This window comes from Nomia melanderi, chromosome 5 (genome assembly GCF_051020985.1).
Source record: "Nomia melanderi isolate GNS246 chromosome 5, iyNomMela1, whole genome shotgun sequence".
Taxonomy (NCBI): Eukaryota; Metazoa; Arthropoda; class Insecta; order Hymenoptera; family Halictidae; genus Nomia; species Nomia melanderi.
The window spans coordinates 1-205000 of NC_135003.1; the positions used below are offsets into that span (position 1 = coordinate 1).

The 205000-nt window shown below is 32.2% G+C and overlaps 12 protein-coding genes and 2 long non-coding RNA genes across 50 annotated transcripts in view; 7 read left to right on the forward strand and 7 right to left on the reverse strand.

The window, feature by feature from the left end:
• Nucleotides 1–49931: 49931 nt before the first annotated feature.
• LOC116424803 (uncharacterized) lies at nt 49932–82388 on the forward strand. Of its 5 annotated transcripts, none has more exons than XM_031971685.2 (10): nt 49932–50040; nt 50125–50179; nt 76540–76617; nt 76714–76808; nt 76899–77090; nt 77155–77348; nt 77441–77610; nt 77685–77937; nt 80672–80823; nt 81731–82388. In XM_031971685.2, exons 3-10 carry the CDS (start codon nt 76599–76601, stop codon nt 81862–81864), a joined length of 1209 nt encoding a protein of 402 aa, XP_031827545.1. In that variant the 5' UTR covers nt 49932–50040; nt 50125–50179; nt 76540–76598; the 3' UTR covers nt 81865–82388. The 5 variants fall into 5 exon arrangements, with proteins under 5 accessions (XP_031827545.1, XP_031827548.1, XP_031827546.1 ...); XM_031971688.2 differs by having other exon boundaries at nt 81890–82388; XM_031971686.2 differs by lacking the exon at nt 76540–76617.
• A 1527-nt stretch (nt 82389–83915) lies between these two features.
• Nucleotides 83916–85652, forward strand: LOC116424811 (uncharacterized). Its single transcript, XR_012998623.1, has 4 exons — nt 83916–84064; nt 84273–84843; nt 84911–85455; nt 85506–85652. It is a non-coding gene; the product is annotated as an uncharacterized LOC116424811 (long non-coding RNA).
• A 782-nt stretch (nt 85653–86434) lies between these two features.
• On the reverse strand, nt 86435–87661 carry LOC116424809 (protein GVQW3-like). The gene is made up of 3 exons (XM_076367793.1): nt 87416–87661; nt 86649–87077; nt 86435–86578 (listed from the first exon to the last, which is right to left on the reverse strand). The coding sequence occupies exons 2-3, from the start codon at nt 87065–87067 to the stop codon at nt 86539–86541; spliced, it is 459 nt and encodes a 152-aa protein (XP_076223908.1). The 5' UTR covers nt 87068–87077; nt 87416–87661; the 3' UTR covers nt 86435–86538.
• Nucleotides 87625–109055, reverse strand: LOC143174161 (putative cystathionine gamma-lyase 2). 15 transcript variants are annotated; one of them, XM_076367785.1, is made up of 10 exons: nt 108890–109055; nt 108576–108772; nt 93869–93923; nt 93019–93154; nt 92300–92587; nt 92082–92216; nt 91876–92011; nt 91640–91792; nt 91309–91474; nt 90484–90778 (listed from the first exon to the last, which is right to left on the reverse strand). In XM_076367785.1, exons 4-10 carry the CDS (start codon nt 93151–93153, stop codon nt 90619–90621), a joined length of 1173 nt encoding a protein of 390 aa, XP_076223900.1. In that variant the 5' UTR covers nt 93154; nt 93869–93923; nt 108576–108772; nt 108890–109055; the 3' UTR covers nt 90484–90618. The 15 variants fall into 15 exon arrangements, 13 of the variants coding, with proteins under 13 accessions (XP_076223905.1, XP_076223900.1, XP_031827566.1 ...); XM_076367790.1 differs by lacking the exons at nt 90484–90778; nt 108576–108772; nt 108890–109055 and adding exons at nt 87625–87765; nt 94214–94536; XM_031971706.2 differs by lacking the exon at nt 93869–93923.
• A 10-nt stretch (nt 109056–109065) lies between these two features.
• Nucleotides 109066–112914, forward strand: LOC116424810 (transmembrane protein 59-like). Its single transcript, XM_031971710.2, has 4 exons — nt 109066–109297; nt 109384–109495; nt 109930–110213; nt 110774–112914. The coding sequence occupies exons 1-4, from the start codon at nt 109157–109159 to the stop codon at nt 111083–111085; spliced, it is 849 nt and encodes a 282-aa protein (XP_031827570.1). The 5' UTR covers nt 109066–109156; the 3' UTR covers nt 111086–112914.
• A 155-nt stretch (nt 112915–113069) lies between these two features.
• On the reverse strand, nt 113070–118146 carry Lint-O (L(3)mbt interactor in ovarian somatic cells). Of its 2 annotated transcripts, none has more exons than XM_031971696.2 (5): nt 114733–118146; nt 114417–114627; nt 114293–114336; nt 113781–114155; nt 113070–113688 (listed from the first exon to the last, which is right to left on the reverse strand). In XM_031971696.2, the coding sequence occupies exons 1-5, from the start codon at nt 115867–115869 to the stop codon at nt 113542–113544; spliced, it is 1914 nt and encodes a 637-aa protein (XP_031827556.1). In that variant the 5' UTR covers nt 115870–118146; the 3' UTR covers nt 113070–113541. The 2 variants fall into 2 exon arrangements, with proteins under 2 accessions (XP_031827556.1, XP_031827555.1); XM_031971695.2 differs by having other exon boundaries at nt 114227–114336; nt 114733–118145.
• Nucleotides 118147–119030: 884 nt separating this feature from the next.
• Nucleotides 119031–123260, reverse strand: LOC116424805 (uncharacterized). Its single transcript, XM_031971694.2, has 8 exons — nt 121824–123260; nt 121629–121719; nt 120523–121550; nt 120237–120450; nt 119987–120148; nt 119620–119914; nt 119277–119553; nt 119031–119198 (listed from the first exon to the last, which is right to left on the reverse strand). Exons 1-8 carry the CDS (start codon nt 123258–123260, stop codon nt 119136–119138), a joined length of 3567 nt encoding a protein of 1188 aa, XP_031827554.1. The 3' UTR covers nt 119031–119135.
• A 1110-nt stretch (nt 123261–124370) lies between these two features.
• Nucleotides 124371–133131, forward strand: LOC116424807 (lamin-C). 2 transcript variants are annotated; one of them, XM_031971698.2, is made up of 9 exons: nt 124371–124991; nt 127965–128277; nt 128462–128754; nt 128839–129033; nt 129447–129675; nt 129974–130195; nt 130277–130381; nt 130752–130810; nt 131442–133131. In XM_031971698.2, the coding sequence occupies exons 1-8, from the start codon at nt 124591–124593 to the stop codon at nt 130773–130775; spliced, it is 1782 nt and encodes a 593-aa protein (XP_031827558.1). In that variant the 5' UTR covers nt 124371–124590; the 3' UTR covers nt 130776–130810; nt 131442–133131. The 2 variants fall into 2 exon arrangements, with proteins under 2 accessions (XP_031827558.1, XP_031827557.1); XM_031971697.2 differs by lacking the exon at nt 130752–130810.
• On the reverse strand, nt 125228–127608 carry LOC116424813 (uncharacterized). Of its 3 annotated transcripts, none has more exons than XR_004234559.2 (3): nt 127430–127608; nt 126620–126999; nt 125228–126489 (listed from the first exon to the last, which is right to left on the reverse strand). It is a non-coding gene; the product is annotated as an uncharacterized LOC116424813 (long non-coding RNA). The 3 variants fall into 3 exon arrangements; XR_004234557.1 differs by having other exon boundaries at nt 127086–127430; XR_004234558.1 differs by having other exon boundaries at nt 126587–126999; nt 127086–127430.
• An 838-nt stretch (nt 133132–133969) lies between the features above and the next one.
• On the forward strand, nt 133970–139158 carry Nct (Nicastrin). Of its 2 annotated transcripts, XM_031971683.2 has the most exons (8): nt 133970–134694; nt 134956–135054; nt 135510–135847; nt 135940–136336; nt 136409–136805; nt 136885–137327; nt 137391–137583; nt 137671–139158. In XM_031971683.2, exons 1-8 carry the CDS (start codon nt 134640–134642, stop codon nt 137687–137689), a joined length of 1941 nt encoding a protein of 646 aa, XP_031827543.1. In that variant the 5' UTR covers nt 133970–134639; the 3' UTR covers nt 137690–139158. The 2 variants fall into 2 exon arrangements, with proteins under 2 accessions (XP_031827543.1, XP_076223898.1); XM_076367783.1 differs by lacking the exon at nt 133970–134694 and having other exon boundaries at nt 135045–135195.
• Nucleotides 139159–139290: 132 nt separating this feature from the next.
• On the reverse strand, nt 139291–165515 carry LOC116424804 (homeobox protein PKNOX2). Of its 4 annotated transcripts, XM_031971693.2 has the most exons (8): nt 165179–165515; nt 151968–152071; nt 150741–151050; nt 149367–149576; nt 147034–147325; nt 146300–146431; nt 145914–146113; nt 139291–145120 (listed from the first exon to the last, which is right to left on the reverse strand). In XM_031971693.2, exons 2-8 carry the CDS (start codon nt 151988–151990, stop codon nt 144797–144799), a joined length of 1491 nt encoding a protein of 496 aa, XP_031827553.1. In that variant the 5' UTR covers nt 151991–152071; nt 165179–165515; the 3' UTR covers nt 139291–144796. The 4 variants fall into 4 exon arrangements, with proteins under 4 accessions (XP_031827553.1, XP_031827550.1, XP_031827551.1 ...); XM_031971690.2 differs by lacking the exon at nt 146300–146431 and having other exon boundaries at nt 165179–165514; XM_031971691.2 differs by lacking the exons at nt 146300–146431; nt 165179–165515 and adding an exon at nt 162043–162323.
• Nucleotides 165516–166260: 745 nt separating this feature from the next.
• On the forward strand, nt 166261–173766 carry LOC116424757 (podocan-like protein 1). The gene is made up of 6 exons (XM_031971567.2): nt 166261–166506; nt 166689–166960; nt 167530–167789; nt 168855–169146; nt 170402–170569; nt 171314–173766. The coding sequence occupies exons 1-6, from the start codon at nt 166332–166334 to the stop codon at nt 171638–171640; spliced, it is 1494 nt and encodes a 497-aa protein (XP_031827427.1). The 5' UTR covers nt 166261–166331; the 3' UTR covers nt 171641–173766.
• Nucleotides 173767–177494: 3728 nt separating this feature from the next.
• Nucleotides 177495–198911, forward strand: bsh (brain-specific homeobox). Of its 4 annotated transcripts, none has more exons than XR_004234547.2 (4): nt 177495–179002; nt 180660–180912; nt 188178–188630; nt 198811–198911. XR_004234547.2 is itself a non-coding variant. In XM_031971674.2 (3 exons), the coding sequence occupies exons 1-3, from the start codon at nt 178664–178666 to the stop codon at nt 188426–188428; spliced, it is 843 nt and encodes a 280-aa protein (XP_031827534.1). In that variant the 5' UTR covers nt 177495–178663; the 3' UTR covers nt 188429–189448. The 4 variants fall into 4 exon arrangements, 1 of the variants encoding a protein (XP_031827534.1); XR_012998543.1 differs by having other exon boundaries at nt 188178–188595; nt 198811–198896; XR_004234546.2 differs by lacking the exon at nt 198811–198911 and adding an exon at nt 188726–189448.
• Nucleotides 198912–200713: 1802 nt separating this feature from the next.
• The window catches only part of CdGAPr (GTPase-activating protein CdGAPr), a 70932-nt gene continuing 66645 nt past the window's right edge, over nt 200714–205000 (reverse strand). For 7 of the 8 annotated variants that reach the window (XM_031971638.2, XM_031971648.2, XM_031971639.2 and 4 more), the window contains one exon: nt 200714–205000. This exon is cut by the window's right edge and continues 7986 nt beyond it. The gene's annotated coding sequence lies outside the window, so the exon portion shown is untranslated. The other variant, XR_012998569.1, reaches the window with a different exon arrangement.

The following is a 205000-nucleotide window of genomic DNA, read 5'->3' on the forward strand; positions in this document are numbered from 1 at the left end:
TATATAACAGTATATAAAACTATATAAAACTATATAAAACTATATAAAACTATATAAAGCAGTATAATACTATATAAAACTATATAAAACTAATAAAACTATATAAAACTCTGTAAAACTATTAAAAACTCATAAAACTATTTAAAAGTATATAAAACTATATAAAACTATATAAAACTATATAAAACTAATAAAAGTATATAAACCTATGTAAAACTATATAAAACGATATAAAACTATATAAAACTATGTGAAACTATATAAAACTATATAAAACTATATAAAATTATATAAAACTATGTAAAACTATATAAAACTATATAAAACTATTTAAAATTATATAAAACTATATAAAACTATATAAAACTATATAGAACTATATAAAACTATATAAAACCATATAAAACTAATAACGCTGTATAAAACTATATGAGACTATATAAAACTATATAGTAGTATATAGAACTATGTAAAACTATATAAAACTAATTGAACTATATAAAACTATGTAAAACTATATAAAACTATATAACAGTATATAAAACTATATAAAACTATATAAAACTATATAAAACTATATAAAACTATATAAAACTATATAAAATTATATAAAATTATATAAAACTGTATAAAACTATATAAAACTATATAGAACTATACAAAACTATGTAAAACTATATAAAACTATATAAAAGTATTTAAAACTATATAAAACTACATAAAACTATATAAAACTATATAGAACTGTATAAAATTATATAAAACCGTATAAAAATATGTAAAACTATATAAAACTATATAAAACTATATAAAACTAATAAAACTATATAAAACTATATAAAACTAATAAAACTATATAAAACTATATAAAGCAATATAATACTATATAAAACTATATAAAACTAATAAAAGTATATAAACCTATGTAAAACTGCATAAAACGATATAAAACTATATAAAACTATATAAAACTATGTAAAACTATATAAAACTATATAAAACTATATAAAATTATATAAAACTATATATAACTATATAAAACTGTATAAAACTATATAAAACTATTTAAATATATATAAAACTATATAAAACTATATAAAAACTATATAAAACTATTTAAAACTATATAAAACTATATAAAACTATATAAAGCTATATAAGAGTATATAAAACTATATAAAACCATATAAAACTAATAAAGCTGTATAAAACTATATGAGACTATATAAAACTATATAAAAGTATATAAAACTATATAAAACTATGTAAAACTAGTAAATAAATAGAAAACTATATAAAACTATGTAAAACTATGTAAAACTATATAAAACTATATAACAGTATATAAAACTATATAAAACTATATAAAGCAATACAATACTATATAAAACTATATAAAACTAAAAAAACTATATAAAATTATGTAAACTATTAAAAACTCATAAAACTATTTAACAGTATATAAAACTACATAAAACTATATAAAACTATATAAAACTATATAAAACTATATAAAACTAATAAAGGTATATAAACCTATGTAAAACTATATAAACCGATATAAAACTATATAAAACTATGTAAAACTATATAAAACTATATAAAACTATATAAAACTATACAAAACTATATAAAACTAATAAAACTAATAGAACTATATAAAACTATATAAAACCATATGAAACTAATAAAGCTGTATAAAACTATATGAGACTATATAAAACTATATAAAAGTATATAAAACTATATAAAACTATATAAAACTAATTAAACTATATAAAACTATGTAAAACTATATAAAACTATATAACAGTATATAAAACTATATAAAACTATATAACAGTATATAAAACTATATAAAAGTATATAAAACTATATAAAACTATATAAAGCAGTATAATACTATATAAAACTATATAAAACTAATAAAACTATATAAAACTATGTAAAACTATTAAAAACTCATAAAACTATTTAAAAGTATATAAAACTATATAAAACTATATAAAACTATATAAAACTAATAAAAGTATATAAACCTATGTAAAACTATATAAAACGATATAAAACTATATAAAACTATGTGAAACTATATAAAACTATATAAAACTATATAAAATTATATAAAACTATGTAAAACTATATAAAACTATATAAAACTATTTAAAATTATATAGAACTATATAAAACTATATAAAACTATATAGAACTATATAAAACTATATAAAACCATATAAAACTATATAAAACCATATAAAATTATATAAAATTATATAAAACTGTATAAAACTATATAAAACTAAATAGTACTATATAAAACTATGTAAAACTATATAAAACTATATAAAACTAATAACACTATATAAAACTATATAAAACCATATAAAGCTATATAAAAGTATATAAAACTATATAAAACTATATAGAACTGTATAAAATTATATAAAACTGTATAAAACTATGTAAAACAGTATAAGACTATATAAAACTAATAAAACTATATAAAACTATATAAAACTATATAAAGCTATATAAAAGTATATAAAACTATATAAAACTATATAGAACTGTATAAAATTATATAAAACTGTATAAAACTATGTAAAACAGTATAAGACTATATAAAACTAATAAAACTATATAAAACTATGTAAAACCATATAAAACTATATAAAACTATATAAAATTATATAAAACTATATAAAACTATATAAAACTATATAAAACTATATAGAACTATATAAAACTAATAAAACTATATAAAACTATATAAAACCATATAAAACTAATAACGCTGTATAAAACAATATGAGACTATATAAAACTATATAAAAGTATATAAGACTATATAAAACTATATAAAAACTATATAAAACTATTTAAAACTATATAAAACTATATAAAACTATATAAAGCTATATAAGAGTATATAAAACTATATGAAACTAATAAAACTATATAAAACTATGTAAAACTATTAAAAACTATTAAACTATATAAAAATATGTAAAACTAATAAAACTATATAAAACTATATAAAACTATAAAAAACTATATAAAACTATATAATACTATATACAACTGTACGAAACTATATAGAACTATATAAAACTATATAAAACAATTAAAACTGGATAAAACAATATAATACTATATAAAACTATATAAAACTATATAAAACTAATAAAACTATATGAAAATATATAAAACTAATAAAACTATTGAAAACTATAAAAATGTATATAAAACTATATAAAACTATATAAAACTATGTAAAATTATGTAAAACTATATAGAACTGTATAGAACTATATAATATTAATAAAACTATGTAGAACTATGTAAAACTATAGAAAACTGTATAAAACTATATAAAACTATATAGAACAATATAAAACTAATAAAACTATATAAAACTATATAGAACTATATAAAACTAATAAAAGTATATAAACCTATGTAAAACTATATAAAACGATATAAAACTATATAAAACTATGTGAAACTATATAAAACTATATAAAACTATATAAAATTATATAAAACTATGTAAAACTATATAAAACTATATAAAACTATTTAAAATTATATAAAACTATATAAAACTATATAAAACTATATAGAACTATATAAAACTATATAAAACCATATAAAACTATATAAAACCATATAAAATTATATAAAATTATATAAAACTGTATAAAACTATATAAAATTAAATAGAACTATATAAAACTATGTAAAACTATATAAAACTATATAAAACTAATAACACTATATAAAACTATATAAAACCATATAAAACTAATAACGCTGTATAAAACTATATGAGACTATATAAAACTATATAAAAGTATATAATACTATATAAAACTATATAAAACTAATTAAACTATATAAAACTATGTAAAACTATATAAAACTATATAACAGTATATAAAACTATATAAAACTATATAACAGTATATAAAACTATATAAAAGTATATAAAACTATATAAAATTATGTAAAACTAATAAAAACTCATAAAACTATTTAACAGTATATAAAACTATATAGAACTATATAATACTATATAAAACTATATAAAACTAATAAAACTATATAAAACGATATAAAACTATATAAAACTATATAAAACTATATAAAACTATATAAAACTATATAGAACTATATAAAACTATGTAAAACTATATAAAACTATATAAATGTATATAAAACTATAGAAAACTACATAAAACTATATAAAACTATATAGAACTGTATAAAATTATATAAAACCGTATAAAAATATGTAAAACTATATAAAACTATATAAAACTATATAAAACTAATAAAACTATATAAAACTATATAAAACCATATAAAACTAATAACGCTGTATAAAACAATATGAGACTATATAAAACTGTATAAAGCTATATAAAACTATATAAAACTATATACAAGAATATAAAACTATACAACACTACATAAAACTATATAAAACTATATAAAACTATGTAAAATTATATGAAACTATATAAAACTGTATAAAACTATATAAAACTATATACAACAATATAAAACTATACAAAACTATATAAAACTATATAAAACTTATAAAACTGAATGAAACTATGTAAAACTATATAAAACTAATAAAACTATATGAAACTATGTAAATCTATATAAAACTATATAAAACTATATAAAACTATATAAAACTATATAAAACTATATAAAACTATATAAAACTATATAAAACTATGTAAAACTATATAAAACTATATAAAACTATATAAAACAATATAAAGCTATATAGAACTATATAAAACTGTATAAAACTATATAAAACTATATAAAACTATATGAAACTATATAAAACTATGTAAAACTATATGAAACTATGTAAAACTAATAAAACTAAATGAAACTATGTAAACCATATAAAAATATATAAGACTATATAAAACTATATAAAACTATATAAAAATATATACAACAATATAAAACTATATAAAACTGTATAAAACTATATAATAATATATAAAACTAATAAAGCTAAATGAAACTATGTAAAACTATATAAAACTATATAAAACTATATAAAACTATATAAAACTATGTAAAACTGTATAAAACTATATAAAACTATATAAAACAATATAAAGCTATATAGAACTATATAAAACTGTATAAAACTATATAAAACTATATAAAACTATATAAAACTATATGAAACTATATAAAACTATGTAAAACTATATGAAACTATGTAAAACTAATAAAACTAAATGAAACTATGTAAACCATATAAAAATATATAAGACTATATAAAACTATATAAAACTATATAAAACTATATACAACAATATAAAACTATATAAAACTGTATAAAACTATATAATACTATATAAAACTAATAAAGCTAAATGAAACTATGTAAAACTATATAAAACTATATAACACTATATAAACCTATTAAAACTGTATAAAACTATATAATACTGTATAAAACTAATAAAGCTAAATGAAACTATGTAAAACTATATAAAACTATATAAAACTATATAAAACTATATAAAACTATGTAACACTATATGAAACTATATACAATTATATAAAACTATATAAAACTATATAAAATTATATAAAACTATATAAAACTATATAAAACTATATAAAACTATGTAAAATTATATGAAACTATATAAAACTGTATAAAACTATATAAAACTATATAAAACTATATACAACAATATAAAACTATACAAAACTATATAAAACTATATAAAACTTATAAAACTGAATGAAACTATGTAAAACTATATAAAACTAATAAAACTATATAAAACTATATAAAACTATATACAACAATATAAAACTATACAAAACTGTATAAAACTATATAATACTATATAAAACTAATAAAGCTAAATGAAACTATGTAAAACTATATAAAACTATATAAAACTATATAATACTATATAAAACTAATAAAACTGTATAAAACTATATAATACTATATAAAACTAATAAAGCTAAATTAAACTATGTAAAACTATATAAAACTATATAAAACTATATAACACTATATAAAAGTATATAATCCTATACAATACTATATAAAACTATATGAAACTATATAGAACTACATAAAACTTCATAAAACTAATAAAACTGTATAAAACTATATAATACTATATAAAACTAATAAAGCTAAATGAAACTATGTAAAACGATATAAAACTATATAAAACTATATAATACTATATAAAGCTATATAAAACTATATAAAACTATATAAAACTATATAAATCTATACAAAACTATATAAAACTATATAAAACTATATAAAACTATATAAAACTATATAAAACTATATAAAACTATATAAAACTATGTAAAACTATATAAAACTATATAAAACTATATGAAACAATATAAAGCTACATAGAACTATATAAAACTGTATAAAACTATATAAAACTATATAAAACTATATGAAACTATATAAAACTATGTAAAACTATATGAAACTATGTAAAACTAATAAAACTAAATGAAACTATGTAAACCATATAAAAATATATAAGACTATATAAAACTATATAAAACTATATAAAACTATATACAACAATATAAAACTATATAAAACTGTATAAAACTATATAATACTATATAACACTAATAAAGCTAAATGAAACTATGTAAAACTATATAATACTATATAACACTATATAAACCTATTAAAACTGTATAAAACTATATAATACTGTATAAAACTAATAAAGCTAAATGAAACTATGTAAAACTATATAAAACTATATAAAACTATATAAAACTATATAAAACTATATAAAACCATATAAAACTACATAAAACTATATAAAACTATATAAAACTATATAAAACTATATAATACTATATAAAACTATATAAAACTATATAAAACTATATAAAACTATGTAAAACTATATGAAACTATATAGAACTATATAAAACTATATAAAATTATATAAAATTATATCGAACTATATAAAACTTTATAAAACTATATAAAACTATATAAAACTATACAAAACTATGTAAAACTAATAAAACTAAATGAAACTATGTAAAACTATACAAAACTATGTAAAACTAATAAAACTATATGAAACTATTTAAAACTATATAAAACTAATAAAACAATATGAAACTATGTAAAACTGTATAAAACTATATAAAACTATAAGAAACTATATAAAACTATATAATACTATATAAAACCATATGAAACTATATAGAACTATATAAAACTATATAAAATTATATAAAATTATATCGAACTATATAAAACTATATAAAACTATATAAAACTATATAATACTAATAAATCTATATGAAACTATGTAAAACTATATAAAACTAATAAAACTATATAAAACTAATAAAACTATATGAAACTATGTAAAACTATATAAAACTATATAAAACTATATAAAACTATGTAAAACTATATGAATCTATATGAAACTATGTAAAACTATATATAACTATATAAAACTATATAAAACTATGTAAAACTATATGAAACAATATAAAATTATATAAAACTATATAAAACTATATAAAACTATATAAAACTATATAAAACTATATAAAACTATATGAAACTATGTAAAACTATATAAAACCTCATAGAACTATATAATACTAATAAAACCAAATAAAACTGTATAATAACATACAAAACTATATAAAACTGTATAAAACTATATAAAACTATATATAACTATATAAAACTATATAAAACTAATAAAACTGTATAAAACTATATAATACTATATAAAACTAATAAATCTAAATGAAACTATTTAAACTACATAAAACTTTATAAAACTATATAAAACTATATAAAACTAATAAAACTGTATAAAAATGTATAATACTATATAAAACTAATAAAACTAAATTAAACTATGTAAAACTATCTAAAACTATATAAGCATATATAATAACATATAAAACTATATAAAATTATATAAAATTATATCGAACTATATAAAACTATATAAAACTATATAAAACTATATAAAACTATATAAAACTATGTAACACTATATGAAACTTTATACAATTATATAAAACTATATAAAACTATATAAAATTATATAAAACTATATAAAACTATATAAAACTATATAAAACTATGTAAAATTATATGAAACTATATAAAACTGTATAAAACTATATAAAACTATATAAAACTATATACAACAATATAAAACTATACAAAACAATATAAAACTATATAAAACTTATAAAACTGAATGAAACTATGTAAAACTATATAAAACTAATAAAACTATATAAAACCATATAAAACTATATACAACAATATAAAACTATACAAAACTGTATAAAACTATATAATACTATATAAAACTAATAAAGCTAAATGAAACTATGTAAAACTATATAAAACTATATAAAACTATATAATACTATATAAAACTAATAAAACTGTATAAAACTATATAATACTATATAAAACTAATAAAGCTAAATTAAACTATGTAAAACTATATAAAACTATATGAAACTATATAACACTATATAAAAGTATATAATCCTATACAATACTATATAAAACTATATGAAACTATATAGAACTATATAAAACTACATAAAACCAATAAAACTGTATAAAACTATATAATACTATATAAAACTAATAAAGCTAAACGAAACTATGTAAAACGATATAAAACTATATAAAACTATATAATACTATATAAAGCTATATAAAACTATATAAAACTATATAAAACTATATAAATCTATACAAAACTATATAAAACTATATAAAACTATATAAAACTACATAAAACTATATAAAACTATATAAAACTATATAAAACTATATAAAACTATGTAAAACTATATAAAACTATGTAAAACTATATAAAACTATATAAAACTATATAAAACAATATAAAGCTATATAGAACTATATAAAACTGTATAAAACTATATAAAACTATATAAAACTATATGAAACTATATAAAACTATATAAAACTATATAAAACTATATACAACAATATAAAACTATATAAAACTGTATAAAACTATATAATAATATATAAAACTAATAAAGCTAAATGAAACTATGTAAAACTATATAAAACTATATAACACTATATAAACCTATTAAAACTGTATAAAACTATATAATACTGTATAAAACTAATAAAGCTAAATGAAACTATGTAAAACTATATAAAACTATATAAAACTATATAAAACTATATAAAACTATATAAAACCATATAAAACTACATAAAACTATATAAAACTATATAAAACTATATAAAACTATATAAAACTATATAAAACTATATAAAACTATATAAAACTATGTAAAACTATATGAAACTATATAAAATTATGTAAAACTATATAAAACTATATAAAATTATATAAAATTATATCGAACTATATAAAACTATATAAAATTATATAAAATTATTTAGAACTATATAAAACTATATAAAACTGTATACAACTATATAAAACTATAAGAAACTATATAAAACTATATAATACTATATAAAACCATATGAAACTATATAGAACTATATAAAACTATATAAAATTATATAAAATTATATCGAACTATATAAAACTATATAAAACTATATAAAACTATGTAACACTATATGAAACTATATACAATTATATAAAACTATATAAAACTATATAAAATTATATAAAACTATATAAAACTATATAAAACTATATAATACTATATAATGCTATATAAAACTATATAAAACTATATAAAACTATATAAATCTATACAAAACTATATAAAACTATATAAAACTATATAAAACTAATAAAACTGTATAAAACTATATAATACTATATAAAACTAATAAATCTAAATGAAACTATTTAAACTACATAAAACTTTATAAAACTATATAAAACTATATAAAACTAATAAAACTGTATAAAAATGTATAATACTATATAAAACTAATAAAACTAAATTAAACTATGTAAAACTATCTAAAACTATATAAGCATATATAATAACATATAAAACTATATAAAATTATATAAAATTATATCGAACTATATAAAACTATATAAAACTATATAAAACTATATAAAACTATATAAAACTATGTAACACTATATGAAACTTTATACAATTATATAAAACTATATAAAACTATATAAAATTATATAAAACTATATAAAACTATATAAAACTATATAAAACTATGTAAAATTATATGAAACTATATAAAACTGTATAAAACTATATAAAACTATATAAAACTATATACAACAATATAAAACTATACAAAACTATATAAAACTATATAAAACTTATAAAACTGAATGAAACTACGTAAAACTATATAAAACTAATAAAACTATATAAAACCATATAAAACTATATACAACAATATAAAACTATACAAAACTGTATAAAACTATATAATACTATATAAAACTAATAAAGCTAAATGAAACTATGTAAAACTATATAAAACTATATAAAACTATATAATACTATATAAAACTAATAAAACTGTATAAAACTATATAATACTATATAAAACTAATAAAGCTAAATTAAACTATGTAAAACTATATAAAACTATATGAAACTATATAACACTATATAAAAGTATATAATCCTATACAATACTATATAAAACTATATGAAACTATATAGAACTATATAAAACTACATAAAACCAATAAAACTGTATAAAACTATATAATACTATATAAAACTAATAAAGCTAAACGAAACTATGTAAAACGATATAAAACTATATAAAACTATATAATACTATATAAAGCTATATAAAACTATATAAAACTATATAAAACTATATAAATCTATACAAAACTATATAAAACTATATAAAACTATATAAAACTACATAAAACTATATAAAACTATATAAAACTATATAAAACTATATAAAACTATGTAAAACTATATAAAACTATGTAAAACTATATAAAACTATATAAAACTATATAAAACAATATAAAGCTATATAGAACTATATAAAACTGTATAAAACTATATAAAACTATATAAAACTATATGAAACTATATAAAACTATGTAAAACTATATGAAACTATGTAAAACTAATAAAACTAAATGAAACTATGTAAACCATATAAAAATATATAAGACTATATAAAACTATATAAAACTATATAAAACTATATAAAACTATATACAACAATATAAAACTATATAAAACTGTATAAAACTATATAATAATATATAAAACTAATAAAGCTAAATGAAACTATGTAAAACTATATAAAACTATATAACACTATATAAACCTATTAAAACTGTATAAAACTATATAATACTGTATAAAACTAATAAAGCTAAATGAAACTATGTAAAACTATATAAAACTATATAAAACTATATAAAACTATATAAAACTATATAAAACCATATAAAACTACATAAAACTATATAAAACTATATAAAACTATATAAAACTATATAAAACTATATAAAACTATATAAAACTATATAAAACTATGTAAAACTATATGAAACTATATAAAATTATGTAAAACTATATAAAACTATATAAAATTATATAAAATTATATCGAACTATATAAAACTATATAAAATTATATAAAATTATTTAGAACTATATAAAACTATATAAAACTGTATACAACTATATAAAACTATAAGAAACTATATAAAACTATATAATACTATATAAAACCATATGAAACTATATAGAACTATATAAAACTATATAAAATTATATAAAATTATATCGAACTATATAAAACTATATAAAACTATATAAAACTATGTAACACTATATGAAACTATATACAATTATATAAAACTATATAAAACTATATAAAATTATATAAAACTATATAAAACTATATAAAACTATATAATACTATATAATGCTATATAAAACTATATAAAACTATATAAAATTATATAAAATTATATCGAACTATATAAAACTATATAAAATTATATAAAATTATTTAGAACTATATAAAACTATATAAAACTGTATACAACTATATAAAACTATAAGAAACTATATAAAACTATATAATACTATATAAAACCATATGAAACTATATAGAACTATATAAAACTATATAAAATTATATAAAATTATATCGAACTATATAAAACTATATAAAACTATATAAAACTATGTAACACTATATGAAACTATATACAATTATATAAAACTATATAAAACTATATAAAATTATATAAAACTATATAAAACTATATAAAACTATATAATACTATATAATGCTATATAAAACTATATAAAACTATATAAAACTATATAAATCTATACAAAACTATATAAAACTATATAAAACTATATAAAACTATATAAAACTATATAAAACTATATAAAACTATGTAAAACTATATAAAACTATATAAAACTATATAAAACAATATAAAGCTATATAGAACTATATAAAACTGTATAAAACTATATAAAACTATATAAAACTATATAAAACTATATGAAACTATATAAAACTATGTAAAACTATATGAAACTATGTAAAACTAATAAAACTAAATGAAACTATGTAAACCATATAAAAATATATAAGACTATATAAAACTATATAAAACTATATAAAACTATATACAACAATATAAAACTATATAAAACTGTATAAAACTATATAAAACTATATAAAACTATATAAAACTATATGGAACTAATAAAACTATATAAAACTATATAAAACTAATAAAACTGTATAAAACTATATAATACTATATAAAACTAATAAATCTAAATGAAACTATTTAAACTACATAAAACTTTATAAAACTATATAAAACTATATAAAACTAATAAAACTGTATAAAAATGTATAATACTATATAAAACTAATAAAACTAAATTAAACTATGTAAAACTATCTAAAACTATATAAGCATATATAATAACATATAAAACTATATAAAATTATATAAAATTATATCGAACTATATAAAACTATATAAAACTATATAAAACTATATAAAACTATATAAAACTATGTAACACTATATGAAACTTTATACAATTATATAAAACTATATAAAACTATATAAAATTATATAAAACTATATAAAACTATATAAAACTATATAAAACTATGTAAAATTATATGAAACTATATAAAACTGTATAAAACTATATAAAACTATATAAACCTATATACAACAATATAAAACTATACAAAACTATATAAAACTATATAAAACTTATAAAACTGAATGAAACTATGTAAAACTATATAAAACTAATAAAACTATATAAAACCATATAAAACTATATACAACAATATAAAACTATACAAAACTGTATAAAACTATATAATACTGTATAAAACTAATAAAGCTAAATGAAACTATGTAAAACTATATAAAACTATATAAAACTATATAATACTATATAAAACTAATAAAACTGTATAAAACTATATAATACTATATAAAACTAATAAAGCTGAATTAAACTATGTAAAACTATATAAAACTATATGAAACTATATAACACTATATAAAAGTATATAATCCTATACAATACTATATAAAACTATATGAAACTATATAGAACTATATAAAACTACATAAAACCAATAAAACTGTATAAAACTATATAATACTATATAAAACTAATAAAGCTAAACGAAACTATGTAAAACGATATAAAACTATATAAAACTATATAATACTATATAAAGCTATATAAAACTATATAAAACTATATAAAACTATATAAATCTATACAAAACTATATAAAACTATATAAAACTATATAAAACTACATAAAACTATATAAAACTATATAAAACTATATAAAACTATATAAAACTGTATAAAACTATATAAAACTATATAAAACTATATAAAACTATATGAAACTATATAAAACTATGTAAAACTATATGAAACTATGTAAAACTAATAAAACTAAATGAAACTATGTAAACCATATAAAAATATATAAGACTATATAAAACTATATAAAACTATATAAAACTATATACAACAATATAAAACTATATAAAACTGTATAAAACTATATAAAACTATATGGAACTAATAAAACTATATAAAACTATATAAAACTAATAAAACTGTATAAAACTATATAATACTATATAAAACTAATAAATCTAAATGAAACTATTTAAACTACATAAAACTTTATAAAACTATATAAAACTATATAAAACTAATAAAACTGTATAAAAATGTATAATACTATATAAAACTAATAAAACCAAATTAAACTATGTAAAACTATCTAAAACTATATAAGCATATATAATAACATATAAAACTATATAAAATTATATAAAATTATATCGAACTATATAAAACTATATAAAACTATATAAAACTATATAAAACTATATAAAACTATGTAACACTATATGAAACTTTATACAATTATATAAAACTATATAAAACTATATAAAATTATATAAAACTATATAAAACTATATAAAACTATATAAAACTATGTAAAATTATATGAAACTATATAAAACTGTATAAAACTATATAAAACTATATAAAACTATATACAACAATATAAAACTATACAAAACTATATAAAACTATATAAAACTTATAAAACTGAATGAAACTATGTAAAACTATATAAAACTAATAAAACTATATAAAACCATATAAAACTATATACAACAATATAAAACTATACAAAACTGTATAAAACTATATAATACTGTATAAAACTAATAAAGCTAAATGAAACTATGTAAAACTATATAAAACTATATAAAACTATATAATACTATATAAAACTAATAAAACTGTATAAAACTATATAATACTATATAAAACTAATAAAGCTAAATTAAACTATGTAAAACTATATAAAACTATATGAAACTATATAACACTATATAAAAGTATATAATCCTATACAATACTATAGAAAACTATATGAAACTATATAGAACTATATAAAACTACATAAAACCAATAAAACTGTATAAAACTATATAATACTATATAAAACTAATAAAGCTAAACGAAACTATGTAAAACGATATAAAACTATATAAAACTATATAATACTATATAAAGCTATATAAAACTATATAAAACTATATAAAACTATATAAATCTATACAAAACTATATAAAACTATATAAAACTATATAAAACTACATAAAACTATATAAAACTATATAAAACTATATAAAACTATATAAAACTATGTAAAACTATATAAAACTATGTAAAACTATATAAAACTATATAAAACTATATAAAACAATATAAAGCTATATAGAACTATATAAAACTGTATAAAACTATATAAAACTATATAAAACTATATGAAACTATATAAAACTATGTAAAACTATATGAAACTATGTAAAACTAATAAAACTAAATGAAACTATGTAAACCATATAAAAATATATAAGACTATATAAAACTATATAAAACTATATAAAACTATATACAACAATATAAAACTATATAAAACTGTATAAAACTATATAATAATATATAAAACTAATAAAGCTAAATGAAACTATGTAAAACTATATAAAACTATATAACACTATATAAACCTATTAAAACTGTATAAAACTATATAATACTGTATAAAACTAATAAAGCTAAATGAAACTATGTAAAACTATATAAAACTATATAAAACTATATAAAACTATATAAAACTATATAAAACCATATAAAACTACATAAAACTATATAAAACTATATAAAACTATATAAAACTATATAAAACTATATAAAACTATATAAAACTATATAAAACTATGTAAAACTATATGAAACTATATAAAATTATGTAAAACTATATAAAACTATATAAAATTATATAAAATTATATCGAACTATATAAAACTATATAAAATTATATAAAATTATTTAGAACTATATAAAACTATATAAAACTGTATACAACTATATAAAACTATAAGAAACTATATAAAACTATATAATACTATATAAAACCATATGAAACTATATAGAACTATATAAAACTATATAAAATTATATAAAATTATATCGAACTATATAAAACTATATAAAACTATATAAAACTATGTAACACTATATGAAACTATATACAATTATATAAAACTATATAAAACTATATAAAATTATATAAAACTATATAAAACTATATAAAACTATATAATACTATATAATGCTATATAAAACTATATAAAACTATATAAAACTATATAAATCTATACAAAACTATATAAAACTATATAAAACTATATAAAACTATATAAAACTATATAAAACTATATAAAACTATGTAAAACTATATAAAACTATATAAAACTATATAAAACAATATAAAGCTATATAGAACTATATAAAACTGTATAAAACTATATAAAACTATATAAAACTATATAAAACTATATGAAACTATATAAAACTATGTAAAACTATATGAAACTATGTAAAACTAATAAAACTAAATGAAACTATGTAAACCATATAAAAATATATAAGACTATATAAAACTATATAAAACTATATAAAACTATATACAACAATATAAAACTATATAAAACTGTATAAAACTATATAATACTATATAAAACTAATAAAGCTAAATGAAACTATGTAAAACTATATAAAACTATATAACACTATATAAACCTATTAAAACTGTATAAAACTATATAATACTGTATAAAACTAATAAAGCTAAATGAAACTATGTAAAACTATATAAAACTATATAAAACTATATAAAACTATATAAAACTATATAAAACCATATAAAACTACATAAAACTATATAAAACTATATAAAACTATATAAAACTATATAAAACTATATAAAACTATATAAAACTATATAAAACTATGTAAAACTATATGAAACTATATAAAATTATGTAAAACTATATAAAACTATATAAAACTATGTAAAACTATATGAAACTATGTAAAACTAATAAAACTAAATGAAACTATGTAAACCATATAAAAATATATAAGACTATATAAAACTATATAAAACTATATAAAACTATATACAACAATATAAAACTATATAAAACTGTATAAAACTATATAATACTATATAAAACTAATAAAGCTAAATGAAACTATGTAAAACTATATAAAACTATATAACACTATATAAACCTATTAAAACTGTATAAAACTATATAATACTGTATAAAACTAATAAAGCTAAATGAAACTATGTAAAACTATATAAAACTATATAAAACTATATAAAACTATATAAAACTATATAAAACCATATAAAACTACATAAAACTATATAAAACTATATAAAACTATATAAAACTATATAAAACTATATAAAACTATATAAAACTATATAAAACTATGTAAAACTATATGAAACTATATAGAACTATATAAAACTATATAAAATTATATAAAATTATACCGAACTATATAAAACTATATAAAACTATACAAAACTATGTAAAACTAATAAAACTAAATGAAACTATGTAAAACTATACAAAACTATGTAAAACTAATAAAACTATATGAAACTATTTAAAACTATATAAAACTAATAAAACAATATGAAACTATGTAAAACTGTATAAAACTATATAAAACTATAAGAAACTATATAAAACTATATAATACTATATAAAACCATATGAAACTATATAGAACTATATAAAACTATATAAAATTATATAAAATTATATCGAACTATATAAAGCTATATAAAACTATATAAAACCATATAATACTAATAAATCTATATGAAACTATGTAAAACTATATAAAACTAATAAAACTATATAAAACTAATAAAACTATATGAAACTATGTAAAACTATATAAAACTATATAAAACTATATAAAACTATGTAAAACTATATGAATCTATATGAAACTATGTAAAACTATATATAACTATATAAAACTATATAAAACTATGTAAAACTATATGAAACAATATAAAATTATATAAAACTATATAAAACTATATAAAACTATATAAAACTATATGAAAATATGTAAAACTATATAAAATCTCATAGAACTATATAATACTAATAAAACCAAATAAAACTGTATAATAACATACAAAACTATATAAAACTGTATAAAACTAATAAAGCTAAATGAAACTATGTAAAACTATATAAAACTATATAAAACTATATAAAACTATATAAAACTATATAAAACCATATAAAACTACATAAAACTATATAAAACTATATAAAACTATATAAAACTATATAAAACTATATAAAACTATATAAAACTATATAAAACTATGTAAAACTATATGAAACTATATAGAACTATATAAAACTATATAAAATTATATAAAATTATATCGAACTATATAAAACTATATAAAACTATATAAAACTATATAAAACTATATAAAACTATACAAAACTATGTAAAACTAATAAAACTAAATGAAACTATGTAAAACTATATAAAACTATATAAAACTATATAAAACTATGTAAAACTATATGAATCTATATGAAACTATGTAAAACTATATATAACTATATAAAACTATATAAAACTATGTAAAACTATATGAAACAATATAAAATTATATAAAACTATATAAAACTATATAAAACTATATAAAACTATATAAAACTATGTAAAACTATATAAAACTGTATAAAAGTATACAAAACTATATAAAACTATATAATACTATATAAAACTATACAAAACTATGTAAAACTATATAAAACTGTATAAAACTATATAAAACTATGTAAAACTATATGAATCTATCCAAAATTATATAAAACTATATAAAACTATATAAAATTATATAAAATTATATAAAATTATATAAAACTATATAAAACTATATAAAACTATATAAAACTATATAAAACTATATGGAACTAATAAAACTATATAAAACTATATAAAGCTATAGAAAACCATATAAAACTATATAAACCAATATAATACTATATAAAACTAATAAAACTATATAAAACTATATAATACTATATAAAACTATACAAAACTATGTAAAACTATATAAAACTGTATAAAACTATATAAAACTATGTAAAACTATATGAAACTATCCAAAATTATATAAAACTATATAAAACTATATAAAATTATATAAAATTATATACAACTATATAAAACTATATAAAACTGTATACAGCTATATAAAGCTATACAAAACTATATAAAGCTATATAAAACTATATAAAACTATATAAAACTGTATAAAACTACATAAAACTATATAAACCTATATAATAATATATAAAACTATATAAAACTATATAAAGCTATATGAAACTATATAAAATTATATAGTTTTATATAAAACTATATAAAACTATATAAAACTATATAAAACTGTATAAATCTATATAAAAGTATATAAAACAATACAACACTATATAGAAACTATATAAAACTAATAAAACTGTATAAAACTATATAAAACTATATACAACAATATAAAACTATATAAAACTATATAAAGCTATATAAAACTAATAAAACTAAATGTAACTATGTAAAACTATATAAAACTATATAAAACTATATAAAACTATATAAAACTATATAAAACTATATAAAACTATATACAACTATATAAAACTATGTAAAACTATATGAAACTATATAGAACTATATAAAACTATATAAAATTATATAAAATTATACCGAACTATATAAAACTATATAAAACTATATAAAACTATATAAAACTATACAAAACTATGTAAAACTAATAAAACTAAATGAAACTATGTAAAACTATACAAAACTATGTAAAACTAATAAAACTATATGAAACTATTTAAAACTATATAAAACTAATAAAACAATATGAAACTATGTAAAACTGTATAAAACTACATAAAACTATAAGAAACTATATAAAACTATATAATACTATATAAAACCATATGAAACTATATAGAACTATATAAAACTATATAAAATTATATAAAATTATATCGAACTATATAAAACTATATAAAACTATATAAAACCATATAATACTAATAAATCTATATGAAACTATGTAAAACTATATAAAACTAATAAAACTATATAAAACTAATAAAACTATATGAAACTATGTAAAACTATATAAAACTATATAAAACTATATAAAACTATGTAAAACTATATGAATCTATATGAAACTATGTAAAACTATATATAACTATATAAAACTATATAAAACTATGTAAAACTATATGAAACAATATAAAATTATATAAAACTATATAAAACTATATAAAACTATATAAAACTATATAAAACTATATAAAACTATATGAAAATATGTAAAACTATATAAAACCTCATAGAACTATATAATACTAATAAAACCAAATAAAACTGTATAATAACATACAAAACTATATAAAACTGTATAAAACTAATAAAGCTAAATGAAACTATGTAAAACTATATAAAACTATATAAAACTATATAAAACTATATAAAACTATATAAAACCATATAAAACTACATAAAACTATATAAAACTATATAAAACTATATAAAACTATATAAAACTATATAAAACTATATAAAACTATATAAAACTATGTAAAACTATATGAAACTATATAGAACTATATAAAACTATATAAAATTATATAAAATTATATCGAACTATATAAAACTATATAAAACTATATAAAACTATATAAAACTATATAAAACTATACAAAACTATGTAAAACTAATAAAACTAAATGAAACTATGTAAAACTATATAAAACTATATAAAACTATATAAAACTATATAAAACTATATGAATCTATATGAAACTATGTAAAACTATATATAACTATATAAAACTATATAAAACTATGTAAAACTATATGAAACAATATAAAATTATATAAAACTATATAAAACTATATAAAACTATATAAAACTATATAAAACTATATAAAACTATATGAAAATATATAAAACTATATGGAACTAATAAAACTATATAAAACTATATAAAACTATATAAAACTATGTAAAACTATATAAAACTGTATAAAAGTATACAAAACTATATAAAACTATATAATACTATATAAAACTATACAAAACTATGTAAAACTATATAAAACTGTATAAAACTATATAAAACTATGTAAAACTATATGAATCTATCCAAAATTATATAAAACTATATAAAACTATATAAAATTATATAAAATTATATAAAATTATATAAAACTATATAAAACTATATAAAACTATATAAAACTATATAAAACTATATGGAACTAATAAAACTATATAAAACTATATAAAGCTATAGAAAACCATATAAAACTATATAAACCAATATAATACTATATAAAACTAATAAAACTATATAAAACTATGTAATACTATATAAAACTATACAAAACTATGTAAAACTATATAAAACTGTATAAAACTATATAAAACTATGTAAAACTATATGAAACTATCCAAAATTATATAAAACTATATAAAACTATATAAAACTATATAAAATTATATAAAATTATATACAACTATATAAAACTATATAAAACTGTATACAGCTATATAAAGCTATACAAAACTATATAAAGCTATATAAAACTATATAAAACTATATAAAACTGTATAAAACTACATAAAACTATATAAACCTATATAATAATATATAAAACTATATAAAACTATATAAAGCTATATGAAACTATATAAAATTATATAGTTTTATATAAAACTATATATAACTATATAAAACTATATAAAACTAATAAAACTATATAAAACTATATAAAGCTATATGAAACTATATAAAATTATATAAAACTATATAAAACTATATAAAACTATATAAAACTGTATAAAACTATATAAAAGTATATAAAACAATACAAGACTATATAGAAACTATATAAAACTAATAAAACTGTATAAAACTATATAAAACTATATACAACAATATAAAACTATATAAAACTATATAAAGCTATATAAAACTAATAAAACTAAATGTAACTATGTAAAACTATATAAAACTATATAAAACTATATAAAACTATATAAAACTATATAAACCTATATAAAACTATATAAAACTATATAAAACTATATAAAACTATATAAAACTATATAAAACTATATAAAACTATATAAAACTATATAAAACTATATAAAACTATATAAAACTATATAAAACTATATAAAACTATATAAAACTATATAAAACTATATAAAACTATATAAAACTATATAAAACTATATAAAAGTAATAAAACTATATGAAACTATATAAAACTACATAAAACTATACAAAATTATATAAAACTATAAAAAACTATATAAAATTATATAAAATCATATCGAACTATATAAAACTGTATTAAACTGTATAACACTATACAAAACTATATAAAACTATATAAAACTATATAACACTATATAAAACTTCATAAACCTAATAAAACTGTATAACGCTATATAATACTATATAAAACTATATAAAGCTATATAAAACTATATAAAACTATATAAAACTATTTAAAACTATATCAAACAATATAAAACTGTATCAAACTATATAAAACTATATAAAACTATATAAAACTATATAAAACTAATAAAACTATATAAAACTATATAAAACTATATAAAACTAAATACAACTATATAAAACTATAAAAAACTATATAAAACTATATAATACTATATAAAACTATATGAAACTATATAAAACTATATAAAACTATATAAAACTATTTAAAACTATATCAAACAATATAAAACTGTATCAAACTATATAAAACTATATAAAACTATATAAAACTATATAAAACTAATAAAAGTATATAAAACTATATAAAACTATATAAAACTAAATACAACTATATAAAACTATATAAAACTGTATACAACTATATAAAGCTATACAAAACTATATAAAATTATATAAAACTCTATAAACCTATATAAAACTATATAAAACTTTATAAAACTATATAAAACTATATAAAACTATATAAAATTATATAAAACCATTAAGACTATATAAAACTATGTAAAACTATATAAAACTGTATAAAACTATATAACACTATGTAAAACTATATGAAACTATCCAAAATTATATAAAACTATATAAAACTATATAAAATTATATAAAATTATACACAACTATATAAAACTTTATAAAACTGTATACAACTATATAAAACTATGTAAAACTATGTAAAACTATATAAAACAATATAAAACTATATAAAACTATATAAAACAATATAAAACTATATGGAAACTATATAAAACTAATAAAACTGTATAAAACTATATAATACTATATAAAACTAATAAAGCTAAACGAAACTATGTAAAACGATATAAAACTATATAAAACTATATAATACTATATAAAGCTATATAAAACTATATAAAACTATATAAAACTATATAAATCTATACAAAACTATATAAAACTATATAAAACTATATAAAACTATATAAAACTATATAAAACTACATAAAACTATATAAAACTATATAAAACTATATAAAACTATATAAAACTATGTAAAACTATATAAAACTATGTAAAACTATATAAAACTATATAAAACTATATAAAACAATATAAAGCTATATAGAACTATATAAAACTGTATAAAACTATATAAAACTATATAAAACTATATGAAACTATATAAAACTATGTAAAACTAATAAAACTAAATGAAACTATGTAAACCATATAAAAATATATAAGACTATATAAAACTATATAAAACTATATAAAACTATATACAACAATATAAAACTATATAAAACTGTATAAAACTATATAATAATATATAAAACTAATAAAGCTAAATGAAACTATGTAAAACTATATAAAACTATATAACACTATATAAACCTATTAAAACTGTATAAAACTATATAATACTGTATAAAACTAATAAAGCTAAATGAAACTATGTAAAACTATATAAAACTATATAAAACTATATAAAACTATATAAAACTATATAAAACCATATAAAACTACATAAAACTATATAAAACTATATAAAACTATATAAAACTATATAAAACTATATAAAACTATATAAAACTATATAAAACTATGTAAAACTATATGAAACTATATAAAATTATGTAAAACTATATAAAACTATATAAAATTATATAAAATTATATCGAACTATATAAAACTATATAAAATTATATAAAATTATATAGAACTATATAAAACTATATAAAACTGTATACAACTATATAAAACTATAAGAAACTATATAAAACTATATAATACTATATAAAACCATATGAAACTATATAGAACTATATAAAACTATATAAAATTATATAAAATTATATCGAACTATATAAAACTATATAAAACTATATAAAACTATGTAACACTATATGAAACTATATACAATTATATAAAACTATATAAAACTATATAAAATTATATAAAACTATATAAAACTATATAAAACTATATAATACTATACAAAGCTATATAAAACTATATAAAACTATATAAAACTATATAAATCTATACAAAACTATATAAAACTATATAAAACTATATAAAACTATATAAAACTATATAAAACTATATAAAACTATGTAAAACTATATAAAACTATATAAAACTATATAAAACAATATAAAGCTATATAGAACTATATAAAACTGTATAAAACTATATAAAACTGTATAAAACTATATAATACTATATAAAACTAATAAAGCTAAATGAAACTATGTAAAACTATATAAAACTATATAACACTATATAAACCTATTAAAACTGTATAAAACTATATAATACTGTATAAAACTAATAAAGCTAAATGAAACTATGTAAAACTATATAAAACTATATAAAACTATATAAAACTATATAAAACTATATAAAACCATATAAAACTACATAAAACTATATAAAACTATATAAAACTATGTAAAACTATATGAAACTATATAAAATTATGTAAAACTATATAAAACTATATAAAACTATGTAAAACTATATGAAACTATGTAAAACTAATAAAACTAAATGAAACTATGTAAACCATATAAAAATATATAAGACTATATAAAACTATATAAAACTATATAAAACTATATACAACAATATAAAACTATATAAAACTGTATAAAACTATATAATACTATATAAAACTAATAAAGCTAAATGAAACTATGTAAAACTATATAAAACTATATAACACTATATAAACCTATTAAAACTGTATAAAACTATATAATACTGTATAAAACTAATAAAGCTAAATGAAACTATGTAAAACTATATAAAACTATATAAAACTATATAAAACTATATAAAACTATATAAAACCATATAAAACTACATAAAACTATATAAAACTATATAAAACTGTATAAAACTATATAAAACTATATAAAACTATATAAAACTATATAAAACTATGTAAAACTATATGAAACTATATAGAACTATATAAAACTATATAAAATTATATAAAATTATACCGAACTATATAAAACTATATAAAACTATACAAAACTATGTAAAACTAATAAAACTAAATGAAACTATGTAAAACTATACAAAACTATGTAAAACTAATAAAACTATATGAAACTATTTAAAACTATATAAAACTAATAAAACAATATGAAACTATGTAAAACTGTATAAAACTATATAAAACTATAAGAAACTATATAAAACTATATAATACTATATAAAACCATATGAAACTATATAGAACTATATAAAACTATATAAAATTATATAAAATTATATCGAACTATATAAAGCTATATAAAACTATATAAAACCATATAATACTAATAAATCTATATGAAACTATGTAAAACTATATAAAACTAATAAAACTATATAAAACTAATAAAACTATATGAAACTATGTAAAACTATATAAAACTATATAAAACTATATAAAACTATGTAAAACTATATGAATCTATATGAAACTATGTAAAACTATATATAACTATATAAAACTATATAAAACTATGTAAAACTATATGAAACAATATAAAATTATATAAAACTATATAAAACTATATAAAACTATATAAAACTATATGAAAATATGTAAAACTATATAAAACCTCATAGAACTATATAATACTAATAAAACCAAATAAAACTGTATAATAACATACAAAACTATATAAAACTGTATAAAACTAATAAAGCTAAATGAAACTATGTAAAACTATATAAAACTATATAAAACTATATAAAACTATATAAAACTATATAAAACCATATAAAACTACATAAAACTATATAAAACTATATAAAACTATATAAAACTATATAAAACTATATAAAACTATATAAAACTATATAAAACTATGTAAAACTATATGAAACTATATAGAACTATATAAAACTATATAAAATTATATAAAATTATATCGAACTATATAAAACTATATAAAACTATATAAAACTATATAAAACTATATAAAACTATACAAAACTATGTAAAACTAATAAAACTAAATGAAACTATGTAAAACTATATAAAACTATATAAAACTATATAAAACTATGTAAAACTATATGAATCTATATGAAACTATGTAAAACTATATATAACTATATAAAACTATATAAAACTATGTAAAACTATATGAAACAATATAAAATTATATAAAACTATATAAAACTATATAAAACTATATAAAACTATATAAAACTATGTAAAACTATATAAAACTGTATAAAAGTATACAAAACTATATAAAACTATATAATACTATATAAAACTATACAAAACTATGTAAAACTATATAAAACTGTATAAAACTATATAAAACTATGTAAAACTATATGAATCTATCCAAAATTATATAAAACTATATAAAACTATATAAAATTATATAAAATTATATAAAATTATATAAAACTATATAAAACTATATAAAACTATATAAAACTATATAAAACTATATGGAACTAATAAAACTATATAAAACTATATAAAGCTATAGAAAACCATATAAAACTATATAAACCAATATAATACTATATAAAACTAATAAAACTATATAAAACTATATAATACTATATAAAACTATACAAAACTATGTAAAACTATATAAAACTGTATAAAACTATATAAAACTATGTAAAACTATATGAAACTATCCAAAATTATATAAAACTATATAAAACTATATAAAATTATATAAAATTATATACAACTATATAAAACTATATAAAACTGTATACAGCTATATAAAGCTATACAAAACTATATAAAGCTATATAAAACTATATAAAACTATATAAAACTGTATAAAACTACATAAAACTATATAAACCTATATAATAATATATAAAACTATATAAAACTATATAAAGCTATATGAAACTATATAAAATTATATAGTTTTATATAAAACTATATAAAACTATATAAAACTATATAAAACTGTATAAATCTATATAAAAGTATATAAAACAATACAACACTATATAGAAACTATATAAAACTAATAAAACTGTATAAAACTATATAAAACTATATACAACAATATAAAACTATATAAAACTATATAAAGCTATATAAAACTAATAAAACTAAATGTAACTATGTAAAACTATATAAAACTATATAAAACTATATAAAACTATATAAAACTATATAAACCTATATAAAACTATATAAAACTATATGGAACTAATAAAACTATATAAAACTATATAAAGCTATAGAAAACCATATAAAACTATATAAAACAATATAAAACTATATAAAACTAATAAAACTATATAAAACTATATAATACTATATAAAACTATACAAAACTATGTAAAACTATATAAAACTGTATAAAACTATATAAAACTATGTAAAACTATATGAAACTATCCAAAATTATATAAAACTATATAAAACTATATAAAATTATATAAAACTATATAAAACTGTATAAAACTATATAAAACCATATAAACCTATATAATAATATATAAAACTATATAAAACTATATAAAACTATATAAAGCTATATGAAACTATATAAAATTATATAAAACTATATAAAACTATATAAAAACTATATAAAACTGTATAAAACTATATAAAAGTATATAAAACAATACAAGACTATATAGAAACTATATAAAACTAATAAAACTGTATAAAACTATATAAAACTATATACAACAATATAAAACTATATAAAACTATATAAAGCTATATAAAACTAATAAAACTAAATATAACTATGTAAAACTATATAAAACTATATAAAACTATATAAAACTATATAAAACTATATAAACCTATATAAAACTATATAAAACTATATAAAACTATATAAAACTATATAAAACTATATAAAAACTATATAAAACTATATAAAACTATATAAAACTATATAAAACTATATAAAACTATATAAAACTATATAAAACTATATAAAACTATATAAAACTATATAAAACTATATAAAACTATATAAAAGTAATAAAACTATATGAAACTATATAAAACTACATAAAACTATACAAAATTATATAAAACTATAAAAAACTATATAAAATTATATAAAATCATATCGAACTATATAAAACTGTATTAAACTGTATAACACTATACAAAACTATATAAAACTATATAAAACTATATAACACTATATAAAACTTCATAAACCTAATAAAACTGTATAACGCTATATAATACTATATAAAACTATATAAAGCTATATAAAACTATATAAAACTATATAAAACTATTTAAAACTATATCAAACAATATAAAACTGTATCAAACTATATAAAACTATATAAAACTATATAAAACTATATAAAACTAATAAAACTATATAAAACTATATAAAACTATATAAAACTAAATACAACTATATAAAACTATAAAAAACTATATAAAACTATATAATACTATATAAAACTATATAAAGCTATATAAAACTATATAAAACTATATAAAACTATTTAAAACTATATCAAACAATATAAAACTGTATCAAACTATATAAAACTATATAAAACTATATAAAACTATATAAAACTAATAAAACTATATAAAACTATATAAAACTATATAAAACTAAATACAACTATATAAAACTATAAAAAACTATATAAAACTATATAATACTATATAAAACTATATGAAACTATATAAAACTATATAAAACTATATAAAACTATTTAAAACTATATCAAACAATATAAAACTGTATCAAACTATATAAAACTATATAAAACTATATAAAACTATATAAAACTAATAAAAGTATATAAAACTATATAAAACTATATAAAACTAAATACAACTATATAAAACTATATAAAACTGTATACAACTATATAAAGCTATACAAAACTATATAAAACTATATAAAACTCTATAAACCTATATAAAACTATATAAAACTTTATAAAACTATATAAAACTATATAAAACTATATAAAATTATATAAAACCATTAAGACTATATAAAACTATGTAAAACTATATAAAACTGTATAAAACTATATAACACTATGTAAAACTATATGAAACTATCCAAAATTATATAAAACTATATAAAACTATATAAAATTATATAAAATTATACACAACTATATAAAACTTTATAAAACTGTATACAACTATATAAAACTATGTAAAACTATGTAAAACTATATAAAACAATATAAAACTATATGGAAACTATATAAAACTAATAAAACTGTATAAAACTATATAATACTATATAAAACTAATAAAACTAAATGAAACTATTTAAACTATATAACACTTTATAATACTATATAAAACTAATAGAACTAAATGAAACTATTTAAACTATATAACACTTTATAAAACTATATAAAACTATATAAAACTATATAAAACTAATAAAACTGTATGAAACTGTATAATACTATATAAAACTAATAAAACTAAACGAAACTATGTAAAACTATGTAAAACTATATAAACGTATATAATAACATATAAAACTATATAAAATTATATAAAACTATATGAAACTATGTAAAACTATATAAAACCTCATAGAACTATATAATACTAATAAAACCAAATAAAACTGTATAATACCATACAAAACTATATAAAACTATATAAAACTATATAAAACTATATAAGACTATATAAAACTATATAAAACTATATAAAAGTATATGAAACTATGTAAAATTATATAAAACCATTAAGACTATATAAAACTATGTAAAACTATATAAAACTGTATAAAACTATATAACACTATGTAAAACTATATGAAACTATCCAAAATTATATAAAACTATATAAAACTATATAAAATTATATAAAATTATACACAACTATATAAAACTTTATAAAACTGTATACAACTATATAAAACTATGTAAAACTGTGTAAAACTATATAAAACCATATAATACTATATAAAACTATATAAAACAATATAAAACCATATCAAACTATATAAAACTGTATAAAACTATATAAAACTATATATAACTATATAAAACTATATAAAACTAATAAAACTGTATAAAACTATATAATACTATATAAAACTAATACAACTAAATGAAACAATTTAAACTATATAAAACTTTATAAAACTATATAAAACTATATAAAACTATATAAAATTATATAAAACCATTAAAACTATATAAAACTATGTAAAACTATATAAAACTGTATAAAACTATATAAAACTATGTAAAACTATATGAAACTATCCAAAACTGTATACAACTATATAAAACTATGTAAAACTATATAAAACTATATAAAACGATATAAAACTATATAAAACTATATGAAACTGTATAAAAGTATACAAAACTATATAAAACTATATAATACTATATAAAACTATACAAAACTATGTAAAACTATATGAAACTATCCAAAATTATATAAAACTATATAAAACTATATAAAACTATATGGAACTAATAAAACTATATAAAACTATATAAAGCTATAGAAAACCATATAAAACTATATAAAACAATATAATACTATATAAAACTAATAAAACTATATAAAACTGTATAATACTATATAAAACTATACAAAACTATGTAAAACTATATAAAACTGTATAAAACTATATAAAACTATGTAAAACTATATGAAACTATCCAAAATTATATAAAACTATATAAAACTATATAAAATTATATAAAATTATATACGACTATATAAAACTATATAAAACTGTATACAGCTACATAAAGCTATACAAAACTATATAAAGCTATATAAAACTATATAAAACTATATAAAACTATATAAAACTATATAAAACTGTATAAATCTATATAAAAGTATATAAAACAATACAACACTATATAGAAACTATATAAAACTAATAAAACTGTATAAAACTATATAAAACTATATACAACAATATAAAACTATATAAAACTATATAAAGCTATATAAAACTAATAAAACTAAATGTAACTATGTAAAACTATATAAAACTATATAAAACTATATAAAACTATATAAAAGTATATAAACCTATATAAAACTATATAAAACTATATGGAACTAATAAAACTATATAAAACTATATAAAGCTATAGAAAACCATATAAAACTATACAAAACAATATAAAACTATATAAAACTAATAAAACTATATAAAACTATATAATACTATATAAAACTATACAAAACTATGTAAAACTATATAAAACTGTATAAAACTATATAAAACTATGTAAAACTATATGAAACTATCCAAAATTATATAAAACTATATAAAACTATATAAAATTATATAAAACTATATAAAACTGTATAAAACTATATAAAACTATATAAACCTATATAATAATATATAAAACTATATAAAACTATATAAAACTATATAAAGCTATATGAAACTATATAAAATTATATAAAACTATATAAAACTATATAAAACTATATAAAACTGTATAAAACTATATAAAAGTATATAAAACAATACAAGACTATATAGAAACTATATAAAACTAATAAAACTGTATAAAACTATATAAAACTATATACAACAATATAAAACTATATAAAACTATATAAAGCTATATAAAACTAATAAAACTAAATGTAACTATGTAAAACTATATAAAACTATATAAAACTATATAAAACTAATAAAACTATATAAAACTGTATAAAACTATATAAAACTAAATACAACTATATAAAACTATAAAAAACTATATAAAACTATATAATACTATATAAAACTATATGAAACTATATAAAACTATATAAAACTATATAAAACTATTTAAAACTATATCGAACAATATAAAACTGTATCAAACTATATAAAACTATATAAAACTATATAAAACTATATAAAACTAATAAAAGTATATAAAACTATATAAAACTATATAAAACTAAATACAACTATATAAAACTATATAAAACTGTATACAACTATATAAAGCTATACAAAACTATATAAAACTATATAAAACTATATAAACCTATATAAAACTATATAAAACTATATAAAACTATATAAAACTATATAACACTATATAATACTTTATAAAACCAATAAAACTGTATAACACTATATAATTCTATATAAAACTATATAAAACTATATAAAACTATATAAAACTATATAAAACTATATAAAACTAATAAAACTATATAAAACTAATAAAACTATATAAAAGTAATAAAACTATATGAAACTATATAAAACTACATAAAACTATACAAAATTATATAAAACTATAAAAAACTATATAAAATTATATAAAATCATATCGAACTATATAAAACTGTATTAAACTGTATAACACTATACAAAACTATATAAAACTATATAAAACTATATAACACTATATAAAACTTCATAAACCTAATAAAACTGTATAACGCTATATAATACTATATAAAACTATATAAAGCTATATAAAACGATATAAAACTATATAAAACTATTTAAAACTATATCAAACAATATAAAACTGTATCAAACTATATAAAACTATATAAAACTATATAAAACTATATAAAACTAATAAAACTATATAAAACTATATAAAACTATATAAAACTAAATACAACTATATAAAACTATAAAAAACTATATAAAACTATATAATACTATATAAAACTATATGAAACTATATAAAACTATATAAAACTATATAAAACTATTTAAAACTATATCAAACAATATAAAACTGTATCAAACTATATAAAACTATATAAAACTATATAAAACTATATAAAACTAATAAAACTATATAAAACTATATAAAACTATATAAAACTAAATACGACTATATAAAACTATATAAAACTGTATACAACTATATAAAGCTATACAAAACTATATAAAACTATATAAAACTATATAAACCTATATAAAACTATATAAAACTATATAAAACTATATAAAACTATATAACACTATATAATACTTTATAAAACCAATAAAACTGTATAACACTATATAATTCTATATAAAACTATATAAACTTATATAAAACTATATAAAACTATATAAAACTATATAAAACAATATAAAACTATATAACACTATATAAAACTATATGAAACTATATAAAACTATATAAAACTATGTAAAACTATATGAAACTATATAAAATTATATAATAATATCGACCTATATAAAACTATATAAAACTGTATAAAACTATATAAAACTATACAACACTATATAAAAATATACAAAACTATATAAAATTATATAAAATTATATCGAACTATATAAAACTGTATAAAACTATATAACACTATACAAAACTATATAAAACTATATATAACTATATAAAACTATATAAAACTATATAAAACTATATAAAACTATATAAAACTATATAAAACTATATAAAACTAAATACAACTATATAAAACTATAAAAAACTATATAAAACTATATAATACTATATAAAACTATATGAAACTATATAGAACTACATAAAACTGTATAAAACTATATAAAACTATTCAAACCTATATAAAACTATATAAAACTATATAAAACTATATAAAACTATATAAAACTATATAAAACTATATAAAACTATATAAAAAATATAAAACTATATAAAACTATATAAAACTATATAAAACTATATAAAACTATATAAAACTATATAAGACTGTGTAAAACTATATAAAACTATACAAAACTATATAAAATTATATAAAATTATATAGAACTATATAAAACTGCATAAAACTATATAACACTATACAAAACTATATAAAACTATTTATAACTATATAAAACTATATAAAACTATATAAAACTATATAAGATTACATAAAATTACATCGAACTATATAAAACTGTATAAAACTATATAAAACGATATAAAACTACATAAAACTACATTGAGCAATATAAAACTATATGAAACTATATAAAACTATATAAAACTATATAAAACTATATAAAACTGTATAAAACTATATAAAACTATATAAAATTATATAAAATTATATCGAACTATATAAAACTATATAAAAATAATAAAACTAAATGAAACTATGTAAAACTATATAAACCTATATAAAAATATATAACACTATATAAAACTATACAAAACTAACAAAATTGTATAAAACTATATAATACGATATAAATCTAATAAAACTAAATGAAACTATGTAAAACTATATAAAACTATATAAAACTATATAAAACTATATAAAACTATGTAAAACTATATGAAACTATATAAAATTATATAAAATTATATCGAACTATATAAAACTATATAAAAATAATAAAACTAAATGAAACTATGTAAAACTATATAAACCTATATAAAAATATATAACACTATATAAAACTATACAAAACTAACAAAATTGTATAAAACTATATAATACGATATAAATCTAATAAAACTAAATGAAACTATGTAAAACTATATAAAACTATATAAAACTATATAAAACTATATAAAACTATGTAAAACTATATGAAACTATATAAAATTATATAAAATTATATCGAACTATATAAAACTATATAAAAATAATAAAACTAAATGAAACTATGTAAAACTATATAAACCTATATAAAAATATATAACACTATATAAAACTATACAAAACTAAGAAAATTGTATAAAACTATATAATACGATATAAATCTAATAAAACTAAATGAAACTATGTAAAACTATATAAAACTATATAAAACTATATAAAACTATATAAAACTATATAAAACTAATAAAACTATACAAAACTATGTCAAACTATATAAAACTATATAAAACTATATAAAACTGTGTAAAACTATATAAAACTATACAAAACTATGTACAATTATATAAAATTATATCGTACTATATAAAACTGTATAAAACTATATGAAATAGAGAAGAAAGTATATGGAAGTGTATTAAAATATATAGAACTATTGTATATAAAAGTAAGTGAACCTTAGTGATGATGTTCAGTCTTGTTCATGTTTTGGTTGCGGTGGTGTGTCTACGCTGTTCAGCCTTTTAGCTAAGCTGATGATGTGCACTGTTCTTGGCATTATGGTTGATACGATGATATCCTCTCTTTTTTATGGTTAAAATGAGAGAGTCCAGTTGGCTTGGCCTCATGGCTGGCCTGATGTTCTGAGCTCTGTTTGACCTGATGTCTGAGACGATACTGTGCAATCTTCTTAGCCTTATGACTAAAATAATAGTGTCCATGCTCCTCCTCCTTATGAATGCGATAATAACATGTAAACCTATCAGTCTTACGGGTAATCTGATGAAGAGCACCCTTCTCAGCCTTGTGACTGATATCATTGTGTCTGTTTTACTCTGCTTTATGGCTGTCCCCAAAGTCTCGGCCTTATATGACTGACATCGTAGTGCCGTCTCTTCTTGACTTTGCAGCTGAGATCAAAGTGTTCACTCGTCTCAGTTTTGTGTCTGAGATCATCACTCTTATCTGCCTTGTGGTTGTGATCATTGTATCTATTCTTCTAGGCCTTGCGCGTGAGATAATGATGTACAATCTTCTGCGCCTCTTATAAATTTATGATCGCCCTAGATCGGCGACTTTCCACAGGCTCATTTTTGGGGGAGATACAGGATATCTCTTACCGAACGCAACCGCGACTCCCCCGAAGCCCAGCCGGCTTGCCGGCACCGAGGATGGAACATCCTCCCTTATACTCCTGCTTTGTCGTAGTGCGCGGGACCGAAAACCCGCGTCACTTCCATCCCGCGGCCAGGTGTTGTTGGCCGCTTATAGGAAGGGGCTGATGTTCGTGCCCCTCCGTTTCACAAACCGGTGCCCCACCGCCACTCGGCGGTGGCGGGTGGATCTACCCCACCGCCACACACTTTTACCATAGTCCCCGTCTGTAGGGATAGGGCGGCAAGTACCATAGTAGCTATGGTAGTTATAGTCGACTTGAGAGAATAATTTCTTAAATTTCCAGGTTACCCCGAAACTCGCCGAAATTATTCTCCCCGTGATCAGGGAGTCAGGTTCCATCAACCCAACGCGCGAAAAAACCAACTCGGAAAAATCGATCTTCTCACCGGGAATCGAACCCGGTTTTTCACATTATGAGTCCGGAACTAAACCACCGTGACCACTGACTCGCTTTGCACCTCTTATCTTTTTTTTTTACGCGGAGGAAATCTGATAACAGGCTTTGTAGGGAGGGAGCTACGGGAACTCTGTACAGAACTCACCCGCAGCTCCCCCAAGCCTGACCGGCCATTTATGTAATTCGGCCGGCCCCATACCCGGGGAGGAGATGGATGCCTCCTCTCCTTCCTTGAACAACTTACTAACCAGCAGGGAGGTCGCGCCCTGCACTGCTGTCATCCCGATGACCGTGTCACGTAAACCGTAGCTGTGAACAAATTGGACAGGGTTTCGGTGTAAAGAGATTGAATTTTATTTTTCGACTGCTGTGGCCTATTTTACATGCTGTATATATATATGGCGGGTACAATGTGGAGGTAGTGGTAGGGGAGTTGGCCTACGTGGCTTTTGGGGCATCTTCTATGGTTGTTTCGGATGAATCAAGCTCAAAGTCGACTGCAAGTATACTTGGTGTTGACCGTGATGAGTCGAGTTCTGGGTTGACTCATATTTGCTTCAGATGAGTCAAGCCCGTGACAACCGCGTAGACACGTACCTAGGGCCCCCAGTTACATCCGTTTGCCGGGCGGCGGGGGAACATGCTCACCTCACCGCCCATTATCCTCAGAATCCCGAGAGCTCTGTTACGCGGCCTCTTTGCCGCCGCCCCAGGCTCTACGAGCGGTATTGCGAACGATCCCGCTTGTCGGCCTCCTTCTGCGTCATCACCTCTTCGCAGAAGGAGGCTACCGCTCTTCACGACCTCTCGCTTCCCAGCATTGCCCCAACTACAACCGGGAGCGAGAGGTCTGCGCCTATTATCCTCACGAGGACTCGGCGCAGCGCTGCAAAGGCGGAGCAAACCTCCAGCGTGTGCTGCGCAGAGTCCTCCACATCACCGCATTGGTGGTAAACCGCCGTCGTTTCCTTCCCGATGCAACACAGGTAGACACCGAAACAACCGTGTCCGGTGAATGCACGGTAGGTGAGCCTACCAAAGCCTCTCCTTTGCCACCTATCAAAGTGTGGCAGAAGAGCCCCGGGAACCCGCTCGCCGGCGTGGAGACGCAATTCCTCACGCCATCTGGCTTGAACGAATCGCCGGGCCTGGAGCTCGAAGCTTTCGACCACCTCCGGCTCCGGCGGGCGCCCCCGAGCTCGGCTAGCGATGCGAGTGCACCTATAAACATAGGCACGCGCCGCTGCCTGCAGCTCGAAGGGCATTTCGCCCGCTAGAACCAGTGCCGCCATGGTAGAAATGGTGCGGTACCTACGAATGACCCTTATGGCCATGGTCTCTGCAGCCAGCGTAACAACTCCTTGCCGCACCGATTGACCATCACAGCTGGGGCCCACATGGGAGCCCCGTACAAGACCATGGACCGCACCACTCCTGTATACAGGCGGTGCACCAAGTCCCCCGGTCCCCCGAGATTGGGCAAGAGGCGGCCTAGAGCGCCCTTCCACCCTTTCCACTCGGGGAACGAGGTGGCCGAAGTGCGCCTCGAAGCTCTAGTGACTGTCGAGGATGAGCCCCAGATATTTCATCCGGGAGCCCACCTCCACTGAGGCACCACCTACCCGGACTCACGACGTTTCCAGAGGTCTCCACCGAGGCCGGCCGTGAAACCACAGCGCCTCGGTCTTCTCCGGGGCTATCCTCAATCCCAGGTCATGGATCTTCGCGACAACGGCTGCCACCGCAACCTCCGCTTGTCGGATGATCCTCCCGAATGTGCTCCCGGCGGTCACCACCAACGTGTCTTCTGCGTAGCAGACGAGACTGGCGCCGTCGGGGAGCGAGGCCTGCAGGACCCTGTTGTATCCGAGGTTCCACAGCAGTGGGCCCAATACGGACCCCTATAGAACCCCACGGTCCACCTCCCTCAAGTATGGAGACACGTTGTGCTGCACAAGTGCCTCCCCAATGGCGGCCCAAGGTAGGGTGTTGAACGCATTGACGATATCGAGCGATATTGCCAAGCACACCCCACCCTGGTCGACTGCCGCCTCCGAGAGGGTCCGTACTCGGTCGACAGCGTCCACCGTCGACCTGCCCTCCCGAAAGCCAAATTGGCAGTCAGACAGGTCGGGTCCGGTGCGGGATAGGTGCCAGACGAGGTGGTTGGCAACGATGCGCTCGAATATCTTGCCCACCTCGTCCAACAGGCACATCGGCCGGTACGCGGAGGGAGAATCCGCAGGCCTGCCCTCCTTCCTCAGGAGAACCATCCGCCCTGTCTTCCATAGGTCGAGGACCAGGGGCCCCGACTTCAGGCACGCGGTAAACAAGCCGCGGAGCCTCTCTCCCAGGACGCCCAAAGCCAAGGCCCAGGCTCGGCTGGGGATTCCGTCGGGACCAGGGGCAGTTCTCTTCGCCCGGATCCGACGTATCACCCCGACCATCTCCTCCTCGGAGACCCCCAACTCAGGGGACCAGTCGGCTACCGGTTCCCCTGCCTCGGGATAGGGTCGGGATCCCTCCCCCTGTGGGGGGAATAGCTTGTCCACGATCCCCCCGACTACCTGGGGGTCCAGACTCTCTGTAGTCGGGGGCGCCTAGGGACGAAGACGTCTCATTGTCATTTTGTAAGGGCGCCCCCACGGTTCTCTGTTTAGAGAGCCTAGGAGATCTTTCCATACCCGGGCCTTCGCCGTCTTGATAGCCAGCTACAGGGCCACCGTTTTCTCACGATAGACCCTGTACAGCTGGGCAGCCCATTCTTCGTCGAACCTCCTTCTCGTCCGGCGACGCCGCCGACTCCTCCCCCCACCCATACGAAAGGGATGGGAGTCTCGCTCCCTCACCCTCTCTGCCACTTCCTTCTGCCGCATAACATGCTCGCTATGGCGCGGATCAGGACACGACGCTCGTCAGCCCACGCTGGACAAAACTCCAATGTGTGCTGCGTCGCGTCCTGGTCCCCATCATAGTGCCAGCATGGCGCATTACGCTCCCGCTTGATGCGACACAAGTACTCTCCAAAGCAACCATATCCGGGCAGCACCTGTGTCACGCGGAAGATGAGAGGCACTACACACTGATTTGTACCCGCATTCATTCCATCCTTCCACATCCACACTTTGGCTCGGTTATAGTACTGCATGTCTCACGCGATCACTTCTATGAGGACTTACATAACCTCCGTCCAGATGGTTCTACGGTGTGTTACTGACGTGAACTCAACAGGCCTGTGGCTCAAAAATGAAGAGAGGCAAGGGGATTTGGCCGCTCGTTCCACCTCAGTTCACGGCTCAGCCAATAACAGAGACGTGCCTTGACTCTTCACTTTTAAGCCACAGACCGGTTATGTTTACATCAGTAAAGCACTGTACAGACATGCGCACATGCATACAACACAACATCGCTCCAACAGTTGCCTTACAAATTTTGAATTTTGTGTACCATTAAATGTTTGTAAACGATGATCAAAGTTTAAAAAAGGGTAGATGCGCGTACCTTGTATGCACTTCTGTTACATTTCTACGAAAAGTGGGTTGGCTAGCACGAATTTGCTGTGCAGCATTGGATTCTGCAGACATTTCAAAATTTTTATAGCGACATAGTCGGGCAAGTCTCCTCTATTTTTTACGACAAATTTTAACTGCCTATCGTTTTTAGTTTTCGTAACACTTGGTTCTCTGAAAAATTCAACCGTTTTTACAAAAGCCCATTTTTTTCGAAAACTGGACGTGATCCAGCAATTTTGTTTTCGAATTCGTATTTAGGATAAGGAACTCTATAAGAATCACCTAGTGATTATTGCAAAAAGCAACATTTAAAATTTATTCCACAGTGTAATCTCAACCTCTTCCTATACATTCTTGACCACATTAAAAAACATTACTCCAAATGTACTAACAATCTTGATAGAGTCAGAGCTACAATCCTAATAGTAAAGAAACTGGACAATTACGGTTGACAGAATTTCCACCAAAATACTTCTTTGGAATGCGACATACATTAAAAACAAAATTCCAAATTTCCAACACTTCCTTAACAAACACGAAATACATATAACTTTCATTATTGAGACTTGGCTAGACTCCACAGGTAATATAAGACTCAAAAATTATAAAATTTATTGGACAGACAAAGGCTGCTCTACTAATTAACCCAACCATGGGGGGTGAGGTGTACTAATAGCAGTTCACAACACAATAAAAACAAAAAACAACCCACAACTAACACTAAATAACATAAAAACAATCTCAATGGCCACTAAATTCAATCTTAAAATTATATTCAGGGCTGTATACCTTCCCTCTTAAAACAAAAATCCAAATCGGAACTTGATAGACCAACAGAAAACCTACAAGAAATCTTCCTCATAGAAGAAAACTTCAATGTAAAAAACATACTATGGAATAACTTCACAAAGAACAGAAGCATCAACACACTAAAGAGACACATGGATAACAACACCTATTTCCTAATTCACAGTGACACATACACATACCATAATCCACTACCGGTAATTGTAACCATAAACATTAACAAATACAAACAGGACACCATCACACCCATAGCAAACTAGAAAAAATACAGACAAATACTAAACACCATACCTGTTACAAAACATATCCAATCCTCAATTGACATAGACTACGAACTCCACAAACTAACAAACAATATCAAATATGCACACAAAAAATCTACTCAACTACTGAACATGCACACAGCACAAATACGACCAAAAATTTCAAAATCTAATCAAAGCCAGAAACAAAACCAGAAGAAAATTTCAGAGAACAGGGAACCGGGCACTAAGGATAGTAAAGAACAACATAATACAACACAAATCTAGAAACACATCTAAACAACAAACAACCAAAAGTGGCAGAAAAACCTATGAAACATACAAAATATGAACAACACTCTCCGGACAATGTACAAAATCACAGGAGGAAAGAAACCAGGCATACCAATACTGATCAATCCAAACAACACAATAGCATGCATGGACACAGAAAAAGCTGAAACCCTTAAAGAGATATTCCTACAAAGCACCAGGAATAGACACAATTAATAACCAGATGTTCAAAAATTTTCCGAAGAAAACTATAGTACAAATGTACTACATATTCAAAGCATGCCTTAAAAACATATACTTCCCAACCACCGGAAAAGTAGCCAGAATAATCCCAATTCATAAATATGAAAAACCCAGAAACTTATCCAAGAATTATAGACCCATCAACTTGCTCCCTTCCACCAGCAAAATCCTGGAAATGGTAATATTCCAACAGCTAATAGACCACATCAACCTAAACAACATAGTTCGGATTCAGAAAAAACCATTCCACCATTCAACAAATACTGAGGGTATCAGAAAACATTACACTCGAAAATAATAAGAATAGAACTGTATACATGGCACAATTAAGACTACTTACTCGATAGAAAATTTGTCACCATTGTCAACACCACAATATCAGACACCAGAAATGTCCCAACGGGGATACCACAGAGATCCATACTAGACTTCCTCCTATTTCTCATATATATAAACAACATTCCAAGTCACTCAACACCCAACTAGCCATATATGCAAACGACACTGCAATATTTGCATCCTCATAGAGTCACATGCATGCAACCAAATACATCCATCAACACTTGGACCACTACATTCTTTTAAAACTGGAAAATCACAGTCAATCCCACAAAAACTCAAGCCTTCATAAAGAAACACAGAAAACCCATTGACAAACTACAGTTAAATGGACGAATCATGGAATGGAAAAATAACCTAAAATACCTTGGAGTCTTTCTTGACCAACAAATAAACTGGAAAGCTACAATAGAGAGCGAGGAAAACACTTGCCTACCCGGCACTCAAGAGAATATATCCCCTCATTGCAAAAAACGGCAAATTAAAACAGAACATAAAGATAAATCTCTACAAATCTTGTATAAAATCCATAATAATATATGGACATCAAGCCTGGGCAGCCGCTGCTAAGATCTCTATCTCAACAAAATCAAAACTACGCAGGACAAATTCCTCAGGAATTCTTATTATCTTACAACCTTAAGAAAACGTAAGAACCAACACAAGAACTCTTCACAAATATTCTAACATACCCACCATCAAGGAATACATAGACAATCAATATAACCACCAACATGACAATCCACTCATGTGCAACACTGAAAACTTCAACATGCAATACATACTCCTTAAAACAAAAATTAAGCTTCCTAAAGATACCCTAACCTACAATTGAGACAGAACAACAACAAACAACTCACAAACTCACCAAAACACACAGAAATTCATACCAGTAACAGCTTTTTTGAAAATTTTCCTGTAATACACAACGGATCCTAAATATTAGCATTCAATCTATCAAACATCCAAACTTTCTCAACATAATGCAGGTTAAAACGCCATCTCAGTTTGAAATACTACCCAATGCCAAAACAAAGGAACAAAAAGGCAACAAAGACAGAGTAGGGCCTTATTACGAAAACTTTGAGCACGGCTTACAATTACGATTAACAATTACGACTTACGATTACGACCTACGATTATAGGTTACGATTATGGATTACGGTTACGGGTTACGATTACAGATTACGAAAACGATATATAACTACAGCTTACAGACATTGAATACGAATACGCATCGCGATTATAGTTCTGTTTTTGTATCGATATTTCTTGTGTTATATCAAAGTCGCGTTATTCTTAATAAAGGACAGACATAATATATCAAACCTTCTTATAGAATATAAATCTCAGAGCTGCGCTCGTGTATATAAAATGTGATGTACGGCAGTAAAAGTTTTTTGCGATTATTCTGGAAACTAAATGTCACCAACATTTCTTTCAAAGGAAAAATTTGTTCAAAATGTGCATTTCTTGCAATATTTAATGGTTTCATTAAAATCGGTTACTCCGGGCATCTGCTAAGATATTACCAGGGGTTGATACTAGGTGACCCTCATCTACCGTGAACGGGGGACCAGGAAATCAACTGGTCCCCTGATCTGGGGCTCACGGAAGGGGAAATCACCGGAGTAATTCGTTGGCTCCGGGGCAATAACAAAGCCCCGGGGCAGGATGGAATCCCCGGCAAGGCCTGGGCAATGGGTGTCCTGGGAGAAAGATTCCGACATTTGTTGTCGGAATGCTTTCGGTCGGGGGTGTTCCCCGATCTGTGGAAGGAGGGGCGAATGGTCCTCCTGAAGAAGGAGGGAAGGCCCGCGGATTCTCCCTCCGCGTACCGACCGATATGTCTGCTGGACGAGGCAGGCAAGGTGTTCGAAAAAATCATCCACGCTCGCCTCGTCCGGCACCTGTCCCGCGACGAACCCGACCTGGCGAACTGCCAGTATGGTTTCCGGGAGGGCCGATCCACCATCGAAGCGGTGGATCGAGTGAGGGCCCTCTCGGAAGCGGCCGTCAACTGGGGCGAGATGTGCTTAGCTATATCTTTGAATATAGTCAATGCTTTCAACACCCTGCCCTGGACCGCGATTAGGGAGGCACTTGTTATGCACAACTACCTGAAGGCAGTGATCAGGTCCTACCTGCGGGACAGGGGGATAGTCTACCCCGGTCGGTACAGGCTGGTGTGAAGGGGGGTGGACCGTGGGGTCCCGCAGGGGTCGGTCTTAGGACCGCTCCTGTAGGACCTGGGATATAACACGGTCCTGCGGGCCCCGCTTCTCGACGGGGCCACCTTGGTCTGCTATGCAGACGATATCTTGGTGGTGACCGTCGGGGAGACGCTCGGGGGGGCCATCCGTCGTGCGGAGGTCGCGATGGCGGCCGTTGTCGCGCGGATCCACGGCCTGGGGCTGCGGATAGCCCCGGAAAAGACCGAGGCCGTCTGCTTCAACGGGCGGCCCCGGCCGAGACCTCTCCCGCGGTCGTGGATCCGGGTTGGTGGAGCCTGGGTCGAGGTGGGCCCCAATATGAAATACTTGGGGCTCCACCTCGATAGCCACTGAAGGTTCGAAACGCATTTCGACTGTCTGGTACCCCGAGTCGAGCGGGTGGCGGCCGCTTTAAGCCACCTCCTGCCGAATCTCGGGGGACCCGGGGATAGGGTGCGCCGCCTGTATATGGGCGTGGTGCGGTCGATGGCTCTGTACGAGGCGCCGATATGGGCCCTAGCTGGGACGAGGAGCCGGCGCAACACCGACAAGCTGCGCCGACCCCAAAGGCCACTGGCCATCAGGGCCATTAGAGAGTACCGCACCACGTCCACGTTGGCGGCGCTGGCTCTAGCGGGGGAAATCCCCTTCGAAATGCAGGCCGAGCTGCGCGCATACGTTTACCGTAAGGCGCACATCCTCGGCCGGCTATTGGGGACCCCCCTGGAGCCCAAGACGGTCGAGGGTTTCGAACTCCGGGCCTGGCGGCGCTTGCTCTCCACGCCGATAAGCGCGCCGTCGGGGCTCTTCTGCCACAGCTGGAGAGGTGGCGGAAGGGAGGCTACGGTAGGCTCACCTACCACATGACATAGGTGCTCACCGGCCACAGTTGCTTCGGTGAGTACCTGTGTCGAATAGGTAGAGAAGCGACGACGGTTTGCCACCAATGCGGCGGGGAGGAGGACACGGCGCAGCACACGCTGTAGGTTTGCCCAGCCTTTTCAGCGCTGCGCCGTGTCCTCATCGACGTCATCGGGGAGGACCTCTCGTTGCCGGCAGTAGTGGGGGCAATGCTGGCAAGCGAGAGTTCCTGGGACGCCATGGCCTTCTTCTGCGACGAGCTGATGTCGCAGAAGGAGGCCGATGAGCGGGATCGAGAAAGAAATGATCCCGCTCAGGCATCCCGGGGGCGCCGGCGGCCGAGAGGTCGTTTCAGAGCGCCCCCGGGCCCCACCTCCTGACGGAAGCGGGCGGTGGTGTAAGCGGCCCGGGAATCGGAGCCCATCCCGCCGCCCGCCAGTAGCGGATTTGTAATCCGGAACCGGGATAGGGGGGGGGCGGTGAATAGTCAAGATGTCGTCCCCCCCGGACGGCTGTGGACTCAGGGCGAGGGTCGTGGTGGCTTCGGTGCAGGGCGCGACCTTCCTGCGCTGCAGAATAATCGTATCCTCGCTTCAGGAGGGGGGCCTACACCCCCTCCGGGCCGACGCCGGCCTAATGTTTATTACTACTGGCCGGCCGGGCCTGGGGGGCCCGCGGTTGTGTTCTATGAGAGTTCCCGTGGCTCCCCCTCATGGCCTAGGAAGGTCGCCGTGGAGGTTTTAATAGATAAAAGCCCCACAGTACCTCCGACCGCTCCCCCGGGCGGTCGGGGGTCTCTGCTTGCAGATTTTCTCCACGTTAAAAAAAAAAAATAGGTGACCCTCATCTATATATAAAATTTTAATCAGATACTAGTTTCGCTGTGAAGACTGATTGCGCGACTCTAGGATTTGATTTTACTAATCAATTTTATTATTTATTTATTCAATATTTATTGAGACTAGGTTTAAATATTCGTATTATATAATGTAATTTATACACACAAGTAATTTGTACTATATGTTTGGAATATGGTATGTTCTATAGATATGGAATAATAGAGTACATTATATTTATAGACTGTTTTTCAAGCCATTTCTTTTTGGAAACCAAATCAGAAAGAAATAGTACTTATTCTTGAAAATATGAACTAATAACAACAACAATATTTAATGTAATATTATGAAAAAAAATGTGATAATACATGTACAGGCGGCCGTCGACTTTCGCACAATTCGCTATTTCGCACATTTTTAAAGATTCAACTGTTTAATCCTCTGCGATCGAATGTCCCCCCTCAGAGGACATCAGACCAACCATCACATTACAATGTTGTTCGGATCAAGAGAACAAAACAGAAACGGAAAAACTGCAATGTTGATACGAACAAAAAGAAATTAAGGACTCATAAACTTCATACGATCGAGACAAAGATGGAAATAATTAAACGTTCTGAAAATGGTGAATCTTTTGCTTCCATCGGACGTTTGTACGGTCTAAACAGATCTACGATATGTTCAATTTCGAAAAACAAGAGCAAAATTAAGGAATACGTTCAAAACTGTGGAAATATATTGTTGGGCGTTCACAGCAGTGTCCTTACTTGGAGCTGATTAAATGAAACCGCTTGCTCCTTCGTTAGTGGACTGTATTTTTTGTGTGTACAATTATATCTGAACACTAAGACGCGCTTGTATGATGTGTATCGTTTGAAAGTTTTGAGTTGTCTGTTTCGCTGGCGATCTACGAGTCAGATCGTCAGCTCCGAAATTTAAGAAAACACCCTGATTGGTTATCGCCAAAATTGACAAGTCCCAATCAGGGGCTTTCAAAACGAATTGTCTCCACCGTTGCTGCGCCCTTGGTGCGCCTAGTCTAACGAGGGTGGGGTGCTACCTAAGACATGCAGAGACTATGTTTTTAGCTTGGATACAAATTTCTTCCAGGCAAACCCCAGGAACTGAGTGTCCTTAGGATACCATTTGGTCGCCCTTCAGAAATATGCATTTACAACCCGTCGTTAGCTGCCACATGCGGGTGAAAGGAAAGTTTTGGAATTTGATTTCAAAAGACCAATGAGTATTGCCGCGATGTGCCTTTAAAATACTAAACAATAAGAGCCGTTTTTTGCCCCGTGCTGTAAAGAGCTTAAGTCTTTGCATGTGTCGATGCTATTAAGCCGTGACGGCTCAACATATATCTTCGAAGATTGTTTCCAAAAGACACGACATAGTGGTGGATGAAATGGAAAGATCTTTGTCATCATGGATTGATGGTCAACATCAAAATAATGTCCCTCTGAGTTTTTCAATTATTCAAGCTAAGGCTCTTAGTTTGCATGAAGATTGGAAGGCTAGATTAAATGAAGATTCTAACACGGTATTTCAAGCAAGTAATGGCTGGTTTGACAAATTTAAAATGAGATATTCTTCACACAATATTAAATTCACTGGAGAATCGGCCGATGCAGATAAAGATGCTGCGAAAGAATTTATTTCCTTATTATCCAAAATTATTGAAGATGGAGAATATTCTTCTAGTCAAATATTCAATGTAGATGAAACGGGTTTGTTTTGGAAAAAAATGCCTAATCGTACATTTTTATCGAAGGGAGAATCAGTTGCTCCTGGACATAAGCCTTCCAAAAACTGATTGACATTACTTCTTGGTGGAAACTTAGCTGGTGATTTAAAATTGAAGCCATTGTTAGTTTACCAAGCAGAAAATCCCAGAGCATTGAAAGGGAAAAATAAAGAATTGCTTCCGGTCATTTGAAAATCAAATAAAAGTGCCTGAATTACTACGTTAATATTTAAAGTTCACTCAGCATTTCGTGCCGACAGTTAAACAATATTGTAAAAATAATAATTTACAATTTAAAGCATTATTAATCTTAGACAATGCTCCAGGAGACCCAAAATCTCTACAGAATTTATACCCGGAGATCAATGTTGTGTTTCTTCCTCCCAATACTACCTGCCTCATAAACAATATTATATGAGGACAATAATGACTAAGGGCATCAAGGCAACTAATAGGTAAGATGGATCAACATTAACAGATTTTTGGAAAAATTATAATATTGGAGACTCGTGGGCTGAAATAAAAGAGTCGACAATGAAAGGTTCCTGGAAATACTTATGCCCAGAAATGATGAGCGATTTTATAAATTTTGAAGAAACACCGGAAACTCTCACAGATGAAATAGTTACCTTAATGAATGAACTAAACTTGGAAGTCAACAAAGAAGATGTTAATGAGTTGATTGAATATTACTCAGCACCGCTGTCAAATGAATACTTAATTGAGCAACAATTGAGTAACAGTGAAATACACAATGAAAGTGAGAAAGAGGAAGCTGATAAAATCGTCAAGACAATTAAAAATATGAATGAAGTCTTCATGCATCTTGACAAATTTTTGACTGTTATGGAAGAATGTGATGCCAATGGAGAACGTATATCTCAAGTATGTAGGGCAATTGAGAAAGACACAGCATGTTATAGAAATCTTTATCAAGAAAAGAACAAAATGGGTTGTATTCAACTAACTCTTGACAACTTTATAAAGGAAATACCCGAAAGCACTTAACAAGCCTCTTTAACTTCATTATGTATACATATTGATAGATAAATACTTTAAAACATAGTTTTTGATGCATATTCTTTTACATCCCTCTACTTTCAAACATTCAACATTCGCGCACACTTTCAGGAACCAATTATGTGCGAAAGTCGAAGGCCTACTGTATTTATGTTTGAAAAATAAAAATACTCAAGAATGTAATATTAACATATATTTGTAAAATAGTATGATATTTAGGAGAAATATAAAAACTGATCTTGTGCTTCACTTCTCGTAGATTACTTTGTAAAATACACCATTTAAAAGGCTATGGTTATGTTGAATACATACTTAGACGAATTGGCATTCTGATGAATTCAATAAGACAAAGTCAGTCAATGCACATAATCAAATATATACGTATACGAATTCCTAAGAATACAATATCAATGGCGACCAACAAGTATTTATTAGTCAAAATAAAGTTATTCATTACTCATGTAAGAAACTTTTATTTGTTATTTCATATTTGTAATTAAAAAATTCGATTGATAGCTGGGCAATGTCATTTACATTTCTTATGTTATAGTATGCAGTGTTGGTCAAAAGTTATTCAAAGTAACAAATAAAAAATGACAAACTAATTCAGTTCAATTATTATATATGAATAATGAATATATTAATCTTTCGTAGATTTAATTTTTTCGTCATTATTTATTCATTATATTGAATACCTTTTGTCCAATACTGATTGCAGTTTTACGTTCTTTACAATTCTTATTATTAGTGCATATTACACTATATCCGCCGATTTCACAGCCATACTAATAACACACGTGCCGATCCTGTTTTTCTGAAAATTCACTCCCCACTCATTCATTTTTCATTCATTCGACCATAGGAGATCATTATAATATTTTTTCCAATTATAAAATTTAAGATTACATATTATACTAACTTCAAGACAACACTTTATACGCTAAATCACTGAATCTTGCACTGATTCACACGCTAATTTCCACTTTTCAAACATTCTCAATATTATCTTACAAGTCAATAAAATTTCTCAAATTGTGTATATTTTTCAAATATAATTTTCGTTTTTATTACGTTCTTTTAGAGATACTTTTTTCTTTTCCGAAAAATAACGAAAGGAGCCGAAGAAAGAGCCAATCACAAAGCTAAAACGTAGAGAGTAAGAAGTGAGGAACAGATACGAATCTCAAATCCCTACCCGTTGCAGTCCTTCGTATTCTGGCGCGTACTTGTGTAATTCGTAGGACATATTGCGTTATAAGAATTACATTTTTATTGTAATAAACAGGTAAATTTATATTTAATACTGACTGCATATACATGTACCCTCGTAAATTGCATTCGTTTATCAACATTTGCATGTAAATTGCAGAATATATTGGTCAAACCGGATCCTGAAACTACGTTTCAACAAACAAGCAATAACGGTAAGTTGTTTTCTATATTTTTTCTTTTGTTCAGTGTTATTAATAATATGTAATTACCAGTAAATATTAATAATCAACAGTGAAACGTGGTAAATATAATGAAAACATTTTTTATAATATTTATTATTTATTTATTGCTTAAAGTTAGTTTATCCTTTTAAAGGTAATTTATTTCGACTTTTTGTTGATGTTTGACAAATATTTACGGTTACGGACGTTGTATTTTTTCGCTTTTAGCAACTTTCAAACTGATCGTAATGAAAATTACTATATTTACCGTTGATAGTTGTGAATTATTAATAATGGTTTATATAATGAAGTCATATAAATTATTGACTGTAACTTCTTCATTGAGATATTATTAATATCAGCCGGTTATTATTAATATAAATCAATTAATAATCAATGTAACTGTAACAAATATTTTAATAGGGGATAACATTTTTTTCTTTTATTTTTCTTATTCTATTTTTATTAATAGATTTATTTCTATTACTTTGTGAGTTTATTTTAACAAGAAATTGTCTTTGTTTATTTAAATGTATCCACATGAAGACATTTTTTTCATTTATATTAAATAAAAGTAAATGTAATTTAATAGAATAATTATATAAAATTTCTTTTGACACTTGCTGTACAGATATATTCATTTTATTTTCAATTATGATGATTATATATACAGACAGATAAATATACAGACTTCTTTGTGATTTTATTATACTTCTATAAAGTATTATCTGTAACTGTATGTTACTGTTAGATTATTTAATCGAGGAATATATAAAGTGAACAGAATATATTCGTTTAAATATTAAAAATAACAAACACATTTAACGGAATGCTGGGTGTTCTAACATCTAACTTAGTACTTTTACTTAATGTATATTTGTGCAATAGCAATTTTTATGAAACAGCTTATAGTATCGTTGAAATTTATATTCTTTTACACTTTCACAATATATGGTTAGATCTTCGAAGATAATCCTTTATTTGGATATTTGCAGTTCCATTTGCATTTCATATTTTTTTAACTGTTTGCACTCGCAAATTTTAGTATTACATTAGATATGACCTCATGGTAGATTTCTGAAGGCAAAGTTAATATATAAATGTCTGTACTTTTATAATTATATGATCTGACAATGAATATGCAACCATTCATAATTGCAATAAAATGATTAAATGAATCAAATAAATTATCAAACTTAATTTTCAAATACTTGAAGCCTGAATCAGAAACTTTGTAAGTTCTTGAAATATTAAAATTTTCAAAACTCAAAACTATAGAAATTTGAAACTAATTTTGTTTTGTAAGAGAAATATCTTGTTGCATGAACTGTAGTCAACAGTTTTGCACAAATTTTTATTGACCACGGTTAAATAATATATAGAATATGAATAAATATTACAAACAAAAACAACAATCTACAAAAAAGTTTAATATAGATTCTTGTTTAAAAATATTAACATTCAAATTCTTTTTGGTACAAATAATCTATTTTTTTTATCAACTAGACTACCAAATGTACTGAAAAGTCTTTTGGAGGATTTTTTAATAATGTCTTTAACCCCTTTAAAACTGATTTTTATGTATAATTATGTTCCCTTATCTAACAACAATGAAGTGTCATTCAATGCATTATCAATAACAACATTATTTCGAATAAAATAATGATAATATACTATTTTTCTGATAGAAATAGGTTCAAAGCCAAGGTGTATATATAGTTGCTTGTCAGTATTAGTCATGTATTTTTTTATTCCTTCTTCAGGAGTTTGATTAGAACTCTGTTTTTAAACAAAAGTAGAAGAGATTGTCTTTTTTAATTTTTGACAAGTTTTCTTCTGCTTGATGTGTTAATTTTTAATGTTTACTAATTATATAGTCTTAATTTATTATGAAGTACTAATTTTACATGTTTAAGATTTTCTTTATTTTGAAACATCCGTTCTGTTCTGTTTTAAGAGTATTTGAAAGGTCATATACAAAATGTTGTATGGTATTAAAACTTGATTTAAAGTTTTGAACAGTACCAATGATACTGTTTACTTAAGAGAATAATTTCTGAAATAGTCATTTGAATAAAACTAGCTATATAGGTAGCTCTGTCAAATACATCTGTGATTCTAATATCTTCAATAATTATTGAATAATTATAATAATTATAATTGTTATATTTGATCTTGTTTCTGAGATGTAGCGAATTAAAGTTTTGTCCACTTTGGCACTTACAATCAGCCTAATTACTGACTTGTCTTTTAACACGAGATCCAAGATAATTCCGCACCAAACCGTTAGAATATTCCACAGAACTATGACGATTTCGCTCATTGTAGTACCGCGACCGATATAAATATATATGTATTTTTTTTTTGGTGATATGGCAGATAGGAAATAAGAAATAAAATGGTAGATTTTAACTAACGATCATAAACTTCATTAATTTTAACTGTAAAAATCAAAATGCTATATTTTGATGTAAGAATATTAATATATTTTAGTGTACACTTATCAATAATTTTTTTTTTTTATTTTATTATTTGCAGTTTTTTAAAGTACCTTTAAGTAGATATATGTTTGTTTTTTAAAAAATAAATTACACTTTCAGTTAACTTAAAACTCAATATTTAATAGTACATTTAAACAACATTTCAGAATCGTAAGACATGAAAAATATGAATGCAACACAATAACAGAATTCATTGTGTAGTTTATAAAATTACAATAACAAAACACAAGTTATTAAACACGTCGACATTGTTAAGAATCGAGGCACGAGAAAATAAATTACACACTTGTTATAGTAATTGTTCTTAATAATAGCCCCAGTTTTTATGACCGCAAAGTGTCTTTGCTCATACGTCTGACGGGCTGCCTGCGCTTGCATTGACCTGGGTACTACTACCAACGATGCATCCTTGGTCCATGCTTAACTTTGTAATTAAATTCTTCGAGAAGAAGCGGTACAGGTACAGTTTTAAATAGGTTGCCCAGAAGATATACGTGAAACTTTTTTAATACCCTTACAATCGCAAAAATCTCAAATTCATATTTACAATATTTTTTTTCTGCAGAAGAAATCTTTCCACTTGAATAGTATACAGGTTTATCTCGCAGGTAAAACTTGCATTATTTCGCAACAAATTTATTAACGGTCGCGCAATGATTGTATAACGGTAGATAAATTTTCTAAAATACCTTGTTAACCCTAGAAAGCTCTGTATATCTTTCCTACACTATGATTTTGAAAATTTCATCATAGCTTTAGTCTTGTGTCTAAATGGTTTAACACTGCCATTTGCAACAATGTGTCCTACATACTCGACCTCACTTTACAGAAAACATTTCTTTTAATTAATCTGCAAGCCATGCTCAGAAGTTACCTTTAGCACAGATTTAAGACTTATTATTCCACTTGTAAAATTTATTTATGGAATTATTAAATCATCAATATAAGTAAGTACAATTCCTGTGATTATTAATTCTTTAAATGTTGCGTTTATAAATTTCTGAAATATTGTTGACGGGTTGCATTATGTGAGTGAGAATGGAGGTCCGTAGCTGAGGAGAAAAAAAGTGATCAGCGAACAATGCTCTTATATACACATTCGGGTAAAACCGTACTCTTTGTCAGATCCCACGAGAGAACTCTATTCACGCGTAATATTGTAGTGGAAACCGTCATAAACCGTTTTTGTGGCATCCGCGGCCAGACGCGCCATTCCAGGGATGTATTGTTGCGGTAAGCGCGCCATATCTAAAAGGTTAATATTCTTACAATAAATCTAATTGGTTCTCTGTTAATGGTAACAGATATCTATCTTTACCAATTTTTCTGTTAAGCTGCCTGTAGTCAACGCAAATTCTAAGTTGACTTGTTCTTCTTAACTAAAAGTATTGAACCTGCATCGTCTGAATGGGATGGCTATATAATTTTGTCCTCTAACCATGAATCTTTTTGTCTATCTACTTCCACTGTATCATGATGGGAGAGCCTTCGAGACCTCTTATAAACAGATATATCATTGTATAGGTTGATATTCATCTTAATACTATACGTCTCTCACGTTAATTCTATTGACCCTCAAGCTAAAAGTGTACGGGAAAAACGGGACTCTTCCACATATAATGCTCGGACCGCCTCGGCTCCTGGCGCATGGTCTTATTGATGCGAGGCAATAACAAAAGGCAAAAGTGAGACCGAATGCGATGAAGTGAGATGTAACGAAAGAAAACAAAATTCTCTATAGTTCCGTCTCATTCCATCACAATCAATCTCGCTTTCTGTTCTTTGCTATTCTTTTTAAGCTTTGATTATCATTTACAAACATTTAATGATACGTAAAATTCAAAATTGTTGTAGTATAAATTTTCTACGATAAATTTTAACTGCCTATCGTTTTTAGTTTTCACGTAACACTTGGTTCTCTAAAAAATTCGACCGTTTTTACAAGAACGCAGTTTTTTCGAAAACTGGACGTGACCTAGCAATTTGGTTTTCGGATTCGTATTTAGGGTAAGGAACTCTGTAACAATCACCTAGTGATTACTGCGAGACAACAAAAAATTCAAATTTGTTCCGCAGTGTTATTATCAGAATCTACTGCACGAAAATCTGAAATCTTACTACCCAATTTCGGTACGCCGATTTTTACATAATCCCCGCACAGGGAACATAGTGACGGACAGTCTCCTAGGCAACTGCACTTCTGGTCTGTATTTCGGCTGGCTTCTTCGTCTTCATGTTCTCCTTCATTATTTTATACAACGTGCATTTCTCGTTTAATGCTTGAATGTTCTTGGTTCCATATAGTATCGCCTTATACACCTTGTCGTCGTGAATTCCGTCGATTATATATATACATATATATGTTAGGTGACTGTCAGAGCTGATGTATCTGCCCGCTTCGCTATATACGAACGCTATGTACGATTCGTTGAGTTTTTTGTTCCGGCGGGACAATACTTTATGCACTTTATAGGCATAATATACTTTGTGCAAATTCGAATTTCAGTGCCTTCTTTAACGCAATCCAGCTTTTACCCCACTTATCGTAATTCACGAACAATTTTGCTCAAGCCTCTTTGCGTATACTACTTTTTGCGAGTACGTCTATTCACGCACTTCAATCGTGTCTTCGAATTCCTCTAACCAGCAGGGAACATTCACTCCATCATCATTGCTGAACATAGTCATTGATTCCTCAATGTCTGTGAATGTCAGCAGATGCGCGCTACTATGGTGTCTCGCACAACTTCAAACATGTCCTTCATCTTCCATCTATCTGTCTGTTTCTTCTTCCGCACCATCAGCACTGTGTTAGAATTCTAGGGCGGAAGATGCTTTTAATCGATTTTACAACTCTTTTTTGTTGCCCATCCTTTTCAACTTACGTCTTTCTAGTTCTTCCTTCAATTCGGCGAGCTTCATGAAGGGTATCTTCTCCAATTTTTAACTGATTTTGTTTCCCTCCGAGAACTTGATTATGATGTTGTTTCTCTTCTTTACTCATGTTTAACACGATATACAATTTATTTTACACCAGATTATACAATTTAACAGTTCAGTTACAGATTCACCGTATCTATCGACTCAACTTGTTCAATCAACAACACTGTTTCTCTATTCTCAGTTATTCTAATTCTATGATTTCTTGTTCTCGCGATCCCCGCTTGAGCCTCTAATTTTATAGTGTATGTATATGGGTCGGGAATAACTATGTTTATTAACCCTTTGCATTTGAGGACCTTTGTTCGGGCGAATTAGCAATTCGAGACGACTTTGGTTATATTAGGCAAGTGTGTTACAGGTACTTTAAAATGATTTATACTCAAACAAACGTATGCAAATGATAAAATTTCAATAATTTATTTATTTCTACGTTTTACAAAATAAAATCTGTTGAATATTACACTCTCTAATTGTTTTTTGTATGATATTTTACAAAACAATCCTGAAGATGCATCCTAGGTTTGTCAGGGCACGTATAACAATAATTTAAGGTTTCACGTCTACCGCCAGGATTACTTCAGTCAGAACAGACCTTGCAATCCCTCTTTATCCCTTTCAAAACAACATAGAACTTTCCATTTAATTGGGGTTCATTGATGCTTGACGTCGGTGCTCAATCACGAGGCTGACGATAGGTTCCTCCCAATTGCTGAACAAACACTTTTAGATAGCGCAAATGAGTAAGTGATCTTTTCTTTTTTTTCTTTTTCTCGAATTTATAGAGTATATACGAATTAATGAAGAAAATTTCTAAGCCTCCAAAAAAAATGTACGCCACCATTTTAAGGATTTTCGGAGAAAAGAATATGACGTAGCATATTGATCTGCTCGTCTTGTTTCCCATATACCTATGATATGCTTACGCCTTAAACGAATACCCGACCAAGATATATTTTCTTCCTCTGCTAAATTTCCGTATACATACAAGGTGTAACTAAGTTGTTGTGCACAAATGATAGGGCATGTACAACTCACTAAACTGAGTAAAAAAAACTCCAGTGAACATGGGTCCAAAACTCAATAGTTTCCAAGGTAAAAATAGGTTTACTTTAAAAAAATGTATGCGGACTGAATCAAGAACACCGAATTATCTTGAAAAGTATCTGTGCTACGCACAAACGTGTCAAACAAAAGTTACAGGGTATGAAATACTATATGTTAGGGCAGGAGGTATTTGACCGTGAGGTGACCTTGTAACGTCCTGCAGGGGCTACGTCACGATTCTTAAATGGAACCCCATATTTTCTATTCCCTATTTTTGAAGCCAACGACATTCACACGTTTTCAAATCAAAGACATTTTTTTACTTGTCCGCTTTTGTCTAGCTATATGTTTTTTTATAGGAAAACTTTATACTGTTTGAAAGCATCCAGTACATTTGATCGTTTCTTGAACGGCTTCACATGAATATAACGAGTTTTATTATCTATAAAATTAACAAAATATTTAACGCCACAAATATTACTGTGAACCAAGCCTAATAATTGTTTTCCTCTTCTGATAGACGATTCAAATGGTAACTGATGTATCTTATTTTCTATAGAAGCTTTACATATTTGGTTGAAATTTTCCATATTTTCCTTCATACCGACCACCATTCGCTTGTTTAACTCTTTCGATACTATCGGTGACTACAGTCACCCATCATTGTACGCTCACTGTGTACTACCGGTGGCTATAGTTACTCACTGATATTTTTGTAAATAACCCATTATTGTTGTAAATCATGGATGTAGGTTTATGTGTGTATCCTCGTTTCCAAATTTATTACACAGAATTAAACTCTTAAACAATTTTTCAAATCGAAATATTTATAATGCATTACATTCTTCGATAAAATGTACATTCGCGTTTTAACTAGCCGTTCAGTAGAACCATATGCGCGGGAGACATAACCGTATCGAAAAGGTTAACTTACATAAATCTGATCAATCCACTGATCACTTTCTTTTTTGCGTGTAATGGGTTGATCTTATATTTAGTCTACATCGATTCAAAAACTTCATTATATTACCCCATAATTTGGGAGCGAAACTATATCCGTGTCTCGATTGCATTGGGATACGCATCACAGGGATACTGCAGTCTCTATAATGCGCTTCTAGAATTGACAGGAAGATTATTGATAGGGCCGAATTCCAAGAAGTTTTCAATAACTTGAAAGCCGTTTGGAAATAATCCTACTTCCAACGGTTGTTATGCGTTATTCTTGGCAAGAGAAGCTTCTACTCGTTACCGCGTTATTCTGAGTGCTAGGTAACACTCGTATAAGTTGTGGGTTTCAGCGTTGATGTCTCGCTCAATAATGTCACTGTCTGGCTGAGTATGAATAAATGTTCCGTTATCCGCGATAAGTTCTCTCGACTAATAGAGGATATTTCAAGAAGTGAAAATTCTGGCCATATATTTGGTCTATTGGTATAGTTCCAAATATAGGTCCTGTAGCGTACATTGGCTCGGCGGTCTCACTTGTCGCCTTGAGGTCCTTTGTTTCGGGTATTATACCTCGATGGGGCGCATCATCATCCCTTCTAGCCTGTGCTTGTTTGGCTTTGTATGACTGCACTCGCTACGCTGTACGAACCGCGCAGTGCTGTTTCATTCGACGGGAACCGTTTAACGCTTCTTCGTATTTTTGTTCTTCCTCAGCACTATCTGCCTAATTTCTGGGCTAGGAATCCAGTTTACGCTGGCTGAAAGCGTGCATCCTTTTGATGTCACGATTCATTCGTGGGTACTCCGCGAGCAGCTGTCTTCTAACAATTTTGGTTCATCCTTAAGTAAAGGAAATTGTTTTGTGGCATAAAACGACATCATTAAAATTTAAATGTCCCACTCTTTGAGATCATTTAAGCAACACATTACTTTTTATTTGTGTGGCGATACGTTAAAATGTCAGCAAACGCCGAACGTGACGGTTGGCAAAGAGAGCTTAGATAATTTATCATACGAAGCAATGCCCGACCGAACTCCTCTGTTTGTCCTCTCTATAGAAAAAAACGGCCTGAATGACAAAGCAAGAGATCCAAACTTCGGAACGATCACAACAAATAGATGAATGAGGAGATACTAATGCAATGTAGAACTTTTTTATTTTTCACTTTTATCCGCTGAATTTTTATAAATTGAATTGAGAGGTTTTTGCGATTAAAATGAGATAAGACACGAAATATTTTGGAATATATGTACAGTGCGTTACTGACTGATCCCAGCCAGTCTGTGGCTGAAAAGTGAAAAAGGGTAAGGGGAGATGTCCACTCGTGACGCTCAGCCCGCGATAGTAATGGCGGAATTAGTTTAGGTACATCTTTGTTACTGGCTGAGCTGTAAGCTGAGGTGGAGCGTGTGGGCGAATCCTCTTGCCCCTCTTCACTTTTGAGGCACAGGCTGACTTGGATCATGTCAGTACCTATGTAAGAAATCCGAAGAATCTCCCAAATGCGTTAATCAAAATTTCGGTCAACCTATTGATGGATGTACTGCGTCTTCGCTGATCTTGATGATTTTGAAATACAGGTAGCATTTCTACAGCACGGCATCCTACAACACAGTTTCGTTCTAACAACATATTTTAAAATCATCAAGACCAGTCAGGACGCAGTACATCGACAGGTTCACAAAAATTTCATTTACAAAAGAATCCTTATAAAAAAGTTTTACCATTGCATTAATATTGTCTCACCGATATCTACCACCACAGAACAACGTATCATATTATTACTACTCGATCGTCGAGCTTCTAGGTTTGCCAAGGGGACTCGCCTCTCAGTGGTATTAATCGCAAGAATCCTATATTAAACTGCTTGAAATGCTACACACACCTCGAAGGTGTTGTTGAGGTGACTTTGGTTGAGTGTTGCAGAGAGGAAATTTTCAAAAAATCGGTTTCCCTTTAAGTTTATTAAACAGAATTTGCTGCACAAACTGACAGAGGTTCGCGTAGGTATCACTTGTTTAAAAAAAGTTTATCTGCCCTTGCAAACTTTTTCTCAGTAGCGCGGGAAAGAGAGTTTAGAAAAACTGGGAGCTGCAGCGAACTCTAGGTTTGACGGAGCTGTTGTTTTGAGGTCCACCGCTTTGAATTCTGTAGTTCGTTATCTTGGGCTCCCATCGCTGTAGTGCATAAATTTTGGAGAAGGGCGATATTTTTACTGGATGTATAAATTTGATAAGTCATTGTCGCCAAAAAGAAAGTCGTGTAGTGATAGAGGGAAAGAGTGCAAAGGTCGCATCACCCGGTTCTCTGGTGCCCCAACACGCGCGTAAGCAACGAATTGTATGTAAAGACATCTTCTGACGTGCTTCCGGTATACCACCTGCTTTGCTTTCGTCTTCCGGAAAGCGAGTTCTGAGAAGGACAACACGTGTAATTGTATCTTCACGATTTCTCCGCGCACCCGGAGAATTTCGATTTTCGAGTCTCGCGTCTGCCGCGTTGCGTTCTTCCCCACGAGATTTCACTTTGTATATACTATTGGTTTCTATGAATAAATGTCATCAAGTGCTTAAGTATATATCGTGTTCCATTGCAATAAACTTGTTGCATCACCTGAACCTATGATAAAAAATCTTTCTACTATAGTAGTTACTATTAGATATTGAAAATGTGGATCTTCAGTAAAAAGAGAATTAGGAAACAATATATATGTATTTAATGAGATAAAAAAAAAATTAAAAAATTAAAAAAAAATTGAGAATGACTATCATAATGATAGAATTACGCAGTGTAATGTGAATTATAAAACATTTAATAAACCGAATGTAAAATCCACAGTTCGAATTGACAGAATAGTAAAGCAAAACAGAATAACATACGACATATAAGATACAAAACACACTCAAATCACGCAAACGCCAAGTTTACTCGCAATACTTTACATCGATTTACAAATGTTTCAGAATTTGTTTACAATTTTTACATGTCATTACATAGGAAAAATAAGGCAAAAACTGATAACTTGAATTTACCCTATAACTACCCTTCTGATTGACATAGAGGGCTGATGAAAATTAGTGTACAATATTTTCTATGTGTAAGCTACGGAAGGAAAGTTTCTGGAGAAAAATCGATCTAAGGACACTTTTGACCCTTTATCGTGCTATACCCCGTACTATATGAAAAAAAGCTGTTGCATACTTCGAAAATTGAATTTTGGTCAGCATTTCTTCAAAAAGCACCGTTGTGCGTCGTAATATGGTTGAAAAGGCAATGCATGCAATAATATCTCCCGACTTTCGATTAAGTTTACTGATTTATGAACGCACAAATAGGAAAAGTAATACAGTCTTCCTCATACATTCAACAATATTATGTAATAAAAAATGTACAGCTTATGTAATATGTTTAAATTGGCTTTTTTCCGGTTTTTGTGTCTGAATCTGCCTCACGTTCCGCTTCAATTCTGGATACGACAAACCAGAAGTCTCCTGGTCGTAAAGACGGTCCTCTACGCTTCGAAAAGAAGAACGGGTGACGTGTTCCGATGTGCGGCGGTTATCCTGCACGCTTGTACGGAATCTGATGTGAGATGATTTGGTAGCGATTCTAGGTTGTATATAGGACGCCACCAACACTCTCCGGAGATGATGTTTTGTGGCCAGGCATCCAGAAATGGAGAATGCAATTGCTTCGTTGCTGGAGACTGTTTTGCAATTCTATTTCAATTCTGGTTAGGCTGAAAATCAAACAATGTCGAATAATCGGCGCGCTGCTGCTGGATAAGATCTTCGTTCATCGAAGGATGGATTGCTGTTATAGGATGTACTAAGTTCGTGCGTATGAAATGTCGAATTTTAAAATATACTCCGTTTGCTTCAATACACTTTTCCCAACGAGATTTTAATGCATGAATGCCTATCTTAAAGAAATTCTGACCTTTAGAATCAATAAACTCTGATATGAAATTTTTCAGGCTGTCTTCATTTTCATACTATTTAGCTCGTAAAAACTTCTAAATATTTAAAAAAATGATAGTCGATTGGCGAAAGATCCGGTGAATAAGCTGGGTGCTGCAAAATTTCATATTTTAATTCATTTAATTTCGCAATTGTTTTTTTTAACAGGCAGAGACATGCAGAGACACCCCGGCCGCCCCGGGGAGCGGCCGGAGGTACTGTGGGGCTCTTACCCACTAAAACCTCCATGGCGACCTTCCTGGGCTAGGAGGGGGAGCCACGGGATCTCTCATAGAACACAACCGCGACTCCCCTAGATTTCATCAATGTACTGGCAGTACTTTTCGGCTGTAACTACCTCCCCAGTTTGAAGGAATGAGTAGTCACATTCCACCAAACTGTTATTGAAATTTTCCGTGAATGAAGTAATGGCTTTGGAGTATGAGCAGAAGCCTCATCCCTATCAAGCCACCGAGCACACCTTTTCCTATTGTCGTAAAGAACCTATTTTTCATCACAAGTAATAATCCGAAAAATGACACTCGATGAAATTGGGTTAGTAATGATGAGCATATGTTCAACCGATTCAGCTTATTTCGCTCGGTTAGTTCGTGCGGTACCCACTTATCTATTTTTTTCACCTTGTCAATTTCAGAAAGGTGTCGCAATATTGTTGTATGGTCAACTTTCATTCTGGTAGCAAGTTCCCTTGTAGATACAGTTGGATTTTCATATGCATTTCATATGCACCAACCTAATAGTATCCAAATTACTACAATCCGTCTTGAAGGATCAAATGTTAACGTACTGTGTTTTGATAAATTATTAACGGAATTCAGCGGCTGATTCAGTAAAATACTGTGTTATAGTTTTAAGTAGTTTATTACGTTTTTGCAGAGATTCTATTCTGCTTAGGTTCACGATACTATATGCTTTTCACGATAGGTTCATCGACTGCCAAGCTAAAAATCCTTAAGGCCAAAGAAACACTTTCATTCACAAAGCTCGAGTCGTCTCAGCTTTCGACGTCTGGTCATTATTGATGCGCGGTAATAACGGAAGATGGAAACGAGACCGAATGTAGCGGAGTGAGATGGAACTATAGAGAATTTTGTTTTCTATCATTACGTCTCACTTCATTGCATTCGGTCTCGCTTCCGTTCTTTGTTATTTCCACATGCCAATAATGACCATGCGTCGAAAACCGAGGTGGCCAAAACATTGTGAGTGAAAGAGTCTTAGCAGTCTTAACAGTTGATGAACCTAACGTGAGAGACGAATAGTACAACTGAACGGGTTTTCTTTTTCTTTCGCGGGGCTTTCCTTGTGTAGCTGACACGTAGTACCTGTAGACGATAATTTTCTTAGGTTATGATTGGTTTAGGGAAGTGCTGTGATTGTGTGTGCTCCGTTTGTCCTATACAGTGTGCATAGAAAAAGTTTCAAAAAACTTGTGCTGTAATTTCCTGTTTAATTGATTAGCGGATTTGAATGATCGTGATTGTATGCTTCGACGATTCAAGGAGTTATGAATTCCTTTATGGTTAGGATTTTTGCTAGCAGTTGGAGATGTTTGAGTGGCGTGTCGTGATGTTTATTAAGCATGATTCTTAGAAATTTATTTTGTATAGTTTGGATTTTATTTATACAGGATGTTGCAGCTGCTGCCCAGATTTTATGGCCATACATTATGATAGGTCGGATACAGACTAGGCATAAAATATTTTTGAGGCATGTGGATAGTTCGATTCTTTGACAGATGAGTGGGTATAGCCTTTTGAGCGCAGGGTAAGTTATGTTTGACCTGTTGATAATTGCTTGTCTGTACATAAGTTTTGAATCTAAAGTTACACCTAGGTATTTTACTTCGGTGGACCATGAGATGTTTATTCCTTGTATATTTGCCAAGATGGTTGGTCTCTTTAACCTTTTGAAAAAGGTTACTGATTCCGTCTTAGTGAGAATTATTTTGATTTTTCAGATGTTATAAAATTCTGAGGTTTGTTTAAAATTTTCTTGAAGATACTTTATTACTGCTTCGTCGAATCAAGAGGAGAAAAATAGAACTGTGTCAGCTGCGTACATTCCAAAATCTCCTGTCAAGATTTTCTTGGAAATAGAGAAACTTCCGTTTAATGAGACGGAGAAATGTCTATCTTGTAGGAAGCATTTTAGTAGTTTGATCAATGGTGGATGGGGGGGGGGGGGGGGGGTAAATTTGTTAGCTTTAAAAGTAAGTCTTGGCGCCAGGCGGTGTTGAAGGCGTCCACTATGTCTAATAAGACTATTTGGGTTAGTCTGTTCTTATTTATTTCAAAAGTGATATATTCAGTAACTCTGAACAGCTGCTAGATGGTTGAATGGTTTCCTCCGAATCTAAATTGGTAGGGGACTAGAATTCCTTTGCTGATTTCCAGGTACTAGGGAAATATGTTAGCTTAAGGCAACTATTGAGGATACAATAAATTTGTATGAGAGATTTTTTAAACAAGTTCTTGAGTTCGGCAGCTCTGAGTTTGTCTGATTATACAAACAGCAGAGTTTGTATTATATGTGAGGAGTACAAGGAGATGGTTTGATACAAGGTCATCTATGATAGTATAAGTGTAGTGTTATGGTATGTTTGAAAGGAATATGTCTACATATATTTGAAAGGTTTTTGTTGGATTGTGTCGGTACATGTAGGTGAGAGTGTGTAATTGAAGTTGTTTTTGTCTGCATGCTTTTAAGTATGGTCTCGGAGGTATTTTTTTTCTGTTGATTCAGATCTCGTATTTGGCATTTAGATCTTCTTCTACCAAGAAATATTTAAAAGTGTTTGGGTTGGAGATTGCGTTTAGGTCCTATTAGTCAGTTTGTTTAATAGGGGGGAGTTTATACTCCCTTATGGCTACTAGGGTTATTTTAGGAGTAGTTTTTGTCCTGATTGTAATTGTCCTGATTTTCTATTTGAGGAGAGATGTTTTAAGGAATTTTCCTATAAGGATTGTGTTGTGAATGGCCAGGAGGACTCCTCCTTTGTTGGAGGTTCTGTCAGTTCTGAATACCTTGTAGTTTTTTACGTGGCAGTTTTCTTGTGGGGTGAGTCAGGTCTCGGATACCATAGTAATTTGAATGTTGTGTTTCTTTAAGAATAGTTGGAATTCGGTAATTTTGGTTTTCAGGCTGATGACGTGTCAGAAGAGAATGTATTTAGGAAAGATGCGTGATTTAGCCATCGAACTATTTGATTATTGAAATTGTGGCGTTGACGCACTATGGTGATTTGTTACAATTGGCCGATGTGTAACCGTGGGTTTGACATTGTTAAGATTGTATGAAAGGTCTTTTATTGTCATATTTTTTGCAGTAAACTCTGAGGTTCCGTAGGGAGCGAATTCGTTTTTCTTTGGTAAGAGTGGTGGAATTTGTGAAAATAATTTTGTGGATTGGATATTTCGTGTTTTGTTGTAATTCCGTACAGCAGGTTGGATTGAAGCCGTGGGCTTTTATATCTTACAGGATTCTATTTACGGAGGAGTTGATTAGTCCTTTAACTGTTTTTTTTTACGTGGAGGAAATCTGACAACAGAAACCCGCAACGGTCGCCACTCTTTTCACTCGGGGGACGAGGTGACCGAAGTGCGCTTCGCAGCTCCAGTGGTTGTCGAGGATAAGTCCCAGATATTTCATCCGGGAGCTCACCTTCCCTCCGCAGCATGCCATACCGTTCAGGGCACTCGATCTTGTCCCGCAGGTATGACCCAACCACTGCCCTTAGATAGGGAGGCACATTGTGTTGCACAAGTGCCTCCCCAATGGCGGCCCGGGGCAGGATGTTGAACGCGTTGAAGATATCGAACGATATCGCCAAGCACACCCTACCCTGGTGGACTAACGCCTCCGAGAGGGCCCGTACTCGGTCAACGGCGTCTGCTACTCAGCGAGGCCAAGGTAATCCCAGGGCGTCGATAGACGCCCTCTCTTCTTCCCGTCTTTTCCCGATCCGCGGCTCATTACGGACCTGGTCACACACCATCTATTCCGCCGTCCCTGATGACAATCGTGGACCGGTGCCAGTCCCTGGTAGACCTTCAGTTCTTTAACTACTACCCATAGAAGTTTTTATGAACTTAAGAAGTAAGTATTAAATTTGATGTTTTCCTTAGTGCATGTATGCTTGAATGTTTTTCTTTATTATAACTTCTGTATATATGCAATCTATCATTTAATAATATTTAACGCTTATTTTGAGGATTGAAAGGCATGAGCGTGAATGTACCCGTTGGTGCATCACTGTGGCAAATTTAGTTTATATCACTAAATCTGTATGATAGCTGTACGAAGTGATGTTTCCTCAGTCTTTCACATTCGTCTGAAATGTCTAATAGTTTTGTGGCCTGGTTTTTGGGGTGATTTTTCAGTCTTTGTTGATATGATCTGCTTTGTTTTGCAATTTCCTCTTTGACGGTGGGTATCCCGGTTTCCTTGTACATTTGTTTGTTTGGGATATAACATTCCATGTTCAAAATGGACCTCAGTTTTTTGTTTTACCATCTCTCTATTGTGTTTATGTTTGAAGTTGATGCTGTTCCCCACAACTGGCAGGCGTATGACCATATCGGTTTGAGGATAGTTTTGTATATTAAAAGTTTATTGTAGGGTGTTAGTTGTGATTTTATTCCAATTAGCCACCAAAGTTTCCTGTATCTTTCGTTCAGTTGTCCTACTTTTTTACGGATGTGCGTTTTCCATAAAAGTTTTCTGTCTAAGTGTAGCCCGAGATATTTAATTGTCTCTTTCTGTGGCAATGGTTTGTTGTTTAGTTTTATAGGTGGACGTGTTTTTTCTGGGTGTGAATCAATTGTGAATATCCCACGCGACCAAATAATTCTGCTCTGAAGCATTAAGCGAAGCAATCACTGAAGCGACCTCTCCACGAAGGAAACCCTTTAATAAATGAAATTTTTGAACTACAGGTATCTCTTCATTGTCATGCACCAGTGATTTAAATGTATCATGAAACATATACCATTCAATTGGATTTCCACGAAACGGAGGTATCTCTATCTTTGCTAAAAGCGTGTTTGCTTGCCGTACTACTACCGTGTTCGGAAACTCTAAGCTTCTGTCACGGATACTGCGGAAAACAGATGTTGTTGCGACTCTGATGGTGCTGTCACCCATGTACTGAGAAGGTGTTGCTGTTGGAACTCTATTCTGAACTGTTGTAGAATATGTCGATGCTGCGCTGGCCATCGTGATGGCTACTCGTTGAAAATTGCAGATTGCCACGTGGTCTGTTGAAGTGATCTTTAATGGAAGATGCTACGGTTTCCTCGACTGCTGTGTCCGATAGGTCTCGTCGTAGAACACTTCCTTTACTTGGTAAATTCCTTTCACACTGGTATCACTCTACTATGTCAGTAGAAATGATATGATGTGTAATTGATCCAATAATCTGGCTCGAAAGACCACAAAATTTTCGTGAACGCTGTCCAGGCAATGGTAGTGGACGTTGCGTAACACTTTCACACGCCGAATTAACCTTGTGTGAATTGGTTGGGATGAAGAAAAGACTCCTTTTTTTTAACGTGGATGAAATCCGCACTCAGAGATCGCTGACCGCCCGGGGGAGCAGATCTTACCCACTAAAACCTGCACGGCGACCTTACTGAGACATGAGGGAGAGCCACGGGAATTCTCACAAAACACAACTGTGACTACCCCAGGCCCGGCCAATTGCAATAACCTTAGGCCGGCCCCGTATCGGAGGAGGAAGACCTTGCCTGGGAGGATGGAAAACCCTCCTCCTATACCGTACGGTGAGTATTCTGTAGTGCATAGGGAACCCGTATTATCCTCCAAGTACCTGCTATGACGGCTCACCAAGGATGGCCCCCATGGGCGTGGGATTGAGATCAAGCTCAATCAGCTGAGGCCGTAGCCTTACCAGCGTTGCTTCCCGGGGATGATGAGTCCCATGGAAGTAAATTGTTGGTAGCGCCGAGTTACCTTTCCAAAAACTCTACCAGATTTCCTGTCTGGTCCAGGAGCAGGTGGGACGCTGCTCACGCGTCGAGACCCTCGAGAGGTCTCTGCCCAGCATGTAGGCTTCAACCACTGCCACTACGAATCCAACATCAATTGCACGGCCGAGAGAACCGGGGCAGGGGGGGGGGGGACAAGCACCCATGGTACGCTCTCTACGAGGGGACAAAGGGACTCAGCATCCTTCGTATGCCCTCGTGGGCAATCGGAGCGCCCGTAGTACTAATACAATCGCAGGTCTATTGGTAGGACCTGTCCGGCTTCTTACATACATGAATAAGCTGTGCCTGCCATATCAAGGTGTCTCGTCCACACCAAGGGTTGGTTAAACCCTAGCTAAGGACCCCGGGATCGCCACTTCCCGAACCGTGATCGCCACACGGCCCCTGGGGGGTATTCTGTGGTGCAGGGGGCCGCGCCTGCCTGCAGTCACCACGAGGGTTGCATTAAAGGACTCAGCCCCCTCCCCCTCCCCTTAAAAATCCGACCTAGCTGGGTTAAGGGTAGTTATCCTTTCCTAGCGGGCGGCGGGAGAGGTCCCCACTTCAGGGCCTACTTACACCGAGCCCGCTTCCGTTATGGGGTGAGGCCCGGAGGTGCTCTGTCACGGCCTCTCGACCGCCGGCGCCCCCGGGATGGCCGAGCGGAGTCGTTAATTTCACGCCCCCGTTCAGCGGCCTCCGTCTGCGCTATAACCTTTTTGCAGAAGGAGGTCACAGCATCCTAGGATCTCTCGCTTGCCAGCATAGCCCCGACTATCGCAGAAGTCCTCCCCGATGGCATCCATAAGGACTTGGCGCAGCACTGAAAAGGTGGGGCAAACCTCCAGCATCGCTACCCTATTTCCCGAAACAATTTTATCCGGTGAGCACCTGTGTTATGCGGTAAGTGAGCCTGTCGTAGCCTCTCGTCTGCCACCTGTGTCAGCCTTCGGCGGGACCCCCCGAACCTGGCCGACAATGCGCGACCTATGATAAACATAGGTGTGCACCGCGGCCTGAAGCTCGAAGGTTATCTCCCCCGCTAGAGGCAGCGCCGCCAACGTGGACGTGGTGCGGTATCCTCTTATGACCCTTATAGGCAAAGGTCTTTGAAGCCAGTGCAATTTTTGTACGTAGCGCCGGTACCTTACCCCGGGGGTCAGGGTCCTAATAAGGGCCTTAAATAGGACCCCCCGCGATCTTCGATGCTGGGGCGGCCGCCGAGTTACCCCCCGTTCCCTTCTGATTCCCTCTAGGGGCGTTGGAGAAGGAGCACGAGGCGGTATGCCGCGCGCCTCCCCATGTCCGAACAAATCGGACACCGGGGGAAAGACCAGCAGGCACTACCCCTTGTGGTATGGGTCGCCGCAAAGTATAGCAGCGACACAACCTGTCCGCCTTGCATTTGCACCGCTGCTTGGTGTGTTCCATTTCCAGGCAGCGGTAACACTGCAAGAACCGAACCTATAGTAGCGCAACTGTTAGTCGGGTCCACGCGACGGTCATGCATGCTGTCAGCTATAGCTAGTTTCCTAGCCACGGCCGCCGGGCAGCGGATTCACAGATTGCCCAATCCCGAGAATGAAGACCGGATTTCTCCGGTCTGTACCTCCTCGGGCCGGCAACTTCCCGACAGCGATCGCCATCCCGGAGGGAGGAGTGGTTCCGTCCACGAAACCGCGGATTCTAAATTCCGCCCTCTTGAATGGACGGGCCACCTTGATCTCCGTCCTTTACAACACCTACGCCATTTTAATGGTGAGGTTGTCGGCTTTCGCCGCCTCATCTTTGCCAGGGACCTCTAACACGAGGGCCCCCGTGACGACCATCCTCGGTCACAAGGAGGTGATGTCCACGTTGGCCAAATTTATTTTGGCCTTAACGGCGGACACCACCTCTGCGTAGGTCATCCCCCCCCGCCGGTACCGTAACCGTCATGGCCGCGGTGCGTGAGGACCTTGCCAGGAGGGCCATCTTCTTCGTCCCCAGCCTTAGCTTTGATCGTGGTTTTAGCCATAGCCTTGGCTTGGGGCGACTTCACTTTCGTGGTGGTGGGGGCCTTCTTTATTTTCTTCTTTCCACTCCCCCCAGCCACCGATTTTTCCACCGATCAGGAGGAGGGAACAGGAACCAACTCTATCGGACCCCTGAGGGGCACGAGCTCATTCTTGAACGCCTCCAATTTGTCGTCCATGAGGGAGCTCAGTCGCCGGAGCTGGTGCCTTCCAGCGTATGCCTCTACTATCCGCCTGTGCTCTTCCGGAACTTGATTAAGTGGCTTCATTGGAGTGACAGGCGGCATGTTTTCTGCCTGCGACGGTGGCGACAGTGACGGCTGCGGCGATTCGCCGACGCTATCGAAGGCGAAGGCATATCGCCTCCCGTTCCTGGCGAGTTGGATTCCTTCCGCCGGCCCGGCCCGCTCTCTCCTTCCTTGGGGGACCAGTCTGATAGGGGACTGTTCACGGTCCTCCTCGGCTCTACTGGATCGAGATTCAGATCTGGATCTTGTTCCCTCCAGCCGGATCTTTTATAGGGGTTTTTTATAGAGTTTGTCCTCCTCACAGGCCGACCGGTTAAGGTAAGTCCCCCGTTCCAGTAAAAGCATGACTACCGGTTTACTGCCACTCGCTCTTTCGTCCTCGACGGGTGTCGGCACGGGGTCACGGAGAGCCCCACGTGAAGGTGAGGCCTTGCCGAAATTCCCCACCCAGTCAGACGCCGAGACGTCGTCTGGTGTAAGGGAACATCAGCGTTATCGTGCTTTTTTATCCGACCCGGGGATTCGTCAAAGAGGCATGGGGACCTCTGTGACCTGCTCCAAAATCGGAAAAGCGTACTTCTAGTCTCATGTTCTCCAAGAAAGGACTCCTCCTTTTCTCAGTTGAAAGTGAACTGTATTTTTGTTCGTTGGTAATGAATGAAAGGACTGTGTATGTGTTTGCAAATTCGATGTGTATGTTTGTCCAGTGAGTACAGCGTAATTCTTAACTGACTTACGTTGATCACATGTCTTTCTATATCTCCTACTGCGAGTCTGTAGCTGCATATAATATACAGTGGGTGTAGAAAGTATTCGTACACCGAATAATTTCGAATAATATATTGTGAAATTGTAGTTTATTAACTAATTTTTTATAAACAACGAGTTTGTACATATTCTTGGAAAGCTCTAGAACAGATATAGTGCAGAAAAAATTAGTTGGTTGAATAATTTGCAAAGTTATTAAGAAAAATAAGTATTCGTACAGCTGTTACATTTTTTAAAAGTCATTAGAAATTCATGAGAAAAACGTGGAAATTAAATTTATTTGACAATGAAAAAATAAAATAAAAAGTTAATTAATATTTAGTAGGATTTTCTTTTGATTTCGTAATTGCTGAGACTCTTCGTGTCATTGGATTTACTAATTTCGCTGTTACGCTGGATGGTATCTTATTCCATTCTTTCATAAGAGCATTTTTTAAACCTTCAGAGGATATTTGATGTTTTTTCTAATGTGATCGTTCCTCTCTCGATCCCACTCGGACATCCCGGGGGCGCCGGCCTAAGGTTATTGCAACTGGCTGGCTGGGCCTAGGGGAGTCACGGTAGTGTTCTATGAGAGGTCCCGTGGCTCCCCCTCCTGGTCCATCAAGGTCGTCGTGGAGGTTTTAGTGGCTACGAGCCCTACAGTACCTCCGGCCGCTCCCCCGGGCGGTCGGGGTCTCTGCTTGCAGATTTCCTCGGTCGGTTCATAATCCGCGAAATTTCCGATAAACTTTTGCACTGATTATGCAAATTAATAATAATTTTTCTTTGTTCTACCGTACTTTCTCTACATTTCCGTCCCATTTTCAACGACAGTTTCGAATAGTACACGGTCTCGAGATCGACTGATGCTGACAACGTTTCCAAGCATACTGACAATGCCATTCATAACTAGTAAACAATCATGTAAGGTGTAAACATTAGAAACTCACTCACTCATTGCTCTTATATTTCGGTCAATATTTTGTTTTTTTCTTAACAACTTCGCAAATTATTCAACCAACTCATTTTTTTACACGCGCTCTTCACGGAAATTTTCTTAACCTGTCCGAAAGTCAAACCGTTCTCACACTTTCCGCGGGGGTTCCTCTTCAGGAATATCAGCAGAATCCAATGGTGCATTGCAAATTCATGCTAGCCAACCCACTTTTCGTAGAATGTAACAAAAGTGCGTACAAAGTACGCGCGACTACCCTTTTTTAAGCTTTGATTATCATTTACAAACATTTAATGATACATAAAGTTCGAAATGTTTATAATATAAATTTTTTGTGACAAATTTTAACTGCCTATCGTGTTTAGTTTTCACGTACCACTTGATTCTCTGAAAAATTCGACCGTTTTTACAAAAACCCAGTTTTTTCGAAAACTGGCCGTGACCCAGGAATTTGGTTTTCGGATTAGTATTTAGGGTAAGGAACTCTAAGTACCACCTAGTGGCTATTACAAAACAAAAATCGTGTTCCACAGTGTATTCTACATGATACTTCTTTATAATATCACTATGAGTTGATTTCCCAATTAATAATGGTGCAGAAATTTCACGATAAGACTTTCCATTTTACAATAATACATTGACTTTTTTCCGCAATTTGACCGACGTGTTTTTACGCATGTTACTGTTCTAGTGATGAACTTACAACTGATCGCAATGACCTTGTGCACGAATATGCAAATTTCCGAGATTCATTCCGAGACCTCGAATGAATCAAAACATTGTACTGCCCGGAAACATTTGGACACACTATTTTAATACTTTTGTAAATAAATAGGTTTAAAATAATACATAGTATTATACTGTTGCATTATTTTTCTATATTTCCGATATCTTTTTATCTAATATTGATAGTAATTTTTTTAAATATATCACTTATGGAAAATATAGTGAAAAATGTTGTAACTATCCGGAAACTTTTACACGCATCTTGTAAATCATAGAGATCATGACCGTAGCATCGTCTCTTACCGTTTCAGTCGGTAGTTTCTCTATGTCTGTCCATCCCAACTTAGTCTCGATCGCGACCAAACCATTCCGTAAGTCGTACCTTCAATCGTACCGGTCATTAACACGTTGACTGCCGCGCGCATTTTACGTGGTTTGTCCATGGCGCCAACATGAATTTTTTATTATGCGATGTATATTATGTTGAAATATCATCTACAGCAGATAAGGGGAGTTATATAATCGTGTTTAATGCAATTTTTGTGGTAGGAGTCCCCCGGTGACCCCCTGGAGGCGCTGTTATTCAGTGCGTCCTACAAACATATAAAGTGCGTTTGTTATACTCTACCACTTTACATAAGTTTTTGCTTTCATTCAGTTTTTCAATTAGCCCTTACAAATATGGTTTTAACTGAAGATTATTGGTCAAGTTCTTTATCCGACAATGCAGTTTTACGAAGACCCTCCAAACAATGTCGATTGCTATCAGATAGTGAGAAAAGTTCATTGAGTAGTTTCTCTATCTGACATGATAAGGGCTTCCACAGTACGCCGGCGCCGAATTGAGTCGGACAGTGAAACTGAAGTTGAAGATGGCAATAACAATGAAGACGACATACAAGAGGAGTTGATTTAAGCTAAAACCTGAGCCACTGTCATCCCGCGACCAGGTTTTGTTGGCCGCGTATATGGAGGAGGCTAATATTCGTGCCCCCTCGCCCCTTTTCACAAGCGGTTGCCCCACCGCCGCTCGGTGGTGTCAGGCGGGTTTAACCCCGCCACCACACTACACCGTCCTATTGACACTGACACAGCGCTATGATGCCGAGGCACACATCAAGCATGTGCTGCGGCAGCTCCTCCGTCACCAAAGCAGCACAGACACATATAATACATACGCATGTGCTGTGCGCGCCCCTCCCGTTGCGTCCGGCCATCCCCTTTTACCCTAGTCCCGTCTGCAGGCGTAGGGCGGCGAGTATCATAACGTGGCTATGTTAGTGATGGTCGACTTGACAATAATTTCTTAAAATTCCGGGTTACCCCGAAACTCGCAGAAATTATTCTCCCAGTGATCAGGGGGGGGGGGGGGGGGGTCAGAGGGCTCCATCATCGCAATGCGAGAAATACCTACTCGGAAGAATCGACCTCACCGGGAATCAAACCGGGCCTTCGCACTACGAGTCTGGAACCAAACCACCATGACCATTGACTTGCCTACGAGTTACATACCAAAATTCATCACTGACTTTACCAATGTGTTTTGCGAAGCATTTAAGTTATCCGGCTGTGGAACCGCTGGAAATTTCTTTTTTTAACACAGGTTCGCATTCGGCAGGGTACAACTTGTGATTATTAATATTTTTTTACTATTATAATCGTTCTTTTTCTTTATACTTTCAAAATATTTTAAAAATGGTGAAATGAAAAATTTAGAAAATGATGAAATTTTCGTAGATGACGCTTTCGATTAATTTCAGTAACTTAATTTTTTTTCTTTTTTCAGAAATTTACTATTATGGAAACACTGAACTTACATTTATAAATGGGAAAATGAAGTATTCTGATTATATTAATTTAACCAATCAATTTTACCAATCAATGTAACTGAACTGATTTTATTGAACCAATTTAACAAATAATTAGAGAAACATGCAGTAAAAATTGCAAGACAAAATTTTATTCTTCAGCAGAACAATATGGGTGGTCATAAAGTGTGTGCAAGTACTACTCGCCTTTCACGTTAGTGCCGTCGGCCTGAGGCTTAAAAGTGCACAGAAACACTTTAAATAAAGTTACACGCTACATAACTTTTGGCGTATTAAGTTATGTAGCGTGTATCTTTATTTAATATATTTATTTACAATATTCTGTGAATTATTATGTTGAAATATTTTTATTGACCAGCTTCCATGACGGCTTGTTTCTAACTAACTATTTACAAAAAGAATATCACAAAAATTAACAAAAGAATTTTAAAATGTGAAGTTAAGCAATAATGTTGAGCGTCGCAGTAAGAATTGCTGTGGCACAGTTTCAGGTTAATGATGCTGAGCCAGATTGAAACAATGAGGATTTTGTTGAATCGAAGGTGGAATGATGGTATGATGAGCAAATTGTATTTATTTGAATTGAGTTGTTGTTTCGTTAAAGTTGACACTCGTCGAGGTCGATACACATCTTGCTTCTTAGAATTCTGAGTTAGAAATTCCGAGTTTTTTGCCAAGCTCTACCCTTAAATATGTTAATGTAAGGGTAGCGTCAGGGGATGAGACATGCGGATTGGTTGTCTGATGGAGCTCTGAGTTTTGGACAGGGAGGAGGCCGTTTTTTCTAATTGGCGACAGTCACCGGAAAGTTGACCGCCTCCAAGTCCATCGGTCACCTGCAGGTATCGAGAGTATCTTCGCGTGACGTCAGGGAAATTCCGCGTACCTCGACCGTAGCAGGTAATAAATGTATGAACCACCTTAACCCTACTAATACATGCGAAGAGTAACTCGAAAATGGAAAAATGCTAATCCTCGAACAGCTGAGGGTGGTTGTTAAAAGTGATAGTTGATGGCTTCATAAAGTTATTCGAGCTACGATCCCTTGAAAAATTTGGAAGACCGATGAGTAACAGTATTTCGGGTTGTACGTGACATCACGCGTCAACAAATAACTAGTAACAAATTGAAATTGACTTTATCTACAAATAGAAACCGATATTATCGACACATTGACTACATTTAAAAGTTAGGTTTAATATTTAAATTTATCGCTGTTGCTCGGTGGGGGGTAAGTGTAGCCAATGTTAATTAAATTGCCACTGCAATTTTACGAGCTTTTGTCTATCGGCGATGCTCGTATTGTATGAAAAAAAAACTTGTCGTTTAGCTTTTCCAGAATATCCAGATTCTCCAGAGCTTGTTCTTGTATGTAAATTGCTGCAGAAATTTTGAAAATCCGCCACTTTTGGCGCTGCCATTCAGTTTTTCAAATTCATTTGTGACTTTCCTCGTTCCTTTCTGAAATTTTTGCGACAACCTACGTACCGTCAATTCCTGGAAACCTAGCACTCGTGACGTCATGGGGGCAAAAACAATCGCTTGGTACGTTCGCCTACCTCTACTTTATGGTTCCGAGAAATCCAATTACGAGTTCGGAAACGGCTCTTCGCGCTCTTTCTTGCGTGGCCCTGTTAGAAAATATGAGCGCCTCAGGGAATCATATGCCAGTATTGAAAATCTGTGTGAATGCGGTGTACATCTTCGAATCTGACCACTCAGACGAGAGTGCCAGGTCGCTAGCAACTGACGGGTAACTATATAGTTTTCCTGTTGACAGATTTCACATTGCTTGATAAATTTGTAGGATTCTCTCTGCTCTACGATAAAATCTCCCTTTGTTCCATGTTGAAAGAAATACAAGATTTCATGGTGTAATTAACAAAAACAGTTTATCAACTGAACGCTTCCACCCGACTCTCATCCATACTGAAAACTTACGTAATCACGTTACGGTGCGCTGATCGCTCTATTCGCACGGTCTTATCGCTCAGTTCCAATCACTGTTACTTCACAAATCTTCAACCAGTCAAGATTCCTCAAAATGCCGTGACGCTATTTCTCCCAAACATACCAGGGGGCCATCCAGTTGCTAGACAATACCGAACACACGCATGAACAACCAACCATTCATACCCTACAAATCGTTCCATGTATAGTGGTTTACTGGATCAATTATTGTGTACAGCCCCAGCCTCTGTAAGATATTCTTAGGATCTTGATGACCGCTCAACGCGCTATTGTAGATTTATTTAATTAGCCTTTCCCGTTCTTCAACCCATTTTGACATCATTATTTCAATATAGTAGTGGCAAAAGTTTTTCGCGATTATCCGGAAGGCTAAATAAGAACGACATTTTTGTCAAAAAAAAAAATTATTCGAAATATGTATTTCTATAACATTTTTCAACTTAACAGATATAGGTGAGCTCAGCCACTTGCGCTAATATTACTAAATATTTCAAGCTTAACTGAATATGCAAGTAATTTATTCTTGTAAGCATACTAAATAATGTAACTAATATAACTAAATATAATAAGAAATGTGCTAATAATATAACTAATAAGCATCTATAAATCGTTACTTTTTAGATATGACTGAAGATATTTCAGGAAAACAAAAAATTACCGAAACAAAAAATAACATAGGTGAACAGGATCAGTCAATGTCTAAAAGTGCTCGAAAGGTAATTTTTTAAATAATGTGCTTAAGATTCTTTCTAATGTTTTTATGCATTTCAATGTAGTAACTGTCCCATCATTGTTTATTATTGCAGAGATTGTACACTTTGAAGGTGAAAATCGCCCACAATATACCACCACAACACAGTGGTAATTGTCAATTAATTTCAAGACCCTTAACAGGGTTTGATCGAATGTTGTTTTTACAACATTCTTCGTTAAAGAAAGGTGCTTTTTCTCCTGACGAGGACAGAATTATCAAAAATAACTGGAGAACATTCTGTGAAGTATGTTTACTCGATGTCATTACTATATACAACTTATTTTATTAATAAATAATTTTATAAATAGGTTCATGATTGGGATCCTAAAATTGTAAAACCATTTATTTGCATGAGACATGGTGATAAATATTATATTAAAGGGAAAGAAGAACGTCGAAAATTTGTTCAATATTTAGCAAATGGATTACATACTCGTCCATTGAACAGTGTCTTCGGGAGGTTTAAAATTTTGTTCGGGGAACCTAAACAACGTTTTAAACGGTATAGCATATCATTTATACATACATTTTCGTTTAGTGGTTTATACTTGTAATTTATTGTATGTATAATATATATGATATGTATTTACATAGGTACACTTCAATAGAAGACGAAACAATTTTATCGTATATGAAAGAGAATAGTAACCGGGGAGGAAATAATCATTTTTCTAAATTAGCCGAAATATTAGGTCGTGAGAGGCACTCGGTATGGCGACGTTATCACAAACTTAAAAATATGGAGAATATTAAAACAAAGAAACGTAAGTATTTTTCACACGTAATTTATATTGTCTCAGCTATATACACAAAACATAAATAATGGATTTTGTTGCAGCATTATCAGAAGTAGAGTGGACATTTCAGTTAACCGTTAAATTTGTTCAAACTTTGATGGATGTAATGTTATGTGAAAAAATAGAAAAATTGAAAGATGCTGTCGTTCCAAAATCAATTTGGATAAAGTTAGAAAACAAATTAAACATAAACTTTAAAACGTTAAAAAGTTTTTGGATTAATCAGTTGCATATGGAATTATTTTGTCCAGAATCCATTGACGTACATGATATTGAAATAAAATTAATTAAACAGTAAGTTATGTTAACATATTCTATCTGAAAATATACAGAGTGTTCGGTAACTGGTGGTACAATTAGAAACAACAAAGTAATTCTACATGAGAAAATAGATCGAAAATATACAATAAATTTTTCTATACAAGGCTGTGTTTTCGAAAAAATCATCTTTGAATATTCAGTGTAGATTATTGTCTCGATTGAAGTCTATATTTCTATAATTCTATATTTATCTTACGTAAGTCTTTCAAGTCTTGGCCGACAACCCGCAAGCTAAAAGTACATAAGGGTAAGAGGAATCAGTCGCACGGTCTACTTATTATAGCGTTTCATACATTGATACAATAGAATATGTTAGGAAGAATGCATAGAAATTTAATTAGAAGAGCAGAATTATGTTTTCAACAGAATGGATTCTGTTTTTTCCAAATTCCAAAAATTTATGTAATAACAAAATTTATGATTACTTTAACATCTTGTTTCACTGTATATTTGTAACTCTCAAGTACAATATACATTCTCGTAACGTTGATAGTTTTATTAATATAAGCTTCAATCGGGACAACCATCTACAGCGATATTTTTTTGTATATTTACGTGGAGGAAATCTGACACTAAACACCCCCGACCGTCCGGGTGAACAACCGAGCGAGCGGTAGTATGGTCCGCACTGACCATAGGTGACCCCTATGGACCGCAACACTCCCAGTACAGGCGACGCTCTACAACAATATTCAATAACGAAACATGGTCTAGTACACATATAACTGGCGAATATTCAAATCGGTTTTCCCGAAGATCACCTAATATGAAAACATTTATTGCATATTTTCAATTTATTTTTTCATGTAGAATCTTCCAGTTACACCACCAGTTACCAAACACCCTGTTTATTCGTATATGAATAGTTTTGATATTCAAATGTGCCTATCCTTCCAAATGACACTGGTGGGCAATCGCATTAAAATTTGGAGAGATGACGGCCTTAAATATAAAATTTTCAATTCGGGTTTTTATAAGATTCCGAAATATCAATAGAAAACTTATATTTTTGATATAATACATCGAATTTTATCTATACAAACGTGACTATACAATGGTTCTTGCTGCAATAATCGCCGTCGTAATCTGTTGAGCCTTGAATAACGATTTCGGCCTCGGTATTTATAGGGTACCCTATAAAAAATTGAATTGTATGTGAAATACTAAATCGGTACTAAGACCTATGTTGATGCGTCTTCAACTACCTAACAATTGCCATTGCCAACGACGCGTCACGGCAGATTCTACTGCGAAATCCGTTGTGTGTTAGTCGTATTTGTATAGGCAGAATTTAATGTATCGAGCAACAGTTCTCTATTAATATCTCTAAAACTAGTAAATTCATTTCAATCTTACTCTCTCAAACATAGTGACAATAAGTTGTTGATTCCTCTCAAATCGATAAAACTAGACCGATTTACGTCGTGTTTGGATTTATTTCAATAAAAAAAACCTGAATGAACCACTGGTATTGCATTTGAAAATGTAAAATTGACATTTGTATCACTGCCCGATTGCTATTTACATTCACGGAACCTTATCGAAGTGTGTCTATTTCCCTTCCGCTCATTGTATTCATTTACTTTCCTTGTCTACTGAGATCAGGTTACACTGATAGTGTACGTTCAAAACAGTGAGTAATAGAGGAACGGTGAGGATGATTCGTTAAAATTTAATCGAGCAAATTCATTAAAATTTAACCGATCAACACTGTAAATACCCAAAACTAAAATCTTATATTTAAGGCTCCTTTCTCTCCCTCCTGTCGCCGCTTCGAAGAGTGACCCAGAAAATCGCCTGTTTCGTAGGTTTTATCAAATCGGGGATTTTCCAATACAATCCCATATATTGTACAATCTAAGTCTGATGTGTTTGGTGTTTGGAATTTGATTTATACTTATGAATAAGGAACGTCTACTGTTTTTGGTGTTCTGTATAATATAATATCAACTTCGCTTTTAGCTAAGAATTATTCATAAGTAAGTCATAGTAAATTGTATTTGCGACTTGATATTAAGTTTTCAGTATACATATATGTAGAGTTCGGCACTTCCGAACATAGCGCCGGCGTAAGGTTTAAAAGTTACTATCGGGCCGAGCGCCGCGAGTGGACGTCTCCCTTTAAGGGCAGAAATTTAGAACATCTTTAATAGGCTGTGCTTTCTCGTCTTGTGATTATTGGATTAGGTCCTGAAAGCCGAGTGTAAAACACTGGAAATGTTTTGACCAAAGGGTCTAGCGCGAGTTTGACCATGTCGAGTATAACGGAGCTCCCCAACGGTAGAAACACGAATATTCTATCAGATTAAAGTTTTACATAGATTATAACAATTTTTGATATGTAAATTTGTCAAACATAAGTCAACATTTATTTTTAGCGTAAAGGAACACCTTTGGAAACAGTTTTTTCGACGTAAATGTTTGTACAATAAAAAGTATTGGTTGACGCGTCGATGAATTTTGGCATCTTTATGTCTTATATCTGAGAAACTAATGGTTAATTCAAGTTGAACAAGTGTGGTGATTAATTTCTCATCATAAGGTAACGTTTGGCACAAAAATCGATTCCAAAACCAAGAACCTTAAAACAGGCGAAAAATTACGAAATTTTGGGCTCTCTCAACACGATCGGCATCCGGTACTATTTGAAAGTACACCTTCAAATGTAAACATTGTATTCCATTAAACTACAATATTTCTGTTATAGCATATATGAAGAAAAAATTTCAAGCACTAAAAAAATAGTATGGAATAATGTTGCAAAACATTTTGATGGATTTACTCCCGTCTTTTTATGCACATTGTTTGAGTGCCTTGAACGTAAAGTCAGTGAAAAGATAAACAGTACAAAGTTTTCTGGTTAGTATAATATAGATTGAGACTGCATCAGATGGACACATGTGAATGATTTTCATGTAGCAATGCTGTAACAATCAATGTTTCGAATAACTTTTTCCTCGACAAAAATCTCGCTTATTTAGATATTTACGAGAATATTTGGCTACGACTACATTGAATTCTACATATGCGAGCGCGTTCGTGAGACAGACGGTCATAAGGATAGCTGGATTAGTGTGACCTGATTAAGATTCTTTTCCCCACTCTTTCTTACCCGTTGTATTACGACTTTATCCCTCGCCAGTGGGCATTCCCCAACAACCCTTGCAACCACCGCAGAACCCGCCGGTAACGCCAAGGAGGAGGTAACTGTATTCCCCTCAATTTCCGCGATCTAGCCACGCTAAGTCAGATAATTGTCGAGATTGTGGTGTTTCGTGTACGCTTCCCGACAATAGTTTAAACAGTTTCTTCAGCCAGTCGCAGTGGTTTTTTATGTTTCTTCGCACATACAGAAGTGACTGTAATTTATAATAAACACATATACGAGTGGAACTAGTTTTTCGCGAGGTGGGGATGCAAGGGTAGAATCAGAGTCTCCTCTGCTCAAACTTTTACTTTATAATTTGTGGACTAGAACTTTTATTGAAGGGAGTATGTATATACCTACGTGAAATCAGATAAGGTCGAAGCGACGACTGTGTGGGAACGAACGCGCTCGTAGTCGTGTTCCATGAGCGTCTCACACGCGAAACTAAAAGAGAGCGACATTTTTTTAAAGAGAAAAAGTTGTTCAAAATGTACACTTCTACAGTGTTTGATAATTTTATGAAAATCGGTAAATTTGTCCATTTGTTTCAGCATTACTTAGTATATACGCAAAAACAGCATTACAAATATTTCTATTAAATAATATTTTTTGTTGTAGATATAATAGAATACATGTATTATCATGAAGTTCTTGATTTGCAAAACAGCTTAAATGATACATTTGTTCTAAGGTTATCTGATGACAGTCAGAACGCTACGATTACAGATGAAGATATAAACGATAAAATTTAAAAAATGAAAATATTTAATAGAGTAGGCCTCTCACGTTTTGGCTGATTACGCACAAGTTGAATCACAGGGTCAGCGCGATTCCTCCACACGCAATGCTCGAGTCTGCCTCTATTTCGACACATTGCTGCTACTGATCGAGCCGTGGGACGAAGAACGCGATCAGAAAAGAATACGACAAGTAACGATCCTTGAGGTCGGATTTTGTTTCGTCGCGGCAGCGGCTTCTTACATTTACGAAATCTTAGGGACGCGAATAACGTGACCATTTATTGTTTTCTTCAAAACGGAACATTTACTAATTTTTAGGTAATTGTGTGGGGAAACTTAATTTTCAAGTCTGAATATCTTTTAATTTTTTTTTTAATTTTTAATTTTTCACATGGGCTTATCGAAGGCGTGTATGTGTGCACTTCGGAATCGGCATTTTTATTTTTGTTTTTATTCCCGTCGCGTCGACCGAGAACAATATATGTTATTATATAATTATAATGTAATTTATGTTATGTTATATTAATTTAAGTTACATTTTTATCGAGTTATTACGAACTGGGATTATATTTTATTAAATAAACGTTATTCTGTTCATTTACCCTACATTGTGTTATTATAGGGCCTACAATAGTATGTGCTTTCAAGAAAACGCATATTTTTTCATAGTTTCTATTTATTAATGAAAATACAAAAAAAAACACCTGAAAATAAATCATTTATTTAGTCTTATATTTTTCTGAAGAACAAATTTGCTTAAGTATATTTGGCGTTGATTTTAAATGCGAACGAAATTCTTGGCACCATTTCTGAAAATTTACTTTCGTAAGTAACATGGCTTTGAGAACTGGGGCTTTCTGTTGTTTTTTCGCTTGTCCATAATTTATTCATGAGGGAAAAAACCCTTTCTACGGGTACTTAGTTTGTAAATTAATATTAAAAGTACAATTGCGTTTAGACATTGTTAAAATGAAGGGTTCATGTACAAGAAACTGAAATTAAATACAGTAACACACGTCGATAAAAAAAGAATAATCAGTCGTTAAAAAAGATGCGCGATCTGTCTTGAACGTCAGACCTGGGCATGTGTACTCGTAACCGAGGAGCGACCGGACTAGCAGGCTTCTGTCCGACTTACAATGTGTGAGACGTATTAGCACGCCGTCATCGCTTGCGCTACTAGGCGCTACCGTCGGCTAATGTTTAGATTTTTAACGCCATTTTTTAAAATTGTTACCGTGGATTGCTCTCTTTCTAAAAACGGGACATTTCGACGTCCCGAAACTGTGCTTGGGGACAACAGGACAGGTTACCTAAAAACGGGACGTATGGTCAGCTTAGACATGAAGGATCAACCATTGTTTTATAGAAGGACCAAAATGGAGTGTGCGGCTGATTTCCTTTGCCCCTGTACACTTTCAATTTATCAATAACACTGTGGAACAAATTTTAACCTATGTTGCTTTTTGCAATAACCACTAGGTGATTCTTATAGAGTTCCTTACCCTAAATACGAATCCGAAAACCAAATTGCTGGGTCACGTCCAGTTTTCGAAAAAACTGGGCTTTTGTAAAAACGGTCGAATTTTTCAGAGAACCAAGTGTTTTACGTGAAAACTAAAAACGATAAGCAGTTAAAATTTGTCGTAGAAAATAGAGGGGACTTGCCCGAATATGTAGCTATACAAATTTTGAATTTTGCATATCATTAAATGTTTTTAAATGATGATCTAAGTTTAAAAAAGGGTAGATGCGCGTACTTTGTATGCACTGCTATTACATTTCTAGGAAAAGTGGGTTGGCTGGCACGAATTTGCTGTGCACCACTGGATTCTGCAGACATTTCTAAAGAGGAACCCCCCCGCGGGAAGTGTGAGAACGGTTTTTTTTCCGGGCAGATTAAGAAAATGTCCGTGAATAGCGCGAGCACGGAACTTTGGCGCCACACAGCCATCGCTCGTCGGCCATAGGTATGCAGGGCCGTAACTACGCGCTGTATAGACCTAGACCCCGGTCACTTCTTATATGTATATACGTTTAATTGTTTCATAAATTCTCATAATAGTTATGAGAAAGTTTTTCACGATCGTTCCGTTTTAAATAATTCGCTGTTTGCGCAACGTGGAGTTATACTAAATCATTCACAGAATATTACAAACATCCAAATTTCTATTGGGAATTTATTACTCGATTCTACACGAGATTTTCGAAAGTACGCAAAAGTTATTAATAATTTGAAGTTATTAGTACTAAGGTGTATGGTTACAGATGCTATAACCGTCATGAATTTTAAGTCTAGATGCATCTTAACAAACATACAAGACATTTTTGGAAATTTAGGAAAATTAAGAACAGAATTAAAATCTATGATTTTTGTACAGTACTTTAGCATAGGAATATTTGTGACTCATAAATTTCAGTTTTCTAATTTCCTTCCATTGGGCGAAACACACGTGAGACAGCGGGTAATATCAGGTAGCGTGAGAGTTGAGAGTCTACCTGTGACGTAAGTACTGACCACAGAACAATTAAAAAATACCGTTTCCATGCAAACGTACATACCTGTTATTATAAAAGGGAAAAATGTTTCGAGAAATTTTCGAAGAAGTTTTAAGGAATATAAAACCATAAAGTTCCGTACGATACATTATTCTCGTTGCCAGAGGAGACGATGGACAAGTTATAAGAAGTAAATGTAAAACTAATTGGTCATTCAGTATCAAAATAGTCATAGTCACCATATATATACAACTTTTGTTATCTGGGAGTTTCAGTCTGTAGAAATAAAATATCTTCAAATTGTATATAAATATTTTGTTATTAATAAAAAGCTATTTATAATAAAAAAAAACTATTTATAATAAAAAAACGATTTATTCCATTTAATAATTTTAATTTTAAAAAAGTAAGGAATTAATTGTCGAGTTTTACTAAGAACAATCATTCCAACGTTTACACCTACTTTTTATAACTTTCACATCTTCAAAATAAGTAATTATGCATATTGGATTCCATAAAACATACATAATATTCTCGTGTAACAAATTTTTATTGGTAGCCAGGTTCAAAATCGGCCAATTTTTATCATTAACTTGTGCAGGTAGACCTGCTCCAATAGCCAAGCAGGTAAGATGAGCTTACAAACACGTTGTGACTTGTTCCCAACAGCTATTACATGCGCTCTGAGAAGTAGAAGTCCATACGTATCAGACAGCAGAGATAAGTGCACTCGCAGATAATACACAAAAATATAACAAGGATGCCTGTGCAAGCGTAAGCCACATAGGATTTAAAAACACAGCATATACTTTAAATGCATAAAAAAAGCAACACATAATCCAAAAGATAAAACACAGATTACCCATAACAAAACCACTAGACCAGTTGATACCACAATGAACCAAACAATAAATCTCAACCTTGAAGATATACATCCAACAAATATTTCAAAAAAAAAGTTCCAGGAAAGATGGGTAGTAATCCAATCCAAAAGAGAAAAGAAAGCAACAACTTTATCAAACAAAAATCTGAAGAAAAATGAAACATTGAAGAAAAACGAAAACAATCTCAATCCATTCTTGCTATCTGCAGCTGATAATACAGGTAACTATGACAACAACAGTGTTACATTTAACAGATTTGAAATTCTATAGAGTGTAGCTGATGACACAGCAATGGAAGCAGAACCGAAACCTAGAAAACCACAACCAATCATAATACCCAATGTCAGCAATATCCAAAAACTATCTGAAATGCTAACAAAGCTAGAGGTAAATTATGGGTATAAAATTGAAAGAAACAATACAATTAGAATCCAGCCAGTGACTATACATGACTATAGAAAAGTTAGACAAGAACTAGAACAACTAGGAGTAGAATACAACACATTCCAACTAAAAAAGGACAGACCATTCAGAATGGTAATCAGAAATTTACACCCAACAACAGAGCCGAAGGAAATTGCAGAAGAATTAAAAGCATTGGGATATGAAACGTCAAAATGACCATACAATGTTAAACATAAAGTCATAAAACAACCTCTACCAATCTTCTTTGTAGATCTAATACGTAGTGCGGTCCATAAGTTCGTGACTTAACATAGAAGAAAAGATTGGTAAAGAAAAACACTTATCTTATTTCTCAATATAGTCACCCTTTATTTCAATACATTTTTTACACCTTTAGATAATTGCATCTATACCGCTGTAAAAGTAGTCTGAAGTTTTGTTTCTAAAATGTTCGTTGACGGTTTCCTTCACCTTTTCATCGGTGCCAAATTTCCTTCCCCTGAGATCCGCTTTTAATTTTGAAAATAAAAAATAATCGCTAGGAGCTGAATCTGGACTGTACGGTGGATGGTTTATTTCAGTAAAGCGTAATTTGCGAACGGTAGATTTTTTGTTAGAGCAGCAACGCGGCTAATTTTTCCCCTGCGTTTTTGAACAATGACTTTACGCAATTGGTGCAAAAGGTTAGAGTAATATTCGGCATTCACAGCGGTGTTTGGCTGCTTGAAATCTATAAAAAGAATACTCTCGCAATCCCAGAAAATTGTGGCCATAATCTTTTTTTTACTTTGTGTGACTTTCGCTTTCTTGGGTGCTGGTTCTCCCTTCTTATGCCATTCTATCGAATCCCTTTTTGATGTTGGATCATAATACAACACCATTGTTTCATCACCAGTTACTATTGACTTGATAACACCTTGCTTATCCACTTCACACAGCTGCAAAAATTCTCTACAGCACCTCACCCTCTGCTGCTTTTGGACAGCACTTAAAATTCGTGACACTCACCGTGCACTAATTTTTGACATTCCTAGATGGTCATGAAGGATACGAAGAACAGTTGTCTTGGAAAGCGTTGCCCTTTTTGCAATTTCCTTCGTCTTTAATCGACGATTACTCAGAACAATTTCCTCCACTAACTTCACGTTTTCTGGTATGGCCTCGTTAACCGGTCGACTACTGCGTGGGTCATCTTCGATTGACTCTCTTCCCCAACGAAATAACTTCGACCAATTTTTGATCAGACTGTACGACGATGCAGAGTCGCTATAAACATTATCCATCCTTTCCTTGATCTGGTTTGGCGTTAATCCTTCTATAGTTAAAAATTTAATTACCGCACGATGTTCAAGTTTTTCCATTTTTTTCTTCTCCTCGCCAACTTGCACTTGCTTTTTCGTCTGTTGCTCGGAAACTGATGTTCGCATCGCAACTAAACTACGTATGCATATTAATAAAACATAGAAGTTCTTTGACGTAATAATCATTCGGTAAAATTTGCGACGGAAATATCTTAGGTCACGAACTTATGGACCGCACTACGTATGTATTAGATACGCTTCAAAATACCAAAATTACAATAGAACCTCTTAGAATAAGAAAAGAACTAGTACAATGTGATGGCGCACTGTGCGACTCGTTACAATGAATCGAAAGTACGCTGTGTTTAGTTTCTTAAGATCCGACTCGAAGAATAAACTTGATAAATAATCCGTCGTGCACTGTGCAAAGAATCAATATAATTGTAAGTATAACAAACTTAACAGCAAGGATACAAGGATAACAATGATGTAGATGTTGATTTGACGTATCGAAAGTCCAGAATGCAGGTGACCACGTAATATACAAGAGTCCTCTCGTCAATATTACAAGAGTCACCCGGAGAAATCTCTGTCGTTCGTCCGTACGACTTTGAATATCTGTAATTGCGGCCCAAGACAGCTCCCTTTAAAGCTGTGCTTGGCAAAGTGATGACTCCTAATTGGTGGATTCTGTTTTTTTGTGATCGGCAAGGAGGCGGTCGTTAGATGAAACACACGCCTCCAACGTAACGGTCATCTTCAGTCGTGGCGTGACGTATTCGGGAATTCCTAAAATCCTGATTTTGGTGCTGTTTTAAAAGGTACTGCAACAAAATAAAACTACATCGTCCTATACCTGTTTGCGCGTTCAGGTTTACAATTTCGAACGGTTTACAATTTACTACAGCAATTTACCTGTCATAAACCGACTGCAATAAACCCCTAAATAAAATCTAAACACAATGTAAAAGATGTAAAAGACACGGGCATATACAAAAATACTGCACTAGAACTCCTAGATGCGTTAAATGTACCAAATATCATCCCCCAACTGGATGTGGAAGGAATAACAGAGATAAAAACATTAGATGCACTAATTGTGGAGAAAAGTATCCTGCAAACTACAAAGGCTGCGTGGCATATACTACTGCTTGGAAAAGGAAATATAAATCACAACACTCAACAACCATATGAAACACATGCTAAAACCCAACAATACTTAAGGAAAGGCTTATCCTATGCAAGTGTAATCAAACAACAATCAAGGTTATGCTAGTAACGGTGATCTACACAAATCAAATTAATCCACAAGTCTGAGAAACCTCCAGAAGAAGTTACTTCTTATAGACCAATAAGTTTACTACCTATTGTCTCCAAACTATTTGAAAAACTGCTAATTTACAGACTAAAATCTGCAATAAACAAACTAATTCCAAAACACGAATTTGGATTTCAACAATAACACGCCACCATAGAGCAAGTACATAGACTGGCTAACAAAATCAGGAGAGATCTAAAAGACAGGAGATACTATCAGGGCTTTATCTACCCCTAAGCAGATTTTATTAGGAGTCCCACAAGGTAGTGCCCTAGGACCACTGGTATATACTATTTACACATCAAACTTTCTGATGATGAACAACACTTTCATTGCTACTTTAGCCGATGGTACGGTCATCCTAGCCTCTGACCTATATCTACAAGAAACCTCAAACAAACTACAACAACACCTCATTAAAATAGAACAATGGATGAAAATATGAGGATCAAAATTAACACTACTAAATTCATACAGGTCACCTTCACAACCAGAAAAAAACATGTCCACCTGTAAAACTAAACAACGAACCATTACCACAGGAAGAGACAATTAAATATCTCGGGCTACACTTAGACAGAAAACTTTTATGGAAAACGCACATCTGTAAAAAAGTAGGACAACAGAACAAATGATATAGGAAACTTTGGTGGCTAATTGGAACAAAATCACAACTAACACCCTACAGTAAACTTTTACTATACAAAACTATCCTCAAACTGATATGGTCATACGCCTGCCAGTTGTGGGGAACAGCATCAACCTCAAACATAAACACAATAGAGAGATGGTAAAACAAAAAACTGAGGTCCATTTTGAACATGAAATGGTATATCCCAAACAAACAAATATACAAGGAAACCAGGATACCCACCGTCAAAGAGGAAATTGCAAAACAAAGCAGATCATATCAACAAAGACTGAAAAATCACCCCAACAACCAGGCCACAAAACTATTAGACATCTCAGACGAACGTGGAAGACTCAGGAGACATCACTTCCTACAGCTACCATACAGATTTAGTGATATAAACTAAATTTGCCATAGTAATGCACCAGCGGGTGTATTCACGCTAATACCTTTCAATCCCCAAAATAAGTGTTAAATATTATTAAATGATAGATTGCACATATACAGAAGTTATAATAAAAAAAACTTGTGCAGGTAAAATAGAGGCGCACGTTCCAAGTATCATGTCATTATGCTGTGATGAAAAACATTTTATTGTATACATACAATACGTTACTCACGTCAGCCAAGCCGACCTGTGACTCAGAAGTGAAGAAGGGCAAGAGGACTCGACCACACGCTTCACCTCAGCTCGCGGCTCGGCCATTAATAAAGACAAAACTAATTTCGCCATTAGTATCGGACCGAGCGCTGTGAGTGGACGTCTCCCCTTACACCTCTTCACTTTTAAGCCACAGGCCGACTTGGTCAGCATGAGTACCGTACAGTAGGTCTCCTTTACTCATGTTTCGCTGGAGTTTTTGCTCCCAACCATGCCAGAACTCCTGATTCATGCATTGGCTCCACTTCAGTTCTAAGCGAACGGCATGTGGTCGAAATTGTTTTACGACAGCAACAGTGATGACTATTTTTTGGAAACTGTTCGTCTTCTTCTATTCTAAACCGTCTTTCCTTTGCCAACTAATGCAGGAGTCTGACATCGATGCCAGTTACTGCTACTGTGTCCGTCCTACACACGCCTCAACTTGCATTGTGAAACTATAGAAGTTGCCGTTTGCATCGCAGCATGTTTCAGCGTGTATGGTGCCCTTAGCAGATTCGTTTGGTCAACAGATGCTCTCTGTGCCTGTAAACCGCTTTTGTCCTTGTTTTAACGGTAGAAATTCGCGACAATTAGCTTAAGATTTTCTTAATTTTCACCGACAATGAGTATTACTAAACTGAAAAATCTGCCAGTCACGAATATCTTAACCCTTTTGCTATTAGCGGTGACTAGTCACCCACTGTCGCGCACTCACTGTGTCCTACTGGTGAATATAGTCACCCGCTGATATTTTTGTACATAACCAAAAAGTTATTGTTATCAATCATGTGATGCAGGTTTATGTGTGTATTCTAGTTCTCAAATGTATCACACGGAATTTAACTATTAAGCAATTTTTGGGATCTGAATATTTATAATGCATTACATTATTATATCTCATCCTTTACCTACTCCTCGATGAAACGTACGTTCGCGTTTTAAGTGGCTGTTCGGTGGAACCATATGCGCGAAATACATAAATACATAACAATAAATTTTATTAAAATTCAATTCCGCTGATACTATAGAAATCAATAATTTATTATTTGAATTTGTATAGAGTTTATATATCAATGCAAGTTTCATTATTTTTCTTCAGTTTCCTGACAAACTTTGAGTGCTTGATCAAGGTCAGCCAAAATATCACGTTCTGTTTCAAGGCCAACAGATAAACGAATTAATTGATCAGTGATACCCAATTCTGTTCTTGTTTCTTCAGGAAGTGATGCATGTGTCATAGCAGATCTATGAAGACAATGTGTAAATGAAACGTTCTTTCCAATCAGATATACAGAATGTGCTGTATAACTCCGCCAACTTTAATTATTCTCTTATTTGTCAGAATGTAAGAAATGTATTGGGAGAAAGTTTTTGTATTTCAAGAGGGAAATTAAGATACATAAGAGTAAAAGTTTTAATTCCACATGTTTTGAGATTTTAATGAAAGGAATATTTGTTTGAATGGCACGATTTGCGACATTTTCAGTGTACGATTATTTCTGTGCCATAACGCATTGTTAGATGCGCTTCAATTTCACTTTCTTAATGATAAGGAAAAAATAGATAGTTCTATTTACAATAACATTACCATGAGTATAATCTTAAAAAATATTAGAAGTGACCTCGAGATGATCTTTATTTTCTCAGTCGAATTTTCACCCTGAAATACAATAACTTTTCCCCCATTTTTTTTATTTCGACAAGAAGGTAATTAAGGGTGGCAGTGTTAGGTGTGATACCTTGTATAACAGATATGTATATAGTTATTTACTTACGGTAACTCAGCAAGAGATTCAGGTCCACCAAGCGAATCAGCTAATGCGAACACTTTCAATGCTGTTAAAAATTTCCTAGAGTCACCTTTAAGGTAAAATGATATCATTCCACTATGACCAGATGATTGTCTAAGGGCAAGTTCGTGCTGTGGATGTGACGGAAGATCTGAAATTTAATTAATTTAACTGTTGTTATTAAATAATATAGCATAGCCAAATTTAATTGCATAATAAACTCTAACAGCGTCATGCCACTTGAAAAAACTTGTAATATATTAAAAGTAATATGATAATATTCTTTAGAAGTAGTATACTTTATACAAACACATACATGGGTGAATTACTTTCTTCACATAAGGATGTGATTCTAAAAATTTTGCAACTGCTAATCCATTTTTCATGTGTTGTTGCATTCTGAGTTCTAATGTTTTTAGACTACGATTAATTAAATAACAGTCGAAAGGTGACGGCACAATACCCAAAGCTAAAATAATGTAATTATAAATATCAGTTTAAAATAAAAAGAAATAGTTGAACATGTAAGTTACAGAAATAATATAAATATACATTTTTGAAAAAATCGAAGTTTTTCTGCAATAGCATCGTTCCTTGTTACTGCTGCACCAGAAACAACATCTGAATGCCCACCCATATATTTCGTTAAAGAATACATTACAATATCTGCACCTAATTCTAATGGCCTCTATAATAAAAATGCACGTAATACAATACACTTTATTAAATCACAGCATTGAATGAAAAGCATTACCGACCTGATAGTAACAAGTTAAGAAAGTATTATCTACCACTATAATAATTTCAGGAAATTTGATTTTGAGTGTTTCGCTTACAGCCTTGATATCAATTATCTGAAGTAAAGGATTTGTAGGCGTCTCCAACCAAAGCATCTAAATGAAAGTACAAACATACATATCATTAAAAACAATTTTAATGAAATATTTTTTTATTAACATAATAAATTTATTTATACCTTTGTATTTGGTTTAACAGCAGTTATAATATTATTTACGTCACCTGCATCTACAAATGTTAGGTCAATGCCATGTGGAGACAAATACTTTCTAAAAAGACGGTTTGTTCCACCATAGATGTCATCCCCAGATATGATATGATCTCCAGCTTTTAATAATGAATTTATTACTACTATAGCACCTAAACCAGATGCAAATACAAATCCATGTTTCCCATTTTCTAAAGCTACTAAACATTTTTCTAAAACATTCCTTGAGGGATTGCCACTTCTACCATATACAAAACCCTAGAACAACATGTAATAATATTAATAATAACAAATAATAGAAGCTTACATTTAAATTTTTGATCAACCTGCTAATATACTATGACCTGACCGATTTTGATGATTTTTAAATATATTGTTCGGGACTTAGTTTCAAGCAACCTTTTCCTATACATGTTACTTACGGGAAGCTTTAGTTTGTGAGATAATCGCGAAAAACTTTTGCTACTACTACACTGAATTCGGTATCCATGAACATTTCCGTGAAAGAACACAAGCATACATCCATATGTATTTACCCTATAACTATCTTCTGGTTGAGATAGAGGGCTAAAAATTGGTATACAATGTTTTTTATGGATAAACTGTCGAAGGAAACTTATCCTGCTATATCATTTAATAAATTATAGTATATTGTTCACAATAATTAATTTTTTCATTAAAAGACTTACTCTATATTCTCCAGGTCTGTCTTGTTGGTAAGTTGTAGACGTAACAATAGGAGCTACCACTGCAGAGTGACTCCATTGTAATGGATCTTGTCCAGCATGTATAGCTTTTGTTGCAAAACCCTCTTCCATTGACATTCTATTAAAAATATTATTTGCAATACCAACTGCATTACTTAATTAATATTAAATATATAATTTGTCTTTAAATAATTAAAACAAGATTATTTTAAATATATATTACATTTATACAATTAATTCTTATTGCATAAAACAATAATCTAATCTTCAGGCAGAAATAAATACTTGTCTTTTAATAGTTAAACAACATATGCATATAAAAAACATTAATAAACTTATGTACATGTGACATAAAACTTGATATAAATTACCTCATAGGTTTAAATATACCGAAAAAATTAATTTATTTGTTCAAAACCTATATTGAAGAAAAGATAATCTACATAATGCGATTAACTAATAAAAATATAAAGTGATTTAGAAAGTAGATTATATTTTCTAGATTTTCTTAGGTATGTATATGATTTTTCTCAAAACTATTACTTACATTAGTTGTGATTCTTAAGATGTAAATAAATTGAAAGAATTATAAAGGTAACAGATGTTGTAAATTGTAACTATTATTAAGTTCTATAATATATAGTTTATAAAACTCTATAAAATATTAGCAACGTGTTGCACTACTGACGTCTAATCCTACATTGACATATGACTTTGATAATTTATTATATTGAGCATTCTGTCTTACACTGTGTTAGTTAAGGAATTGTGACAACCGAAAGATTGCGGTGAAGCATATATTTACTTAAATACTTACTAGTAGGTAACTTACGTCAAAAAATTTAATATGTGATAAGAAAATAGGAAGATTTCCTTAAGTGTCTTATCTGAAATATGAATTTTATCAAGATCCACGTTCCATCATTAAAATCAATATTGACTGATATTTTTCGAAATCAGATCCTCTTTTATCTAATTCACGACATAACCTAATGCTACACACGAGGTATAAGATACACATAACAAACAATGTAAAATTTTGTTACACGGTCTTGGGGGTCCCAGGACCCTACTGACCATTTTCGTGTCACACCCTATCATATTGACTTGGGCTCGTTTCGCATAATGCTGCGCTATAAATGATGGGGAATTAGAATCAAAAATATTGAAGACGTACTTAAAATAAGTACAAACTGTGCGTATAGTCTATTTTTCTGTCGACTGTTTTGAAATACTGACATCCTCAAAAATGCCCGTATGCATTAACGGACTCTACTTGAATCGAACGATCAACTACTGAACTACACTCAGTCACAAAAATCTCTTCACAAAAATGTATTAACACTAGAACTACCAGATGGGTCAGAAAGACTTATTTCTGATTTACTCTTTTACAATTACTGAAAAGGTACAGATACTTCTACAAAAAATTCTTAGTGGAACTAATTCAGTAATAGCAAAACTGAAATGCAATTCAATTGAAATCTCAATAAACGCACGTTTATGGTTTTTATAAAAAAATGTATAAAAGTCAGTCTAAATGATCGGTAGTTTTAGTGATAAACATTGCATATTTTTTAAAGAAGAAGTTAGAAATAAATAATTTCTAGATATTTATATAGAAAAGTATAACATTTATTATTGACGACAAGAAGAAACATATACATTCAATAAATAAAATTAACCTGAAAGACAAACATAACAAAAGCATGATCAAAAAAGTCTCCATATTCAGAAATTTACCAACTATAATTTTGTAATTAACAATTAGTCGATCCTCCTTTCAGTCTAATAATTTCTCGCAACTTTCTTTGCATGAACATACTAACTTTGTAGTAAAATTAGGCTGAATATTATTCCACTCAAGTATAATTTTAGATTTGAAATCTTCTTCGTTCCTAATATCGTGTCCTTTCAATTTTCTGTCTATTTCAGTCTATAAATGCTCAATAGGATTCACGTCAGGTGACTGAGGGGGAACGATCTCCCCAAGTTTAATTTTATCACACTACGGGCTAAATTTTTTGTTCATGTTGAGATAAACGTATTAACCTATTATATCATCAAAAAATTTTAAATGTTCAACACCCGCGGCACTCATACCCCCCCCCCCCCCCCGCCATGACACTACTGCCACCATGTTTAAATGTTGGGTACAGATGTTTAGGATCCAACTCTGTATTTAGTTTTCTCCAAACTTTCCTCTTTCCGTTGCAATTAAAAATAGTAAATTTGTACTTGTCATTAAATATCATGCCATCACAAAAGTTTCGACCTTTATTACTATATGAGTTCTTAACAATTTCTAATCGCTTTTCTAATGGTATTGTTCGTGCTAGGTCCGAGCTTGTCCAAGCAACGGTAATGGACGCCGAATGAATCTTGTATGAAATGGTTGGGATGAAAAAAAGTCTCTTTCTTTTCTCGGTTGAAAGTGGACTGTATTTTGTTAGTTGGTAATGAGTGAAAGGAGTGTGTACGTGTGTACAAATTCGATGTGTGTTTTTGTCCAGTGAGTAGAGCGTGATTCGTAACTGACTTATGTTGACTAAATGTCTGTCTGTCTGCTATCGCAAGTCTGTAGCTCTCTATATATAAAAATAGTGGTATAGGGCGGTGTCCTTGGTATCAAATCGGAAAACCGAACGATCGGGATGTTGCCGATAACAGTTTTTTGCCTACGCCCACCTCACTTGTGGTGAAAGTTGGAGGTACTTCTTCTCTTCTGACCTGCAAGGGTACCGGTGGCTGCGCGCTCGGGGTTCAAATTGTTGAGCTGTCGTTTCGTCGGTTTATGGTAGGTTAATTGCTGGTCAGTTATAAACACCAGATGGTAAATGCAGCTATCAATAAGACACTTCCAAAATTTAGTTATATTTTGTTGGAAATGAGCGAACATGATTGTCCATGGCATAAACCTACTCGCATCGACGGTTGTGTCGTAGCCAAATAAACCGCGCCGGAACAGGTATATATATACAGTGAGTCACAGCCAAAATCGTACATCACATATATGAATACGTTTCATCTCGTGAAAAAGTTCAGGAAAGATATGGGGGAAAAAATATCATGAATCTATATTGTAAATGTATCTATATTTATTATATAGTAGTATCAAAAGGAACAAAGTTGTCTAAATATAAAAAAAAACAAAGTTACTATGATTCAGTCTGGAAAACGTCTCACAGCTAAAATCGTACAGTATATATATTTTGTAATATTCCCCAAGGGGAATCCCTGAAAACAAATGAAAATTATGGAACAAATGAAAGATTACATTGTTTGGCGTATTTGCAGTTGTCGTTTAGCGTCGTAAGGTTCGTAGTTGAAAAAAAAAGAGAAAGATAGTAATAATGAAGCAGACAACGATAGAAGGGCGACAAATAGTTATAAGAAATTTTCAAAGTGGAAAAAGCTATCGTGAAATTGCGAAGATTATTGGTAGAAGTGCCAGTACTGTTCAGTATATTGTAAAACGATACCAAAACGAAAATAGAATAAGTAATGCGTCAAGAAAAGCTCCAAAGAAAAAGTTCAACGCGTACGACGAAAGATGGATAGTACGAAAAATTAAAGAGAATCCGAAGATCAGTGCACCTAAACTTACTAATGAAGTAGAAACATATTTAGGGAAAAGTGTAAATCCAGAAACAATAAGAAGAATACTCAGAAAACATAATTTTCACGGTCGTACAGCTCGGAATAAGCCTCTTATAAACGAGAAGAATAGAAGAAAGAGACTAGATTTCGCAAGAGAATATATATACAAAGATTTTGATTTTTGGAAAGAAACTATATTTACGGACGAAAGTAAATTTAACATATTTCATTCAGATGGAAAAATTACGGTGTGGCGTCGACCAAATGAGGAGTTTAAAATACAACATTTAAACAGTACCGTGAAACATGGAGGGCAATCAGTAATGGTCTGGGGCTGCATGTCCGCTGCCGGAGTGGGTAACTTAGCATTTATCAAAGGTAACATGAATAAATATGATTACATAAATATTTTGAAAAACAATTTGAGGGACAGTGCCGAAAAATTAGGGATTTTGAATTCGTTTAAGTTTTATAGCGACAATGATCCCAAACACACATCGCATGTAGCCAAAATGTGGGTACTGTATAATTGCCCTAAAGTACTAAACGCACCTCCACAATCACCTGATTTGAACGTGATAGAGCACGTCTGGAATGAATTAGAGATTAGAATCCGGAAACATACTATTAAAAATAAAAATGATTTAAAAAGGGTATTAATGGAGGAATGGAGAAAAATTGAACCCAGTTTTACTGAAAAATTGGTAAAATCTATGCCAAATAGATTGCGTGCGGTAGAATGTAGTCGTGGGCACCCAACAAAATATTAATTTTTAATTTAAACAAATTGTTGGTCACTTTTCTACAAATGTACGATTTTAGCTGTGAGACGTTTTCCAGGCTGAATTATAGTAACTTTGTTTTTTTTTTTATATTTAGACAACTTTGTTCCTTTTGATACTACTACATAATAAATATAGATACATTTACAATATAGATTCATGATATTTTTTCCCCCATATCCTTCTTGAATTTTTTCACGAGACGAAACGTATTCGTATATGTGATGTACGATTTTGGCTGTGACTCACTGTATATAATGCCAATACCATTTCAGGTACTACGGTTACATTATAATCCGTATTTAATGCTCATGCCAATTTTGGAGCACTTGTTCCCGGATCAGATGTAATTGTTTTTAAGATCACACACTTATGATGGGATTCTAATTTTTGTTGTCTTCCTTTTCATTGTCGATTTTCGTTCAATCCAGTTTCATTATATCCATAACAAATGTATTGTACAGTGGAATGTGTTTTATTAACAATTTGTGCAATTTTCCTTAACGAGTTCCTTTCTCTTCTTAATTTAGCTAATTAAGTTAATTAACTTAATTTAGTTTCTTAATTTTCAAATTGGAATAGGAATTTCCATTTTTAACAAAATATGCACGATATGAACTTTTCTACTCATTAGCATGCAGAAAATTAACTTATTCTTGCTTTCGGAGATACTGTTTTAGGCTTATTCGCTAAATTTCGTTCATTCTGTAGAATTCTCAGAAGCAATCGGAATGAATGAACAAATTTTCTCCTATACGGAAACTTTTTTGTTCATAGACTCCACAAAAAAATGATAGGTCACCCCCAGATTTTTGGTGTTTTATAAGTCTAATGTAATATACAGAAATGTTATATCCACTAACGCAAAGAATATCCTTTCTTGAGTAACTTATGAAAAAGTCAGTTGCTGTTTACACTCTTTCCTTTCAACTTTACCGGTTTATATGAAAAACATGTACAACAAAAATGATAGGACAGATTTGGTGATTTATATGAAAACTTTAATACATTACAGAAGTTTTATGTTAATCTGTAACTAATAATGTGTTCACTTTCCCTTCTTTTCAATGACTTCTAACATACGTTTAGGTAAAGAATTATACAAAGATTTTGTAAATTTTTTGGACATTATTCTTCATTCTTGCTCTATCACTATTTTGAACTCATATATTGAATTAAATCGTCTCCTGTACCTATATACATTCCGCTGTAATTCTCCACAAACATTTTCTATTACATTTAGATCCGAAGACTTTAAAAATAGTCTTTAATGATTCCTGCTGTATAAACAGCTCCATTGTTGTCCTGTTGAAAAATGACTTTTTCACCAGCAATGCGGAGAGAAAACATTTCAATTTCTTCATGTATAAGTTTTATATAAGTAGCACTATTCATTTTTTGATCGATAAACCTTATCTTGTTATTACCATGGTATCCAATTCCTATCCATAACGTAATGCCTCCTCCACTTGCATGTCGCATATGACTTACTTTAACAAACACTTGATCTTCCTGTACTCTTTAATTTTCCATAATTGTCACCTTTTTAAGGAAATTCATGATCACATTTCTACTTTGATTAATAATTTTTGCAATTTTGGCCAGACTCGACTGTTTTTTCTTTAAGATTAAAATGGTTCTCTTTTCTATTTCATTCAACTGTTTCCCATGACCCATTTTACGATTAACACTAGACTTAAAATTCCAATTGACTCTAAACAAACACTACAATAGATAAACTAATCACACACAGATCTTACTACTTCAATGTTTGTCTATTAACTATCGTAAATTTGTCGTTATCATACTTTGAAAACTGGTGTCCTATCTTTTTGTCACACACGTTTTTCATATAAATAGCTCTAGTACGGAGAAAAGAGTGTAAACAACTACTGGCCTTATCATATGTTATTGGACAAAGGACAACTCTGGCATTAGTACGTATAAAATGTTTGTATATTCTGCTGGATTTGTGAAACGCCAAAAATCTAGGGGTGTCCTATCATTTTGTCGTGGAGTGTATTTCTCTTGGTTTCTTGACTTACTTTACATATTTGAGAAGTAAACGTTTGTTTCTTTTCTTCACAGAAAGTAAACGTTATGTTTTCTGATATAAATACGTCAAATTTATTTATTCCTAAGCTTCTATTTAAAAAGTACACAACATTTAATAAATTTTTCTATTATGTACAGAGACTTTTTTTACTGACGGTATATAAAACTGCAATATGAAAAGAGTGTGCTTGAGAAGTCAAGTTTTAGTGTTACCGGCTCTAAAGATTATGTTATTATCGAGATTCTCTAACCTCTAACTCTCATATCGAAGCTGGTAACGAAAGCGTTTGAGCAATTTGCTTCTTTAATCAGCATGCCTCTTAAACTCGTCAAAATTCAAATACTAGATTGTAACTAAACTCAAAATATCATTAAAAAATCAGAATCGGTAAATACGAGGCAATCTTCGTTTGTTTGGTTCGTTTTATCTATCTACTACATTTTTCCGTAGAAAATTCTTTTCTGGCCATGTAAGTAATATATTAAACATGAGAAGATGTGTATATGTATAATAAAAATTTCTATGCCACCTATGCTTAAATACAAGTTACAGTGGATCACAAAATTATTTGCTCAGTCGATAGTGCGGTAAAGATAAATGAATTAACTATACAACGAAGAACTTTTTCAGATTTCTTTTAATGGATATACATTATTTACAGTTCAGTGTAACAAAATGGTATAAAAAAGTATAAAGTTTTGATTTATAATTGCAAAAAAAACGAATTGTGACAAATATCTACACTTTTTCACGCCACAAAATTATTCGCTCATTTCATAATAATTACTGTTTTAATTATTATCTTAATAAAATTAATATTTAGTGGGATACCCCTTCTGTTTTATAACTTCTGCTAGCCTTTTTGGCATTGATCTCACTATTTTCTGTAAATAATTAACATCAATGTTTTGCCATTCCTCTTGTAATCTGTTTTGTAGTTCAGTTTTATTTTTAATTGAATGTTTACATATTTTAGTGTCTAGTATATTCCACACCATCTCGACAGGATTTAAATCCGGCGATTGAGGTGGAGTTTTCATTACTTTCGGACAATTGTATAGCAACCATTCTTGCACTACTCTTGATTTGTGCTTGGGGTCGTTATCTTGATAAAAGTGGAAAATGTCTAAGATCCCCATCTTTTGAGCACTTTCCTTTAAATTTTCTTTTAAAATATTTAAATACATTATTTTGTCTATTATGTTTGTAATAATTTCCAAATTACCCACTCCATGATAACTAATGCATCCCCAAACCATTATATTGCCGCCTCTGTGCTTAACAGTACTGCATAAGTTTTTCGGATCCAACTCCGTGTTTGGTTTTCGCCAAACTTTTTGCGGGCCATCGGAACCCCAAATATTGAATTTGCTTTCGTCGCAAAAGATGACATTTTGCCAAAATTCAGGAGGCTTCGAAATATAGTTTTTCGCGAATTCTATTCTTTTCTTTCTGTTCATTTCACTTATATAAGGCTTTTTCCTTGCTGCGCGGCCGTTGTACCCATTCTTTCGCAGTGTTCTTCTAACTGTTTCATGGGAAACTTCTTTTTCAGAAAAGCCTTGAAGGAGTGAATTGATTTGGGGAGCACTTATTTTTGGATCTTCTTTAACTTTTCTCACTATAAATCGCTCTTCAGCGGAATTTAATAATTTTTTCCTACCACGGCCTGTTTTATTTTCTACTCGTCCTTCTTCTTTATATCGTTTTATAACGTATCGCACTGTAGAATAACTTTTGCAAACAATTTCCGCAATGTCCCTAATGGATTTTCCATTTTTCCAATGAAAAATAATGATTTTTCTAACTTCCAGATTTGTTTCTTTACTTTTTCTACCCATAATATTGAATTGTTGAGACAAGAAGTTACAAATCAAGATCAATGCTTTTTAGTCACTTGTCTACGTTATACTGACTACTTTTAGCGAAAAGCATAAACAAATGCCCACCAAAGCCACATTGATAGCATTTGTTTTAGTTGGTTCGCAACATGGGCGAATAATTTTGTGACGTGAAAAAGTGTAGACATTTGTTACAATTCGTTTTCTTTGCAATTATAAATCAAAACTTTATACTTTTTTATACCATTTTGTTACACTGAACTGTAAATAATGTATATCCATTAAAAGAAATCTGAAAAAGTTCTTCGTTGTATGGTTACTTCATTTATCTTTACCACACTATCGACTGAGCGAATAATTTTGTGACCCACTGTATATGTGTCCTACGTGCATGTTCAAACGATGCCCGTTAATGTAAACGAAATGAAAACACGAATGAAAAGAAAACAAAATAAACATAGTGAATTATTGTGGATACATAATATAAATAGGTGTTATAAAATTGATCTCTTTTCATTCTGTTTACTGCCCTTCTGAAAATATTGATCCAAAAAACAATAATGATGCAATGTTTACCAAATTAGAATTAAAATGAATAAAATAAATAAAAGCCGAATAAACCATCGCGAAATATGTACACGCTTTTCCTTGCTCGATCAAATACGAAAATACTCGGATCTGCATATTTGTATCTTCCATTACTTGTTCGAGTTAAATAAAAGGTAATAGAATATAAATTTTGGTGAATATTAAATTCAGTTCATGTTACATTAAAATTTCAAGAAGAAAAAAGGAAATGATAATAGAATATAAATTCCAATAATTTCGCATTCACCGCGACCTATTGCCGGTCAATTCAAGGAATTGGATAAGCTCTGCGGTCGCGACTTTTATTACAGACGCGCAGGTACCAGAAGATTTCCGAAAAATCCTCAATAAGTTTAAGTCAACAGCCTATTTTTCAGCTGTACAGCCCTGTAAAACTCATTACATTCTTCCAATAGTTAAATATCCAAAAATAATAATAATGGGGATCGCTGGCGAATAGAATCAAAAATCGCCGAATATCGCCGATAAGGAACGAAAAATGGGGAATGGCAGTGAACAATTATAAAGGTTCCGAAAGAGTATAGCAGGACAAGAGGGTCAAAAGTACTCTTAGACCGATTTTTTTCCAGAGTTTCCTCCGATAGCTTATCCATATAAAACATCGTACACTAATTTTTAGCCCTCTATCTCAACCAGAAAGGTAGTTATAGGGTAATTTCGAATGATCATTTTTTGTTCTATTTTCTCTACTTAATGGTACGTAAAAACTATGAAAAAATTCATGAAAAACGAAAAACACCCCCAAAAATATAAGAATGTAGATTTCGCAATCAAACTTTCGAGCAACAACTTTTTTATTTTTACGGTAGTGAATATATTAGTAAGACAGACATTCTCAATTTTTTTCAGATTTTCTGGCCTGCTGCGCCATAGTTAAAAAGAATGAAAAACTAACTTTTAGACGCATTTCAGGCAAAACCGTGATTAATTCCTTTGCCTTCTGCAGCGTATTTTATATAGTATCTATATTATGTGACTTTTAATATTTTAGAATTAAAAAAATAATAACGTACAAATGAAAAAAGAATGAAGTTATTGAAGTTAATCGAAAACGAATATGGGTCGTCTACCAAAATTCCATCACTTGTTTCAACGATGTGTTTGGCGAAACGTTTAAGTTATCCGGCTGCGGAACCGCTAGAAGTTTATTTACGGTAGGTTTGTTGGATTTATTGAACAGTGTTGCACAGTATTGAACATTGTTGGACAATATTGAACAGTGTTGGACAATATTTACCAACGTTAATTAATGCTGAACGATGCTGTACGATGCTGACCAGTGGTCATTCGTAGCAAAAAATACTTCCCGTTTCTTCGAAGCTACGACTGGAATGTAACAACGATCGGTGAGCCGCACGCTTCTTTTTTACTCCGGTTATCGATCATGCCATAGGGCAAATGGTTCGCAATGACATCGATGATTGGTAGGTGACGCCGAATACCATTTTAGTAGTGTTTGATTTTGTGAGTACAATGATCTCGGATATGTTTTACATACCCGAGGGTAGTAACATTTTCTTTTTATCTATTTCTTTAAAAGGATAGGGTTTTCTTGTACGTCACGATGGAAATTGATTATAGAATTTGCAATACTTTGATTTATTATTAAATAAATCAATTCGCGACAAGCAGACACACACGAGTCAAAGTAACAGCCTTGAAATACTTTTTCTTCCATTTTAAAAGTGCTTATTTCGATGAAGGTGTTATCTGAGGGTTTTTAAATATTTTTCATTTATTCATATTAGATTAATTCTGATTCAAATATTGCTCAAGTGCCAATTCTTTGTTTGTATTTCAATTTTCGTTACTTATTACTTTGAAGAACATATTCTCACAATACATTTTCACATTAAAATATACTCTTAACCGTAAAAAATTAGAATCATTTTTGTAAATAATTCGTGTTATTTTTAGAAGAAAATTGGAAAATCTTAGTCCGTTAGAGCTTGAAATTGATTCATTCATTGCTTGTACTTTTTGCTGAATTTAAATAGATAAAAATTAATCTATCACGAATTAAGTAAATACGCATTTTTCTTTTGTTCGATCGAACAGGATAATCAGCAAATCAGAATATGTTTATCTTTCATTATTAGATCAGGTGAAATAAATGATAGTAGAATATCAGTTTCAATGAATAATGCGTATGAAATGAAATACTTTCACAATGGATTCAAAAGATCGGTAATCTGGGTTGCGGTTGTTATTAACTTGCAGATATTTTGGGTTTTCTTACTGCACATTAAGCAAATTTACAGTTGCGTTTATATAAATGAGAATTGAGATAAGAAATCGGAGCATGTCGTTTGTTTATCGCCTTTGACCTTGCGACTTTTCAAGTTTTTCTTTCTACACAATACACGATATCGTCCTATTGCCCTTTCGAAAGATCGGCGATCCTTTTTAATTCGTTGATGATTCGACATAGAGCAGCTTTATTTAACAGAAATGGTAGATTGCCGAAGACAGGAAGAGGCTATATGCCGAAGAGGCCCTGACAAAATGTCGCTCAAGATAGCATGTAAGTATTTACTCACTTTAATTATATTAGTTCGTAGTTATAGTTGTTTGTTTTCACGATTTTTAATTAGCGTTGCGAAAAAATGACCATGGTTTTACTTAGTGTTGCGATTTGGATTCAAATCAATCTTAATTGCTCTTTGAAGTTGCTTTAAGAATTTCGTATCACGAAGATTAAAGTGCATTTGACTTTATGATTGTTGGAATATTCAATTATAGTTTAATATTATACTTTTCGATATTATGATAGCGTTACGAATAAAAAATAATCGGTTTTGATTCTATATTGTCACAATACTGAAAGACCGCGGTTTATTCTGACTATTTTTGGATTTCAAGTTGCGATTTATTGAACGCGCGTTCTTTTAGTGTTGCGATTTAAAAAATGTCACTGTAAACTGTGATTTTACTTGTAAAAGGTATTTATAACTATTTAAAAGGTACCTATCTAAAAAAGTCACGTTTCTGATAATGTGCAAAAGTCATGTGTAATTTATCTCACCCCAATGAATGAATTTCATGTTATAAATTTTATGAAGATATTTTAGATCGTGTAATATGAAATGTCGAATTTCTCTTACTCAAAAACTACTACAATTTACAACTATATATTCACAAAACACGAGACACAAGATACAACGGTTAAACGGAATACAACAGTTAGAAAGAAAACAAAAGTTAGGAAGAGTAATAAAAAAAGACGGGAAACAAAGGAGAAGGGAAAAAAACGCAGCTCCCTCGGAAATTTTCTGTGAATAGCGGAACCTCTGTCATAAATGTTTGTATGTACTCCTGTTGTTGTTATTCATATAAACTATTGAACAGTTTCATTGTCGATTATTAGAGTAACTTTTTGCCAAAAAGTTTTTCCAAATTGTGCACACTAACTATTTCCTACATTGTTCTTTGAAAACATTAATACCACTAATATTCGTGTAATTTTCATATATGAATTCAAGCATGGAGATAATGCTGCAAAAACCGCTGAAAATATAAATAAAGCATTTGAGAATAATACTGTGAATGAAATAAGAGTGCAGCATTGTTTTGCAAAATTTCGTTTCAAAGATGTTTCTTTACAAAATGAGCCACGTGGTAAACCCCAAAACAATAGTTTATAACGATATCTTCAGAATTGATTCATTCTAAACATTTAGAATTTATCAAAAAAGCAATATATTCATTAGATTTCTTATTAGATTTTAGATCGTATTTTTAGAAGTATTGTATATCGAATCGAACTGAGCATATTTTAATCGAATAAACGTCTTTTAAAACGTTAAATAAGGTTTCCTTTTTCTCGCCAAATCTGACATTTCGTATTACACAACCTAATATAAATGAAATTAAATGTATTATAAGAATTAAATATTTCATGAAAATGATGAAGTGTATTTTATTCAAATAATCTTTCTATAAATTTATTTATTTATTATTAGACTGCAGATCTTTACAAAAAATAAAACTTTTTACAATGTGATTAGAAAAATATAATTGCAATAGAAAATTATTTTTCCTAGCAAACATTGTAAAACAGCACCCAGATCTGAATGTTTCATACCCTTATGTTCTTACGTATTGTGCACGTTCTGTGTAACTTTGAACTTTCAAATTTCCTATAAACGCATAAAAATTCGCAGTTTATTAATTACTGTTTAAACCACTACTTTACATTTGTTGTTATTTATTATATAAAGAATTTTGTATTTACTTTTTAGTATGTTCACTATTCCGGTGGTGTATAATTCAAATAAACGGGCAGTCGCTAACTTTTCGAGATTGAAGGAGAGGAGAACTGTTAAGATGGTGTAGTCACGTTACGAAGTATGCACTTTACAGATTAGTGATTAAAAATTTCATGGAAAATAATTTTCAAAATTTCTACAGAACAATGGCTCAGATTTTTCAGATCTAAAAAGTAATTGTCCAAAAAATAATAAGAACTTCGCCGATTATATTATACAAATAAATTATGTATAATACATTTTCAAAAAGAAAGAACACCGTTTTCATTTATTTGTTTGTATTTATTTGCACAGACTTCAGCAGAATCATTATATCTACAGTGTGTAACTAAATTGTTGCGCACAAATGATACAACGTTACAATTCACTAAACTGTGAGAAAGTATTTCACACACTGTAACTTTTGTTTGACACATTCGTGTTTGTATTACTCAGACTTTTCGAGAAAATTCAGTATTTTTGATTCGGTTCCCATACATTTTTTAAAAATTAAACCTATTTTTATCTCGAAAACTATTTTGTATAAAATAGTACTCTATATAAATATGTACTTAAAATGGTTTCACTAATCAGTTGCAGGTCTTCCGCTTCTGAAAAATTGCACCGTCCTATTCACGGAATTTCGCAATCCACAATAAACTTGAGTAAGTCGAAAATACTCCACTTCTCCGAGACGCCTGTACATACACATACTTTCTACAGCTCCCTTCGAAAGCTGCACCGTAACGTGCGAATTTTTACCATATTTGCTACTTGGTTCAATCATTTTGATTGTGTAGTTTTACTATTAACAGTTCTGTAGGCGTAGAGGGTAGAGCAAAACCTCTGATCTTTTACACAGTTGGTAATTCAGAGCCTGTGAAACCGAGTCTCATAAACCTGCAATGTCTATCCTATACCTCGTCTGTACCGAAACTGTGTATATGAACAGTTCTATCTAGTGTTCAACAGACAAAAGTAGGTATGGAGGGGGTAACGTCTAGTGAGGAGAGTGTCACTAGAGTGCCTGCAGGCAATGATTTAGACACTCTTGTAGTAGGGGAACCGCTAATAGGAATCACTGGCTTCAGGGGATGCAGTTTAACAACCCTGAACTAGATACTAGTGTAATGTAAAAACAGGGTTACCATATCATTAATAATTACTTCTAATACCATTTATCTTTGTTATGAAAGGATGTTTTTCAAATACTCCAAATTTTTTAAATATTTTCGTCAGTAATATTTCTTGTATGAAAATTACTATCTCTTACATATTATTCATTCATAAAATGAGAGCCTAAAAGTTTAAAAAACTTGTTTGCTTTCAGTATAAGACAATATTAACACTTTAGTTACTGACTTTTCAATTGTGAATACTTATCGAACGATTATCTATTAGAATTGTATTACTTCGAAACAAAAGAAATCCAAAAAAAAACAAATTTCCTCAGATTCTAATTTTTAAATTATAAAACTTCACAAATAGATACTTAGTAGGTTCTTGGGTGATAGTCGAAACTGGGCCGATGTTGGCGACGAATTCGTACTAACTCAGTCGGTTGTTAGTATTTAAATGGTAGCCTTGGAAAGTTTGAAATAGTTTATTAAATTGCAAAAATATATTTAAGATATAATTTAAAAATTCTAAATATGGTTTTGTTAAAGTTGTATTAGGAGTATATACTTGCTACATTATCAGCTTCTTTAATGTTGATTTCAGCAAAAGAGAAAATAATACATTGCTTTAAGATTCGCTTAATGCATTCTGATAATGCTAGCCATTTTGTTCCAGATGACTGCATCATTTTTTTTCCCTGTATACTTACCAACTTTTACAGGTCTTAAAATAGGACTTGTATCTTTGGGCTATGTGGAAAGCATATATCTTGATACGCATTTACATGCGTTCACTGCAGCTTCCTTTCTTATTATTTTCTATTTTACAATAAATTATTAAATTTTGCCTTCTCAACATACCATTGTATTATTTGCACATATATCAACCATATTTTTTGTACATTACTTAAACTTTTTTGAACTATATACTACAAATTTGTATAAATTTTCTGCTGTAATATCTTTAATTCCAATTAAATAAAAAAAATGTGATTCAACATATTCATTGTTAACACATCTTATTAAAATGTTTAAATTTTTAGCATTAGAAATATCTGTATTTTCATTTATTAATAATGAAAATATTTGTAATATTTGTAATATTTGTGTAACTTGTGAAACTATTAACTTATTTATTATATTTATAATTATAACTGTTATTTTAATTTTTTCAGTTTAACAATTTGTAACATTTATAAGAGTTGTGTTGAGCTATCTTATTCAATCCAACCAAATCCTGAAATATAGAGAAACTTATGTTATGCTCAACAATGTACAAATAATACCTTAATTCTGCTTCCTTTTCTATGTGTGTTTTTGTTGAAGACTAATGCCATGTCCCTTTAAATCTTATTTCCGTAAGTTTATTTTCAAAATTATATTATAAACATTACACTCTGTTTTGTATATGCCCTTTTTGCATTTCTTTAGTTAAGGTGCAATGTCTAGATTATATCATCAAACATCAAGAAATCGCGGTTTGCTGCAGAGCGAAAAATTGCTGTTGTTACTATCAGTTATTTATATACATAAAACATTCATATAAATCAATAGTAACTACTTTTGTAATTATCCTGATACAAAAATTTTGAATATTTACCTTACTTGATTCTTCATTCATTTTGGAATTCTAACAAAATTATCTCTCCCTGTACTGTATATATTCTTATAATCACAATCTTTTACAAAAGCAAACGACGCCACGACACTGTAGGCACTTATGTACCAAGCGCGGTGATAATAGGGGATAATGGGGAAATTCGCCGCAAGAAAGTAGAGTGGTAGTGAGGGTAAAGTAAAGTGGGGGAAAAGTCTTGATCTGGCTTCACTGATCGAACATTATCTGTGAAGAACGTAAGGTTCTGAAATGAAAGAAAAAAAGGAAATTGTTGCCTTATTGCTGTTATTTCTTGTAAATGTCGCGTTTAGTGACACATTTTTTAGCACTATAAATAGAGAAGATCCGTGCGTTAGTTTGTGTGAAAAATTACCACTGTCTTTTACGAATGTTCGTTTATCTTTCGTAAATCAATTTTATTCCAATCTTGTATTACGTACAAGTATATTAATAAAAATGTGACGTTTTAATTCTAGATAAAATATATTAAATCGTGTTGTCAACGAGGATGTAGATTTTATAATCTAGTGGACTTATACGTATTTGAACAAAATAATTTAAACGGTACCAGAGATGCCTGCGAAGCTTGTATGTTAAACGTATATTGTGTTTATTATAGCTTTTAAAAAACTATTTTGAAATTAATTTATATTGCAAAGTAATCATTAGATAACTCACTTTAAAGCTATATAATATAATTCAATGTTCATCAAAGTTATTTCAGTAGTAGATTATCTGAAAAGTGTCTGATTCTACATGATTTGTAATGCATTCATCAGTGATAAATTATACAAATTTAGAATAATATTAAATGAAATGGTTGTACATTGAAGTAAATATGAAAAAAAATTATAAAGAAACTAAAAATTATGTATACTTAAGAAGAAAATATTAAAATTATAAATTCTAGATTTACATATAGAAATGTCTAAAACTTTTCAGATACATTGTTATATATAAGTCTTCTTTATTTGAATGTGATTGATAATGCATAATGATAATATTGCTTGATTTTGTTGTAGCGTGTGCAGAAGCATATACATTGCCACAAGGTCGTTACGCATGTAGCATTGGTTGTGATTTCATGGCCAGGCAGCGTGTTTCAGATTTAATATCGCTCTTTTCTGATGCCATCTTTGTAGAAGAAGGAGTAGATTCTAACATACCTTTAATGTCACCTGACATGCCTGAAAATGATATTCTAAGCGATCCAGGTTTACGGAAAGAACTTTTTCCAGGGTGGTGGGATTCAAATGGATTTAAATTGCCACAAACATATATTAAAACTGTTCCTTTGGATGCTGGGGTAAGTTTTATATTGAAAAACAATATTTATTTAAAAATGAAAATCAATATTCAAATCCATAGAATATAAACTTGTCCTTGAATTTATGCGAAACTTTTTTTACATGGTAAATTATAACACTATTTTACGCTATAGACTTTATGCGCAATGTAAATTTAGTACCACTGAATAAAATGTATTTTTGTTTTCTGAAATGTCATTATTACTATTTTTTTTGTTTGGTTATGTGAAATAAATATGTATTTCTAAAACTTAACCAACTTTTCCTCCCAATATTTTGTTTTCTCTTGCATCGACAGACTCTATTTACACTATTTTCATTCACATAAAACGAATCCACATGGAATAGGTTTTCGCATAAATTAAGGCTGAGGTGTAGATTTTTATCGTATCTTGAAAATGACAAAAGGAATGCATTTAATTCGTTGTCTTTCTTGTTTACAAAATATTGCTTTCTACTTTACTATATTCTTGAATTTTATTTGATGTAACAGGATTATTATTATATTTGATATATGATAATAAATAATATAAAAATTTTTAATTTAATGAAAATGTAGACGATAGATTATGGTCTACCATCAGACTACTCTGGTGAAAACGAACAGTCAGCTTCAATTCCTGGATCTGATTGGCTTCAGTGTGTCTCAAGACATGTTGATCTACCAGAATGGCTTTTAGCTTCTGCTATTGCAGCTGCAGCTCTGTTTGCATTTTGGCTATGTTTATATTCCGAAAAACCTAAAGATTCTTACAAAGACTTGTTAATTGAAAAATCAGACATTTCTCCTACAGTGGCATTATATTTACCGGAAGTGCCACTGTATAAACAACCTCCTCCAAAGTATTCTGAGATCGTCGATGTACCATAAATTAATATGAAAGTTTAGCTAATTATTCTAATGCCATAACTTTTAAATGATCTTCAGAACTATTTAAATTGAAGTATATTAATACAGTTTTGAAAAACTATGTTTATATTATGTATAGTAGCAATGAATATTGTAAGATTATTAAAATAGTAATTGTACTTTCAGTTTAAAAAAGAAATCATTCATAGCCATATATCTAAGCTTTTAAAATATATACTTAAAGATACAGCCTTAAACAATTAATTAAAATTTTGACATATACAAGGAAAAAATCAAAATAAATTATAAAATAGAATACAAAATATTTTCTGGAAGAAACTTACGGTCACATATATATATATATACTGGAATTATTTTATACAAATTAATACTGTTTTTTATAAAAGCAAATAAGAATTGTTACTATTAACTTTCTTTCTCTTGTAAAAAGAATAACAGAACCATCATCGAATGATAAAGAAAATGCACATATGCAAGACTGCAAATTATGTACTTTGTTAACCATTTAATAAGTATCAAAAACTTGTGAACTTATCACTGTATATTATTTTTCTAAGTATAATTTATTCATAGCAGGTAAAAATGTTCTAACTTTAATGTCGGAACACATATATAATAGAATATTTTATTGCATATCTGTTTATATCTATAGAATTTTTATTCATTTTGCTTATTTTTTTAGAAAGGTAATTCTCTGTAACTTCAATGTAGATTACAAATTGTAGAATATTTATCTTTATATATTAACTAAATTACTGTTGGTTTAATACTATTTTATTGTTTGCTGTTTTATATTCTAAATTTTTAATATTATAGTATAATAGAGGTTTAAATTTTTCATTAAAGCAAATTATTAAATTGAGTTGATGTATTGTTTATAAATGTATAGTGGTTATTGTTTAAAAATGTTCGTTTTGTTCCTACATGCTATACAGGAAAAAGTAAAGTATTCCAATTGTGGAAATAAACATAGTACAATGTGAGATTGAAAATAGTTCTGAAATATTATGTACTCTATTTTACTTTGGTGGAATTTTGCAATGTGATATGATATATCACATAATATACAAATAACGAATATATACATAATTATTGAGATACAATTTAAGATTTTTCCATAACATACTTTATTTATATTGTACTGGAATGTATAAACTCAATATTTTCTCCCAAAGTGTAAATTGATGTGTAATTATATAAACAGCATAAGACATTACTTACATATATATTAACAGAAGTATTAATGTCTTCATACTAGTATTCTGTGAATTATTAAATGTGCAATTCCTCAGAATTTAATGTGATTTAAAATAATGGAGGTGATAAAGTATTTATATGACTACCAAAAATGATTAAAACTGTGAACTTGAATTTCCTTGATATTATTATATTATTCTTTAAATGGAGTAAAAATTATAAAGTATATCTTGTTATATTAAATTAGGTTAAATATTAATAACCTTCTGAATACATTGATTATTATATAAATGTAAATATTATGAATTCAATATTGCAGGAGTACATAAGGTATTGTTGTAAATCACCAAATCGTTATGTGCATTTCTAAAGAATAAGTTTCTACGAGTAACCTTTAATTATTATTAAATATGCTATAACGGAATTTCATTTACAAAAATCTATTTTATGAAGTATTTAAAAAATTAGTTTTTCCATCCAGTATTAATAAAATTACCAAACTATAATTTTATTCTGTTAAAAGGAATCAATAGTTACACCCAAAACATAATTCTCATGTGTATTATGAAAGTAATAATAATAATAATAGAATTTTTACTTAAAGGCAGAATTAAACGTGTAATTTAGTGTGATGTATTGCATTATAAATACTGATATGTTTAATGTATAAGAAAGTATATTTGAAACCAAAGTATCATGTTCCTTACATTGGATATTGACAAATTTACTGTATTATTAATAAATATTTGTTATCTTGCTATATATTGTAAAAAATAAAAAATAATACAAAGGTGGAAAAACATTATTTATTATTTTCCTCGTACTTGAATGTTTTATTTAAACAGAACAATTTTTAGAATTTTCATCGTGGAACAAAAGATTAACGTTAACATGTATAACAGGTGAAAAAATCAGCACCTTTCAGAAGTATTGATATACAATCAATAAACAAAAAAGTACATTCTATCATTATAATACGGGGACGCACATGAACGGTGAGCTATACAAAACTATCCAATACAAAAGTATTTGGATAGAAAACAAACAACATTGTTTATTTTTTAATTATTTTATCTTATTTTTATATTAAAGAATTATTTTTTTAATTCAAGATAACTGCAGTATGTACAATATGAAAAAGTATCTCGAATCAAAAAAATATTCATGATCCTTAAATGTAAAAAGAATTTATCTGTACAGTATGATAAATCACCAATCTTCTTTAAAAATCATCCTAACTATTTCAGTTTTTAAAGCATTTACAGCCAATAAAGTTTCGGATCGTCTCTTCTCACTTGCAATTTTAACACATGTCTATATATTTTCAATGCTGGACCTAAAAGCAGATCAAGTCCACTCAAAACATCCGATCGTTTCATCAACAATAAGGAGTGGCCATCAATGTCCTGAAACATATGAATAAAATAATAACAATTAATAAAAACGTTTAAAAGAAACGTGGTCCTGTTTAAAAAGAGAAGAAATGGAAAAAAGTTACCTGTTGTCTGAACACTTCTGCTTCCTTTGGGAAAAGTCTCGCAAAATACTGGTATACTTGTTCAGATGTCCAATCCGAAGCATCAGGTATATTTGGATCAATTCCATCTCTTGGACCATCATCCTCCATTTGATCCGAAGATCCTCTGGCAGGGGAAACTTGAGGACTTAAAACTGGAGGTAAAACGGGTGGATTCGATGGAGTATCTGGTCTATTAGTAACCAGACTAATACTCTGGTTTATACTTGGTTTATACTGTTTTTGGATACAATCATTACATTGCCATTTCGAATTTGACTTAGGTATTATTATGCGTGGAGTGTGGCAATAGTAATGGTAAGCTTCATCGCATGTAAAACACGTGGCAAGTGGACCCTGAATAAAGAAAATGAATTATTGTATATGAAAAAGGAAAAGTATCATTACATTTCTTAATACTAACATACCGCATCTGAAGTTTCACAACATATCGTACAACTCTTACACCTTTCACACTGCCAATTACTACCTGCCTTTTGAATCATTTCTTCTGGACTATAAATACAACTTGGATGTGCTGTAAGAAAAGAAAAAGAAGATGTTAATTTATTATGCGTTAATGTGAGAAATTTGTAACACTCATAACAAGATAAATACCTCTTACGGTACAGTCTCTGCAAGCAACCAAGCTTTCTTGCTTTTCTTTGGCACAAAGGCTACATTGCCTACAAGGTCCATCTTTAACAGTCGATTTAGAAGTGTCTTGAGATTCTTGAGACAAAGAAGATTTATTTTGGGAACCAGACTGTCTTCCACGTTTCCGTTTCACAAGATTATTGTCGGAAGGATCAAATACCTTTTTTGCCCTCTGTAACACATTTTTGATTACTGTAATATTGTACATCTCTTTGATTAAACACACAGCAACTAGTGTTAATTTCCGTTTATAATCATTCAATTAAATAAGATATACCTTTCTGCGTGCACTACGGAATCCACCGACATTAACACTGGATGGTGTTGGCGAGGGATTAGTGGAACTTCGTCCCGCATCATCGTCTTCTCGTTCTTCGCTAAGATGTCCAGTTTCATCTCTCTTTTCTTTCTGCAAATTCGTGTCTTCTTTAATATCTTTCCGATAATCCTCAAACTTGATCTCTATGTCCATAGGATCATCTGTTCGAACAAGTAAGCGCTGTTTACGCTCAGCTTTCGATGACCTTTTGAGGTTATGAGACTGACTGTCCGTGGTTTTTGATTCATCTTTTACATCCTCGACAGACGTTTGCGTAGGTTCCTGCGATTCCTGCTCCTTTAGAGAGTCATGTTCCGCGGATGATTCGGTATTTTCGTTCCTGCCAACAATTATTTCAAAACATTCTTCCTTTCTGATCTGTGGATCAGGCTTCGGGCTAGCTTGACGCGAGGATCTCGGCGTGTTTGACCTAGAATCCGTAATTGTCAAGTTCTCAGTCTCGTCAAAATCGTACAGACCACCCGTTGTCGATGAAACAGTGTGCAATTCCTTGCGTCGCGCGTTTCCATTTTCAAGGGTGAAAGATTCTCGATGCGTTGGTTCGGCGGTGGTTGTCATGTCAGACGTCGCCACCAGCGAGTAATTGCCGTTAGAGAGACGCGTCAAATTTCCGCTGGCTACTTCTTTCCCAAGGAAATCCTCAACCATACGCCTGGACGTAGGATTCGAGACACCATCGAGCAGTTGCTCGACCAACCTATATGCTGGTACACCCTGGTCCAGGTAATCCGGCTCTTCGACAACGAGCTCGGCAACGGCACCCGCCACCATCCCGGAATTCAATTTCTCCTTGACAAAACCCTCCGGTCGATTTTTGTAAAGCTGCAATCGCGACCATTTCGAGGCATTTCGGTAACTGGTGTTACCTTTGTAATCCACCTGAATCACCTTCTCCGCTTCGATCAGTCTATGAAGATCGGCTATCGTATCGCGTGCATCTACGGAGAATTTCCGTAATAAATAATTGCAGATACGGTCGGCGTCGGGTCGCGCTTTACGGCGACGCAACTGATCTATTGCCTCCAGGATCTGCTCCTCGTGGAGTATTTGTGTTTCTACCCGGTGTTGCTGCATTATTATACGTCGATAAATCGTTTCACGTTGTAATGCGATGTTGTCGGATGTATAGCTGTATAATGTTCGATGAGAACGTCGAAATAATTTTCACAGTACCTCCTGCGCGTTTTTATGGTGTTTGTATCATTCGCGCGCGATATCATAACGACCGGCGTCTGTCTATATATCTCCGCATGTATTTGCCTCGGGGTGTATCACTTTGTCGCTCTTTGCTAGATTTCTGTATTTATCTCTTTTTATGGAACTCCGTTTAAAAATGCATGCTTTGATTTATTATTTCATTGTTGGAATACCGAAAGTTCTTGATTAACATTTGAAACGATGCGCAGAATAAAAAGTCGATGATTCTCGTGGCAGGACGCAGCTCGGGGACCGTTTTATATCAAGCGCAGAATCGCGCCTATACATAAACAAATTCGAGTGACGTCTTACAATAAAGTGTAGAACGTTCCGACGCGCATCTCGATGCGTGCAATTTCCCTTCGTTTTTTATAATTCAGCGAATATATCCGGCCGGAAACGGTAAGGCGGCAACAACAATCGAAGAAACTTGTTAACTCGTGATGCAATATTATCGATTGCACGGATCGACGAAGTCAATAATGTGCGAAATCTATGGCGCATATAGAACGCGCGAAATGTCTGTTCAACGTTAATCACCGGGCGCAAAACGATTAAACGCGGTTCACAATCCCGACTAAACGAATGATCACTTTCTATCCGCCTGTGTTCCGCTACCGGGAGAAGATTTCGAATTGTGTTCTGCAGCTGCGCTCATCCATTGTTGGACTGAAGCCGAGAGGTGCACAACGATAACGATGACGGCGACAACGGCGGCAGCGGCGGCGGCAGCGGCGGCGGCGGCGGCAGCCGCGACGACGTCGAGAGGCAATCTGACAAAGTCAGGTCGTCCGTCGCTGCTGGATCGAACATCGAACTGCAGCGCGACGCATTTCACACCCTTTGTACGCACTTTCGATGTCGGTATATTTTACTAGCCGCGTACGTAACTTCCTTCCGGTAATCGTTGAACGCGATTTAAAATTCGAACAAATCGTTATCGAGGTATTGCCGAGTCGAACAAAGGGAACCGTGTTCTCGCTGATGGTGTACTGGTTGCGTTCCACGTCTTTTGTTTCGTTTTTGGAAATGCACCGATCCATGCACCCATAAATAATGCTTATGCTTCACGGGGACGAAACGGGATAACCGGGGAATAATTGCACTACATACGTGCCAAGTGACCGTCGAATGTCTACGCCACGCGCCAATCGTCGAACGACGGACACCTCTCCTCTTTCACCGATTTCTCTCCCTCTCACTCTCTTTCTCACTCTCTCCCCCTCTCTAGCTCTCTCTATTTCTTTCTCCTCCTCTCTCCCTCGTCGTGCGTTCCGACAGACACGTTTTCCACGGTGTTGGATCTCTCTGTTAAGCGCGCTTCGCGACAGGCCACTTCGATACACGCGACTAAACGACGATTCCACGAGACCACAGTCCTTTGCAAATGTGCATGGCACACGTATGTGCGCTGTTACGTGTGTCCGTATACGTGCGTATACGTACCACGCGGGATATATCGCCGCCGGTTGCGTTTCCCCGTATACGTCTCCGCGGGTACGCGTTGACACTGTACACGGGCTGCTCGATAAATCCTTCGTCGATCTATCGTTTATCATACGGCAGGGTGACATGTACGACACGATTCCACGAATGTCGATAAGCTTCAACGATCGTATCGCACACAATAGGCACCGCAGCACATCGCTGAACCCGCAAGACGCGGTCTTTTACCGAGGTGGCCTCGCCGCGCGCCAGCCTCTTCTCTCTCTCGCTCCCGGCTCGACCGGCCGAAATCCCCTCGGCGATCCGCAACTTGAAAAATTTTCGGCGTACGACTTATTCGATCATTACCGCTTGTCAGGCGGACGCGTTTTCCTTTCGAATTCGCAACGTCGGTCTTACGCGTTCTCGGGCATATCGCGGACTCCAATGTAGCGCAACGCGCGAGACGCGCTCTTTTTCTAGAGGCGGCCTCTCGTGCGCGCCGCGCCAGCTCTCCTTCCTACAGAACGCCCAAAAAGATCGAACTCCGTGCAAATTGCGGCGCACTTCACTTCACTGATACTGTCACTTCCAACAATTCACGAAAAATCATTTACACCGACGACGGGACTTCCCCACGGTCGCGACTGCGAATTATTTCGTGAAAACCGAAGAGCGCCAAGCCGGGTGCGGCTACACGCGAGTGTGGACGGACCGCCGCTGGAGTACGGAGCACGCGGAGCGCACTTTTTGCGGGGACGGGTCCGTACAGGCGCGGCGATACCTTTGTCAGCACCCTACAAGGAACCGGCTTCTGCGCATCGCTTTCACCGACTTAGTCGTTCTCCTTTTATTACTACTTTCCTTCTTTCTTAAGGGGCGATTGTCCCAACGTTTTCATTCTCTTTTACCGTTTCAACTTTTGCACCAACGAAACTGAAAAAATCTTACCTTTCTGCAGATAACTACTCATTCCTGTTTTATGCGAAAGAATAATATTTTTCCTATTTAAAATTGAATTTTTGTTAGGAATTTCCCATTTTTTCTCTAATCCGATGAAATTCAAAGCACTGCGTCGCAGCCAAATGTAGAAAAATATTAAGTGACGCGGACATCGCGACGCAGTTTCAAATTAGAAGGAAAACCGTGAAAAAATTTCAGTGCGATTCAAGTATGTATGATACGTTACTGCGTCTGTGATTTTAGAAACGACCGTGACGTATCGGCCATTCTCGAGCGCTGCTGTCCTCGTTCCCGGCCGAGTAGCTCCCTTTTGAGCCTGTTTTCAGATAGACGGATCTGACGCAACAGATCGTAAGCAAATCTTAAGTTACCTACAGCACGTGGCACGTTTAAATATTTTTACTTTTAAATTGATTGTTTTAATCGTGACGATCTGTGCTTCTTTAATCAAAATATACAGTTTTCTATTGGCTAAGAAATATTCTCTATGCGAATGCATGAGAACGTAATCAATGGATTATTCAATTAATGTTCGTTGTATTATATTGTATTTATTCTGTAATACAATAAAAACAAGGAGTACAACTATCGCTATAGTATCCTATAAAAGGAAATAATGATACGCAGTTCATATTTCAAACAAATACTTTATTGTAAAATATATAGGTACAAAAGTTCCAAAGATAAAAAAATACTCACGTTAAACGTTTAATTACACAACCCTCGTTAATTATTAAATTATCTCTTATCGCAAGTTAAATATAATTATTTTCCTTTTCCGTTAGATTACCAACACTGTGTCGGCGGAGTTTCGAGATCTGTTAAAAAATAAATTTTAATTAATTGCGTATATTCAATTTAATTGCTTTGTTATCGTGATACGATTTTATATGTACCAAATTGATTGGTTTCACTTTATGCATAAGTTTATTACTGTCTCTCAAAGGACTTTGTTGCATGTTATTGCCATTCTTTTTTAAAGAAACCGGTGAATTTTTTTGGGTGTTTGATACTTTATATATTGAACGCTGCGGTGATTCAGTCAATCGCTCGTACTGATTAACATCAAACGACGAATTTAATTTTTTATTTATAGGAGGAGTCTGAGATCTTGGTATGCTAGAATCTGCTGAACGGCGTTTAGGAGTTGTCCGTTTTGAAGATGGTAACTTGCTGCGTTTAAAAGAAAATAGATTATATTATAATATTCATTGCAAAATGTAATTTAGTGAAACATACCTTTTTGGACTGCAGTTCACACCATTACTATTATTGATATCGACACGTGTAGTTACAGGTGAAATATCACATCCAAAGTTGCGTTTATTTGCATTGCTGCTAATTTGCGAGGGTATTTTGCGTGTTTTAGAATTACAAGCATCTGGAGTTGATGAAGCTACTGGTTTTGAAGATCGTGCAGATTTTTTTACTGAATATTTATTATTTACAGAATTCGGTGTACTACTAATTATTTTATGAGCCTTGGGTGGTGTTATAGTTTCAGTGGATGAAACTATTCTTCTGTTAATGGATTCTATAATACAAATATTCCAAGAGTTAATAATTTAAAAATAATATATCAAGACAGTTACTTATTTAAACATACCTCGTTTCTGCATACTTCCTATAGGAAGAATAGCTTTCATTGGCCCCCTTTTATTTATAACATCTACACTAACGTTTTTCTTCAACTTAGTTTTAACAGTGTTAACGATGGTAGGTTTTTCTTTCTCAAAATTTGACGTTACAACTGTCTTTATTTCTGCGACTAAAAATAATTATAAATAATTGTTTACTTCAACATTATAGTTTAGTTGTATTCAATCATATATTAATTATATTAAACAAAATATTACTCTTTTCCGAATCATGTTTATTATTATTTGAAGTAACTTTTTTATTCGTCATTGGACTAATAAAACCGGGATCGCTAGAAAAACGTTTTGTAACTTCCTTGAGTTGAATTGTACTTTTTCCATTCAACATTACTGGACTTGGTACAATTTTAACTGGTGCAGTTTGTGATACTGATATGCTCTTTCTCATAAAAGATTTGCTGATCGGTTGTTTCTACAAAATTATACCAGTGTTTATCGAATAATATTTAATACATTTATTTGTTTTTTATAATACAATATTTACCTTTGATTCCAAATCCAAACTCCATCTGTTAGTAGATTTTGATAAAGCCGAAGACTGTGTTTTATTTTCATGTTTTAATTTAGATTTTTCTGATATTTGTTGAACTTCTAGTTCATTATTATTTGTTTTTGTATTTTCATTACAATTATTAGAAACTAAATTCAATGCTTTCTCGAAATTATGAAATAAATTCACTGTAGACTGTTCTTTAGCCTGACCAGTTAATAATTTTCCCAAGTGTACAAGAAGTTCCATTACCATTTTCTCATTTAAAGAATTGGTATTTTCTGTTTTGCATGCAGCATCTTCTTTATTGCTATTCTGAGCAGTGATATCTTCTTTATTTTCGTTATTTATTTTTTCATTACTAATTTTCAATTCTTCTGACGACTTTTTTGTTTCGCTATGGATTTTTTTAAAACATTTTTCACCACTAGTAGAGCATTTATCTATGCTTGAATCATTAATATTCATATTTACACTAAATGCTGATTCTTTAATATTCTCTGACAACTCGCTGGTTATATTATCCTCTTGACTATACTCCATATTATTTTCTGCTACATTTTTCATTTCCAAGTTGTTACTTGACCTGAGTGGACTTTTCGCTAAATTATTAGTTAGATTAAGATAAGTGGTTAATAATTCAGTATTACTTTCCCAATTAATACCTAAAACTTTCTCTAAATTTTCCAATAATTTATTCGCTTCTGTATTATTTTCTGTATTAATTAATTTCTTCAGATCCAATACAAGCGAAGCTGCCGTGATACGTTTTTCGGTAGGTATTGGATCAATCAGTTCCATTTCTAAATCTTTTACATTATCCATCGATTTGTTAGCAACAAATTTTTCATTTGTATATGAAACACTGTCTTTAGAACTACTAACTTCTCTACAATTTAAATTTGCATTATTTGTATTTGGAGATGTGGGTAATTCAATTAAATTATCAACTTCATCATCAAAAGCTGGAAGTAACTCAGATGTCCATAATGGATTGTTGGTAATCAAGTCATCAATGCTTGCTAAATAATAAAATAAATATTACAGATCTTTTAACCTTTGTTTTTATCATTTGTCAGTTAAGTATAATACGAACTTACATCCCGAACTTGTCCTTAAAGCCATTTCTTCGAAAGTTCTAGCAAGAAGTTTTGCTTCATGAAGTATTGATTTATTCACTTTGTTACCATCCTAAAATTTAAAATAGATATATTTAAATAAATACACTCTTTACTTCATATTTATAGATATAGTATGTTTTATTAACGTTTTTTTAAATATAAAAATATGCTTACAAGAAATACAGAATCTGATGATGTATCCGAAATGGAACTCTTATATTGATCTGCACTATAATTTGTTTCAGGTGAAAATATATCAACATCTATCAGTCTGTTATTCATATCACATTCTTCCGCTTGTTCTATCACATTCTTTACACAATCTTTAACATTATTAGAAGAGCTAGGACTGGTTTCATTCTCTTTGTTTGTATTATCTTCAAGAACATGAAGTTCTGAAGCTTTCGCTTTAAGTTTATTAAGTCGATCTGTTAAATCGGATATCGAAGACCTAGTTCTTTTTGAAATATTTACTACTGATGTTCCTAAATTTTTTGTAGTTGATAATACAGAATTGACTTCTTTTGTAGGACTTAGTTTTTTGTTTAATGTTGTAGTATCTGATTTTTCAGAGGAAAAACTTTCTAAAAATGCTCTGTTAAAGGTGCCGTTTGATAAAGCTATTGATGTATTAGTTATAGGTGAAATAGAATTTACTCTTGCAATAGAAGAAATACTTGATGAACTTGTAAACATAGAACTCCCACTATAACTTTTCAAAAAACCTTCGTTTAAAAAATGAAGTGAAGGTGATAAACTATTTTTACTTTCATGTTCAGTTTGTATAGTTTCGACTATTGATAAACGATGCGAATATTCTGACATTACTGATGTTACATTTTCTGGTTGTGAAAAAGAACGTCGAAATTTTGGTGGTTTTAATAATGTGACAGATGATGGAATATGACTAGTATTATTTGTATCTTCTTCCAAATTTGTTAAGAGTTTAATGTGATTGTCATTATCTATATCCCTTTCTGCATCAAACAATGTATCATTCATTATGGATTGATTTAAAATGGATAAATTAGCCTCTTGAATTTCTATAGTAGGTGCAACATTCTTATTATTTGAAAATAATAAGTTATCAGATACATCAACAGTTTTTAAATTATCAGTTAACGCATCAAGTTCATTTAACTCGAGCACTACATTTTCGTTGAATATCTTATTGGTAGTTAGGCTTTCCTGTTGTAATTCCTCATTAATTAAAGATTCATCCAATGTCTTATTCATTTTTAATCTCTGAAAATTCTTCGTTCGTTTTTTGGGTGTGTAGTCATCAGTAAAATCAACAGCATATGTTCTCGATGCAGCATTTTTTTTACATTTTGCTTTGAGTGCCTTTTCTAAAGTCACTTCAAAAGGATCATTCTTTTTTTGATTGTATTCTGTAGTTTTATGTAGTACCATATCAAAAGGATTATTTTCTAAACTCTCACGTTTTCCAGTCATCACAGAATTTACATTGTTAGTGCGATTATTATAATTACTGTTTGCTGTATCTATAGGAACAGGTATTAAAGGCGATGCAAGTCTACAACTTAGCAAGTCCTTTCTGTCAGGACTATTTAAATCTATGAGGTCGCACATGTTTATATTTTTGTGCATTGGTATCCCTTCTGTTTAATCTCAATGATAATACTAAAACGTTAGAAACATAGATTAAATATTACTTTGTAAAAAAGAAATAGAGTATCATAGTATTGGTTTATGTAATTTTTTGCAAGTAACTTTATCACAGATCTTTATGCACTAGTTTTTTTATGATGCAACGTCAAATGAACTTCTTGTCTGTAAAACACATTTATTTCTTATGATTGATGTACGGAAATTACTTCTTATGTATAATATTTACGTGCTCACAACACCAACGTCTACAGTTGCCAGAGGCATTTTAAAAGTTTCTATCTACCGCCCCCTAGTGATCATTTCGGTACTTTAAATGTTAAATAATAAACTTAAGCAGAATAAACCAGTGTTTGCTATGTTGTACTAGACGTTTTCATTATTTCAGTATATTGTACGTAAAAAAGTTAAATAATTAAATATTATTCATACTTTCTTTAATTTTAGCTTTTTAACTTACAAACAATCAAACCAATGTGTGTGTAGGGATAAAATACAACGGCATCCCTACTTACCCCTAATGACCTTTTATATCATTACTGTCATTGCAATTATTTTATATGTAATTATTAATTGTTTTATTTATTTTAACCTTTATATATCCATTTGCAATAAGGAGTTAAATGCATCTATCTATCGATATAAGTATAGAATATTTCCCTTATGAATGCAAATGGTTTATAATTACAGTGGCATCATTACACTGAAAACAATATTTTAATTTACTTAAATTGTAATAAAATATTGTGTAAAATTGATTCCAGTTCATATCATTATATAATAAATTGTATAAAAGCAACAGTATGGAATTTTTATTTAAATAAAATCTAAATGAATTTAGAACAAATCAAAATCAATCATTAATTCTCAAGCATATATTTTTGTATAATTATAAATTCGAAATAAATTGAAATTATAAAATGGAAATTTGATATAATAGTGTGGTAGAAGCAGTGTTTAAAAATGACGCGTTTTGTAGTGATAAACCATTTCCTATTGGTCCTTGGCTAAAAGAGAAGGGCATACAATTGGTTGGCGGTCCGGGTATGAAATTAAACACGACCTATCAGAGCGTTCCCTTGCGTTACTGACGCAATATAAGGATGCATGTAAAGAGATTGCTTCGTTAACGTTGGCGTCTCCGCTAAACAGTTCTTCCGTTGACTGAGGCAAGAGGAATTGGGCTTCGGTAGTTTTTTTTAATTGCTTTGAGCGTCTTTCACGGACACGGTGTTATCGTGCACCAAGTTGATGACTCGATAGTGAGAGGCTCAGTGATAGTGCAATAAAGGAGATTGAATTCTGTGAGAAAATGTCAACGAAAGCAGCAAAGAAGTCTTCGGCGTCAAGCTCGACCAGTAACGTGCAGTCGCCGCAATTCACGTCAACGCCAATCGGCCAAAGGCCGGGTAGTCCTTTAAGTCCGACTCGTTATTCTCGTCTCCAGGAGAAGCAAGATTTACAGAATCTAAATGACCGGTTGGCCTGTTACATTGATAAAGTACGGCATTTGGAATCCGAGAATTCCAGATTGTCGCGGGAGGTTGAGACCACCAAGGAGACTATCACTCGCGAAGCATCCAACATAAAGTTAATATACGAACACGAATTGGCCGATGCAAGGAAATTATTAGATGACACTGCGAGAGAACGAGCAAAACTCGAGATTGATACCAAACGATTATGGGACACCAACGAGGAATTAAAATCTAAGTAAGTACCTTCTTGCCTTGTGTTTTGTATGTCCTTTTTGCTAAATTAATGTTCGTCACAAATATATCAGTCTACGCATCTCATGGGGGTCGAGACTGTTACAAGATTTTTAGTCGTTTAAATATTTTTATTTGCTTTGTTAACGTATAATAAATTGCCGCCAATTTTACACAGTGTGTATAATAATCTATACTTTGTACATACTTTGTATTATAGTAGGTTTTCCTACAGGTTTCTAAAAGGTATAGCAATTGATTTTAAAAATACAAGGAGACCAGTTGTCATGTGATACAAAATTGCTTCGAAATTTTGTATTTCAATGATTTTTAATGTTTTACCACACGCCTATTCTAAATTTTATCTTTATGTATGTATGCATTCATATATAATTTGTCTTCTTATATTAGTCATAAATAAAAGTAGTGGAAGGATTATTAAATATTTATATTTGTAATGAAATATTAATTCAATAATTTTCTGTGATAAAAATTATATAAACATGTAATTACTTTAATTTGCCATTTACATGATACATGTCAATTAAGATTGCATGTTGTTTTTGTGCATCCAAGTTTGTTTACACCCTGTTGATTGCAACATCGAAATATTTACATACTATAAGTGATTTTATATTTCCTGTTCCTATAACAAGTAATTGCCCTACTAACAGATAAGTATCAGCATAAATATTTAATGAGATGCTCACAACTGTTTTTCTTTTCTACCTGTCTCATATTTGGCTAATGATAACTCAAGCTTCCTTGTATCAAATGTTATTAATTTTATTTGTTTAATTGCTAGATATATTTTAATGTAATAGTTACTTAACTTAACTTCTTTAAATGAAAATTTATTTAATATATGTTTATAATTTTATAATAATTTTTGTTATTTTATATTAAGCAAAAAAAAGAATAATTTTAAAATATTTACGATAAAATTAATATGCACGGCATCTGATTGAATTTTTAAGATTTGTTAGACATAGAAAGCACTTTCCAATAAGTCTACTAATATGACAGATATTCAAGAAATAGGCGTGTACATTTCATTGAGGCAGACGTGTTGGTATTCTTAGATAAATTTTCATGCCGTAAGCGCGGAATGATAAGAATTTTCAAGGTATACTGCATGGTATAATGTACTATATTTATAGCATACGTTTGATTCCACAAGGCAGTAATATTTCCATTTGCTTGACAAGGAAAATATGTTGCAAGCAAATAATGGATTCGTATTATGTAATTTGTTCCGAATGTATGGCTTGATTATTATTAAAAAGCATGCAGAATCTATAAAAGGTTCCGTGAAAGGGTATAACCCGAAAATTTTGGAATACTGGGTGTGCCTAACTTGAAACGTGACGTTGCCACAACCGATTGCGTCACGCTTACTATGCGACGGTGATGTCATCCTCAACAGCATGTATAACCTCGACTGAAAACATTGACCTCCTTTCGCAGAGTGTTGAGCAATCGATAAAAATACGAGTAGAATCCTGAAACAAACGGGAAATTTTATTCTCTACGATCAATGAAATGAAGGACAAAATTAATAAAATCATATATTTAAAAATAAACGGATATGTTTGTTACATATTCAATATCACTCGTTCATTTTAAACTAACTTTCGCGTTATTTCGTTACAAGAATCAAGAATTATAACATATGACTGTATTTTGTTCAAATAAAGATTTATTCAAATAACGGCTAACTCCACGTTAAGCCGTGCGGCCATCTTGGTTGACGCCGCAAGGGGTTCTGTCAACCGAATACCCCCTGCCTTATTCGCTTTTTTGTTTTATAAAGTCGACGCTTCATAAAAATCTTCGAATCTTCAGTCAGAAAAGCCAATCAATTTTTTAGTTCTCCCGAACTCTTTTATTCTTCTTTTATTTTTATTCTTGTTTAATTCTCCTCTGAACTCACGATAATTCGAAATGATTTTGGGGAAAGTTATCTTGTTGATAGCATTGCACGAAGCGAATATATAATGGTAACCTTGCATCTGTAACAGTTATAAAAAGAGACGTTTTCCATAAAAAGAACGGCGTTAACGACAGAACACGTGCGTCCTGGTATGAAAATACGAACTCAGCATTTCTGGAGAAAAAATGTGGTCATCCGTACAATTTATGTTTAATCGATGACCTTTTTTTTATTTTGCAAATATTAACATTCTGTGAAATGTGTATGCCTGATATTTGTTTTACCGATTCTTATATGTATCATTATTTTTGCATTACGTAAATGTTTTACATAACATTAATACCTTACACAAATTTATTGCTTTCTTTTTGTTATTTAACTGATATTATTAGATAATATTGATAAACTGTAAGTTTTAGAATAACGGAATATTAAAATGTCCCGAGACAGTACAGCAGAAAAAATTCTCGATGTGGGTCGTTGCCTAAAATAGAAACACGCAAGCTTACCTCTTCTTCACGACTGCCGGAATTTCGTAAATGATGAAAATTTTGTTAAAGTATTTCTTTTGCATGCAGTTTGATGCATGTGCTTAAGTTAATAAACATAAAAATTAAAAAAAAATACAGTTAATATTCCTATTCTTTCTATATTACATATATAATACGAACCACAATATTTTATAGTATATACACGTGTATTTACATACAAACATTAAAAACTCAAATAATTTAAATATTTTGCTGGAAGACATATATATGTTTATGATAACATTCTCTTTATATATAGTATTTACTTATGGCATTATATATTTTTGTTTTTTTTAGTTCTGCTTTTTTGAGTTACTTAGAGACATGAATTGCTTACTGTTAATTGTTAAAAAAGATAAAAGTTAAAATTGTTAATTTCAATTAAAACATTCATTTTGAAACTCATTATTATTGGAACTTAAATATTTTGATACGTACAAGAATTGAATATATTAAATTACATACAATACCTGTCATATGTATTAATATAGTAAATGTTCAATGTTCTTTTCAGATTGGGTAAAAAAGTTGGGGACTTACAAGTTGCAGAAAGAAATTTATTATTGTACGAAACTCGTCATAATGATTTGCAATCAAAGTATAATCAATCTGAAGCGGAACGTAAAAGACTGGCTGACAGGGAAAGAGAACTGGAAGATGAAGTTGAAAAATTAAAAGTATTGTTGGAAGATGCACGTAAACATCTTAGCGAAGAAACTTTGCAACGTGTTGTTCTTGAAAATAATATTCAGAGTCTGAAGGAAGATATCAGCTTCAAAGATCAAATTTATCAACAAGAATTAACAGAAACGAGAACAAAACGGCAGGTTTGTATTTTGAAACTAAAACACAAATATAATTAATATAATTTAATGATTACTTATTAATAAAGTTCACATTAAATTTTGTATTGTATTCATTGTATTTTGATTTTCTTAATTTCTTAAATATTTTAAATTTTACAATCTAATTTAGAAATCTATAACTAATTTAGATTGTGAAATATTTCAGATTGAAATCTCAGAAATAGATGGACGTCTTGCTGAACAGTATGAAGCAAAATTACAAAACTCTTTGCAAGAATTGCGAGATCAATATGAGGCACAGATGCGAGCAAATAGAGAAGAAATTGAGTTACTATATGAAAATAAAATTAAAAATTTGTCAGCTCATGCTCAGCGTAACAGTGGTGCTGCTAGTTTAGCTGTTGAGGAGTTGAGACAAACAAGAACGAAGATTGAGGGACTTAATCAAAAGATTAATGAGCTAGAAGCAACTAATAATGCTCTTAATGCACGAATCAGGTATTATTTATATAAAGTACTTATATATGCTTATTTCAATTTCTTGTAATACTGAGTAATTATTATGTAATATTTTTTGTACAGAGATTTAGAGAATCTTCGTGAAAATGAGAGGACACGCCATGCAGAAAATTTGGCATCCTTGGAAGCAGAATTATCACGTGTGCGTAATGAGATGGCTCAACAACTGCAAGAATATCAAGATCTTATGGACATTAAAGTAGCTCTGGATTTAGAAATTGCTGCGTATCGTAAACTTTTGGAATCTGAAGAAGCGAGGTATTTTAATGTCATGACTATATAAGAATATTATATACGCAATAATTAATAATAAAGTATATTATCATGATAGCTCGTGACTAAGTATTAGATAACAACATGAATGTGTTTGGGTCCAAGTATAAACATGTTCTAATTCTAAGAATGTTGAATGTATCCAAATGTATTTATGTTACTACCTAACGTTCTATTATACACTAGAAGCTAATCTGTTTGATATTTAAAACATGTTATTCTGACAACATGTCAACTTACAATATTTTGTAAACAAAAGACTAACTAATTATATATAGATTTATTTGTTATTTTTGTAAAAATAATGTATGTCTCCCGCTTTTAATGTCTGTTCTGTTTTGGATTGTAATTACAGCCTCCCCTCCTACAAACTGTTAATAGAACTTGTTTATTTTCAGGTTAAATATTCATCCTACACAATCAAGTTCAGCAGCACCAAGCGGTAGAAGTACTCCTTCACGTCATACACCATTAAGAGGAGGAAAACGAAAACGCACTTTGTTGGAAGAGAGTGAAGAACGCAGTAGTACAGATTATAGTGTAACTGGAACAGCTAGAGGAGATGTAGAAATTACAGAAGCTGATCCTCAGGGACGCTTTGTGAAACTCACCAACAAAGGCAACAAAGTAAGATCAACTTAAAATATGACATTTATTGTCTTTTATAAGGCGAAATGTTACTACCTATTATTGTATTAATGTTTTCAAAACTGGGAGAGTAAGAATTATTTGTTATTTCTTCACGGAAATAAGAGTATACTTAGTAATGATAAGTGATATACTTATTACTAACTTATTAAAAAACAAATCATATGAATTTCAAATATTTGCTGCAATACATACTTTTAAATACATTAAGATGGAAATAGTTATTACTTTATCTTTCACGTAATAGTGAATGTGAAATTGTTTTTATTTTTTGCAGGAAATAGGTCTCAGTGGGTGGCAAATTATTCGTAAAGCTGGTTCTTTGGAAACAGTATTTAAATTTCATCGTACTGCAAAGATAGATGCAGGTGCAACTGTAATGGTATGGTCATCAGATATTGGTGCTACACACGAACCGCCATCAAATATTGTCATGAAGGGTCAGAAATGGTTTACAGCAGATGCTATGTCAACTACGCTTCTTAACAATGATGGCGAAGTAAGTTTTGTGAAACATTTCCAATTTTTTATTTTATATAATAATTTCAATGAATGTTAAAAATGACTTATTTATAAACAGGAAATGGCCACTTCAGAATGCAAAAGGCAACAGTTGTCCAAAACTATGTCTCGGCATAGAGAAAACTTGGGTTTTAGAACTTCTGAGGAACTTCACCATCAAGAGGTATGTAAATAATACATAATTGTTACACAAAATACTATCTATCGGTTTTAATTAGCTTTTATACTTTTTAATCGCAGCTGAAATATCTCTTTACATGCTACTTTCTTTTAAAATCTATTTTTTTTTTCTATAAATTTTGCCAGTGGTAGTGAACACACAAATTTAAAACTAGTTTGAAGGTTGTCAGCAGTTTTTCAGTTTTTGTTACAAGTTTAATTAAGGAAGACAATGTGGCTATAATAATTTTATATATAGAATTCTTTACCAAAGTTCCATGCTTTCTTTATTAGTTCTATTATTAATTGTATAAATCATATGTGTATGATAAATTCGGGGTGTATGTTACCAACAACATCTTCTTATTCCATAGAGAAGATATCTCTACCCATATTAAGTGAGTGACCAAATGGTACTGATGGGTCGATTTATGTAAGTTGTTTTCAACTTATCAATCGTTAAAATAGGCGGCGATTATTAATTTTTTCCGCGCTTCAAGTGTAAAAAATTATTTGGCTTTGTTTTTTCTTCTTCACAGCATTTTATTTTCATGCTCTCGCTTAACTATAACATCATGAGTGTTTTAAGATAATATAATCGTAAAATGTAAACATTTCATTAGTTAACCACATTGTCTTTTAGATATACTATTAATGAATACATTTTCTGGTAATAAAACATTATCATCGGTATCATATATAACGTGATATCAGTGGTATATTATTATCACACACTTGTAATCAATCTTACATACTTACGATCTTATCGGATAATACATTATTATATAAAATTAATGGTGTAAGAATCATGTATACGCGTGAACACGTTGTACAGTGTGTATGTATATTTACATCTTTATATGCATGCACAGATAAACACGCAACAATTGCTTCTCTTCACCGGTTTCAATAGAAACGATTAACACTCATTAATCTTTGCTAAAACATGTTGTAACTAATGAACACGAATAAGGATTATTTGTAGTCACGTCACGCTGCCTGGGTTAATCAGTATCATGTGTTCAATTTGTTCTACAGAAATGTGATTATTTTTTTTGTTCCAGGGCGATCCCCAGGGAGATGAATTTTGTCGCATTGCGTAAAAACGAATCTGCAAAAAGTATCTTAAGATAAATATAATCTTAAGGATTATAACAGCACGTTTATAAATGCTTGAAAGGTACAGGAAGACACTATGAGATTCGATTTCAAACAATCGGGTCTTCAGTTTCATCGACACATACACATAAGGAATTCATATGAATAATAATGTCTCGATTGATATATATTTTGCTTAAGAAAATAATAAAGAAGAGATTAAAAAAGAGAAATTTACAGCACTGTTAGTACTTTACGCAATAATACCTCTAAACTTGTACATGATTTCGTAACTGCTTTGTACGTATTTTGAATATTGTTTGATTTGTAGTTATTTCATGCTTAATCGATCGATCGACAGGTCGTTCAGTATATAAAGATTAAAGAGGAGAAGAATGCCACATATAAGAACACGGAAAATTTTCCAGATGAGAATGAGCTGAAATATGAGCTGAAATTTGGTTAAATAGTATTTTTCTACGTTAATAGAAACTTTCGAAAGATTATGACATTTTATATTTAAACTGATTTATTCCTTTAAATAATACGTTTGGAAATTTTTTAAATCAATAAAACGTGTATTATTGCAGAATTATTCGACTGGCTTTCTACGCAATTTCATAACTACTATTTTCATCAGGAAATTTTTTCCTTGAGAAAGCTTTGACAACGACGAAAAGGATATAGACAGTTCCTACTATGCGCTTATTTTGCAGTTTCCAGCTGTTCGAATTTTTAGAATTAACAAGGAATGTATCTGTACAAGTTTGAGGATATTACTGTACTTATAGAAGTATGTACAACGCAACAAGACAACTATTCTGTAATATATGTAATGTTTAAATCAAACCTAACGAAGTGTTTCACAGTGATTGAAACAATTTATTGCATTTATATACTTGCACATCGTACAAAACTTGATTTATCGGTTAATATCAAAGTTACTACTACTTTATCGAATAGAGGAGCACGAGGAATCTTTCTTAACGAGACCGAAATATTTTTTGGCGTATCATTTACTTCTACCTAGTCGTTATCGTGCCTTTCAAATGTATAAAAGAAGAAGTAAAGAGATCTTTCTCTCAGTAGTTAATAGTATTTATTTTTAAGTACAAAACCCGGATGTAGTAGGAGTGTGCGGTTTGTATAATATTCAAGCATTTTCATTGCCAGGGAAATATCTTCCGATACCTATACTATGCTGCTTTTGAGTTCTTCACAAATTAATATAATTCACAAAAAGAAAACAATTATGTTTATGTATCCGCTCCGGCATCCGGAATATGATTTTGTTAATTGTATTTGACTTTATACCATTTATACTAATAATAAAAATCTCTAATTAACTATATCATCCTTGTACTTTTTTTAAAATTTACTATTATTGTATGTGCAGTGTATAATTATAGTGTTCCAACTTGTGTATGTAGATGTAGATATAAGTTTGTAATTATTATAAGATAAATTTAACATTATTTTAAAACTGAGGCTTTAATTTTAATTGGTTTATTTGAAATCCAATTATAAACATTTATAATGGTACTACAGCAACTTTAGTTATAATTCATTACTATTAAAAGAGATTTATTATTATTGTATGCATCCCTTAAAATGTGTACTGGTTGTAGTAGTAAAAATTATATTTTTTATCAAATATCTTTTTGGTTGCAACAATTTTGTTTGATCCTATATATTCTTAATAAGTTTTGAATTTTTTTTTTACATAACAATATAAATGTAAAAGGCTTTCGTTTGAGTAACATTAATACAAAATTCCATTTATTTCTGAATAAGTCAACTAATATTTACGTAATTATTTAATGGAGTAATTTTCAATTAAATATTTTATACTTCGGATATAGCCGAAAATTTAATCGTAGATAAATTATGAGCTTTTCTAGGCATAAACTGATTACAATCGAATATCATGAGAATATAATTTTTTAAATTGCTAATTATGTATAAGATGGAAAAAAATATTTTGTTTGACTATCGCACACGCACACACACACAGGTAAATTCTACACTTTTAATTTAATGTAGATTGATGTAAAAAAGCTGTGGCAAAATTCCTTTTGACCTTGAAAAAAAAAGGTTAAAATTTTTTACTATTCTTTCGAAGACCTGACTAATCCGATTGGGCTGAAATTTTGCATATAAGTTCCTTTTAGATAAAAACAATGTTTACGAGAGGGATTTTTGGTGATGCGAAAGTTAAGATATAAAATTTTGCAAAAGAGCGTTCTATCATTTTAGTATCATTCTGTCATTTCTAAAACTTTTATATTCTGATTGGTCTACTATTCTACCGACAGAGAGTTGTCTTTTATATGGAAAAATTATTTGCGAGCATGATTTTTGGCAATTCCAAAACTAAGATACAAAATTTTGTGAAAAAGCATTTTACCCTTGCAATATTACTCTCTATGTTAACGTTATAGTACAGGACAAAGAAAACGCCCGGGAATATTGTAATGAAAGTTGCAGGTGAGGAATTAAGGCACTGGAAATTTGTATGTTGTCAAAGATTTCTCGTCACTTTTGGTTTCAATATTTGGGAACAAAGCGCCATGACACTTAAGTTTGAATAATTGACACATCACAAACTTGTTCTTGGTAAATACCAGAGTACATAGTCGATGATGCTTAAACAAAGGTCCAAATCACCCTCTGGTAAATACCTCAATGGTTGATTCTCGGTAAGAGTATGGCTAGTTATTCATGTAGCAAGGGTGCTGGTTAATTTATGCAAATTTCCATCGGATTTGTTAGGTCACAGACGAAGTTGTGGTCAGGTTTTAGAACGTTTCACTGTTTTTATGGAAAATTAAGTTATTTGCAAAATTTCAGCTGCATCAAATTTGCCAGGTTTTAGGAAATTTCACTTCGGATAATAAAAACTAAGAGAATCCTTAAAGGTGATTAGGTCTTTTGAACTACTTTTGAGAATTGGTTCCTAGTTGAAGCTCTCTGGTAGTAGTTCTTTGGGGTCGCCACTATAAAGTAAAAGTAAGAAGCGGTTAACTCCCCACCGATTCACGCAATGCATTTGTGTCATCGTGTCTAACCTTCATGCAGGCTTACAGACTATCTGTAGTGGTGGTCATAGAAGATAAACCTTTTGACAGACTAAACTTTTGACAGGTGCCACTATAAAGAAAAAAATGGCAAGATATTTTTGCTTCGGATATTTTTTTATATTTATTATTATAAATCTAGGTAAGTTGTGAAATTTTGAATGAAGTGTAAAACTTCTCTTACAAAAGGAAGTTTATAAATTTGAATAAACAACTTGTTACTCTGTAGGGTGCATTTTGTTCTTTGTTACAAAAGACAATAAATTCTATTCATACTTTTACTTACAATAGCAAAGTTAATATTCTTATTAAAATTGGTGTTCGTTACTATTTATTTATCATATCACACGTATCAAACACAAATTAGAAGACTGTGTAATTAAATTTGTAATTATGTTTGCAGTGGCTGCAGTCAGAGTAAAAGATATGATTTATATGTCTTTTGAAGGAGTTTCTGCATGTTTCCGTAGACATAATGGAACACATCAATTTGGATGTTCTTGTAAGATTATATATTTTGCAGTTATTCTTACAACTATAATATCTTAGGAATACTTAAGAACATTTTTATTTTTATTCTCTTGGTATTTAAAATGTTTGGAATTTCAATAACAAATAAGAAAAGATACTATTATAAACATAGGTTAGTAAAATTTTATTCAAAAGTTATAAAAAAAAATTGAATTTTCTATTGACAGTAGAATAAGTTTGCTTAGCATTTTAAACCGCGTTAATAAAATTGTACTGACTTATTCTAATATTCCATATTGTTGTTATAACTTTTGTATAAAGTTTCTGTAGATTTCTATTTATTTAACAGATTTTTCTTATTTTGTTGTTATAAGTTAAGACATATTTGACGTATCGATATAAATTTTCTGTTTATGAACTGAATAATTTCATTGAAATATTAAATATCATAAAGCACTGTAGTTAAATTATTCTTCTTTATTATAGCAAGTAGATCTGGAAATATTGGTGTTGTTCATTTTATTGAAGGAGAAAGTGACGTCTCATGGATTGAACATAATGCTACTGCTGGACCTTATACAGTAGTTCTTCCATTTTCTATGTTCACTAGAAATACATTATTACGATTACGGAAGACGAACAATATAAATGGAGTTTTATTAGCGAAAAATAATAGTCAGCCGTATCCAAATTTTTACTCTCCTGATGATACTTGTCCAGATAGATATTCAGGATATAAACATTGCACTGATTCTTCTCCTTGGAATCCATATGGATCTTCTTTGCTTATGGATGATTGGCCTTTTCCAATGTTTTATATAGAGGTCAAATATAATTTTTTTTTATTTCATATACATCGAATGTTTCCTTGAATGATTGTTGTAACTTTTATTAAATTCTTTATTTTTATTTTTAGAATGAGACAAGGATTGAAGATATAAAATCTTGTTTCTGGAAACATAATGCACAGAATTTGGAAACTCAACACTCTAGACCACTGTGTGCACTAGAAATGAAGTCATTTATGTTCGCTGCTGTTAATTCAGAAGTTTGCATTAAACGTAATGATTTTAAATTGAACATCGATCCAATATTGTATTGTGATCCTTTGGGAGATAGAAATATACATTGGCCATTGGCTCCATTAAACAAAGACGAAAATTCTATTATATTAGTAACAGCTAGATTGGATGCATCTTCTTTATTTGATAGAATATCACCTGGAGCAGAAAATGTAGTAACAGGATTAGTAACACTACTTGCCACTGCCTATTACTTAAATAGTTTATTTAAAAATGTTATGATAATAAATAGTAAGTATATGAAATATGTTACTTTATATTTATAAATATATTTTAATGTTTATCATTTTGCCTCTTTTTTAGAAACAAATGTTGTATTTTCTTTGCTCAATGGCGAAGCATTTGACTACATAGGTTCTAGTAGATTAATTTATGATTTGAAGGAGGATAATTTCAGTGCCTTAGGTGGTATAAAATTAAAGTTTGATGACATTAAGAGTGTCATAGAATTTGGTCAATTAAGTAATGGAAACTTGTATCTTCATTCTAACAATGCAAAAAACAATATAATGATGAACAACCTCCAGAAAGCATTAAATGCAACAGTTATAGAAGACAGTATTCCACCTACATCGATACAGAGTTTCTTGAAAGAAAAGCGAAACTTAACAGCAATTGTTATAAGTAATCACGACGAAAAATTTAAAAACAAATATTACAATGGAATCCTGGATGATGCTAAAAATCTTTATTCTAACAGGTGTTCCTCCAACTTTTTTTTTCAACGCGTAACAAATATATTGGTAAAAAACAATATAATAAAATATATTTCTTTGCAGACAGGAATCAGATGCTCTTGCAGTTGCTTTAGCAAATGTATCAATTTGCGTCGCTGAAATTCTATACGAAAACGTTACTGGAAAACCGTCTCCATCTATGAATGAAACCATTCGATTAGATATTGAGAAGCATATTTCTGAAATGTTATCTTGTTATCTGGAAAGTGCAAAGTGCAATTTATTCCAGGCTGCATCGCCCCCAGGCGCTAAAATAATTAATCAAGTTTTACCGCTATACGTGGGTGTACACAGAGTACTAAATACTGCCACAACTTTAACTGGTCAGCTTCTTGCTTTCTTGACCAGGAAAGAACTGGATCTAAATGAAACTGCATGTTATGAAAAACATCTCATTTGGATGGCTGGATATAACCGTACAGGCATTTGTATTAATTCCACGGTGAATTATAGTGCAGCTATGAGTCCAGCATTTATCATCGATGGTATGTTCTTTATACTTGCCATTTGAAATAAATAAAGTTATTATGTTTTACACGTTTAAATAGGTTACGATATGAAGTCGGGAATTTACTCCACATGGACAGAGTCCATATGGGAAACATTGAGTGTGAGAATGTTCCTGAAGCCTTCGCAAGCTACACAGCGGCTTAGTATGATTCTTGGTAGCATAGTAGCGAGTGTATCATTCATTCTTGTATGGTTTATTAATTCTCGAGCTGATATACTTTTCAATACAAGGTATGGAAATAATATAAATGTAAATGGAATATGTTTGTATTTCTATGAAGCCTTTGTTATCGGTGAACATAACAATAATTATTCTAGAAGGGGAACGGATTGTTAGGAACGAGCTGCGGACCACATATCAATGACCAGATTGGATCATCTAAAGGATAAAGATGTTCCGGTAACGAGTCTTTAAATGTATGTGTGGTACGCCCTCGGACAATTTTTATACCTCAAAACTGATACATACACAAATACCACCGTCGTCCTACACCATTGTTGTTATGAACTTTTTGGCGATTATTTAATCATACCTTTGCACTTTGCAACTAATATGTTAAGAACGATCTCGTTAGATCGGTTTATCTTCGGGGGTCTTTTCTTTTCCTGATTCCTTTGTAAATTGTATACAGAAGTACATTTTTTTTTACAAATGTGCATTATGTGAATTTGATGAATGATGATAGGTGGAATTTTTTTGTATTCCAACCGATACTTGGAGTATTACACCAGTATCACAGTGATAAGCAGGGTAATATTAGCACTAAAGATATCTGCTGAACTTTTGAACATGTTGGAATCATTTTGTACATAGTAATGAATATACGTATTTTAATTATATGCGTAATATAACTTATACATGCAATACTTGCAGTCCATATAATTAATGAAACATTTGAAACAATTATTTAATTCCATATCATTCATCTTTTCATAGATGTTAGTATTACAAACGTCATGTCATTACACTGTGTTTGGTAATATAATTAAGCAAACATTCAACAATTTAGGATATTCGTTGAAGTCTAATAATTAGTAACGTTAACTGTCAGTTTTGTATTGCTATATTTGTTGCAATTCATATTTGTATCATATATTAATTAATTGATGTAATAGCAGGATATTTAATTTGTTTAGAAGATCCTTACTCATGGATTCTTTTAAAACTAACTAGGTAGTTAATTATATGAAGTGGTTAAGCGAAGTTGACAATGTTGTAATACATGTAAACTAAGAGACATTTTATCACATGAAATAAGGAGTTTAGTAATTTGTTTCATGAAGATCATTCGAATTACTATAAAATATTACTGAAGGTAAAGTGTGGTTAATTTCATCATCAGAAATTTATCGAATGCGAACAAATTTGTGAGATGTCTTCTTGATATATTTTCTTTTCTTTCTTGCTCTTTGAACTCTAAATTGGTAACTAATAATTTAAGAATTTTATGGTTAACGTAGAAAATTGATGCAAAAAGAGACAAATGAGAAGACTAAAAAAATAGTTTACGAAGAATTAAATGAAACTCTAGAAGAACGTTAGGAAACATATGTTTATATGTGCATCCATTTGAACGCATTTTATAAATACAATGTAAATACGTTATAAAGAAAGACATTGCGCCCTGAATTTTTCAATGCTTGATTACATGTAGAATTTTTTATAAACAATTACCTGTGATTACTTGCAATTTCATACTTTTTTAAGACATGTAAGTATGCGATATGCGATGTAATTGAATGGTGTTTTGTCAAATATACACATTACGTGTTCTTATTATTGATAATAAAGTACTATATACTGTATATCGATGGTCAAGTTCGCTAATTTATTTACCAAACTGTTTTACTGATCATTCTTTAAAATTAAGAAATCTATATTCCATGATGTAAATATTAAATAATATTTTAAGGATAAAATAAAAGTCAGAGAACATATTGCAAGCGTGACGGCATTTATTATCAATAAACAACTTATGTAACAGGATCTTGATGTACACGAGAAAGTATTCAAGTTGTTTACTTATGCTTCCTTTTTATTATGTAGGTATGTAATACGTTTAGTTTATGACTTAAAATTTCACTTAAGTTAGGAATGGACCTTGGAAAGTCCGTTAATTTTATATTAGAACATGAACGTAAGTACGTACATGTTTGCAATATCAAAGAGTACAAATATTTTTCAATATGCGTACAAGACAATTTTAATAAATAAAATACATATTACTGTATACGAAACGTAGTATGCTCATCAAACAGATCTGTATAATTTACCCATACTAAAATAATATTACCGAAGGAAGGAAATTTAACAAATTATTGATGAACAGTAAGCAGAATATAGAATAGAAAGAATAGAAAGAAAAGTGAAACAGAACGTAAAAATTCTGTACATTACTGCGCAAGTAGAAAATGAAAATGGAAAATCCGTATAACTCTGTACGAAATGTTTTTTCCGAACATAAGAAGTGTGCAAAAGAAACATACTTAAAATTAACACGAAGTACTAAAGAAAATCGTTATAAAATAGTCACTTAAATTAAAATGTTGCAATAAAAGACTAAACGATAACACGGAAAACAATAGAAAAATAACAGTGGCATTATTCTTAATATCCACCTATAATAAAACTCGAAATTGAAGAAATAATTGAAAAAATCGTAAAAAAATTGTAACAAAATCAACTTTCATTACTGCATCATTCTTGGTCCATTCCTATCTTCCTAAATATTTTGGACAGAGCTTGCACGTAAATTGCTAATACTGAATAGCATTATAGATGAGTTTTTTCTGGAGGTTCATCCTCCAGCATATACTCGTATGCACCTGGAAGGCTGAGAAAGTTGATTTTTCAAATTTTAGTTTAATATTCTCGAAGATTAAAACGAACAACCGTGACTTTTTAAATGTCTCCTAAATGGTATAATAAAGAATAACAAAGTATGCGGGACTTTGTTTACGAAAACACTTTTGTTGTTATATTAATTATATGGTAGGTAATAATTTGTAATATTCCGATTTATAACAGAAAAAGGATAAAGATTAGCGATACACGAATATCGTATAAATAGTCGAATAATTATAATATTATAATCGAAATGATTTATCGATTTAAATTCTTAATCTTTGCACTACAACGGTCATGCAAATTTTGGAAACATCATAAGGCAATGAAATGTACACTTTCATTTTTGAATATGAGCTTTCAAGTCATGTTTTCGATATTAATGTGTCTTTTATTCTTACAAATATACCAACGTATTTTTGAACGCAAATCTGTTCCGATACAATAATTAGTATTCAACTAAAACTTTGGGAGTATATGCAACGAGAATGTTACATGTAAAAAGCTTATGAATCCACTAGCAGTTTTTAAATGCAAGCTCTACAAACATACATTCAACCTGTTCGGTAAATGTTTCTACACATGTATGTGTAAGTCAGTTTCTGTGTCGGGTGTGTGCGTGTGCGTGTGTGCGCGCGTGTCTGTGTGTAGGTGAGTGTGAGTTTGAAGTATTTCATAGTTTTCAGTATACAAGTATGAAGTAGGAGGCTGGGCACCGCCCACCGAGTTATCACAGTCGTCTGGTGCCGCAGCACATACGTATACGTGGTTCAGCCTTACAACCTACCTCTTAGCCTATCGTTATTTTATAATTATAATTAGTCAAAGTACAGTATAGTCCCGTACTAGGTGATTCGCGATACGAGCCGACGATTCTCTTAGTCTTATATATCATTTATGAAAAGTGCATGTTATTGCTGGTACTTGTAAACAGCGACCTAATCATCAGCACGATCGATCGGGGACCTACTTTCGTTACAGCCCGCTCAGGAGGAAAAACAACGCAGAAAGTGGCGATAAATAATACGGGCGGATTAGCTGTTACCGTACATTTAAATCAACGCGTCCCCTTTTTACTTTGTCGATTCTCTCCCTCTCTATCTCTTTCTATCTCTGTGTATGTGTGTGTGTCCACGATCGTTCGACTGTCTCACTTACATCACTACACCGTATATGGAGCTATACTGTAAAAGCTGTCTTCAATTGATAATATCGTTTTACTACGCCTCTCATTCGACTCGATTCTTCCGTCTCGGAACTTCCTCAAAATTTTGCGACCAGCAACGGTTTTTGGAATCGGTTCGTCTAGGATGCCCGGGAAAAGCTCGTGGAGCCACTAATGGAAGCACTTTGTGCCAGTCGGCTATGTACATCGATACCGGAAGAATTCAGGATATCAGTAGTGACTGACCTAATCAACAGCATCGACCTCTTGTACGAGACATTCTCTCCTCTGAGCGCATCGAGGATCAGGTGGAGCATGATTTTCATTCACTATTATCATGCTCGTCTTCTATTGCTGCATATCTACGACTTAATCTCATCAGTCGATGGCGTTTAATTAAGTGCTAATTGTCCGTCCTCAATGCGTTGCAATTAATGGACTAGCTTCGGTCTGTTTAGCCATGTACAAAAGAAAACCTCCATTATTCGTATAATTTTAGTTTTATCGCCGCAACATTTCTTTGTGACATTAAGAATTAAGAAAATCAACTGGACACTGGTTAAGAATCGTTAGTTGGGATACAAAGACGAGAGACAAAGAATGGGCGATTAATTAAACACTTTGGTGAAAATACATCTAAATCGTAGAGCTTATTGGAAATGTTTAACAAGTAATGCCTGAAAATACAAATTTGTTACATTCTTCTATTTTATTGTTGATAATGGAGGTTTTACTGTAGTCGCAAGTTATACTTAGCAGTTTTGTGGAAACCACACAGAAACAGTGTGAGTGTGCTGTATATCATGAGAATCACTGACGCCGACGTGCTTAAGGAAATCTGCTGTGTGTATCTCATCGTAAAAAGTAACCACGTTAATGTCCACGTGCCTCGAAAATTCCAAAATTTTTCGAATTTTACGCTCTTACAACAGATAACATACTCTGTTGCTGCTAAAATTCACAGGATCTGTACACGATGCCTTGTAATTGTCAGTTTTACAGCGTGCAATGATTCGAATCGATGAAGCGTTAAAAATTCCAAAAATTTTGAGAGTTCGCTGCTAGAAACAAGATGATTATACCCGAATAAGTGGATTTCGGCAAGCTACTATTCTACACTTGAACGATCGATCTCGGAAACGTTTGTCCATTTAGAATCGCATTTCCAAGTCAGTCGACGGTCTTAGGATAGGTTTCAACGGTTCGAAGTGCGATGGACGGAACGCTTGGAAATAAGGACAATCGAAGACAAGTACATAGGAAGAACTTTTATAGGTTATATCTACAAGGATGATCATCAGAATGTGAAACGATGACAATATCGAATCGAAAAACATACATCGCATCTGCTAACGATTTATAGCGTAAAAAAGTATACAAGTTGCTAAGTATTCAGCACTCGTGATCTAGAGATTATTTCTTCATTTAAGTAAAACGCAACGATCATATGCAGACAGCGAATGTATGAACACTTAATCCTAAGATGGCATGTGCTCTTGTCGTTGGGCTTTAAAATTTTTCTTTCTGTCTTTGCTTTTAATTCGAATTCGTTTCCAGATACAAGAAAAAGGTATATCGTTAATCTTCTTCAGATTAATCACTAATATTCTTCTCCCTTTATTTCTAACAGTTCTGTGTATAGTTATGTACAGCAGTACCACAACCTCGTTAAAACTGCGGTACACGCGTTCAAAGACGACACTTAGAGTTTAAAAATATAATCATCATATATTTAAAGTAGTATTATATTATCATTGTTGTTGTTGCTGTTGCTGTTGTTGTTGTTGTTGTTGTTATTAATCGTAATAGTATTATTAATATTTAATTATTATTATTGTTGTTGTTATTATTATCTTGGAGGGATAGCACTTTGCTATGTCACGACACTGCAGAGCTGAACAAAGACTAAACGCGGAAGTTACCACGCTCTTCAATGGCACGAAGAATACAAGATCAAGATTGCTATTATCTAGTGACCGATCGATATCCGTTGCACAAGGGCTCGTTGAATCACAAAAATAGTGCGAGCTTGTTGATGAAATTTTACTCGAAAAGTTAATCGATAACTCGACAAATTTTTTCGTCTTTTTTGAATCGTTGACCGATCGTTAAAATATCTTGTCTATAACGGTAAGTGTAATACAATATCGTCGTAGCTTATTTTTAATTAGAACGGTTTGAAAACGACCTTTCACTTGTTATCGTTAGAAGATTTACTATACTATACATAGTCTCACTTGGACGATTTCAATAGTACTATAGAAATACTAGGAATTTCTTACAGATGTATCTATTCCTGGTTAGAAATATTCATTTCTTTGAACAAAAGAGTTAAGTTTCTTTTTTTATATATATCATTTAAACACCATGCAATTTTTGCGTTGAGAAAGTAAATTCATGTTTACTTAAATTTTTTATGCGTGATATTAAAGAATACCGGTTAAGAAGTATAGTATAAATTCGTTAATTTTTTAATAAGATATTGAAATTGCGTTTACAAATTCAGAAGATAAATTACTGTTTTCTTTACAGTGTTTGTAAAAAATTTACTTTGCTTGAAATAAAGCTTGATATAAAAATATATAAACAGCAATATCAACCTGTTTTAATCTCTTAAATATAATTTGTTGAATGCAAACAAGCAGAATGTTTCTTTTTTCTAGGTTGCTTTATAGAAAAGATTTGCAGATTTTCGGAAATACTGATTTTTATGAAATTTCCAGTGCAAAATGCAAATGTCCGAAGTCTTTAACCGTTTAAAAAATAATTTGCTTTTTCCATTTACTTAACATCAATTACACACGGAGCAATATATGCTCCAGAATGCAAAATGTGATCTGTTAAGAAGAAATGAGATCTTCCGATTCTAATCTATATATGTATGTATATATATAAGTTAATAATTTTCAATGAAAGAGGGAAACACTTAAAAGGAACAAAAAAAAAACTAATTAAAGAAAATACTTCAATCATGTTGTATATCTCGACGAATTAACCAAACTACTGAAACAATAATAATTTCAAAACTTAACATCTCTTTTGGTACGAATAAGTTCCCAGAAATTCGTGAAAATTGTATTGCGTTTAAGATTTTTTTTACGAAGAACGCGGAAACAGACGTACCGACTAAACTGTACAATCCTTTCAATGTCCACCATTCCATTTGAATGTTCTTGGTTCGGAAAAATAGATAACACAATAAAGGTGACAATTGTCAAAAATCCATAAGTCCAATGGTAGTAAAAAGAGATCAAATATTGTTGGATCCGATAAGAGAGCGTGATAACCTCGTCCGATATACCCTTGATTTTCGCGAGAATAATTACGTATTTGACAGTTAAAGCGAAATCTATTCTCGAATACCTTAATACTGTAATGAGCAACTGGATTCGAAGGTACCGTAAAGAGGTTGACGTATCAATGATCGACAAAGGTCAGTGAAGATCATCTTCGTCGCTATCGTTACCGTCTTTCGATCTATCGGCACCCCCCTCACCGTCGCTGGAGCCCGAATCGCTCCCAGAGTCTTCGGATTGCCAGCCGCCAGCTTGTTGTTGCTGTACGTGTTGCTGTTGAACAACGTGCTTCGAGACTTTATGACGTTTACCCGCGCGTTGCACCGGGTCTGCCCCAGCACCATCGAGCATCGGCTGCAGGATTCGCCGACGAGCATTAATGAACCAATTGTTCACTTGCAACAACGTTAAGTTCGTTTGACTTGCGATCTGACGCTTCTCATCCTCCGTGGGATAAGGGTGCTGTAAAATATTGTTGATATTATTATCATCATGTTTCTGTTCTGCGAAGGGCAAAATTCCGGGCTTTGTCAATTCCATAGGAATTATCATGATTATATATAATATCATTATAACAAATCAAACAGTTTTTCATACTATATAAGAATTTCATGTAAACTAAATAAATATTTGTCACGCAATTAACCCTTAGAGTGCTGAATACTTTCGACGCGAGCCATCGATTTCGTCGGAACAAATTTTCAAAATGAACCACATCAAATTGATTCTACATTTTCCTCCGATTCTTCTTCTGAGCTTTTCTCCGTGTAGGATGTCGCATATATGCGGCCATAGTTTACACCGATCGCTTTCGCTGGGCGTATAAATGCGCCCTCAGCGCTCCAAGGGTTAAGGCGTACCGACAGCGATGATTTTACACAACATAGCAGAAAAGAGTTATACAGGACTGATTATTTAAATAAGAACACCTAAATATCGACATTACTTATGGTCCTACGAAACTCCTTAGGATAAAGTTGCGTTATTTTAAAGAGCAGATTAATAAAATTAATAAAAGAAACGATTCTTTTTCTAGAGAAATTCTTTATGAGAATCAGAATTAGAATTCAATATATTTTTTAAATAGAAACGTGAACGCGAAAGAAATTTAGTAGACCTATAAAAACCTGAGCTATAGGAGCCTCAGCATCGTGAATACTGTTGAATAAAGAAGTTATGTTAATTGAGATGGAATGGATACCTTGACAGGTAGCAACTATACAGAGGTAGACATTTAAATAAAAGGCATACGTACAACTAAATGTTCAAAGAGCCAAGTTCGCATGATACTTGTAGCTTGTTTAGGTAAAACTCCCCTCTTCTGTCTTCCTTTCTTAATGCTACTATGACTACCTCCGTGAGTACTACTGTGATTTGAAGTAGCAGTGCCAGTGCCACATCCTTCGTCTTCGTCTTCACTGGGTGCAGGAGAAGGAGAACCCGCCACGGTGATATCTAAACAGATTAAATAAGAGTCATTAACTGTTATAAATCTGTTAAAATACATTTCACCAGTACTCCGTATTCAATATTCTCTTTTAAATTCTTTTCAGAGTATTTCTCATAGCTGTTTCAGTTAAAAATTTTTGAATATCTAGACAAAGACTATAAACATTCAAGCATTAAGCAATTTTTTCTAACCAAGGTACTTTTCGTCGTTAGCATCTCCCACATCGATGTATTCATTCTCATGTTCTTGTAATGCAAGAAGGCCCCAATAACCAGCTTCTTCTAAATATATTCTGTCGCCAGTAATCACATTGTCCATACCATCTATAAACGACATTTCTTTGATGTATTGTTTATAAGAATACTTGTGGCGTTCACCTACTGGCTCACGTTGTGAGTTGTTTAAAGGAGTTTGCTTTAAGGTATTTATTATATCTTTAATTGGTAAGAAAAATTCTGGCCAATTTGACTCTTTTACAATTAAAGACTGTAAGGGTATAAATAAAAACCAATAAATGATTCATTTTAGTAAACTGTACCGAATTATAGTAAATTATAGTTATGTTCATTAATAATATCGTAGCCCCTTGCTTATATTTGAAATAACTTGTACAAATGTATTCGTATTGATGTTCCATTACTTGGATGCAATACCCAAAGAGTTCACCTGCTTCAGATACAATACATAGATAACACATAAAATTACAATCACATGCGAGCTCTTATTCTTCAAAGAAGATAATGGGTCATATTGACCTCATCTTACCAATTGAAGGTCAACAGTTATTTTAGACAACAATGTATAGAAAGAGAAAACTAAAACATTAAGATGCAGTTTATCTTTTTACTTACTTATTAGGGACCTTAAATGAAAATCGGCCATTAATAAGAACTCAAAGAGGGAAATTTACACGGAGGAAGCTCACCTTGACCAAGATACATATCGTTGACTGGTGCACAGGTATGCACCCCGATTTGAGAAAGGGGCGTGCTCCCGTGTACCGTAGAGGGTGACAGAGGATCGTCATGCTCCTGGCTGGAGGATCTGTTCGAACGTTGAGCAGTGGAAGATGATCGCGCCGACGGCGGCCTGTCGTTACCGGTTTCCTCTTGCGCGGCCACTTGACTCGCGCCACCGTTCTCCGACAGGGTGTCGCTTCTGCTCACTCTGAATCCGTTAGCTCCCGGTTCAACATCATTGCCTGTAGAAGACAGCACCTGGGAAATATATGTCGCAACTAGCCGTCAGAGAGCAGGGGTGGGGTTCTATAATATTTCGAGCGACGCGCAAGTATCGCTCGTTCTTTATACTATACATGTGAAAAACTATACCTCGAACGATCCCTTCAATTGTATATCCCTAAATACAACGTCAACCCTCCAGATACGTATTCTTATGTACATGTGGCTCAGCAATTAAGCAAGTTACCGCCCCCTCCAAAGCAAAAATTAGTGCATAAAACCTATTGTTTCTACTATCTATTATTACCTATTCAGATGTTTAGATTGAAATTTTCAGATAACAAGCATTTGTCCTAACGAGAAATTTATCTACGTGCTGCGATTCCAAAAATTTTCGTTCGACTTTTTCACAGTAGAATTTGTGTAACAGCGCGTACTACAATTTTGGATGAAATTTTCATGGGATATTCTTTGATTAATGTAGTTTAAGGTATGAATTTCTGTATGATACAAATGTATATCAATAAATGTGTTACATCAGTGTTTTCACTTAACAACTGCTAAAAATTTTCTTTCTAGAACGAAAGTTAGAAAGGAAGAGGAGTAACTTACTTATTGATCAATTCCCGTCTTTTTTAAGTAAAGAGACAATTCTATGTATATGTGTTTTTAATTAATCAGTTTCAAAGGTGCTTTACATGTTAATTTTTTTTCATAGCAAACAACCTGTAGCCAGCATCAGTGGAAAGTCAAACTCTCAGAAACATCAAAATTCGCGATATGTCACTGTATTGCCTATCTTTACCTAGGAGATCTTATAGGACTTCATGTAAAATTTATATAGTGTTCAGCAGCCCTTCAGAAGACTTTTTCTTAGAGACATAAGAGTTACGGAATTTGTTCCTTATACGGTATTAGTTTATAATTACTATTGGTTAAAAATTAAAAACGTATCAATTATTTAAGGATAACTTGATTATGTACTGGCTTAAAAAACGAACTGAGATTTTGTAATATTTTAGCAAAGCGTGATTTATACGATGAAAAATACTTTATACTGAAATGACATTGAATCTGGAAAGTATAGCTAAGAGGCGGAAGCTTTTTCAGCACATTAGTTGTACACTATTAAAAATGTCTTATTCTGCTCGTGTAAAATATTTAAAAAAAAAAAAGAGTATCACTTATACGTTTAAGATTAATCTTGAAGAACAACTTTTACTTTAATGAAAAGATGTCGCAAAAATGACTGTTAAAGTTGTTGTTGTAAAGGCAATCTATAATATCGACGCAAACGTGACGATGTAGTCGACGACCACAACCTGGTTTACTGCTTATTTATATATTGTTATCTGTACATTCGAAAGAAGAGACAATTCTTTTCAAGACAACAACTTGAAGCTAATGAAAATGGTTCACGGTATAAATCATACCTCCGTTTCCCCCCTCTCCCATTAAAAGTATATTATAGTACATGCGGTTAGTTTAACTAGTCTTGAAGGGTACTAATTTGTTCTTCCCCACGAACTACTAGTTGTACAAGGTATATATGTATATAAACTCTTAACCCTTTCATTACGTCAAAAATGACCGTCAATACGCTACCTTCGTGCAGGATGTTTGAACCGCAATTATTATATTATACGAATTATTGTCTTCTTGTTCAAATCACTTGAAATTAATAAGCGTTTTACGAAATTAAATCGCACGAAACTGAAACGTTGTGTTATTATGATTACTTTTAGAAAATGTTTTAGCAACAATTCTATATTCGATCGGTGTGGTTACCTTTAGTAACAAAAGGGTTAAGGATCTTGGAAAATGTTGAAGTATTTATAAATGCGACAAATAGAGTGTGTGTTGTTAATTATTAATTATTTTACTAGAGGGATACAACTTGACATGATCTGATAGTGTTAAACGCTGCAAGAGTTGAGCAAGGGGGCGGGGGTTAAAAGAAAAGTCGGTAGCGTATTTAAAGAGACACCCGCGATTCTTGCACGTCACTAACAAAAGGATATCTACGTAGGTAAGGGGGAGCAGGCCAGGATGCCTTAAAGATGAAAAGATATCTAACCTGCAAAGGACTGCTGCCGCTGCTGCCATTGCTGCCACTCGATGGACCCATGTCGTGTCCATGGTGACTGTAATCGCTGCGGAGCAGATTTTCGCTCTGCATCTTGCTCTTTAGGCACGTGATGTACCTGTTGCAGAAGTCCTTGCACAAATCCTGAACCTTTTCCAACTCGAGTAGGTGAATTCGCAGCACCTGTATCGCCTTGATCATCTACGATGGGCAGACAACAACATGAGAGGGAAAAAAAACAATGTCGCAGATACGATCGATTTTCTTTTCGTTTCCCTGATACGATCCGTCATTTATTATTTTTTTTTGTTTCGCGCCGGGAAACGCTGTCTTTGTTTTTGAACGATCGAACGAGGCGACGTCATTTATTACTGAATTGTCTTCAGCGTAAACTATCTTTCCTTTTCTAATATAATTTTTCTTTGTAGACTGTAAGCATTATTAAATAATGCGTTACAGCGAAAATCTAAGTTTGGAGCAGCGATTCTCAACTCAGTTTAACAGCGGGATCCTTTCCACGTGGAAAAAAATGTATATTTCTCTCCACGAAATACATACATTAATATTGTTTAAAAGTTTATTTCTGAAAATGTTTCGTATATATTTTAAATAACTAATTACAACTCGAAAATAAGTTTAATCGCACAACTATAGAGTTTCGCGGAATACAGGTTGAGAATCTGTGCTTTAAAGCACGCTTAATGAAAATACTGACATGGATCAGAAGTGACCCCATGCCAGTTTGTCGTGTGGCTATTGTCGGTTAGCCGTTTAAAAATTGAAATTACTCGAGTATTTTCAATATGCAGTCTTTTCTTTCTTAAGCTATTCGTGTAATATTATTATTATTATTATTTTACATCTACTATGAACAAGATGTGATAAATAATTTCCCTTAAACATGTAAAAACACATTTAGAAAAAAAAAGGAACCAGAAATGGTAACACATTAACACGTTGAGTGCTGCAAGATTTTGCGGAGAAATATATACAAACTGAAAGTAATGTAATATGAAATTATTTAATTGAACTGCATCATTGTTATTGCAGTTTCATCTCGTTGAACGTCTCCTGCATTAGTAATAGGTAGTATTACTTGCAGTATCGAACAGTTTTCAAATAATCGTCGTTTAATCGAATGAATTATAGTAATTCGATTCGGTTGGTATCACTGGTAACCCCCATGGCATCCAACATGTTAATATGTATTTTCTTATTTATTTTTGAAATATGATTTATTATGTATTATTATTCAATTGCCTGCCACGAGTCCAGTTCGTCTATGCAAAATGGATTAACGAAGAGTCGATCATTGTCAGCCATACGATTCGTTGTATTGTACACGGGTACGCGTGAAGGACTCACCAAACCGTCAATTTCGGGGTCATTGATCAAGAACGGCTTTCGGTCTCTTTCTTGGTGTTGGACGAAGGCCTGTATATCCATATTGAAACTTTCGGACGTCGAGTTGTCCGAGCTTTGAGTAGCTTGTTCGCATCTTTCGAAAAGTAACGCGAGCAGCGGGAAGAGGGGATGCTTGTAGACTGCCCTTTTGTCCGCTTCGAATTGGGCTTGATCCTGATGGGTTGTGTAATCGGCAACCCCACTTGCAGGGTCCTGATCGTAGCCAGGAGTCACCATCGCTAGCGCCACGGCGGTGCTACCCTCTTGCATTCTGCAACGACATTTTCACCGTCAATTTAATATATTCAATTTATTCGTTAAAAAGTGATTGGTCAGTACCAAAGGCAACATTGGAACAAACTATTTACTGGCATTTATCAGCTAAACCCGAGACTGCATTCTTACTTGATTGATAGATGATTGTGATTTTTCGTTATATACGATATCATCATAGTAACATCACCAATAAATTAGAAATTTCTCTTACAATTAGTAGAAATAAATCTAAACGCGTCGTAAATGGAAGAATAACGCGAGCTAAGTCAGTATTGAAAAATTTCATCAAGCGGTCATTTTTGGCAATCGTATCCCCTCTAAGACTGAAGAGACAGTCCAATGATTGCGGGTATTTCTAGACCTATTTCTGGCACACAAAACTTCCATGTTAAGTGGACAAACCAAATATTATTGTATGTATCAGGCTTATGCCTGAACAGACTAAACGACTTATCTATCTCGATAATCTTTGATATAATGCGTTTTTGAGATTTGAAATTTTGACCGTATTAAATATAATTCCTCGATACTAATGTTGAAGGCGCGAGCGTTAATAATGAATTTATTCCAATATTCTTGATGAATAGAATATTTTTAATATTTTTCATCAGATGAACCTGTTCATCTCTGGTTATACTTATAATGTTACAATGTTCCTTCCATGACGAGCTACTCTTTGAAGCCCTCCTTAAGACCTTGCTCCGAAGTATTCTCATGTATCTTCTACCGCGAAATAACAGCCAATCGGTGATTAAAGAACAAAATACCTCCCGCTATTCCAAAGAGTTTCATTAGACTTTCCGAATCACGAGACGTTACGGGGGGAAAAGCTGTATTTCACTATATCTCTTGCCGTGAAGAGTCGTCATGCGCAGCAAGGCAGTGCTCCAAGTACTCCTACATTTGTTTTACCTATCATTCCTGTCTGGCACCATCCATCGTTGCCCAGGTCCTCCGGGGCCTGTGATGCAATGACCGTTTTAACCTACGCGGAGAACCTTGTTCACAGTAGCTCACTGAAACAGAAGAAATATAACCAGGTAAACGAGGAGTTTTATCGAGAAATTATAGTTTATTAGGGGCAAGGGAAATATTATTTATTCGAGGAATACGTTCGCAGGTATTTTGGAACGGGGAGCGCGAGTGAGTGAACGAGACGAAAAAAGAATGCGAAGGAGATGGAAGAGAATCGTCGCGGCGGCACGGAGAACCAAACGATGCGCGGCACACTGCATTTAAATGTCATCGTTAGACGGTCTCAACACCATCAGCACTGTTGCTGGCACCAGTTCTGCTTCCCATTCCGAACGTTCCTTTTGAATTTTCCTCGATCGCCATACACGTCCCCTTCGGTATGAATAAATAAAGTACTGCGACACTCTTAGTGACAAAGCGGCGACACCCAACGAAAATCACGGTAATCCGACCCAATACGCTTATCAGACACTGACAATTCGGTGACCCGAACATTCCGATTCTTTTCCGAGCCTTGAAAAATTTTTTTATATCCTTATTGCCTTTTGCCTTTGCTGCTTTTTGGTTGCTCAACAGTGAAAACTCCTCTTAAATATTACCTTTTCGTGTTCTGCGTATTTAGTAAATTATAGTGGACATAACAACAAATTGTTTCAGTGAAAATGTAACGGTCTTTAATGTTTTCTAAATTTGTATGAAATTTCGCTGTAAGCAACGAAGTTTTGACAATTTTGTTGGATAATTTCAGAACAAACAGTTTCAACTAAAGATTACAGTAGAACCCTCCAAAACGAGATTAAAGTATTCCGCGATATAGAGTTTCACGTTTATGGATTTCGCGTGAAATTCTCCTTTTGGGTACTGGTATAGCTTGCGTCAGTTTTCAGTAGAAAATCTTACTTTCATAGTTGTTTTTCGACCATATTTTAATCGCGTTATAGAGGTCCTACCGTAATGAGCATGATTAGACTGTGGCACACTAATTAAGAAGTTCTACACTGTAATTCGAGAATAATAAACACAAACTAGCTACTGAGATTATAGATTTCATAGAGCATTGGGTTTTTTGGAGAAATGAGAAAGAAAATGATTGTAAAGTTAAACGGTAAATGGTATAGCATTTTACTGATGACAAAAAAAAGCAAATTAGACCTCCGCGTCGCTTAAATAGCTTTACTTTAAAAAAATCGATTACACCATACGATATTTCCTTTCCACTTTATAATCGAACGTTCTTCGGAAAGAATTCCCCGAGGACAACCTTAATGTCCCAAATTATTCGATCGATCGTGCGAAGAATATTACGAATCACCCCGCACATAATTCTTCGTAATTTCCCATAATGGCCGCGAATTTGCATCTCCAAATTAATTTAATAACGGTGAAAAAGGAAACACAGGTCGCGTTATAATTTGTAAGCAGCACTTCAAAGACACTTTAACCACATATTAATAGTGGAAAAAACAACTTTCGACTGGATTCACCACCAATAATGATAATCAGAGTTCAGCCAAAATGCGAACAGTCTGCCTTCTTCACCGACGTAATTTTCTTTAAGTTTTCAAACTTGTCACAAAGGCTGTTGACCAACTATGAAAAATATAATATAATAAATATGAATCACTATATAGACATGACTGCACTGGTTTCTTTCGTTGAACCCCTCAAAGATTATTATTATCGCAACCAGTGTTCCGACAAAGTTCAACAATTTGTAGTCTTACGAAAACTTTCTAAAAACGCAAAAAATTTGCAAGTGCGAAACCAATCAATCTGATCATCATGACGATATCCTTATTAAAGTTTCTTTGGAGAAAATAATATTTCACACGAACCGATTAAAGAATTCACTAAAATAAAAAGGAGCACTGTATTCATTGTTGATGCACTCTTACTCGGACAGGTACGATGTAAAAAAACATTATAGAAATAAAAATGTATGTCCCAGTCAACGTTCGAGCGTTGCAATGAATGTTCTCGGTACCTCTAGATCTAAGATGGGAGGAACGTCTTCGCGTAACGACGTGACGGAAGAGGAAGAGACAGGTAGGGAGGAACGGTAGCAAAGGGAGGCAGCGAACGGAAAGAAGGGTGGCACCCTAACAGACGAAGAACCTTGTAGGAGAAGAAAAAAGAAGAAGATGAACAAAGAGAAAGAGAGAGAGAAAGAGTACCATTACTTGCAAGTGGTGCTTCCACCACGCTCGCGTCTTTCCGTTAAACCCGATATTTATTGTGCCGGTCGTCTCTCGCCACTTTCATTTAAAAATATTATCGCTGACGGTGAACGGTCAGTGCAACCGTGTTCCCGCAGCTGCGTCTACGAATCGGTTCGACTAAAACGCGTTCAAATTTTCCTCCTTTTCCCACCATTTCGATCTCGCCATCCCCAACCTCGATGTCATGGCCAACGCCATTCATCGAAATAACAATAGTGTTAAGGCTCTTGGCACATTATATGCGGGAAACGTACTGCTAGGAGATCACTCTATGGTTAGGTCGACGAATTCGCCTGATCAGTTTTCATTTTTTACCAACCAGTTTCTTGTTGGTTTGATGTCCTGATTCCTGAGATTTTCGATCGTGTATTTCCTCTTCGCCAATAGGGTTGCGCGTAATCAATCAAAACTATAAAACTGTAAACTAAAAGGACACATATTGCCCCTGTGTCTTTTCGCTGTACATCTCCCAACTGTGCTTACTAGTACTTCTACGTTTTTCGTGTACCATTGAATAGTAGTAAATAAACATTTGTATTAATTTCATTAACCCGTTGCATTCGAAAGCTTTTCATTGGAAATATTCAACATTTCCCGATGAGATATAGACGACATCCCTTGAAACTAATGAGAAAATATACATAAATTAAGGAACAAAGGTATTTTATTTCAATATCGAGTGCAAAGGGTTAACATTTTACGTTAAATGTAAAAGTTTGACTCTTCTTACGTACGACTGAAAGTCTTTATATTTGAAAGCTGTTGAAAACATATTGACTAACGAATATTTTCGAATGTAATTAATATAAGTTGAAATGAACAAAATAGACAGCGTACAATGTGTACATTTTATCTATTGCTCGAGACGTCTTTTATGCAATATTTTTATAGAGCCTTTCAAGGGTTGTTTATGTAATTCGACCATCATCGATGTTTTTATGTGGAATTGTAATTCATTCATTCTTTACGCAACAAGCCCGTTTTTATGGATTTTATTATCGACACGGAAGAGATATTGTGCGGAATACCATAAACTGATCGATGGTTGAGGGAATTATTCTTTTTTTCTTGTGCAACGAGTAACCTTGCGTCACTTCCTCATTCGTTTCCGATGTAGCTATTGTTTCGGTTTTTATTGTTCTTTTATATTCACTTTTAGACTCTGACAATGTGGGCTTTCTTTAATCATTCGTGCAGGATCGACGAAAATTGGCCGTAACAAATCTTTAATCGATTTTCATTGATAAACAAGTTAAAGGGGTTGAAATACCGAGTTATCCACTTAACTGGGAATCCTTACGCGCGAATGGCAATAATGCGGCACGATTTACGGACATGCTATCTGCATTCGACTATATTTCACGACAGTTTCTTGCTAAAAATGAACGTCGTTTAATCCTCATTGTTGTCCGTTAATATTTTATGTTTACATTGATTCGATGAAAATGAATAATGCTCGTCATTGTTTGATTTGTTGCGTGTTTCGATTCGTTTTTATCAGCAAAAAATCTTCAGTCGATTGGTGACGTTTTCATGAAGATATTGTTAACAATAAAATTAATCTGGATTTGACCGGTAAACGACGCTAGTCTGTGCGTTATAACGTTGTCTTTGATACCGATCGACGACCGTAACTTGAGAAGGGTTGAACTCGATAACACACACGAGCGATTTCCCTAGGAAACAATGTAATCCCCGTGAACACCGTTTACCAATGAAAATCAAGTTTTTGTGATAATTTATAACTATGCTATCGAAACATCGTTAATCTACTCCCGATGTTCTCCCGCTGGAAACGAGTCTAAACACACTATAAATCGGGTAATAATGTGCACCGGGTCAATATTGAAAATTTTCACCATCAAAGGGATGACGTTGCACGAACACGGTGGTGCTTGTGCGTGTCGCGTTTGTTCTCGGGTGCTCGCGGGTTCAGATAAGTGGATATCCCTGAATAATAATTTCCGAGGGGAAAAATTCTACGTTCATTATTTTTAAGTTGAGTTTTACTCGGAAGGTTAAATACTGATAACGAAACAATGAAATGAATAATATGTGATTTATTAAATTCAATATGAAACCATCGTTTCAAGTCTACCTCAATATTACAAGGCATGGGGTTGATCACGTATTTATCAAGGATTAATATTGATGATCCATATATATCAAATCGCATTTTCAGAAATGAAATTGTACATTTTAATGGATCATCCTGAATCGGTATTGTCGCATCACAGACAATTCAGTTTTGTTTACTTATGTCTTCGCGTTTAATGGTAACTGCATGTTGAAGGTATGAATGAACAATACATTAAAATTAGAATACTGAAATACTGGCTGAAGAACTCAATGGAGTAACCCAGCTGTTTACAAGAATAAACGGAGACACGTAATGCAACACTACCTGTCGCTTAGCAATTAATAGTTAATTGTTGATTAAAGTTAAAAAGATAATGTTAATGATGCACTAGATCCAGAACATTTAAATACTCGTTTGAGGGGTTAATAGAGACCCGGCTGTTTACGCAAATAAACAGAGGCAGCTAATTACATCTCTCAATATCGCGATACATTTATATTTCCGTTTGAAAATATGGCTGATGCATTGTGGCACCTGTTTCTTCAACATTTCGTGAAATACACAGTCTTACTCCAAAAGATGTCGAAGTCTCGCCAATTTGAATTGATGATACCGGAAGATTTTCAACTTAATACTTCTTAGATGTCTTTGCAGCAGTTCTTCCTTAGAGAAAATAATTTCAACAAAATTTCAGTGACTTCAGGAATTATTTTTTCATAAAGTATTATCCAGTACTGTCCAAGTTGATTCATTTTTCAATGTTCAAAGCTTTCGCTATTAAACACCATCATACTGATTTTCAACTAGGTAGTCCTTTGTATGTAGGCGAAAAAGTGTATGCGCAACTCCTGTTCTCTTTAAGTTTTTCTATAAAAATAAATAAAAGTATAACTTATTCAGTTGCTACGTTGTCTTATCTTCCATACGAGAACACACATATATATATATATGTACATTAATATCCTTAATTCAGCATATTTCGGGACACTTCAGTATACCGTAGAGCTACCCTTCGTAATAGCTGAAGAGGTAAGATAAAAGTCCTCTGTTAAAAGTGCTCCAGCTTGATGAAAATGCGGTACTTTCGTTTCTTCCTTCTTTCTTTTGGTTGTTGTTTTATTTTCTATTTCGCATCGCTGTGCCAAACGCGAGGGCCGAGCAGAGGGGGTGGCTGGTAGTAGTACCGCTCTTCTTCATTCTATTCCTTCAAACGGACGCATTACATCGTTTTCGAATTCTTGGGTGCCGCGATGGTATTTGAACGCAGCTGTTGCCGGACATGAAAGCGACGCGTATGCTCTAACGAGTCGACGAGAGAGAACCGGCGCAAGAAAAATATCCCCGAGGGTGATCTATACTGTCCATCGAAATATCGTAATCGGTGGAACGTTCGCGATGTTGTCCTCCGCGTCAAGCCCGGATAACTTTACGATCTGCGTTTCTATTTTACGAGACTGCCGACACTCGAAAATACCTTTTATCTTTATCCGTTCGAGTTACGAGGTTCAATGTTTTCATTTTCTTATCGAGCGGATACAAACAACAATTGTCACTGGAATGTTCCTGCATCGAGTCATTATTTTCAGTGAACTTTGGTGTATATAACGGTATACAGTCGTGGATAAAAATGAGTGGAGTAACAGGTAGTAAAAGTGACTTTTAACGATATCTATTGATGATAGTTGTATAATTATGTGCTTGAATTTTACGAATTATGTATTTTCACGGTGTACACATTATTTATTCAACAATTGAAATTAGTAGTTGTATTCGTATTTAAAGAAATTACTTCGGATGCATAAAGCTGGTAAACAGGGATTGAAAAGATGTCGAAAATAACTGTCTGAAACTGTTATAAATCGGTTCCGACTGAAATAGTTAAGAAGAACCAAAACAAAGTCATAACTGTTATTAAGCATGTATACCGGTTTTGGTTTCGGTTCCGGTTCCGGTTCTTCGGAACCGACATTATATTGGTTTGAAGAACCACAACCGAAACAGATATGCCTAATGACAATTATAACTCTATTCTTAGGTAGACATCTGATAACAAAGTATTTAAAATCAAGGAATGTAAATGCACCCTGTATGGTGGGACTGTTACATGTATTAGATACAAACAAACATCTAGCAAGTCAAATTTACCATTAGGTTCACGTACATTTATTGTACAGTTTCTTCTATTGTTTGTGGAAAAGTTGATGTTCGTTCATTTAAATCTTGAAAATTAGGTGTTTAAAAGTAGACAATTTAAACACATATTCATATAATTACACACACACACACACACACACGCACACGCACACGCACACGCACACACACACACACACACACACACAAATCGACGCGTTCCGTAAATTTAGTCCCCGTGGCGGTAGAGTTGAGAACTATTAAAACACCGAAAACAGGAAAATTGCTTCACAAATTCGTGATTTTATTATAACAGACTACAAAAAAGGATTAAGTTGTCGGAATGTAGCTAAACGAATTAATGTATCGCAAAGTTCGATACAAAACTTGTTTATCAACTTTTTACTAAAAAGCACCGTAAATAATTGAAGACCTTATGGATGAAGAAACCAATGTACCACCATATACGAGGACTGTATCTCGAAAAATTATAGAATTATTAAAATTAACTGTGTCGACAAAACCTGTAAGACGCAAGCTACATGAATTTCGCATGCCGTGCAGCTATGTTACGTACTTGCAAACCTTACATTAATGAAAAAACAAAAACAAAGAAACGATTTTCTTTTACTATAAGGTATGTTATGTGCCAATGTTCTTGTAGGAAAAAATAATTGGCCCTGATAAAAACAAGTTTGAGTTGCAACGATTGAAAAGGAAAATTCATGTGTGGAGAAAGCCCAACGAAACGTTAAAAAAATAATTTATTACGTCAGCATTAAAATTTAGAGATGACACATTCATATTGTGGAGGTGTTTTTCATATAACGAAATTGGAACACTAATACGTATAGGTGGCACGCAATGAATTAGAGAAATATATTAAAGCAATTTACTGAAAATTTAAAAGGATAGTACTTATAATGGATTTTAATAAAGATTTTATTTTGCAACAAGATAACACAAACCAAAACATGTTGCAAGGGGAACAAAGAAATTTTTTCAAGATTCAGGTGTTCAATTAGCTGAATTGACAGCTCAGAGCCCAGATTAGATTGAACATTTGTGGCGTTCATTGGATTCTAAAATTCCTCTGAATAGGCGGAATACGAAAGCAGAATTTTTTAATATTCTGAATTTAGAATTTGCAACAATTGATAAAAAATGCATAGAAGAATTAGTAAATAGTCTACCATGCTTACAAGCAATTATTAAATTCAAAAGCAAAAATACTAAATATTAATAACTAGTTATTTATAATGATAACAGTAGTTACTAATTACATTTGTGATGTATTCACTTACTTCGTACCTCCCTAATTACCTGACTTACTAATTAATTGCAATTTAGTGTAACACAGATATAAATATTAATTTCAAACATTGATGAAATAAGTTATATATCTTGAAAATAAATATCTAATAACGTTTAGTTACATAACAATGTAGTTATTTTTACTGAACATCATTAAATACCATTTTCACCGTTTGACCGTTGATTTTTACTCATGACTGTATGTATGTAAATTCCTGTTTACGATAGTAATCATGTAACTGGAAGCAACGATGTTTTTTTATTAAAAAAATAAGTTGAAGTTTCGGATTATAGCTTTTGCTTATGAGAGTTTGATTTTGAACAGAAGAATGATTTGAAACATTCGCACATGCATGCTATGAATTTGAATTTAATGGATTTTGATTCATTTATGTAAGTCAGATACAATCGGATAAATTTATATTCCACTAAAAAAAGGACAAGTATATTTTAAATGACATAATATGGATGTCACGACACCAATAATATTTATCGATTAAGTATGGATACTAATGAAATTTATAATGAGAATTATAACATTGTAACAATTTTTAGTTAATTTAGTGTTCGAATACGTAGGTAGGTATCACTTACACGTAATTATACATTACAAATAAGGTTGTAAAGGTATTCGATATTTATAAGTTTTCGTGAAATCAGACGCACTTTTCAATAGTGTATTTAGCAAACAAAATGTACTTCCCTTCATAACAATATAACAGAATGTACGGTTAAGTATTGTGCAACTTGCATCTTCGTTACAGTTTGTAAAAAAAAAACACAAGTGAACAATTGATTATTATAACATCAACTGACATTACCATATTATATATCATATAATAAACTAAAACAATTTTTCCAAAATACATGTCATATTTAAATAATTTTTTAAGGAAATATTATATGATTTTTTTAATACAAAATGTACGTGTACAACATTCATATTTCGGAGTAGAAGGGAAAAGTGTAATCTATTTTTGAATGTACCGCCAGAAGAAGCTATTGGTGGATTTACAACATTTTATCACGCGTCGCGTGCCACTAAAAACGAAACGGTTCGTTCAAATGAAACGAATTGGCGGTAACTTTGGAATGGCGTATGTGCACTTTGTCCGTGCGATTTACTGCATCACGCGTTTAACGTGTCGATTTCTTGTAACGGGCAAATAATTACTGTGACGCTGAAACGGGCAATTAGAAGCAATCAACCAGCAAGAAGGGATAACTTAGACTGACGTGAAGTTGACATGTTAATTTGTCAGAAGTTTCAAGTGTCAAATTTCAATATTGCAATATAACAGTACTTTTCAGATTCATAAAAACGAATCGTTATTTGAATTTAACGCGTAATTTCATACGAGTTTGGTTCTTCGGTCAAAGAAAATAACAACAAAATAATAATGGAAAGTATATATATATATATAAATAGATTATTAAAATTTGTAATTAGCCAAAAAGAAAATTAGGCATTAAGTATAAAAGTTTCAGATAACTTGATTTACTCTTACACCTATAAAATACAGTAATTGGCAGGGAAGCAATAAAACATGCTTTTACGAGCGTAAGTACGAGAAGAGATGAATCTTTAACCCTTTAAGTGCCAAGCAGGTTACAAACAGATGAGATTTATTTTCTACAAAGAGGAAGTAGTTTGAACCTAAAGCAAGTGATTGCCAACACTTAAATGTTTGACTTTCTTGATAAACAATTCGTATTTTTTTTTAATCGCTTATCACTCGTCACTTCGTATCAGTGATAAAATAATCGATTGTCCTCAAAAAAAATATTCACACGAAAAACAAAGTGCAAACGCAAACGAATATTATTTTTAAAGAGTACACTCTAAAATCTATATGAACAGTGACTACAGACTCCCTCTTTCTTAACAGTAACAAAATTCATCTCATATCGAATCAAGTTGAGGTGTATTTTTCCCCAGTCTAATATAATAACGTGCACAATAGAATTTTCAAGAACAATGAGCACTCGCATTCTTTCCAATCTGGTAAATTAACTTTACAAATTTTTGTATTAAAAAGAAACACACACACACACACACACACACACACACACACACACACACACACACACACACACACACACATACATATATATACACATATACATATATCAGGATCGTGCAAATAAGTCGAGCGAAAATATTGAACTGCAAGAAACACTTTTGACGCGCGTACATACCGGCCTGGCACCGAAAGAGTTAATTATGACGAAGATGGTATCCCGGTGGGCGAGCAGAGTTGTTTACTACCTGTCAGTCATCGGCGTATTAAGCCGGCGTCGTGTTGGGCCAACAAACCGACGAAGAAAAGAGACTCGAGTTAGAGAAGTGCACCAGATCGTCGGCAGGCGTTAATGCGAGGCCAGAAGCTGTTTTTCTTTCTCCCTTTCATCGCTGTTCCGACACGAGATAGTCGAACTGTCAGTCAAACGTTCGATAACCAATGGTCGACGATCCCTACTACCACACCACGCCGGGGAAGAATCATTTTCATGCGAAGAGGGCGTAGCAAAAACTACAAGAGGCCACCGCTGCCGACGGCGCCGATGCCTCACTGCTGCGCAACGCTCTACCTATAGGGTGCTCGATAAAATTTCTGCGGGAAATTCGAGTTTGTCTCGCCAATTCTTTCGAGTCAGACAGTGCACGTTCCGTTAAAGTAAAACCTCTAAGCAAATTACGATTTTCTAACAACTGGTCTGCCAGTAATAATTTTTAAGAAATTGTATTGGAAGTATATGTATAATATTCGTTTCGTTCAACAACTGTTTGGGCAATGTTATAGTCGTTTGTATGCAAACAGTTAACTTTCCTTTTTAATTAGAATTTTAACTGCAAATTAATGGATAATGACATGTACGTTTTCTACTTACAAGCTTTTGAAACTTTGTCAGAACCTTATTGTCCTTCACTTAATACTTGACCAATATGTAAAATTTTAATTTGTGCTTACTAATTAAGAGATTATTGAAAGAATACAATAATTTCGCCGTAAATTGAAATATATACAATCAAATTTATGAAGAAATACAAACACTCATGAGAAGTGTACGCATGCGTACTATGAAGTATGGATGACAAAGACGTAAAAGTCAAACCTCGTACCTAATTCATGCGCATAAGAAATTAGTAGCATTTAAATTTTCATTATTTCTTACTGACATTTGATCGTAAATTCAGATCAAAATTCAAGATAATCCTGAAACGAATACTTACGTGAAAGGAATTTCTGCTTGTTTACCTCTTTGTCGTTGTTTACTAATGCAATACAAATTTTGAAAGTAATTCTTGATATTCACTGATTTCCTTTACTTTTGAACAATTTTTAAGACTGTTGTAGAAATGATAATTCATCAATTCAATAATCAATTCAAAGAAAATAATTGAAAGTAAATCATATTTCAAATATAGATAGTTTATTCTGACTTTAATTATTATATTATAAAAATTTCATGAAAATTAATTTAAAAAAGCAACAATACATAAATATAATTTAAGTTACGCTTGTAGTAAATTTCAAAATGCAAATTCTTCAATTAAGAAAAAGTCACTAGGCAATTTACAAGAACGACTTGTGTTTAATATTAAAATTTTGTATTTTATTTTTTATATTAAGAAGAATAATGGCATAATGATGTCATCTTATTACAGTATTTTTGACACTTTTTTTTCTTCCGCAACAAATTCTTTAAACGATTTTAACTGGTTCTCCTGACACGATGTAAACGGCGATTCACTCAATGCAGGGTGAACACGCTTGTATTGCAGTTTCCCGTTTACCATTTGACGTAATTTGCTTAACACGAATTATTTCGTTCTAAATTGGAGTTCAAACAACTGACTTAAACAGTACATTGCGATTTCCAATACTATGTTAATTAACTAAAATATCAAAGAGTTAGCAGTTCAATATTAAATTTTTTTAGTGGTCTTAGTCCGTTGTACACTTTGTTTATAGAATATGCATCGTAAATTTTTGTTATAATGCAACGATAGTTATTAAATTATAAGAATAACAATATACGCTAAAGTTACATGATTAAAATGACAACTTAAATGTTTTGTGATTTGAAATTCCCGCCTATTTATGCACGAGTAAAAATTGTAACAGTATTAGAACGAAATAGCATATGAACATTATTTATGTCAGTATCCTTCGAAAAATAAGTTAAATGATAAATAAAACAAACACAGAGGTAATGATGTATTAAAACAGTAGACATATGAGTCTTGTCATGTTACAATATATCCACGAGAGTACATTTAATATTGTGTAATATTACGATTTATATGATATATGTACAGAGCGTCATATTATTTTTTAAATCGAAAATTATATTATGTTCAGGATTTTTCATCTAAAATAAAATAATGCATGATAAATTAAACAAGTCAAATGATATAGAAGAATCAGGATTATGCAGCGGTTGTGCACGTCACGCGTAAATACTTTTTTTTTTATATCATGCGTGTTACAAGAGAATTCTATTTATCTTCGTAATGATGGATGCGAAGAAAATATTACAAACAACGTGAAATTCTGTACACTCGTTCGAAAAGAAAGAAAATATGCAATCTGTAATTTCCGGGATGAAGAATTCGTCGAGGCAAACAATATTTGGAAAATAATGAACAATTCGAATACTAAATTCTTAAATCTCAAATAAAAATGACACAACTGATCTAAGATATCTGAACTGTATATTATACACTTTTCGAAATCAGAACTACATAAATAATGAATACCATCACGCATTGGTTATGTTCTTTCGGCGGATACAATGTAGCATAAAAATCGATCAAACGCATGTGCGCGTTGAGGGTTAGTCTTCTCCCTGTAATAACAGCTTTTTGGACTTGAGAGAACGCTTTGCCAGCGTCATAAAATACATAGTCCGATTATGCAACATAATTCTGAATGAAACTATTTTCGAAGCAAAACTGGCGATCGCGTGCGATCCACATAGTTGCAAAAGAGTAATGCTTCAAATGAAAAACGGTGATACGATTAAAGGAGAAAGATATATTCCTCGGGAAATACAACAATACAGGCAAAGGAGCGTGAAGACGGGATGAACATGGATCGCCTGGTGCGCATAATGTCATCTAGAAAAGTTGCTCTCAGAAGACCCTTGACAATATCGATCGTATCAATCCGCAATTCTGTCAAGGCAGACCGCGAGGAATGGGCGTTCACTGGGGGCATTGCGCACAAAACAAGTTTTTCGCATGTATCGGCGCACCAAGAACGAACAAACGAACCTAACCTCACAAACTCGCAGGTGCACGGTCGAACGGCGGACTTAACCGATGAAAGTATGGTGCATGAGAACAGCTGTCTCAGTGACACTGTTCACCAACCGATGCCTATTTTCGATCGACTTACCGTGTCGTGGGGCCGGTCCAGGCAAATCCCGCAAGAGCAAAACAACACCGAGCACTGGTTTTAACGTTTCAAAAAATATTTCGGTCGGCGTGTCCGACTCGTTCGAGACCGATCGTACTTTTTCGTCCACGTGATACACTGCAAGAGCCGACGATACTCACGTATCGACACTGGTACTACTGTTCACTGTTGCGTTCAACACAGACGCGTCTGTTTACCACTGTTCACGTCGCACGATAAATTCAAGTAATCGGACATTTTTCAACATGCTTCTCCACAATCCCCCGTCTACTCCTTCCACTGACACGTCTTTTGTGACGTCATCGATTCAATACTTTTCGCGAAGGTTTTGCCTTGGTTGGTACTGCCGAACACCTCGAGATGCCGACACCACCGTGATTGCTTGTGTATTCAGGTATATTTTAAATAAGCGCGCGACATTTGAACCGAAGGCTTGCGTGGAAAAATTATATATAATGATTTTCAATTTTGGACAAAAATGTCGAAGATTCACATTTTATAGGAACTCACTATTTTTGTAAAGAATTTTAATGTATGGCTACAAATGTGAAACTAAAACGACGATATGTGAACATATAACAAAATTTTATTTTTCTTTAGTATGTACTATACTGACGTTATTTTTATAATTTCAGCTTATACGTAAAGTAATATAATATTGTTTACATATTTGAGTTTAGAGATTATATTATCTAAAAGTAAAAGGAAAAATAAAAGAATTAATTTTATTTTACCAATTTTCCAAATCAAATGGTCGAACAATGAAACCTGATATAAAAAGTAATTATACTTTACATTCCTAACTGATTTTTTCATAAAGAATTACTATATTCGAGGTTGTAGTATTGCTATGGACATGCCCTGCACAAGTATTTTAAGGAGTTCCTAAAGAAGAAAGAAATTCAGATGATTATATTAACGAAATCGTGATTTTTCCAATGTCGTCGGCATCACAGAGAAAAAGAAGGAGTTAACTGCTAAAGGATAACGTATTTACTTGCTTAGAACGGTGAATAACGGCGGCCAGCGGTATCTTATCATCGTGTTCTTATCGGGGATAGTTGACTTGATACAAGAAAATCGTTTCAGTTCTCGGTGTCGGGTGCTACGGTTGATGATCTCACGGTGAAACATGGATGATCGACTGTTACTTATTTTTATAATCGCCTTTTCGGCAGTGAATTGCGAGAATAAATCGGAAATAGTTAACGCTACTGCTACTACGAGGAACATTAGTGCGCAAGAGACCAAAAAAAATGGACCGGTACTCGAATTGCCGAGTGTGTGTGATGTTTGCAATTGTACAGGTACTGTGAAGATGTTTGAACAGGATTATGGAACACTAACAACGCTTTAAAAGATAACGTCCAAGCAGACGGTTACATTTATGTGATTTAAATATTTGACCGTAGAACTGTCTTCGTCTCATAAAATGTACAATGTATCTGAATCTACAATTAGGATCTTTAATCATTCTTTTTTGCGTTAGGTGATATCGTTAACTGCGAGAATAGAAACTTGACCAATCATTTCAACGATTCTCAATGGCCGAACAAATCTATCGGCGTAATATCGTTTACGGGGAACTCGCTGGTGCACTTAATGCCGTTCCCAAAAATTGGAATTAAGAAATTGTTCCTGCAGAATAATCAGATCAATAAAATCGATGATGGTACCTTTATGAAGTTAATCAATCTCACCGAGCTTAATTTAAGTCACAACAATCTTACTGCAGAGAATTTGCATCCTCATGCATTTCAGGTAATTTTATCGATAAAATTATTCAAATCAATTAAAAGACATTCCATCGATGTACTAACCGCATTATTTCATACATTAAAATACATCAAAATATCTCTTGAACGATCACAATCATAAACCATACACTTAATCTTTCATGACTCATAATCGTTACCTTAACAGTTTAGTTTACGAAGAAATTTATTGTGCTAGCTGCGTCAGAATAAATTTCGTCGTTGGAGATAATTAGTAGATTTTATTACTGTTTTTCCTATGGAATGTGATTTACAAAATATCAATGGCGTTATGCACACGGATTAACAAAATTACTTCAACTATCGTAACTAAATTAAATTAGTGGATTGAGTCATAAATAAATCATAAAATTAACTATCAGTTCATTTACACTTGTATTTGTAGTAAATTTGAGTATACTTATCGTTGGACTGAAAAATTCTTACTCACACAAATCCTCAGTTTAATTAATTTTCGCCGTTTGAGAGAGAAATTATTTCTGACTTAATTCAACGTTTTCTTTTATATTATATTTCTGTTCTGAATTGTTAGTTCTTAATACTTAATACTTATAGGGAAAGTTTTCAACGATTGCTTACGAGCCATTAATAAACTTGACAAGGTTGAGCCTGGCTTATAACAGTATTCATTCCTTGCATCAGGATCTGTTCGAACACGTTCCGAACATTAAAGTACTCGATTTGTCTCACAACTTGTTTGCGAAGATTGATACTCGCAGTTTACTAGCAATTGTCAGTTTATTGAGATTAGAGGAGTTGGACCTGAGTTATTGTGGTTTAAAATCACTTCCAGAAACTATGCTTCATAGTTTGAGGTAAGACTTCTATATATCGGGTGTTTAAGAAAAGTTTGGGGAAAGTGATAATGAAACGATTATAAACTAATAATCAATGATAGTATCTTTTATTTTATTTCGTTATATATTTTAAACGATGTGTGTAAAAAAAAGTGGTTAAATGATTTTTATTAGTAGTATACTATAATCTAAAACAGGACCAGAAATCGTTTACTTGTGAAGTATTTGATATATATATATATAATGTTCTGTTATTGTCGCAGAAGGAAGTACAATTAAAAAACAATTCTTGAGAAATCAGACAACAGTGTGGGATTTTTAAATATACAATGTTTAAGACGTGCTCCTCAACTCTGTGTTCAAAGGTTTCGAACAATTACTGAAAAAAATGTAATACGAGGAAACAAAACCTCTTGACTCTTGGAAACTAATTATAATTCGATTTATGTTAATTTAAGATGTTTTATTTATTTCTTTTAGTATCATGGATTGTTTATAATTAGCAAAATATTGTGAAAATGTCTAGTGCGCTCGGTTATTTCGAACATTTTTGGTTTCCGGGTAATATCTTCATCGATGTCTATTCAGTTTTACAATCGATTGTGATATTGAAACGTAGAGCAATGGATTACTTACACGTTCATGTAATGACGGAACTGATTCAATACATCCGAACGCGTTGATAAGAGAAATAGATATCGTTATGTGTAGAATAGGTATTTTTATAGGAAGAAAACTCGAATAGAAACCATATTTGCCAATCGCGAGATATAACGATAAATTATGATTACATTATGACATGAAATTTTATAATATTAACGATGACTCACGAAACAGGTCCGAATCAAATTCTGCCTAGCTGGTTAAGCTTGCTCTTGACCTTCATGATAAAACGAAATGTGGAATATTAAAATCCTAAAATAGTAACATTAAATAAGATACGAAAATAATTATACACTTACCTTCATCGTAACTTACATCTAATAGATTACTTATTGGTTTATCTAGCATATCTTAAAATGTAAACGAAAATGATTTTAACTTTTTTCCGACGTTTCAATAAATTTACATATGTTTGTTTAGTTACCTAAAGAAATTGGACTTAAGTGGCAATCAAATTACCGTGCCTCCGGTCATTTTGGACGAGGCACAGTCTCTGGAGTATCTTTACCTGGATGAAAACCCAATCCAAGTTATCAATCAAAAGCATGCGTTTCCGAACATGTCCAAGCTGAAAGAGCTGAGTCTTTGCTGTATGCCACATTTGACGGTCATAGGAAAGGGTGGATTTTCAGGCTTGGCCTCGCTAGAACATCTGCGTATACAAAGTTGCCCGAAATTGGAAACAATCGATGAGTACGCCTTTGCATCTGAGGTACACATATTTTACTTTGTTTAAGGATTTTCGTCACTTTAGAATCTAGCTAATCACGATTTCTTAGATAAAGATAAAGTTCTAAGAATATCTTTTCCGTTTGTTGATATTTGAGGGTTCGTTTTAACACTAGAACTATCGACCGTTTAATCTGATAAATATGTAATCTTTATAAAAATCATAACAACAGATTTCTCGGTTTCTTCGTATATTCAGTATATTATACCAGTGAAACTATTTATTTTTAAACTCATTTCGGATATTTAAAACTTTTAAGATATCAATAATTGCGAAGTAGGATAACTGAAATCCGCCATTTTGACGCGCATGGTAGCTTTAGTGTTAACGAAATGAAGGAATGTCCTTTGTCTCAAAAAGTACAGAAGCACTTGCAGTTTTACAATTTTATGTAGACCACAAGGAGTAAATTCAGGATTAGTTAATAGTTGTTTTAAAAATAAATAAGGGACTTGGTTCACAGTGAGAAATCCATGAAATTTTTCTCTTAAGTTTCTGAAGTTACGTGGTTAATAGGTATTGCAGTAATATTAAAATGATATACATGCATTTACGTAAACAGAGTTCAATTCTATGGGAAAAGATTGTTGTAGAATATTTCAGCTGAAAAATACATTTTCCACAGATATATTACCGGAAGAAAAACAAGATTATCTTTGGTACGAAGCCCTTAATCGTTAAACAAATGTTTGACGAGGATTCAATATTTCTTGCAATAGGCTTGACACTATCACGTGTTAGCCTTCGCATAAGTTAGTCTCAAGCATCGAGTTCGCAATCTTCTTCACTAGAGTTTGAAAAGACAGTTCAATACACAGAATTGAACATAACAGAACTAAATTCAATACATTACGTCGAAAAAATGTTCTGTTTCTTAGTCTTATTAATTTCAACATTATATTTCATTCCAGTTTAATCAATACTTTCAATGCATCGCTATTTTTCTGTAGTAAAATATTTTTATGTTTCTTGTGCGAATATAATCATATTAAATTTTGTACAGAGACAAACATAATCAATTTTATTTACATGATTCAATGGTGAACGTAGTACTAAAAATTGAGAGGCAGTGTATTGTGTGCACGTTGCTTCAATATTACGTGGAATATAATAAAGTCGTAATTTAGAACGGGGCGAGTATTGTCGTGATACGGCTGAGGCGGGAAAATGGCGGGGAATTGGTAGAGTTGAATGAAAGGTTCGATCTTAAAGGCTATTCGGCTTGAAATGATCGTAGACGAAGGAGTCCGAGCAACCCGATTGGCCGCCACTGAAGAAACTGGATTTATCGGATAACGCACTGCGATATTTGCCTGTACATCTCGTGGGAGCGTCATGGGACACGCTCGAAGAATTGGATCTGATGAACAACAAATGGAGCTGCGATTGCAATAATCAATATCTGGTAAGTTCGGGCAATCACGGTATACGGGGTGACTGAAATAACTTGAGCCACGCGGACGCTATTTTAATTCCATAAAAAGATATCGAAAAAATAAAATTTTTGATCATGAAGAGATTGTATAATTCTAGGTCATATTTTCCAATATTCTTAGTTTAAGAACACGGAGAACCATTTAAACTGTAAAGTATACTTATATTATACTTATAGTAAATTGAAAATATTGAAATGATAATTTCAGTTAGCCATAGGAATATATCACGAGAATATGCAATTGACTCTCTGAAAACCTAAAGATAATTTTGAACATTTTTCCAAAGTAATTATCCTGATCATTTTCATGCTTTTGTATTATGGAAATTTTTGAATTGTTTCACTGAATTATAATACCTTCTACAGATTTGAATTGCTAAGGTGATAATATTTGGCATTTATAAATATAATACACTATGATTAAATGAGTTAGGTGTTATTAATATTTAATAATAATAATCCCTTAATAATAATAATTGTATTTAATAATATAATCCCTTTCTCTTTAAAAGTTTTACGCATATCGTTGAGAGCAGCTTCGATAAATATCATTTACTAATTCATATCTCTGAATGACCGTTTTTTCCTTTAATTTCACCAGTTTGCATACTAGAACTAGTAGACAATATTAACAGCGAAATTGAAAAAAGAAATTGAAAAAATCCTTCAGAAAATACGGTGGCCAGCATTCAAATAATATTCCGTTATCCACAGATTGGAACGTTGCTACCGAAGGAAGGAAAGAGACTAATGGGAGACAACGTTAACGCGCTTACCTGTTCAGCGCCACCAGAACACGCAGGAAGGAACCTGACGTCATTGGCTCATCGGAAGCTCCGTTGCTTGGACATTTACGGTGCAAGACCCGAGAAAGACGCGACGATTCTCATCGGAGTGTTGATCGGCCTGCTGCTGGCCATTCCCGTTTGCTTAACCCTCTTCGTCCTTTGGCGTCGCGGATTCTTCTTTTGCGGTTCCCAAGGACCAGCGAGCTTCTCCCGAGCTTTCTACAAGAGAGCTACTAACGAGGAAGACATCTAACGCGTTCATTCTTCTTGATTAAATCTAGTCGTCAAAAGTAGAAGAAGGCACAAGTGAGATCAGCTGACTGATATAACCTCCGCGACTGTGTTTTCAATAATTAAAAACACTTGTTTAAACATGCAGAGTATTAAAATAAGAGTTTCACACTTTGAGGACGTTCAGCACTTACTAAACTGTGCACACCTATACTTCGATGTGCTTTTTAAAGAAAAAGTTTTCTTGCTTATTGTCCATTGTATTCCATGCAAACATTTGGTGATTTTACAGGGGAAATAAGAGGAAAATATAGAATAAACTTACTTTATTTTAAGATATTATAATATATAAATATAACAATATATAAATTATTAATTTTGTCATGCAATGTCACTCCTTATCAATTGTACCACTTGTATTTACTTAGAATGACATTCACTTTTGATTTTCACGAAAATACATTTTTAAAAGAAATAATTTTATTCTATATTCCTGACTTATTTTTTCATCTAAAATCGCACCGTTTGTAAATGAAGCAATGGTTAACCTATATAACAAACCGGTAATATTTTCTGAACAACCGGAAAAGTGTTTTTCATATCTACCTCGAAACATCCCTGATTACAGCAATTTGAAACAGTGTAGTCTCGGAGCTCATTTAGGTCCGTATAAAGTGTTTGAATTTAACATGGGATGCACGAGTCCAACGATGAAATACATTTAACCCTTTCGTTACGGATATTTCTACTGCTAAACGCATTTCTCGATACCGCTGTACGTGAGCGTAGTTAAGAAAGATTTGCTATTACACTATCACAAGAACACTAAATTACAGTTGACCGCCTGTATAATGTACTGTCTGGTTGTCGTAATAGTAACAGAAGCATTTAGTTTATAAACTTATTCGAGAAAATAAACCTTCTCGAGTATTACAACAACGTCTAGGAACAATTCGTCGGGTAATTATAGTGCTCTATAGTATTTACCTTGAGATCGATTTGTGATTATAATCGAGGCAGTATCATTTTTATTGTTCGATAGTTAGTCATTAACTTTTAAAAGAGATCACGAAAGGTCATTAAAAACGCAGTAAAGAATCAAAACATTTCCTTAGTTCATCGTTTTCAAATAATTTTCCGCTATTAAGTTTTGTAACAGTTTTCCACGCGGTTGCAAATTCAATTATGAGAAAATTGCAAAAAAGTCCTCGAAGAAAAAAGGAGGCGAGAATAAAAAGCGAGCTAAAGCATCATAAAATATTTCATTGCTTCCACTTACAGTCGTTCCGATACTATGGTCGTCATTTTTCTTTATTTTTTTTTGTTTAACTGATAGCCAAAACAACTCTCGAAGTGATCTCACGAGAGTATATTCTGCCAAAGCTCAATGACTCTGTGTGTTTACGTTTTTAAAAAAATACAATTGGAAGAACAAAGTTCTAAAGTATAAATAAATATCGCAACAATGTGTTGAGTTTCAATGGATTGTAAAACGAGCTTGGCTCGAGATTTATACTTAAAAGACCTGACATTTTCGAACTCTTTGACGTGCATAAAGGGGTGTCTCACGGGAAACTATATCATTAGTTTTTCATTAATTACTTAAGTATAGAAGGTATGGAAGGAATATATCAAATGCTTCAATATCATTATTTACGTTAATAATATGTCACAATATAATTAAACATTAATATTTTTCTTTATGTTATTTCGTGATGTGACATGTGACATGTATCACAAGAATGTATTTTTATATTAATTATAAATAACATACTTTTGCTTTATTCGAGATGCTTACGAGACAATTTCCATTCTGTTTTTTTTTCATTACATTCTTTGTATTACCCAAACGGAGATAACGTTGTATTTCTAATATTTTTTGAAAGTTACAAAAATAGATTAAAGTATTATGTAAATCATTATACAGTAATTGTTAGATTTATAACGTAAAAGTGTGTGTAAATTATTAGTATATAATAATTTATACGCAATAAATTTATATATACTAATTGTTATGTTTTTAATTTATCTATAAAAATATTTAATGTTATTCTAAAAGTATCATAAAATGTAGTACATTGTACACTTAGAAGAATAAAAAGTTCGTGCACTTTACACTAATAAATAATCCACTACTTTTACAGGAAATTCAGTTTCAGTTTTTCGGAAAGTAAGGATTCCTATCAAATATAAATAACTGCAAGCACTTGTCCAATTCAGAAAGCGTAAAAGTTTCGAAAACCGTCTTTTAAAATACTGATTTCACGTCATGAGAATATTAATCAACCACTATAATTCCACTAGACCTAACCAAGTTATTCCAAACATTTTTACAAAAATAAAAGAAAATCTGAGCGAAGGTAATTTCATTAAAACTCATGAAGTTATTCGAAACGATTTTGCCAAGATAAAAGAGAATTCGAACAAAGGTAATTTCAATGATTATAACGCGTGATTAGTTTTTTTCACGTTATAATCTTATTGAAACTTACCGAATTGTTTGAAACGTTTTTACAAAGATAAAAAAGAGTCCGAGGGAAAGTAATTTGAAAAATGATCTATTAAAGGATCTTTGGATAGCGGCAATTAGGGGATGTAAACCAAGCGTGGACATTCGCCGCCGATTATCATCCCGTTGGATCCCTACAAGAAAAAAGGTGGAATATCTTGCTCATTTTTGGTCTAACAAGTCTCTCGAGGGTTTATTTAGCCCCGGCTGTCGTCGGGAAGCGGTTTCTGGAACACCGTAGGGATAGTTTCAGCAACGTTAAGCTTGCGGACGGGTTTTCGGCTTTGCCATCGCCATCGGGGTCTGTCCGTGGATTCTAGACCACCATCGAGGGAACGACGGGACGGATGAATGGACACGCGTCGGTAACACAATTACCGGGACGTTAATTTACTCAATAATCGCGGAAGCAACCCCGTCTAAATGCCGGCACGCGCCTCCTCTCCCTTCTGCCGTCACCGTGGCAGAGGTCCACTAATACAAGGGATGAATACTGGTCCAGCTTTACGGATGATTGCGTCATTATACGTGCGTTTTACTAAACAGGTTACGACGTGGACCCCCTCCGAATGTTTTTCGAGTGCAGTGCCGTTTCAATTGGATACAATTATTCTATCGCGAACGGAAGTTATTTTTACAATAAATGAAGACTTTGAATTCGAATTTGGGTTGATTCGGTTTGGGAGCTGTTCTTCGGAAGAATAATTTCTTTTTATAGAAATAAAATAATCAAGGATAACATTACATGTGAGAGATAAGAAAATGAATGTAACTATATTTCTTTAAGCTATACCAGTGTAAAATAAATTTGGGTAAACTCTGGCTGTCCAGAATAATGTATTGTAATCCTGAAATTAATAGAGTAAGAAAGCCGTTGACATTGTGATTAATTTAAACAGCCATTTTATTCAATGATGGTTTCAATTGAATTTTTTCAAAGAAACAAAATAATAACATTAGAATTTTTTAAGCAGATTTAGAAACAGAAGAAAAGAATTATAGAAGATGCACCTTATAAACGTCGCGCACGACGTTTTACCTGATAAATATTGAGAATCTCGTACTTCATAACCTTTTAATACGTAAATTCGCTGCAATTAATCATTGCGATATCAATAAATTTTATCGCTCTTTTGATTTCTTCTTTACCACGCATTTTTTCATTTAAAAGATCAAATACGCGCACATGAATTACTTAAAATTATTTGCATTCATTAACCAGTGACATTTTCCGTCATTATTTCCAGCGTTCCTACTCTTGCGCGGGAAAGGAAATGTTACCCCTCCCATGAATAAAGTATCAAGTCTATGCAAAAGTTTTCAGCGCCCACTATATTACATTATAACACAGAACACAGTTATACTGTCGTGGCGGTTACAAAGACAATTGAAATTTTAATCTGATTTGTATTCTGACACATTCTGACTTACGTTTTAACACGAGCACTAGCAATTATTTAATATGATTAATAAGAACTTTCCTAAAAACTACAGGAGTTTACAACATCTGTGTAATGTGAATAATTTATAAGTAAAGAAATTCAAATCAGTCCTTTCGACTTATACAGTAGTTGTAGCGTTAAAAGTGAAATTATTGCAAGATTGTATCGTGTGTACCAGATTTTTTCAATAAATAGTGTACTTGATCAAAACATGCTAGAAACTTTTGCAGGGATCTAATCTCATTATTATTATAAAATTGGTATCCAGGCAGATAGTTCCGTGATACCGTAATAACTTTGTCGATAGGTAGGTAGTCCCTGCACGAGGGGGGTGCGGACGGCGAAGATACATCGACGTACACCGATACATCCATTTTGAACGTGCTGTATACATCATCCAATAAGTAATCTAATCCGGTGCTCCTGCTCCTCCTGATCCGCATTCTCTACCCCTTCAAGATTCGATACAGATGTATTGACTCGCGGAAAGCTTTCGTACAGTTCGCTGCTGGAGCGGAGAATCAATATCCACGAGGAAAAAAATATTGTCGTACATTTTTCGGTGAATAGTTGGCCAAAAACAAACGAATATATCTCTCCAAATTTTGTGGATGCGAATCTATCCTGGTTTCTGTGAAAAGTAGTTTGGGTTAAATAGTGAAAATATATTGAACGTTTTAAGAAGTAGGTACTGTTTACTTGAATAATTAAAAAATACGGTATTTGATTGTATCGTTGGTATCTGTTCCGATAATAATTAAATGCAAACAATTTGATACAGGAATCAGGTGTACATAATGTTATACATTTTTGTGACGCGATACGAGATCTATACTACGCTGTTAGAGATATCATTGGAGAAGTAGGTTGAAGAATTTTCTATCGAGTAGATAAGATGAAGAAAAATAGTTGGCAGATTCAGACAAATACAAAGGAAAAGGCAAGTCTTCCACGGTTTGTTTGAGACTGACAATGAGCTTCTGAAGGAATATTAAATTTGAGCTTTAAAATTTTACTCTGTTTGTTAATTACCTTGGATCTATTGATACCACATCATTACGCTAAACGACTTCAGATCTTTACAGAGAATAGTCTAAACTTTATCATTTACCCACAAATATAAAAAATTACAACAGACACTCTAAACGTTGTACTTTAAATGAAAAAGAATACATTCAACCTGCCGTACAATAAATCTTTCCATAATCCACATCTTGTCTAAAAACATAGGTCACCACGCATCAACCTTTAATCGTCGTTCATATTCCAAGGGACCAAAGGAAATCCATCATCGAGAATCACACCTCCACGTTCTCCACGGGTTTAACAAAGCGTCCGACAGAATCGAAGGTTCCGAGTGATTGAAGCGTTGCAAGGGGCGAACGGGAAAAGAACCAGAAAAAAAGCGTACAAACAAAAGACGAAAAAGAAGGAAGAGGAATACCTGCGAATGGTTATACGGGGGAGGTTTCCGCGGCCGGTCGTAGGCAGGAAAAATGAAATACAATTTAAGCGGTAGGAAAAGTCACCTCAGAAGTGGACGCGTGAACGCCGTTATCGTGCGCCCGTCAATGTGAATGCACAATAACACGGGGGGCCAGCCAGTCAGCCAGCTAGCTAGCCGGTTTCGCGGATATAGAAGAGGATCCCTCTCCCTTTCACCCTCCGGCTTCCTCTCTGGCGCCTCACCAACCCTTCCCAATCTCTTTACCGGCAATTCGGTGGGGTGGCTGGGTGAGAATTCGCTCACCCCCGGCCTGGTGGCCATGGCAACGTCCCGTTTGGTGCCGCCCCGTCGGATTGGCGGGGCCAACCGTCGCGACGTCGAGCGTCGCGACGCCGACCAATACCGGCGGGAGTCGAGGCTCGTATATCCGGACCGAGGTTTACTCTCTTCTTGGCCAGTTAGAGCGGGTTGAGGGTGGAGATGATCGCGGACGGGGGGTTGAATCGCCTTGAATATCGCGCACCGATACTCCCTGAACGTCGCCGAACGATCGCTGCCCGGTCACTTTTGCCCGCGGACTTTCTCGCCCGGCGGCCGCCGCTTTCGGCTCGGCTCGATTTAATTAGAATATCGCGAGAAACGCGACTTCCGGGGTCCGCTTACGCCCAGGCCGGGTCAACCGCGGGGAACGCGGCCGAAAGAACACTGCGCTCGAATTCCTTCGGTGATCATTTCGGTTGGTGCGCACCGAATTCCCCGTGAAAACCAGCATCCGAGTGGACCCGTGCTTGTAGACTGGATCTTCGGTGAACATGGTAGCTGGAAGCTTTCCGTTTCACGATCTTCCTATGAAACTTATTTAGTTGTTGGTGGATTTGTTGCCTTTTGGGTAGTATGCGCTTAGACCTTGATGTTTAGCGAGTTCTCGTTAAATGAAAGGTGGATCGATGGTTTCTTTTTGTGCTTGGTGAACTTGTGCGGGGATTTTGAATATGGGTGCCCGAAAAGTTTGATGGGTCATGTATATTGAGGGGGGAATTAAGAGGAATGCGTGAATGAATCGCGAACTTAGGGTACGTGATTGCTCCAAGTCAATTAATTTAGCCTGTCACCTGGGGAGGACGAGTCAACTCTTCTGTAGCCGACGGTGATAGTCGGTTTCCGGATGCGTTTGCCACATAGTTATCGCGTAAAATCCGCAATCTTGTAAACTATATCGGAATCCTGATTGCGGTAGAAGAACCTACATTACAGTCTCCGGATTTTTGCTCTAATGCTCTCGAAGAAAATATTTGTTCCTCGTGTTATTCTAATTATTTACAACATCGGTGACAAGTTAGATCGGCAAAGAGCACTTGTCTGATAGTGTCCAAACGATAATCCATATTTGCAGCAACTGAAAATTAGAAACAACGAAAACAAGAAGTTGCGCATTTCTACGAGCCAAGTAGGGTTCGAAAAAACTTTGTTATGTAAATCTGATGTAGTGAACGATAAAGAAAAACGATAAAGTTACAAGGAAAAAGTTCGTGTTACGTGACGCACAAAGGATCAGTGATGGGACTAAACGTTGACATTGTTCAGTGTTGAGAATGTAACGAATTTCGAGCACCGACGGTCACAGGTAAAAAAAGGAATCACTCGAAAATGCAGTCGACCTGCCAGCAGCAGCAGGCCCAGCCAGGTCAGAACGGCACCTCTGCGAACAGGACGTCGTTCCTGATCGAGGACATCCTCAGCCGGGGCACCGTGCCTCCGCACTCCCATCATCAGCTCCACCATCAGCACCTGTCCTCTAATCACGGTGTTCAGCATCCGCATTATCAACAGTTCGCCAGTTTGCTACCCGGTTATCCGTCGGCGCCACCCACCGCGGCTTTCTTCTTGGGCCCGCTTTTCGGCAACACCGGGATGGGGGTCGGAGTGGTGCCAGGGGTTAGTGAACTCGCGGCCTTGAAGCACTGCCGACGACGGAAAGCACGAACGGTGAGTGCTTGTTACTTATTACACCTTGGACGCGGTGTGAATCACCGAACGGTACACTCTTTGCGACAACACGATGAACTGGTGGTCATCATCTGACACTTGTACAGAACTTCAGAATTGGGCAAAACGCAATCTGATTACGGAACTGTATGTAGACTGTACTTGTATGCGAATATACATTTTTTTAAAATGAAATTAGAACAATAGAATATACATACGATACGAAATGAGTTTTCCTGAAATAAATATTACAGAGAGGAATACAGTTTGGATATTTTGTATACTTTCTTGTGTTATATGCCTTTTGTATAATTTAGCACTTTTAGAGTTTGCATGAATGTATAGAAATTCAATCGTTGTCTATTTATCGAAGATGGTTCAAATGTCATGGTTGATAAGATTATGAATTATATTTCATCAACTTCAGTATCATTCGTTTAATGATTACAGGTAGGAACTTGCAAAAGAATAAAAATTGTATTTTAATCATTAGTTTCTATATATAATCACATTACGCTTTGCCCAACTCTGTATATGTTATAAACTGCAGATCTTTATGTAAATTACCATCTTCATGAAATATTTTCGAGAAATCTTATTAAGGGACAAGTTTTTTTATTGCCTAGAATGTTTCTTGTGACAACAATAACGCAAGTGTATTATTAATTCTAATTTTTCATTTTTATTGACGTAATATGTTCTCTCGTATTTTACAACTTTTTGTATACCATAAATGCATAAATATCTGCAGTGTAGTGTATAATTAAATTATTTGGCCGCTTCAAATTTAACAAAATGTTTTTGTTATTATCGTAGTGAAAATTATTTTTAGTATTGTAGAGAAACTGCGCGACACACTGAGTGATGCACATCTTCAACTGTTACATTCTTATCAAATACAGCTTTTTTTATGTTGTTAGTATGTGAAATATTATTTTATCACTTTAGATTATTTTTATTTTTAATAGTTTTATTGAAGAACTGCATGTTATGCTGTGTTTCACTGTTTTAAATATTACATTTTTCATATTCACATCTTGGGTGTTATTACTTCATGAGAATGGAGGACACTTGGTACGCCCTTTCCATATTCGTTTTTATTGATCTTTTAATTATTAGCATCATAGACTGTATTCTTTTACGTAATTTCTAAACTTAGTTGTTTATTTCTGTAATCGTTCATTATTATTTGGTGGCAACAGGTTCACAAGGGTTTACATAATCCGTCCTTTTTATATGATAATCAATAATTTTTTAAGAGTTTCATAGACAAAGGACGTTCTTAGATTGTTATTTCGCTTTAAATTGCTCAATTGATTTAAAATTGGTATTATATTGACGATTTCTGTGGGAGTAGACAGATATTTGTATGAATAATTGCACTTTACATAGCTAAAGCAGGTAAAAGCTGAAAAAGGTAAAGGGGGCTAAAAATAATTATGAAAATATAAGGAAAAAGTAGTGGCTACATATATGGGTATTTAGCCTTTATATGAAAATAACATTAAATACTCACATATGTGCCGGTATCCTCGAAATACCTTCCAAGCTTTCATGAAACGTTCAGTGTTTTCTTGGAAGGTCCAATAGCTTTCCATTAAAGGAATATAATTGAAGGTCGGCGATAAAGGCTCTGTTCCTTTCTCCTGCTATTTAGGTATTCAGCGATCAACAGTTAGCGGGTTTGGAAGCAAGATTCGAGATGCAGAAGTACCTAAGCACGCCGGAAAGGGTCGAGCTTGCGGCGGCGCTTCACCTCTCCGAGACCCAAGTGAAAACGTGGTTTCAAAACCGGCGGATGAAGCACAAGAAACAATTGAGGAAATTGAGCAGCAGCACGGGCAGCAACAGCAATCAGAATTCCAATCAGCCGTGTACTGGCCAATCCGTTTCCGTCACGTCACCTGCCGGTGAGTAAAACATTGTTCGCCACCTCCTTTTCATCTTCTCTGTTTTTTCCTTCGAAGCATTAAAGAATTCCATTGCTAGGAAGAAATTTACAAAAATTCCTATCAGGCAGTCTCTTATTTCGATGTTACTGTTAAGAACAATAATAAAGTGAGTTCGAAAAAGATGTTTTTACCATACAGTTAGTTTTTATTATAATTACGATTTGATTTAATTTTTTATTCTAATCTTTCTTGGTTGATTTTAACTGCAGCGTTTATACGTTTCTTTCGGTGTTTTATTTATTACATTTACTTATAGATTAATTTGTGTCTTTAATCTTTCGAATCAAATGGGGGCTTGCAAGTCACACTATTAGGTATATGGATAACTAATTTATTCGGTAATTTGTTGCTATTTTTAAAACAGAAACAATCGGTTGGTGTTTTAATTGTGTACCATATTATTAATCACGTTATATTTTTAGATTCGATTATATATTATTAGAGTATTAAAAAATATACTGAACTACGCATTGGTGCACCCAATAATTCATTAACCTTTTACGAAGTCAAAATGTTTAGTTGCCTCAATGATATCAAATTAAATATATAGGATTACTTAATTTATCAGAGCGATGGTTTCTTTAACTCGTTTCGACGTCGTAACCTCATTAACTTAGAATTTCAAATTTATAATCCTATAAGTCTCAATTAAAATTTCTTTCATTCGGTGTATCAGCAAATAGATTATGATTTGTAGCCACGAAGAAACGGACGACATTCTTGTACTGACAACGTGGCAGTGAAAATGTTAAAGCGCGCGTCATTCTGTGGGAATTGATAATGAAACTTTTCTGCGAATCGATTATAATGAAATCTTTCGGGTTACGCGATCAGACACGCGAAACACGCGATCGTGATTTCCGAGGAAGCCAGTAGTTGATAAAACGGAAGTTAGCCTTCTATTATAAACTCGATGACGCTTAAAATTTTCGCCCGTCGCCCCGGTAATGCAAGCGTTTAATTGCGATTGCAGAACCTATGCAATTTCGTATCCGCGTCACAATGCGTAATTACCGCTAAACACGTGTATCGACTTTTCGATAAACAGCCGTGCACACGCGCCTGCTCGCGTTGCTTCGCATCAATTAGCTCGGATTAACAGCGCGATCTGTCCTGCATAATCAATTATCCATAAATCATATTTTGTAATTTCAACAGCGGATAAAAAAAGGGCGAAGTTCTACATATTGGTTTGTCTTGCGCGTGGAAACTTCTTTTTCTACCGTTCGACTTTTAGGTCGGAAGATTAATCAAACGAAACGTAAATTTAATATTTTTATTGTTTCTGTTGACTATTTTATCATATATTTTCTGCATTAAGTATCTACTAAGTTGTAACCATTATTTTCGATAGTTTAGCTCCGTTTTAACATTTATTGAATGTTCCTTATATTGGACTTTTATTTATTAACATTCTCGTGGTTGATAATTCCTTCATTTTCTTAGAACTGTTCTTTAAAAATGTTGCTAAGGTGCAGTACCTTTAAAACTGATTAACATCGATTATAAAATTTATTTTGAAGCATGGCAGGTATCTACCTATCTACTTGCTTATTTGCATTTCGAATGAGAAACTTTGTTATCGTGTAAAATGATATTTTACGTTAAGATTAATCGGCCGAAAATGATTATCTATAAAAATTCACAATTTCATTCTAAGTCAGTGAACCTATTGTATTATTATAAATTACTACATAATATTATCTACAACGAGAACATACTTTTAAAATAAAACAAAATTTTTGTTAAAAGCAGAATGAGAACGTAAAGGTTAAAGGTCAATGAAAATCATTCTGTTGCTTATATTCCACCAATTTTCATTTGCCCGTAAAATATAACAACATATTACGAATACCCATCATTAACGACCCGAGTTGCACAAAAGCTGCAAATTAAACGTGCTAATTGAAGTGTACAGGTCTTTGAAAAAAGCGCAATTTTAAGCAAAAAAAAAGTATCGAGCCTTCCACTTTTGTTGGCTCAGTCATATCCCAACGAACGGATGCACGAAACTATAATAATAATCGCGAAAAGTAGATCGCGGCTTGTGTATCGCAATTAAATCGTTATTAGTATAAACTTCGTAATTGTGATTATCAATTTGCATTGGAGCGCGGCCGGGCAGCGACGGAATTTCGGTGTACGTCAAATAGTTCCCCAGGTTGTCATGCTAATGGACCATATAATGCAACCAAAATTCGGCTGACAATAAATTACGCAACTTTAGTTAACTAACCAGACCATAACCGAGCCCGCCTGGGACTAGAATGATTAACTACCGGTTGCCTGGATAATGATCGCTTTTTGCCGTACGATATCCCGCAATTCGCATCCGAGTTAACGGCGTTATCGCTTACAATATCCCACCGAGTATCTTAAAGCGCGTAATTAATTGCGCAGAAATTCACTGATTTCTATCATATAATGCGCGATGTTGTAGTCTTAGAATGAATAATTTACGAATGCACCATTAAATGATAAAAGATAATTTTAAGTTTCACTGCAGCGCTTATTCTTTTATGTTTCTCGAGTGTCTCGAGGTTCTGTACGCTGTTTAGTTTAGTGGCTGCGTGAAAATAAAATTTAATATTTAGTTTCTCGCCAAAAGATGAGTCAGTTATTATATAATAATTTACATAGTAGCATTTTTTGTCTATTCAACGAAATTTTGTATAAAATTGCAACTAGTATACTAAAATTCTGTATTATAATATATGTTCAAGGCATAAGGAGACAAGCAATGAGGATAAAAAATTAGGGAACACGTAAAATTTTGTTAAACGATCAAACTGTAGAATATTGTGTATCATTGATGTGTTAGTCAAAGTTTTAATGATTCATGTATAATAGTTTCAAGTTTAGTTACAGAATGCAGTTCGTACATATTGAAAATATTAATCATGAACAAAATTGGCATGGACTTTGTATTCTGAAGGATTAATCGACCATTAAATTTTGGACATGGCCTTCAAATGAGAATTTTACGGAAAATCGCTTGATCCCATCAGCTGCCGCTATTGGGTTACGACAGATTTTCGCGATGAATTTTAACTACGTTATTCGATTACCATTTTTGCCGTTAATGCGCATTTTTTAATTCTCGAGAGATTCGCTTCGAATTCTAAAGACGTTCGAATTATTTTCGAATTCTTATGAGTTATTTAAATATTGGCAACAAAAGAATATGTTCGTACATAAAAAGTCTACTGCAGTGGCCCAAACGCGATAATAATGATCATAGAATTCCGTAAGAGGAGAAATTTAATTTCGATATTGGGATTAATTTCATGTAGCTTCTCGTAATGGCGAAAATTGTTGATTGATGAATTTTTTTACAACTGCAATATTAGTTATTGCACTAAAATATAAACAATAACGTTCAACGTGTTTTTAACTCCACCGTGCAAATAAGACGTAATTAGAATAGCAATTAGTTATAATTACGATAATTTACACGTAGATAGATAGTACGAAATGGTAGAAAATCAAAGTTATAGTCCTTTTAATGGCGCATAATTTCCTTCTCGGAACTAACCTTTGAAGAAGCTTACCTTTGAAACAATAATCCGAAAAATACACCGTTAAATTGTTATATTTTATAATTACTATATTTTAATCAGTAAACGTGTAAGGTACTTTACTGTAAGTTGTACAAAAATTGTTTCAAGTTAAAATCAAATATTGCTTCCTCATTTTTGTAAGAGCTCGAAAAACGACTTGCTTTCGTAATACACATTAAATTCAATTCAATGGTTTTCCTTTTGCTGTCACCTTTCGTCAGAAGCAACCTTATTAACTTACCTTCCGAAATTTCAAGCAATTTAAAATACGAATCAAATTTCAGAGAGAAATATCAAACTGGAGAGCCAAATTACCACGTTCGCCTCTAATCGTTAGAATAATCGTAGTTGTAAAAGAAACACGAAGCTCCTTGTTCCCCTAGTCAATAATTAATATTGAAATATTTCTAAGCTATTACAAAAGAAATCGTAGGGCAAGGGTTTAAGGGAATCCTAACGAGGATCTCTAATACGTAAAACACAAGCGAAGGGGTTCGCGCGAAAGAGGAAAAAATTAATGTAGCCCAGACCGAAAGAGTTAAACTTTCCTTCAACCACCGTTCATAAATGATCGCCGGCTATAACGAACGGGGGACACGATCTCAAGTAATTCCCGAGCTGCGGCGCATCTGCTCGTAACCTTCGCCAAGTTCCTCGTCTCGGTAGCCAAGATGGCTTCGTTCGGTAGGAAGGGCTAACGAAGTTAGTAGACATCTCCTTGGCAGCCGGGAAGAAGTGGGGTTGTAAGGGGTGGAAAGCGCGTAGAAGATGAGACCGCCTCGTCGTCGTCTAGAGACTCGAACGGATACCGTCTAAGGAACCCTGGAGAGTTACGGCACCCCTTCGTTCCACTCCCACTCTCCCTCTCTCTCTCTCTCTCTCTCTCTCTCTCTCTCTCTCTTTCCATGTAACGTATACATACATCCGTCCATCTTTCTCATTCTCTGTCTATCTTTCTGGTCTTCGCCCCCTTGCTCCGACGTCTCGTGCACCAACCCCCGCGTCTTACCTCTTGTCTTCTCGATTCGGTCTTCGAGAAAATTAGTCAATTATCGGCTAAGTGCTCGGCCAGACCTACATTCACGATTCCTAGCCACCGAGGACCGTCGAGGACCTTACTTGTATATCGACATATATATCCGACCCAATTGAATTAAACGATTTTCAATCCGTTCGGGAATCGTGGTTTGAATGGTTCCTTTCTACTTTCTGATCGGTTTTCGACTGGTGCGAAGAAACTCTGGTGAAGTTGGAATTTGTATACACCCGTCCCTCCACTTGTACGGTACTTGTTTTATGCTGCCCCCTTTTGCACACAATAGATTATAGCGCCATTTGCAGGGTATTGTTTATACGCGATTGAAATTTAGTGTTTTTCCAATATTTCATTTTCTTTTGTATCGACAGTTTCTATTTACTCGAATTTCATTCGCTTAAAACGAACCCACGTGGAACGGATACTTCGCATAAATGGAGGGACGAGTGTACATAGTTCTAGGATTTTGTCGGTTGTGGGTATGGGATAATTTTAATATTATTGAACTCGAAGAAACGTTCGATTAAGTAGTAATTTCTATACTGGTATTGTATTGCATCGACTTTGCTTTTTATTAGTTGTTATTTATGTATACCATAAACAAATAACCGTTTTTCTTTCATTTCTCGACGCCGGCGAAGAAGATGCACATATACCGCTTAGAGTTTAGTTTAAGAAAGGTTTAGTTTCGCGTCCGTAAAAATACCTGTAAGACTCCTCTGTATCAAACTATACATATAGTATTCCAATTTTATTAAGTATAGATATTCTATTAATTATTCTTGACAACATTTTTGAACGACGGAGTTCACCGTATATATCGGATGTAATTGAATCAAACGATTTTGCAATTTGACCAGTTTTGGCTGTGGTGATAGGCAAATTGAAACGCTATTCGATTTTAACAAACCTTTGTTTTCATTTTTTTTACCAAAATTTTGAACGTTCAATATTTTTCGAAATAGTCGCGTTTTTATTTTATCGAGAATACTTTTGAACCTGAGAGTAGCATAAGAAAATTGTTATTAGCTCATGTGTTCCTACTATTTAAATAATATTTGAAATATATACAATGAGAATCGCAACAAAATTAAATTAACTAATTAAGCCTTTGCATCGTACGCGTACATGCATAATAACCGTAGTGTACTTATATATATATTTATAGTCTCAGAACAAATTTAATATTGTGTATTGATAAAGGTTAAAAGACGATAGATTTTTAGTTAAGAATCTGAAAATTCAAATACTCCTTAACAAATTAGTGTGTGCTGCTCAATGAATTTAAAATGATTTTAGAGTACAGTAACATATATCCTTGGAGTAATGTCTAATGGAAACGGTCTTTCTATTTATTCAGTTGAAAAGTCAAAGTTCAAGCTACTTTATTGATCCCGGACTTTTCAAATAAGATTCAATTTAAAGTTTTGTACTCCATTTAGGGAACTATTAAAATTCTACCAGCTGTCTGTAATTACTGCGTAAACTCGTACAGTAAGTTTTAACATATTCTGCGGCGAAATTTCCCTCGTTCTACACCGTGTTTACGGGTTTGACGTTATTTAAACTACTGTCCAACGTTGGCTGTAATTTCGAAACTCAGAATAATGTTTCACATTATTTTACAAAATGTCGGTTGAAACTTCACAGAGGAATTTTGAATTAAAATCAACGCACGAAAAATGTTAATTGTAACTGAAAAGAGGACATACTGGTGTTTTAAATATTCTTTCTCTTTGCAAGTTCGTCGAAAAAAAGTGTATTGTGAACTTTAAACTTTAGATTATGAAACTATTCAACCACTGACAGTAGACAATTAAACGAAATGTTTTACTGGTGAAACTTATATCAAAGAATATAAGGATAGCCGTGTTGGAGTACCCATGTATTACCAAGAAATTCAAGATATGCAAATTTAAACCAAAGCTATGAATTACCGAAATGAGCCAATCCCGGAGAAACTCGAATTAAAATAATTCGGTAATTCAACAGTAACGTTCAAGTCTTCGGATTAACGAGATTGCTTCAGATCTCCATTTCTTGAAAATTTATGTCGATTTGTGTTTTCGAAATATTCGGTTGAACGAGAAAGTTTTGTTGGCAAAAGGGAAAACATAAGTATTTATTTAAGAAGAATAATTTATCTCTCAATCTAAAATATATATGTTCCGTCATTTTCTTACCTCTGAAACCGATACAAAGAGAGGATGCCCACATAGAGAAAGATGAAATCCTCGAAAGAATTTTATAAATTCATAAGAACTTTGCCGACAAAGCTTCCTACTCAACCCAATGATGAATTCATACAAAAATTTGTTAATGTTCAGAGGTAAATATTTGACCCACATAAGGGTTAACGTGTTGACCACTACGATACTCATAATGTAGGTGACACAGGTTTTCGTACAATTCATTAAGTGAGAAATTAATTTGAAAGGCATATGAAAGAAAGGAAATTTCGTTGAATCTATAAGATGCAAGAAAGTTGAGAAAGCAACCTCCGTAAAAAGTCTTCCATTTTTCAATCTCCGTTTCCTTAGTAAAATTGATTTGATTGTACGAGCAATTGAATCGGGGTCCGATTATTGAAAGACAATAACGGAAAGGTTTGTTTAATCTGTTTACAGAGAGGCCAGTGGATTTCTCGTTGAGCGGCGGCCGAGAATCTCGAGCGAGCAGCGACGCTCCGGTTGACTCCGACGACGACGAGATCGACGTTCTCGGTGACGAGACACCGTCGCCGACGCAGACGGGTAACATCCACGTTTCGAGACGTGTTGGATCGCCGACGAGTTTCCATCAGATGACGCATCCTCATTCGGTCACTCTGCCCCATCACTCGCAACACGGTCAAACCGTGCAACGTCAGCATCGCTGAAATGACACAGTTCTCATTGTGCACGGTTCTCTAAACGACACAAGCTAATCGAGAAATACGATTACGGGGTGGAGGAGAAGATCATTGTGAAAAATGTGAAAAAAAGTGGATAGAAAAGTGAAAGCGGAATCCAGTTCCTGTGAAGGCGATGTTGAAGTGATAGGAAGGTACGAGAGACTTGAAGGAGAATTCACGGTAACGAGTAAGATTCAAAGATTTTGATGAATTAGTCGAGAAGTGGTAACCGATCAATCGGTGGTTACTATGGGCCTCGAAGACAATTAATTTTTTAATTAGGGATCTCGTTAGGGAAAGTTCTTTGTGGAGGATTCCATTACCTTCGAACGAGCGGAATTGTTCATTGAACACCTTGGATTGGTTCCGTGGAATCGGTTGTTGCGATTTCGTCGCAACAGTGAGTCGACCTCCATGAAAACGAGTCAATAATTGTAAGAATGGACAGCGATGTAAATGTTCGAAGAGGAAATCGAAGAAAGTCGTCCCCTCCATTACGAATACATTTCTAACGGACTGTGTTGCACGTATAAAGAATAGAACTGTAAGAAGAGAAGTTTCCTCTTTTTTGTTTGAACAAATCGCTAATGGATCAGTGATCAGCGATCAGGAAAACGGTATACCTGGAGACTTTTAGTGCCAACCGACATTTGTGATCGAACTAGTCTTGTTTAAGCGATATTGTAAAAAGAAGGGAAAGAAAAGAGGAAGGTGAACCGATGGAGACGTGTAAGATAAAAATTCGACGAGAAACTCCACCATCGATAAAAAAGAATGTAGAAAGTGTAAACGTGTAAATGACTCGCTAATCGATCTTCTGCGACACTTTTTATAGCGAAATGCCGTAATTAAAGCTAGTCTGTTTTTGTGTCACTTTTTATAGCGAAGTAGAAAGTTAGCCTGTGGTTCAAGTTGGGATTAAAATGTCACGATGTAACACAGTGTATTTCTTTGCCTCCCTTAATTGCGCCTTTCTAATTGGTCGTCGATGAGAAGAGCGTTCGCAGGCAGCTAAAAATGAACAAGAAATCGTTTTTAAACTTATCATTTTTTCTCTTATAGTTTTATAGTTTATTTGCGTCGATTATAGAATACATATGTATCTTCGTTAAACTTCTGAAAAGACAAAAATTGTTGCTTTATCTATTAGTTTATAATTGTTCGAAAAAAAAGAAAATCAATTTCTAATTCTCTTTATTTTTCTCTTATATTTACTTTTATTTCTGTTTTTATTACGACAATTATGAAGATTAATGATCAAGAGAACAGGCGTTTCTCTGCACTTACGTTTGAGATATTTACAAAAGCGGTACTTTACTTCCTGAGTTGTCTGTAACTAACTGTTGTTCTTAAACAGATTATTATATTTATATAAAAGTAAATTATATTATGTTTACATTCATTATTTTCAGACGCTAAGTTAAATTGATAGTATGTGTCTTCGTATAACTTTAAATAACTTTTAATAGGGACGTTTGATCCAAAAATCATTCGGTTAAGAGGTTCATGAAATATCACGCGATAATAAATTAGATTTTTCTTTATCTAATAAAATTTTATAACACCAGTTATTTGCCAGTATTTTATTTAATATCTCACTTTAAGGATTATCTTGAATTTTTAAAACCAGATTAATTTTATTTAACTAAATTTTCAATTTTTCTCATGTGAGTAGCTTTATTATCCAAACATAGACGACACAGCGGTTATTATTAAACTGTTAAAGTTTATATGGGCAAGCTTTTTGCAAAGGACTAAAAAACGAATTAAACAAAGTCTTGTTTTCTTCAGAAATGGGCTTTCTATTAAACTCTGCATAAACGTGTATATCATAATTTTCTGAAAATCTGTATATACTTTAAATGCATAAAATTCTACAATTTGATAATAACGATAATTAATGTATCATGATTTTTGGATCAACCATTTTTTTCTATTAGATATAAGGAAAGTGTACTGGTCTCACATTTGGTAATTGCACTGCAGGTCCATTATGGTTATATTAATGGCTAAAAGCACACCACGATTGACATTTGATAGCGTCTCGGGTCAAGAACGACGAGCGTGTGTTTCTGGGACATTACCATTCCGCTAATTGGCAATGTGACATTTCCTCCTCGTCGTTTGGGACATTTTCGAGGCTCAACGTGGCGCACGAGCTAAAGAACTCGAGCTGTTAATCCCGGCTTAATTTCTGGCCGACGTCAACGAACGACCCTATCCATGATCAATTAGTGAATCATCCTTCAAGATCTACGTTGCTTAGAAAATTAGCAGGAATATTATTAGATGGATGAGAAATAAATAGCTGATCATTATCTACGCTATCGCTTGAAAATATCTAATTACTTATTTCGTTAATAATGTACTTGGCATTCTTTTAGTGAAAAAAAATGCAGACGGTTGATCGCTAGTTTATTTAAATGGCAAGAAAGTTCATTCTGAAATAGTTTCGAGTACATATTTATTGAAAAAAATATTCAAATTTAGTTGCAGAAACTGACTAAAACTTTATTATAGTTTCTGTTAATATAGGAGCTATAAAAATAAACTCGAACTGCCTGTTAAGTGGGAAAGAACTTTATTGCTAACTTAGTATTCAACGTTACGTGTAACCAATGACAAAGTACAAAATAACAATGGTGAAACAGTAGACTGCGTCGTCGTTTATTTGATTCTCTATCTAAATTGTAAATATTGTAGGTGATGGATAGAACATACTAATAGAGTTAGAATTTTGCAAAGTACCCTACGCTCAATTTCAATCGGGACACAAAAAAAATAAGAGAGAAACCAGGGAATATGTTGAATCTGCAAATACAAAATTAAATTAGTTTTGAATCTGAATTCCATATGTTCATAGGAAGCAATAAGTTTATACCCGAATTGAACCTGAAATTTTTATGTGTAAATGTACATGTCAGTTTAACCCGATCCTCAACTGAATCTGTGTCAACTGTAATTCGTTCTAAATAATTTTCAACTGGAAAAAAGAGAATTATACAATAAATTTACATTTTCCATCGATTCGGCAATTCCAAAGTTAGTATTAACATCCAGAACACATTATTTCAAATACCATAACAAAATCATTAAATCTCTATTCAATTGAAGTGTTCCTAAATCACATCGTCAGCAATCATCAGACAAGAACAATGGATATATATCGTTGGTCAGATAGAGGTTCGCAATCGTAACAATAAAAATACCATAAGAAGAAGAAGAAGAAGAAGAAGAAGAAGAAGAAGAAGAAGAAAAATCTGTATTTCGAAACCTGTTCAGCGATCATCGTCTTAAACGATCGATATTTAAATCGCTGTTCGGATAGAGGATCGTTGGTGGCCGTTTTTAGCTACCTGTTGCCGAAGGCCTCGAGCCGTGATCATGTCTGGGGAAAGAAAGGGGATGTTGCCGCGAGATGACGGGCAGAGCGTTTTCGGTCGGGCACTGGCATAGGCGGAGTCTGCGGAACACGTCGTGCTTCCAGTTGGGGTGAATCCTAATACCCAGATAATGGGAAGTAATTGCGAGGGATCAGAGCAGAGCGTAGCTACTCTCTCTCCCGGTTCAGAACCGTATATAGAGGGAGGGTGGAGGTGTCGGCGTTCTCATCCCCCTTGCGGCGCTCGAGATTCGTTGGGGGTGGATGAAAAGGACGGTCCAACAGACGAACACGTACACGTACAGACACGTTGGCGTATAGAGAAGGGAGGAGAGTGAAGGGTAGAGGGAGAAGGGGGAGAGAGATAGAGAGGAAGAGAGACAGGGGAGAGTGGTAAAGAGAGAGACGCAGAGGTCTATAATCATATTATCGAGGCAAAATCACGGTGCACATTCTCAAATGTATGGTCGATGACAGTGTTTTGAGAGGAAAAGCGGGAATCGTGATCCTTCGATGCTCCGTATACGCTCAATTATCTCGTCGGGGCTTCGATTGGAAGATTAAGATGTAACGTAGCGACTCGTTACGTTACATCTTAATCTTCTTGATTAACTCTAACTTGACTCGTTTGTACCAACTATGGCTGTTGCCGAAGTATTATTTTATCGAACTGGTTGTTTCACTGGATTTTGTGTTTCGTTTGTCGGTTTATTTGTTATTTCCTTTTCGTTAATGTTATTCGAATATCTATGTATTCGAAATTAATGTAAAATTATTTTCATGTTTATTCTTTTGTTTGATATCTATGTGGATATTTGGAATGTTTAAATTATTTTTTATTTTGTATTTCCATTCGGTATAATTCGATATTTGACAGACAAATCACTTGGGAATAATCTGTTGCTCGAAATACAATTCTAGAATTCATTTGCATATATCTCTGGTTTTGAATAAACCTTTCCCACTTTTTTATTGGTTATATTTGCTTCGAGTGAAACGTGGCTGACCTTGACTAAAGCCAATAACAGAAATTTTGTTTAATTTTGTTTAATTGGAGATTTGATAAATTTGATTTGTACAAAACTGAAATATTATATTTTAATTGCATGTTTGACTCATTTGTTTGTTTTTTTTTGCAGAAACGAAGTGTCAATTAAACAATTGGAATCAGAGTGAATACAATATGCCTGAATACCGCAGAAAAAAACTAACGCCCGTAAATTTTGGACAGTCGATTTCTGATGATTGAATTACCGTATTACTTTACCAACAAAATATACAGTAACATTTACTTTCAACTGGCATTGTTTATCATTTTCCTAGGACAACAGCAAGCTATTGAATCCAAGGGGTTTAAATCTCACAACCATTCACCCTGATACAATAATTTTAAAGACAAACGATTCCCTAAGTTAAAATTCATTAATTAAACAATTTATAGCTACCGACGAATTTCTATAAAGAAATTTAATATACTGATAGATTTCTGTGTATCAAGGCACAAAGGCGTAAAGTGAACGTAAACTCCGCGAAAAGCGCCTTAATAATGTTCGCAATATGAACCAAAAACCTTGAAATCCGACATTTTGACGGGGCTGACTGTTCCAGTGTCAAAGTAACAGTAAAATAATCTGAAATTACGACAATCGCGTACCTTTAATCTGAAGATAAGGATCCGCAGCCACGGGAGCTTGAAAAAGGATCGACATGACGCGAAAGGGGTGTAGATTATAAGAGAAAGTATCCCTGTAAACTAATGGCTTCACGGGAGGTGCATTTATGACGTTTATTAGATTCTGTTAAGACGTCTGTTATTACGGTACCGTAAATAAAGGGGGATGATTCGCGACCCCCGATACCGAGATTCAAGGGAGCCCGGAATGCGGGAAAAATAATTAAATAAAGGACAATGAAGTGGCAGGTACAATGGCCACTAGGGCTTAGGACGGATGGGAATGAACAAGGCGGCGGCGACCGTCGCGCACAGAGAAGGTAGAATCGACGGGGGTGGTTGGAGCCGACACGGGGATAGGGGTTGACAGTGGCGAGGTGGAGGAGGAGGAGGAGGAGGAGGACAGAGGGGTCGGTGTGCGGACTAAATGCAGTGGGCGTGTTCCTATTACTTTCATTATTTTCCGTCATAGGGGTTCGGCACCGATATGCGCGGGTGCTGGATACTGGCAGTCCAATAATCGCGGAGGGTAGCTTCAGATGTACCTGCTGCAGCCGGATGTGTACCTTCGGCTAACGCGGCTAACGATGAGGTTAACCTGAACGTTAACGCATCCCGAGCCAGATTCACGCAATAAGTTTAACATGTCCTGGGATTGATGATGCTATAATTTCTAAGGTGCAAAATGTTACTTCTGGCTATTTCGCTGCGCTTTCACGGAGTCGTTCAAGGATGAAACGATGACGCTGCGAGGATTGTTTGAAGTATGGCTCATGGAAATGTTCGAACGCTTTATGGAAAACTGTTATTGTGTTCTCAATTGAACATTTGGGCTGTTTTCAAAGAGAAAACTTGTTATTTCACAGTTCTGAGTTACAGTCGCCGCGGAAAGTATGTTGACACACCTCAAAAATGGATATTTTCTATTTTAAATAGAGATCTAGAAATGATCGGATAAGTAAACCTTATACCTTATTTTTTTATATAATACTAATTAACATAAAATAAAATATGTAACATTTATAGAAAAAATGAAGCTATTCTTTTTATCTGTTTGCAAGAAGTATGTTGACAGCAATAAGAAAACATAATTAACGATAAATTGAATAATAGAAAAAACATAATGAATATGAAGTTTGATATCCCCTATTTTTAATAACTTGTTCAAGTCTTTTCGGCATATTTTTAATAAGTTTATTTATGGCATTTTGGTCAATATTAGACCAAGCTTGTAATAATGCTTGCTTGAACGTTGCTTTATTGTTACGACAAGTTTCATTAACAATTCTGTCTAAGTGGTCCCACAAGTACTTGATTGAGTTTAAGTCGGGGCTTCGTAAAATATTGCATTGTTACTTTGCACGTGTGTTATCCTGAATGTTCATTTCTATTATTGATTCTTGGAAATTTTCTCGTAAAATATTTACATACTCTTCCCCTGTCAATATGCCATCTATAAAATACAAATTGCCAACGCTGCTCGAGAAGAAGCAACCCCAAACGCACAATGAGTCCCCACCGTGTTTAACTGCAGGTGTTATTGTCGTAGGTTTGAAGCATTCGTCATGTTTTCTCTATACATATTTCCTTCTATTATGAGAGCAAAGTTGAGATTTTTATTCATCGTTAAATACGATGTTTTTCCAAAACCCAATGGCTTGCTTATAAACTGATTTGCGAATATTAAACATTTTCGAGCATTAGTTTTACTTGTGCAGAGCCGTTTTCTCGATATTCACCGGTGCAATTCCGCTTCTTTTATTCGTGTTCGAATTTGAATTTCCTGGATCGGTAAATTGAAATCAGATTTTAATTGTTTGATCGAAATGAAACGGTTTTCGAAAACTTCTTGTAAAATAACGTGAGTTTGTCTGGGTGTTGTTTTTCGTGGACGTTCAGATTTTGTTTCAGATTTTTGCAGAATAATTTCCGCAAAAATATTAAAACACGCTACAAGTTTCCTCAAAGAATCTCCTTTCAGTCTTTTATTAAATATTAGTGATCTTTCTGCAGGAGTGAGCTCTCTTATTTTCGGCACTAAAAAACAGTGTTTTACATACAAATACAAAACACTGTGTAAAATACTGCTCCATACAGGAAATTCGACGAGTAAATTGTAAGATAGCACTTATTGTATAAATATTTTGTAAGAAAATACTAGTAAAAATATGTGTCAACTTATTTTCCGCGTGAGTTTCTTACGTAAACTAAGAATTATATGTCTGCCTTTCACAGTCGTCTGATTCAAACTACATGGTAAGGTGACGAAAGTAAATAAGAAGCAATACGTGAACCAAAGTTTCAAAAAAAAATGTAAACAGATTGCTTTTTATGGCAAAATACATATTTTCGAGGTGTGTCAGCACACTTTCCGCCGCGACTGTACGTTCTTTAAAGATTGTTTGATCGATTCCCGAAGACACTTTTTTTCTCGTGAATTGTAAGAATTCAAACGTTTTTGAACATGGTGACAAATGCTTTTTGCTGAGTTGTTACATTTCAGATAAACAGAGGAGGCAGAAAGAGACAAAGTGACAGTGAACAATCTCGATTACAACAGGAACAGTTTCATCTTTGCAACTGATCTACAAATTTAAGTCGAACGTTAAACTGAGTCCATTACGGGTCATAAAGTGTATAATACGAAACAGTATGTCGTAGGTGGATCAAAGGGGAGGAATTATAGTGAGCGTTGCGAACCCTGTGGCTGCGTTGTAATCCCGGCAAATCAAATTACTTTTACAAGCAGATAAGATCTATGAACGTCTCCACAAAGGGTGGACGAAACTTTCTAATCGAGAGGAACTTTCGAGCTTGCCATTACGAATGACCTCAAATATCCATTGCATAACAAAATACATTAAAACCTCTAATATCCGAATTATAAATTAATTCGAATATGCAGATAAGCAAGTCTTCGAACTGTAATCATATAATTTTCATGCGAGAAATTCAAAGTTACGATGCAAATTATTTTTAAAAATCTGTTATCGGTCTTTTGTAATTAAATTGACAAATTCCTGTTACGATACATAGTTTAACGACTTGTACGAATATTGAGATTTATCTTGACAAGTGGTTCGAAATTTTACACCTATCACCTACTTTCTAAACAAACTTGAATCGTTCGATTGATAAAATATCAAAATATTACAGTCTATAAGGAAAGAGATCAGGTACATCAAAACCTATCGCACCAGTTAAGAATTATCTTTCGTGTTTCATTAATTTGTACACATTTGAATTATCCGCAAACGCGTGAAATTGTACAATTTAACGATTAAAGTGCAAACGATTTGAGAAACCGTGTCGAACGCGTGGCAGACACGTGAATGTGGAAAAACAAAATGTGAATCGGGAGGGGTTAAAACGTTCAGGGGAGGTTGAAAAGTTTGTAAGCAGCGGTTTAGAGACAGTAGTTGTTCTGCTTGGTCGTAGAACGAGGGGTGCAAGGTTGCTCCGGGTAGATTTATTCGGAGGGTTCGTTGAGTCCCGTGGATTGACACGCGGCGACGTCTTGACAGCTTGTTAGGCTAACGGTTGGGTACTGTTCATCGAACACGATGCGCTTGAGCCTCTTTACCGCTCTTTAGCTTGACATTTCACTTCCGATCAAACGTTATATCATTGCCTGCTCCTTGCTTTTCTCTCTGTTCTTCGTTGAATCACAATCCGTGTCCTTCACTGCAACTCACAGTCAACATATTTTCAGTCATTAAATTTAACAATAAATATCGTCAACTGCTTGTTTCTTAGAATTCTATTTTTATCTCGGAATAACTCAAATGTTTATACCACCTTAATTTTCCATTATTTCATGAACATGAAAAAGAATAAATTATTGTCGCTAATAATCAGAATGCAGATTTAAACCTATCGCGAGGTTCGGTATAATTTTTTCGCGTCGAGAGACCTGTATGCACACGTATAATTGGAATTGAAAAAATGGCAGAAGTTACTGTTGGAAAGAGGGGAAAATGGAAAAGAAAGAGAAACGTAAAAGAAAAATCGAAAGGTAGACAGAAGGAGGGAGGGAGATAGGCGTAACGACAGTCGAGTCACCCTTGTTGAGATCTTGAGAACCGGTGGAAGGATCAGGATCGCTGGGTGGAGGATATTCGTGGTGGAGGGAACGGCATTACTGCCCACGTGCCGTTTAACTTGATCACCCTGGGCAATCTGGCCTCATTTCAACCTCCGGTTACTACGACACTTCCGCTAACAAATAACATTGTCGGCGACCCTGCGGGGGCGTTCCGATTTGATTTGCACACTGTGAAAGCGTGCTGTTCGGAGAGCAGCCTGTCGGGAGGACGGAGGAAGGCTTGGCGATCGGAGTGACCGACAGACAAAGATCCACGGAACCAAGGGAAACGGGGGAACGATGGGGAAGGGACTGGGATAGCGAAATTACATATTATTGATATTTCTCCAAGTACGTTTCGTGAATAATAAAAAATATTGAACTCCGAAACTGTCGAGAACGGAGTTCATGGATTTTGAAACACGTAAATGAAAGGAAGAGACACGAGAAATACGCATCATCGGGAATTTGATTTTTGATACAGAATATTTCCACCTGTTAACGTAATGATAGCTTTTGTATATATATATATATTCTCGAGCTTGCTATTCAGGAAATATCAAAGATACGAAGACATCAAATATGGATAGGAGTTTGGTATAAATAATAGTGGAAAATTCACTAAAATGAAATTATTCGCTCATCGGCTCCAATCACCTTCTTGTTACACGTCGCTTGTTACCCACCCGATATTAACTCTGCTATGCTCTTCAATTTTGTTCGATCCACTCAAGTTTTCATTCTTTTAAAGTTATCATCCAATTTGTTTAATCTTCCTTAACTCCTTGCCTTATCATTTATTTCTTAACTATGATCGATACAGTTGCTTTATCATGAATAATTTATTAGGAATATTTACAATATAATTCATTTATATTTAAAGAAAATAAAGAGCACTTAGATTTCACAGGTTCAGTTAAAAATTTTCATCGCGAGTCCGATACGATATTGTAGGTCAAGAGGTCAATGTAATTCCGGTGACATCTCCTCAAAGATATTGTGGAATTTAAGAGAAGTACAAGAAAATTGTAGTTAGCATAACTGTTCTTACCTCTCCAATAATTCTTTCAAGTATAGATAAATCGAAGACTGTAGCAGGTTTAAACCGAATCGAGACGCTAATAATCCCCGTCCCACGGTTCGCGATCCTCCGAAAACGATGAGCTATCTCCCCCGACGAGCGAAAAGAATTTCGGTCGGTGTTCATGCAGAAAATGTGTCGCTTACAGGGGCCAATTGCAAGGGGTCCAAGAAAGCGTCCACTCGACGGATAGGAAGAAAGGAAGGTCTGTCCGCCGACGAAACAGAAAAAGGAAAATAATGATGAACGGGAGATATGACAACGTGCCAGAAAGCACGGGTACCGGCCTAATTAGTCCGGTTATTTAGTTAGTCTGCGGAGATGCGAGAAGTTTACTCGGCTGTTCGGTGCTAGAGCCCCCACTGAAGATCCGTATCTCCAGGACGTGTTTAAAAATAATTACCGCGGAAGATTCAGCGATAGTCACGGAGTCGCCCTCACCTTTGTGCTTCCTGCCCTCTGGAGTGGCCCCTCATTGCTACGGCATAAAGGCAGCCCAGCCGAACCCCCTTCTCGGTACGGTACTCGCGTCTCTTCCGGCACCGCTCGAGTGGTCCTCACCTTTCAACCACTCTATCACCGCGTTTAAAGAAGTAAAGACCAAAGGTCCTTTACCGTTTTAAGAGGTTAGACCGGGCTCGAATGGAGATTTATTCGAGATGACAATGTGACGGGCTACCCGGTTGCCTTATTAAATCGACGATACACACGGCCGGCGAAGGGTACCCGGCAGGGACCCACGCACCAGACGAGGAACATCGAGAGGGTATTGAATAGACACCGAATCGAGCGACAAGGATACGATAAAGAACTAAAGACCAAAGGTCTTTTACAGGCTCGAAATGTCAACGTCGAGTCCCTCCCGCGCCACTTCGAATCAAGAAATTGATAAACGTAATTGTTTACTTTTAGCGGTGAAGGTTGTTTGCATGCTTTTCGCTTTGATATTATTTCTCCTTTGGTTTTACTGGAAACTCAAAACGATAGATTTCATGGTTTCATGGCTATCGAATGTTTCGCATTGTTACATGAATATTATTAGGTTTACAGTAATCTTTCAAAAGCTGATCTTGCTAGACTTTGTACGTTTCATTCAAATATTCGTGAAATCAGATCAATTTTCGGAACAACTGAAATTTTTAAGTTCTAGATGCTGTTAGCGCTTCACAGAGATCCATTGCTACAAGCTAAATAGTTTTTCAAAAATGTAAGCTGATCTCTTCTCAGAATTTGACGTGTATTTCGATAGTTTCGTAACTTGAAGTTTTGTAACCAAAGGTTGCTACATAAAATATTATGTTTCAATAAAAATTAGTTTCGGTTCAAACAAACTTCGTACTCAAACACTGCGACGTTTTAAACAATTTTCAAGAGCGCAAGTTTCCAAGGGTTAAAACTACCACAAGAACTTGAATGAAGAGCCATTAAAGAAGAAGGGGCCAAGAAAGAAAAACAAAGAGACAGACAGGTTGAAGGAAGCACACCGCTCATACGATTTCTCCCATATTTATAGTATTTATATTTGTTTACATATAATTTTCCATATACTGTAATTATAATCGTAGTAGGCAAAACAGTAATATTTCGTTTGACAACAGAACAGTCGTGACCGGCGAAGATACAACTAAAAAGGTTAAGTGAAGGGTGGAGATTGCAAGGATGACGGTGAGGAGGTGTAAAGGTGTAAAGGATGCATGTCCGGGCGGGACGAAACGGTGGGGGCCGCCATCGACGCTCGAAAGTAAGACAGCTATTTACTCTTGCGGCCTACTGCGGGGAGAATTTTAACAGTTCGCGTCGAGACTCGTTTATATTAATTCCTCATCACGGGAAATAATTAATCCTAGTAGGCGCTAGACTTCGCTCGTTCATCGTGGAATCCTACGAACTATTATACCTATGTATTCCTGTATAACCGCCGAGAATCTAAAATTATTAAAAATATACATCCTAGAGATGTACCGTTAATGCGCATTATATTGTGCAGAAGTACTCGTAAATAGATGCACCTTCGAGACCTTCGTATCGTCTGTTCTTCTTTTTTTCCTCCATTTTCATTCGTTAGGCATTCAGTTAAATACCGCCAGCTAGGCCACTCCTATTACACACGGTAATCCAGGGAAGCGACTATTGAAGTTTCTCTTTCTCTCTCTTTCTCTCTCTTTCTCTCTCTTTCTCTCTCACTCACACACTCTCTCTCTCTCTCTCTTTTAATACTTTTACTTTTTATTATCACTAAACGGGTTTCTTTTTCTTCTTCGTCATTGGGATACGCTACTTGTGCATGCATGTCGTTTACGACTCGCTAACGAAATAGAAAGATACGTTGTGAACTTGAAATACATCATTTTAAACATCGACCATTCGATACGGGGTGTTTCACGATGGGAACCCCCTTTGATGGCATTTTAGGATGTTTGTTATATTTAGTTTACCTTAACGACTGGAAGTAAATAGGAATATTTATTGACTCAATAAGAAAGTTCGATGAAGTGAGTTGTAGATTTTATGTAATTCCGATGCGATCGAATGGCTTTGCATAGAATAAAACAATATAATTACGTGTTGAAGCAATTACTTTCAAATGGCTCAATGGATAATTAATCTGTTTTTAATTGCATAATATCATTGTTAACGAAACTAATTTTTGTGTATTCGTTGACTACGATGATTACTTATGAAGACTGAAGTTTGAATGGACATTTATAGTTCATAAATAACAAATTAGAAACGATTCAGGTATTTGTTTATTCGTGTTAGTAAGTATGAAAGTTGTAAGTATAAAACAGATTGTTAGGCGTTTTTATTTGTCAATACAATAAAAAGTCAAAACAATTATCCACAATATATTATGTTGGCATGCATTATAACATTGAGGAGCCAAATTTGAAATGTGTAACGCTTTTACGAACACCATCGTCATATAAAAAACGATAATAATGAATTTTAAATACATACATTTTTAGTAGCAAACACTCGATATAAAAAGAAGCAACTATCTAAAATGTAGCTTATTCAAATTTTGTCTCAAATATAATTTTCATTAATATCTTAATTCAAAAATACAAACACTCCTCTTAATAACAAAATGCTGATAACACAAACTTTACTTTTTAATCCGAATCCAATTGTAAAACCACCAAGAGGTCCCTCACTTTTATCGTCACAAGTTTACCGAATTAACAGTTTAATCTACTACTCACTCTTTCTGATAAATGCAGAAAAATCACTCACAGAATATCTTTCGAGAAACTCGAAACAACAAATACTTTCTTATATTTCTGTAAACTTGCTCGTAAAATCAAAGATCTTTTTTACTAATTTCGAATGATCGATGCTCAACGAATAAAAGAAATGAAATACAGTTATCAATAATACTACTGGCACAACTTGCAGTTTTTCAATGCAAATCGTCACAGTGATTTTCGTATCTAAGATAGAAACGTTCACCACAGTACAATCCTTAATAGCTCGTGAACGTTCTCAACAAGAATCACGGAGACTATACCGAACAGGAGAGAAACGCTATTCGAGAAAAGTCGACTCGACGAAGGAGTAATGCTCCCCGTCTCCGAATTCATTAACACTACGCCGCTAAACGCGAATCGTTCGCGATTCACCTCGCCGCGTTCTAGCATCGAGCTCCTAATTTACGAATTATCACTTTGCGTCTAAACGATTCATTCTCCCGACGCTTCTCACTCATAACCATTTCTCAATCAACATTTATTAAAAAACATTATCTTCATACGTTTTTCATTTTTTTTTCTTCCGTTTGCTCCTCTCGCAAGCACACGTCGAGCGAATTCGGCTCGTCCCAGTAAACATTTATATATAGAAATGTTAACTAATTTAACTAGACTGCGGACATTTATGCAAAATTCAAATTCTTCATAGGCAACGTGAGAAAAAGGGGTTTATGAAAATTCAAATAAATGAATTCGTCGAAGGGAAAAGTAACTGAAAGTCTAAAATTGAAGTTTCGATTTCGTGTTCTTAGCGTTTGCTGTGCGTACCAATGAGTGTTTTATCGCATTTGGTCATTTAGTTTAAAAATTTTATTTTCAAAACTAAAACAATGAAAATGGAAAGTCTGTACAACAGTTATCTTAACGCGTCCCGTTTTCCAACACTGGCCGCGGCATTTTTAAAGGAAAAACGGATCGCGTATATTTTAAATTATTTTACAGATTTTTTAAAAATATCAGATTACTCATTGGTACACCTAACAATCCCATAGAATTATGTAAAACTTGTTGCTTACTTTTTGCGAAGTAAAAATGTTCTGCAGTTTTAGTGATACTCGTTCGCGTCCACCATTAATCTCCGCCATTTTCCAGTTTAACTGGAAGATCAATCACTGTAAATACACAAAATCCGCAGTCCACTGATAACTTTTAAATACCTTGAAGACCTCGAGTAATGCGTCTGTGCTTGGTCGTCTTTTTTGGTTTTTGGAAAAACGATTGTTATGTGTATGTATCGTAGACTACGTCGTTATTGCAGCTTAAAAAAATACGCAAAATATCAGATCCCGGAAGGTTGACACTGTGATGCGTACAGGGTGTTCCAAAAATAAGATCCATAGATTCAAAGGTCTACGGTACTCATAAAAATCAATAATTGCTGTAGAAGTTTGAGAAAGAAATCTGCCAATCTCGCCCGTGACTCTTTGTTTCAAATATTCGTGAAATCTTATAATTGTACCGCGGACAATTATACAAGCTTCGATGTCCATAAATTGATATTCATGAATGAGGAATGCGCGGAATTTGAATTTCTTCGTCAATGGTTCTATTGGATTGGAGATAAATTAATTAGCAGATTAATTAGTTCAGTACACTATGAGCGCTAAGCGCGAATTTACGTGTTCGGTAGATTCAGCAATTCAGACGAACGTACAATCGATCTTTAATTAATTTAATTACAGATTTTCTCTTTATTTTTATACTTGTATCGTAAGTGTTTTCACCTCGACGATAATTTCGTTTTTAAACGATACAATATTTTATTGCTGCATTATAAGAATATTATCAAACGGCTTAATCAGTTTTAACGTCCCTGTTTTAAAGTAAAACTTTTATCTACTGTGTCATATTATAAATGCATAAAATCCACCGTTTAATTATAAGAAAAAGGAAGATTATCGTTTTCGATTGAATAAAATCAATTCGACACTCAAAACCTGCTTTCCGTAATAATACCGTTCACCTTTATAAAACCAAAAAATGGCGAACACTTTCTAAACTTACTAAATATACACATCGTTCAACACAACATCTGTTTCGAAGACATACTTTCTGGTATTTATCTTGGTCTTCAATTTCATAAACAATAAATTTAATGAAGCAATAATGAAATAAGATATCTCTGGTACCTCTTTTATCTCCGGTTTCCCTTTAAACTGTCAATACTGTAAATAATGAAAAATGTTTTAACCGTAATACACGTTGACGAGTAACTGTATATTTTTAGTTTAATAAAAGCAAATAAATTGTTTACATTGATAATCATCACGAGTAATGAAATGCTTGATATCTATCCTTGTGAGTATGTCAGATCATGAAATTCTTCGATCTTATTTTCAGACCACCCGTTAGATGAAATTCATGCGTAGATGCAATAGATGAAAAAGTCTCGCGTGTTTTCGCTATGGTCATGCGATTGCTTGATGCGAATAGTATTAGAAGTTTTGAGCATTTTCAGGATTACAAATGGATGATCCCATGAGTTCAATGCTTTGATTCGTCGGAGATCGAAATGTACAGCACAATGGACAGTCTGTCGGACCTCCAGATATAAGTATTGTTAAGTGGTTCGTTAATAGGGCTTTACAGATGACATCACAGTGGTCGGTGCTCCTGTTTTCGTTTTGATTATATTTCACGGCGGGGAAAAACGGAGACCGAGACTGCGATCGAGAAAAAACCACACGAGCTTCGAACCCCTTCATTTTTCGTTTCAATTTCATATTTTTTTCCTTTAATCCCAGTCGGCAGTTTCGATGCGGCCACGCTTCACGACAAATCTCGCCAGCGTTTAGGAATTGCGTGTTAACGACGGTCCACACTGCTTTCGGCAGGACGTAAACATGTTATAGCAGAGGAAATCAAAATGAAATTTCGGTCAGAGGCTCAAGTAAAATGGTCGAATGAACGAATAACTGCACGATGATTAATCAATATATGACGAAGGCAAGTAGCTGATACATAAATGAGACAACGGAATACTATGCTTATCTCCTGCGATTTTTAGCTTCTATCTTATCGGTATGTTGCATAGAGAATGGCCGTTTTTGGTGATCGATTGGGTTAATTTGCTCCTTTGTAAATTAGAAT

Bases quoted from the DNA above. Each gene is read 5' to 3' on its own strand.
- LOC116424803 (XM_031971685.2), top strand. The intron at 76,809-76,898 runs GTAATTTTTTAA...TTATTATTGCAG, and splicing joins TGTCTAAAAGTGCTCGAAAG to AGATTGTACACTTTGAAGGT. The intron at 77,349-77,440 runs GTATAGCATATC...GTATTTACATAG, and splicing joins CCTAAACAACGTTTTAAACG to GTACACTTCAATAGAAGACG.
- LOC116424809 (XM_076367793.1), bottom strand. From the start codon at position 87,067: ATGCGAACATCAGTTTCCGAGCAACAGACGAAAAAGCAAGTGCAAGTT. The intron at 86,579-86,648 runs GTGAGTGTCACG...GAATTTTTGCAG, and splicing joins ATGTCAAAAATTAGTGCACG to CTGTGTGAAGTGGATAAGCA.
- LOC143174161 (XM_076367784.1), bottom strand. From the start codon at position 99,788: ATGCTGATTAAAGAAGCAAATTGCTCAAACGCTTTCGTTACCAGCTTC. The intron at 92,217-92,299 runs GTATAAATAAAT...ACTTTCATTTAG, and splicing joins CTGTTAAACCAAATACAAAG to ATGCTTTGGTTGGAGACGCC. The intron at 91,475-91,639 runs GTATGTGTTTGT...ATTAAATTTCAG, and splicing joins GAAGAAAGTAATTCACCCAT to ATCTTCCGTCACATCCACAG.
- LOC116424810 (XM_031971710.2), top strand. From the start codon at position 109,157: ATGAAAGAAAAAAAGGAAATTGTTGCCTTATTGCTGTTATTTCTTGTA. The intron at 109,496-109,929 runs GTATGTTAAACG...ATTTTGTTGTAG, and splicing joins CAGAGATGCCTGCGAAGCTT to CGTGTGCAGAAGCATATACA. The intron at 110,214-110,773 runs GTAAGTTTTATA...ATGAAAATGTAG, and splicing joins CTGTTCCTTTGGATGCTGGG to ACGATAGATTATGGTCTACC.
- Lint-O (XM_031971695.2), bottom strand. From the start codon at position 115,869: ATGCAGCAACACCGGGTAGAAACACAAATACTCCACGAGGAGCAGATC. The intron at 114,628-114,732 runs GTATATCTTATT...AATGTGTTACAG, and splicing joins TCCGTAGTGCACGCAGAAAG to AGGGCAAAAAAGGTATTTGA. The intron at 114,337-114,416 runs GTATTTATCTTG...CTTTTCTTACAG, and splicing joins CAGAGACTGTACCGTAAGAG to CACATCCAAGTTGTATTTAT.
- LOC116424805 (XM_031971694.2), bottom strand. From the start codon at position 123,260: ATGCACAAAAATATAAACATGTGCGACCTCATAGATTTAAATAGTCCT. The intron at 121,551-121,628 runs GTAAGTTCGTAT...TTTATTATTTAG, and splicing joins TTTAAGGACAAGTTCGGGAT to CAAGCATTGATGACTTGATT. The intron at 120,149-120,236 runs GTAATATTTTGT...AATTATTTTTAG, and splicing joins TAAACATGATTCGGAAAAGA to TCGCAGAAATAAAGACAGTT.
- LOC116424807 (XM_031971697.2), top strand. From the start codon at position 124,591: ATGTCAACGAAAGCAGCAAAGAAGTCTTCGGCGTCAAGCTCGACCAGT. The intron at 128,755-128,838 runs GTATTATTTATA...TTTTTTGTACAG, and splicing joins GCTCTTAATGCACGAATCAG to AGATTTAGAGAATCTTCGTG. The intron at 130,196-130,276 runs GTAAGTTTTGTG...ATTTATAAACAG, and splicing joins TTCTTAACAATGATGGCGAA to GAAATGGCCACTTCAGAATG.
- Nct (XM_031971683.2), top strand. From the start codon at position 134,640: ATGGCAAGATATTTTTGCTTCGGATATTTTTTTATATTTATTATTATA. The intron at 135,055-135,509 runs GTAAGATTATAT...TCTTTATTATAG, and splicing joins ACATCAATTTGGATGTTCTT to CAAGTAGATCTGGAAATATT. The intron at 136,806-136,884 runs GTGTTCCTCCAA...ATTTCTTTGCAG, and splicing joins AAAAATCTTTATTCTAACAG to ACAGGAATCAGATGCTCTTG.
- LOC116424804 (XM_031971693.2), bottom strand. From the start codon at position 151,990: ATGGTGCCAGACAGGAATGATAG. The intron at 146,432-147,033 runs GTGAGCTTCCTC...TGTCGTTTATAG, and splicing joins CGATATGTATCTTGGTCAAG to ATGGTATGGACAATGTGATT. The intron at 145,121-145,913 runs GTACGTATGCCT...AATATTTTACAG, and splicing joins GGCTCTTTGAACATTTAGTT to CACCCTTATCCCACGGAGGA.
- LOC116424757 (XM_031971567.2), top strand. From the start codon at position 166,332: ATGGATGATCGACTGTTACTTATTTTTATAATCGCCTTTTCGGCAGTG. The intron at 166,507-166,688 runs GTACTGTGAAGA...TTTTTGCGTTAG, and splicing joins TGATGTTTGCAATTGTACAG to GTGATATCGTTAACTGCGAG. The intron at 170,570-171,313 runs GTAAGTTCGGGC...CGTTATCCACAG, and splicing joins ATTGCAATAATCAATATCTG to ATTGGAACGTTGCTACCGAA.
- bsh (XM_031971674.2), top strand. From the start codon at position 178,664: ATGCAGTCGACCTGCCAGCAGCAGCAGGCCCAGCCAGGTCAGAACGGC. The intron at 179,003-180,659 runs GTGAGTGCTTGT...CCTGCTATTTAG, and splicing joins GACGACGGAAAGCACGAACG to GTATTCAGCGATCAACAGTT. The intron at 180,913-188,177 runs GTGAGTAAAACA...ATCTGTTTACAG, and splicing joins TTCCGTCACGTCACCTGCCG to AGAGGCCAGTGGATTTCTCG.